We start from the raw sequence: 265452 nt of genomic DNA, 5'->3' as shown, positions 1-265452 counted from the left end.
TGAGCTTCCCTGTGAGTGCTGGGAATAGAAGCCTGGTGCCCTTCGAGAGCAGCAGCTGTTCCTAACCACTGAGCCATTCCTCCAGGCCTTGTATTGTATTCATTTGTTTGTTTCTTTGTTTTGTTTTTGAAGACAGGGTTTCTCTGTGTAGCCGGGCTGTCGTGGAACTCACTCTGTAGACCAGCATAACTCAGAAATGCATCTGCCTCTGCCACCCAAGTGCTAGAATTAATCATATGCTCCACCACTGCCTGGCCAACCTTGAATGATACTCTTAACAAATGACCCCTTCCTTTCCAATCTCCCTAGGAACCAAAGATTTAAAGTTGGAGTTAGACCCATATAACTCCAGAAAAGCTATATGTTAGCTGGCAGAGCATACCTTTAATCCCAGCATTCAAGAGGTGGGTGAATCTCTGATTTTAAGGCCAGCCTGATCTACAGAGTGAGTTTCAGGCCATCCAACACTACACAGTGAAATCCTGTCTCCAAAAACAGATAGATAGATAGATAGATAGATAGATAGATAGATAGATAGATAGATAGCTTTGTGTCACCCCTAAAGCAATGGAAACCATTCCATGATGGGTGAGGTTCAGGCAGAGACTGCAGCTCTAAGTGCTGTAGAAGAAGAAAGACAGGAAATAACTTAATCAGCCAAGTGCAAATCTTCCAAGCACCAGGACCTGAGTTTTACCCCAAACCTATGTGAGAAAGCATGGTAGCAAATTAACCCCTGCATTGAAGGGCTGAGGCCGCAGATTTCTGGAGCGCACTGGCCAGCCAGTCTAGCCTAGTTGGCCAGCTCAGGTCTGTGAGAGAAACTTTGTCTCAAAGGAAAGTCAGTGTCTGGGGAATCTCACCTGAGGCAGTCCTCTGGTCTCTACACGCACACACACACACATGCACGCACGCGCGCACACACACACACACACACACACACACACACACACACCAGAGCAAACAAAGAAAACACAGAAACAACCACTAGACTGGAGACTAGTGGGTAGATTCATAGTGCAGGCTTACTATGAATGCATAGTATATTCTTCCTAAGGAGTGACTTGCAAGACAAAAAAGGTAAACACACACACACACACACACACACAGACACATGCACAGGTATGTATACACATACATACAAATCTATCTCACACATTTGACCGTTGTTTAATTACCTCTTCAGAGTAACAATATGCAAAGCCTTGTAAATTTCATTAGTCACAGGGGTTTATTCAAACTGTCTCCTTTGCATAAGAAACCCAGATACAGCTGGTCTCTGGAAAAGAAAGCCCTCCAAGCCTTGAAAAGAGAGCTTGGCCTGTCCAAACTCTCTCTGAAATACAGTGGAGGTGAACGGCCTGTGATGCATGGGGCCAGGCTGAAATGTCCCCAACCAGCATCTGCAATTCAATCCCACACTTTCCTTTATGGGACAATTCACTGAATTCCAAGTTGTTCTTTTTTCTAATTCACCATATAATTCACCTCCCAAGTTCAATTAAGAAGCAATCTGTTAGCAACTTCGGGAGCAAGCTGCTTTTCTTTAGGAAAGTCCAATTTTCTTCCGATCCCAACAAAAAGTGCCTTAATTACATGCATCATAATAGACACTGGTGTACACACAACGCCCTTCTGCCATAATTAATGAAATATCAATGATACAAACCCAAGATATCCAGGCAGGGAGAGACAGGCTCCTTCAAACCAGGGGACGGTGCCTTGTTTCACAAATCAATATTGCCTATTTAAATAATAGTGACTATGAATATTCATTGATATGGAAATGTATTAACAAAACTTTAATTATTCCTTTTATCCTTCATTCTTACAGCATAACATTACTTGACCCCTAGTTTTCTTAAACACAATAGCTACTGTTCTTAACTGCAGATTATTTTAGGGTGCCCTTATAGATAATTATAGCAGAAAATGCCTTTGATTTACTTTAAGAAAAAAAAAAGGAAGAAACAAAAAAAAAAAAAAAAAAAAAAAAAAAAAAAAAACAGCCCAAGATCCTAGAAACCAGTTTACCAGCATTCTATTCATTTCAGAAAATCCCAGCTGAGCACCTGCCCTGGGCAGCGGTGCAGGCTCCTGCCCACATGGCCTGCCTTCATGGTGTCTGAATTCTAATGGATTAGCATAAACAATGAGCTCATTTCAGGGAGGGATTAAGCACTTTGAAAAAAACTGTAACCAAATTTTCTAAAATGAGAGGTGGCATGTGAGCTGAGACTTGAGTTTTGAGAAGGCGACACCTATGTGCAGATAGTAACAAAGAAACCCAACTGTAAGGCAGCCCTGAGACACACAGAGGAACTCGGAGCTGAAGTTGGGGCTCAGTGCAAACCTGTCAGACATAGCAGGAACAGCTTTTCAGGGACACCTCGCCACCTTGTCTAATGGTTCACTTAACACACAGCCCCCTCTCCAGTGAAGCGTCCCTATTCCCATTTTACATAAGAGAAAACCGAGGTTTGCAGCATGAGGACCAGACAGTCCGTTATTGGATTTGTGGCTTCCATCCCAAGGTTGCCTCAGAAGACACACTCTACTCCATGCTTTCACCCCTCACCTGGATAGGTCTGCCTAACCCACAGCCCAGACAAGGCCCAGTGGGTGTACACTCCCACCAAGAAAACCAGCAAAATGCAACTACTCCCCTGAGTTTTTAAAATTATTCATCGGGGGAAAATGGCAAAGCCCCTTTAGAAGGTCGATCCAAGAACAAACAAGGCGATCACTATGGTAATCAATGTGTGATCTTGAGCTATCCCATGCCAAGTAGCTTTCAAATTCCAAATGCTACAGAAGGGGAAGGGAAAATGAGTTAAAAGATCATTGCCAGATTTTGTTAATGAAACGATTTAATCCTGGCGAGGGAATAATGACAGGAATTCTGCTACAGTTGGGGTGGAAGAGAGCCGTAAACTGGTAAGTTTTTGTAATTTTATAAGATATGAGTCTTCTAAAACAGGCATTGTTGGTCTGTCAGCCAGGTGTCCGTCCACACAAGGACTGTGTCAACAGGAGGGCAAGGGTCACTCATCTCAACCTTAAGAATAGACTGTGGCTCCTGTGTCCACAATCGGAGAATGCTAAGACAAATTGTGACACGGTGGAGTGATCTGTAATCTTTTAAACTATTTTAGATATTTGCTGGAAGGAAAAACACCATATTGCAAGACAAAAAAAAAATACATAAAATAAAATAAACAGGAAACAACAGGTTAAGAAATAATGCCCAGTATAATTCAGATAGAACAAAGCATGGTCCCAGCCCCAGTCCCAGACTCGTAAATAGTCCAAAACACATGGGACACCCATGACTGGAAATGACCTCAGTGACCATTGTGGAAGTCTCTGCTTTGTGATTGTGAAGGGAGCTCTGTGTTCCTATATGATTCTTATAACTTTCGAATGCTATCCCCCATGTTGCTTTTATAATAGAGAAACAATTTTTTAAGAGCTCCATTGCAACGGATATTTTGCTGGAGAACGTGTTTTCTTCACTTCTGCACACATGCATAAGTACAAGTGTGTACTCACACACACAAACAGAAGTTGCCAGGGAAACCTGGTGGGAAAGAAACAGTTGTGTTTATGCAGATGGGAAAGTTGTAGGCCATGCCCAATCCCCCTGCTTTTCTCTCTGACCACTGGGAGAAACAAGGAGTTCACACCTTGGCAGGATGAATGTCATTGGTAGGATCCAGAGAGAAACTGTCAGCACCCTCTCAGGCTTGTCTAAGTTCATAGGCAAAATATTTGTGTTCCGGCACAGGTTGATGAAACCTAGAATTTGTTCCTGTCCCCAAGCAGAGGATCGTGGGAGACTACTTTGGAGACAGGATATCACTCTGTAACCCAGGCTTGAACTCCCTACGTAGCCCAGGCTGGTCTCAAACTTGTGTCCCCATCCTCCTTCCATAGCTTCCTGAGTGCTGGAGGTACTGGCCAGGGTCACCAGCATATGAGGGTTTTTTTGTTTTGTTTTGTTTTTGTTTTATGGTGGGAGACTATTCAATGATATGAATGCGCGCCCTCTTTGTCCAAGGGCCACCAAGCCAGATAACCGTTTTGCTTGGTACTGAGCCTCTGCTCATCCCGGATGTTGTACCTCCACGTTCCTGTTCCCTGGTTGGTGGATGAGTTAGCACAGGCTCTTGCTTAGGCATACCCTGGAAATACCTAGAACTCACTTGGCTTCACACTCCCGGCTTTCTCCCACTACTGGGTTCCTTGTGCCCTTGTCTGCTCACTCCACAGCAGTCATACTCTCCATGGCCCTGCCTTTTTGACTGTGCGGACTATTGCTTTTACTCTACCAAAACTACCCTCCCTTTCAGGGCTGTTACATAAATTAAGAGAGAGAATTCACACCGTGCACAGAATGACACCTGGCACCCAGCCAGCACTCACTGAGCCAGCTCATGTAACTTGGGATAGGGATGCTGAGGACAAACCTAGGCTTTGTGAGCATTAGGCAAGTGCTCTAGGGCCGAGCTACAGCCCCAGCATATGACCATCATCGTTATCAACTCTCAAGCTCTTCTTGAAGTCTGAAGGAGTAGAACTGGATGAAACAGCCAGCCACAGACGTAGGACATTTTATACTTGAAGCATCAAGCCAAGACAAAAGTTCAAGTTCTCCATAAAACAGTTAATGGATTCAAAGTCAGACTGAGAAACTCCCTCTGGCACTGGCGTCCCTCCCTGCAACTGGCATGGTATCTCTTTAAACCCCTCTCCAAGTGGTGCTTATCTGTAACAGTGTAACAGAGGTATTGGATAACAAAACAAAAGATGAAAGACCTTAACAAAAGACTCCAGAGGCCAGGCTCTGTGTAGTTATCCTGTTACCCCTGGAAGAATGGTGCCAAGTGGCCAAGATTCTCTTTGTTGGCTTCAAACTGAAGGCTGGGCTAGCACTCACAGAGGTAACTGCAAACGTCTGTGTTAGGATAGAGTGTGGTGAACCTTGCTTGGGGCGGGGGGTGGGTGGTGGTGGACCTTGGCAGATTCCATGGCGGTCGAAGTTGACCAAGGCGGAGGGACAAACTTGCCAGCCAGACAGAGCTTAAGTGAGAAGTTTTATTAGAAAGGTAGAAAGGGGAGGGAAGGAAAGAGAAAAGAGGTAAAGAGACACAGAGACAGAGACAGAGACAGAACAGAAGAGAGAGGAAAAGTCCTGTCTGCCCCAGGGGACAGGAGGAAAGAGAGTGGAAAGAGAAGAGAGCAGGAAAGACAGGAGTGGCCAAAGAGAGCTCAGATCTTTTTTAAAGGGGTCCTTTGCACCTGGGCTGACCAGGGTACTGCCTGAGTGCATTCTGCCAGGTGACAGGGGCAGGCCAGCGCAGTGCCTGAGTCCTTACACTGTGACCCTGTACTGTGTTCTCATTTGCTTCTCAGCATAGTTGTAAGGGGCAGGGAACTACTGCTGGCTTTCGCCTAATTGAAAACCGAGGCTCCAAGCACCTCAGCATTACCAGCTGGCACACATAGGTAAGAGGAAAGCCCAGGGGTGCTCCTGGTCCTATCTGTTTCCCCTGGTGGCCTTTGTATTCTAGGACTAGAGATGCCAACCTTGATCATAGCAACATAGCAATTCCCCAATAGAAGAGAGAGGAAAAGTCCCTGCTCCCAAGTAGAGAGCAATAGTCACAGCAAGAGCTCTTTGTGGGTATCTCAGGATGGGTTCTGGAGGCTCAGGGGAGCCTTTGATGGGGGGGGCTTCTTTATATAGACTTCCAGAAGTCACTTCTGAGAGTGGTTTATGAAGCAGAATGACTGGGGTGGCAGCAGTAGTCCCAAAGACTACTATGAAAACAGGAAGAGAGCAGCAGGGACCATAGTGCACTAGGAATGCACAAGGACAAAGCAGGCTACCATGGAAGATGCGTGAGCATCCACAGGCTTCTTGAGAAGGGCTGGCTGAGCCTGAAGGGAGGGCAGGTTAAAATGGAGAGAAGAAAGAACGGATTCACACCATCCAGGTATTGCTATAGGAGTAGTCTTAGACCTCCCTGAGTCTGATCCCACCCATGGATCCAGCTTATCTCCCCACCCTCATGCCCACCTTCCAGCTATCCACCCTGAAGTGTGTGCTTCCGGGCTGTCCGGTCTCACTGTCCAGTTCCATCTCCCTAAGTGTGTCTGAGCTTGGCTTCTCCTGTGATGTCCTCACATTGGCTCCCTCAGCCTCTTCCGGGAAGCTACGCTCCTCTTTAATGCTTCTTTCACACCTCTCTCAGGACTCCACACTCACTAGTTCACCGCCCCCATCCAACAAGTTCCCATAGTACCTCATGCATGTACATGTGTGGATATGCACTCCTATGGTGTCTTCCTCTGTCCGTCTCTCACGGAACCAGCAAGCTCTCAGAATCTACAGGTCTCCACATGCCAGGCTTTTATGTGGTTACTGGGGAGTCAAACTCAGGTCCTCATGTTTGCAAATCAAGTGTTCCTATCCATTGACCATCTCCTCTTCCCTGGCCAATGGTACAATTCTCTGTGAGTCATATGGTGGGTGTGCCATTCCTGCAAAACTGTCTACCCCTTGGGGAGCAAGAGAGCATCTTGGATAGCTCTGCCCATATGGTGGTTACAGCAAAGCTCAACAAGTATGTCTAGGGCCTAGGAAGATGGCTCAGTGGTTCAGAGCATCCGTGGCTCTTTCAGAAGATCAGGGTTCAATTCTCAGGAACTGTGTCAAACAGTTCCCAACCACCTGTAATTCTAGTACCAGGGTATCCAGTTACCCGGCACATACATGGTATATATACAGGCATACAGGCACACACATACACACACATATGTCCAGCCCAAGTAGGCTGAATCAGATTGAGCATCATTTACATGTATCTCAACATTGTATCTGGGATAACAGAATTATCATATTTCTCCCCCTTTAGCAAACTGGAAAGTTAGGCTCGATGAGGCATACATAACTCATGGTCTGCAGCCACCAGCTTGCTGCTCCCTGGTGGCCCAGCAGGAGCAGAGGAGGAGGGAGGGACACTGGGGTAGTGTGTAATGTGTAATTAGGTGCTGTCGGTCCTACAGAAAGAAGATTCAGTCACTCCTCATTACTTGCAATGTGTTCTTCCAATCGAGCACTGAGTTAGTGAGCCCTGAGCTTAGCTCCTAGGGAAGCAAGACACCATCCTGTGCACAGCATGGAACTACCAGCTACATGTAACACCGCACAAAGTATTTTGTATGCTAGACTGTTCCAATTCCCAACCACTGATCAGTGTAGTTCTGTGTGTGTTTCTGCTCAAAGACCTCATTTAACATCTATTACATAGTCATCAACATTGACTACCCATCTAGTAGTGTAACTCAGGCCTCGTGGGTTTCTCTACCTTCTTGGGATTAGGAGATACCGGCAGCCCTTCAGCACCATGATCAGACACCACACTAAATGGCAAAATCACCGGCAAGAAGCACAGAAACTCCCAAAACAATACAGGGAAAACAGCAGCCCGCCCTGTGACTGACCAAGGGAGGCCCCAGGGGACAGGAGCCAAGCAGAAAATAAAAGACCTCAAAAGCCCTAAAGAAAGGAAGAGACAATCCTGAGCCCTGTCTTGGGAACTGGAGGAGCTGAGCTGTGTGGTGAGAAAGGGAACAGGCCAGATCTTCTTGGCAGAAGCTGCCCAAGTGTGAGCCGTCATTGCTCGGACCGCCCTGCACCTGTATGATGACCTTGTAAAGGGCAACAGTAATAATGGTGATATACTACTCACATGCCCAGGCCAGCCAGAGTGGTGAGCAAAGAGGCCACAAGTTAATGTATCCAATGAGTAAAGGTTCCCTGAAGGTAGCCCCTGAAATGCCAGCCCCTGGGCAGTGCCCAGTCCTGTCCTATAATGTCTACACTGTATACTTTGGGGAGAAGACACATCCATAACGCATACTTGAAAATAGAAAATGTTCCTATGTCAACAGCTTGTGAACAAATATACCTCTAGGCCAGCTTGTACAGTGCATAGGATTGAATCCTGAACTGAACCCTAAGCTCAAACTTGGAGAGCATGGAGGACACATGGGGACTAGGACTTTCTCACTGCCCAACCAGAGCGTCAGAAGTTGTAGAATTCTATCCTATGCTCTTTGCAGAGATGCCCAATAAAGCTTTACAGATTTCTCAAAGGACAAGTCCCATATGCTGCTAGGTCACAGCAAGAGTAGCAAGAGTTCAGGAAATCAAAGACTTAGAGAAAGAAAATGGACCCAAGCCATCTCTCAGATAGGAGCATCACAGGTTCAAGACCATCCTGGACTACAGGTATGCAACGGAGAGAGGCAGAGACATGAGGAGGCAGAGGTTACTATAAGTAAGGTTCTGGACACTGGCGTGTCGTGAAAGTTGTAGAGAGATTGACGCATACTCATAGTACCATCCCTTGCATTCATTGTGACAAGAAGCACATAGTCTGATGCCAACCTGTATGCAGGGCCACAACCCTTTCAGGCAAAATACTAAACGCTCCCCCCCCCCCTGCCTTTTCTGTGTCCTTGGTGTCAGGAGGTGGCACGCTATATTTATTACGAGCAGGTATCCAAAACTGAATATTCAACAGAAAGAAGAAAAGAGACCCCAGAATAAGGACCTCCTCTCAGGCTGCCAGGTATGAGCTGAAGTTCTAGGAGCTGCTTTAAGTAAAAAGAGAAAGCAGCCTTAACCAGCCTCAAGGGACTTGCATTAGAGCCCAAGATTGTGCCTCTTCCTTAATGGCCCAATGTGCAGGCTCAAATGACTAAAGCCAGGGACCAGGCAGGTGACACATGAGGGTGTCAAAGAGGATTCACAAATGGTGGGGGACTGTGGCAACTCGCAGAGAGCCTGCCCCGGCTATGCTCAGCCCGCCCTTGTGCAACCCACTGATTGTTGCCATGTGGACTCCCGGACCAGCATGGCTGGGTCTTCCAGCTCTTCAAGACAAGCCAGAGTTCTGGGTTTTTATGAGAAATCTGATTTTTAAATGTTGGCAGTAAACTTTAAACATGTAAGCACTACGAAACAAACAACACACATCTGCACACCAGATTTGGCTGGGGGGTTGACAGCTTAGGACCTCTGGGCTGGAGGGTGGAGCCGAAAGTCATGCCTGTAGGCAATGTTGATGGCAGGCAGAAATGAGGCCCTGAGGCCTGGGGATGAAAGGGTGTTTGAGAGCATGAAGGCAGAAAACAAGGTGTGTAGAAGCGAATTCCAGCTCTTTCCTCAGTCAGATTTGTAGGCAAGCAAGGGTCAATAAAGGGGACCAGAGAAGCAAGATGACCAGAGCACAGTGTGATTGTCTGGCAGTGGCATTGTCACTTTCTCTCCGGATCTCCTTGGAAACCACAGAAATAATGACATACCAGCCATGGAAACTATTAGAACCACAGCTTAGTCCAGGTCATCCAGTTCATCGTCCTCGAGCAAGCAGGCCAAAAGCCTCATCCTAAACACGGGCAAACCCACCTGCCACCCAAACCAGTGTCGCAGCTCCCACAGTCACAGAGACCTAATTCCCATCCTTCTGTGGAGAGCAGAGCCGTCTGAGCTTTCTTTGGCTCTTCTGTCTGGCCCATTGATCTCGTGTTCTAAGGAAGAACAAAGCAACCCCACAGACTTCAGGGAGCATTCTGGACAGTCTTTATAAGGTGCCACATCAGATGCAATTTCAACAGATTGTTCTGAAGTTCCACGAAACATCAGATGACAGCAAACCAGTCTACACCGTGAGCAGTAGGGGACAAATGGCCAGTCCTCACAGTATCCAAGGAGCTTACCCTCTTACCCTCAAAATAAACCCAAAAGACGCATTCCTGGGTCTCAGGAGGAGTCTAACCATTCACTTCATAGAGAAACCCAGAGTCCCCAGGCGTCCCTGAAGCTTCCCTGTTACAGGGAACTCCAAGGCCGTGACATGGATTTTATGGAAAGCCAACTTCACTCGGCATCATGCATAGCAAGAACATGCTAGACCAGCAGGTGCATTGCCCAAAGCAACGTTTTCCAGCTAGGCCACCGATGCTGGACATTTTTATCAGAGGGCTACATATGTAAGTGCCCTTTAGTGGGGTTACTTCATCTTAATCTGCTTCAGAAATCACTACTATTAAATTAAGGAACCGTCAGTACAGCAAAAGCACATACCAGAGAACGGCGCTGGAAACACCAACTCTCTGATGCTCATGTGAAACAGTCCCAGCTCTCCTGAAGTGATGGCACTAAGGTGGCTGATGGAAACTCCATTTTCCCATGACAAATGACACTGTACGTGGCATCCCATTCAGCTGGATGATAAGGCCTGGCCCTAAAAGCCAGGTTAACCCCAAAGGAAGTTGAGCCACTGCAGGGATCCCCATTTCCTTCTCCAGCCCAGGCTGCCGCGATCATTTTCCTTTTGCTCACACAGACATGGACACCAAAGCCTCTTCAACTTCAGTCTGTCCCTACGTCTCGTCTAACTTCCAGTACCGTCGTCAGCCTGTGCTGAGGTTTCTATAATTACCTTCCTTGGCAGTCTCCTATACTCCCAGCACGTTCACAGAACCCCTACACACAAAGGTGCCACCGTCGGGGGCACTTAAGTTGAAGGATCATGTGGTGTGTGGTGGCCGTAATGGAGCAAGTGCAAGGAGAACTTTGGGGTCCCTGAAAAAAATCATCCTTATTCCTTTTTCCCATCTCACAACTCCCTTCTCTCGCCCCCTTCCTTCTTCTTTCTCCCACCTATCTGGCAATCATTTATCGACTGTCTATCATCGTCTGTGTGTGTGTTTGTATGCTATGTGCATATTGAGTATGCAAATGATTATGTGTATGTGAGTGAAGACACTTACATGTCACAGCACACGTGTAAAGGTCAGAGGACAACCTTGGCTGTATGTCATCTCCCTCCACCTTATTTGAGGCAAGTCTCTTTGTTGTTCAGATACTGCATATTCTAGGCTAGCTTCCAGTGAGCTTCAGACCCAACCCCCTACCCCCAAACCCCCGCCCCATCTCACAGTAGAAGCCCTGGCATTATAGATGCACACTACCACTCCTGGCTCCATGCGGGTTCTGGGAATCTGAACTCAGGTCCTAATGCTCGCACAGCAAGAACTTTATTCATTGATCCCTCTCTCCATCCCTCATATGTCTATCATCTAGTATTAATCAGCCATCCTTATCTTCTCGGAACAAACTCCTTCATTAGAGCTGCCTTGAGTGGATCCTGTATCTCATACCTGGGGACATGTTGACTAGAATAGGCATTACCTACTTGCTTGTCACAGCTCCTCAAGCTAATCTTCTGATTTTGATGCAAACCCCCAGATTCATGGCCCTGTAGAGCAGCAACTCTCTGGGTAGTCTGAGAATACCTACCTGGCTGGGCACCCACAGTGGCTCCAGTTTGGTCAAATGCACTGGTGATAGACATCCCCTCAAAGGTGAGATTGCTTTCCCCAACACAAAGTTCTCAGTGCGCTCTGGCTGCTGTCCAAGGTGCGAGTCAGCATTGACTGGGCCCCAGGGGACAAGGTGACAGAATCCGTATGTTGCATTCTTTCTTCCTTCCCAGAGAGCAGGCATGTACTTTATCAAATGCCTCTGGATTATCTCAAGCCATCTCACCAAATAAAACACTTCATGGGTAGAGGCCTTGCCAAGCCTTGCGTCCTGGCCCTACACCTGAAAATTTCAGGCTCTGCATCCTGACCTTAATAGTGGCTTTAAGAGTGGCTTACCCTGGTCTCTTTTTTGGTTTGTGGTCCCTAATTTTGGTTTGTGGACTTTTGCTTTAGTTTTGACTCTTGTCCCCTCTCCCAGGCCAGCACTTCCTTATGCCTTCCCCAACCCCCACTGGGACCAGGGCCTGCTCTGACCTGCTCTTTATAGCTACACGCATGGAGCTAGAGCATCTGCTAAGGGCCTCCCTGGTGCTCTCTGTCTATGTCTCTATGCTCCCAGGCCGGCCTGGAAGGCAGCCTTTGGGGAGGTGGGTGTTTGCTACAGTGAGGGACGCTTCTGATCCCAGCTCCTATGCCTCCAGTACTCTGAGATCGTGACAACAATTGATTGTCATTGCAGCTCATTCTCCTTAATGGTGGAAAATGCATGGATATAGCTGTATCTTGGTACGGAGCACAGAAGGCTCCAAGTTAGCATTCCTTACAGGAAAGAAGGGAGGACAGAGGGAGGGATGTTAATTGTGAAGTTGACATGAGAGACAGCAGTGCTGTGTGACAGAGCCAGGGCAGGGTGTGGGGGACAGCACATGAAGATCAAGTTCCATGCTGTGGATGTTCAAAAGAAGCCTCCTGGGAGAGCAGGCTGACCATGGGAGGTCAGCTGGATAGCTTCCATCTAGGGGAGGCTGGAGCAGTGGGCAAGAACCCGGATGCTCTCTGTCTCAGAGATTTGTCCTGAGAACCATGTATTCCATCTGAGAATCTGTAGGAAGGGGCCAGTAAGATAAACTAATAATATCACTTTTCAGTCACTCCCTGCAAGTGATGTGGGTCTGCTCAGCCCTGGGCCACCACTCTGAAGCTGAGACCATTCCCTGAGCTTGTACTCACTCCTGGGGCTTTTAGATATCACATAGTCAAGCACGCAGGTCTAATCCTAATGGCCTCTGGGGAAGTGTGTTGTGGGGAGGTGGGGTAAGGGATGATCTAGGAAGGTCGCTATGCAGTTCTGAGCCCCTGGTGCATAAAATACACAGTCCACAAGTGGGCATCATTTGTACACCCAGCCTGATACTGGTACTAGGGAAAGAAGGCCAAGACTGAACTAAATCACTACTGTTGAGAGTCTGACAAAAGAGAACGTAAGCTGAACGCAAGCAAGGGGTATGTGCAGGATGGGAATGGCTCTCCCATGTGCCCACAGAACTCATCTTTCCTTTGATCATCTCTTTTGAGAACGGTGATGGAGGGAACAAACATTTAGCATCTCAAGGGGACAGGTTAGAGATAATACTCAAAGCTGTTTCTAGAAGCAGTGAAGTATAGACCTTAAAGTTTGACTCACAATAACAAGGGACATACTTACCTTGTTGGCTAACACAGAGATTTCTTAGATGTTAGTTAAGATCCAGGTGAAGAATCTGCCAGGCATGCTGCTGCAGGCCTGGCTCTAGCATCCCTACCGGGTCACGGCAAGGCGATGCAGGGAATTCCTAGGGATCCCAGGATAAGAACCACAAAGACAAGGAGACAAGGAAGCCAGCAAAATGTCACCAAGGGAGCTACCACAGCAGTGTCACACTATGGGATGATATTCCAGCTATCTACATTTATTTGATTCTCCCATAAGGAGAGAATTAGAGTATAGAAGATGACACATAAAGTGCCCCATCTTACAGATAAGAAACGAGTCATTCTGAATCCACAGCTAGTCAATACAGAGCAGGGATGCAAACTGAGCCTGCCCAGCTACAAAGCACAGCCATCCACAGCACAAACCCATGAGGTCAGAGGCCCAAGGGAACATCTCCAAGGGCGTGGAAGCACCCAGAAAAGGGATGACGTGGGCCAGAATCTAACAACTTAAAGATACATAGTGTTTAAACTTCTTGAAATTCCAAGTAAGTAAGTAAGTGTGTGTGTGTGTGTGTGTGTGTGTGTGTGTGTGTGTATTTCTGTGTGTGCCATTTCCCTCAAAAAAAAAAAAAAAAAAAAAAAAAAACTATTCACTGATGCTCATCAGACTCACGTCAAGTGTAACATACTTCAAGAGTAAAAGTCACCAAGCCTGTTGTCCATGCCCCGCCTCACCCAGCAGGAGGGATCCAGTGGGAGAGGTGTGGGTGAAGAAAGTTCCCTAAGCCCACTGACCTTCTTCAGCCTCCCAAGCCAGACGTTCCAGCAACACAGATCCCCAACAACCAGCTGTCTCCAAGGTGTCACTTGGCGATATCTAACATGGGAGTAGACAGATCTGAATCCTTGCCCCAGCAAGAAGCCAACCCAACCTTCATATGCTTAGGATATTGATCCTCCCACAGAACACCACAGGGATCACCCAGTCACCCATATTTCACCTGGACACCTGTTGCCTGTCAGCACTCTCACACCCCACAAAGAGAATTGGTAAAATGGGAAGTCACATCTAAAGAGGTTGGAGAATGTCTCACTGTGGGTGTGGATACTCAGAACTCACGGTCCATCTATGGGCCTGTTTAAAATCATGCCATCCACTAATTCTCTCAGGAACCTTGAGGCTAAAATGTGTTGGGGGACACATACTTCCTGAGTCTGTTTTCAGTCCTTCTGTCCTTGGCAAACAGCCCAGAAACCCTGAATTAGAGTATTTGATTTGGGTATCTACATGCCCCACAGGCACACAGCAGTCTCTGATGTCTAAAGTGAGCTCTCTCTGATGTCTAAGTCTTTGGTCTATGTCTCTCCTGCAGTCTGAGACACCAGAACTCAAATTCTCTTGAAATAAATGAGACTGTGCCATTACAGTCTCAGCGTGGAGACTAGATGACGGTACCCTCTGCCATCTAAGTTGTGGTCAGGATCAGAAGTGACAGTCTAGAAGGCAAAGGGACTATGGGTGAAGAAGAGTATGATTCAAAGAAGACACCCAGAGGGAGGACACAAGCTGTTCTGTCTTAGACTCGCTTCTGCTCATTTATTTACTTGGAACCCAGAAGCCAAACTGTTGGGGCTCTGCATATGCTCTGTACAGATGGCCAGAGTTAAGGAAGTAAGAGTTACAGCAAGGTTGGCCTCTTCAATGGGGACGGACACAGCCCAGTGGCTCAGAATGGACGCGGCAGGAAACATGGGTTTCCATCAGCGCCAACAAGTAATTAAAGCCGCTTCCCCTTTCAGAGCTCTCATTATAAAGATCAGGAGTTCAGATCCGTTATCCCAACAGAGATAATAACTGCAAGATAAATGTTCCTTGCTCTCAAGGTACTTTTGCAAAGATGGGAATATTCGAAGCAAGCTTCCCCGGTCCTTCAGGGAAGCAGGAAACAAAGATCACAGCACATTGACCACACCGGCTTCTGCCCAGCTTGTGCTGTTAGGAGGGAAAGTGCCTCCGACTCAGAAACAGGGCTGTCAGGTCCTGCCAGGCATGTGGAAGAGATACAAGAGGGTTAGAAAGCGTGTGTGCCTATGTGTGCGTATTGGGGGGGGGGTGTCGCCCCGCTAAGTACTTCCTTCACTACACAGCTAATCCGATTAGCAGCTTTAGGAAACTCCGAAATGTTCATTCAAGAGCTCCATTCACAGAGCAGCTAGGCCCATGCCTGCTCAGGGCTCCATTCTTCTCACAGCAAATCAAAAGCATACAGAGGGGCTCTCCATGAAGGGTATGCGCTTGCCTCGCGGCCCCACACACATCCAGATGCCACTGCCACAATCCTCCTGTCAGCTAGCTCCTGGGACTGGGGATCGAGCCCATCCCCAAATGGAGAAGCTGGAGCTCTTTCCACTACACACCCAAATCAGCCAGGTGGCCTCCTGCAGCTGGCAGCTGTACTGAATAAAGAGGCGTCACAAAGGCCCCCAGCTGCAGAGCTGAGGATGAGTCACCAGCTTTCTCTGGTCTTTATTTCTGTGTCTGTAGAATGGGGACTTAGAGCAGAGTGAGCTGCTGGAACGCAAGACTGGACGGAAGGAAGCTCAGGGTGTGGGCAGACACGATGTCATGGGAGTTGGACAGAGGACAGAAAGGGGAAGGCAGCCTGTCTCTGATTGAATTGGGAGCCGAACTAAGGGAGCATTTGGATAAGCAATGGGAACATCTGAAAGGGTCTAAGGACCAGAGCTGGGTTTGGCTTGTGACAGCATCCCTCTGGAGTCTGCCTCCATCTTTGCATGCCCTTCTCTGTGTCTCCCCCCCCCCCTGCCCCTCCGCTTCCTCTCCTCCTCTTGTGAAGACCAGGACACTGGGTTTAGGGTCCACTCTAAACCAAGGAGGATCTTATCACTAACTACATCTGCAAAGTCCCTATCTATGGGCCACTTTCTGGGGTTCCAGTAGACATGGATGGGGAGCACTATTCCATAGAGTATAATATAGCACAGTGGCCAGGAAGGTACCCTGAAACAGAATAAGGACAGAGAGAGCTGAGGCAGGAAGCACATTAGAACGCAAGTCAAGCCTGTGGCCTAAGTGAACGGTGACAGAAGTCCTACTGGGAATTCCAAAGCCCCCAGAGAACACCAAAATAGGCTCCTAAACAAGCGCATGGCTCCCATTATTCTAGATTCCTTCCCAAACTGTTCTCCACTCCTGCCAGATGGCAAAAAGGCAACGGGGTGGTCAGGAAAGGGTGCAGCAAGGCTGGAGCTGGGACACCTAAGCTCTGGTTGGGATGCTGCCTCTGAGTGAATTCAGAGCATCTCCAGGGTACCCAGGCTGGCCCACCTTAGAAGCAGTTGACATCCCTGTGTTCTATAGCCTGCAGAATTGCTCCAACTTCACAAGATAAGACAGGGAGAGTGGCCTGCGGGCCGCTCTGCAGTGACACTGACAGCCCTTTCCCTGTCACCCTGTGCAGGTACTTCAGCCCTCTCATGCTGGAGCTCCCCTCTCAGCCTCCAAGAAAGGAAACTGCACTTATCAAAGCTTAGAGGCTAGGTGAGCTATAATGAAGAATGCATTCTTCCCCACATTTGAACATTTCAACAGTGGGTAATGTGTGGTTCCTATTTATTTTTTAACCCAGAAAATGCTTAAAGAGCTGTGCATAAGTGTCTTCCCAGAAACATCATCTCTCACTTGAAAATGGCATCAAAAGTGAAACAACCCTCACATATATAAAGGCTTACTTAGGTGAGGTGTGAGAAGGCTGCCTGTGGGCCACAGCTAGTGCCCCTGCCGTCATGACAGCTCCCTGGCAGGAATGAGGGCATCCATGATGGGATTTTACCAAACATTTAGACCACACCAGCACATTCCAGTAAGATCTTCGTGTTTAAAAACTGAGAAAGTGTGTGCGTGCGTGCGTGTGTGCGTGTGTGGTTGCACACATGGCCATGGCACATCAAGACAGAAAGTAATCCAGCAAATAGACAGCGTCAGTGATCCCTGGGGCTGGGGTAACAGCCTTTTCCTTTTCCACTTAAGAGCCTTTGCACTTTAAAAAAAAATCAAGCAGTATCAGTTTAATCAGCCAAATCAATAAAAAGGAATCCCAACCTGAAAATAAAATAACTATTCTAGATAGATGCAAAGTGCCGTTGACCCTCAGAGAAAAGCAGTAAAAACCACCTTGCCATGAAAGCGCCCTGAGAAAATCTCCTCACTAAGCCGAGAAAGAAGGGAGTGTCAGCTGTGTGCTGAGAGGCGTGGGGTCCGGGCCCCACACCCTTCTCCATGTGACAGTTCCCCTGTCTTCACTGGTCCCAGTCCTTTCCCGTGTCGGTCTTCTCTTCACAAATATTAAAAATTGATACTTATTGGACATTTATAAAGTGCCAGGAACATCACATATGTTCTTTCCTGTGTGCTCAGAACCTCACTCAGAGGCAAGAATGATTTCAGTCTCCATTTGGCAGGTAAAGAAACTGAGGCCTGCCTAGGATTTAGCCCAGGTAGTGTAAGCCCAAAGCCTGTTACCGTAATCAGTGCTCATAGCATCCTTCTGGGACCAATGCCCTATTGGCACACCTAACTTCCTGAAAAAGGCCAGGGTCTGCAAATTCCACTACCAGTCTTCTTGTCCCCATCCACACTGGCCAGCATCTTCTAGGTGCAAGGCACTGGCCTGCCTCTGGGGAGTCAGACTGAATGTGATCTGCCCTCTATTTATTATCTCACAGGATAAAGACAGAGGAGATAGACATGTGAGTCCCACATCTCTGGGTAAGTGTTTCAAGAAAAGCAAACCACTGGGCTTCCCTTCACCACAGCATCCCCAGGTGAAGGTGTCTGGCCACTGCTAGGCTCTCTGGAGCCTTTCCCTCACATTTGCTCTACTGGAATCCTCAAGCTATGCTATCTATGCACAGTGCCTGGGAGCAGCAGAATGACAGCTGATACTGTGACTCTGAGAATTCCTAAAGAAACATGGGCCTGTTCTGTGGGCCAAGATCCCAAACTGATGGCAGACTCTGCATGGGTGCCACTCTGCTTCCTAAGCATGCTCAACCTGGAGTGTGAATTGGCACGGTCACACTTGAATATGATTTGCCAGTATCAACTGGAAGCCTGGACCCTGCCATTCCACCCAGGGCAGCTGCCCAGGGGCAAGGGGTGCTTAAGGTGATAGGCTCTTGTGTTACCAGCTTTATTACAAGAGCAGAATAGTTCACAACACTGAAAAGGTGTAAAACTGTTCCACCACCCATGTGGGTTGAATTTTGCGATCATGAAGGCTAGTACACAATGACAGAATAGCACTCACCACGGGGTCTGGACGGCACAGGCAAAACAGGGCAAGGTTAGGTTAGTAACGACGCTGGAATGAACACTGACTCTGGGGGACAGATGAAGTCTTTAGTGCCTGGGATGTATCACATGAGTGTCATAGTATAAAGTCCAGCACAGAGTGTGTGCAGGATATTTAGTGTTCACTAGTTTTGAGGACTACTGAAAACGAAGTTTAAGAGCCATTTAGGCACAGATTCATTAGGTCACCTTCTCCAGCCCCCTGGAAGGGCTGAGAAAGAGTGTGAACAGATGTTGTGGAAAATCATGAAGAGGAGGTTTGTTATGCTGGAGCATGGCTAAGGCTGTGAGTATGCTGTTATGAAGAATGACCCTAGTCAGCTTTTCAGACCATGTAGAAGAGGCCACACAAATTCCAATGTGCCTCACAGACTCAAGACACCACAAAGGAAGTATGATGTGTCTAATGGCTCCTTCCCGTCCCCAGCCACTAGCAGTGGTTCCAGGACCTAGTGACAACATGGGCTCTTTATCTGTCGATCCCTGTGGAGAGCTTTGCAGCAACTCCACTAGCTGCTCACCCTCCTCATGTAACCTTGGAGCCCTGAACACATCTCACCCTCCTCTCTCTGGCTTTTCGGAATATTCCTGACATCACCAACTACATCATCAGGGATATACCTGTGGCCTCCACACAATTGTACATGATCCATATGCACATGTGCACAAGTGTGAATAAATACATGCTACACACACAGAGAGACAGAGAGAGAGAGAGAGAGAGAGAGAGAGAGAGAGAGAGAGAGAGAGAGAGAATCAGCTAAGTTTAAGGTCCCAGATCCATGCCTCCATCAGAGGAGGTGGTGTGGTCCCTCCAAGTCTTCCACACAGGTCCCTGGACCTGCAGATCAAAGATACAAAGATTCCTAATGGAACCCTCAAGCAGCCCACTGGGGTACAAGCTGATCAGAAGGGCAATACTTGCCAGTGCCGTGTCCCATTTCCTCCGTGGATGGTTTGGTCCAGTCTTCAGCCTTGTCGATGTGAAATAACTTCAGATCCTCCTCCTCCAGGGCAATGTCTCCCCAGAAGACAGCTAGCAAGAGAAAGCACACACAGTGGGTCCACTAAATCTGCAAGTCAGAAAAAGGGATTTGCTAACCTCCCAAAAGGCACCAGATGCAGGGAGCAAACCCTAGAAAAGACAGCCCTGCCAATCAAAGTTCTCCTGGAGCCTCATTTGTGATAATCGTATTAAAGCTGGTATCTGGGCCAACCACCATGGGAACCCAGAGCCTTGGCCGATAATCATCCCTCCATCTCACCGTAGCTCCAGGCAGCTATGGGCTAAACTTCACATAGAGACAGCCATTTCTTTCCTCTTCTTTCCCCAGCATAAAGAAGAAAAAGCACAATGTCACTGTTTACATATCACTCACAGTGTCTTCTTTGTCCACAACTCCCCCATTCTGCATGCTCCCTTGGTAGGGACAAACAATCTTCTAGACCAGCGGGGGTCACACCCTTTTGAGGCTCCAATGACCCTTTCACATGAGTCTCTTCAGACCATCAGAAAACTCAGATGTTTACATTATGATTCATAACAGTAGCAAAATTACAGTTATGAAGTAGCAACGAAAATAATTTTATGGTTGGGGGTCACCACAGACAGTATGGTGAATTGTATTAAGAGACCACAGCATTAGGAAGACTAAGAACCACTTCTCTAGACAGTCAAATCCAGCATCTAGGGTCTTGAGCACAGGTGGTGTAGAACAGGCTTAGCAGCATGCACATGCAATTCTTCTTTGGGGACGGATCCCCATAGGACCTAGAGTGGCCCCACCGGGAGGTAGTGGAGCTGTGAGACTGGGATCGTAGGCCCAGAGCCCTCCCTCTCTCTCTACACTCCGGTGATGAGGTGCACTTCTGCTCCACCAGGTGCGCCCCTCGGGCTTGTCTGGCAAATCTCTTGACCCGTTTCGGCTTCAGCTTCCTCGTCTAGAGATAAAATTGTAACTGGACTCCAGCCTGGTGTGAGAAGTAGTTGAGATGAGGTTTGCTAACAGCTAGCACAGGAGCGGCCATGGGGAGCACTCAGTGAACCACAGGCTCACTCTGATTTTCACTGAGCGCCTCCTGGTACCTGTTTCTCCCCCGGCTTCATCCTCTCTTTATCCTGAAGGCCTCTGCCAGCCACAACACCCACATCTCCTCTGGTGAGTTCTTGCCCACCCTGACATATCCTTTCCTGTCTCTATGTTGCTGTAGGGTTACACTGTGTCATCTGCCACCCAACAGATGCAGTACCTATGTGTGTACCTGCACATCTCAGGTCTCAGGAAGATGGGGCAGGGGACCAGGGCAGTGCATCTAGAATTACGGTTTTTCTGTTCCACAATTAACAATTGATTCAATCTATGTGTCACCTTTTTTTCCTTTCTTACCTTGATATTCTCATATCGATTCTGTACCTTACAAACCAAAAAACAAAACATCCGCAAAGAAAATCACTTACTCAGGGTCACATAGCCAGCAAATGGCAGAGCCTGACTCCAGCCCTAGCCCTCTCCAGCCCCAGCCCTCTACCTCACAGCCCTCTCAGCATCTAGCTCAGCTCCCCACATCTATTCAGCATCTATTCAGCTCCCCCCCACACACTTCCCAATATTCTAAATGCCCTAAAGACAGGCTCTGGGTTTATGCACACACATTTCATCTGTCAAAACTACTTCCCACACTAAGAAAAGCAAAGCCGGAGGCCACAAAGTATGGGACAGGATCAGGCGGTACTGCACGTGAGACAACAGGCAAACCACCCAAACTCCCTCAGACTCAGCTCTTTTATCTCTCGGATGGAGGTAATCAATGATGCTACTTTCTTCCAGGTGACTGTGATCATCAGGTAAGGTGGTATGAGCACCAGGACCCACTCAGTAAATATGGCAAAAATATCTGTCTGTAGACCTCAAGAACCTCAGCAATGTTCTACATGAGTAGTTAGTGAGGTATATTTAGACTGAGTGATGTTTTCTAAAGGTGGGACACCTCTCTCCCTTGGAACACCACCCTTCACCAATGCCCAGCACAGAATAGCCTTTTCCCACACAAGTCACAAAAGGGTGTGGGCTGGTTTGAGGCATCACACAATGGGCAGCTTCCATCCCACCTCAGGGCCCAGAGAACTCTTGCCACAGTCATTCGTGGCCCCCGTGGGCTTTCTGTGATTGAGTCTGGATCCCAAATTCTGCTCTCCTGCCCTATAGATTCCATCCCAAGATCCCCAAAGCTGATCCCATGGATGCCACCAAAGACAGTTTAAGAAGCTGCCTGTCCACACCTCAGAAAGGCTCGTCCCCCAGAACCATCTGATGAAGATTCAGGAACCCCAATATCCTTAGTTGTTTTACTCTTTGCTCTTTGGGGGCCCAACACCAGACTCCCAAATAAATACATGGAACTTGTTCTTATTTATGAATGCCTGGCCTTAGCCTGGCTTATTTCTAGCCAGTGTTTCTTAACTAATTATCCTGCCTACCTTTTGCCTTTGGGCTTTTACCTTTCTCTATTCTATGTTCCTTTCTGCTTATTCCACAGCTGTTTATGTAGCTGGGTAGCGGCCCCTGGCATCCTCCTCTCCTTCTCCTCTTCCCACTGCTTCTTCTTTCCTCTCTTCCTCTCCTATTTATTCTCTCTGCATGCCAGCCCCCTCCTATCCTTCCTCCTGCCTAGCTATTGGCCATTCCACTCTTTATTGGACCAACCAGGTGTTTTAGACAAAGTAACACAGCTTTACGGGGCCAAACAAATGCAAAATAAAAGAATGCAACATATCTTTGCATCATTAAACAAATGTTCCACAACATACAACAATGGAAGACTTCTTTAGATAATCTTCCACATCACCCCAAACTCCTACCATTTGTGTCCTTCAAACCATGGAGAGGGCCCCTCTCTCCACCTCACTGTAGTTAATATTGTGTCCCCATGGGGAAGTATAGAACACTAAAGAGGGTCAGCTTCAAAGGCAGAAGTGCTGTAATTGATTACTAATGACTACCATGGACACAAGTGGGGAACATTTCTGCCATTAATCCAGCTCTGCTGTCATTGATAGGAAGGAAGATGGTCTCATACTGTTTCAGAAAAAGAACACATGCTTATCAAAAACAACTGCTTTCTTGGAAAACCCTAGAGATAAATTGAAATAAACTGGTTCAAAGTCAATGTATCAACAATAACACACCAGACTGCTGTGTAACAGAAACTGCTAGCACCTTTTAAGGAGGTTTCATATCTGAGCTTTAGTGTGGTACCCACTAACTGTCTGTGATTCCTGGATACTTGGAATGTGGTTAATATGAAGGAGAAACTAAATTTTATTTTGCTTTGATTAACAAGTTTAAATTGCTGCCTATGGCTAAAAAGCATGACATAAATATAAAGTTGAGTGTAATAAAAAACTTTGACATACAACATATGAATAATTATTTAAAAGAACAAAAAGAATCAGACACCTTGGAGTAAGTTTAGTAGGAAGTGTGCCACTGTGTTAAGAAATACAGACTTGGCCGAGTGCTTTGTCCCAGCACTTGGGAGGCAAAGGCAGGAGGATCTCTGTGAGTTCAAGGCCAGCCTGGTCTACAGAGCACGTTTTAGGACAGGCTCCAAAGCTACACAGAGAAACCCTGTGTTGGAAAAAAGAAAAGAAAGAAATACAGACTCCTGCTAAAACTATAAAAGCAGCGGGTAAGATAACACAATGGTTCAGGCATTTGCCACCAATCCTGGTGACCTGACTTCAATCCCCAGGACCTATACTATAGAAGAAAAGAGTCAGCTCCCAACACACACACACACACACACACACACACACACACACACAAATGTACAGAATGGAAAAACTAAAGAACTATAAAGTTGGTAACACATAAAGAGAAATGCACTATATTCACGAATGAGAAAGGCTGTAGTTTTAAAGATTAACTCTAGGGTGAAGTGTAGATTCGTATACTTCAAAAACTACAATAACTTTTTATTTATTATATTATTTATTATCTATAAGTACACCCCTGTAATTATGTGAGAACAGTCAAGAGAGAATGGGATAAAGCTACCACAACCACGTCATAAAGAATGGTCTAGAATTGGGTTCTAGATTATGTAAGAAAACTATGAAAAATTAGATCTCACAAATTTGTGAAAAGTAGGAGACTCTGACAGGTTATGTTGAAAACTCAAGTGGACTTTGAACTGAATTCAACACAACAAAATTAAATCCAAACAAAGAAAACATTAAATCAATGTTTTTTTTTTTCAACAAAATGTAGAAATCTAAATCTATAGGTCAGTCTTCTGTATCGATCAATGGTTCTATACTTGGATTCAACCAACCATGGATCAGAAAACTACTTGAAAAAAAATGTGTCTATACCAAACAGGTACAGGTTGTTTTCCTTCTCATTACCCCTAAGTATTACAGTATAGCAATTATTTATAAAGAATTTATATCATGTCAGGAATTATATAGGAGGAAGTGCATAGTGCTACATGTTAAGTGTGATACCATTTGGCATAAGGGACTTGAGCATCTATAGATTTCAATATCTGTTGTGAATCAGTCCCCAAAGATACCAAGGGACAGCTGTACATCTAAGAAACACAGCTACTAAAATATTACTAAAAGACAGAGTGACCCATGGAAGCCTTCTATGAGAAAATTCTCCAGCCATGCACATCACATCTTCCCCTTCCTGAGCCAGACTGCTGTCCATGGGCCAGGAGCATGTCTTAGAACTTGACATGAATATGTAGCCTTAGAAGCCATCCTGGCCTTTCTGGGAAAAAAAATTACATGCTTAAAATATCCCTTGAGTAAATTATATACACATTGAACTCTGAAAAGCACTGGTAATAGTGACAAGAGACTGTCCTCAACACCCGTGACTCTGGAGCCACAGTCCCCCTGCCGTAGAGATCAAACTGGGTAACTCTTTGTGAGATTAGAACTCGAGAATTCAAAGTCATAGAAAGAATCTCAAATGCATTCCCATAAAAATAAACCTCTGCCCTCGTTTACAGTTGATTGGTCTGATTAGAATTTCAACCTGCAATTCAGAGAGTTGTCAGCAGGTGGTGATGTTTCATTATGACGTTTTCACTCGTATAGTAAATGGCATTTCAGGAAGAAATGGCAAGTGAACTACAACAGGGGTAATGCTTTTAGAAAAAAAAAAAATAGAAACCTTAATGGAAGCTCACACCTATAATTCTAGTACTCAAGAGGCTGGGAAAGAAGGACGTCTAAGAGTTCAAGGCAAGGTTGGAGTTACATAGTGAGTTCTAGGTTGGCCTAGACTATGAAAACCGTCTCCAAAATTTAAAAGAAAATAAAGGATGGAGGGAGGAATAGAGGGAAGAGGGAGGGAGGCAAGAAGGAAGGAATCTTCATAAAGTGGTCAAAAGAAATTGGTGTATGCATGTGTATGTGGTATAAGTACATGTTTTTAAGATGTGTACATGTATGCAGGAGATGTGCACTTTTATGTGGGAGCTGTTCATGCACTGGTATGTGCATAGACATAGGGCTCAGAGGTCAATCTTCTTCTCTCTCTTCCTCAAGTACAGTTTTAAAGTTAGTGCATGTAAAGTGTTGAAATAGAAAAAGGAGACTGATTGTAAAAGTGTACTTTCTTTTAAAATATTAGATTCATTTTACTTATCATTTGATGGGAGATGCCATTATGTATATATGTTTCTCATACTGGTTAATAATAAAGCACTGTTGGCCAATAGGAAAGGAAGATAGGAGGGACTAGGAGACAAGGAGGAAATAGGAAGTAGGGAGGAGGGGTCAAGATGGAGAGTTTGGAGAAAGCAGTATGTGGCGGAAAAACCATACTCGTTACAATCATTATTGTGTGATGGGGAGGCATGCATGCATGTGGGGGTCAGAGGACAGCTTCATGGAATCAGTTCTCTCCTCCCACTTTATGTGGGCTCTGGGAATTGAACTCAAGTTGTCAGGATTCGCAGCAAACACTTCTTACTGAGCCTTTTCTCCAGTCCTAAAAACACACTTTGTAATAACGCTGAAGTTATTGGCAAGCTGGTGTTTAGCAAGGGGTTGGAGAGGACACAGCCTTGCTTAGCCATGTTGTCTGATGCCGTGGTGTAAAGCGGATTTTAGTCGCTGATGGTGGAGTTAGGGGAGGCTCTCACAGGCTGGCGAGGCAGCTGCAACTCACTACTGCTATGGTGATGTGTGCATAGCTGTCACAGCTCCTGGTTTCTATTCTTTCCTGGAGCAATCATGTGTGCCGGTCCTTGTAGCTACAAAGGAGGAAGGCCCACAATCTGAGTGTTGCTGGGACTGCGGCCATCCTCCATCCCAGAGTGTACCCAGCATAGCACTTCATCCTGTCTGTTCTCCATCCACAGCGGTACCCTCTCTGTCCCCAGGCAGGCAGAGGAAGACCTCCACCCGCTCTATGCCATCAGCAGCCCCACTTGCTAAGGTGTGGTTCCTTAGCTCCCAGGCAGTGTATCAAAGGTCGACACTTAAGCCTGAGAATAGAAAGTGAGCAGAAACTGGGCCAGCGACACAGTTAAAAGCATACTGGCCAAAGGAATGTCATGAGCAAAGAGGCGACAAGCGGCAGAGTTCTGTCAGTTCAAGAACAGAAGTTGCCCCAGTGAAGGGAAGCTAGCAGTATTTTCAGACATGGCTGCATAGATTCCTGCAGATGACAGGACATGAGGTCACAGGAACTGAGAGGCTCAACAAGGGCAGAGAGGGAGACCAGGCATAGTGAACAGAGACCCAGGGCTGGGAGAGAAGCCAGTGTGCAGGGGTCCTGAGGGGTCCCTCGCTTTGGAGTAGCTTGTCATAGTTTGCTACCCCTCCCATGCACATCTTCTCCCCCAGCTCCCAACGCAGAGACTGGCCCTGACCTACAGAGCTGTGTCCTAAATGGAAGCACGGCTGAATCTTCCAGAAGTCCAGGGTTGGGGGTTGTGTGCGATCTAGGGAGGATATTAGTGAGAAATCAGACCTGTGGCTCCACCTCCTGAGCTCAGTTCTCTGTTCCCACACAGGCCCGGCTTCTGGAACTGGGGATCCCGGATGGGCTCAGCAGAGAGTGCCCTGATTCAGATGAGCACCTTGGCATGGCCAAGACTGGGCAGCTGGGTGCAGGAAGGTGACCCTGGAGATCCCTCGCATGCTTCCCCACTGGAGTTTTCTCTGACTCTTGGAGACACTGGGATTCTGCTAGTGTTTAATGAAACCAGGTGCCTGATTCTGGGCGCTAGGCCCACAGAGCTGGGAGTCCGTGAACCAGGCAGAGGGAGAGTCCCTCCAGAGCTGCTGTCAGCACCAGTCACCCTTGACAAGCTACGCCTCACTAGCTCCCAGATAGCATAGACCAGCCAGCCCCTAGCCTTCCCAGAGCCTCTTGGCCATATGCCTCCCCAGCAGCTCTCTCCAAAGCCCAGGAACCCTGGCCTCTACAAGGAGGAACCTTGTAGCAGTGACCTCTGTTACACTCCATCCTCCCAAGCAGCCATTCCCGGATTCTCTCATCTACACTTGGAGCGTCAGAACGTTTCAGTCTCCTCCTGCCTAACCACAAATCTCACTCCATGGGGCTGTATCTCGGGACGTCTACACTGGTGAAGAGGACCCAGTGTACACTTCCACAACTCCCATGGGAAGCTGTTCATGGTCCTGTACATGTAACGTTTGCCTTCTTTGGAGTTCCTTCACCAGTACATGAGACTGCTGAGCAGCTCCAAGCTGACGGGGGTGGGGGGGGGGGAGTCCTGGTTCACAACCCATTTGCACTGAACACAAGAGGAGGGTGCTGGTGTACAGAACTTCAGGTCTCAACCAAAGCCATGAAACCAACACCTCCAGGGACAGAGCCCAGCACACACTTAAACACAGGCTCTGTCACAACGCATTCTGATTCACACTAAAGTTCGGAAACCAACAGAGTCAACGGTCTCTAAGGGACCCCTGAACCCAAACATTGGTTTCCTGCCAATGTCTTTTAGATGTGCACTAAGACCTGTCTGGGGATCATCCTTTGCCCATCCCTGTGCAAGCCACTCAAGCAAGCAGGAGCCTGGCTGGTACTCTTTTGGGTAGGCACCTGGGGGCTAAGCCTAGGTTACTGCAGGAATTAAACACAGAGGGTCCAAACTATTACTATTCCTCTCAGGAAACTCAGAGGTGGGGCAGAGGGGCCAGAGGCAGGAGAATTACAGGGAAATCCTACCCAGAGATGCTTTTAGTTCTGTGAGTTTTCAGCAGAGGGATTTAACAGGTTTGAAGCAGTTTTGTGTGAATCTTTGTCAGGGCAGTGTATGTACAAACAAACAGGGAGGGGTTTTTTTAGTAAAAAGTTAATCGGCTTAAAGTGTGCAACTAAATCGGCAAAGCTTACATTAAAGCGACCCACAGAGAAAGGACCCCATGGAAGGAAAATCTCTAGGGAATACAATATGGCCTCTATGTTCTTTTGTAGTTCCCAGCTATAAATATTCATGGGACAGTGTTAATGGGGTCCACAGCTCTATGCAACCACAATAGTTTTTTTGTTTATTCTCAGGACCATGAACTTTGAAACCATGGCCCTAAATTCCAGCACTCTGCATTCAGGCTCACTCAGGAGCAAGTGGGTGGGGAGAGGTTTGGCTTGCCGGGCCAGAGAGGAAGCAGGCGAGTGTGAATCGCGCCTCTTGGATCTCTGGGTGCAGATTAAAGGGCAGGATCTGTTTAGTATGGGAAGCCTCCTGTCTGCAAAGTCCACAGCTGCTCCGGGGGAAATGGCCTTCTTGAGGGATGGATGGCTAAGCTATGGGAGCATATGGCAGAGAGGAGCGGGAAACAGTAAATATTTTAATTGGGCAAAATAGATTTGTTGTGAGTTTTATATCGAAGTCTAAAAAAAATTTAAAAAAGGAAGGAAGGAAGGAAGGAAGGAAGACAAACTAAGTTTGGATCCAGGAATTTCTAAGATGGCAAAATGTAAAAGCCGTTTAAGCAATGTACTCATTCCCCACAGGAGGGAAGCCAGGGCAAGGAAGGCAAACCAGGCACCAACTCCACACCATGGTCTTCTTCACATGAGGGATGACAAATAGGAAACACACCTGGACCTCTTCTGACTTGCTTTCACCCAGGACGAATGTCCCTCATTGACCTCAAGCCTCCTATCCATTGAACCCGAACATGGCCTCTTAATCCATGTTAGCACGGAACCACACTGACTGGAGATAGTGTACTAGTAGAGACTTGCTTGTCACCTCCGCCCTCCATTGTTCCAGAGCCCATCACCTATTTGTTCCAGTTAAGGATGATCCAGTCACCACTCCCTAAACCCTGACTGTAGAATCCGAGCATCCAGGGCATGCCGTGCTCAGTCAGGACCTGGGAGAGCGCCCTTCACAGAGGAGTCCTACTGAACTGCTCTTGGAACTGTTGGCATCTCATGACAGATGAGCTGGTGCCTACGCTGGTGGCCACCTTGCACAAGGTAGATGTGATCCTCCGCCTTGACCCGTCATCTGCAGATAAGCCCACAGTCACACTGATGCGCCAGTGGCCATGTCACAGCTTGACTCGCTGAAATTGAAAACACCCCTCAGCAAACTGGAGCTAATATGCAGCAGATTGGTGTGGGCAGGGCCATCCTAGCTGCAAGGGTTGCCTAGGCTTCATAGCTCTCAGGAGCCTTCCTGGCTCAACTGGGGGCCTCTTAGATGCGCTGGGAAAAACTAAATCAAATAGCAGCGTCTGCTCCAGGCATTAGGACACTGCGCATGTCCCTATTTCTCCCAGTCACAAATTGTCAGGAAAGTATTAAACACATTGTGGCCATGGTAAACGAATATCTGAGCCGGGCCTGAGCTTTCTGCTCAGCCCTTTGCCCATCAGGTAACTGCATCTCCCAGTTCCCTTGTCCACTCCTCCCTGGGGTTGCTCTAAACAAGGAAGAAACCCTGGCAGACGGTGCAGGGGAAGAGGGAAGGGAGCCTGGGCAATTCTTCCCTGCTGAGGTGCTCCAGGCTTGGCCACAGCATCTCTCATTTTTGCCTCCCTTCCTCCGGGTCTGACTCCCCGATTCGTCATCATGGGGTATGCTAGCTTGTCTCTGGGGACCTTACCCCTCTCGCTGGTTCCCTGAACTCCATGTCTCTAACTAGTTCTTCATTAATATAAAATATGTGTGGTGATCCTGTTTTCCTCCTGACAGCCTCACTTACATAGCTGTTGTGAGAGAAAAAAAAAAAAACTTTTGGTTATTTCCACAGCCAAGAAGGAGGATGGGAAGCTAAGCAGTTCTCCTGACCCAGATCCAGCAGGATAGGACTTTCTGCCACCTCACACCCACCACCTCCCACATAGAATCCCACGCTGATTCCACTCTGTAACATCAACGAGATGCAGTTTACATCCCAAAAGCCAAGAGCATCACGGCTTTTAATTGTACTTCATGTGTGCTTGACTACAGGACCAGGCACATTTCCTAAGTTCTAATGTCTCCACTGTGGAATGATCTTTCATAGAGCCATAAATTCTACGAGCAATTGCACATGACTCATTCTGAAGCTGAAGGCCGCTGGAGACCTAAGCAGTGAGCAGAGAGGAAAGATATACTAGGTGGAGAGAAGCGGAGGCCTGGGGCCTAGCCCTAGCCAAGCCACAGCTCTCTCCGAGACTCTCACTGAGATACCCGCCCTCCACACCACAGGGCTCTCGCTGGGAAAACGAAACGTTTAGAATAGACACAGCTCTGCCCAGCTCCGACATTCCACCAGGTTTGGTGGTGTAGCTGGTTAACTTTCAGCAATGCCTGTGGCCTGTTACCTTGACTGAACCTTCTTCTTAAAGGGTCAGCATGTTTGGCTGACTGTGGCATGGGCTACTGTTTCTTAACAGTTCTTCTACGAGAAAAGAACCTCAGACTTGAGTTCAAGTACTCTTGAGATAAAGCTTTCAGATCCCCAGGTAGATACCTGTGGCCATGTGACTAAATTCCAGCCAACCAGATGACACATACACAGCAAATGGGAAGCCTCTTATTGTGTTCTCTATGCAATTTTCTTCTCCCTGCCTCTCATAGCCAGACTCAGTGGTGGGATGGGCTGTGACTGCCATCTTGGTCTATGAAGACAAGGGCCTCCTCTCCCAGGGAGAGCAAGTGGGAAGATGGAAGGGGTTGGCTCCTGGAGCATATCCAGGATGGGGCTTCCAGGAATCTGCAGACTCCAGACTCTGGTGTGATTAAGAAACACATTTCCAGCTTTTTCCAGCTGTGGACATGTATTGCCTGTCAAGTCCACTCCCTGCTCTCATGTTCTGTTGTTCTGGAGCTGGGAGCTGTAAAAACTCCTCCTTTCCCATCTGTCACGGTGTTGGGTTCTGTAGGTCGAGAGCCCTGGATAACAGTACATAAGGGAGGAAGGACATTTGTTCCCAGGCTCAGGTGGCCTCATCTCTCCGCCAGCCACATTCAGGAGAACCACTGACACCAACCATCTTCCCAGTCTCCACTGGCAGCAATGGAAAGTTGCAGAAAGAGATAAGTGTCTTAAAACTTAAAACTGTTCTGAACAGTATAATAAAACCTTTCATTGCTATACCCTGTCCTGAGAGGCACATGGCTCTTTTCCAACACACAGATGGTGTACACACCACCTGCCTGCTAGTAGCTTAGTGACCAACTCAGTTATCAGAACCGCAGCCACAGTATATCACAGCAGCTGTGTTCCAGTGATCTCCATCTTTCTTAACCATAGTTGCCTTTCCTGTTAAGGGACAAGCTCAAGCACGGTGATGAGGAGGAAGCTCCAGGGCATGAGACAGAGTAGCTGTGGCAGTGGAGCCTATAAGGGAAAAGTCAGCATAGACCAGGTACTGTACTTTCAGTGGCTTTAGCCGTCACTGTGTCTTGGCACATAACCCCGGAGGTTGCGGGAGCTGGAGTGTCTCCATGAACTTCAACCTTCAAGGGCCATAGCCCCACTTCTCCTAAGAAGTTTGAAATTCAGCTGAGGGGTGGGGTGGGAGCCCTCTCCTTTCCTAGTGGCCGTTTTATGTGCCCAGCACCTCTGCTTTCTTCTGGATTTTTCTACCTCTTCTTGTCCCCTTTTGCAGGTTAGTAACTGTGTGTCCTACATTTACTAACTGCTCTTCAAATGCCTGGTGTGGTTTCAGTCTCTCACCTGTACTATGATAAACATAATGGATTAACTTGAGTCAGTAACTAGTCACTTAATCTTGACTGCTATAGCCATGGGCTGTGGAGGTAGAAACAGTGGTGGAGTATGAAATACCTTTTCTGCTTTCTGAATAAGTAAGTAAATAAATAAATAAATCCCTCAAAAAAATTGCCTGTGGCAATTATGACAGAGAATAGTTGACATTTTTACTCTTTAAGAGAGCTCACTTAAAGGCACTTCCAAGTGTTCACAATCATTTGGAAAAGAAATGCAAATTAAACTATAACTGCAAGTTGAAAAAAAATAACAAAATGCTTTTCTCAAGCCGGCACTGATCTTCAAAAGCTAGAATACACGCTATCAGTCCTCAAGGGAACCAAGGGAGAGTGGAAACTGTGATGGAGTAGTTTATTCAGTTTGCTCTGGCTCTGCGAGGGGTCATACCCAGAGCCTCTGGTATGCTAGGTGTGCACTCTCCCACTGAGCCGTGTTAGCATCCAAACCCCAGGAGCATCTAGATTTCGAGCAATTCTACTTATAGCAATTTAGTACCAAGAAATAAAGATGTGGTCAAATTCTAGTTATCTGGGTGGTGGAATCCATGGCATAATTCTAGCTATTTGTTCAAGACCAGTTTGGGCTACATAGGGAGTTAGAGGCCAGCCTAGGCAAATAACAAGTAACAAAGCGAGCTGTGAGTAGTGTTTCTGTAACATGTTCAAGGCCCTGCCTGGGCTCATTCCCCAGCCTGCAGGAAATAAATACTCAGGCTCACGGGTGACTCCAGCATCATCACTTATAAAAGAAAAGGAAAACAATTGCTGGAGGGAGGGGGGAATCTGTATGTCTTATCCAGGGAGTTGTTAAGCTAATGATGATGGATCTATGCAACCATGAAGAAAACAACTTAAATTGATGCCACATAGGTCTGTTTGTTACATAAGCATCTTCACTGCCATAGAGAGGTGCATGGCTCTGAGAAAATGGAGTAGAAGGTTCAGAGCAGCTGCACAGAATATTCAGGAAAAGGGGACTCCTGTCACAAGCACACTCAGAAGGTCTGGAAGCACATACACCATGTTACACCTGTAGGGAGCGGGATGGCCGGGCATTTTCAGTCCTTCCCACACCTAATTTCTAAATGTCTTACAATGGTGTATAAATGACCTCATTCATGTTTCTGCTGTGACCTTTTCGTTCAGGACCCTTTCACACACAGTGTGGTCTTGTTCCATACCCTCTTCTTTCCCACTCCCAGGGTAATAATGGCCCTCATCTCTCAGGGCTAGATGTCCTGGTCAGGTGTTCCCAGTTTCTGTAGATCTTAAGCATTGAATATCCTCATTGGAATAATCTTCCACTCAAAAGCAATCAATAGCTCCCCATTTCCCTAAGATATATTTCAAGTGCCTCAGCTTGACATTCACTCTTTTTCCCAAGTTTATTTCAATCGTGTTACTATTGTTCTTCAAAATAAGCCGGAGTGACGTCCCAGCTCTGTCATGCCCCATGCATCCCAAGGCCTCCCCTTGACTCCAGCTATTCTATCCAATGTTCTGCCTACATCCCAGCAGCTCTAAATTCCACCTACCCTGGCCTAAGCTCGGGGTTTACCACACCCTTCTCCAGGAATCCTTCCTGAATTGTCCCACGGTGAGTCCAGCCTTCGGGATCCCTGTGGTATCCCATTCCCTCAGGTCTTCATTTGACAAATACCCGCTGACAGTTACCAGGTACTGACTCTGCGCTGGTGACGGGAAACGGAGGGAATCTGTTCTCTCCCCCTAGCAGGTTACTGATCCGTGTGTAGACAGTGGCTGCGCAAGTCATCACACACCAGTCACCCTGACCAGTTCTATTTAGAAGAAGTGTCATGAAGAAAAATAAAGGCAATGAGCAATCTAAGAAAAAGGAGACAATTTGACATGGATGGGACTGGGCAGGTGACAAGGAGAAATTGCAGGCTGAGCCTGAAAGAAGGAACCAGAGCTGACTACCTGGAGGGCCCTGAGAGGCTACTAGGAAGCCTCCCACTGAGGGAGGGGAGAGGGGAGCAGGAAAGGATGGGCAGTAACCTAGGTCTCAGAATTACCAACCATTGTCATCCCAAGTGCCTGGGAAGTTGTGAACAGTGCCAAACTGGGTCTGATTCTGGAAGTGTGCTCAGACACGAGTTTTAAAAGACCACTCTGCCAGCCAAGTGTGGTAGCAAATGTCTTTAATCCCAGCACTCGGGAGGCAGAGGCAGGCAGATCTCTGTGAGTTTGAGGCCAGCCTGGTCTACAGAGCAAGTTCCAGGACAGCCAGGGCTACACAGAGAAACCCTGTCTTGAAACTCCAAAAAGAAAAACCAAAAGACCACTCTGCCTGCAGCGTGCACAGATTTGGGGAGAGTAGGAACCCACAAAGGAGCTGGTGGGGACTTAGAACAAGTGGGCAGCAGTTAGGCTGCAATGAGACAGACAGACTCAAAGCTGGACACAAAGCTGGCAGGACTTAGGTTGGGTTACACACACACACACACACACACACACACACACACACACACACACGAGGAAAGTCAAGTGGCCGGGCTTGCAACCAGATTTCCAGGTAAAGTTCTTAGGTAGACTCTGCACCTATGACCACTTCCTTAGCCAATGGGGAAAGGCAAAGAACTTAGAGTTGACTTGACAGAGTGGACAACTGGCCACGACCTGAAGGAGAGCTAAAGAGCTGGTAGCTTTGACACTTCCTGTGGAAACAGACTTCAAGGGACTCACATCATCTCCTACTAGTAACCCAGGTGGGAGGAAAATGGGGCATGGTGGGTAAATTGCAGCATGAGGAGGGTGGCTAAATGGCCCAGCTGGTGAAGCAGGCAGACCCAGGCTCAACACCAACACTCGAGTGTTCTTGCAGGCGAGCCGGAGAATATTGATTGTCAATTACAGGAGTGGTTAGAGGATGGCGTGATCACAGATAGGTTGCTAACCAATCAGCAGAAAAGCTCCTGTTGCTAGGTTTGCATCCAGGCAGAACTAGATCGTGAGCAGGCTGAGTGGGTACCAGGAAAAACCTCTCATGCTGCCACCCTCTCCTCGATTCAGGAAATTAACACCTGTCACTTGCTGTGGATCCCAAGAGAACTCTGTGGCCTTAAGAGGGAGAGAAAAATATACTCAAGAAGCTCAGACTGTCTCTCATAGGGAAAGTCTTAAAGGGGAAACAACAAAAGAAACTTACAACAGCGGAGAAAGAGCTACCAAGGACAGCACACTAAACTCGACCCAGCAGCTGCTGCATTAATCTCCAAACAAACCATCATGATGGACTTGAATGCCATTCTTGCTTTCCCAAAGGAGTAAACTGAGGCTCTGAGAGGTTATGGAATTTTGTCAAATCACACAGGTAGTAAGATCACTACGGGCTGCCTGATGCCAAGAATGATCCTTCAACCGGATGTTTCTTTATGTTGACTCCTCCAAATAAGGGCTTCCCTGGGAAGCTGGCTCATCACCATCTTTTGCTTCTTCAGAGGGAACATGGCTGGATCCTCTCTCACACATGACCTTAATTTACACCCCTGTTCTGCCCCTGGGCCTTCTGGAAGAAGGATGGGGGAAAAGAGAGGAAATGCATTTCAAGATCTTACATTTATTCCAGATTGTTCCCAGATTGGAACCAAGAGTATCTCAGGGATAGAACTCCTTTGTCCTTATCAAGATCCAAGCCACTATTTAAAAAAAAAAGCCAGAGAAGAGGGGCTAGCCTATGGCCTCCTGACAACCTTGACACTGGACACAATAAAGGTCTTGTGTCTGTGGGTAGAGGGAGGTTCTAGCAGGAATTTGATATCCTTGCCCCTACACTAACAAGTTAAATGTCCCAGCCCAGGTTCTCACCTGGATAGTACCTAAGCCATGACCTACAGTGCTGACAAGAGCCTGCAAACCCAAGTCATGCCCTATGGGCTGTCACAGAATCTCCCAGTCTATGTGGAAGGCCAGTACAGTACATGATGCTTTATACAACACAAGTGTGGCCTGAGCTCAAAAGCAGAACTTCAGTGGAGAGTTAACACCATCACTCTTCCACTTGGAAACCATGGGGAAGGTGAGAAGCAGTGATTGAGGAGTCAGAAAGCCCAGCCTCTTCTTAGACAGGGTCTACAATGGAAAATGTACACCACCATCAGATGTGCTGCGGATGGCAACCTCACTGGTACCTAGGCTCTTTGGAAGTTGGAGGTCATAGGAACACAGCTTTGGAGAATCAGGAGGAGCCAGGTCCTGCTTTATCCCCAGACTCGGGGGCTGCAATGAGCTAATGAGAGTCACCACTGACTGTAGTTTTAAGGTAAGGATCCCGAAACATGACAAGAAGATATAGAACTCCTAAGATTGTTCAGCCATTGGGTTTTCTGCCACTCAGAAAGCTTGCTGGGTTTCAGGGAATGAAATTAACACAAACTATAGTGCTTACTAATATCTTCTGAGGTATAAGTATTCTCCTGAGAGCTATGTCTACATGAAATCATGTAATCTACCTAGAAACACCATGTAGTCTATATTAATATAGCGTTTTATTTGTCCAGCAAGCTAAGACAGGTCTCCTCAGGGTCTTAGCTCTAAGTTCAGACATTTTCCTTACAGGTATGCTTGTTCATCCCAGCTGTCTCCCAGGAATGGAAACCAAGTGATCACGTGAACAAAATAAATAGGCACACTTGGAGATGTGACTGGTAGATAAGGAGCCACGTGAGTCTACAGTTGTTCACATTTACTGAGTGTTTCTGCTTGCTAGACATGCTCTCAGGTGCCTTTCACATAGCCATGGCCCACTTACAGGGGCTTCTGTTAGGCATAGTACATATTGGAGGGAATGGTGTCTCTGGGAGTCTCACAGTTAGTAAGAGACAGAGCATGGAAAGTCTGAAATAGAAGATACTGGGCTAAAGTGTGAGTGTGGAACCCTGCATGAGGGGGTGGGTCCTGGAGGCAGCGGTCAGCCCAGTGACCTTAGCTGACCACAGAAGCACGATGGAATGATACAAACACTTGGCTTCCATCCAGAGGCATCTTCCTTTCTAAGGCAACCATGCCCATGCTGGGTGGCAGTCTACGGCCCTAAGGTCCAACAAGCTCTTAGACCTTTAACATCAGAGACCACCCATGCCAGGGTGCTGAAAATCTGGGGTTATTCACATTATTACTCCTGACCCCTGTGCTTAACTGAGGAAAACAAGGGTGCCTCAGGAAGGGGCATGCAAAGCGCTTCAGGGAGGACAGGAAAAGGTGAGTCCCACTCACGTAAGACCCGGGAGGCCACCTCTGATGCTTCAGTGCACATTTCTGTCTACTAAATGTAGGCTGAGTCCACAGAGACCCTGCTGGAAGTCAAAGGAGCATCAATGGCGAGCAGAAGGTCCAAGCCTGGAGCTCGGTTTCCCCACTTGCAAAGTAGCAGCCACCACTTTGCATGTCTCCTCTGGGTGATGCTGAGGGGCAAGGGTGGCGTTTCTTGCTGTGGCTGTGCTCCTGGAGCAGCTCTATCTTTGAGGGGCCTGCCAGGCACCCCATCTTCATCACCCCTTTCTCAGACACTGCTTGCTTGTCCAACAGAAGTCGTGGCTGTTGTTGGGAGCCCTAGGTTGCAGTTAGCATTTGATGCTGCCTGTATAGTATCTGCACTGAGCTGAGCACTGAGCCAATCAGCTGACCCTTTCACAGGAGCCAAGGTAGTGAACGAGTCTCCTCCCTAAACACACTTCCTCCTCTTAGTCTTTGTCTACTTTTATTTTTATTGAAATATAATGAATATGGCATGAAATTCACCATGCACTTACTTTTTATAATAGTTTTCATACTTTTTAATTTAAATTGATTATTTTTATTTCTCTTGTATGGGCATTTTGCCTGCATATTTGCTTGTGTACCTCTTGCATGCCTGGTGCCCCCAGAGGTCAAAAGAGGCATCCAATTCCCCTGAACTGAAGTTATAGATGGTTATGAGACACATTCGGGTCCTAGAGATCAAATACAGGTCTGGAAGTGCAGCCATCTCTCCAACCCCAAACCCCTTTACTTTTGAGATACCATTTAACAACAATGAATCCCCAACTCTGATTATGAAGTCACTTATTGCAAACATTTCCATTACTCTACCTCATTTCCACAAATGCATCCAGGAAGTGCTTATGAGCACCTGCTTTGTCCTCTGACAAAATACATGTCAATCACTGGGTACCTCCTGGTGCCAGAAAAATGGGCTAAGAAACTAATTTAAAAATAAAAAACCAAAACCCCGTATCATTTAGTCCTGTGGCAACCATGAAAACTGAATGAGTAGTTCTTTGCAAGTGAGGGAACAGCATAAGAGAGGGTAAGTAACTTCCTTACACTCACATAACCTCACAGAAAAGGTAGACAGGTAGACCAGATGCTGCTCCTGCAGGGAGACTAGAAAGGCATTTAATGTACAAGGCCTTGGAGACATTTAATTCCATTAAATCAGCCATCTGCCCATCAGCAAGTACCTTACGACAGGAGAGGATGAAAATAAAGTTGTAAGAATGCCAGCTGCTCTCACCAGGGTAAATGCCCTAGGAACCTCAAGAGGCACAGACAGGAAGACAGATTTCCAGGTGAGACCACAGCTTTAGCTCTGCTTAGAAAAACAGGACACTTGCCCCTTCCGTGAAGTACTTGTACCCACTGTCACCCTGCCTCATCTCCTGACACTTTTTGGTAAGGGCAGTTCCTTCAGCCATGAACCCGATCCACCTAAGGACAGTATCCTTCCTACCTCCCTCATTCAGCAGATGCTGACAAACACTGGAGTGAACTGGATGCTGCTCCGGGTACCAGGCCCAGAGACTGAACCCAGATCTCATGGAGTTGAATATTCTGGTCTCAGATCAGGACCTGGAAGGATTGCTGACAGCAGATGCCCAAAAGGTCTCTTGGCGAACCTTCAAATAGACCTCATTGGTAAGGTATCTTAAAGCAAATGGCACGGTAAAGTGAGACACCAAACTCCAGACAGAGGTGAGATTTGAAAGTATGGGCTGGGGATACCCCAAACTGAGTGACAAATCATTTGTCACACTATAATGCCCACTCTGGCTCCTCAGCCTTAAGCCATCAGAGGCCAACAGCTCTGCATATCATATATGAATCCAGGATTCACAGCTGTCAGATGCCTTTGGCATTTGCCAAGCCACTAGCTAAAGAGTAAGCAGCCTGGCAGCCAGTTCCCTTGGATTTAGTAAGCCCAAGGGCTGTCCAAGAACCTCTGCATCACCCAAGCTTCATGCGGACAGTTTTGGTGACCTGAGTCCCACACTCTGCAGTCAATGCTGGGAAGCTGCATGTATCCTATCCACTGTGTCTCTCCCCAGTTTTCTACTTCAGAGCCATCCCTAAATGTAGTGTACGCAGCTAATGCATCAAGAGTGTGGCGGGTCATTTTTCCAAAACTGCCTCCAACAGTCTCTCCCACTCCACATGCTTTTTCATTTTTATTTTGTTTGTTTTTGAGACAGTTTCTGTCTCTGGCTGTCCTAGAACTTGATTTGCAGACCAGGCTGGCCTCGAACTCTCAGAGGTCTGCCTGCCTCTGCCACATAAATTCTGGGATTAAAGGCTCGAGCCACCACTGGTAGAAGAGAGTCATGCTCCAGCCGCTGGAACGGGGTGGAAGCTTGTCCTCATGGTGGATGTGAGGTGGCCAGCAAAGACACACAGGTCTCTGCCTTTCTAAAGAAGCTGTCTCCTGAGCATATCACAAGGTGAAAGATTTGCTGCCATCTTGCAGATGGCGAGAGTAACACTGAGACAGCGTACGAAAGTGACAACATGGCTAACAGCCACATGGAGCGCAGGGGCAGTGATGAAATGAGGCCCCTGGCTTGACTCAGCTGAGGAAGTGTGGGTGAGGGCAGGCAGAGAAGACGAGTCCTGCCAGCATGGAGGTGCAGAGATGTCCGGGACTTCTTGTATAGTGCCTGCCTATGGGGTAGCATCTAAGGAAAAGGCAGTAATTGAGTCGTGCACCACCAGACACTGTGCCCCAGAAGCCATGGCTGCTCCTCAGCTGACAGCCAGGAGGGGTCCCACTCCCCCATCACCTGGCTTAGTAACCACCTTCTTTGCAGCATCAACTGTTAGTAAATTTAGAACTGACAGTTTAAAACAGCATCAAAGGCTTCGGTGATAAAGATGTTCTTTCAACACAGTTCTAGAAAATCTGTTTATAAAGTACCCGATGATTGGCATATCTATCATTCTATGTACTTTAATCTGTCAGAAACTGTTCCTATCCACAAAGGAGGACACCAGGACACGGGGAGAGCAAGCACCTGCCCCAGGTCATGTAGCTTATACGTGGCAGAGTAGGCGGAAGTTGTTAAGGGTAAAGTGGTGGAAGCAGCAGGCAGAATGAGATGCAATGGTAAATATACCATTGAGCGTGGCTGCAGCACTCAGTAGTTTACACAGCTTTGATGGCTGGGCTGGAACGGAACACAGAAACAGACCGGGGGGGGGGGGAGGCAGAGGACTCAAGCCCAAGCACTTACACGGGCCAGCCTGCGGTTGCCATTCGGGTTCAGGGTAAGGCAGGTTATGTAGATCAAGGGAGGAGTTTCTTGGCTAGCAAGATGGCATTGTGGGTAAAGGCACCTACTGCCAAGCCCAAGCTCCTGAGTTCAAGCCCACACAGTAGGAGAGAGCCAATATCTGAAAGTTGTTCTCTGATTGCCATATGTGTGCACTGGCGTTCCAGCGCACCGGCCCAAATACAAAATAAATGAGGACAATTGTAATTTTAAAGTGTTTGAAAATTGAGCAGCTCCCCAGACCTGTCAGTTTACCGTCCTAACAAATTCAATATGTCCATCCTACAGGGAAGCTGAGAGCCAGAGGAGAAGAACTTGCCCACTGATAGGTGGGGAATAGACCCAAGACTCTCCCCTCTGCGTAACAGATGCTCAGTGGAATGCAGACCAGCACCAGGGAAGGGACAGGTAGGGAAGGTCTGTATGTGAAGCCCCAGGCAGGGCCAGGAGGGAGCCTTCTGGACAGAGGAGCTTCTGGGTTAGGGTTTCACTGGGCTACAGGCTGCTTCTGAAGGGAAAGCTTTAAATGTGCTACCAGGGTGTGCAGTTCCCCCTAGTGGGGGACTGTCATCCCGCCGAGACTTCAGCCCAGTGCCACCCGCGTTTTGGCCTTCCATAAGGGTGCTCCCTAGATGAGAGAATTCCCAGGAGGATGGGCCTCTCTCCTTAGCATCCAGAAAGAAGCTGAGTGGGGATCCGGGTAGGGGTGAGGCCCGGAAGGGTACATTAAAGCCGCGGGACCACACTGAGGCTTCTCTACCTTCCAGCTCTGCCTGCCCACCCCATCCTATCGATGAATAGTCAGAGCATTCGTGTCTTTGTTACCCAGCAATCTCTCTAAAACCACCGGACAGCCAATGGCAAACTTGCCTCGGGGTTGTCCCTGGAGGCTGAGAGCTCTGGGCTAGATCTGTCTTTCTCTCTGGATCTACACCATCTAAGCTCGCACCCAGCACACAGGAGGCACCCAGCCTATCTCTTAAACTAATCTCCCCCTGGCTCCAGCTGCTCCACTACCTCAAAGGCCGCTTTCCCCAGGCAGGGGCCAGGATCTGCCAGGTGTCACTGTTGGGCCTGTTCACCTCCACCGTGTTTTCAAGACTAACTGCTCTCTTTTTAGGACCAGGACGCCATTCCAACAGTGCTCAGGAGATCATGCTGGCCATGAACAAGGTCCCACCAAGAGCTGGATGTCACAGTCAGGCTATGGTGGTGTGCCTTCACTTATCTGGAAATCATCCTCCTCAGGGGTCTTCCCTGTGCTTAGACCAGGTCCCCCACACCCAATTTGACCTTCAACCTGCGTAGGATCCTCTGGTCTCGTGAACATCTGAGCTCTCCCAGGAACCTCATTTTCTCCAGACAAGAGGCACGTGAAGCAACTCCAGCCTACACACTAGAACTACCACAATAACAATAAAATAAGGACAATACCCCCACTCCTTCTACTGGCAAAGAGTTCCCACAAGCCCTCCTATTTCTCTTCCAATTAAGAGATGAGGAAGCTGAGGCTGGTAGAGGTCTCTGTGACCTGAGGGAATGGGACCTGGCCTGGTGGGCCACTCTGCCCAGAGGAAGCACTCTGGTCCGGAGTACCCTCAAGACTGCCCTCTTGCCTCGCATCCCTCATCTTTGCCCACAGGCAAGTGAAAGAGGTGGGGGCAATGGCCAAAGGCTCCTGGCCACCATCCAGAAGCAGCCTGAAGGTGATCTAAGTTTAACACCTCCCTGGGGCTGGGAACCGCCCCGCCCAGGTCCTGACTTTGGATGTGCTTGTGTCCTCCCAGGATGGACACTTAAGGAACCTTTATTAGTGTGCTTCATCGTTCCCTTCTGCACCTCACCACACACCCCTGAGGACCCTAAGGGTCGGTAGCTGGAGCTGTAGAGCTGAGGCAGGTTTGCACTCACAAGGCCAGTGTGTCTGGTGTTGTTCTGGCCGCAGCTTCCTGGTGGAATTAAGAGCACCTGCTGACTTCCATCTCAGTGCTGACGGGACTGCGGGAAAGGCTGGAGCATTCGGGTCGTGGGCGGGCGTTCTCCCTAGACAACTCTTCCTTCTGCCTCCTGTGAAGCTTTTCTCTGTTTTCTAATCTCTTCCCAAGAGTAACTACAGGCCTTGGGAAACTTCGCGGGAAACTTCCAACTGCTGTGAACTCCAATGAAACCAGTTACTCCATCGGAGCCGGGAGTTCAGTGGCCAGCCAGGCTCGACTCCTGCGGTGTCCTGGGGTAGAGGGTGCGGAGTGGCTGACAGGCAACCAGAGCCCCCTGTGCCCCACACAGGCTTTAGCTTTGGGACCATTCACGCAGCAGCCACCCGATGTGCACTGCTTTAACCCGGACCAGGATAGGATGTTCAGGACTCGGAGAAGTGTTAAACCGGTTTCCCTCGCGGACATTGTCCTCCCCGCCACCCTCCCCCAAACGCCCCCCCCCCCCAAATCACGGACATCACCCGGGAGCAGAATGATCTGCCCTGCCCACCGCTCATTTGCATTTCAAAGGCAAACTTCTGCCGGACTTGCCGGAGACAGGGAACAGCGGTGGTACCTACCGGCTTTGCAGGGGTCGTGGTAATGCAGCTGTTGCTCCGTGCCCTCCTCACCTTCCAAAGTCCAGTAGTCCAAGGCAACATCCGAGTTGTCCCCAAGCACCCCAGTACCGCAGGGGAGCGACAGCAGCAGTAACAGCAGCAATAGCACCGGGGTGCCAAGTACAGCGGCCTGAGGCATAGTGGCAAGGGGTCTGCGGGGACTCAGGGACTTAACGTGCACGAAAAGCTCAGATCCCCCGAAACACCATGCACGAGGTCAGATGTGGTAGTTGCTTCTCGGCTGCCAGGTACCGGTAGGGTTTGGAACAAGCCCAGTAAGGCGTTCCCCACCCGGAAAGCCTCTGCTCAGCACGACCTGCCCAGTGGCCGAGTCTGCAGCCAGTCGCTGCGACTGTGTTGGCGGCTGTGGTAGTAGGAATAGTGGCCGCTCCGCCCCTCTCTACCGGGGCTGGACCGCACGCCCTCTCCAAGGGCCCCGGACAGCCAATCACTTAGGCGTCCTAGGCGAGGCTCCTCCTCTTCCCTGCACCTCGGTAACTTCGGAGGAATCCAAGCAAAGCAAAGATGCTTAGGGATGGACAAGAGCTGGGGCTCCTGGGGCGCACCCACCTGGCCAAATGCACCTTCGTACTGACACAGTACAGCACTGCTTCTCAAGACTGAGTCTGAGGTTCGTGATTTACCATATTCTGTTAACTCATTTCACAACTCCAGGACACGTGATGGCAGGACACAGGGAGACCAGACCAGCACCTTGCTGACAACTGCGTGTTTTAGGACATTCGCTTCTCTGCAGGATGCAGGAGGATTCTCTCTACTCTCTCAACAACTCTGGTCCCGCCAACAAACCCAAAGTTGTGGCTGGTGATACAAAAGGAAGATGTGTACAGGGGCAGACTTGCCTCTGGTTGACCTCATCCTTCAGGAAAACAGTCCCAGTCCTGGATGCTTTTGGTAGTCAAAGAGTCACAAACGAATAGAATAGCCCTGTGTTATTTACAGTTACAGACATACCAAGCAAGCCTTGCCACTAGTCTGATAAAATAAAAACGAGAGATTCTTTCAATCTGGTTATTTTTCTGCCGGTAAAAAATATGTGCCCAAACTATTTAGGGGGATAATCAGACGCTATTCGAAACTCACTTCTTGATATACCTTCAATGTAAAAATTGTAAGAACTGATCTACACTAACATACATTATTACTGCAAGAATTTTCAAAGCTCCTTTTATACAAGTAAATTGCCCTAATCAAGCAGTGTAGCAAGCACATCAATGTGCTGTGCAGATTTGTAAGTGCACCACTTTCAGATATTTTAAAATTTAACTGCAAGAAGAAAAAAGATGGAGCCAGGTGGTGGTGGCACACACCTTTAATACCAGCACTTGGGAGGTGGAGTCAGGTGGATTTCTGTGGGTTTGAGACCAGCCTGTGCTGTAAGAGCTAGTTCCAGGACTGGCTTCAAAGATACTCAGGAAAACCCTGCCTCAAAAACCAAAACAAACAAACAGAAGGAGAGGGAGAAAGATGGATTGTGCTTCTCTTTGGGATTTGGCACCATAAGGTGATAAGCGACAAAGCAGTTAACGGGTCCAAAGCTGAGCTTTACACCAGACTCCAAATTCCCCTATTGCAATCATCTACCTCATCCATTAAGTAGAATAACAATTCCTTCAAAACAGGAAATGTAGCAGTTAGCCACCAGAAGGATGGTGCTTGGAGCATTTTATTTTGTCCTGGTTCTCACAAAGAAATGGAGGGTTGACCCTGCCTGAAGTTGTCATCAAATGTGCTCACACAAGAGCCAGGCTGAGCAAGGTCTGTTAGGAACTGGCTGGCACCAAATGGCAAGGAAGGCCAAGTGGCCACTAAAACTGACCATAGGTGTAGGAGGTTGGATGGCATCTCCGCCTGACTGCTGGGAGGAGTCAAACCCAACGCCACGGTTTGCTATATGCACCCCAGTGAAGGTCACCATCCGTCAGCAGACAAGTCCACAAAGTCAACATCTAAAGGGCTAACAAAGTTGTGTGACACTTCCAGGCTTCCAGATGGCCCTACAAAAACAGCCAGTTGGCTTCCTCATTAAGAGAGAATTCTGGAAAACACACATTAGAGGCTGGTCTTCAGCATGCACAGAACTTGGAGCTTTTATTGCCTCTAATCGCCACCTGGTAGGTTAGCTGCCAGTCTTTTCATCAATACCCTTTAGCCAAATATTTTGAAGACTTGTGATTCTAGATAAGTAAGCTGCACAGCTTTGTGTCAGGTTTGGAGGTTTCTTTGGCTACCAATAGGCTAAGCGGCAAATGTTTGGATTTTAAGATCAGATGGGAAAGACTGAAGAGGAATGTTTGGTACCTATACAGCGCTTGATTACACACATTAGTTTCATTGCAACCTGATTTGGGTTTAATTTTTTTTTTTTTTTTTTTTTTTTTTTTTTAAAGACAGGATTTCTCTACATAGCTCTGGCTATTCAGAAACTCACTATATAGATTGGGCTGGCCTCAAATGCAGAGATCCTCCTGCCTCTGCCTCCCAAGTGCTGGGATTAAAGACATGCGCCAGCACACCCAATTTCCTCTTTTGAGTCAGGCTATTGCTATTTAGCCCAAGGTGGCCTCAAACTTGTGGTAATCTTCCTGTCTCAGCTTCTAGGTGATGGGATTAAAGGCTTGTAACATTATGTTCTGCTCAAATAAATTTAAAAGCATATTTAAAAATCTAAATCTAGGGTTGGAGAGATGACTCATCTCTCTTCCAGAGGACTTTGGTTTAATGCCCAGCTTCCATGTGCTGTCTCACTAGCTCTTTTGGCCTCCTTGGGCACCAGGCACACACAAGTGGTGCACAGGCATGCATGCAGGCTCGGCACTTGCACACACACAAAATAACAATCTAAATCTCATGGGAAAGTGGTCAATTTAGAACAGGCATCATGACCCAACATTGCTCAACTTACTTCCATTTTCTGTGCTATTGTGTCACCTCTTGAGCACCTTTGGTCCAGCAGGAAACCTCTAAGTCGTCTTTTCCCTATGTCCTGTCCCGCCTGTCACATCTGCACTCCTCTGTCCAAATGTATCAGATTATTGTGCAGCTGCTCAGACCCCTTCAGATCCACTTCCCTTCCCCCCAAGCCAATTCCCTATTCCCATCCTTCCCTTCAGCACAGGCATCGAACCTCAGAACGCAGGTACTCCCAATTCATCCCTTCCTTTACACCACTGAGGTGATATACTGAGTTCTTTGAAGGTAAGTATCTTTTACAATTGCCATGCTCTTTAAGACTATCTTGTTCAAGGTGGCATCCTAGGCTCTCTATCACTTTTCTTTAGCCTTCATATACGTAGCCTGAACTCTTACCACCTCCCAAGTTCTACTCTTGTTGCCTTCAACATCTACAATCACCCTAATAGGGCCTGTCTCTTAACAGAACATGTGGGTGTGGGCACAGACCTGCAACCTCATGCCAGTACCCATTACAATCACATCTAAGGTGCTGAAGCTTTCCGGATCTTTCCTACTGAAGCTAACTTGACCTGACTAAATAACCCCAACCAGAGTCACTTATATCCCTGCAGGCTCTCCTCTCCCTGAACTTCATGGTTAGACCTGGAATAATAACGACTTAGACTGTGCCACTGTAAATTAACAAAAAAATCAGCCAGTTAAGCAAGTCTTTCCTTTTTTTTTTTTTTTTTTAATAAACTTGAAAACCGTATTAACAGCAAACTTTGACAGTGAAAATCATTTAAAACAAGTATTTCAAGTAATTTATAGACCTCACTTGACTGAATACAAACCTGTTTGTTAAAGAAGCTGGGTATGTAACAGCAGGCTTCCTTCTGTGATATAGAATCTATACCTAGTTTTCCAACCAGACAAGGTGTCAAGGCAAAAAATGATCAGAAGTCAGCCCAATCTGCACTGCACTAACCAAACTATATGGCCAACAGGAATTCCCATGTCCAGGTGTTGAGCAAGAAAAACTTATTAGAGAGAAATTAACCACATTTTACCACAGCACAGCCTCTGTCCCCTCCGTTTGTATGTATTGCTGCTCTGCAGGCTGGAGAAGTGACATCTGCACTTTATAATGACAATGAAGATGACCAAGCACCAATTCTGCTACTTCCAGACTCAGAGAGCACCTTTAGCTGCCTTCGTGTTGTGTCTTACCTAACCTACTACCTTCACAGGCAGTTGAGAGACCTGTGTAAAATTTCCTAGAAAAAGCAACCAATTCTAGACAAAGCCAGTGCACTGTCACTCACAGGACTGACATGCATAGGGGAGAATGCTGGCAGTGGCTCAAAGTTTACCTATGAAGAACAGCAAAAGGATAAAGCAGCTTTTTTAAAAAATCTTATTCACTATACCATTCCTCACACTTCCCGTCCAATGTGTGTGTTTGTTTTTCTTCAAAATACAGATGGGGCATGTGTGGAAATTAACCCTGAAATGTTAAATCCTTCCTTTCAGGAGTTAGCAACCTCGGGCCGGCTGGCTGTTTACAGTTGTATCACAGCGCAGCCATGTTCTATAGCTGTCTGCATTGCTCCGTAATGCCTGAGTTGTCACAGACTGTATGGGTCTTCAACATAAACGCATGCACTATGTCTGACTCTAGACAACTGCCGAGCCCTAAGTTATCTGACTGTGGGATGAATTCAGGCAGGCAGACTGACAGTGACAAGTTATCTTATGCCTCAAACTTTGGTTCACCTGTTTCAAAAAGGAAAGAAAGCAAGCATCCAAGGGAAATATATTTAAATTTTTATTACTTTTTTTTTTTTAAATCCAACTTCAGGTAAATTAACAGACTAGATTAGAGCCTCAATTATATCTGATACATTATATACTGGATTTCTATTACTAAAAAGCCCAGTTGGAATATGGCCTACACAAACCCAGGGTGTATACAAAATGGAAGTGATATGGGCAATCACTGTGTATTCCTACCTGTTGACTGCTTCGTGGGGATTTCAAGGTTCAAGATGAACAGATGAGAAGCCCAATGATGCTTTTATAGGAAACTCTGCTGTCCCAGACAATCCTTTCTCTCCTTCCATTTAGCTGTTACTTACAGCACTTATTCCCTCCAAATGGTCCAAACCAACGAGGTGAGGATAAGTACAAACTATGCCTTGCCCAGTCCTAGTCAAGAGAACTTCCTTATCAGCTTCTTTTACAAACAACTGTGAAGTAACCTTTTACCTTTGCACACTGCACACACATTTAATGTCGGTGGGGACATTAAACCAGGACACCCTCAGGCATTCTCCTAGCAAAGGTCTAGCACTTACCCTCATCTGGACTGCAAGTCATACACAATGTCTGCAGATGTGTCACCTGTCTGTTCTACCTTTCTGCAAAACTAGTCTAGTCCTAAATACACTTTTAAGCAATCTGCCTCCATTTCTACTCCTCTGATTTCGTTAACGCCGTGACTGCTAAAATATAGCTTAACTACAGAATTTTACATGATAGAAAACATGAACATCTGTGCTTCTGTAAATCACTACTCCTATTGCATGTTCTGAGAGGTCAACAGAATGAAGCCCTAAGAAGTGCTGATATCTGGACTTGAAACCCAAATGGAACATAAGGCTTTGCCCCTAGAACTCATGTATAGAAGCCCTTCGGTATGTAGCTAGTCCTGAACAAATTACACTAATACACTTTTTCCTTTTTACATTTGTAAAAATTCAGGAAGTTTAAAAATAACATCTGCAAGACATTTGGCATTAAGTGATTAGTAAACATTTAGGAAACAAATGCTATATCAAAATGAGCACAATTTGTGGATAAACCCTTAAATCAAGTGGCTTTGGAAGAACTGGAATTTGCAGCAACCACCTTTAGAAAAAGGGCCACCCACCACCAATGGGAAACACCAGAGCATACCAGCCATGAGGTTCGGATAGCACATGACAATGATCCTAAGGGCAGTCTGGGAGCCTATGCAATGCACTAGCACACTTAAGTCCCTCCAGCAAGGTCCCACTTTTTCCTAGCCTTGTTCTTGGAGACCAGTAAAAAAGTCAATTTCTAATGCAGTTAATTTTCAGGAGACATGCTTAAAGATACAACGTATGTTCTTAGTTTCTGATAGTATTCAAAGCATCAGCTGATAAACTAAGCAGATATTAGTAAATTAAATATACAGCATTAATGGAGTACAAAAGCCCTGCATTCCAAGTAACTTACATATTGTTTGAATGATTCTACTGAGAACTATAGAGAACTAGGCTACCTGTAACCTATATCTTTTTCAAGATACACATTTATGTTGCGCCTCTGAGTTATAAGTCAACAATACAAGTATTTTTTATAAAAGATCTTTCAAAGTAATTTATATTCACTTTGATGTTCTTAATATATTTGAAAATTATTTTTCATTGTAGATTTCAAAGCACTCCAAGGCTCAACTTAGCAGAAAAAATAGGTACACCTGAAACAGCCACGTTCTCTGAAAACCCTACACCTTATCTGGAAGATTATGACAAACAAATATTTCATTAAGACAAAAATTTGCTATCTAGTTTACATATACTCCATTAGATAGAAAAAGTGGTGTTTGTTTCATTTTTAGAGATGGAGTGTCATACAGCACAGGAAGTGCTGAACTCACTATGAAGCTGGAGGGTAACTTTGCACCTCTGATGTCCTCATGTCTCTACCTGTTGAATGCTGCGATTGCAAATATGTCCTATCACCCAGTTTATGCAGTGGGGGTGGGGGATCGAACCAGAGCTTTGTGTAAGCGAGGCAAGCACTAACTGAGCCACACCTCCAACTGTAGACTAAGTGTTCTTATATTAAAAACACTTCACATGATATAAACAGTGCCTATTAGTTTAAGATCACAAAGGCAGGTGAGAAACAGAAAATGTTAAGAATCAGTAGGTGACACTGAGCCCGAGTTTCTGGCTTGAAGATGACTGGGCCACAGCTCTATTCACGTTGCTTACCACTCTCACTTAAGGTTAGAATCCAAACACCCTAAAGATGTCACATGACTCAGTTTAAGACACGGAGTCCATGGATTTATTAAAATATCTCATGTAACTATGAATGCATGAGTTTCACATTAAACTTTAATGCAGATGATTTGAGTCTTTCTAAAAACACCAAAATACAGTATAGTTTTGGGTATCTGCAAGGCAAAGTACTGAATTAGAAACTCAATGGTTCTAGGAAGAACTTCTCAATATGGGCAGATCCAGAAAATGTGTGTGCAAATTAAAATAATTTGAGATTTCCGTCACCTTCATTGTTCACACACTGAATGAGCTAACACTGTGAGCTTAGCCACTTCTATTCCCTTCTATTTTACAGAAAACAGCAATCCAATAAATGTTTAGATTTGTATGTCACAATTTCATATAAGGAGTTTTATCACCTACTTTGTAATTATCCATACCCAGGCTTCTGGATTTACTTCTTTTGGTTTTTTGTTTGTCTGTTTGTTGGAATGGTCTTACAGAATAGCACATAACTCATTCCATAGCCCAGTTCTCAAATTTATTGCAACCTTCTGTCTTAGCTTCCTTGGTGCTGGGACTATAGGCATAAACCATCACACCTGGCTCCGTCTTTGGGGATTTTAAAGTGTGGGTCTTCTGTATTTGGAAAGTATGCTTTATAGTGTATTTTTAAAAAAGAAAAAAAAAATCATGGCATTCTATATTGCCTTCTGAGCAGGTCCCTTCAAATTATACACATCTCTTGTCACAAAACAATTTGGTCAGGAAATTTTATTTGAACATTCTAAAGCAATAATGCTTTAGATGTTACTTAAATGTCCCAGACAGGATTAACAAAATTAAATGTTTCTAAATTACAAATTTAGCTCCAGTAGGAGTTTCATAAAAGAAGAAAACAAACCCCTCCCAAAAGAAGTATGACACACACATCTTGAAGAAACCCCAATGTTTCATGCAATGGTAGGCAAGATGTAAAAAGCCACCAAACCCACACATTTCTACACCAATCATCATCCCAAAAAAGTCCTCCAGTCAATCTGTACATCCAAATGCATCCAGGAACCTACAGCTACACGACATTATTAATGTTATATACACTTATTGCCCCCCCTTATTTTTAATAATTTCTTGTGTAAAGCCTTCATTGAAACTCAAAAAAGATGTAAGAGTAATGGGGGGAAGGGAGGGAAAGATAATCACTTTAGACATTCAGTTAAAATGTAATTTATCTAAATCTCCAAATGTTTAATAAAAACCAGGATCTTCTCCATTTAACACTTTGCTTTCTAACTGTACAGTAAAATGCATTATAGAGTCACCTCTATTTTCATACTGTATTTTCTTTGGATGGAATCGAGATATAACTGGTTAATTTTAAGATAAATAAATGAGGTTGATCCAACTAAGATTAAGATGACAGCAGATATATTCCATGCAGAATTTAATAGTTTTTAATTTTGTTAAAAAAAAAAAAAAAAAAAAAAAAAAAAGATGCAGTTGAATGGAGGGACGACCAAAAACAGGTCAAAAAGAACCCAGGTTCAATATATAAAAATGTCCCACAATAGATCAACAATGGCAGTAAAAATAAGAGAAAAAAGTAATCTTTCTGGAACATCATTTTTCAATAACACAGAAACACCAAGTGCCAGGAAGATTTCTACTCATGGAATTTTAGCATCCAAGTTTCCCTCTAGTTCTTTTATTGAAACAAATGCTTTAAATAAACTATTTGTCCTCTTCACTGAAGAGAGCTGGTCTATTTCATCTTTAATGAGCTAGTTTGGGGAAGATTAGCCATGTACTGTAGTAAAGCCTACTGCATAAAATGCAAGCATTTGCTGTGAACAGTTGGAGAAAGCAGTCAGTAAGAACCTAGGATCAATGGAAATAGATGTTACTGTAAGCCATCCATGAAAGAGACCCACAAGTACCCAGTGTTAAGCCCAAATCTCTTCTTGCGCTTAGTCTTCTTTTCCGTGAAAGTTCCACCCTCATGAAAGAGAAACTGATCCGAAGTTCCAGGTTGTCTCAGATGTCTAGTCAATTTTCACATTAGTATAGATTTTTCGAACAAAGGCACTTGTTCCCATGTAACCGATTGCTCCTACAAAAATAAAATAAAGAATTGTGAAACAAATACAGCAGGATTAGGGCCTGCCATTTACAAATATTAAATGTTCTCTGTTCTAGAGAATTCTATTCCTTTTTCAGGGTAGTATCTTTATGTTAATATTCCTTTCTGAATGTCTTAAATGCTATCAGATGCTTTCTAAGGCACCTGCTATTAGCCACATCTAACCAATTATTTACAATCAAATCACAATTAGTACTTGTATGTTAATTAGGAAATTAAAATATGGCTCACAAAAGAGAGTAATTTGATAATGACAAATCCAGCCCATTAAAGCAATACTTTATTTGGGGGTGGGGAGGGGGAGACAGTCTTGCTATATCCCAGACTTTCCTTGAATTCTGGAACCTTCTGCCTCAGCCTCCTGGGTGCTGGTATTAGAAGTGTGAATGACCATATGTGGCAATATCCAATGTTTCCAAAACCGTACATAGCCATAAGAGCTAATAAAGGAGGCCTGGGGATGGGGCGGGGTGGAGAGAAGCATGACCCAGTGGTGCTGCAACTCTCACTTTTTAAACAGTACTGGGGATTAAACCCAAACTTTTTTTTTTTTTTTTTTACATGTTAGACAAGCACTCTGAGCTACACCCCAACCATAAACCCATTTGTATTCATCAAACTGGTCTATCTCAATGTAACAGAGCAGATAAGGAAAAGAGGACTCTCTTTATAAACAAATCTCTGCTAATAAGCAGAAGTTAAAATATATTAACAACCAATGAATTACTTAAAGTAAGTAATAACTATCAATAGCTTTTAACTTCACACCCATATCACATGCCTCCCAATAAAAACCTATAACCACCTGTCGAAGTATTTTTGGATAAGCATTGAGTGCAATAGGTTATTGTAGCTTCAACTGCTATTTTAAAGAGTTATGGAAGAGTGGACAGGTATATGGCCAAACACCTCAGGGACACAATTAGCCAAGTCCACTTGAAAAACCAAATAGGTATGCTGCATTCACTGTCAGTAACCTGTGCTGCCTTCTAGAAACTAGTGTCTTCCGCAATACTTCCAAGAAACGTCCAAGCAGAAATCACCCAGGCAACACCTCACACCTGCTGACATTATAATCCCTTCCAATGATCACATGCTTTAAAATGCCAATTCTCAACTGTGTGCAGTGCCACACACACACTTGTAACCCCAGCTACTTGGGAGGCTGGGACAGGAGGATCACTTAAGACCAGACCCGAGTGAGAAACTGACTATAGTAATTCTGTGCTCTGCAGTATCTTTACAACAGCTACAAAGATAGATGTTAATCAGGTAATAGGTCAGATTTTCAGGGAGAGTCAAAATGACTGAAGGCAAACTTCTGGATTCATTTTGGTGTTCCTGATAAAGCAACAGAACACAACTCCTTAATTTCTATTTAATTATTATTGGGTGAGGTATGAATGCAGCTCAACCAGCTTTCTGGGTTACAGGGATCAAAGTCAGGTTTGCCAGACTTGAACAAAAAATACTTTTACCCACTGTACCACCCTGCCAGCCCAGAATTTCTTAATTCCTAGTTACAGTGTTTTCCTGAGTCTGAGATAATCAAAATTTTTCATGATGTTCCAAGAATTTAAAAACTTACCACACATTATCCCCAAGGCTGTGCTAAATACCGCCATATATCCAAAGTAAAATGATGTTTGAAATAAGCCATACATCCTGCAATACAATAAAATAATATTCAACACATACTTTCAATCTGAGGCTTTACACTTATTATATAAAGGGCAAATGCAGTTTCCTAGGTAACACAGGAGAGAAAAACTTACTTTGTTTTGAAAAAATAGTAGTAAAAGGAATACATGTAAACATAGATTGCAGTTGATGCAGCAGAGAGAAAACTTGTCCATTGCCTGGGGGGGAAAAATGGAAAATGATTATGCCTTTGAAATGAAGGCAAAGAATTTTACAAAAGAACATCCTTTAAAGTTCTACACACTTAAAAACAAATCCCTGTACCTGCTGCTTAAATATTAATGAAGAGCCTACAAACTCCAAATTCCAAACTCCAAACTCCAGAGTCCTGCCATATTCGGAGTGACTTTAAATAAACCAATTCCCCCTTTCAGACTCAAGTTTGAAAGATCATGCTTCCTCACAAATGCAGCATTAGCACTTTGCAGAAATATTTCAAATAGGACAAAAGATTTGGAATGACACCATTTTCCTATAAATTTTTCATTACCTTTATAACTAGAGGAAAAAAATCTCTATATATCTTTCTTATCCATTCATTTTATGTTTTGAGTCAGAGTATCATTTTGTAGCCAAGTGCCCCACTGTTAGGGTTACAAGTATGCACCACCATTCCCAGCTCCTCTGTTATCTTAAACAGCACAGTTTCTGTGTGAATCTTTTTCTCAGCTTAAACAGCCTTCAAAGGCGAACTTAAGATATTAGGCTCCTGCCTGGGTGTGGTGGCACATAACTGTGATCCTAAGACTTGGGAGGCAGAGGTAAGTGGACATCTATAAGTTTGAGGTCAGCCTGGTCAGTATATCAAGTTCCAGGACATCCAGAGCTACAAAATAAAAGAGATCCAGTCTCAAACGAGAAAAAAAAAAAAAAAAAAAAAAAAGTATTAGGATCCTGAGAGGTTCCACCTGAAAGCACTTACCACCTATAATCCTCTGCATTTAGCAGGAAGTATGTGCACACGATGGTCACACAGACGGTCACAATGCACAGGATGACCAGCACCAGCATCATGAAGCCATAGACATAGTAGATCTTATACGCCCAGAAAGATGTGAAGATGAAGTACCTGAGAACAAACAGTGAGGACAGCTTTGAAGCTCACCCTGCTCTTGCCAGTCTTCTCTTAGCTCACACTTTTATTCCACTTAAAACCCGTTGTCATCCTTTCTAGTAATTTCCAACAGTTTCTCTTAACTCTCACTGAATTCACAAAATATTTTTGTGATTTGTTTTTTAAAGAACAAACTCATCTGGAGGAACTTAGTCATCTGAGTAAGATGACTAAATGAGAAGCATAAACAAGTTAAAATATGGAAAATGAGAACAGCCTCAACCTATAAAGTCAAGTCCTTCATCCTTCCATTTTTCAAGATGAAACACCACTCAAACAATATACTGCACATTTTAGAAAACATCCTATTAAACAGAAAAGTTAAATGATGAACTTAAGAATATACAGAATTAGAGAAGAAACAAAACAGGAAGCCAAATCCAAAGGAGACTGACACTATCTTCAGAGGACAGCGAGAGAAAGAGTAGTCATATTTTTCATTTAAAAAAAAAAAATAAATAAACCTTTAAATCCATTCATTACTCAAATCATCCTTAACTCAGAACAAGGTCTTATCATTCTTTTTTTAAAAATTCCTGTTTTGTAATTCATTTGTTCAATCGCATGCCCACACATTTCAACAACTACTATTTACAGATCCCTTGCCATATATTAAGGTATGATGTAGGAAAGTTTGAAGGGAAGTTGGGAAGAGGAAAATGATGTAATTATGTAACAATCTTAAAAAATAAAAAGGCATTTACATTTTTTTTCTTTGTTAAGGAAGCGAGCAGTAAAGATCAGCACTGTGAGGGAAACCTCTCTACTCTCCAGAGATTGCTGGCTGGCAGGGAAGCCCAGCAGTAAGATAACCCTGACCCTCTGATGTGCATTACACCCAGCAAATGAAAGGAATGATTCTTCTAGCACAACTGTGTGAGGGACTGGGTAAGGAGTGCAAACAGGACAAGGCTCATGGGTGGGGTGGGGAGCAGGAGGCAGACTTATGGCAGAAAACACCAGAAGCAGAGGAACGGTGCTAAGTGAAGGAACCAGTAAGCTAAACTCTGGGGATTGCAGAGATTGCCGGCATTTAAAACCACCAGCTGCTCCTGCAGAAGACCTGAGCTTGACTTCTAGCACCTCCTACAGGTGGCTCACAACCTCCTAACTCCAATTCCATGGGATCTGACGCCCTCTTCTGGCCTCCATAGGCACCAGGCATATAAATGGTACACACATAATGAATGTAGGCAAGAACTCATATACATGAACCTAAAAACAAAACAACAACAACAAAAACCTCAAAATGTTCAGCATGGCTAGAATGTCAACAAAAGGGCAAGAGCTAAGAGAATGGATAGGACTGTCATCCTCTGAACACACCAACTGGCCACATCATGAAGGTAGGAGCATCGAGATTCAAAGTCCTTAGCAATGAGACAAAATAAATAACAATAAAATAAACCTAGACTGGTAAGTTAAAAATGCCTCTCCAGGAGGACAGGATGTGAGAAAACCAAGGCAAACATGACTTGAAAGAGCAGAGGAGCCTGTCTAATGGAAGAGAGGATCAAGGGAAGAGGGAAAGGCATGACCTCTATCTAGTACTAGGAGTTCACATCAGAGTGGGAATTACCACTGCAAGTACAGAGTTCCAGAACTGGCTTTATTAAACAAGTCAGAGTGAGCCAGTCTGATCTCCTAGGTACCTGCCATTGGCAGTTGATGAAAGACAACTACCCATTTATGTATGTATGAGCTGTGCTGATTATACTTTTTGTCAACTTGACACAGCCAGACTAATATGGGGAGAGGTACAAATTGAGAAAATGCCTCCATCAGGTTGGCTTGTAGGCAAGTCAGTGGGACATTTTCTTGTATAATGGTTGATTTGAGAAGGCCAGACCATTGCAGGCAGTGCCACCTCTGGGCAGGCGGTGTTGGGTTGTACAGGAGAGCAGGCTGAGAAAGCTGGGTTTCCTCTATGGTCTCTATACCAGCTCTTGCCTCTAGGTTCCTGCTTTGACTTTCCTTCATTATGTACTGTGACTTAGAATCTCTAACCCTTTAAGTTTGATAAAATTAAAAAGTTAGCAATCTCAGTATTTCATTATAGCAGTGCAAAACTCATTCCAGGGAGACCAGCTTGTCTGATGATTCCACACCTCTTAAAAAGCTCTAATTCTTAAATTCTTGTTATAACTAAATTCTTCAAAACATGAAAACATTGCCCAAACTTACATTTCAATAAAGATTGAGCCAAAAGGTAAAATTCCTCCCAGGCAAACAATAACTGCAGGCTCCATAAACCTGGAAAATATTAGAATTAACAATGTACTTCTAGCAGGATTTTAACAACAAATATAAATTCTGATAATACAAAGGTGATGTTTAATACTTTAAAAATCATCCCAATAGATAAAGACAAACCAATAAAAAGAAAAACCATACCCAAAGAGGCATAAAAAAGTGGGTGAGACTTAAAATTAGTCATCAGTTGTAATCAATATTCTTTCCAGCATTAAAGCATTTGAGGAACACAAATTGTTGCTGCTGCAGAAACACATTACCTAGGTCACCAGTTTTCAGTAATTACTGAGAACCCAGTAGGCATTTACTTACAGGAATTCAAAGGGAAGAAGGAGGAAAGAAAAACAAGTTGAGACCTCTATCTGAAATAAGTCTTCATAAACTGACCTTGCCATTTCTTTACCTACTTTCTTCTTGGCTCTAATTATTTTTTTTCCAACAAATTAAACAACCAAGGTATTGTTAAATTTTGCTTTACAATGGGGCACAGAGAGACTAAAGGAATAAAACTGAAACCGCATCCCCTTTCCCAGCCCACATTCACTGAGTGAAAATCATCAATTGTCTATCTGGAATGCTGTCTTTAATTCATGTCCTCCTTCCAGCAGGCATGGGCAGTTCTCAAAGCCTTTCCCCTTTGTATCCCAGGAACACATGGCTTTTCCCCATCCTCCCACTCTCCTGAACATCCTTCCACCACAGAACTTACTACACTGTGTCTGTTTGCTGACCTGCACCAGGTACCACTAATTAGACTGCTGTTTGGCAGACATGTTCAGCCAGGTGTTCCTAGCCTTAAACAGTGTCTGCACAAGTGAAGACAACAAACTCTTATCTCTGCAGTGAGCAAACTTAAGAGGGAGAGAACACAAACTTGAAAGTCATTTACCATAATCTTCCCTCTTTGTTTTATAAAAATAAAAAGCCATGGTCCTGAGGCTGATACATCTACCCCAGGTAACCATGTAACCATTCGATAAAAGCCAGATCTAGTACTCAGATTTTGGTTCCATGTGATTATAAAACAAGAAAATGAAGTCACACACCACCCTGCCTACACCTAATGGACACCCATCTGGTAAGCAAGGCCCACACCTCTCTTCACTAACCGGACTTCCCAACGATCGCCTGTGCTTTCTGACTATGCCCTTCCTTTTACCTTTCTCTCTCCAGTAATAAGCTGAACATGAGTGATTAATGGGCCCTAGTAATTTAATACTGATTTAGGGGAAAAGCAGTTTAAAAATGGACTCAAAACTCTTCAGTCTAAAGGTTCTTATAGGCACCAATCTAACTTACCTGAAAGGAAAAAGAAATTATACACGTAGTTGGGAAGATTTTTCTGTAATTCAGAGCAGTGTTAAAACTACTGCTCTGTCAACTCTGATGCCGTAAAAAAGCCTTAAGTACTCTATGAAGACTAGGTACGGCTGTCCAATAAAATTTTATTTATAAAAACAGTCAGCAACAGCTAGGCCATGGTTTTTAATCCCAGCACTTGGTCTACAGAGTTAGTTCCAGCATGACCAGGAAAGAACCATGTCTCAAGAACAACCAACCAACCAACCAAACAAACAAACAAAAACATAACAACAAAAACAGGCAGCAGCCACAATGAAGCGTTACTTCCCCCCACACCTCTATACACGAGCATATTTATCAAAGTTTTGCCATGTGAACAGCACCAATATTCAGAAAGCAAAATAAAAGCAGAGCTTACTATATTCTTTACAATGTAGACTAATGGGAAAATTAAAACGAACACATTCTTAAACTTAAAACAGTTGTTTGCATAAGCACAAGCTGCTTCTAAAGTTACATGTACACAACAGCCTTAAAAACTTATGCACTACAACAATGAAATAAGCTTTAGCATTCTCTTTACCATTTTTTCTCCGGGATAGGACGAGGCACGGCATTGACACGACAAGGGAAGTTGGGCTGACCTGACAGATTTCGGCCAAGTATTGTACCAACAAGATTTAGAGGAAGAATAACAAAAAAACAGATGCAACAAACGGCCACCTGTAAATTAAATAAAAATGTGTGTGGTTACTCAGAGCACAAAAACACTAATAAAAAGCAAGTAAGAGACACACCTGAAAATTCGAACACACTGTGATCACAGAGAGAACGTTCAGTTCTAAGGCCTGAAATGATATAAGGAATGTACTACCAGAAGCAGGAAAAAATGCTCACACTGAATCACACAAAAACTGAACTCTCCCCTCGCACCTTACCCCCCCACAAGTCTTCCACACTGCCCCCAATAAAGTACCTTGTAGATCTCTTTCCCGGTCAGCTGGCATGCTCTTAACAAGTCTACCCCTCATCTTTCATTATTATAACCAAGTTAATTGATTTTACTTTATTGGACATTCCAACCAATGGATTCTATAACCCAGGTATTGCCAACTCACAGATCTTAAAAAAAAAAAAAAAAAAACTTGTTTAATGTGTCCACAGAGTTTCAACATGCTAGTTCTAGTTCATAACTCTCCATCCTATTTCTTGGGTTACTTCATTTCTATTAAAAAAATGAAAAAATGTGCTGCAGAAAGCTAGCGTTATTTAAAAAAAAGGGGGGGAGGGGCGTTACAAATACATACATAAAATGAAATCTAGTAAATGGAACTTTACCAAAGAAATACAAGACTAACTTAAGATTAGACAACCATGTTAGTCACCACCATCTCAAAAGGTGCAGGATTAAAAGTTGCTGCAAAACCTAACATGCGTTTCCAACAGAAACTCCTAACAAAGCAGGAACAGCAGGGCTCTAGAAGGGCATGGAAGACACAAAGCTGAATGCCCTCCCCAACCTGGCAAGTCTCTGCTTGCCATGTCTACTATTTCACTTTTTAATGTAGTTTATGCACAGGACTTTTTATGAGGCAGTTAGTTAGGGAAAGAATGCCCAAGCTCACTGTGTCCATGTGTGTCTCTCCATGTGTGTCTCTCCACGGCTGTGCAGCCAGCCACCAGCCAGGCCTCGGCAAGTGCTGCAGGCAGGGGAGCCCTTCTAACAGAGGGCTGTGTGCAATAAAGTTCTCAAGCTTATCTCAGGGGCCTCGGGGATTCAAAGATGAAACTACAGGGTTTCTAAAGACAACATACAAGGAGAGCTTTGCTGATGTTCAATTTGGCAAAAGACTCCCTAAATAGGATAGTTATAAGAACAAACTAGGAGGGGCTGGAGAGATGGCTCAGTGGTTAAGAGCACTGGCTGTGACCACGGTTCAATTCCTGGTACCCACATGGCAGCTCACAACTGTCTGTAACTCCAGTTCCAGGGGATTCAACACCCTTATACAGGCAAAGCTCTAATACACATTAAATAAAAATTAATAAATCATGAATACATATTTAAAAAAAAAGAACAAACTAGGAAAGGAAAAAAAATCTATCAATATACTAGTCTTCAAAATTAGTAAAATTGCCCTTAAATAGAAACAAAATTATTGCTGCAAAAATACTTTAAAGCAAATAACTTCTACCTACAATGTATAAAAAACTCCTCTCATCCAATAAATTACACCCATTTAAAAAGATAAGGGCAGGTGGTTCAGTGGGTATTAGGTTCCTGCTGCCAAACATGACAACCTGCATTTGACCCCTGAAGCCCAGATGGTGAAAGAGAACAGACCCCTTCCTATGAGTTGTCCTGAGCTTCACCTGCACCCTGGGAATGAACGTAGCCCTCCCCACACCATATGCACTCCTGTATACACACGTATGTATACACACACACACACACACACACACACACACACAGCCAGTCTTAGTGGTTCACATCTTTAATCCCAGCACTTGGAAAGAGGAGGCAGGTAAATTTTTGTGAGTTCAAGGCCTTCATAGTGAGTTCCAGGATAGCCAGGGCTGTGTAAAGAGACTGTCTTGGGGGGAGGGGGGAATCATGAGGATAAAATACAAGCACAAAAGATTTTTAACATTCATTTAAAAAGATGCATATGCAAATAAGCAATCCTTCCCCCCCATAAAACCTTCAATGTGACCGTCAGGTCAATTGGAGAAATGACATGTAGGCCTGTTACACCCTGACTGGACCAGATAAATTTAAGACTGACAGCATCAAGTGTTGGAACTGGCAAGGGTCCGCCGGGGCTCTTCATTTTACATTTTACCTGAAACTCATTTTGACAGAAAAAAGTACAAACAACAAACTCAATGAACAATCCTCATCTTCACCACTAACAACACAACCCAAACACAAGAAATATGGACTGGGCCAATTACTACATAAAAATCTTGGGGGTTTAACTCTATGATACAGATAAGTGCGTGCCCTACCCCTGATTTCTATTTAGTTTCTTTGAAAACCAAATAGAGTAACAGCTATGCAAACACCATGAACTACAGAATATGTTGCTCCTATCAGACCACTAAGGGCAGTATGTGCAGTAACATCCCAATGCTCTGCTCTGCAGCTGCTCAGAGCCTCATCACAATGACTCTGGCCACATTTCTTTACCTTGGCCAATAAGATACCATGTTTACTTATGCTATGGTGTTCTAGTTTTCTAAAACCTACTCAGGTTGGGAAATGACAGCGTTCTAGCCATTTTGCTTTTATGAATTCACACTAGCTCCTAATGCTAATTGCTTCCATTCTTTAAAAAAATTAATAACTAATTCTAAAATCTTGTGCCTCATCAGAGTGGAATCTACTTTCTTCCTTTTCCCCTAGAAAAGGAGATCTGGGTCCAGTTTCACAAACTTCTCCCCTGCCAATATGGTATCTCTGCTCTGTAAGAAAACACACACATAAGCAAAGACACTTTGGACTGAAGTAGCTGGGAACTCCACATAATCAATTACATGAGCTGGCTTAAGCCTCACTTCTTTTTATAAAAGAATGCTTCCTTGTACTTTTCTTGTGTAAAGTTATTTGATGAAAAAGAAGAACAGAACCACTTGCTTGTTCCAATTCTGATCCATGTCTGAAGCTTTCTTTGAAAGTATTTTCATAAAATGCATTTGTTTACCCTATCATTTATTCAAGTCAGCTCAGGTAATGGGTTCTTTTGTTGTTGTTTTGTTTTTCCCAAAACAGGATTTCTCTGTGTAACACCCACTTTGTAGACCAGGCTGGCCTGAACTCACTGAGATTCACCTGCCTCTGCCTCCCAGTGCTGGGATTAAAGGCATGCACCCCCCCCCCCCAAGCTGGAACGGTTACTTTTAATTATCTATTTGAGACAATCTAGAATCACCTGAGAATAAAGTCTCAATGAGAGATTACCTAGATTATGTTGGCCTGTGGGCATGTCTGTAGTGGAATGTCTTGATTGCACCGATTAAGGTAAGAAGACCTACCCACTATAGATGAAACAATTCCTTAGATAGAGAATTCTTGCATCTTGTAAATATTCTCTTGAAGGCCACTAGATTTTATAGTATTACCATGAACTTCTGCTAAGGTTTGTGAAACTTCTAGAGCTACTTATTGTTCAACAAGTTTAACTTAATAATAAGTTTTGTAGTTCTTTGTATAATTAGGTTCACAGGAACCAAAGAGTCTAAAGACAAACTATCTTTCAATCCTACCTCAAGCTAGTCCTGGTAACAGCAATATCTAGACTGAAATCCAGATCCCTGGTAAACAAAATCCTTAATTACCTGTTACTTTTACATAAGAAAGCTTGAAGTCACTAAGGTTAGCTGCTATCAGCTGTGAGAACTTAAGATGGACAATTAGCATGATGGCCCTCCAGAGAAAGAATTCGTGTTCATGAGCTATCTGAGGGAGCTGAAGCCTTGGGAAGAACACACAGGAGAACCTCTAGACTGATTTTCAAACTAAGCTATGCAGTCAGTAGAGTACCTTGCCTCTCAGACACACAGTGCCTATGGTCTAGATCATTAGTTCTCAACCTTCCTAATGTTATGACCCTTTAATACAGTTCCTCATGTTAGGGTGATCCCCAACATAAGATTATTGAATTGTTATTCCAATTTTACTACTGTTATGAATTGTAATGTAAACATTGATGTGCAGGATGTTTGATATGTGACCCCTGTGAAAGGCTCACTCAATCCCCAGGTTGAGGACCACTAACCCTAGTCTTCAGGAGTACTTTCCTCAGGGTCTGTGTACACAATCTGTGGTCCAGAGGGGGCCACTGCTGCACAACAGGCCAGCAGCAGAGCTTGCCATATAATGTCTAAGAGTCTCCAACACGGCACTGAGTTTAAAGGCATGAAGGGGTCATGCAGAGTCCTTGAAATTTGGCACTGTGTATCAGGGTCAAGGTGTCCCTGAAGAAAGCCAAACAGAGATCACTGATAAAGGTACAGTCTCATTGCTGTGGAAACCCCAGAATTGAAGAGGTCATGGAGACAAGTTGAGGTTTAGCTCCATGTGGCAGGGTTAAAGTCCCTAAAGAGGCCAGCAGAAGCCACTAGTAAAGGTACAGTCTCAGCTTCAACATACCAGAGACATCCACCAAAGGAATAAGGAATTTGCAGTGTGGAATGGACCTGCTTGAGCCCACAAGACAAGAAAAGGTAAGTGCATGCGTGCATTCGTGAGTAGAGCTTTCTGAGCTTCCAGCTTGAGCTGCTCAAACCCTTTGAAGCCCAGAAGTGTGAGTCCCAGATTCTAGACACTGAGCCACAGTACTTGATTTATTCTGTTAAATAGGGTGTTTTGCTTTAATCTGGTTGTTCGTATGCCATGGTTTTCCCTTTTTGGAACATATATAACATGGTTTTGACTTTATGGGAGCATACAGTTAAGAGATGGGATTTCAAAAGAGACACTGAACTTTTAATGTGATGAAATGTTTTTAATATCTTTCAGTATTTTATTTATTTTATGTATACGGGTGACCCATCTTCATGCACACCAGAAGAAGGCACCAGATCTCATTATAGATGGTTGTGAGCCACCATGTGGTTGCTGAGAATTGAACTCAGGATCCCTGGAAGAGCAGTCAGTGCTCTTAACCACTGAGCCATCTCTCCAGCCCAATTTTGAAAGAGGGTGTACTGTATTTTATAATACTAATAAGATCTTGGGGAACAAGAAAGGAAAGGTTATGATTTAAAGTAATACGTTTGTGTGTCAAAGATCCCAAGGGATAGAGTCTCATCATTAGCATTGGTTGTTCACCTGACACACTTGGGAAGAAAGAATCTCAGTTGAACTGTAGCCATCAGATCAGCCTGTAGGCATACTCTGGGGCATTTTCTTCACTGTGGATTAGTGGAGGGTGTCCAGCCCACTGCAGACAGTTGGTCTTGGGATGCATAAGACAGCTGAACATGAGGCCAGAAGCAAGGCGGGAAGCAGCACTCCTGCACAGTTACTGCTTCAAAGTCCTACCTTGATCCTGACCTGGCTTTCCTCAATGACGAGTTATAATCTTTAAGTCAAATAAATCCCCAAGTTGGTTTTGGTCAGTGTTTTTATCCCAGAAACAAAAAAGCAAATCAGAACTCAGATCACCTTAATAAAACACTCATGTTTCTTGGTATTTTTTCTCTAAAATATATTCATCCAACAGTTCTCTCCCATCTATGATAAAAACTATAAAATCAACTTTTCACTTCACTGAATCAAAAGAATGTAGGGGACCTTAGGTTTAGGATTAAAATTAACCAATAGTTTTTGGAGCCTAACAAAAACTTTCCAAGACTCAATATGAACTAGCTGAAACTTCCTAACATCAGTAGGAGAGGGCTCTCAAAAGGCAGCAGGACTTGTATTAGAATGGCTACAAGCATACTGTTTCAAATTAAAATTCAAGCAACTCACCATTGTTCCAAAAGGAATGGCTCTAGAGGCATGATAATAAATGGCTATAAAGTTGATGAAGAAGGCAGTGCCACACACCATAGCTGGAATAAGGAATGCCCCAATAAACATCTGCTTTATCCATCTCCTTCCTGAAAGAAAAGGGAAGATATTAAAAAAAAAAATTCAAGCTACACAAATATGCACTAATGTTTGAAATGTATTATGTATTTCTAAGTTATTTACTTAAAAATTCAATACAAAGGTTATTAAACCTGATATACTAATAACTGTTTCAAATCAATTATCTAATAAAGACCAGTCTAGCTCTTCAAGTTGGTGTAGCAGAAAATTTATAAAGTACTTGTACTGAAAAAGAGCAATGACCTGTGGTATAGTAAATACTCTGATGTCTTTATTTTGATTCTGCCAAGAATTTCCCTGATTTTGTACACCATTTGTTATAGCCTGGATATAAAGCTAAATGTTTTTCTAGTTCTAATTCTGTCAGAGATTTTTCATTTTTGGTGGTGGAATTACCATCCTATACAGCAGGACTTATTTCCCATACCTATCCCAGATATATCTATAATGATATGTCTTCAGATCATCCAAAGAATTGCCTAAAACAAAGGCATTGTTCACATTATATCTAGTAAAATCTACAAAATAAGCAATGGTAAACATGGCCATCCAGGAGGACTTTAAATGATCCTCTGCTCTGATTTCCTACTACCTATAAAAGTTTCCAGGTTTCTGTACTATTCCTGAATTTGTGACAATCCTGCTGACTCAGCCTTCAAAGTACTGGGATTAGAACAAGGGGAGCTCATGGGCCCCAGTCTGAGAGCTGGGAAGCCAGCATAAGACCAACCCAGCCCCCCTGAATGTGGGTGTCAGTTAGGAGGACTAGGCAGTCTATGGAGCCTCTGGTAGTGGTTAAGTGTTTATCCCTAGTATACGAATGGACTTTGGGAGTCCATTCCACATAGAGGGATACTCTCTCAGCCTAGACACATGGGAGAGTGCCTAGGCCCTGCTCCAAAAGATATGACAGACTTTAAAGATCTCCATGGAAGGCTACCCCCTCCCTGGGGAGCAGAAAGGGAAGGATGGGAGGATGAGGGAACTGGGATTGACATGTAAAACTTGTCAACTTGAAAAGCTTGTTTCAAATTTAAATTTAAAATATTAAGCATATATATTTAAATTTAAATATATATATATATACATACTTAATTTATATATATTTATACACACACACATATATCACTATAGTTAAGCAGACTTGAGGTCTTTCAAACACCTTTCAGTTTTAGGTGAAAATATGCAAATGCATCAGTGTAAGAGCCTGTGTGACCCTAGATTGTAGGATCAAGAGGAGTAAGATGTCCGGACCCTTTTTCTGGTAAGCCAAGACCAAGTGGAAACACTTAGATTGATAGAAATGGGTTAATATTTAAGACAGAGCTAGCCAATAATAAACACTAGTAACTGGCCAACAGCTTTGTATCTAATACATCATCTCTGTGTGTTATTTGGGGGTTGATGCGGCTGTGGGTCAGGCTGGTGGGAAAACTACTCGGAACACTAGATTATTGGAAGTAGAGAGAAGAGACTCTCAGAACACCATCACGGAAACAAGCACCAGCACACACCCCTCACGGTTTGGGGAATGTAACAGAGGAGCAAAGAGGGCATTTAAGATGAAACTCTTTCACCTGAAAGAGTGGACACAAAGTAACAGAAATGTTTGTGAGTCCTTTGACCATAATTTAAGAGACACTATGGTATCTGTTTCCTAATATCCTACCATTGTCCATGAGCTTTATCTATAAGCCACTAAGTATCCATAAAACATACTTTTATAGTCACCCATAAAAAGTTACTTTATGGATGAATATAAAGGCAGGCTCACCAGGAGCACATCTAGTGAGCTAAGTACCTCAAAGAAACATAACATCAATAATTTAGATGTTCTCTTGTACATGTTCTTTGGTGCTAACTTCACAATGGAGACAATCTATTAATTATTCATTAATTTCAGGAAATAAAACACAAAGGTTCCATAAAAACAAGATAGAAAACATAATAGGTTTGATAGAGGTTATATGTACAATATAACAAGGGCCTTTACTATTTGTACAACCTATACTGCCCATTTTAAATTTCAAATACTTCACAGTAGAAAAATACCATCAATAATTAAAGATTCAAGAGTGCTAATTCCTCAGTTACCTCCTTGTCTAGCATACAAACTTCCTCCAAAATACCCGTTCACTGGAGATGTAGCAGCATAGACAAATATGGCTGTACTGAGCATTGATCCCCTCCTGCAAAGGCATAAAAATATGTATGATAAATTAAAACAGAATAAACCAAAAACATGGAGCCTGTCCCCTTAAGCATTACTTTAGCATCAAAGCTCTATTTATCAGAAAGGAAAAAGCACCCTATTGTGGATTGCTAAAAGCCATAAAAGAATTCCCAGTCAAAGGTGAGCTTAAATTGTACCAAACTGTGTCTAGTGTACAGCTGAATTTATAATACAGTCTAAATAAACACTGCTCGTTCCTTTGGCACCAATGACAAGCTGGCACTAAAATTCTATTTACAACTCTATACAGCAGTTCCATCACATGGAACAGAATATTCTTTGTTGAAAAAAAGATAACAGAATATTCCTTTTTATAACTGGTTCAACACTAGATTTTTGCCTGCTACCAAAAATAAAATTCAAGTAGATAATTTATTTAAATGATACTCTATTTTAAATGATACAACATGCCAAGACTTACTTTATCTAGTTTCTTTTTTTTTTTTTTTTCTGTAAAAGATGAAAACAAAACAAAACCTACTGGTCCAAAAGGAAATCTTAAATCTGACAATCTCTAACTTCTTTCCAATAATGGTATCTAGGGAATTAAATCAACCTTCATGTTGAGTACAAGTATAAAAAACTATTTTTAAAATGCCTAGCTAAAAGAGATATTAAATAGATAACAGTAAAATTTGCTGAAAAGTAAAAATAATTACTATATATTAATGTCCTACACTTTGGCCCATTGGTTTTACACTATGTAGAATCTGTTCAAACACTTGTGCTTATTTCCTTAAAGTGGCTGCAAAAACAAATGGATTAAATGTACAGTCCATCTCAACAGTGAAGACACTGCAGTGTTTATCCAGTCAACTAAATCCAAGTGTAACAATTTAACATTCTCAAAAAGACCGCAGGTCTCAAAATTAATCAGTTTAAAAAAACAAATCTATTCTTCCAAGAACTCAAACATTGTAAGTGCTGATTTTACTCCTTCCACAAAAAAGGACAAATATGACCCATTTTCTTTATAAAGGGGTTTGTTAACTACAAAGAAAATAGAGCTAGTTTTAGTGTAAGATGAGCCTAATTCCAGGCAGAAGTTCTTAGTATTAACAGAAAAGCTCAAAAAGCTGACCCAAAATCCAAAATTACTTCCAGGTTAAGTCTACACTCTCCGCTCAGGGCAGTTTTACCATTCAGAGCTTTCTTTTGTTTCTTTGTTTAAAAATATTCTACAGGGCATTTATCCCTCACCCTGCAATAAAGCCCCTTTCATTTACAATGAAGAGTCCAGAGTGGCAGCCATTCTCAGGGCTGGAAGGGAGGCTCAGAGAGCACAGGAGGTGGGGTTAGCAGGCTCTCTCATGAGCTGATACCACACATGAACGGGGGCCACAGTGACACCGCTCTTCTACCTACAACACTTCAAAAGCTTTCCCTCTGAGTGTCAGAGTGATCACAGAGGCACAGGAATTCTCACCTACTACCTTAGCTGCTCTTTTTTAGAGTAATTATGTCACATCAGTGATTTATTTCACCTTCACATGCATTTCACTCCTCACCATTTCACACTGCTATATCACCATTTTCATTTCCATAACATTGTAAATTAAAAACTCCAAAATTCCATCAAACCCAGTTTATCATCCTTTAGTAGCAGTGTGTAATTTAGTGAAATGACTTTACCTTACTGAGCTTTGCTTTCTTGCCTGCAGGATAGAAATTTTACATAGGGCTGATGTGCACATTGAAGGTTCAGATGCATACAAAGTAAAAGCATGGAACCCTGATGTCATCACTTCTCCATCATAACCATTCTGACAGCTTTACCACTTTTAAATATGAACTATTCATCAAAATCTGCAGTTGAAATTTGGTTCAACTATTTTAAAATGTAAATGAATGGCAATACAATGAGATTAGATTACAGAAATATCAGACATTTTTGAGAAACAGCTTGTTTGGTTAATACGCATTCCCTTCAGTTAAATAAACATTAACTAGGTACTTCTATATGAGTAGTCTAGAATTTATCAAGACCTAGTCCTCCTCTCAAGGAGCTATGCAGCAGAGGAATAGCAATTTAGTATATGGTTAAATTAAAATCACTTATTATTATTGTTGTGTGTGATCTGTGCCTGAGTGTGGGCACGCACATTACAGCACACAGATGGAAGTCAGATGGCAACGTTCTGAAATTAGCCTTCTCCTCTCACAGTGACACCAAACTCGGGTCATCAGGGTTGAGGGGAAAGTGCTACGTTACGACTAAAGAGCCATTTTTTCAGCGGCACAAACTGATTACTTGTCCATGAATTGCTACACACATATAAGAAAGAATTTACAATGAACTGAAATATAACTGGAGATACTCTGACTGAGGACTTCACAGGCTGCTTTCTGATGCCTGAATTATAACGAATACCGAGACACCACAATGCCTTTGTTTGTACAAGATGTGGCTCTCTGAGAACAAGATAACAGGACCACACTCTCCAGAGGCCTGAGCTGGTTCAGCAGGTAAAGGTAAATGGTTTGGCAGCTACCTGGGAACATATCGTGAAAGCCGAGAACCAACTCCTGACAGTCTCCTCTGACCTCCATATTCATGCTGAGACATGCACATGCCCAAACATATACACATTTGAGCACAAACAGTGATTTACAAGAATCACTGGCAAATGGTTTTGCTAATACCCAAAACTGTGCAAAGATAGCATATTAACCAAGGTCTCTTAAAAAAATAAAGCAATACTGTAAAGTGCTTTGTTTTACTCTTGTAGAGGTCTCAGTCTGAGTATAAATGTTAAGTATTAATTTAGTAACTGAAATTATGATAATCCAGATGAATCTGAAAAATGTCTGTTTCCTTTTTCAAACAGCTCTGAACTAAAAGTAGTTCTGCTGGACTAAAAGTAGTTCTGCCTCTCTAATGACATAACCAGTGCAACTTGGAATGATCAGCAATGATGGAAAGTTTAAGCATATACAGGAAAACATTTAAAGTTTAAAGTTAAGATTTGTCAACAATAATAGCATGGACAGTAAATTACTAAAATTCTAAATTACTGAAATAAGTGAATATTTAATAATGGTTGACTTAATAGATTATAATGACTAAAAAACTATTTACAACAACAAAAAGTGGTAAAGTATAAGCACTTACTCTGTGTATAAATCCTCTATCATGGCAACAATAATAACAATGAGAGACACAGCAAATATCTGGCATCCAGAACCAATGAGAGAAGAAAATATCAGAGGGTGACTTGATGGTCTAAACACATCTCCATGCACCTGCTTCCATCCATATTCATCTCCTAGGTCTCTATCCTGTATATAAGACATAGAAATATGTACAGAGAGAAATTAACCCATTCAGAATCACACTGAAAGTAAGGTAAGAAATAATAGTTGTAAACTCCCTCCTTCCACACTTACAGCTTTTTAAGAGTTCAAATTACTGAGGAGAGACATTTCAAGTTACCCCCTGTCCTAACACTGTATTGAGATTCAGGAAGGCAAATGCAGGGGGAGAAAAGGCTGGGGAGCAAAAGGAAGAGTGAAGGACTCAAGCCCCACGCTGCCACTCACGTGGTGACTAAGGTTCACCACCCTCAATGGCCAAGCAGACAAGAAAAGACAAGTATATTTATACCAGTACTTACCCTAAAAATACAGAAATGCCCTTTACAGCCCAAGGGAAAATATCAGATAGGGATATTTAGCTATCTACAGCTTAAAAAAAAATTCGATATTTACATTCGGTCTGAATAACAGCCAATGATTCTTAAGCAATTTCTGAAACAAAGTTTCTTAAGGAAACTATTTAAGAGGGAATTTTTTTTACCATTATCACAATGTCTTAGCATGTTAAGATTTGACATTTTAAACTGTCTCTCAGGCCTATTTAATGAAGTATACCTAGATATTAGTATTCTATGGGACACTGTTGGTTCTGTAATTTAATAAAGCATTAAGGATCTCTTTGAACCATTAAACTAAATGTATATTAATCCTTCTACCCATCCCTTAAATTTAATTCAACACTTAACAATATTAAATATTAATTAATCAAATATTAATATTTAAATATTAAATAATCAAAACTATCCTATATCTCCCTGAAAGTGATTCTAAAACCAGGCGCTCTGTAAACTACAGTTTGTTTCCTAAGTATGATGTGTGACATCATACTGAGATCACATCTCACTCAGGGGAACATTTACGTTCTATTGAAGAAAAAATAATAGAGCATGATTCTAGATCTCACAGGGAACATTATCATTATTGCTTTTAAACTTTGCAATGCTGGGGATTAACTCCAACACCAGGCAAGCACTTTCCCACTGAGCCACATCACCAGAAAAGTAAGGCTTGTCTCAAAGTCCTGGGTCCAGGCAATCCCCTTGCCACAGTCTCCTGAATATCTGGAACTACAGGTATCTGCTACTGCACCTGGCTTTATGTCTTCTTTGAAACCTAAGAATCCTGAATTCTGAAAACTCACCTGTCCTTACTAACTTTAGATGAGAAACTGCAATCTATATTCCAACATTAAAAATACAATTGGCTGGAGACGGCTCAGCAGGCAAATTCTGACCACCTGAGTTCAACCCTAGGACCCATGTAAAGGTGGAAGAAGGGAAACAACTTCATCAAGTTGTCCTCTGACCTCAACATACATGTTCTGGCATGCATGCCCACAGACATCATACACACAAACAACACTAATAAATATTTTTAATCTTTAAAAAATATATTTAAAAGTCTTTGAAAAGACCCAAGTTCAATTCCCAGTGCCCACATCAGGTGGCTTGCAACTCTCAGGGGAATCCAACACATCTAACCTATCTAAGCACCTGTAACATACATGCACGAACATGTGCACACACACCTAAAATAAATTTATGACAAAGAGTTTTTATTAAATATAGTGTTTACTCACCATATCATCCATCTCTTCTTCTTTACTGTATCGGGCATAATCTTTTCTCAAAGTTCTCATTAAAATCATGGAAACTAAACCCACTAAGAAGATCACCATCATGAAGGAATTGAAAATTGAAAACCAGTGAATCTAAAATAACAGAGAATAAAGTGTTACCAGTGTGACGTATCAGTTATAAAACTCATGTTTTATGATGTCAACTGTAGGTTAACAGGAGAAAAACAGCATTTTCCTATCTTTTATATAAAAATTCCAAACTCCAGACTCATTGGGGTAAGTGTTCAGAATGATAAGGACTAGCCTTCCTTAAAACCAACCTTTAGAAAAGCATGCTATCATCTACAGATTTTTCAGTTGTATTTACTAAACCACTTAAATATTATTTAGCCATAAGGCATACACAAATCAGCTTTCCATGGAAAGCACAGGGGCAATGAAATAAAAAAGGCTTAGGTTTTAGCTTAAGTTCTGCCAACTTCCATGCTCTCTCATGTGAAAATGGAGGCAGCACCCTGTGCTGTGTGCACTACAGAGATAGATGACGCAAGGGCATGGCACTGTGTCTGGCAGGAACCGTAGATAATAAATGTGCTTGTCTCCTAAGTGACTGAAAGCTGAAAGCCTCTTTAAAATGCTGCAGTTCCCACCACCACCGCCGCCACCATGGATATAGGCTTCCTCACTTGCTTTCAGTTAGTCATGTCATATCATCTGCATACTGTCCTTTCCTTTCCCAAGTAGTCAACCCCAGTGGCTACCAGAACAAGAAGGTATTCCTCAACTCCTCATTGTTCTCAAGGCTCTTGACTTTGACATTGTCTGTACATTTGTCACAAAAATATATCCAGATTGTGGCCTATAGTTACCAAGCACTACTTTATTGCCAAAGTACATCTAACTTGAACTAAGTCTGTGGTTTTGTACACTTACTCAGTTACCAAAGGTCTTGGGTATTTCTGAAGTTTCTCTCTTCTTCAAGTTCCCAACGTCATGTTTTCCCCTGTCTTCTACCATCCAGCACAACACAACCTGCTTAGATGTGTTCTCCAAGACTTGTACTACTCATTCCCACTGAGGGGTTTTCCTCTCTCATTCTGTACCCCACCCCCAAAACACACCATCAGCACCCAACACCAATTGCCTTTCTCCAGAATCAGCAATCTCCCTATAGGACGAGAACAGCTTTAACTTGGTCTAATGTGCTGAGGATATACACCAGACTTGGTGACCCTCCCTGAGCTTTGGGGACAGGACAAATTCTACAGCTCTTCCTGAAGTGCAGATCACCAACTAACTGTCTGACTCACACAAAAACCAGCCAACCAACCTACCTACCTACTTACTTTCCTTCCATCCATCCATCCTCCACTAACTTACCTAACTGAGTACCTGCTAGAATTATAAACAAAACAATGACTGCATATTTTGAAAACTTTGCAAAAAAAAAAAAAAAAGGAATAAAAGAACTGAAAATTTGTAAGAAAAAGCAGTCTGTGATATCAACCCAATGGATTCATTTGCTTCCATTTCGACTTAGTATTGCCTACTTCCAGAATCATCACAAGGGTTAACCAGAAGGCAGCAGAAGGCAGAGAGAATTGAGTACACATCACAAACTCTATGCTATGAATATTCACATCTTTTACAATGTCTATTACATTTTTGTCCTATAAAAAGTAACCAACACTTTTCAAACAAGACTACATTTCTTCCGCATTTCTTCACAATGCGATCTGACCCCCAAAGACCTGCAATGAAGTTCTGAATATTTTTAACATTTATTAATTTTGTATGTATATATATTTGTGAACGGATCAGAGGATAATTTGTGGGAGTTCTCACATTCCGTGTGGGCTCCAAAGATTAAGCTGAAGTCATTAGGCTTGGGGGCAACAACTTTTACCAATGAGCCAGCTCACTGACCCCTGCGATGAACTTCTAAATTGATTCAGAAGCTGGGTGATCTGCTCCATCTCCCTATCCCTCTGCCAATTCTAACCTTTGCTGGCACTCAACCATCCCAAGTCACTAACTATTGCTTCTTTTTCATATTCCCACTGTTCACCCTTGGCCAACTTAACCAAAAGCTCCAGTCTTGGTATTCAACCATGATTCCTAGGCTCAAGAACTTTGTACCAGCTTTTTCCGGTGATGATGTTGGTTAACACCTTCAGCCTTCATCTGCTCAAATCTCCAGCTTTCACTCGACTTCATGGTTCAGACTTTCACTAACTACCACAATTCCCTCTTAAATGCTTTCAAGGAATTTCAGGTTGGGACTACACTTAGTAGATTTATCATCTTTCCTTAGATATGCCACTCATTTCCTATTCTTTAGCTTCTATTAATGGAACTAATATCTGGCCTTTAAAATTTAGAATTATTTTTGGTCCTTCCTCCTCCTTAATTATTAATAAGTAATAGTTATTGAACTTAAGATTTATTTTAGTTTTAATTGTATATGTGTAGCAGTGCATGAGTATATGCATACATGTGTGGGTGCATGTGGAAGCCAGGGAAGGAGTCCCCTGGCACTGGAGTAAGAGACAGTTGTGAACGGTCAGACATGAATACTGGGAACTGAACTTAGGTGCTCTGCGCAAGTACTGTGTTCTTAACTTCTGAGCCATCTCTCTAGTCCTAATTATTAAACTTGCTTTCCTTTGAAATTTATCCCTTCCTCTGCATTCCCATGGTATCATCTCACAATTCAACAAGTCTAATTTCCCCTTAGCCTCTTGCTGCTGTCTGATCTCTCTCCTTCTTTCCAATGTATACTGTACAAGGTTATCAAACAAATCTTTCCACAATGTGATGTTCATTATCACTCTCTGTTCCAAAAACTTACACAGCTCAATTTCCTCATAGCCAGCAAACCAATTTCCCAGGATTCTATCCTTCCTGTAAAATCGCCTTCTACATCTTCAACAACCTTTTTTTCCATTGCACCTTACAGTTCTATTGGTTCTACCACTGTTCGGTGACCAAGGATAGCATATTCACTTTCGTCTTCTTATTTTTCATATAATTTCTTCTCACATGTGACTTACACTCCTTTGTAAATTCTCCCCAGTCTTCAAATTTCAAATTAAATAGTGCCCTCTCCACTACAGAGCCTTTCACTTGCATACTGCAGTTATTCATAGAAAGTCTGCTCTGAGCTACATGGCTCCCAAGAAAACAACACAAGGGCATACTGGCTTATATAATGAGGGCAGATTTTTTTACTTGGGCTAAAATGCTAAGGAAGTGCAAGAATGGGAAGGGCAGTGTTGGCTCTGCTACCTACGCTGGGGCTTCAGGAAGGAGACATATGCTATGATTTTCCTCCTCCCAACAATTTACTGAGCACCCACTGAATTTATAAATGAAACAATTAATGCATCATACTTTAAGACGTTTGTCCCAAAAAGACTATGCAAATTTATCATAAAGGTGTCACCAAGGATTTTAAAAAGCAGTGTAAAATGAAATGGCAGATGTCTCCAAAAATGGGATTTTTGTTTCCACTTAGGAAATAAATAACACAAAAAAAGGTCAATAGAAAGGAGGGGAAATGTATGACTCAAATCGTCAGTCAACTGATCGAGGTTTTAAAGAGAAAAATTTTATATACACTTAGTAATAAGAAAAGTATGCCTTAAATGCTAAAACTTTCCACATGAATGGAGCTAAAAAGTATTACATAAAATAAAGCAGGGAAAGACAAGTACATTATCTCACTTGTATGTGGTGGTATACACAAGTGCTCTCTTTGAACCTGACAGCAAACAATGGGTCTGCAGCAAGAGGCTGCAGAAAATAGGAGGGGGAAAGGGTTGGGTTAAAGTTATCAAAAAGTACAAAGTTATAGGTGGGAAGAATGCACTGTTCTGGTGTGTTATCACACGTAGGGTGCTTTTCTTCTGCAGGTATTGTAGGTATTTATGTGAAAGTATATGAAAGGTTTCTTTTATATGTATCTTCTTTTGTAGGCAGATAATGACAATGTACAATACACATTTCAAAAGTGCATTTGAATGTTCTTTTTAAAAACTTGTATTACATTTGTTTGTAGATGTCAGACAACGTTGGGAGTCAGTCCTCTCCTCCTACCATGTGGGTCCCAAGAATTGAATGCAGGCCACTAGCCCTGGCAGCAAGCACTTCACCAGCTAAGCCATCAATCAGCCCCTTATATTTCCATCATGAAAAAAATGACAAGTATTCGAATTTGAGGGGATATTTAATTTGTCTTAAACAATGCATTGTGTGTGTATGTATATTGAAGCTTCCTCATAAATACATATAGTCTGCATGTTTAAAATATAAATTAAAAATGTAAAGTATTAAAATTTCTAATTAGGTTCTCTGCTATTTTCTAATCTAAAAAATACAATCTAAGGTATAAACTTGAAATCAATACCTACATTAGTGCAGTATCAATTATCTAAAACTTCTAATATCCCTTTGGAATTACTTTAAAAAATATATCATGTGGCATACTCTTAAAATTCTTATACCAGGAAAATAGTTATTAAAAATAATAAAACATCACTAATAAGCCTTTTGGCTATGATTAAGTATAAAAATAATAAAGCAAACAGGTATCAGAGATTACTGAACCTACCAACTGCTGCACTCCAGTGCCCCCTAGTGTTGCTAATCCTAAGTGTTTACTGCTGAATTTTTAGACTGGAGATAACAAGGAACATCACCAACAATGCTGCCTTAAACTGAGCTTGAGTCTCCAGCCAAACCCCGACCTAGGTGCTTTAGGCAGCCTACATGTGCTGGTGAAGAATGAGGACTATGGGAAGCATTTATCCCCTTTCTTGATCTTCCACGTAGAAGGATTTATACTAGCAAAACCTGCACTGTTCTCTCACCCGTACTTTCCAAGAGATGAGTCCCTTCTCTGGTTATTTCTCCACACTCTAAGTTTTATCAGGGTAGGGGCAGATGTAGGGAAGCCTGCCAATAACATTCATCTAATTATGAGTGTCAGTATTAAGAAGTCTGTTTGACCCTGGGTATCAATCACATTATCCAGTATTACCATCATTCACAATTAAAGTGTTATAATTGACTCCCACATATTGTGCCTTCCCCTGTATGTCTCTTAACTGGTTTACAGTATCACGAGAGCTAGTTTTATTATTCTTTATCATCCTGATGACTTTAAATATACATCTCAAATCACCAGTAGTTCTATCTTGAAATCCATAGTCCTTAGCACAATGACCCACATAGGCAGATGCTCAATGTGAAACTGATCTGTACACATATGTTGTATCTTAAAGTACAAACACCTACCCTGTGTTGAAAAAAGGATGGATCAAGATATTTGTCGAATCGATCTTCAAATTTTACATCTGATTTTTTCCATTTTACCTGAAAAAAATAACCCCACTTAAAAATTAAGACCAATAAATAATAATCTAATGGCAAAACTCATATAAAATTCACAAATACCGACTCACAATTAAAATTAAATAGTGAGAAGATACTGATGTACCAGATGTTTGTTTTTATTTTATGACTTTATGTATATGGGTATGTGTCTGTGCACTACACATGTGTAGTGTGAGCAGAGGCCTGAAGGGGGTTCTGGATCCCCTGGAACTACAGTTAAGATGTTGTGAGCTGCCCTGAAGCTGCCAGGAATTGAACCTAGGTCCTACAGAGGAGCAATCAGCGCTCTGAACCACTGAGCCATTTCTCCAACCCCAATACAAAAAGTTTAAACAAGTACAGTATTATATTAAAACTTTGCTTAGAGGGATCATTTCAGCTTTCAAGAACTAATTACTGTAGACTGACATACTGCCTATGTGTTAGGAATTAATACCAACCAACTCACGCTACAAGCATTTAAACCAATTCAAATAAGGATACATATATTTTTGTATTTAAATTGTGGTTTTATGACAAATATTACGTTTCTTAGTAGTTATATAATAATTACTTATGCTGGGTACATATAGACAAAAAGAATTTTCAAAATTGGCTATAAGCAAGGAGATTCTTTTCAATGACCAGGAAAATAACTGGCAAAGAGAAAATCTCCTCTCTTTTTTCCATCATTTTTAAGCTAACAGGACAGAATTAGCTTCAGAGTTGCTAAAGGACTCTGAGAAGCTCTTACTATGCAGGAGTAAGTCTTCCCATCAAATAATGCAAATCATAGCAATCTACACCTACCCAGCAACTTTCATACCATTTCTATTTGCCACAGCAAATGAAAAGAGAAATAACATGAGCACCTACAACCTAAAATCATCAGGAAGATACATGGCTGAGTTGTCACCTTCTGGTGCCAATGGTAACTGTGTTAGAACAATACTCATTAAGCATCCCATACTATAGATCTAAAGCACATACTTTTCCTTTGGGAGACTTAATGTAAATGCACTGAGAAATTTTGTTGCATCTAATTTTCAGCTACATATTTATTTTCTAAAGTTTACAAACACAACCATTTCTTCCTATATACAATTATCTTAAAACTTACTGAATATGACATCTGTATTTTAGTATTTGGAACCAATTTGACCTTTCCTTCACTGGTTAGGTTAACATCAACAATTCGATTTCCATTAAAGCCTATTTCAAGTTTTTTGTAGGTCCAAAGATAGTAATCTTCCCCATTTTCATCTGCTTCACCAACAATACCTACAAAAGAAAAAACAGTTCATACAAGGAATTCAAAGCACCCAGAAGCCATCTTCATAGTTACCACAAGACAAAAATGCAACCTGGACTTCTTAGCAAACACATACCATGGTCACACTAGTACAAAATAAGGACAAGCTGAGCATAAATGGTCACAGATGTGATACTTAGAGCTCTCTCTCTGTCACCACTAGCACCTCTGCTGCTGCAATTGTCACGTTACTTGTGCATACTACCTAGAAGCTCAGGTTTTCAGAAACACTCTTCATGTCATCATATGTCAAAATAACCCAGCTACTTAGTGATCACACCCACCCACCCACGTATACACTCACACAGAGAGGGCAGGAGGGGGAGAGGAAGGAAGAAAGGGAGAAAAGGGGGAATTCATTTGTCTACCTATTCTAAAAACTAGCCTTGGGGATGAAGACACAGCTTCTCTAAGACTTTTCAAAGGCTGAAACTTTTGTTCAAGAAACATCATACTGGATTTTTTTTTTTTCTTAACAAAGAAGGAAGAGGAATGCCCAGGTTCAGATATTACAGATTATGCAAAAATATTTAAACACAGCAGACCCTGAAATTGTAATTCTAAGAACAGATTTTTAAGGGGCTAGAGAAACTGCTCAGTTGGTAAAGTCCTTGCTATAAGCATGAGGACCTGAGTTCAATCTCTACATAAAGAAGCTAGAGATGGTGGTAAGTGCTTATAATTCCAGGGCTGTGCAAGTGAAGACAGAAGTCTTAGGGCTTAATGGCTGGCTGACTGTGCCTATTCAGTGACTACCAGCCTGAGTGAAAGACCTATCTCAAAAAGTAAGCAAGCAAATAAACAAACAAAAAAACAAACAAATAAGTGTGGCCAGCATCTGAAGCCCAACACCCAAAGATGACCTCTGGCCTCCACATGTCCACAATGGACACACACACAATTTATAACAAAGAACAGTGTCGCTCTTGCTAAAGAGGCCCACAGGAATGATTAGGAAAACAAAAACCAAAGATGCAAATTTGAAAAAGAATACAATGAACCAGAGAGATGGTTCGGTAGGGTAAGGCACTTGCCACCAAGCCTGATAACCTGAGCTCAAACCCCAGGACCCACATGGTGAAAAAGAACAGACTCCACTGTGCTCTGCCCTCCACACCCATGCTGTGGCCCAAGTGCACATTCCACTCCCCCAACACTAAATAAATGAATATGGTTGGGATGGGGGGAGGAGGGGGTGAAACAAGGTCTCTTTATGTAGTCCTGGCTGTCCTAGAATTCATTATGTAGATCAGGCTGGCCTCGAACACATAAAGATATACCTGCCTCTGCCTCTGCCTCTGGGATGCATGAACCACAGTGCCTGGTATATGAGATATATATAAATAAATAAATAACAGGAGAACTAAGAAAAGAATCTGTTCTCACTGCAAATGAAGAAGAGCCTTGTTTAATGAGCTCTTGAACTATAGGCTCAGAAATCTTCAACAAGCCCTTACCCTATCTATCTTCCTCCACCCTCAGAGCTGATCACAGAAATGCCTGTGTACTGTAACACTAATACAGTCATTTATAAAAAATGCTTATTTTATATACCTAATTAACACAGAGTAGAATAACAGCCCCTATGCCTAAGTTTGTATTAACCATATTATGCCTCTTCCCCAATAATATGGACAAGCAAGAGCTAAACAAGAGTAATTCTTCAGCCCAGTGTGCACGCCTTTAATCCCAGCACTCAGGAGGCATAGGCAGGTAGATCTATATGAGTTTGAGGCCACCCTGATCTACAAAGTTGAGTTTTAGGACAGCCAGTGTTACACAAAGAAACCCTGTATCAAAAAAAATAATAATAAATAAAACAAACAAACAAACAAAAAACACTTCAATATTGAATGTTTTAGAAAAGGACAAAAACTGATAAAATAAAGCATTCAAGAAATTATCATGCCCCTAAAATACTACTATAGCGTCACATAAAGAGGCAAATTCCAAAAATCCTATTCAATCCCTCCACTCTATTTAAGAGAAAATAAGCTGTGAAGAAACTACAGAAGAGTGAAATTTCAGATGTTCCAAGAGCCTCTGAATTCCTTGAGTCTGAAAAGTCTCACCATATAAACCCGTTATTTGAAAGTTTCCTATAAGGTTTGGCAGTACCAAAAATGCTTCCAGTAGGAGGAAGCCATAAAAATCATCATTAAAGACTATTCTGGAGCAAAGAGTAGAAAAACATTTCCATCACGATCTAGAATATGGTCACCTTAACTAACTGGTTATATGAAATTTTACTTTGTAACAGAGAGTACTTACCCCATATTGGTAAGTCATCTATGTACATCTGGTACCAATAGTGATTCTTGATAGCATACACAAATGCATCTCTCTTCTCTTTATCTAAGTCAATTTCACAGTAAGTACCTGGCATCACATCATCTGCAAAGTAAAAGCTACAAATTAACTGATTTGGCTTGAAAATAGTTACAGGAAATACAGCACAAGAAAAAAGTCAGCATCTGCATAGGCTAATTTCTATTTCCAATTGTTCAGTAGTCTGGTGATAAGCACATGGGAGTACAGTGAGCTATCCTATCCAGTTTCTGTATACCTTCCATTACCTTATAATGAAAGATTTTTATCGTCTTTATTTTCAAAGATTACCTTACATGAAGAAATATATAAGGAAATAATGCAACAATAACAAAGTCCCTTTAAAATAAACTGATATAAAAACAAAGAACAAAAGAGCATAAGGATATGAGTCTAAGCAGAGATAAGAGTAGCTTTAGGGTCACTCAAATATACATTGATTCCAATAGCACAGAAATCCAAGTCATCAATGGCCACAGAAGCCATTTCAAAACATTTCAAAAATGTTTATTTAAAAATAAAATTCTAGGTGACAATCAAAAGGATTAAACTTCTGATATATTATTTAAGCAATTACAACAATATAAATCTTAACAAGAATAAAAAATAAATACATTTTCTTAATGTTATTCTGGTAATTTAGAATCTGAAATTCAATTTTCCCACAGAAACATGAATTTCTTAAGTATTACTGTTTTTTAAAGGTTATAGATGAATGATGAATTTAATGGCTACCTGTAACAATATTTCCTTATGAACTAGTCATCTGAATTACAACTTGATATTAGAGAGCATGTCTGAGAAAACAGCTTCCTCTTGTGAGAGATTAGCCTGGAGTGGATCCATCCCAAATAACACAGCCCAGCCATCTCCCAAGGAAGGGGGATAGGGAAGACCCACCTACTCTTACCCTCCAAGTACAAAAATATAACACTGCCTATGACTTGCACACACATTTTCTTCCTACTTCATCCCTTTTGAACAACAAGGAATCTAGGATTTTCACAATGGTAGTATCTAGTATTGAACAGTTAAGAGGAAATGAAATTGCTCTAAAGAGTTTCCACAGCAAAAGCTAGAACTGTCTGTCAGCAGGAGGTATCCAAAAGAGACTTCTACAGAGTACACTAATCTACAGAGGGCAAGGGCAACAGCAGATGGATCAGACGGGACAGATGGGATGAAAGAAGTCCAGGCTTGGCGTGCAACAAATCACTCTAGTGGCTGCAGAAGACTCACAGCTGTCCCGCAAAGCCACTGTATGCTGTTACACTATTTAAATGGACATCATCAATGTGATAGTTTTAAGTAAAAAGTCCTGTGATACACATCATGTGTTTACCTATATAAAGGATTCCCCACAATCTAACGCCAATTCAAGTTTCCTCACTCATAACCATCCTCTTCCCTTCCACTCTACCATGACTGAACTGCCCACAATCCCTGTGAATATGTACTCTCTGGCCTATGGAGCATGGGGCTCACACTAACTCTAGCAGGAAGACCATTCTAAAATCTTTATCATCCACAGGTTCTCCTCCATAGAGTATTCCCTGATTCCCCCACACACACACACTCCACTTCTGCTGAGGTTCCTAGTTTTATCACCAATTTATCACGGCACTGCAAAAAGGACAGTGGGTGGTCATTTTAATGAAATTCCTCTTTCAGATATGAAGGCAAATATAAGCCTCACAAATAATTCAACAGCCTGACTGCCCAACCAAAACAGCACTCCTCTCAGGGGGGAATTGCTGTGAAGACAATGTGTACAAAGATGCCAAGTGACTGTCCACATTATATATAACTGAAAAACTAGCCTAAAAAAAAAAAAAAATCTTGTCATAAGTCACTGGTTGAAAATAACAGAGCATACCTTCCTCACATAAAACCAAACCTACAAATTCTGAAGAAGATGCAACTGAGATTTTGGCAATGTAGAAATCTTAAGGAGGGGACAAAAACAAAGCCATAACTTAGCAAATGTTGCTACTTACTTTTCAAACAGATTACCACACTAAGTAGATCCCAGAACCTAAGTGCCATTGTGTGCCTAATAAAAGTCCAGAAAATAACACTGCAAATACTGAGTTCCCCCGAAATGTACCATGCTACCATACTTACACTTTCTCTTTTGATGGCATTACTAAAATGAAAAAGCAGATTCTTACCTCAAATTCAATAGCACTTAGCAAAATTATAGTGAAATCACAACGAGACATGGGTAAATTCTGGAGTTCTGGTTTGAGTCCCACTACTTACTAGCTACCTGAACAAAAACAAATGGTTTAACCTCTATGACCCTCATGTAGCCCTCAACTGTGAAACTGAAAATAACTGTGCTGACTTCTTTTAAGGCTTAGTGTGAATGCATTTAGTTTTCTTAAGTATTTCTGACCTCACACTCTTGAGAGAATCATGAAAGTGTTACTTCCCCTGCCACAAACCCACCCCCATCCCACCCTGCAAATGTACATTCACACAAAATTAAGCACACAATTTCAGAGTGCCCACAGAGAGGGAGCCCTGAATGCAGAGGTCTGATTAAACTAGATTCACAGCCCAGCAGTCTGGAGTGAAATTATATACTCAAAAACCACCAAATAATTAAAAAGAAAAAGCATGGACTGGAAATACTGGTATATGCACAGTTAATTTAAAAACTATATAAAAAGTACATAATAACTGAGAAACCTGACCAGCAACATAAACCACAATTTGTAGGCTACTTGGTAATAGGTATCACAAACTGCCAACTGGCTTAGTGGTACAACCCTGTAATCCTAGCAACTTGAAAGCTAATACAGGATTGCAAGCTCAAATTCAGCCAGGGCTACTGAACAAGCTCAAATCTAGGCCATGTAATTTAGCATGGATGTGTCTTAAAATAAGAAGGGTTTTTTTTTTTTGTTTGTTTTGTTTTGTTTGTTTTTTGTTTTTTTAAGGGCTGGAAATGTAGCATGGCGCAAGAGCACTTGCTTACACATTCATGAGGTCCTCCCCTCAGTTCAGTCCCTAATTTAAAAAAAGAAAAAAAAAAAAAAAAATGAGTCCAGGCAGTGGTGACACACGCCTTTAATCCTAGCACTCAGCAGGCAGAGGCAAGCAGATCTTTGAGTTTGAAGCCAGCCTGGTCTACTGAGTTCCAGGACAGGCCCCAAACATACACAGAGAAACCCAGTCCCTGTCTTGAAAAAAACCAAGTGGGGGGGGGGGGAGGGAAGAAGAAAGAAAACTGCCTTAAAATGTTTTTTGGCTTTCAACTCTGTGTGTGTGTGTGTGTGTGTGTGTGTGTGTGTGTGTGTGTGTGTGTGTGTCTGTTTGTCTGTCTATCTGTCTGACTGTCTTTCTGTCTGTTTTTCAATTTCATATTTCTAACTTCTAAAAACTTAGGCTTGCAAAAGATCTATAGATGCATTACAATACTTTATGCAAAAACTGACAAAAGGCTTTGTTATTTCGAAAAAGAAAAAGAGGAAGGGAGCAGATCACCTTGTAACTAGAGTGGGGAAAATTGCATATCCTAATTTCAGAGTAATACCTAGCCACATTTTAAGAATAACAATATAAACACAAACTCATGCCAGGCATTGCTGGTATACGCCTTTAATCCCAGCACTCGGGAGGCAGAGGCAGGTGGATCTCTGTGAGTTCAAAGCCAGACTTGTCTACAGAGCAAGTTCCAGTATAGGCTCCAAAGCAATACAGAAAAACACTGTCTTGAAAAACCAAAAAAAAAAAAAAAAAAAAACAACTTGGGAAAAAAAAAAGGACAAACTCACAAACGTCATAAGAAAAAAGGAATATAAAAATAATTATGTATAACTTAACTGAGTTAGAAATACTCAAAATAGTGGCATATAATAAGCACTATATGAGGGTTGAGCTTTTTAAAAGAAAAAAAAAACAACATAAGTAACATGAATTCAATTTTCACTTTCCTGTAATATGATCTTAACATGGACCCCAGGTTGACTGGGAATTACCAATCCTTCCATCTCAGCCTCATACGTGTTAGAATTACAGGATTGCACAAATATGATTCATTTAATTTATTTTTTAAACAATTTAGATGAATAGAAATTTCTATTTTTATATTCTTCTGAAGATCCTAATCTTACGTAGTGAAACTATATTACAATTAGCACAAGGTACTAAAGACTAAAGAATTGACAAGTTTCAGACGCTAATTGTTTGGTCTGGTTAAAACACTGACGGATTGAAACCAACAGGAAGAAAAATCTAGCAGCAAGCTCCTGTACCTCCAATTATCAAGGAAAGTTTAAGCATAGGAGGATTTCTTCTCCCTCCTAAAAGTCCTCAACTGTAAGTATAAAAGAATGTGAGTTCTTCAGGAAAAACAAAATAGTAGTAGGAGTTACTCTTCTATTGCTGTGTGTGACCAAACACCATGTCCAAGGCAACAAGAGGGAAGAATGTATTTGGGCTACAGCTCCAGAGAGATAGAGCCCATCACAGTAGGGAAGCACGGCAGCAAGCAAGCAAGCAAGGCAGCTGGAGCAGAAGCTGAGGGCTCACACACTGAAACACAAGCACCCAAAGACAGCGAACTGGAGAGCCAAGATGGAGAATCACCTAACTCTAATTACATAAGGATTTAAACAGCACTGACATTCCTCCATATCTGCAGCACCCAAGATAAAAATACAAAATGCCATCTACATATTAGGTTAGGATATTAAAAGAAGAAATAATTAAAAAGAAAAATAATATAGTATGTGGAAAGGAAGAATCACTAGGCATCATTATTTTTCAACTATTAATGTCCTTTATTATATATACCATAGGATTCTCAAATAATAGGGAAAGGTGCCAGGCAGTGACTCCCCTGGTTAAAAATATTATCTCAGATGGACATGATGACTCATGGCTGTAATCTCAGCACTCAGGAGACTGAGACAGAGGATCATAAGTTCAAAGCCAACCTTGGCAAGGGCCAGCAAGGGATATTACAATAAACGCTAGGCTTAAGCTAGCCTGCCCCACATGGTAATAACTTTTTACACACACACACATACACACACACACACACACACACACACACACACACACACGAGAGGCAGAGAGAGCAAGCGAGCAAACAAAACAAAGATAAGAATTATGATCTCAATCATCTAATAATGGGTACTATCTCTTAGAACATTGTCTAGCATCTGGAGAATGTATATTTACTTTTATGATGCTAGACAATTTATTAAGAGTTTACTCAATCTTAACAGCTAGGGTGTGAAAGAATATACTAGCCTAATGGAACCAGAGGAGAGTAAGGTAATTTGGGAATAGATAAAATTCTACAATCAGTAAACTAACATTTCAGAATTGCTAATATATAAACAAGTAGAATCCAGATCCATACTATGTATATTAAGAGGCACAGCAATCACAATTCCTCAAACATAAACTATAGACCCGCAATGATTCTATCGGGTATATTAGTTCCCTTGCTTCCCAGACAAGAACTACAAACTACAAAAGATCAAAGAGGCTGAATTATCTCCCTACAACCACACAAGTAGGTACAGGCAGAGAGAGCTGAGCTATACCACGTCTGATTCTAAGACTAAGACAAGTTCTTGCCACTCCATTACAGCAATGTCCTAAAAGATAGTACCCATAATTAGACAGTAATAAAATGAGGCCTGGCTCAAAGATGCCTAATATAGATCTGTCCTTGTGTATTTAACGCATTTTCTCTTAAATGGTCTCAATTAGCATTTCTGTCTAGCACTAGCATATTAAAAAAAAAAAGAAAGAAAAAAATCTGCATAAAATCTGAAGTCATCCTATACAACCCAGACCTAAAATGGTCTGTCTTCAGACAGGGTTATGGTTAGTTCCTTAACATAATCTCTCTAGTGACCTTCAATGCTACAAAATGGTACCAATCCAATCAGCTTCACAGAATCTGCTAGGTTAAAAGAAAAAAACAAAACTTTCTGTACGTGTGTGTGCGCGCGCATGTGTTTGTTTCTGTTTATTGCATGTGTGGTATACATGTGCCATTTTCAAAATTTTACTACATATGAATATGCCTTCCAAAGAATCATTAAAAGTCAAATACTTGATATGAAAGACTTAAAAACAAATAGTAGCAGGATATAATGGTACATGTGTGTAATCCCAGCACTCAGGAGGTGGAGACAAGAGAGTAAGAAGCTCAAGGCCAGCCTTAGCTACATAAAAAAATTTGTGGCCAGCCTGAGTTTCATAAGTCCCTATCTTAAAACACCTCAAAATAAATAGATAGATAGGCAGGTAGGTATGTAGGTGTGTATTTAAGTAGGCAGGTAGGTAGGCAGGCAGGTGGGTAGGCAGGTAGATAGACAGACAGACCGATAGATGGATCAATGGTTCACATTGAGACAGTGTTCTGGTTTCTACTGTATTATTAGTATTAGTATGAGAGCATGCTATCTTTAAAAGTTTATAAAAATAAGTAACAATCAGGAACACTTTCAAAGCATGATCATCAATATCCATAAACCAAAGAAACAAAAGCCTATAGTGGAGGAAACAGAAATCAATTCCCACTGGCTACTTCAATTGGGCTACCCAAGTTAGCTGCATCGTTCACCTAAAGGCGCAGAACTAGCTAGACCCCAAGAACTGCTACCTTTCTATTACAACTGGTAGTTCTTTCATCCCTCAAGTACCCAGCTTAATCTGAAAAGAAAACAAACCTCACTTTCAAGCCCATAGTAGCAGCCCCTGACTATTTCCATCTCAGGCTCGAAATTAAGAGAAAAACATAAGGTTAAGACTGCTGAGGAAATGTTCCTTCAGGTAAGTAAGGCATAAGGGTTTCAAATCTGATGAAATAACTGCTCCAAAGCAGGACTTGAGGATTTATTCTTTCGCTAGCTCCTCTCTAGTAAAGGAGACATGTCTATCAAATATGGAAAAGGAGAAACTAGGTGGATAAATACAGCACTGGGGTTCTCAAAGATTGCATGTTCTAGTTTAGTTTCTTCCTATTTGTGATTAAGTATTTGTGATTCAATTACATTATTAAATTAAAACATGCACCTCAGGGTATGTTTTCAACACTCATAAAATTATAGTCCACACCACTGTGGTTTAAATTTACAACTCAATTTTATAATTAGGTCCCAAGGGGCATTAGGGAGGAGGTATAAAATGTATAACCATTTTCAAAACAGTAACAAAAAATGTCTGATATATAACATAATTTAATAAACCAAAGTATCATTACCTTCATATCTCATTTTGTAGCCTAGTCCCAGTGCACTAAAAATATCAGAAGGCAGGTACTATTCATATTACATACCATGAACACAAGGAAGTGAAGCAAACAACAATGTTACTACAGTCAACTGTATGTGACAGAAATGAGGCTAATACGATGCCCATGTTCTATTAAAAATCAAGGCCCCTAATCAAAGAACTCCAACTTCCCAGAGACTCTTTAGCCACGGTACTACCAATGCCTGTGCAGGGAGTCAATGCCTGTGCAGGGAAGTACTCCTCCACAGAGGAACACACGAAGAATAAACACAGTCTCACAGCAGCTCCAATAGACTTCCCCTCAAGTTTAACAGTGTCTGACTTAACTCTTAAATGTTCTAGGTACTAAGAGGATGAATTAATATAACAATACCAAGTAAATTCTAAGTATATTGTATAAGTTAAATCTGTGGTTTTACACACACTTCTCAATAACTACATATCCCTTTGGAGACTCAAATCTCCAAAAATTATTATGAATTTTGTGAAGGCCTTCCCTGGCCATACATGTATTAATTAACTAAAAAGTTTACTGGAAAAAATACTTTTTTTCAGAAAAAACTATGCTAGAGAAACATTCTATTAACAATTTACTTCACTGAAGATCCATAATGTATAACCCCATACAATAAAATTACCTGGCCCAATGTCAGCAAGGACTATTAATGTTGACTTACCTTTAAATTTAATATCCAGGCCACTAAATTCTAATTCAACTCCTTGAAGTGCTTCTCCCAAAGTTTCATGGTAATGACTGATACTTTTTTTTGAGCCTACACAGAATGGAAGTGAAAAGTATTTATATGTTTCTTGGCGATTGTGGTAGGGCCCAACAGTATTCATCCATAAAACAACTTCTTCTTTATCTTGATACTGTAACAAGAAAAACAAGACAAGTACTTTTAAAACATCTAATTCAATTAAGTGCATTGTCTACATTCAGGATGCTAAAAAAAGGTGAAACAAAAACTGAGTACCAATGCCTACAACTTCAAAATCAAGTTTCATGACTCCTAAAACTTTATCCTGACTGTGATCTCAGGATCTATTTTCTCCAAACTTGGTTTTATAAAAGACAATGTAAGATCATAAGAATGGGTTTATAACTATTAAATAATGGTAAGCATTATACCAACATATTTGTCAGAGAACCCTGCACAAGGAAGGAGGAAACAAAATCAACACTTCATCTAGAACCTCATGCTAATCATTACTTTCCCTCCCCCCACAAACCAATGTCAGCACAAATAAATACAACTTTTCTCTCTTAGTCTTTCTCACATATACTGCTCAAAGTACTAGACAAGAGACAAATAACTAAAAAAAAAAAAAAAAGAAAGAAAAGCAACACTGTGAACCCAACATTCAAACCCAACCCCACCTGTCAAAACAGACTCACTTTGCACATATATTTCTTTGAATAATTATATCTCTAACCATCAGTGAATATTAGTTATATCCTCATATATGCTGGGGACAGTCAACTTCATGTTTTATAATCTGCCAAACATTTCTTAAGATCTCTATAAATTTAAAATTTATAACAACATTAACTAGACACTATCAGATTTTTTAAAAATATTTCAAATTATGTGTAGTGTGTTTGTGTTCCTGTGTGTGTGAGCGCATGTGCACACACACACACACCCTTGGAGGCCAGAGGCATCAGATCTACCTGGAACTGGAGGTACAAAGAGTTGTGAGCTGCCCTCTAGGTGCTAGGAACCAAGCTCTGATCATCTACAAGACCAGTAAGTGCTCAGGTACTTTCAAGTTAACTAATGGTGTAAAAGTTGATCCAATGGAATAATACTTATGAAGTGCCTACCATGTTCTTTTTTCAAGTGATTGTGTTCACCATTCAAAAATGAAGAATAATGTTCTTCTTCCCTTCAAGTTCCCAATCCACACAGAACCATATAAGTAAATGATTAACAATAGAGAAAGGGTTATGATTACAGAAAGCTATTGTAGCAACAATAAAGGGACAATTAATTCTGCTTTAGCTGAGAAAGATCAGGTGAACAGGAAACTATAAGCTGCTTCAAGCAAGTTCAGAAAACTACTACAGCTAATCTCTACTCGTTAAGTACAGAAGCAAGGGTCTGAGTACTGTGGTCTCCATAGATCCTTTTATCTGGGGGCAATACTGACAAATGTGTATGTAGGTCATTGGTCTCCCATAATGCAGAACCGCAGAGCACTAATCTAAGCACTCCTTTGTACTTGCACATCCCCAGAATTCTCCAAATTGAGATCTTTCTGACCAGAGTTCCAAGAATTAAAACCTATCCACCAAGGCAAAATGTCATCATGTACAAAAGTACTTAATACACTGGTAAATAATACCACTGTAAAGTTCCCTGGCAACTTAGTCAAAGCCTGAAGGAAGCACTGACTGAAACAGCATTCCTTCAGAGACAAAAGCAAGAAGTGCCCACTAATAAGAACCTGGCCATGAACCTGCTGAATCTGTAGAAGTGTTACATATCATTCTAGAAAAACACCTTTGAGATAAACCTCAATCAATATAAGTATCTTTAGAAATAAAAAATCTGACTATAAAATTATTTCTTTAAAGTTAAGGCATTCACTTATTTGAGATACTCTGAAACAATCTAAGGGTTACAAAGTAGGTTAAACCCACATTCTGAAACAAAGTTAGTTGTTTTGAACATCTGTGAAGACTTGACAGGCTGGTGGAGTTGTGCTGCATGAGCCAAGAACTACAACAAATGTGTGCACATTCTCTGGTCCAAGATACTGTCTAGGAAGAGGACTAAGGAAGCAGTCAGAAACACAAAGTTGCAGGTGAATCCCCACTGCACAATCTAAGCCTCTGGGCAGGGCTCCAGCAGCAAGCAGAAACAGATTGGACCTGCAGGTGAGCACTTCTACAGAGCTCCTTTTATGCAGGCAAATACAATGAAGTTAAAATGTTTATCACTGCATCCCAGACTTGATTCCACCCTGAAAATAAGAGTTCCCAAGCCCAGGTCAAGAATTCATTTCCCTGAGCACAGTAGCACACACCAATCAAATGCTTAGTTGTAGCAGGAGGATGATAAATTTGAAGCTAATCCAGGATACACATTGAGACCTTATCTCAAGAAAAATTGGAATTTTATCTTAAGGAAAAAAAAATGTTTAAAGATATCATGAAGCTCACAGAAAGAAACAAAAGGGAGATTTTGAAGACCCTTGTAAGGAGAAGGGCAAGCTTTTTCTCCCCTCAAGCTGCAGACAGACAAATTCTCCCCAAATCTGTAATGCTCTTCCTTCACTAATCTACTTCTTAGAAACCTGTGGAAAAGCTGGTCTAATTCCCTCCCAAAACATCCCATGAAGTCCTAGCAAACACTTAAAACACTCTGCTCAGAAAAACTGCACTGGACAATGGCACCAAGAAAAAAGATGCTAAAATTCACCTGAAAAATGTTGTATGGGGGGGGGGGGGATGACTGTCGAGGAAGCATGGGGGGGGGTCCATAGCATGGCAGTAATTCCTTCCACGTGAAGCTCTGGGGGAGCAGCCAGAACCCAGCCTCTTGCACTCTTTACCTGGTCACTCCCTGCCTTCAGAAGAGCCTCCGGGACACTTCCCACTGTTCATTCCAGTGGGAGCTTTAACACTGCCCTCCTTTCCTCTCGCACTTCCCCTTCTCTTCTGCCTCTTCCTGCAATCCACCATGCCCACCGTTTCTCCGGCAGTCAAATTCTACTTGCCCTTCAGAAGCGCTGAATGCCCCATTCTCAATTGCTCAGGTTAGGCCTTAACTGGCCACCCCTTGCATGGCATGACCTTATCAGCTTCTGCAACAGCATCACACAAGCTATCATTTTATAACTACATACTAGGACCTAGGATGCCTAACATCTTAACAGAAACATGGAATCTTCTCAAAACTCTGTAAGATAGGCCATATTATTTCACCTGTTTTACAGACTCAAAACAAAAACAAGAGATGTTAAATAATTTGCCCAAGCCAGGGATGGTAGAATACACCAGTAAATCACAGCCTTTGGAAGGCTTCAAGCAAATTCTAGGTCAGCCTTGACTACCTAGCAAGACCTTGTCTCATAAATAAATGTGTTCAAGCTTATATAATTATTAGTACCAAGCTTACAACTTAGAACTATACTTTTGTTGACTTCTAAATAGCTTTATTAACCAAAAAGAATAAATTTTAAAAAGCACAGCTGTATGGAGAAACAGAAATATACTGCACTCAATGTACCAAACTTTTCCATTTGAGACTTTAATCTGCCCCAAATCACAATTCCTAAAGTCAAGGCCTTCTTCTCAAGTAGTCATAGGATCAGGTCCCGCTTATTCTGTTACGTTTGAGGTGAGGACTCCAAAACTTTCTTCCCCAGCAGAGGTCATTAATTTCCCACCTCAGGAGGAACACTGAAAAGGTTTTTGCTGAACTCTTTGTAAAATCCGAATAAAAGAGGAGGGGGAGGAAGGAAGGAAGGAAGGAAGGAAGGAAGGAAGGAAGGAGCCCACTAAGGATCAAGAGCTCAGAATAAGGCCCCAAATGCTACCTTTCATTTTACAAGAAAAAAACACATTGACTTTAAAATGCTTTAACCAGAGAAAGCAAAATCCATTTCTGTATTTCAGAAATCAGTTTCAAAAGCCTTTCAATTATTTGAAACCACACATAAGAATTCGATTACGAATAAATTGGAAGTGTAGTTTTGAATCATAGATTGAGATAAACATTCTTTCTTAAAACAACTCTGTCCCTAAACTTTCAGTCTACCATTAAGTACAGCTCCAAACAGGACCAAATATAGCATTCCCTACAGACCAAGTCTGCATCAGCACATTCACAAACTCACAGGACATGCCTTATTCTCAAGATAAATCTTCAAATGTTTCTAATGTTCCTATACTTCTAACAGGGACAAAGACAAAGCTGATTTGCCAAGCAAAGAAACCCCACTTCTGGGGCTAGAGAGCTGATTCAGTGGTTAAGAGCACTGGCTGCTCTTTCTTGGGATGGTTTCAGACTCAGTTCTCAGCAGGCATAAGGCAGAGCACAACCAGCTCTAGTTCCTGTTCTAGGGATCTGATGCCCTCTTCTGGTCTCCATGGGCACTGAATGCACGTGGTACCTGTACAAGCCCAAACACCCATACAGAGAAAATAATGCTTTTTTAAAAATCTTTTTCCAAATCATTCAATGGTACAATATAACATGTTTCTGGCACAGGCAAAGCCATCCTAGGCACAGGTGAGGTGCTACCCACATCAGAAGTCCTGAAACTACAATTACAAAGGATTACAAAGAAAAGGGGTCCCAGGAGGGAACCTAAAGATGTGTGCCTAAGGTTATAACCTTACATGGGCAATGGTCTGGTTTTGTTCAGTGCTTTAAGCAAGCTCCGTGCTTCCAAAACTAAGTATGTTAGTCCCAGTGGTTGCTTGATTACTAAGTCACTCAATAGACACTAGCTATGTACTAGGACTAAGCACAGTGCTGTAGCATATATGTAGCAGGTGTGAAGAAAGGGGAGGAACACAAATGACAAAACACAACTTTGTGATCATGTTGAGAAAGAGGACCCATAGAAACCCAAGTGCCTTTCACCCACTGAGCCATCTTCCTTACCCCCTTCACTTAATGGCACGGGAGGGGGGGGGCACGACACTCACTATGTAGTCCTGGCTGACCTGGAACTTACAAGCAATTCACCTGCCTGCCTCCCAGTGCTAGGATTAAAGGTGTGTTCTATGTCTGGCTTTAAAAAGGCCTTTTGACGATCCTTCAATCATGTAATAGGAGACCGTCTTTAATAAGTGGAAGTATTCTTTAGTTTTAATTTCAAACAGTATGTCCTATAATCTACAGTCCAACTTTTAAAAACTAAAAGTAGCACGTCCTCCAGAAATCAACAGCACATTTCCTTCTTATTACTTTTCTAAGAAAGGAGAACTTTGGATAAATAAGGACATAAAGAACACTGGAAACGGGGGAGGGAGGAGTGTGGCTCAGTGGGCAGAGGTACTTGCTACTAAGCCTGATAACCTAAATGTCAATTTCAAGTCTACATAAAAGGAAAGAGCCATCTCCCACAAGTTGCCCCCTGGCCTCCACATGCCCACTGTGGCGCATGCACACTCACCTACCCAAACCACAGAAAAAAATAAATAAATAAACAAGTAAATGCAAAAACATAAAAACAAACAAACAAAAAAAACCCTAAAGTAAACTATATGGATCAAATGGCAAGCTAAAGCCCAGTTAAGTGGTAGATACAGAAAAAGGGGAACTTTGGGGGATAGCAAATAGTCATTCCTTCTTAATACCAGCTACTAATTTGGGGAACACATTACAAACTAAAACTTTCTAACCAGGAATAATGAATGATGCATGCTAGGAGCTGCAGCTATTCAGAAAGCCAAGGCAGGAGAATCACATGAGTCCATCCAAGAATTCAGGACCAGCTTGGCCAATCCTGAGACCCCGTTCCCATAAAAGCAACAGCAAAGCACTGGAGAGATGGCTCAGCAGTTAAAGTGCTAGTTATTCTTCCAGAGGACCCAGGTTTGGTTGCCAGCACCTGTAGGGTGGCTCGCCATCACCTGTCATCTACAGTTCCAGGGGATCCAACACCCTCCTATGGCCTCCATGGGCAAACGCACACATGTGAACACACTCTGATACAGACATATGTGCACACATAACAAATTTTTACAAATAAAAATATCTAAAAAGCATTAATATAGGACCCTTTGTTCAAAAGTAATTTCAAGATGGAAGTACAGTCCTGAATGACTGTTCATGCCACCTGCCCTTCATGCCCACGAGCTACCCTTATCCCTTCTTAATGCTAGTACAAACATCTCAGTGACACACAATGTGGACCTAGACTCATCCAAACATTTCTTCTTGAACTTAAAAAGTTCTATCAAGCCAGGTGGTGGTGGCACTCAACCTTGACAATTTGTCTCTTCCTTGAATATCAATTCTCTCTTCACTAGCTAGTTTTGTCTTCTTGGAAATTAAAAAAAAAAAAAAATCACTTGGTTATAGAGCCCCTGTTATCTGGCCAAGGTGAAGATCAAGAAGTAAATATAGACATGCAATGAATTACTATTCACTCTCAACTTTTGTCCAGCAACCACGTCTTCCTATCTTCACACTAGGTCTCCTAACCTAAAAGGACTAGCATTTGTGAAGCCAAGCCTTCTAGCTCCAGTAAGGCGCGTTTGGTTCTCAGCATTCACACAGGACTGCTTATAACCACCTGTAACTGTAGTTCCCAGGGGATCTGACAAGCTCTTCTAGCCTCTAAGACACTGGGCACATACATGATACACATACATTCATGCTGGCAAAACTATCACATAAAATAAAAATAAAGTTGTTTTTCATGGAAACTGCCACTTACATATTGTTTGTGAAATATGCTAGTCTTTGCATACTTAAAATTTATTAAATTATAAACTAAGACTTCCCTCTTCATAAATGAGTAAAATACAAGACTTAAAAAGTAGAATATAAATTTGTATGTCTATATGGTGGAATTGTAACTAATAAAAGCTCAGGATTTTACATAGGAGCTGAAGTACTAAAACGTTATCAAATACTATTTAAACTACTGAGTAAAAGGATACTTGTTGGGTATCAAATTACTACAATCTGTACTTGGTCTCTGTATATTATACAAAAAAAATACTTTTCATAAACTTTAGGACAAGTTAGCTGATAGAAAATAGTTTTCACTTAACTGCTTAAGATCTTAACAAAACCATTTTAAAGTGAAAAGTCACTTTAATGTCGGATTTACCAGTTCAGTGTTTCTGTGAATAAAAAAAAGAACTTATATAACCATGCAATTAGAGTCTGGCTAAAATAAGGTGACAGTTAATCCAGGCCTTAGAACAAAGTTTTGTTAATTACAAACAAAATCTAAAGTCTGGCCCCTTAAATGAGAAAGTCCTCGATTCGTCACCGATTAGCTACAACCGGGCATTCTCCAATCTTTCAAATTTAGCAAATACACAACTTCTCAGGCAAAAAAATCCTACCAATAAAACCAAAAACAATCATTCGACAAGCAACCTTCTAGATTTATTCTGACTTTCCCTGCCTCCTCGCGTCTGCCATCCTGGGGGATGAGGGGAGTAGCCCATAGCGTTTTAGCTCTAGGTGAAAGTCCCTCCAAGAGTCATTAAGTCCAAGCTTTGATGTGAAAATACAATTAAATAAGCCGCCAATCAACTTCAGACCAAATGCAAAAGTGAGTGGGGGTGTGGCCTGAGGGCTGGGTGACTCCAGGGTCCCTGGGGTCAGGGCTGCCCCGGTTAGAGGCTGCCCACCCGGACCCCACGTCGTCTGGGGACTCGCGGAGCGCGGACAAAGTTACAGGAAGGGCCTGGGGACCTAGTGCGTGCAGCGTGAAGACGTGTCCATGTGTAAACCGTCCACACCTCCGCTCCACTAACGCTGTCCCCCACCCCACGGTTTAAATCCGGCTCGGACAGGAGAGAGAAGGGTGGGAAAAGGCCGGAGCGGGCCGTGAGCTGATGGGCATTTCCTGGTTGGCAAGCGCTTGGCGATCACCGTGCATCCGTCTTCCGCCGTGTTGCGTCCCTGTACAGCGTCCAGTTTCCCGGGTCCCGAGCCCGCTCCTGGGCGACCCCCGAGCCCCGGCCCCGAGAGGCGGAGCCGAGGAGCAAGGCCCAGGCCGCCCGGACTGCTCGAAAATGCCTCCTCCCAGCTCCCGTGGATCCGGCCCCGCCATGCCCGACCGGAAGGAGCGCTCGGGCGGCCTCGGGGCTGCACCGGGCCTCCAGGCCGCGCCGGGCCTGGCGGGTCGGCAAGCGAGGGAGCGGACCGGGGGCGGCCGCGCGGCTCGCTTCGCCTCACCGTGTGTTCGTGCTCGTCAGACCGAGCCCGGGGCAGCAGCAGCAACAACAACGCGGCGGCCGCCGCCACGCCAGGCGCGCCCGGCAGCGGCCTCATCCTCCGCGCTCCCACAGGCCGGGCGCCGGCCCACCGACTCCTCCGCCGCCGCCGCCGATTCACATCCACCGGGCGCGGACAGACGCACGGGGCCCGGGCCCAGCCGCTGCCTCCGCCGCCGTCACCGCCCGCTCCGCGCCGCCCCCGCCCCCCGGCCTCCGAGCCTCTTCCTCTGACTCAGCCACGTCATCCGGCCACCCCGGCACACGCCGGAAGTCCTCCCGACGCCGGGCCGCAACCGCCGCCGGCGCGCGCAGGCCGTGGGCCCGAAGGGTTCCGGAGCCGGTGTGCTGCCGACCGCTCAGCCTCGGCCTGAGCCCTCGCGCCGGCGCAATCTAGGCTCCGGAGCCCAGCTGGAGGTGGCTGCGAAGCGGGCCGGGGCCGCTCACCTCACCGAGGGCCCGAGCGAACATCCACTTCCATCCAGCCCAGAAAATGAGCTCCCCAAGCTTCTTTATGGAAGATGATCATTGAACTTGTACAGGGTGTGTTGGGTGTTTTTAACATCCCCGAGTGCTGATTGGAACTTCTATGCAATCCAGAGATGTGGGCTAAACCGACGTTCTTGTTCATTTGTTTGCCTACGTATTGTCTTTCCCCTCATCTTCAGTCGTAAATGTGCCCTGGGATGGGATCGCCTCAGCACCAATCGTCTGCTCTTGTTTTCTGTACCTAAACCGGTAGTGAGGAGCTAGGTTTGGTATCTCACTCTTGTCACCTGAGCGCTCCGGAGGCTGGATTGATGGTTGCATAGTCAGTGCTTGCTTGGGTTACAGAAAATGAAATAAAGCAGGTCATGGAGATGCAGGCCTGCAATCCCAGCCAGCACTTGTGGGACCGAGGCAAGGTTGCTGAAAGACTGGAGCCAACCATGTCTACAGACCCAGTGCTAGGCCAGTCAGGTACCTCTATGGAACCCTGAGTGCATTCTGCCAGGTGACAGGCAGGCCAGCACAATGCCTGAATCCTTACACTGGCTATATAGCAAGGCCCATCTCATACCAACACATTAAGGACTCAGAAATACCTGTCAAATGAACAGAACAGTCTTCTAAATGTAGGGCTTGGGAGGAGACTATCTCATCCATCAGTATTGGGTAGAGCCTGGCATTTGGTCATGTAATAACAGCCAATATTCCATACTACCGTACTGTGCAGAAGTCTGAATGAGATCTCACTAACAATCGTCCTTCCCTGTTCACTACCAAAGAGTGCCAGAGTGATTGCCAAAAAGAAATCAGATTACATCACTTATCGGAAACATACCCTGAATAGTGAATAAGTAAATCATGGAATCACCAAGGATTTTATCTGCCAGGCACTATTTGATACTCACACAGACCCTATGAAACAGGTACCTTTAGCGTGTTAACATTACAGAAAAGTAACAGAAGCACAGGTTGGGCGACTTGTGCAAAGACTAGACCCAGTTTGCTTCTTTAGGTTTGTTTGTTTTTTTTTTTTTTTTTTTAACTGCTAATGTACTACCAATTACCCAGCTCTTTAAAAGGTGAATCACATGTGCACTCATTGGTAAATGTTACCCAAGAAGTACTTATAAATTGCTTCCATTTTAAATTGTATCATAATAGTTTACCTGTAGAAAGCAATCTGCAATCTTTTTCTTTTTTTTTTTTTTTTTTTTTTTTTTTGTGTTTTGTATTTCAAGACAGGGTTTCTCTGTGTATCCTCAACTCACCTGCCTCTGCCTCTCAAGTGCTGGGATTAAAGGTGTGTGCCACCATGGTCCTGGCTAGGAAACAATCTTAAATAATTAAAACTCAAACCATTACCAGAGTGAATCACATTGAAACTTGTATACATCTGTTTGAGACTTTGTACGGGTGGTGTGGTGTGGTGTGTGTGTGTGTGAGTGTGTGTGTGTGGTGTGGTGTGTGTGTGTGTGAGTGTGTGTGTGTGTGTGAGTGTGTGTGTGTGTGTGTGTGTGTGTGTGTGTGTGTAGACCAGATATTGACATAGGTGTCTTCCTCAATCATTGTCCACACTTTATTTTTTGAGGCATCATTGCTCAAGTATTTTGCTAGACTGTCTGACTAGCAAGTTCCAGGAATCCTGTCTTCACTTGCCAGATCCAACTTTCTAATCCTCATGCAAGAAATATACCAACTGAGTCATGTCTCCATCCCTGTTTGAATGTTTTAACCAGGCACTACATATATAATGAGGGTGGAGAGTGGTGCCCTTGCTCGAGGATGCAATCCAACTTCCTTGGGCTGTGACTGTCTTAGTGACTGTCTGTTGCCGTGAAGACAGACGCCATGACCAAAGCAACCCTTATCAAAGAGCACATTTAACTGGGGGGGGGGGGGGCTTACACTTTCAGTGGGTCAGTACGTTATCATCATGGCAGAGAGCATGGCACTGAAGCCGCAACTGGATCAGCTACATCCTAATCTCCAAGCAGAGAGAGTGAGCCTGGGTCTGGCATGGACATTTTAAGGCTTAAAGCCCACCCCCAGAGACACGCTCCCTCCAACAAGGCCACACCTCTCAATCCTTGTAATCCTTTCAAACAATTCCACTCCCCAGGGACCCACCATTCAAATATATGTGCCTATGGAGCTATTCTTCTTCAAACCATCACAAAGACTATGCACCTACACAATGAGACCCGACTTTACTGTGCAAGTTAGTTTTCTTTCTTTTTGTTTTCAACTTGACACAAACTAGAAACCCTCGAAAGGAGGAACCCTCAAGTAAGGAATTGCCTCCATCAGATTGGCCTGTGGGTATGTCTGTGGAGCATTTTTTTCTGATTCCTGATAGATGTGGTAGGACCCGCCCCATAGTGAAAGTGATACCCCAGGCCAGATGGTTCTGGGATACACACACACACACACACACACACACACACACACACACACGCTGAACACGCAGTGAGGAGCAAGCCAGCACTTGCTTTAAAGGTTCCTGAGCTCTTGCCCTGACTCCCATCAATGATGGACGGAGACTTGGAAATGTAAGCCAAATAAAGCCTTTCCTCCCCAAGTTGGCCATGGTGTTCAACACAGCAGCAGGAAGCAAACTAAAACTAATATCTATGTTCTGCCTTCACTTAAATATACATCATGTTCTTACACTTCTGTGACCTATGCAGTGCTGGGGGTGGACCCAGAGCCATCTATGAGCTAGGCAAGCACCTTGTCACATAGCCACTTGACCAGTCCTAAGCCTTTGCTCTTTATCTAGAATGCCCTTCTTCACCTCCTCTCTTTGATTCTGTCCTTCCAAGGCCAGCTGTATCGCCCATCTTCAGTGATATTGGGCATCATGCTCTCGGGCAATTGAGCATCCCTTCTTTGGGATTCCCGTAGCATGTGGTATGTCACATCATACTTACTACCTAATATCAATTCCTCTTCCGTATTGCAGTGTGACCTTCTTTGATGGCAGGAACTACCATTTGATGATCATTTGTCTGAGCTGCCAAGATAGTGCCTGTCACATAGATATTCAACAACTATTTGCAGAATATGAAAACATTAACAAGTGAAAAGGCAAATCACACAGCAGTATTTAAAGAATGCTTTCCAGCTAGTATCGGAGACATCACAAGGCAGTGTGTGATTAATTGCTTATGAATCTGACATCAGTAATTGCTACTGAAATCAGGGGAAGCATCTTATTCATCTTTGTATATCTTCCAAAGCATCTAGCACAGTAACTGGCTCCTAGTGGAGGCTCGGCAAATGCTCCATGAATGAATAATCACCGCCTTTGAATGAAGCAATGATGGGCAATTGTAGAGCAAGCATCATGAGTGCTACATTGAGATGGATGAGTAGTTTCTTAAACATCCATCAGCACCAGCCTTTTAGCCTCCACAGATTGGAGGCATGAGCTTTTGCTGGGTTTTGTTGGGATCACTAGGCTGACAAGAAGGGTTCATTTGGAATGGTAAATTTAAAATTAGGAAATTTTACATTAAAGAATAGGCAGGGCATATTAAAAAAAAAAAATGCAGTGGTGGTACACGCCTTTAATCCCAGGACTCAGGAAGCAGAGCCAGGCTGATCTCTTCGAGTCTGAGGTCAGCCTGTTCTACAAAGTGAGTTCCAGGACAGCAGGCTGTTACACACAAAAAAAATCTTGTCTTGAAAAGCCAGAAGAAGAAAAAGAAAAAAAAAAGCACAATGTGATTGACTTGTAAGTGCTTCCCAGGTGATAACAGAAGCAAGCAGTACAAGAAGACACCTCATCTCAGTGGAGAATTTGGGGAAATGTTCTGGTGAGAAGAACTTATAAGGTCATCAGTTCAATAACTCTAGAGTTCAAGTGCTCTACTGAGCACTTACTATGTGCCGAGAACTCTGATATATCTTCAGCCAATAAAACTGTGGCAATGACAGGTGTAGATTCAGAGATAAGGGAACTGATTAGAGAAAAACAAGTGTGGCTGCAAAGTTCCTTGAAACCTTATAACCTCAAGCCTGAACCACAAGAGCTCAGGGGCACCATCCAAATTAGTTTGGGGGCTAGGGTGTGGTAGAGCACTAATCTAGCATGCAGAAAGCTCTGGGTTTCATCCCCAGCACCCCCAATAAAATCAAACATTAAAGATCTTTTGATGAACCATGGAATGAGAATTATGCATGTCTTATTTTATCTTTCTTCTAGATGAAGCTCATTCCCTGACCCGTGGAGGGCAGAGAAGCAAGCAATGAATGTCCTCCCCTCGATGACAGTGCAGCCTCTTTCTGTAACAATTTTACCAGGCCCAAGTTTGTTTAAAGAGCCAAGGATACACACAAAACAAGAAAACCCATCAAAGTCTTAGGATGACAATGGATCCTCTAGTTTCCATCCTCAGTTACACTTCTCTTGGAAAGAAATTATCTTTTCAAGGTAGTTTGGTAGCACAGGCTGGCCTACCAGCATCCAGAGATGAGCCTCCACTATGAACTCAGGATGAGTTCCATGCTAGTCAGGATTACATAGTGAAACCCTGTCTCAAAAGACCAATTCATCCAATCAAACATGCATACATACATACATACATACATGCATGCATACATACATACATACATGCATGCATGCATGCATACATACATACATGCATGCATACATACATACATACATACAATCTTTGGCGGTATTGGAATTGAACCCAGACTTGAGCATGCCATGCAACTACTCTATCACTGATCTACACACAAGTCTTTGGTGTCTGGGACGTTTGCCTGTTACTTATATGTTTTGTATTGCTAATATAGGATCTTACAACATAGCCTAGACTGACCTGGAATTAACTGTGTTTCCTGCCTCAGCCCCATGGAAATCCTGGGATTTGTCAGCACATTGCCTCCTGGCTCCTTGAACCTCTGTTTCTTCTTTCTTCTTCATATTTGTCTTGGCAGTCACTTCAGGAAGGTGAGGGAAGAGCACTTGCCACTTTTCAACACTACTTTTTCTGTTCTAGCTGAACTGTTCTAGAACTTATTTATTGCTGAGTTCTTCCTTTAGGAAGCTATGAGTCAAAACATGGGCAGGCAAGATGGCTTAGAGGGCAAAGGTGCCCTCTACCCTGATGACTTGAGTTTGATTCCTGGAAACCACAAGGTGGAAGGAGGGAATCGACTCCTTCAGATTGTCCTCTGACCTCCACGTTGTGCAATGGTACGGATACTCCCCGTCCCCCCAAATAAAAGCCACGCAAACGAAAAACAACACCAGAACTTCAGTTTGGAGCCTGAAAAGCTATTAAGGCCATTCATTTCCTCCAGTGGTCCATAGTCAATTGTCTCTGACTCGGTTTCATTTGGGTTTCATTTTGATTCTGTCTTCAAGACAGAGCCGATGCAATTCATGCTAGCCTTGAGCTCACTATGTAGTCCAGGCTGGCCTCAAACTCATGATCCTTCTGCCTCTGCTTCTAGGATACTGGGACTGTAGAGACTCACCATCACACTCTACCTTCTTCACTCAGTAGTTGTTGTTTAATTAACTAATCTATTAAAACGATAAAAGGTAAAAAAAAAAAAAAAGCAGCTGTCAGATAATAAAAAGCTCTTAGGCTGGAGGTTGTTCAATTGTAGAGCACTTGCTCAGGATGAGGGAAGGGGAGCCTGGCTTTGATCTGGTCTCCTTGCCTTCTCCTTGTCCCCACCACCCACACCACCCCCACACAAAGATCCTGGCTACTTAGGTGGTGATGACGCCATTAGGCTGCCTCCATGCTTCTTCACAAGGGGCTCCCTACCTTGGCCTTTCAGACTGGAGGTGACCTGGAGCTTTACTGAATGCAGGGTTCTGTGCTGTAGAGGTGATGCACACACAGCTGTGTAGTCATGATGTAAGCTCCTCCAGTGGGCAGCTGCCTAAAATAAAAGCCGAGCTTCCTGCCTGACAAATGAAGACTCATGTCCTTATACTACGCTGACTCTTATGGTACAGAGAGATAAAGCTGTCTTCTATTCTGTGGATTAAATGAGTTTGGCAGGCCAGCCTGGGCACCTTGCTTTCTCTATGAGAAAATGAATTCCAAGTTGTGCTTGAGAATTGTAAATCCACAGTACACCCTCCTACTCATCCCCTCACCACCCTGGAAGCCTGGTGTCTGGCCAGCAGGAATGAATGAAGACAATTTCATATTAATAAGATGCTTGGAAGCCAAAAGACAATTTACATACACACCCAAATATCTTACAGGCAGAGTCCTCCAATTTCAGAATTAGTAACTCATCTCTCTCAGAAACAAATCTGTTACTATTACTTCCTCCACCAAGCAGGGGGAACTTGCATACTATTCCCTGAAGGAGGAGCTCAGAGTACCCACTTGCTTCCCTGATGTACGTAGGAGAGGAATCTAAAAACCCCAGTTATTAGAGTGTTACCAGTCTGGCTAGGTTAGCCTTTACAAAGAATCAGGAAGGTAAGTATCTGCTTGATTTGTAAAATCAGTCATTCAAATGGTCTATATGCATATTATAGCTACAGCAAAGCACAAAGGGTCACTGGCATCTGGTAAATATGTCAATTAAATTATTTGCTGGGAACACCAACCTCTTACTCACATTTAGTCTCTCAGTCTTTGTACTTTGTTAGTTATGTAATTGGTTTTTTGTGCCTAGAGGTTAACACAAGATGAAGGAGAGGGCTGGCTGACTGCGTTAATGGAGTTTGCTTTTGTCTACAGCAATGTAACTAACTGCAGTGAACATGACTCTGGAAAATCTTGTGGAAGGAAAAGTGATGGTAGAGCTATTGTCAATGCACCAGAAAGAAGATCTGGAAGCCATCTCTTCACACGCCTGCTCAGACTTTCATCATGCTCCTCATTGTATTTTAAAAAAAAACAAACAAACAAAAACAAAAAAACATATTTTTAAATTGCTGTTGTTTATTTGTTTGTTTTTCTTTCTTTGTTTTGAGACAGGGTCCCCCTGTGTAACAATCCCAGCTATCCTGGAACTCGCTCTGTAGGTCAGGCTGGCCTTGAACTCACAGAGATTCAGCTGCCTCTCCCTCCTGAGTGCTGAGATTAAAGGCGTGCACCACCACTGCCCGGCTCCATGTTTTTATTATACATAATGTATTCCTAAACATGTGAGTAAATGTGTTGTGTCTGTAAAGGGTGAATAAATATGTGCTTTGATGTGTGGTTCTTTCTAAGCAATCAGAATTCATTCTCACCATCAGGAACATTCTATGCTAACACTGTCCAAGTGTTCCATCCACATTCCTCCCCCTTCCCCTTTCACACACAACTAACCAGCTTGATGGTTCATTGACTATCTCCTCAAGACTTCAGAGTGACCGCTCCCAGCTCTGATCAGACTATGTCCCTCCCAAGTGCGTCACATTCATCAGAGCCAGGTTCCTCAAAGAGCACTTTCAACTTAAGACAAGAATAAAATGTAATTATACATCCAAACTTCGCACAAACAGTGTTATACATTCAAGATGCTAACACCATTGGCTGGCCTTGCCATGTTATTATCAGCCTTGTTCACCAGAATATGTACACAAACTTAAGTTTGGTATCCAAAAAGGGGTTTACCATAAAGAGATATAGATCTTTCATCAAAATCCTCAGGTTGGAGATGATAAAGGACAAGAGGACAATCACACCAATTTTGTCATTTTTTTTTTTTTTTTGTTCTTTTATGAGATATTCTCTTATTTCTCCCAAACAAATGACAGAAGGGTTGAAAGACCACTGAAGGCACATTTGCAGAATGGTCACCACGTTCCAGGTTCTCTATGAGATACTCTGTGAAAACATTCTCATACAGTAGACGTGATCACTGCTGTGCTTTATACACAACAACGCAAGAGTCTCCCAGAAGTTAAGCTCAGGAAGTGTTAGACTGAGGAATGAGATTGAAGGAGAACCTTTAATTATGAGAAAATGACCCAGCAAGAATACAACTCGAACAGGTCAATAGTATTAATAATATCTATGTGGGATTAGACAATGATATCATGAGAAACAAACGTATTACCTGTACTTTAAAAGAAACACTTCTGATAATTCCGCTGTATGCATATGTGAGATTAAGGATCTGTGATTTGAAGGTAGATTTATATAACAGGAACTCAAAATTCAGAGCATGGTTACAGTTCTCTGCTCTCTGTACAGATTTATCAGGCCTAATGGTAACTGTATATAGTAACAGTAGTAAGTCTGAGAGAAAATATTTCAGCTGTTTTTGTCCACCACTTCAGGCTCCTCAAAAGAAAAAAAGTCGAGGTTCTTCTCTTTCTTTATGGACAGAAATATAAAGGCTACAGATTTATAAATGGCATACCTGGCACCTTAAACTTCTAGGTCTGACGGTTTTCAATGGTTTCCTGGCAACATGGCTCATTTGACAGCATACTGAGGTATAAATGCCCAAACTGGTAGTCCCATGCCTGAGTGATATGTAAGAGGGAAATCCTGGAAGGCTGGTTATATTTCCACATTTAGGGAACTCTTAAAAGAAAGGAGGATTGGGTCGCTAGAGAGAGAAAATGTGGGGCTGGGGGCTGGGGAAATGGATGAGTAGATAAAGTGCTTGTTGTTCAAGCATCAGGACCTGAGTTCAGATTCCCAGCATCCACACAGATGTTAAGGGGGCACAGCAACCTGCCTATAATTCCAGCACCAGGAGAGTGGAGACAGGATCCCTGGAGCAAGTAGACTTGTTATATCAATTATCTGAGTTCAGTTGAGAGACTCTACCTCGTGAAGAGATGGGGAGTGGTTGATGAAGACTTCCAACATGCTCCACAGACATACAAACACACATGCACATGTAAGGGGCAAGGGAGTGTGATGACATAAAACCACCCGAGTTCTCTTAGTTCCATACTTCTGTGGGACCCCAGATGCCTACAGTGGGAAAGGAATCCAGTTCAACCACTTTCTGAAATTATTTGCAGATTTTTTTGTATGTGACCAGCCCCAGCACATACATAGAAGTATGGAAGAAATACTTCAAAGTTGGGCCACTTCATCTACTGGAAGTGCTGGAATCACTTCTAGAAACTAGACTGGACTAGCAGTTATGTGTGGACTATTACATGTTTACTACATCACACTCATTTGTTAAGTACATTTCCATCAATCCTGTTGGGCTCCTGCTACAGTATGAGAGGTACTTATTTTGATAGAGTCTTCATCCTTTTGGCAAACAAGAATGTGAACCAATATACTTGGCCATGTTGAACAAAGTCCTTAGACTCCGATTTCATCATGCCTTAATGTCTTCAAGGAACACCCAAACCAGCAGGGCTGCAACATCAGCAGTGATGTCGGGTCTCAAGGTCCATACTAGTGCAAAATAGTCAACACGAAGACTCCATCAACAGGCTGGAAACTGCGAGTCTTAAAAGTCCTGAAGTAGGCTGCATTTAGGAGACGGAATCAGCGACCTCTGGGGGGAACTGGTGGAGGAGGATGGAAGGGCTCTCGGGTTAGAGGCCTGCAAAGAAACAGAAAGGAACTCTAAAAAATTAACCAAAATCAAAGTGGTCATGGGTATCCATCACCTGTGGCTACTTTGAAGTTCCATGCAAAAGATACCTCCCTTAGTTAAGGAATCAGGACACACTCCACATGTCTGAGTGACATAGATGGCATGGTTTCTAACCCCTGAAGGTAAGAATCACCAATAGAGCTAAGTGACAAACACCAGTTCCCAGACTCTAGCCCTGTTCATCACAATTTCTTGAGCTATCTATAAAACCTTCTCAACAGTATCCCTGTCACAAAGCCCTTGTGTTAATTAAACCTTTTATTTCTGTTGCTCTGTCACCCTTGGGTCTTGCTGACCCTGAGGGGCTGCATTCCTCTCAGATAAATAATGCCCCAACCTCCTCCTTGGGACCACTATCAACTTACTCTTGTCATCCCAGGGTCAGGCTCTCAGACAAACAGAGATAGGCCCTCTGCTTCAGCGCCTACTGCAATTATCCACACTAGCAGTCCCTGTCTATTCGACCCTGCCTTACTTGCTGTTTCTCATGGGAACCATAATGAAAAGCTCATGCCCAGGTCTGACCTTCGTCCGTCCCTTCTGCCTCCTGACCAACATGCATATGTCCCAGTGGGAACCCCAGTGGCATGGCACCCCTCTGCCCTAGAGAACCATGAAGCCAGCAAACTATCTTCTCAATAGCAGCTGTCTGTCGCCTCTTCTGTTGACCTTGTTGAGCCTAAATAACAATAGAGTCTAGATATTAAAATGCCAGCAACGCCGATAGGCAGCCTGGGTAGAGACCTACTATCATGGTGAAGCTGGCCAAACGAGGGGCAGAGAATTCCAATGGCTGCTTCTCACTTCCTCATTGGAGCACTAAGTGTTGTCCCAACTGTGTGTGTGCCCACCTAAAAGTCCCTTTTCATGGTCCTCTGCTTGGATTTCTGTAAAGTCCTAAGTGACTCTCCAGGTAGACCAGGGTGGGTCTATTTACAGATCAATTCAAGGATTACAGATGGTATTTCCATGTGTGTGCTGTAAAACCAATATTTAATCTCCTGGAAGCAAATCAATACATCCAGAAAGAGAGCTTTGTTGGGCGCTGTAATAGTCCTGGAGCTGCACAGTCCGTGGCTGAATGAATCTGTGAGTAAATATTTGCTAAATTCCTCCTGAACACTGCTTTTGAACAGGTCAAGGAAATGACAAGAGTTGGAAATGGCAGGGCTGTCTCGGAAACAAGAGAGGGAGTCAAGCATAGCAAAGAATAAGCACAGATGTCCACAGGAGACCCTGCCATGGTCCCCAGGAGTGGAGGGGTTTGTGTGTTTGTCACTGAATTGCTGGGATCTCCCAGTGAAAACAACAGAATGGTGTCCTTTCGTCTCCTGCCCTACAAACTATGGGTTGGGTCATACCACTTAAGCACGTTTATGTCGTTCCTTCCTTTCTACAAACACATAATTCACACTCCTGTGTGTGGCAAACAGCGGGGGGAAATGAGCATAGGTTTGGCTATCAAGACACGAGACAGACAATGGGCAAATTTGGGAGGCTGTAGTGTTTGATAGGTGCAGTTCAGACCTTAAGAGACATCTAAGCATGGATGTTTACATATACAACTCTGACTCTGTCTCTGTCTCTCTCTCTGTGTGTGTGTATGTGTATGTGTAAAATTCAACTTAGATGACCCTGTTCTCTCATCTGCCTAATCAATATATGTGGGTGCTTAGACATGTTATGGAAACTAGTCAGAACTATGTCTGGCCTAGAGTAGGCACTCAGAGAGCTAAGCTAGAAATCTCACTATGAGAATGAATCGTCTAGTCTTAGACCTTTCCCCATGAACCTAACAGTATGTCTTCCTCTATAAGATGTCCCTATCATCCTCTATCAGAGTCCCATGCCTTCCGATCCCTTTCTCATCTTGCTGTCACCTTGACACACCGACAAGCACATCAGTTTAGTTTCATTATAATGGGCAGCTCCAGCAAAAGATCAGAAGGCCTGCATCGAAGAGCTGGGTTTATGACAACAGGTATAATAGAACAGAGAAGTAGAAAGATGTTATGCCCAAGCAGGAGTGGTTTGTGCAGATACTGCCTTCTTGGACACTGAGAAACTGAAGCTGGAGACAACTACAAGCGAAACCAGCAAAGGGATTAGCCAAAGCTCAGATCCTGTGTAGCTGAGCTTGCATCAGCTGGCCAGCCATTCAAGACGGTCAGAGAGGGGCTTCCTCACTGCTCTGCACAAAGACTGCCTCATTTTTACCCTGAAACCTGCACACACATTCATAATGCAAGCACATACTTGCAGACCCTTCTCAAACCCAAAATGCACAACACGTTCTTGCGTTCTCTTAATTACAGGTCTCCACAAACACTGTTTAGCAAAGTGGTTTAGTCCTATGTTCACCCTATGGTTATCACAGCACACTTCCCAGCTCCCCAAACAGGTGATGACCGTCTCTTCTCACACAGGTAGACGTCCTAATTTCTATCTTTCATCTGGAAGTTGTTTTCCTGACTGCTCTCCTTTTCTCTCCCATTGACAATAATGTCGACGACAACAACGTTTTCAAGCTTGCCACCTCCTCTCTTGGTACAATTAGACAAGTGGCTCCAGAGTTCTCCACCTTCAGGAATAAAAGTCTTGGATCTTTTCCTCTCTGACACCTCAATTTTCTTGGCCAGGTGTAACATAATGACTAGAAAGCCGAATCTGTCAATCGGAGAATCTCTCCACCCATTCCCTAGCCTCAGCCTCCACACCTGCAAGATGTGATAATTCTAAAATGGGCTTTGGAGAGATTAAGTAAGTAAGGCTCTTAATGTGTTTGACATAAATACTGCAACAGAGTAAGCAGTTGTTAAATAATAGCATGTATTATCATATTCACTCCTGCAAAGCAACCCCCCCACACACACGTACACAACAGATACATAGTAACTTTCAAACAAGATATTACAAACTCAGGGCACATCTTCCTTCTGGGAGTAGGAAGATCCTAATGCACATCTCTCAGGCTGTGTCAGGGAAACATGCCTATGATTGCAGGCCAGCTTAGGGCTGTCAAATATTCATGCAGCAGGTGTCAGTATAGGAATGTCACTGGGAGCAGCTGGAAAGGCAGTAAATAGCAGAGGCCAAAATAGAGAGAGATGGAGAGGAACAGAACACCAGACAGAAGGCCTTTATGTTGCACTTCCTCGGCAAATCCCACAAATGAGCTTTATTTACACTTCAATATGCAAAAACATTCTCTTTTCTCATGCTTTGTATTTTAACCATCGAAGTCTGGGCTTCATATCTAAGCCCTCCCTTCTGCATGGCAGCCCTACTAGCCTGCTTGAACCATATTTACTGTTACTCCACAGACCATAAAGAATGTTCCTCCCCAGGCCCCTGTACCAACTGACCCCATTTGTAGTAGAGCCAGCAAGCAAGGCACACTAGTCTGGGCTCATCTTCAAATCCCCAGATGTCTGCTCTTCTCCTGAACAAATAGATCTTCATGCTCTTCATCTCTCAACATAGGCCAAAACCCTTACAACTCCATGAGGATGTTCAATTAGTAACTCCATTTTATAGACAAGAATATTGAAGTGCACAAAAGTTAAAGAACTCAACCAAGCTCACGAGAGATAGCAAGACACTTAACCCCATGAGAATGGCCCAGAGCCTCACTCACCCCCCAGATCAGGTTGGGTTTGGCTTGTTTTGCCTTCATTTTCACTTCTAATTTTATTTCCTGTTCCTGAGAAGCCCAGAACCCACTATTCAGCCAAAGAAATTCAATACTATGAGCTAAATTCTAGACAGACAGATACAAATTATTAAAGGACCTGGGGAGATGGCTCATCTGTTAAAGTACTTGCAATGCAAGCATTAGGGCCTGAGTTTGGATCCCAAACACCCGTATAAAAACCTAGGTATGGCCACTGCGTCTGTGGTCCTAGAAAGGGAGGCAAACAGAAGCATCCAGAGTGCTTGCTAGCCAGCCAGTATAGCCAATCACTGAGCTCCAGGTTAAGTGAAAAAGGCATTTACACACAAATATGTACATACATACATACACCCATGTGAATAAAAAATTAAAATGTGTTTAAGAAGCTGGAGAGATGGCTAATCAGCTAAGGGTACTTGCTTTCCTTCTAGAGGACCTACATTTGCTTCTCAGCAGCCACACTGAGCAGCTCACAAGCACCTGTGACTGCAGTTCTGGGGCAACAATACCATCTTCTGGCTTCCACGGGCACCTGTACATATGTGGTACTGGGTACACACATACAGAGACACACACATATACAAAAATGTAAACACACAAATCTACAAAACTTATTTTAAAAGCGGGTAGTTGTACTGATGTCCTTCACTTATGCACTTAAATGTTATTTAAAGTATGAGCAACTAAGCTGGGCCTGGTGGTTCATGCCCATAACCTTAACTTTCAGAAGGCTCAGGCAGGAGTAAGGGTTGGAGGCTAGCCTGGGTTCCACAGGGAGAACCCTATCTGTAAAAAGCCAAGAGCAGGGGGCTGGACAGGTGGTTCTGCAGATAGGAGCAGTTGCTGCTCTTCCAGGGGATCTGTGTTTGGTTCTCAGGGCCCACATCAAATGGTTCACAACTCTCCGTAACTCCAGTTCCGGGCAATCCAGCGTCTCTGGTCTCTGCATAGTACTAGCGCACATACCCACATGCAGACACGCATACCCACGCATGATTTAAAACATATAAATAAATCCTGCTGCAAACCAAGGGCAAAAGAAGCCAACAAAAGTTATAATGTGTTGATATTTGTGATGGGATGGAATGAAGTAGCACTTTTTACTGGAGAGACCACCCTGAACTGTGTCAACTACAGGAGTCCCTATTAGCTCTGTCTTCATTCTTTGGTTGTTTGGGGTGTTCCTAAAGCCTCTTCTCCTTTGCAGCTGAGAGAGAGAAAAGAAAAGTTCACATCTACTTCAATGTTACCTCTGTGAGGCAGCTCGAGGGGGGACCCTGGGGGGCCTCTCAAGGGTCACTACTGATGCTCCGGTCACAGCGGGTGCTCCGTCTACTTGGGTAGGACCTGGGCTACGACTTCGAGTAATTTCAGGAACTTCATTATCCTATAGCGTGCAAGATGAGAAACGAAGGTGACTATTACACAAAGCACATGAACATACATAGGCGGACACCATGGGCTAGCCCTCACCATGCTTAGGCTGTTCCCAAACCAGGAGTCAACCTAGTGCCAATGACAGTTTTCCCAGTTCTTCTGGTGTAGTCTAGGGACATAGCTTTACCCAAGTTATCATTAAATGCCTAAACCCAAAATCCATGCTTCTCTAAGTTTGGGTTTCTGTCTGCTAACACCGCCTGCAATTTATAGGAGTCCTGTCCCTAAGACCCATTCTCCTGAGGCTTCAGTGTTAGCGGTGACTCGTGTGACCCCTCAGGCTCAAGCCAGCCATTGGTCACCAGGTCAGGATAGACACTGACACAAAGGGGCCAACTTGAAATGCAGCCCCTCCCTGGAGCAGCTGGATCTCTGGTCCCAGAAGACTCCTGGCTGTCTGGGGACCATGCCATCATTCATGTGGAAACGCAGGAAAGGCCAGTCCACAGAGAGAGGGATGAAATGGGACACCAAATACCCTGGACCCTGGGACATCCAGGACAATCCCATGACTCCATATAGCAGGACACAGGCTCCTAATCTAGGCCCAGCATGATGCTCCCCCTGGAATCCCCAATGCTCAGACAGCGCCTTCCTGCAGACAGCGCACTGCTAACTTCAGTAGTCTGGGTAAGTTTGTCTATCTCTACCTATGCTACTCCCCCCCCCCCCCACACTTACTTCCTTTATACAGGGGCAACATTCATGCAGCCAAAAGGCCAACCATTACAACGTAAAATGGCTTTGGCACATTCGTGTTTTCATGCAGCCACCACCTCTGTCTAGTCTCAAAATCTTTTCCTGACCTGCAGAGAAACCCCAACCCATAAGCAGTTCTCCCATCCCTCCACCCTCCAGCCAGGCCAGCCCCCAACCCTCACTCTGTCTCCCTGGAATTGCCCATTCTATGCTATTTCATATAAACAGCATCCCGTAGCGTGACATTTTGTGTGCGGCTCCCTCACCCATGGATCCCTTTCTCTTGTGATAAAATGGCCCCTGAGACCAGAAGGATAGAGTGGAAATCCCTGCTCACCTCATTGTCGCCCTCCATCCCGCTGCTCACGCTGAGGAGGCTCCGCGTACTCGATCGGTTACTCATGCTGCCTAAAGGGCAGAAACAACATCAGCCGGATTCTCCCCAGAGAAAACGAAGTACGGAACTCCAGCCCTAAGTGATTTATAGCGATAGAAACAGTACATAAACCGCAAAGACAAGAGTCTTGGAAGGGTAGCCACCTTAAGCCGTTTCATTAGAGTTCAGGTTTTCAGTCAGCATCACACAAAATGGTTTGCTTCCCAATGACCACTCTGGGCTTAACAGCTACCATTTACCCAGGACTTAGGGCTTGTGGAGTGCTTTCGAAAGCTTGATTGCCGTTTAATCCCTTTGAAAATCCTATTTGATATTAGAGATTTGGCCGGGCAGGCCCGGGGGCAGAGGTACTCGGGGCTCGGCTGCTCTAGTTCTGCAGTCTGGCTTTGTTACCATGGCCTTGCTGCTTAATTAGGAACTGCCGGCCAGGGGTGTATGTAGGACACAGATGCACCTTCAAATAAGAGATTGCACTCCAACTCCAGACAAAAGGCACAGCTGTAGGTGTGGCTCAGCCGGGAAGCTTTGCTAGCATGCACAAGGCCCTGGGAACAATCCCCAGAACCACAAAAACAGAAATACACAGTACAAATTCAAAAGTGCTTGTAGTAGGAATTCTGTGTGAAAACCTTTTCAAGTTAAAAATGCATTACCTGTATCATTAAAATAGCACTAGTCCATAGAATTTTCTGGAAATGTGTGTTAGTCGGTGTGGTAGCTATTGTGAAATCTGGTAGAACTAAGACGTTTTCAAATTTCCAAGTTTTGGGGTTTTTTGTTTGTTTATTTGGTTTTTTTTTTTTTTTTTTTTTTTTTTTTGTTTTGTTTTTTGTTTTTTGAGACAGGTTTTCTCTGTGACTTTGGAGGCTGGCCTTGAACTCAGAGATACACCTGCCTCTGCCTCCCAAGCGCTGGGATTAAAGGTGAGTGCTACCGCCGCCCAGCTTGTGTTTTGATATAGTCTCATTACCTCGTCCTGGCTGGCCTGGAGATTGCTATGTATGTAGACCAGGATGGAACTGAACTTGTGGCCATCCTCTTGGTTTTGTTTCCTAAATGCTGAGCTTATAAATGTGTGTTATTAGAGGCAGATTTAAAAAATATATATATTTTTATTTTTTGAGTGTGTTTGTCTGCTTGCATGCCTGTGTACCATGTGCATGCCTGGTGTCCACAGAGGCTACAAGAGGGTGTCAGATCCCCTGAAGATGAAGTTATAGATGGTTGTGATCTGTCATGTGGTTGTTAGGAACTGAACCTGGGTCATCTACAGGAGCAGCAAGTGATATTAACTGAAGAGCCATCTTTCCAGCCCCAGATTTAAAAGCAATGTTATTATATTTGTTCATTTTATTTTATGTGAGTGTTTTGTCTGAAGTATATGTATAGACCACATGTGTATCTGGTGCTTTCAAGGTCAGGAGAGGGTGTTGGGTCCCCTGGAACTGGGTTACAGATGGCTATGAACCAGCATGTAGGTTCCAGGAATTGAACCCTGGTCCTCTGAAAGAGCAACGAGTGTTCAACAACACTGAGCCATCCTTCTAGCCCTCAATGCAGATTTTTAAATCTGTCAAAATATTTCTCTAACCCAGGGGATTTGGTTTTTCGTTCGTTACGAACACATGACCTCTTTCTATTCAACTTACACTCGTAACCCAGCTTACCCACCAAAATGTCCTTTCTTCTCCTCCTCCAGCCAGCTGCTGCCCCCAAGGCTCAAACCTCCTCAGAACCCATGTTTGGAATAAATGCTATAAAACTCTCCAGATTCCCCCACCAAAAACAATCCATGGGCTCCTGTGTCCCCATGTCCTACGCCTGGGCTTCCTTATGTCACCTATTTATTGTCTCTTCCTGTCTCAGTGGTGAACCCCGTAGTGTTCTGAAGTTATTCATCAGCAAGAAGTAAAAGTAGTCATAAGCACTGGCTCCATGGCCAGAAATTCACACCCACCAACTCTCACTACCCCTTTCCTTGGCATTCCTAAACCTATAGCCACAATGTTTGGCTCTAAACCTTAGCCCCCTGGCATCATCTCCCCTCTGGGCCCATGACAGACCCCATAGTTGACTGGACTACACAGTTGGTAGCACTCTCTGGCCTTGGCCCCATACTCTGCTCTCAGATAGTGCTACATCTCTGTCATCAGGGAAGAAGGCTCAGACTAGCATCTAACTCGTGTTATTTTTGCACTTTCCTCTATTAACAGCCCCTAAAGACAGGATCTGGTTATTTCCATCTTTCTGTCTCCACTGAATAAATAAGTGAGAGGGAAACAAAATGCCCATATAACCCTTGGGCCAGATAATCTACAGGAAGGTCAACAGTGTTCCACAATCAAGGTTTTGTTCTCTTAAACATATCACTAATTACTGGGGCTTAATTACTTAGTTCTATCGAGGTTTAACCTGGAACTGTCTTTCTGTGGATCTCAAGAGATGACAGCTGTGTCATAATAAAAAAATCATGTTGCTGGCAGGGTATGACTCTAGGACAAAGGGCAGCTAGTGGCTCCGAGTCTGGCTTCCCTCACTCTCCCTTCCTGTCCACAAACTAGCTCTATTGGAAAGTGGTGCTTCCCTGTGTAATAACATGGTCAGATCTGGCTATGACTCCCAGTCCCTCTGTTTAGTTGCCAGAAAACTCAAGGCTTGTTTTCCAGGCCCTAACTGTTATCTATAAATTACAGGCTTTACTGACTTGGATGAACTAGATCACACAAGGAAGAGCTTATCGTGGGGCTGGCAAAGAGCAACTATCTGATAGAAGCTGGTTTCTCGCCATCTTTCATTTTTAGGCAGTATACTAATCTTTAGTGACACGCCCCCATAGTGAACTTTACCCCCATCAGAGCCCATGTCTTTGTGTGTCCTCCTTTGTGATTTCAGACTTAGCTGCCCAACCTGCTTTAGCCACTAGAACATTAACACCGATGACAAAAGCCAAAGCTTGGCAAGCTCTTACACAATGGGCTTGTCCTCCCTTCCCAGATTCGGTTGCCATGTAAGAAGTTCACGCGGTTGAGTTACAGGCCTTGTGGAGTAAAGTTTTGGAGAATACACAGCCATCCTGGATGCCCCAGTTGAATGCAGTCATCTGAGTGACTATTGCTCACTGAACATGGAGAAGACACAAGCCATCCCTTCTAAGTTGTGCCCAGGTTGTGGGATCTGGTGTGTATTTCCAGCAAGTAGGTTTTGTCATGGGTTGTTACATAGCAGAAACCTGAGCAAGAACCAGCCCTGGTTTGCACAAAGAGGAGTGTAAGGCCTTGGCCTGGCCGTAAATGGCATTTCCTAACCCTGAGAGCTAGCTGTTACGGGGCAACCACTTACTTAGTCCACCCTGTCCTCAGTATAGTTTACCCCAAATTAAAACCCACAGGGAACAACTTTCCAATCAAAACACTTCACCCCAAAACAAGCAATGAACAAACAGAAAACCAAACACCTCACATTTGTCTTTAAGATTTTTCCACCAGAGAAGAATCTGGCACTTTCCTCCTCTCTCATGTACTGGAAAGGAGTACTACTTGCCTCTAGATTCATCTGCAGTCTGTGATCCCTGGGAAACTCTCTCCTGCTTCTGCTATCAGAGTTATCAGAATTCTCAAGTTGCCTTAAGTGCAGCCAGGCATCTTTGGGTATACACTACTGCCTCCATTATATGTGGGGAGATTTTCTTCCTGTCCAGTCCACATTCCCACATAGTCGCATGATGGGCTTTCGATGTTTCTTCACAGGTCAAGATGTGAGGGATATTCAGCAAAGAGGGGAAAGCGGCTTCTATCTACCACCATCTGGCTGTATAACCTTTAGCAAAAGAATTTTCCTCTCTGGGAGAAAATCTATATGGTATTGAGTCCTGACCTGTGTCCTTAGGTGAGCAAAATTGTGTGTGTGTGTGTGTGTGTGTGTGTGTGTGTGTGCATGTGAATGTATAAGTGTTTGTGAGTATATGTGCCTGTGTGTGATTTGGTGATTTGTATGTGGAGGGGTACAGACAGATAGGTTTTTCTGGAAAACAGATCTAGAAGGCATAGTACACTCTCAAAAGTGGTTTGGATAGTCTGTTAACCTATGTTCATTTGTGGACGTTCCGCCTGACTCCTGAAGTCAGGAGACCTGACTCCTGAAGTATACTTCTGTCTCTTCCCTCACTTTTTCAGTTGTTTTGAGGATGGGGAAGTATAAAGCAGACAGGAAACGCAGTGTACGGAGCTAGTGAAGCCAGCGCGTCAGCAAACGCAGCCTACGATACACAAACTCCCAGCCTTGCGGTCCGCACACCAGGCCTCGTCTGCCACAATCAGACTCCCATTCATGCTCCTTCACCAAAACAAAGACATGACCCAATTAGACCCTGAACCGCCCGCACAGAAACCAGACTTGTCAAATTTAAGTCTATTGCTGTCTACAGCTCTCATGAGATGTCCTTGGCTTCCCTTAACACAGCTGGCAAAGAAGCTGAACGACGGTGAGGAGTCCTGGCTTGGCTCCAGACTGGGTTCAAATCCCAGCCCAGCTCAGCTCTATTAGCTACAACCTGACACAAAGCACTAAGCCTGAACACTTCCTCCTCAGCAGAAAGAGGTCATGAGTCTACACTGTAGAGGTTTGGTGGTCATGAAATGATCGGCAACGACAATTCACTTTTGGTAAATGCCCAATCAACGTTAAGAATTCTTATGAAGCAAGAGAGAAAGATGGAAAATTAAGGGACATGAGAAGCGGTGCTGGGCCGCATCCCCCACCTCTGCTGACAATCACCAGGTTCAGCTATTTATAAAAAGAAACTACTCTAAGAATTTTCACAGCATTGGGCAAATGCCACAGGCCAACTAGTCTACACACTTCACACCTCTCAAAACCAAATCAGGTCTCAGTTGAGATCTTAGGAGTTGGACTCCTAAGAGTGTTTGCCTAGCTGGGTAGTGGTGGCACACACCCTTAATCCCAGCACTTGGGAAGCAGAGGCAGGCGGATCCCTGTAGGTTCGAGGCCAGCCTGGTTTACAATGTGAGCTCCAGGTCAGCTAAAAGCTACACAGAGAAACCCTAGCTGGAAAAACAGCACAAAACAAAAAAGAGCATTTGCCTACGCTTGCAAGTGTGGGCTGGGATGCAGTGACAAGGACGCCTCTGGCTTGCCGCTTACTCGCTGTACTCGATGTGCTGTCCGTCTTCCAGTCTCCACGTCTCAGCTCTGTCCTGGGGGGAAACACGCTCTTCCTGGGGCCGCTCTCATACACTCCAAACTCCACTTTTCCGGGAAGGTGATGTGAATGCCGGATCGGGACTGTGATCTCCAGATCTGGAATCAGAAGGAAGAAGGAGATTCGGGTGAACTGCCATTGCTACATGCCTCTCCTGCTCACGGTCCACCTGTCTCCTGGGCCTGGGCCTGGAGGAGAGAGGGAGATCGTCTTCAGCACTGAAAAGCCACAGAATCCAGCATGGCCCAGCAGAGGGGACGGACGGCAGAGCAGGAGAAATGGGCAGGAGAGCCCTTCCACCTCATAGAGAGGATACACTCATGTACCCTAGCCACCTCCACTTGCCCCCCGAGTCTCTGAATTAGTCCCCTGTCTAAGGAGGGGATCATGGACACCACTGATGGTAATAAAGCATCCTGTGCACCAGCTCATTTCAAGAGGGCCCATATTTTTAGTTGACCGAGTCCTCATAAAATCCAAGAAACCAGAGCCATTACTACCATTCCCAAAAGAAATGAAGGCACAGAAGAGTGAAGTTGCATCCCCAGAGCACAGCTGAAAGGACCAAACTGAGATGTGAACCCTGACTCTGGAGTCCAGGCTCTTCACCACTCCTAGGGTCAAGGGCCTCTTGTCCCCTGAATTTGTTATGGCTGACAGGTGAGGGGGTATGGGACAGGCAACCTACCCTGACAACAGTGGTCCGGGAAGTGTGTGACCAGAGACCTCCATGCAGAGAAATACTGTGACTTCTCAGGCTGACTCATGGTAAAGGCACAGTCTGTACTCAGCTCAGGATCGACCTGACCTCTTCAAGCCTGGGCTGTGCCAGTGGTTTGTTTGCCTTTAGCCCTCCTGAGATTTCTACCCAATGGTCCTAGGAGCATAAATAACTCACGCTAGGGGGCAGAATGAAATGCCTGGTGCATCACCAGCTTCCTCTCCCCAGAGGGGTGTGAGGCAGGTCATAAGTGAAGCCATGGGAACAAGGGTGAATGAAAGCGGGCGATGCTTTGGGTCTGTGTGCTCTCTTCCAGGTACTCTGTTCCTCTCTTCGCCACTCTGTTCTTCCATGGAACGAGTGTAGTAGGAAATTTAGCAGTGACTCCTCGCGCCAAAGCCAGAGACTAGCCAAGAAAGTTAATGAGTGAACTAGAACAGTGTGAAAGTGCAGTGTGAGGGTGGGGTGGGCTGGACCCAGTGGCAACACCCCGAAAGAGTACCTGAACTGTGGGTTACCGGTCGTCACAGGCCCCAGCCTTTCTCATTCTAGAGAAACTGCTTCGAGGAGTAGATCGGGGACCTAGAGATAGCCAGCGCCTTCTTGCAATTGGGGGGTGCTTTCTGGTTCCAGGCTCTTTGGTTACGCCACAGACTCCCTTCCCGGGCTTGCTGCCCTGGGTGCAGAGCATGGCTAAGGCAGGCTTCATGGGGTGAACAGTGAGTCCCAGAGCCCACGTGGACATATCATTCTTCCCTTTCCTTTTCAGCTTTTATTTACATTTTAAAGGGGTCATTTTAAGACTTCTTAAGGTTTTCAGCCTGACTAAATTAACTTTAAGGTGGTATTTTCCACCCTCAACCAGTTCTATAAAGAAGGGAAGACCAGAGGTCAAAGGTTGGCAATCTCAGGGCCAGGCTAAATGTTTCTAGAATGCCTCTACTCTTTGCCTGAAGGTACGACATCAGGAACCATTTTCACGATTAGATTGACAGCTTTCCTGAAGTGGATTCATCTGTACTTCCCTTTGTTCTTTGGGACTTTCCCATTCAGTAGGTGATTGTAATCCTATGAGGAAATTGAGTGACAGACACACTAGGTAAAAGAATGGTCCCATACACAGAAGTGAGTCAGCAATGGCACAAGTTTCCTGGGCCTCAGCTGGCTCTGCCTCCCACGACACCCCCAGAACACAAATATTGACTGTCATCCTGTGGGGCCACAGCACCCAACAAGCTACACGTTGGCAGCTGATTTCCTGTGCCACCAACTCCATGTACTACAAAGGGCAAAGCTACTTCCTGGGGTTGAAGACCAGGAATGGAGCATCCATTTTCAAGGATCCTTGGTCCTTGGTATTCTAACCCAACTAAAGAAAAAAAAAATGAGAGTTATTTTCTAAATCAACTGGAGTCTCCAAATTTGAGTCAGCCTGGGTTTAGAGTGAGTTATGTTCTTTGAAAAAGTCTCTCAGACGGAAGTTGCCACCCATAAACCCCGAGGTTCTTATTGGTCAGTGAGATGTGTGCCAACGGTTTTCAATGGTTTTGGTGCAACAGAATTATTTTCTCCAGTGGTGACAGAAGCTCAGCACTGAGGACAGGTTTTCAAAAGGAGCTGTGATGTCAAAGTAGAGTGACTGATATCTGCCCTGTGGATCCTAATCTACTCCCAACCCCACGCACTTCTTAGCCTGGCCCCATAAGTACACACACAGAGGCCCGGAGGCCCCCAAGGGGCGCAGTGTGTAAAGCCACAGACTAGGACAATGCAAGCCAATGCGTAAATTAATAACAGAAGTTTACTAAGTTCAGTAAGTCATATCTACCCAACCATAAATGATGCCTTCCCTTTGGCAGGTGCCCTGATACCTCCCACCTCACCCGAAGGACAGGGTCCAAATTCCTACTACCCAGAACCTGGTGCCCCTGGCCAGAACAAGGCACCAGATCTCCTAGAGCTTGTAAGCTATCATGCAGGTTCTGGAAACCACCTGGGTCCTGTGCAAAAACAACACGTGTTCTTAACCCCTAAGCCATCTCTCCAGCCCTGCTATTTATATTTTGCCACAATAAAAATTAAAAGCAAAAGGGCTGGAGAGATGGCTCAGTGGTTAAGAGCACTGGCTGCTTTTCCAGAGGTCCCAGGTTCAATTCCCAGCACCCACATGGCAGCTCACAATTGTCTATAACTCTAATTCTAAGGGACCTGATATCCTAACACCAATGCACATAAAAATAAAATTAAATAAAAATTAAAGGCTAGGATACTTCTCCCAGATGGACTGTCCACCATCCTGACTCATCCCCCTGTGTCTGCTTGAGTTGGACCTGGAATGTCCCCTAGGGGCCCACACGCTAAGGGACTGATCCCACAATGGGGCCACTTGGAGATGGTGGGAGCTTCAAAAGCCAAGGAGAGGCCTTTAGATTATTGGAGGTCGCCCTTGAAGGGGACAATGAGACCCCAGCTCTTTCCCCTTTCTGCTTCCTTTCCCAGCTAGGGGACAATTTTGTTTTGCTATGCTCTCCTGCTATGGTGTACAACCTCATCCCAGGTCACAATGAAACAGGGTAACCAATCATAGACTCAAAACTACAAAATTGTAAGCCAAAATAAACCTGTTTTCCTTTTCTTTAAAAAAAAAGTACATTTCGCTGGGCAGTGGTGCCACATGCCTTTGTGAGGCACAGGCAGGCAGATCTCTGAATTTGAGGCTAGCCTGGTCTACAGAGAGAGTTCCTGGACAGCCAGGGCTACACAGAGAAAGCCTGTCTCAAAAGTCAAAATAAAATGTTGTTTATAGTAGGCAGAGGGTAGACACGTGTGCCATGGCATGACAGTGAAGATCAGATGACAACCTGAAAGGATTAGTTCTCTCCTCCCATCATGTGGGTCCTGAGGGCCAAACTTGGGTCACCAGACTTAGCAATGAGGGCCTTTTAGCCACTGAGTCATCTCAATGGCCCAGGCCTTCTTTATTTATAACTTGATTATCTCAGTTCTTTGTTACAGTAATGGAAAGTTAAGGTGTCCAAAGATACGTGGCTTAATCTTTTCATAGTAATTGCCCTAATTATAGTCACTGGCATAGAAAGAGTGAAAATTACTACCCCTCCCCAAAGCAAAATTCCATGCCAGATGATCCGGAAGGGGGTGGGGAGTTGGCCATGCTTCTTCACACATGGGTCATTCTGATTTAGACTATAGTGGCTAGAAACCATTATTTAGAGGCTGAATAGCCTTGGGTGACCTTTGTGGGGTCCTGCAATGTAGCCCAGGCTGATCTAGAACTTGTGATCTCCCTGATTTAACCTTCCAAGCACTGGGATTACAGATGTGTGTCACAGTGCTCAGACTGAACTTAGTAAAATATTTCAAAACTTAGGACCTTTGGGCTGGACAAGTCCCAGCCCAGAGCACTGACTCTGGGAGGCTCTGTTCCAGAGGGCACTAGCCCAAATGTAGGGCCTCTATGGAATCAGGAAAAATTGCCAGTTTTTAGAGCTCTTCCATGTGCCAGGCCTGTGCTAGGCACAGGTTGCACCCATACTTGCCCATTACAACACCCCTGTTGATTTCCCATTTTACAGGCAAGGACTATGGCTCAGGAGGTAAAAAAGTATTTTGCCTGTAGTTCCCAAGCAATTAGCACTATGAAGAACTCCAACCCCAAACTTGCTTGCCCCACAGCCATGTCTGTGTCCCTCTGCTCCTCAGTGTGGGTGGGTGCTGACCACTGACCCTGAGAGCATGTGAATTTACTGCTGCCCCCTCCCAGCCACTGGACACTGGGGTCACCGACAAATCACAGGCCAGTGTGGCCAGTGCTTCAACGCTTGACAATCTCACGCCCTTGGTGCTTCTTTATGTCACTGCATGGGTATGCTCTACTCTAAAAGCACTTTGTCACCCAGAGCCCCATGACTCTCCACCATGTCAGCTCTCTCCTCTTCTCTACGAGGAAGGCAGACATGATGAGCCGGGCGTGGGGGAGCATATTTAAAAATCTAGACACTCCAAAAGAAGTGCTAGAATGAGCTCCCTGGCCCCTCTTCCTTACAAAGTCAAAATCATGAATATTCTCTAAGCCAACTACTTTTGGGAAAACACACACACACACACACACGGTGCTAGGCATCATGGGAAACCCACACCTGCATAAATACAAAGCCGACGAAGTCATAAACCGGCAGATCACACACAGTGGGTCCTCAGATCACACACAGTGGGTCCTGGGTTTCTTCTTGAGCTGGTGCTGACACCTGGTGGCTGTGTGGAATGACTGATGACAGCAGACACTTGACTGACACCTGTCGTGCCAACGCATATGTCCTGAACTCCATCAGGACTGTGGTGCTGCAGACCAAGGAGTCAGCAGGGCTCAAAACACGCATGTCCCTGCCATCGCAGAGCTCATGGTAAGAGGTTGGAGGCATGCTAGCCCATGGCCAGAAAAGAAGACTAAGGAAATCCCAGTCTATGCTACAGGAGCACAGGGAAAACGAGAAAGCAGGAGCAAGGCGTAGGGCCTCTTCCAAAAACAACGACATCATCATCAACCACAACAAAGTCAGAGAAGCCTGTCTGGTGGGTGAAAGGAGGCAGCAGGTGAGATGTGGAGGGAAGCAGCAAATGCAAAGGCCCTAAGGGAGACTATGCTTGCTTGTTAGAGCAACAGGAATGGGGTTGTTAGTGCTCAGGCCCAGGTCTGGAGCCCGTGGAGAATGGGTACAAGGGTCACATAGTGTGGGCCTTGGTGACCACAACAGAAAGTCTGTCTTTCCTCTGAGTGGGACAGGAGCCCCTAGAGTACTTAGAGCAAAGGGGGGCATACTCTAATATTTTTATTTTTGGTATTATTACTGTTGTTTTTAATTATGTGTCTGTGTGTGACGGTAATGTGTACATGAGTGCAGTTCTCCACAGAAGCCAGAAGAGGGCAACAGATCCCTTGGAGTTGGAATTACAGGTGGGTGAACCACCCAATATGGACACTAGAGACCAAACTTAGGGCTTCTAAAAAAGTAAGACAAACTTTTAACCACTGGGTCATTCTTCTAGCCCCTAGTGGTTTGTGGTTTTAAAAATATTAATAATTAATTAATTTTGTGATAGGGTCTAATTGTGTAGACAAGCTGGCCTCAAACTCACATAGATCCCTCTGTCTCTATTTCATAAGTACTGGGGATTAAAGTAATTTGCCATTACATCCGGCCATATAATCCTCAATTTATAAAAGGACACTGGCTCTAGGTTGGAGGATGAACTGCAGAGGGGTGAGGGTGGACAAGGGTGGAGATCACTGCAGAAACTACTGGTCTAGTTCCACCTAGAGATGGTGGTGGTTTGGCTACTGGAGAAATAGCATAGGAGAAACAGACAAACTTAGGCTGCACCTTGGAGCTAGGATCCCAGGAACAAAGAAACGAAGTAACAACAATCGGGACAGTAAAGAGACATGCCAGGGACAACAGGCTCTCCAGATGTCCTGACTAAAGGACACAACGCAGAAGCCTACAGTGGCCCGGTGCTTTCTCAGAGTAGGGCCCCCAGTTATAAGAACGCAGGTGTGGAGGAAGAGGCCAGAGCGAGAAACCTGTGGGGAAAATGCCCAGGCTCATGAGAAGCCAACTGATGACAGTTAAACACACAAGCAGGGCTGGGCTTTGCTTAGTTCTGTGTGTAAGGGGTTCCTTAAGGAGCCTTTTCTTGCCTGCTCCTCTTTGCCAAAAGATTGGGGAGGTCCTTGCTCAGGATGCTTGCTGTCACACGGCTGGTGTCATGAGGGGTTTGGAGGGGACAGAAGAGCCCATCCGTGGTGTATGCAACAGCTACTCATGCCCTACCATTGCATAGTATGTCCTGAGACACTGTTGGTAAAGGTTGATCACTCTCGGTCAGTAGGGCTTTCTCTGCTCTGTTGGCTCCTACACTCTCCTAATTGCCAAGGTTGGAGGCAAAAGAGAAATTATAACCGTCTTTCTTGGCTGAGAGGGGCTTCTAACCACTCACTCCCTCATTGGCCTTTCCTGGTACTACAGATTTACAGAAGGAACGAGACAAAACCATCATCTCACGGTTCTCCCTATCCAGTGAAGGACCGGATCTGCAAACAGGTGCTGGACAAGCAGTCTGTCCACTCAGGCCACAGCAGAAGGGACAGTCACAGATGGCAGCAACGGCCACTCCCTGGAGACGCAGCACACCGCGAAGCCACCTACCTGCATGCTTTCCCGACTTTTGCTTCTCTCTCTGCCTTCGGGTGATGCTGTCTCTCAGTCTTTTAAGATTTTCCTGGAAAATAGTGTATTTGTTAAGTGTTCAGCACAGGGATACCTTTTGGACATTAGGATTCCAGTCTTAGTTTATTCCCTATGCAGGGGTTAGCCCACTACAGTCCCATCTTTCAAGACTGCTGCCAGACAAACTTAAGTCTTTGATAAATTGTGCCATTGTGCTTTCGGAGGCCCAGTCCCATTCTCAGCCTTAGAGCCCACCGCCCTCCTCTACCTGTACCTCATAGCCAACCCCACCCCTGACATGCTCACACCCCTGCCTCTGGCTGTGATCTCTCCTCAGTCCTCTGAACTCAAGGGGCCCTAATTTCTATAAATCTGTCTCAGATGGACCCAGGCCTTAGTCCTGTCCACCAGGCATCAACCTCCTGGCACTTTGACTACACTGCCTTGCACATAGCATATGCATATGGTTGTACATATGTGCCCTGGCTCTTCAGGGACACTGGACTTTCCCAAGACCAGATCTTGTAACTTTTTATAATTCAATCATTTGTACCACTGTAGTCATTCAATAGATGTTGGTTGGGTACACGAAGGTCGAGACTTGTTTCGACCTTAGGTCAGCCCACAGCAACAGTGCCTGGGCCTCCCAGGGAAGCTCCGGAAGAACCGGAGCACATGGTACCCTGGGAAAATGGCTAAGCAGTCTGGTTGGAAGAGCAAGCAGGTGGATGTGAGGGAGCCACAGGAAGCCAGACTGGAAGGGCTGGTGGGTCTGCAACTGTGGGCTAGAGACTCTGAGCCTCGTCCAGAAAGCATTGGGGGAACAAAAGAAGTCATACGATGGCATGGTCATGAAGTTCTCAAGATCTCGAGGTGGAGGCAAGGAGACCCAGCTCCTGGCCAGGTAGCTGTGCTGATGCACGCAGCAGAGGCAACTGTGCGACAGGGCTAGGGGAATGGAAAGACACACGAGGAGAAACATCACAGAGAAGGAGTGGGTGAGACCTCCAGCTACTGTATGTGAGTGGGAGTGCACCATGTCTGTCTAGGGCCTTGAGAGATAAGCAGAAAGTAAGCTCTTTGTTGGACAAGTGTACCTCAGGGAATATGCCCAGCTAATGGCTGCAACTACAACTGGAGGCAGACTCAAGTGTTGTCGATGTAAAGAAAGAAGAGCCTGGGCAGTGACCACTCACGAGGGACAGGGATGAAGGAGACACGGGAACAGACAGAAGCAAAGAGATATGAACACATTAGAGTCCTGGACAGGAGAGGCTGTCCGGGCATAGACTTATGTGTACTTCCATTGGCTGGGGTTTTCTTCCATTGTGAATATGAACCCCGGCATGCATCCAGGAATTCTGAACAAACCTGTGTGCAGGGAAGCCTACTTGGGTATAGATAAAGGGAGAAAGCTGCCATTTCCTGTGACCCAGGCAGTGAAAGGCTTTTCCTGCTCACAGGCTCTCCCTGTCCCCTTCACATTTCAGAGGTGCAGAAATGCAAACACAGCAGGCCCTGCCCCCAGCTGTAAGGGACAGAATAGGGATGTAACTTGGGCTGCTAGTCCAAAGAGAGACTGTAATTCCTTTGACACATGGTCACAGAACTTAGAGAGGAGGGGGGAAAATCAGTTGGGCTAGGATAGCCTTTGCTAAGGATAGAAGCTGCTCTAGGACTCCTAAATGAAAGGGGCCTGGACTCCTGCGTTCAACACTACAGGGTGCTGCCACCCTCAGAGCCTTCAGTGAGGGAAGCATCTGGTAAAGAGGGTTCTCACATTAAAACCCTGAAGCAGGCGGAGTTAAGGAGCTGTGGTAGAGGTATAGGGGACCTCTGTAGACTCTAGAGCCAGCCGATGAGCCCGCATCTGACCGACCCTTCCCCATTGTGAGTCCTTGCTTTCTGTAAAACAGAGCCCATACTGTCTCCCTTACGCGTGCACTGTGACAAGCCCCAGAAACGGATTCAGCCAACCTGGAGCACAGTGTCTGACGTGTGACTATCTGTGCTCAGCCACGGGTGTCTTCTGACTCACCCTTGCTTCTCACCACCCTACCCACCCCCTGAGAGGCACAGCTCCCCTCCCAGGGTCAGAAGCCTCCACAGCTCAGTAGCCGTCATGTCAGACGCAGGGAGACCTGTATTACATCACTGGGGAGACCTTACCAGCCGCTAGAGAAGTGGCCTTGAATGTCCCTTAATCCTACTGGCCTGATTTCCTCAATATTAATATAAATATATGAAAATAATAAAATTATACATGTGAGATTGTTCATTTTCTCATAGAAATCGTCAGATCAGCTGGGCACGGTGGTGCATTCTTGTAATCCCAGCAATTGAGAGGCAGAGACAGGTGGATCCTGATCTACATAGTGAGTTCCAGGTCAGCCAAGACTATATAGTAGATCCCTGTCTCAACACAACAACAATCTTCAAACCATGCAGATAAAGCAAGACTCTGCTGTGAACTCCAGTCCTCTCATACGAGCGCCCCCCCACCCCCAGAGGGCAGCGCCTGCTGCGGTGTGTTCGGCATTTTACAGATCAGTGCCTTTGTATTTACAAGTGCCTAGAGAAATACAGTGTGTGTGTGTGTGTGTGTGTGTGTGTGTGTGTGTGTGTAAGAGAGAGAAAGACAGAGACAGAGCTGATGTTAACTCAGGAGGTTTAGACGGCAGCTTATAGTGTTTGCTTCATCATATTTCTTGGGATCTTTTCAAGTTTTCTTCACGTCCTAAAGAGTGGTGATCAACTATGAGAGGAAAAGAAAGGGTCCCCGAGGAACAGATCTTTCAAGCAGAGGTGGAAGGCCAAGCAGAGACGGCAGCAGCAGAGGCAGAACCAGGCAAATAAGGAAATGTGTTCCTGCCCTCCAGCCTCCTAAAGCTCGTAGCCAGGAGGAGTTCCAGACAAGGAGACTCAAAAGTATAACCCCTGACAAAGACGCTCAGACAATGTTCACAGGTCCAGCCATCCAGTTAGAGGGGCATGCGTGGCAGCTGCAGTGTGTGTGTGTGTGTGGTGTGTGTGTGGTGTGTGTGTGGTGTGTGCGTGTGTGTGTGGTGTGTGTGTGGTGTGTGGTGTGTGTGTGTGTGTGTGTGGTGTGTGTGTGGTGTGTAGTGTGTGTGTGTGTGTGTGGTGTGTGTGTGTGTGTGTGGTGTGTGTGTGTGTGGTGTGTGTGTATGTGTGTGTGTGTGGTGTGTGTGTGTGTGGTGTGTGTGTATGTGTGTGTGTGTGTGGTGTGTGTGGTGTGTGTGTGGTGTGTGTGTGTGTGGTGTGTGTGGTGTGTGTGGTGTGTGTGTGTGGTGTGTGTGTGTGTGTGTGGTGTGTGTGGTGTGTGTGTGTGGTGTGTGTGTGGTGTGTGTGGTGTGGTGTGTGTATGTGTGTGTGTGAAAAGCCTCACAGTGGCAGAGCTGGCTACCTGCTGGAAGCGAAAGGACTCGGATCGTTTCTTCTGGTTGAGTTGCCACTCTTTGAAGTGTAGTACAGCCTCGTCCACATTGACGATGCCTAGCTTCACCTGCTCCTGCAGGGTAATGAGCTGCCGCTGGCCTGGTGTTTTCATCCCAGCAAATGGGTCGTAGATGCTCGATGGGGGCCTGTCCCTCCATGGCCTCACCGGTGGCTCTGGAAAGAAGGGCAATGACAAGTCAGCTGGGTGACGTGAGAGGTGACAGTAATGGTGGTGGACACGGGTTCCAGGGAACAGTCTGCCACAGCCAGAAGGAACAAGGACACATGGAACCAAGATGGGTGTGTGGGGTGGGGACATGGGATGAGGAAGGGGAAATTACTGATGATTTCAGAGCCTGCTGGAGTAAAGCAGACAAAGCCAGAACGAGGGAGGGGGGAGCGAAGTCTGCTGAGCACACTGAACTTTGACTGTGAAGGCGTGCAACCCAGCATTCCTTCGCCTAGAAACTGCTGATATTTTGGGGTGGACAGCTCTTCCTTTGTGGGGGCTTGTTGTGTGCACTAGGAAGTAATGAGCAGCATCTCTAGCCACCACCCACTGGGTGACTTTCCTTGGATTTGGCAACCCAGAATGTTCCCAGATATTGCTAACTGTCCTCTGTGGAGGAGGGTGAATGCTCTCTATTTGATAGTCACTGCTTTAGACGTAAGTCCACTCCAGAGACGAGAAAAACGCATGGGAAGAGTCCAGACAGGGGGCTTCTCCCAGCCCTGTTTCTGAGCAATGGTTGTGGACTGATGGGCACAAAATACCAATGGAATTGCCTCCCAGGCCCAGTGGCACTGGTATAAATTAGGAGCTCGGTTCCAGCAGGCTGTCTTGGGTTGTTCTGTGCCAACCTCTACTTCATTGTGATTGGAGGACGGCTGTCCACTTCAGAGGCTGGAAGCCAGCCAGCCCCGCCCCAGGCTGCAACTCCAGTCCTGTGGGGCATGAACTACTTGCAGAGATGATGGGGGGCATGGGGACATGTAAGGACAAGTTGACATCTTACGTCTCAGTTCATGTAGCATGTTCCAAATCTCCCATGTGACTGTTGTCTTTCAGGAATGCCTCTGAATGCTTACACATGGCTGGGGCCATGTTTCTAAACAGTATTAAGTTGTGTAATACGGAACGCCTAGGCCTAACAAAAGGAAATCGCTCAAGGATTATGGGGAGTGCTTGGTTCCTTTCAAAGTTCCTTCAACAGTCTTTGGGAAATTTGGATGTCCTGGTTGTTATCCAACAACAAGAAAGTGACTTTAATCACAGTTGACCCAAAGCTTAGTGGAGCTGGTAAAGAGGCGGCAAGCAGATAGTTCAAGAGGGCTGCGGCCCGGGCGAAGGCTTGGGGCTGGGCTCACTGCCACACTGCTGTCACCAGCCTCAATTCCCTGCTCCATATGGACGACTTCTATCAGTGCCCTCTGTGGGGTCAGTTTGCACAATACAGGGCACCCCTGTCTCTCCCCCTTCCCTTTGCCTCCAGTGAGAGGTTCTCGGACATCATCCCTAAGCCACCACTTAGATCTCTCCCCACGAAGGTCACAGTGCTGCTGCCGTCCTTGTTACAAGAATTCTCCTGGAAGTTCAGTTCACACGTGGGAAGCCGTGGACAAGCGCTGGTTTACCTTTTCTGATGTTCTCTGAAGAAACATAGAAATTCCCGAGCGGCTCCTGACTTTTTTCTGCAAAAACTGTGAAGGAAAGAATATTCTGAGTGAAGGCCAGACATCTCTTTCTCAGAGGCTCTGCCATACATTTATAGAATTTTATATATTTACAAAAAGTAACCTTGTGCAAAAAAGTAATAACATTTAGTCATGACCAATGTGCACAAATTTCTAGAAGAAAATAGTGAGTGAGAGAGACAGAGCACAGAGAGTGTCGAAAGACAGGGCAGACGCAGAAGTTCTCCAACTTAGGGTCAAAGACAGCAAGAGGGCATCAGCAGCATATCTAAGATTGCTAAAGAAAAGGGTTAGCTGTGCTGTAGTGGCCCATGCCTTTAATTCCAGCACTTGGGAAGCAGAGGCAGGTGGATCTCTGAGTTCAAGGCCATCATAGTGAGTTCTAGGACAGCCAGGGGTACACAGAGAAGCCCTATCTCAAAAAAAAAAAAACAACCCCCCCTAAAAAAAAACAAAAAAGAAAAAGAAAGAACAAAGGAAAAAGGAAAAGGGTTGTAGAGGCTGGAGAAATGGCTAAAGTGCTTGCTGTACAAAGACGAGGTCCCCAGCATCCACACCCACACTGGCTATGGTGGCCCACATCTGTTACCCAGCACTGCGGAGGTGGAGACAATCAGGTTCCTGGAGCTTGCTGCCCAATAGCTGAACTGGTGAGCTCCATGCTCAGAGAGAGATACTCTCTCAAATAAAAATATGGTGGAACAATTGAGGAGTGCTACCCAGCATCAAACTCCAGCCTCCCAAAGGCAACCATACAGACACATGCACCAGCACATACTACACACAAGGGAGGGAGGAAGGGAGGGGAGGGAGGGAAGAAAGGAAAGGAGAGAGGGAGGGACAGGCAGCAAACGCTGTGGGAGGAAGGGTGTGTGCCAGGCTCCCCAGACAGACTCACCTGTGAAGGCTTACAGCTAGAGAACAAAAGGAGGATCCTGCCGCCTGGTAGGCCCATCCACTATGAAGCAGGGCTCTACCTGGTAGAACAAGTAAAGTGTGCCCCTCCAGAGGGACCAAGATGAAGCCGCCCACGAGCAACAGGCATAGGACAACAGAGAACGGAGAGCGAAGCACCCTGAGGTGGTAGGACCCCAAGGCCATCTCATAGCTCCCTGGGATCTGGAGGAGACTCTCTCAGCTACAATCCTTACACTGCACTTCCGTGTCATCATATGATCTTGGACAAGAAACTTGACTTTCTCCATGCTTCCGTTCCTTATATGTAGACTGAAGACCATAAATGGTACCTCTGTTGGGGTGTCGTGGGAATTAAGGACTAATGCATGGAAAGTGCTTAAAACCCAGCACGGGACACGTAAGCACGTAACATTAGCTTTTATTGTCATTATTCATCTCTAAGCAATGGCATGCTAGCTAATGCAAGTGATGTCTGTTCAGTGTCTCCCAGTTTAAAAGTGCTTCCTCGGGGAAGGACTGGGAGGAGAAGAGGAGGGGAAACTGTGCTCGGGATGTAGAGAAGACTGAATAAAAAAAAGTGTACTCCCTCATGTAATGTTTCACCCGGTCCTCAAAACAAAGTTGTAGCAGAATACTGCCATTTGTCATGTATTCATGTAGACACATATTATCATGATAACCATCTAGGTAAGGAAACTAAAACCAAAATGCATAAGTGAGTTATCCCATGACCTATGTTGTGCAACAAGAAGCGAGAGAGGAATCTATTCTAAGCCACTCTCCCTATTGTCACCGTGTGACTTACTGTCCCCGTCTCCACCGCCTCTCTGCAATACGTTGCCACTTTTCTGCCATTTAGGAATTACCACTTGTACATTTGGGGGCTCAGAAGCTGACCCTGAGATAAGGACTTGACGGCTGGCATTCTATCTGGGAAGTGTGGTCGTTACACTTCCCTGCCCACCTGGCTGGATTTAGAGTCACCATGGAAACACACCTCTAGTGTCTCCATGAGGGCATTTCCAGAAAGGTTTGACAGAGGCAGGAAGATCCACCATGAATGTGGGCAGGCCCATCCCTTGGGCTGGTGGCCCAGACTGAATAAAAAGGAAAAACAGAGCCAAGCTGGTGCATCAACCTCTGTTTCCTGACTGCACACTCCATATGACCAGCTACTTCCTATGCCCGCTGCTGCAGCTAGTGCCATTCTCGCTGCTAAGCCTCCCTCACCACAATGGATTGCATCCTTGAACTGTGAGCCACAGCAAATCTCTCCTTTTCTAATTGCATTTATCAGACATTTGTCACAGCAATGAAGAGGCAACGATGACGGGGTGACAGAAGTGGGGTAGGGAGTGGTTGGAACAGTATGTGGGGGATTACCAAGCAAGTTACCACAGCTGGGTGAGTGCACAGTATGCAATTCGGCGTTCTCCCTCAAGAGGGACAAGCACATTGCGATATTCACTCATCTGCTAACTCCCGTCTGCTGTGGGCCACAGAATTATGCACTGAGAGTTCAGACATGCTTCAGAGGTCAATCCATTAGGGACTGCTTGAAGGACAGACCTCAGTTAGCAAGGTGACGGTGTATATTAGAGATGCATATCTCAACCTTATCTGCAGGACGATAAAGAATGCTGCCTTCTGAATGTGTCAAGCTGTCCTCAGTGCAGACTTCTTGTGTGAAAGCTCTTTCCCTCACATCACAGCTTGGGGATTCTCCCCACAATGCTCCAGTCTATTAATTGTTTGCTGGGCACATAGTCTGTGCATGGTCTGAAAGATGACTTTTCATTTAGTTATGTATTTTGATATATAGAATATATGCTGGGACATGTTTCATAACTGGATCTATTTGTCCCACAAGGATGTGGACTCTTAGCAGCCCGCCTTGTTCTCTTGCTCGGACTACTGCACACAATTAGCTCACTTTCACCTCGGACAAAGTTCAAACTAGACTAAGGGCTTTTTGTAAAGAGAAAACTTTACAGCTTGCACAGGGTCAGAGTCACAAATGTCTACCAAGGTTACTAAGGAAAGCATGCTAATTCTTCACTTGTCAGTCTACTAACCACAGATCTGTGTCTTAAAGTTACCATTGGGCACTGTGCCCTCCCTGTCTGGTCATGGTTTTGCTCCTATGGCCTTGGACCCTTGTGCTGTCATGGTAAGTGGCTCAGCTCCTTATTGATTGCTCTAGGAATGTGCTTTTGACCAATGAGAGAAATGTCTTCATCACTGCAAGAATCCTGAAGGAGAAGAGTTTTTAGAAGAACTTCTTCTAAGAAGTATGGAGAAGTTGGAAGTAGGACAAGATTATTAGAGTAGAAACAGAACAGTAAAGAGCACAGGAAACAAAGAGCACGACCCTCAGATTGTGTGTAAAGTTACTATAGAAATCTTTCACCCTTCCTTCGCTCCTAAGGAACATTTCACCTTGGGGACCCCGGGTAGGGGCTTAAGGTCTCTTAGCCCTTACACCCGTCACTCATGCCAGGGTTTTCAGTCTGCCCAAAGAGGGCAATGGAGCACCACATGCCGGAGAAAGCCCTCAGGAAAAGATGCAGCAGTGTACTAATGTGGGGGCTAACCAGTTGGTCATACCCAGTGGGCATGCAAAAGGAGATACTGCCCAAGGAGATAGCAAATCTCAGTGACACAAACTTCCCACAGCTTAGGGTTGTTAGACTCAGTACCTGGGACATAGTTGCATCAAAAATGTATTTGCAATTCGGAGTTAACAGGGCATCCTCTGTTTTATCTGGCAGCCCCAACCCAGTCACCTGAAGCTCTGGCTGGGTGCTCCCTGTCCTCTTTAATATCTCCCTGGCCCAACCTTCTGCAGTGCACGCTACTGAAAATGGATGACAGGCCAGGAGCAAGCGCAGAGCTTGTGATTATGCTCATACTGAACTTACAATCATGTTGATACAATCAAGTCCCGAAGGGAAGCAACAGTGACTTCAGCATCTAGCTGGTGTTCCAGGAACAATAACGAAGAAGTCACACTAAGTTCTCCCCAACTTTTATTAACACGAGTAAGCAGACGGCCTGGGATAGTAGCTAAAACATCTGCTGTGGTGTCAGGGTCCCTGGGGCCGAGCCCTGGCACTGTTGTGTGGTGGCTGACCTTTCGAGCCTCCATTTCCCACCCATTAAATGGGCATCCTGGCCCTCACCTGAAGGGTTACTGTAAAGATTAAATGCAAAGGATGTTCCTGGTAGATTTCAACAAGTGCCAGCCATTAAGTGATTAACAGGGACGATAGAACAAGTTATGAGATGAAAATGTACTAGCTTCTCGTTTACCTCAGACCTTATGATTGTGCATGAATTGCCCCTGCTCTAACTCCAGAGTTTGTCCTGACCTATGACCTTTGACCCTGGCGGGAGACCATCCAGAAGAAGACACTCAGTTCAGAAGGCCAGGGAATCAGGAAATTCCTGCCGAGCGCTACCCTTGGTTACACTTGCCTTTAGAAATGTATGGCTCGTTGTCGGGCAGTGGGTGAGGGCCAGGAGCGCTGGCCTCTGGCCTGGGCACAGGGACAGGGGGTCTGTTGGCCAGGTCCACAGAAAAGGTCTCATCTTCATCCACAGTATGATAAATATCTTCCCTCTGGCAATGGTATGTCTCTCTCTCCAAACCGACTGATTTCACGCTGTTACCTGAAACCCAGAGAGTGGTGATTCAGTACAGTGGTCCAGGAAAAAGCATGCCTGAAGTGAGTGTTCTTGTTATCAAAGTAACAACCTGTGGCAAAAGCCTTCCCTTGAGACACCGCCTAGACCGTTTGCTCAGAACCCATGAGAGCCATCACAAGAACACCAAGGTCTCCTTCATCTGCCACCACCCAGCCCAGGACAGGAGCCATGGACTCGGTTGCCTCAGTTTCCCAGCCAGTATAACTAAGGGAGATAAAGCACCCAAGCACTCCCAGAACCCCTTTCTAGTAGCTGGGCAGCAGTGAGACATCGCTCTGAGTCCTCACCACCAGCTGCTCCCTGGTGCTCCCCACAACGACTATAGAACATGAGTCCTCCTTGCTGAGCACGGTTCTCAGTACATGTCCCCAGTGATTATTGCATCTGGTTTTCAAAAGAAGTGTGGAGTTGCTACTACCTGTAACCACCATTTGCATATGACATAACTTGTCCAAAGACCCTGGGAGCTAGGCTGGTACCCAGGAGCTCTGACTTTGGAGGGGCCCTTCTCTCCACCATCTACTGTTTCTCTTACAACTGCACACTGTTCCCCACTAAAGAGGACAGAAGCTTGCCTCCCTTCCTGCCCACTAGCACCCCACACCCCCAAGCTCTCTATAAAGATCTGCTTCTTTGATCAATGCCGTTCAATCAAAAGATCCTCCTCAAATGCCTGCCTGAGGTATAAAAATAGAGTCTGGGTCTCCTTCCTGTGGGGTTACAACCCAGTGGTTTACTGGGACTTCTGTGTTTTCATTACATCTCTTCTGAGCTGCAGAGAGGCTGCCTTTGCTTCTTGGTGTCCTGTGTCCAGGGGACTGGCCAGGCAAGTCCCAACTCATTAGAAAACATGAGTTCCTGGGCTCTGTCCTCCAGTAAGTTTCCATGTCCCTGCTTATCTTAACACTTTGCACAGGGTAGGAAGGGCTGCAACAAAGCGATGCATCCTAGGGGAGCTGCCAACTACCCCGCAGGGCAACAGCGGCTCTCAGACCACTTGTCTTTCACTGTCCCTAAAGACGCCGGCTTTGCCTCAGTTTCTCATCCCGCTTTGGGAAGGCTGCTTCTCAGCCCAGAATCTTCTTCATGCCACCATGTGCCAGGCCAGGCCAGCCCCTCTAAGTCTCAGCCACACTGTGACCTTCCCAGAGAGGCCCTGCTGACCGCCCAGTCTAAATTGAACTGTTATTTATGCTTGCTGTGTTTCATTCCTTTTCTCCACAGTCCTGCTGTGATGGGAACTTATTGTATTAGTGGGTTGGGCTCCCTACCTTTCTCCCTCCCTTGTCTGTCAGCTGAAGAGGGCAGACCCTGACCCTCCACATTGTCCTAGAGGCAAACACAGGGCCTTTCATACTGTATATGCTCAGTCACACCCTTAGAACAGAGGGATAAATAAACACTGACTAAAATGTGGGCCAAGCAGAAATCCATGTGTCAGATTCGAGCCTCCCTATGGTCAGCCTGCCTTCCCTTCCAGTAGTCTCCTGACCTGGGCTGGGCAGACTACGGGAACCCCAGGGAAAGCTCAGAGCTGCCACATTATCAGAGCAAGAGGCGGTCTCGTCTTCTACAGAAGGAGAAAGCTTCATGGCTTCAGATGCCAAGAGAGGGGCAGACTTGTGGAGAAGAGGTATAAATAGGGTTTCTTCCTTAGCAACATCTGTCAACAGGCAGAGCATTTGTAAGGAACGATTTTGGAACGCTGTGCATTATTACAGGTCTTGTGACAATCTCCTTCATCCCGTCAACATCTCCAGATAATCATAACCAATCCCTTAGCTCCTGCTGCCCAAACAGAAATAACTTTTAGGAGACATGTCCAGTCTCACCCAAGCTGCCAGGTTCCCTAGAGGAAAAATTTAATAGAGAAGCAAAAGAGAGCCAGATGACAGGACACATGTCACCCAGAGCCAAATGTCACCTCAGAGGAATTCAATCTGTGCTGTTGGGTTCCTGACATGACGAATTCTGACCCATTCCTCGGCCCCTCACATCATGATCTGATTGTGCCATTTAAAGGCATTAATTAATGATTTAAACAGACAGTTGATACGTGCCAGACGTTGATCTGTGCACTGGGGGCAGAAAGTTAATCCTGCCTAGAACCCTGTATAACATTACTGACTGGCTGAAGGCCACATGCGTGGAGTGAAGGACAGGTCTTCACAGCAGGCCTGGGCCACTTGTCTTCTTACACTTGCATAGACACCTCCCTTCTCTCCCTCACGGCCATCAGATCTGTAGTGCCCTGCCCCCAAATTCTTCAGAGCTGCAGAATGCCAAGAAATGCTTCCAGAATCACACGGGGTGGAAATGAGAGGCTAAGAGTGATTCCAGTTTCATCTGTGGTGTAGATGAAGCCTCTGTGCAGAATTTGTATGAAAACAGTAATCTGGTCCCACTTGTAACTTCTGGTAGAAACTATGTGAGCTTAGATCATTGAGCCACAGGACACTGTCAACATCGTAAGACACTCCCTGAGACCCAGAGATTCTGACCTGCTGCTTCACCGTATATGTGCTCTCAAACATGTGCAAAGGTAACACATACAACAGAAGGGCATGCTCTGCATGGAGGCTCACAAAAGCACAAAGCTGAAGACTGGTTAACATAAGAGAATGTCTAGGTGCCTGTGGAAAAGTTAATGTCTATGCTGATACGACCTGTCAATCAACATACAAGAAGACACATGCATATGATGTTAATATATCCAGAAAAACTCTAGAGATTTTTCTCATTGCTTTAACTTTTGGGGTCAGATGTGGTGACTCCCACCTGTCCTCTGGGCAGGTGAGAGACAAAGGCAGGAGAATTGCCATGAACTTAATGCTAGCCTGGGTTACATAGTGTATATCAGACAAACAGGTCTACATAGTCTTGTCTCATTCATGTGTGTGTATTTGTGTGTGTGTGCGTGCGCATGTGTGCGTATATGTATGTGTGTGCATGCTTTTTCATCTTTATATATTACTTTTACAATGGTAAGCAACTATAGCACAGAAACAGGTGGGCATAGCAGCGAATGAATGCGGTTCCACTGTTAAAGATGAAAAAAGAAAAGATAAAAAAAAGAAAGATCAGAAAGTGCTGTCTTATAAGACAAGGCTCTCACAGTGACCCGATGACCCAGCAGCAGCAGAGTCACCTGCTGTTCAAAAGGAAGAGGACTACCGAGTCCCACTTAGGACTGCTGAATCCCACACTGCTGAGTCTGTGCCTTCGAAGTACTCCACGTGGGTGTGAGGCACACTGAGATTTGAGGACCACTGCTCCACCAGCATGTGCTGCACACCTGTGTGTGTCAGGAACTGAAAGGCAACTTCCTCATTCCGCTACCCCAGAGTCTTACCATAATCTGGCCAGTATAGATGTTCTTGATGCCCTTAAATGATACACGGCTCCCCTGCATCCCCAGGGTGCCCAGCACATTTTTACTTGCATAAACTAAACTTCCCTTACAAAAGGAGAACTCACTCCAGGTGTGTGTCTACCTCCTCTGCAGGGATGGATAGAGTCTTGCTCATCCCTCCACAACAGGGATTTGCATGCTTAAGGCTTGATGAAGGGCTGCTGGGAAATGATCATTTCAACCTAGCATCACACAAGACCGAGATGACAGGAGGCTGTCATCCGGCTCCTAACCTTTCATATGAACTACAATCAGTGGTTGAAGGAGGCACCCTGAGCCAAGCTCACAAGTCAAGGAAGGCTTGAATTAGTGTTCCTTCACTCGGTTTACTGTTTCTAGGACCTTGGAAATGCTCCCTCTCTGTACCTCTCCTATCTCTGGCTGAATAAAAACAGCAGTACCTAACTTATACAGCTCCAAGAAGCATGCAATGGGTGTCAAGCATGAAGCCCTAGGCCTGCTGCCCTGCTGAAGACAGTTGGGCAAGCCCGAGGCCAGCTAACGAAGCTGGTCAGGAAAGCCTTCTTGGTGCCAGTGCTAGATAAAGAACTCACCAAGTAGCTGATCCTCAAAACTCCCTCCTCCGGGAAAGAGAGTGGTAGAACGGGAGTCGGCAAACACATTTTAAGGATCCAGATAAAAAGTGTGTCAGCCTCTGCAGGCCAACAGTCCACTGCAACGGCTCATGCCTGTACTAGGAGCGTGCAAGCAGCTGTAGATAATAGCAAATGAATGGGCATGGTGAATTCTGATCAAACTTCATTGGCAGGAACGGGCAGGTGCTTACAGTGTCCAAACCACCTGACCCCTGAGCCTCATGCCCTCAGCACTCTGCTTCTACAGCTACTTGGCTGACAGACCCGCCATAATCATAAATGACTGGGCAGAGAGAAGCTATCACTCACACAGTGTAGCCCCGGACACCTCTGAAAGCACCTATAATAACAACAGCATCGAAGATTAGAGACCTTTGTCAACTGCTGCTTCTGCGTCTGGTCTTAGATGAAGCTTATTTTGACTGCAATTTGCTCGATTCTCACTACAACCCGCCTGCTGGGCGCATCAGGCAAAAGGGTCTCATCGCTGTTCTGACCACATCCGTTTTACAGCTGAGGAGAATACCTTGCCTGAGGCCTTCCAGGTGACTGAAGAGGGAAAGGAACACAGACAGGGATCACACTTAACCACTGCCACACTACCTCTGCTTGGCAAAAAGGGTACACACCCATCCTTCACTAGAAAGCCAAGGCTCCTGTGGGATTGCATCTCATTTTTTTTCTTTGGGTTCCCCCCAATATCCAGAACAGGGCTTTCTGCCCACCGTAGGTGATTGATTATTCATTTCCTATCAAATGAAAGCATGCATGTCGTTTAGATGAAGTCTTTTTAGAAGCAGCTGGTTTAGTGTAATGAATGGCTCCAGTCTCAGGAACCTCGGGCCTGTCTCTAATGGGCTGATGGGAGAGATGGGGATGGATGTGGAAGGAAGCCAGAGAGCCTTTGGTCATCACATGTCCCTTGACACTGCCACTTCACATGGAATCGGGCAACACCTTCTACTTGCTTCCTTTCAGTTTCTGCTTTCCTGCTCACAGAGGCAACTCACCTTCTAGGAACTTGCGGATCATTGAATCCTTAGTGGGCCGAGAGAAACTTTCTCCGGAGCTGGGGTTACCTGCACTGGCCTGAAGCATTTCAACGTCTGGAAGGAAAATGAGACGGAGTTAACGCGCTTTTCTTCCACATGGGCAAAGAGACTCGCAGATGGATTTGGAAAGCTACCCAAGGTTTGCCCTTCCTCCCTTCCCTTCTTCCTCCTTCCCTCCCTACTTCCCTTCCCCCCATCCACCTGTCCATCTGTCCATCCTTCCTTCCTCCCACCAATCTAGTTAAGTGTTGAGCATTAAGGAAAGCGATAACAACACCCAAGCCTTTCCTTGCATCACAGGCCTCCAAAGGCACAGACATGCTCATCTGCGTTTGAAAGACTAGGTTTAATTTCAAAAAATACACACTGCAGTATTGCTTATTACAGAAAAACAAAACAAAACAAAAACAAAAACCAGAGAACAAGACAAATTATGGTGTGTTCAAATAACAAGATTTTAACAGCAGTTAAAAAAAAAAAAATGTCCTAGAGTCACTTCTACCAAAAAAGTTCTAGCTCAAAAACATAGCAGGTGATGACGTTAGATGCAGGAGATTACAGTGTAATGACAGCTACACAGACCCTGAAGACCTATAGCGCAGTGCTGCAGACTGCATATAAACTAATGAACATACAGTTAACACGTCAGTGCCGGGCACGCAGTTGGGTTCCTGACAGTGGCTACCCTCTAAGGAAGGGGTGAAGATGAACGGGCTCCGGAGAGCAAACAGAGGACTGTACCCAGGATCACAACACTTCATTTTTTAAACCTTCATACGTATTATTGAAGATTTTGATATACAAATAAATAAATAAATAAAACAAAACAACAAAAAAACCCATCAGAACTGTAAGCCCAGCAGAGCTCTGTGAGTTCAGGTCAGCCTGATCTATGTAATGACTTCCAGGACAGCCAGAGCTGGGTAGAGAGACCCTGTCTCAAACAAACGAAGAATCTGAATCTTCAAAATGACAATTTAGATAATTAATATGCTACCTTTAGGAGGCAATGTAAAATTTTATTTTTATATTTACACAAATATATATGAATTTTGTACACACACACACCCTGCTGCAAGGCGATATAAGTAATTAAAACTCAGCGGTTTCCTGATGATATGGAGATAAGCAGTGGAGAAATTATCCCACTGATCCCCTTGTTAGACTTTAAGGACATCTTTCACCTATTCAAAATAAATAAATGAGCCGGGTGGTAATGGTGCACACCTTTAATCTCAGCACCCTGGGGGCAGAAGCAGGAAGATCTCTATGAATTTGAAGCCAGCGTGATCTACAAAGTAAGTTCTAGGACAAGGTCTAAAGCTCCATAGAGAAACCCTGTCTCAAAAATAAATAAATAAATAAGTGCCACGACACTGTTTTTTTAATGTATTGTTTTTATAACCCCAGTCCAATCATGAAAACAGTAGCACATCCAAATTGAGAGTTTACAAGTAACAGGTCCTCTTCAAGAGTACAGGGACTAAGAAAGTCTGAGGACCGTCCCAAACTGGAGGAACAATCTGTCCCTCCAAAGAGCTGCTGGGGCCATGAAACAGAAGAGGGTCAATGGCGGAAAACCCAGTGCTCCTCACTAAGCTGAGTGAGTGCTCAGGACTGAGTGAGTGAGTGCTCACCGATAATCTGGGTGCTCACTGCTGAGCTGAGTGAGTGCTCACCGATAAGCTAGAATACCAACTCCAAAATAACATTCTTTCTGAGGAGAGGAATGACTGAGCAAAGGAGTGACTTCAGCAGAAAAGCAGTAAGAGGCCACATTCTGTCCCTGTGCCATCAAGATAAGCTCCTTCAGAGGACTTGCAGAGCAGGCTTATGTGGATAGAATCATGGGGGTGGGGCTAAACTGGCTACCCACGAAAATCCAATTTGCTTTACTTTCTAGTCATATTTTCACTAATCCCTAAGAGTCTGACTTCAGAAGCAGGAAACCCAGGCTTTGCCAACTGCCAGCCTTCATGGGCTTCCCTGACAGAGACGAGCACACAGAAGGTTGAGTATGAGATCACAATGCACATCCTGTCTTATTTCTTCTGCTCCAGAACTCCAGCAGGACAGGGCAGAAGCTACTCTGGGGAAAAGCACATCTCTCATCAAATCTCCACAAGTACAGCTTCCAGGGTCCCCACAAAAGACATGCCAGAGTTACTTCTCCTTGAGAGACTAAGAACTGGTAGTCAGTATGTATGGCTCCTCCCATATCCAGATATGTGACCAATCAGAGGTCATTCTCATCCTAAGTAATGTTGCCTAGAAACACAGTTGACATTTGGCTCTTATCAGGTTACCAGGGTAACAAAGCTAGGAAGTCAAACAAAGGTCAAATTCTTATGCAGAAAAGGAAATGAGAAGTGTTTTTATTAACTTTGGCCACCATTATCCTGGGCCCACTCATTTCAATCCATTCAGCCTCTCTTTTCTTGTCTGTAAAATGATGATGGTAACGGTACAGCTCTTGAGGGTTTATCGTGAGTGTCACCCAAGAAACCTGCCAAGAGCCTGGCATTGTGCCTAGCTTGTATAAATGCTTTCTGATTACTATTTTCGTTATTAAATCCTATACCCAGGCTAGAGTACTAAGCAAAGAACAATTCAAAATAGAAGGCTCGATTTACTTGTTAAGAAATTCTGTGTTTGAGATGTAGCTCTCTAGCAGACAGCTCGCCTAGCATGTATAAAACTGTGGGTTTGGTCCTCAGCACCACAAAAATAATTTTCATGCATTAAGGATTGAACTTAGGAAAAAATTTAATTGACACATTACTTTATATATCTTTATGGGATATACAGTGATAATTTGGTTTTTTGCAATTTATCTTGGTTATGAGCCTTAGCCTTTAACAGCAGAGCCATTTCTCCAGCCTATTTTTGTTAGGTTTTTTTAAAAAAAGATTTATTTATATTATTATTACTATTACTACTATGCTACTACTACTACTACTATGTGTGGGCATGCGTGTGTGTGCCACGTGGGTGGGCGCCACGGAGGCCAGAAGAGGGCATCGGATCTCCTGGAGTTGGAGTTATAGTTGGTTGTGAGCTGCTTGACATGAGTGCTAAGTATAGAACTCAGGGCCTCTGGAAGAACAGCAAGCACTCTTAACAGCTGAGCCATCTTGCCTCTTATATGGTTGTTGTTGTTTTAGGGTTTCATGTAGCCTGGCCTTACCACAAAGCAGACTACAGCTTTGAACTTCTGGTCCTTCTGCCGCCATCTCCCAAGTGCTGGAGTTACACCACTCTCCTCACACAATAATTTGATATATGTACATAGTAACATTACAGTGCAAACCAAGTTAATTAGCAATTCCGTTTTTTAGTTACCATTTCTTTGTCTTGAGAATCTTTTAACTTCTTTTAGTTCTTTATAAAAGATAAGATAGTTTTTTATATAAAATGTAAACATCTTACTGACCAGAACAGCAGAATTTGTGCCCCCGTAACTGTATTTTAGTGCCCATTTGTTGCTTGTTTATTTCATTTCTTATGTCCTTCATTCCCAACCATGTGGACACAAGGACAAGACTCTATCTTATGGGTAAATGTGACTCTCTACTGTTTACAAGTACCATGCTTTCTTTATCCACTCAGGCAGCAATGGGCATCTCAGCCAGTTCTAGACCTTGATAACTGTCAACAGAGCTGCAATAAAAATGTGACATCTCCTCAACACTCTGACTTGTTTTCCACTGGAGATGTCTACCCAGAAGTGTGACTGCTGGACCACGTTTAGTTGTTTGTTTGTTTTCTTCCACACTCCTTTCCACAATGTGTGTCCTAACAGTCTGAATCCGAGATTCCCCTCCTCTGAATCCTTGCTAACATTTTTTGGTGATATCTTTTTTTTTTTTAAGTCACGGCCACTCTAATGGGTGAAATGGTACTTCACTGTGGTTTTGGTTTGCATTCCCTGGTGAGTCATAGTAAGCATTTTCATATATTTGCTGGAAATTTGCATATTTTTAAAAAGAGAAGTCTATATAGATAATTTCTGATCAGTTTGAGGTCATTTTTCCTGCTGAGTGATTTGAATTCCTCATGTGTTTTGGGCACTAATTTTTTGTTTTGATACAGGGTCTCTTCACATACCCCTGGCTGCCCTGGAACTCCCTATGTAGACCAGGCTGGCCCTGAACTCACAGAGATCCACCTGCCTCTGCCTCCCAAATGCTGGGATTAGATTTTATTTTTATTTATGTGTGTCTTGGGGAGTGCACATGTGTGCAGGTACCAGGGATGCCCCTGCACTCCCCCAGAGCTGGAAACCACAGAAGGTTGTGAGCCACCTGTGAGTGTTAGGAACCAAACTCAGGTCCCCTGAAGGAGCACAAGGACCCTTACCCACTGAGCATCACTGAGCATCTCTCCTGCCCCTGGACACTAACTTTCATCAGACAAATATCCACTCTGTTCTGCAGGTTTCCTCTTCAGTCTTGATTTCCCTCACGGCACATAAACTCCTCAGTTTGATATCATTCCATCTGCCTATTCTTTCCTCTTTGTTTTTCTTTTGAGATTCTGGGAATTGAACCTAGGGCCTCCATTTCAGTCAAGAACTCTACTACTGAGTTATTTCCTACCCCTATTTTTGTCTTTTTTTAAGAGTAAGTTTATTTTAATTCATGTCTTCTACCTTATAAATGAGTTTGGGAATGTGTTTATCACAATATTTGCATTTTCATCCATGATCTCAAACATATAATATCTGAATTTTCATTCATGATATCAAACATACAATGTTTGAATTTTCATCCATGATCTAAAACATCTCAAAACATTATGTTTTAAATTTCCTTGTTTTAAGTTTCCATGTTTACATTTCCTTATAGCATGAGTAAGATCTAAATTATCAAATGCCAGTGCTTACTACAGGGTCATGTGTGGAATCTGATCCTTACCATACATAGGATCATGTATGGAAATCTGACTTGGCTTGCCAGGCATTTTCTTTACTAAGGCTCAGAACACCCAAATGTCTTTCTTCCCTGTCCTTCCAGAGACTAGGGACCATTTCACATGCGCGCTCCAGAACCCCTTTCATATTATTAGTGGACTGGGTAATGCCCACTAGGTGGCGCTCTAAAGCCCACACTGGCCCCACCCTGTACTTCTATGATCATAGAGATGTCCTTAGGAAAAAAAGGCTGAAGCCAGGGGGACAAGATGAAGGAAGCATACAGACTCAGGAGAAGGCAGTAAGGCACTGTCAAGGGCAAGAACCAGACAAATAGTCCACATTGTGAGGACAAAGCTGGTTCGGAGAAGGGCAGCAGCTGAAAGCCACCAAGCAGCAGAGCTCAGCAGACTGGCTGCTAGGCACCAAGACAGGCTGGCATTGTGGAATGGCTTCTGGTATCTTAGGACATATTTAAATCCTGCCTCTGACTCTTACTAGGCTCTATATCCTTGGGCAGGTAGCTTGAAATCTGTAAGCTTCAGTGTCCCACATGCAAAGTGGGAACAAATCCCAGGGCTTACCTCATAGGATGTCTGTGTGAGATGATTAAGATGATGTTTATGAATGCATAGAAACAGTGCAAGACACCAGACTCCTAGTTATCATTATTACTCTGAGGCTCTTGAGACAAACTACCACTAACAGCTTACCCTTCAGTTCTGTGGTTCAGAAGTCGAAGTGGGTCCTGCTGGCCAAAATCAAGGTTTTATGGGGGCCACGTTCCCTTCTGGAAGCTCTAAAGTAGGATTTGTTTGCTTTCCCTCCCCAGGATCCAGGGTTACCTACATGCCTTGGCACTAGGCCCCTCCCTTTATCTTCAAAGCTAGCAATGCCAGGCAAAAAGCTTGGCAGAATGAAGCCCTTTTCACCATGCCATTCATCTCTTCTGTCCTCTGGTCCCTTCTTTTACTCTTAAGGATACCTGTAGTTATAATAAAGTCACACAAAGAAGCCAGGTTACTATCCTTATCGGAAGGGTAGCTGGCTAGCAAGTTTAATTCTGCCTATAACTGTTGGGGAATGTTATTTTAAGATGTGTTAATTTGTTTATGCTGTGGAACATTTGTTTTAATGGTGCAAAGATGTGTTGCATTTGTTTATGTTTATGTTTAACTCTGTGAAGCTGTGATTCTTCGCCTATCTAAAACACCTGATGCTCTAATAAAGAGCTCAATGGCCAATAGCAAGGCAGGAGAAAGGTGGGGCTGGCAGGCAGAGAGAATAAATAGGAGGAATCTAGGAAGGGAAGAAATAGCAAGAGAGATGAAGGAGTGAGAAAAAGAAGGGGCCAGCTACCCAGCGAGACAACCAGCAACAGAGTAAGAAAGAAAGAAAAAAGTTATTCAGAAACAGAGAAAGGTAAAAGGCCAGAGGCAGAGGAAAAGCTGGCTAGAAACAAGCCAAGTGAAGACCAGGAATTTATAAGCAATAATAAGCCTCGGTGTGCTTTATTTGGGAGCTGGGTAGTGGGTCCCCCAAAAGAGTGACAACCAACAACATATAACCCCATTTGCCCCCTGCACCAACCCTCAGCACGTGAATGAGGATCTGCTACACACTGAGAACATCACTCTGCTTCCAGGGTCGCTGTGATTCCCTTCCCATGTTCTGCTGGTGAGGGGACTAGGATTGTGGTGCACTGGAGGAAGTCTGTTGTGCTTACACAGACTGGGCAACCTTGTCTCATGCGGACATTGGGCTTTGTGGCACCTCTGGATGTGTGTACCCCTTAAAAGGAGTTTCTGTCCTTTTACATCCTGAACAAGGTGGTTCTCCTAAGGCTTAAATGAACATGTAAATCTTTGAATTTTACAGTGAACAACAGATGTGTACATAGGCCCCCATACCCTATTCTGTATTCTTGGTAGACATCATTAATCTTAGCATTCTCTTTGAGCATTCTCTCAAATCTTTCTCATCACAACACTCAAGCACTGGACTGTGACCTGTTGGGAGACCCTGCTGGTCAGAGGTTGCAGTCTACCATGGCCTGGCAGCTCTCTCTAAGCTTGGCAACATGGAGGACTCCCTCCCCCTGACAGGGGCTTCCTGCTTCCTATCCTGACCTGTCTCTAGGCCTGGATGCCTGACTTATATCCAATGTGACCCTTGACACAGTTCCCTGCAGAAGCTTCCCCCTGCTCCCATATGGAAATCAGACATCATGTCAGGAGCTTTGCTATAGGACCCAGCTAACCCATATGGAGACGTATGAGGGGAGCATACTGTTTAATTAAGCAAATTAAGTGATGCTCCAGGCACTGTGCCCGGCCGGCCTTTATATCTCTGCTCACTGTGGGATAAAGCTGAGCTGTAGCCCTGAAACAGTCTCCCAGAAGGCTATTTCCATTGTACCACAGGCAGGACAAGGTCTCACTTGCTCTTGTGAGCTGGTGGCCAACAGATCAGGGGGAAGGAAGGGACCTGCAGCTTGTGCAGCTTCTGGACCTCGTAGAGTTTGTGAGAACACCCCATATCATGTAGCAACGTTTATGCCCGGCTGTCCTGATGTGAGGACCAGCAGTCTCCTTTCTCTCCTTTGCTTTACTTTCAGTATGCGCCTTAGCAAGGGTCTGGATAAGGTTTGCAGACAACTGAAGCCTCTCAGCCAGGGCAACTCTCTAGCATTGGCTGAAGGTCTTCTTACCCTCTTTCCAGACTCCAACAGCCTGACCAGGCATGGGCAATAACCTTCCTCTCTCTCTCCCTCATGAAAAACCTGGTAATATAGCAACCAGTTAAACATTTCTAGGATGGTCTCTACTCTCTTAAATCTTCAGACAGGCTTGTGTTAGGACCCATGTTGCCTACCTGGCTTGTGAAAAAGAAATGCAGGAAGACTATCTTTTGTCCCTCTCCTTCTTCATTGTGATAGCCAACATCAGACAATGTCTAGAAAAAAAAATCTCAAAATCCCAGGATGCCTCTTTACAAGAAAAAGGACAAGAGACAAGAGGAAGGCTCACATGAGGAAGCCCCATTAGAAAGGAAAGGATAACAGGAAAGGAAGGAAGACTCTGAGGAAGAGGACCCTGAGGGTCACCCTGTGGCTGACTCAGCCACCCTGGAAGAGGCAATCGACGTAGTTAGGCAGAAATTACTCCCCAAGCCACAACACCCCTCCTCCCTTTACTCCCTTCCCCCTTCCGAGCCTTCATTGGCCCCAGATGACAAAGACCCAATGCGCACATCCCCTGAAGTGGGAGGGTGGTTTCTGATCATTCAGTGGGCTATGGATGTTTGTCATCGTTTAGGGGGTTGGTTACAAATTGTTCTGGTCATGGTCAGGGAGAAAGCTAAACAAGGGAGATTAGATTCAAGAATCTCTGAAGGGAAGAGGGGAATATAATGCAGAAATGATGAGGTGAAAGGGTGGATTGCTGAGTCTACTTTTGAACAACCAGTAGTCTCAAATATTTTACATTGGTATAGATTTTTGTATATTGATAGAAATTTAAGGTTATTTTTGTAATACTGTATACATGTTCCTATTCTTGCTTAAGGTATTTTACCTATACAGCTCACTTAAAAAAATATAAAGTTCTAGTCTTTGAAAGCTATTTAGGATAATAAATAAATACAAGTTAATAGTTATCTATAACAATCAAACTTAAAGGTATGTTTTCATACCTATTAAGTATGTTTTCAAGGACATATAGAGATATATTTTAGATAGATAGGTGATCTTCAAACACTTCAAAGATATACAGAATATGGTATTTGAAATGTTTTAATAACATAAGGATTTTCATGATATAGAGACATGTCTGCTCCTAGAAACACCAATCTGCTTCAAAAAAGGATGATGGGCACTGAAGAAATTCCACATGGAGCTTGCTTTCTTTGTGGCAAGAAACTGCTCTTGCCTCAACTGCTGAGAGCATATTGTACAAACTGGACAAGCAAGGCACAAAGGAATAAGTCTGTCGAACTTTGCCAAGGCAAGGTGGGGAAGTCCTTCAAAATTCCTTCTTCACAGAAAAGTCTGTCGGCTAATCTAGGCCTGTATGGCAAAGGTGGATACCTTAACATTGCCGGGGAGACTTGGGTGACTGTCCAGGCAGACAGACACCTCTATCATTTCCATAGTCTGAGAAGATATTTGCTCTGCACTTCCTGTTTACTCAGGTAAAGACAGTTATAGTCACAGTTTTCCTTAATAACAATAAAAAGTAAATAGGTACAAAACTTTGGACTCCCCAAGGTAAGATAGATAATAGAGTATTTTCTCTGAATTTGCCAAATACTAATGGATTGGATATTGTGAATATATTTCTTACTTGATAATTGTTCTTTTTTTTTTTTTTTAATTTTTCAAGACAGAGTTCCTCTGTGTAGCTTTGTAGACCACACTGGCCTCAAACTCACAGAGATCTGCCTGCCTCTGCCTTCTGAGTGCTGGAATTAAAGGCATGTACCACCACTCCCCAGTTTGATAATTGTTCTTATTGTATATAGTTTTTGCTGTGTTAGAGTTGAAACCTTTTTTATTTAGACAAAAAGGGGAATATATTATGGAATACTCTTTTTGTATACTGTGAAGATCTATCTTTGCTAAGGAGCATTCTGCTTGGTTTAATAAAGAGCTGAATGTCTCATAGCTAGGCAGGAGGTTAGGTGAGACTTCCAGACAGAGAGAGAAGAAAAGGAGATGAATCTAGGTACGGGAGAGACACCAGGAAACAGGAGGTATAAGATGGGAGAGAGGTAAAAAGCCACAAGGCAACCCATGCATTAATAAAAATGGGTTAATTTAAGTTATAAGAGCTAGTGGACAAGCCTAAGCTATAAGCCAAGCTTTCATAAGTAATAAGTCCCTGTGTCATGATTTGGGGGCTGTTGGAACAGAGAGAAAGACTAGCTACAGATTACAACTTAAATTCCCCAACAGCCTCATAAAGCACCTTGAATACATCTTCAAAATGTGCCCTTCTTGTGCCTCCCTAATCCATACTCCCACTATAAAACAATTAGGCACCAATCCCAGAGTCCTTAAAGCCTATAGAAGATCAGTATCGCCTATATTCAGTCTTTCGGTAAACAAAAATATCCATCACTATTGACACCTGGACACTATTGACACATTTCACCTGGACTATACAGCGTAAGCTGGTAAAAACTCAAAGAAACTAATTAACTACATGCTCTCCACCTTCACTATTATGGGGACTCCTCTCCAGATTAAAACTGCTAATGGACCAGCCTTTATGTGCCACCAATTTAAAAAATTCTGTGAGACTTGGAAAATAGCCCACCGTACTAGCATTCCCCACAATCCTCAGGGCCAACCCATCATTGAAAAGACACACCAAACTCTCAAAAAACTATTAATCAAAAAAACACAAGGCTCCCTGACACCAAATATCCAACTAAATCTGGCACTATTCACACTCAGTGTGCTAAATATTTATGCTAACCTGGACCAACACCTCCCCCCAACCCATTGTCTGTCACAGGCCATCGCATATTCCACCCATCCTGGTACTATGGAAGAATCCACTTGACCAGTGTTGAAAGGGGCCCGAACCCTTGTTAACAGTTGGAGGTGGATTTGTTTGTGTCTTCCCACAGGATCAACTCTGCCCTGTTTAAATACTGGTCCACAATGTCGGACACAACCACTCTAGTCAGAAAGAGGGAACACCTGTCACTCATGGAGAAAAAGAAAAACAATGATGCAGACACCCAGTGACATGAAGTCAGATCACCTGGGATGGGATCCATGCCCAACAAAGCTGCCCTACCCTTTGTCTCCTTTTCTGCGACCCTCATTGCTGTCTTTACCCTGATGAATACCATGCTTCAGCTACCTCCACCCTCCCTAATACTATGTTCTAGAGGGGTTATGTCAGGGAAACATATGGGGGGAATCAGATAGCAGGAACAGGGGATTGCCCACTAGAAGGATGCCAAAGCCCATAGTGTTCCTGGTATACCCAAATGCCAGCACCAGTACTCCAGATGACTTTGTCTGTCTGCTTCCCTTTCCGACAGGCAGACACATCATGTCTTAAGGATGTAGATACTTAATGGAGGATGCCACTGCTACGCTTGCCGGCAGAAGGGACATTTTGATCAGCATGAGGGAAAATCCATTTTTCCAATAAATAATGATGGTGAGGGCATTACCGCCCACATTCATGTAGTACACATTTCGGACCCTGGGCAAAACCGCTGGCGTAAAGGGTGATAAGCAAATACTATCAATGTGGCCTCTCCTCCTCTAGATATCCTGTTGCTTACCTTCACATCTCTCAAGCTTGTACTTGCTTTAACACATGAGGACATTATTCCACAGGAAAAACAAACGGGCGGAACAAATAACATCAACAGTGTCCTGGTGTCAATACGTTCAATATGTTGCTGTTTCCTCCCACTCATCACACCTCCAAATGCCTCTCACTGCCTCTTTGTGCCTCTAGTGCCCACCCCTTGCTCTCTGTAGTGTCTACAAATACCCCTGTAATACCCCAACCACGAGAGGTGACGCCCATGACATTCCCTTCAGCGATTCAGTGACAAACTCACTGAGACCAAATGTCTACCCTACCCCTTTGCCTCTTTCCTAAGTTCACACCAAAGTTCAGACCACTGATGTGCTGTCAATCAATCAAACTGTTACTGGCTTAACCTGTATACCACCTCCCTTCTTCCTTTGGTGTAAGGGAAAGATAAACCCCCTGCATAGACGCTTCCCTGCCAGGATTTTGCACCTGTTGTGACTATCCCACAGGTCTATCTGGAAGAGGAGGAGGATAAGGCACTGCTGTTACAAACCAGACAAAGACAAGAGATATTCCTCCCTTTGCTGGGGCTTACAATTGCCATCTCCCGGATGCATCATCTGGCTGGAGAATTTAGAGACAAGCTTGATTAGGCCACAGCATCCACGACTGACAGTCTTGAATCCCTCCAGCAGGAGACAAACTCTTGCCGGGGTCAAAACAGAAGAGCACTAGACCTAATTAATAACTGCTGCACATGGTACTGCTTGGTACTGGGGACAGGATGTTGCTTTTATGTTAACAAATCAAATGTTGTCGAAACTAATGCTAATACCCCCCCCCAAAAAAAAAAAAAACTTCACAAAGACCTGCTTTCAAGATTTCAGCCTGTTGAGCAACTTAACTGTTTCAATAACCCCTTGTTTTCCTGGCCCCTACCCTTTGTATCCTCCGATTACGCTGCATTTTATTTTGATGCTTGCCCCCTGCCTTATTCAGTTCTTATGGCGACCATTGCTAAAATTGCTTTCCCCCTGCTGCCCATATGGTATTCAGACATCATGTTAGGAGCTTTGCTATAGGACCCTGCTGCCATCCATATTCAGAGGAGAGCACGGCGTGTGATGCAAATTAGGTGTGCCCAGCCACAGACCACAGCCTTTATATCTCCCCTCACTCTGGGACAAAGCTGAACTGTAGCGCCGAAGCAGTCGCCTGGAATGCTCATACCACAGGCTACACAAGGCGTCTGCCCCCTTTGCCCTCATGCCCCGGAGGCCAATGGATGGTGGGGAAGGAAGACCTGCAGTGACCAGCCGACACTAGTATGTATACATTATTTTAAAAACATGACTTGCAATAAGGCCAGGCAGGCAACAGGTGCTATGTTTGTCATAGTTAAAGGTACCTAATTGGCAATCACATGGTAAGACAGCAGGTGTACATCTGAAAACACTTTGCACCCAGAAGCCAGATGCACACACTGAAATGGCCAAAACACAGCAAATTCTCTCCACAAAGGGACTCTGTTTGCAGACAAAGGGGATTTTGTAAAGCAGCAGAACAGCATAGCCCTGTATTGCTGGATGTTCACGGCTTGTAATTCAGACTCCAAGCACTTAACCTTCACCACTTGCCAGTTAAAAATAAACTGAAATGTGTTGAAACCTGCTGGTCTAAAGGAAAAGTGCAAAGTTCTTTCATTCCAGCAGAAGGAAAATAGCAAAAGAAAGCAGCACTGAGTGGCAGTCTCCTTCTGGAAGAGCGGCTGCAGGCTGTGGAGTCAATCCTCAAGGATATATTTTTAGAATGTAAGAAGCTTGTCCTCAGGATGACAAAACATCCCAGCCGTCGCTTAATTAAGGAATGAATCAACAACAGTCACAACCAGAGAAACCCATGTGATACTCCTCTCCGGACAGAATTTTAGTCAGGACCACTTAGCTCCAGGGGACACTTATTCCATCAGATTACACGCTAATGCAACTTAAAGCCAAGAAAACACCAGCTACTAAAAGTCTATTCTAGAAAGGTTCTCCAACCCTTGTTGGGGACCAACAAGACCCCACTTCTACCCTCCAGTAAGTACCTGTTGGAGTCTCGGAGTTTGAAGCACATGATAAGACCCAAAGATAATCTGAAATCTAGCTGGTCCCATCTGGACCCAGCTAGGATAGGGCGGTTTGACCGATGATATGAACATTTCACATATGGACGGAGAATCGATGGGAAGGAGAGAAAGAAAGATAGAGGAACGGACACAGAGCAGAGAATGGCAATCTGAAACCAGACGGAGGCAGGGGTGATGTCTAGTACTGGGGATGAGGAGAATGGGACAAATGCCAAGGCAAAACAGAGGAGCCAGTCCAGTCTGTGGCTTTATGCATGATGGAGGAGCCAGTCCAGTCTGTGGCTTTATGCATGCTGAGCAATGTAGGCAGAGCTTTTTGTCTAGACTGCCGATCAGCTCTGTCACGTCAGCCACTCCCCAAATAACCACACAGAGACTTGGTATTAATTATAAATGCTCAGCTGATAGTGCAGACTTGTTTTCAGCTAGCCCTTATAACTTAACCTATTTCTATTAATCTATGTGCTGTCCCAAGGCTCAGCTAGATATTTTCCATCCTGCCAGCTCTGCATCTCATGGCATCTCTTCCGACTTCACCCTTCTCCTCCTCCTTCTTCTCAGCATCCTCTGTGTCTAGCTGCCCCTCTTATACTTCCTGACTCGCTAACGGCTCTTTAGCTTTACATTAAACCAATGGGAAGGGACCTTGGCAAAGACACATCTTCACAGTGTACAAAAAAATTATTCCACAACAGAGCAAAGAGCAGATTCACGGAATGTGCTTGTAGCGGGGTCTGTGGAATGTAGACTCGGGAAGGCAGGGATCATGACAATTTACTCTCTGGCTGTTTATCACCTGGCACCATGTCACTTACACACAGGGCAGATTTGATAAGGATTTGTGGAATGAGTAAGTGAAAAGCATGAAGAAACAAGAAATAAGCTCACGATGTGGTGGAGTTTGGGCTTTGTGAAGGAGTTTAGGCATTGCTCGAGGAGAGAAAAGAGGCAGGCGATTTAGGCAGAAGAACCAGCATAATGTATGCTGACATGAAATAAAAGGCAGCTTGAAGCAGCCAGGGAGTTATGATCCCCTGCAGGTCTCACACTCAGCAGCAACCTAATCGATATCTGACTATACCTGTCAAAAAAAAAAAAAACCAACCAACCAACCAACCAACCAAACAAACAAACAAACAAAAAAAAAAAAACCAAGGCTGCAAAGTCCAGGATTACATGTTATTTTCTAGTCCCTCTACTGGCTCACAGCACTGGGCTGGGTCCTGGGGATGACAAAAGCTGTGAGTCATTCTTCCCATCAAAGCCAGGGGCTCATAATCAGACAGACACAATTAATGAGGGCTCAAGGTGATCTGTGTGCAGCGCCCCGAAGAAAACACAGTCTGTAAGCTGTGTGGGCCCAAAGGGGAGCGAGGCTGGCTGCCAGTCGTAGAGAATGTTATCTTAGTAACTGGAAGACATTTGGCCTGGTGCCTTCACGAAGCACTGGGATATCAAGCAGTGCTGAGTCCCGATCTGACTGCCAGAGAATCCACATCTGATTCTGTACCCAGAAACAATGCCCCTGCAGTAGTGCCAGGGGGGGATCTTCTCAACCAGGTCAGTAAGGGGAAGGCAGAGCCTCTGCAGCTGCAGGGAGGGAGGGCTCCTGAGAGAAAACTGTCTGTGAGGCATGTCTCAGAAGCCCACCAATAACTTGGCAATTTTGCTTAGTGTGAGACCTGCAGGCCTGGCGTCAAGGTCTTTACAGAGCCTAGCTGTGCCCTGGGTGCAGACGGATCCTGGCTCTCAGAAGACATGGTAAAATCAGAGAGCTCAGGTGAAAGAAATCACAACTGGAGATGATTTGCCTCAAGGCCCCAGTTACTAGGGAGCTGCTGAGGAAATCCAGCAAGATAGTTGGGGCCAAACCAGAGATTTTCATTTCCATATGCAAACCTCAGCTAGGGTAAGTTCCAGAAATGTCGGGGTCAAAGGAAAAGTTATTCTAGGGCAACAAGGAGTTCTCTAGGATTTCATAACCTCCTGTGAGTCTGCAGTTGCTACCAGAATAATGTACCTTACTCCATTCTCTTGTGGGTAAAGATGAGGCTCTAAGATACGTAAGTTAATCTATAACCCAGTGGGTTAGCCCAGAAACAGACTGCACAGGAGCCTCCTTGGGTGGCTCAAAGACCTTGGGTGAAGCTAAAAACAGAAAAGAATGACTCCCACCAACAGACCTCGAGGACCTTAGTTCACCCTCAAAGGCAGAGGCACAAGAAGCAAGCAAGAGGATTTGGGGGAGGTGAACACAGATACCACGAAGGTGCCTTGATTTTTATCCAGTGATAGTTCTTACTTTGTGTGGAAGTTGATGGTTTAAAACTCCAGATAAAAAGAACTGAGGGTCTGAAAGCAGGGACACATAGTTACCACCTGGTGGCAGCATATCTAAACTAAAGACTGAGTGTGTGAGTGTGTGTGTATGTGTGTGTGTGTGTGTGTGTGTGTGTGTGTGTGTGTGTAAGGAGGGAATAGAACAGAGCCATAATCTCCAGGTCAGACCCCCACCCCCAGCACTTCCTCCTAGCTTCCCTTGATTAAATCCTGGGAGCTCCCTGTGACCTTCTTATCCCGTGGCTATTTGAGGTTCCCTTTGGTTAAGGAGTCCTCGTTATACCCTTTCCCAGACCTAAGCAATAAAGGGGCATATATGTCCCAACAACACTCATGAGCTCTCCAGGGTAACTGGCCTAAAGCCTTATACTCTGTAGTTTCTCCCTGTGGACCAGTGCAATGCCTAAGTGGTGAGTGAATTCCCCTGGTACACTGATTTTCAGCATCTAAGAATTCGCATTAGGAATGACAGTGAAGGTGAGCATTGATAAACCTGGCATCTCGAGACATGCAAGCAGCTCCTGAGGAGTGTCCACCCAAGGACAGTAAGTGCAACCCCAGAAGGCAGGCCAGGGAGTCCCTTCACCTCAGTGTGATGGCAGACAGACTCAGATTCCTGAACCAGTTTTCCCTTGATGGACTTAACTCTTGGAGTTACTAACTCTTGGAGCCTTTAGTTTGCTCCCTGTACAGCAGAAATAATCCAACGCACCAAGGCAAAGGGCGATTGGGTAAAACAACAGAGATAAAAGCAGCTGGTCCACAATTGGGGACGGCGAATCCATGGCCATCACCCTGCTAGGGCTGCCACAGCATCCGAGACAGACCCATTTGCTCTCTATCCTGTTTCTTCAGAGACCAAACTGCCCTCTCACCCAGGCAGTCTCATCTCAGGCCTGATTGCTGCATCTTCTCAACCAGTAGGGAAGAGGTCATTCTCGTGTTGAAGGGGACAACCACAGAGACAGATAAACCTACAGTCTGAAACCTCAGGGATTATATGATCTGGCAAATTAAAACTCTGATCAATTGATTCCCCCACCCAAATGGAACTCATACCCTGCAGCCTGCCTCCCTCTTGGAAGCACTACTCCTTGGGTCTATGACGTCCAAACCTTCTAACCCCAGGAGACTACAAGCCACCATCCAGCCACAGACAGGCTAGCCCCACAGCACCCTCAGAAGCTCTGATGAGTGTATTTCAGGTGGCAGCACGGATGCCTGAGTATTCTCTACAGGAACCCTGAAACATGATGAGGGATTTTCGTATTTTCAAGCATCTGTGGGTGGGGGGATAGCATGTTTGAAGACCATCACCACACACTGTCAATAAGCAGGGATTTTCTCTTGTTCAACAGCCCCACAGCCAGGGAGCAGGGCAGAAAACAGGTGCATCTTACAAATTCCTAAAGGTTCCTGCTGGTGCTTTTGTGAATGAGTTCCTGTTCAAAAGTGGAAAAATACAGGTTTTGGTCCACTGTAACTCCAATACCCAGGGGGGGAAAGTCAAGTCCCTGAAACAGAAATGCCCCTAGGAACACCTGCTAGGTATGAAAGTGGGTAGCAGACCTATGAGGGGAGGGGAGTCAGCAGCTGGGGTTTCTTTCTTTGTTTCTGGGAGGGGGCCGTTGCTTTGTATTTGAGACAAGGTCTCTTTGTAACCCAGGCTGGTCTTGATCCTCCTGCCTCCACCTGAATGCCAGAATTATAGGCATGAGTAGCCTTAGGTTGTTTTGTTAGCTAGCTTCTGGATCTGCAGATAGGGGAAACAGCCTTAGGGGTGGAGAGGTTTCCTAAAGGTGACCAGAACTAAAATGTCTCATGTTAGAGACAGGATTCTGGCATGGGTTAAAAAGTATGACATCTGTACTTTCTAGAATGTTAGCCAGAGCACTTGGGGCAAGTTAACTTCTCTATGCCTATGTTTCCTCACAGCAGCTAGTGACAGCATCCTAGGGCCATCACAAGGAGTCCATGAGACAAAGGGTGTGGATGGTGGGGATCATGTCCCCACCTCACAGCCCCACGTGGCCTGGGCTCATTTGTGAAGAACCTCCAGGTGGGCATCTCCTTCTCCCCACAGGTGCTAGAAGGCTTCATACCACCTCTGGCTCCCAAACAGCCTGTGCCTCCTACTCTAAGGACTCCTCACAATGACTTTTACAAACGCTCAGTTCATGTGTGGGAAAATCGGCCTCCCTTCTCTGAGGGTCCTGAAAGAATATTGGTACTCAGCTTGGCCATCCCAGAAATCCCTCCATCCACAAAGCCCATGTATGGAGGGATATTTATCTTGTCTTCCTTGAATCTGTTGTCTTCCTTGAATCTGTTAAGTAGACCCGGAGGGAAGGAGAGGTAAGTCCTGGGCAGTTTCTCAGGGTGCTTAGCGCTTCCCAGTACATGACATTAAGACATCAATAAGGCTTAGGGTGGAGGTACAGCTGTGCCCACCGGCCTCCCCACAGAAACCCAGTCTCATTTAGATCAGCTTCTCTGAAGGGTGGCTCACTGCCTCCTAAAGGGTACTCTAAAAACCGATGTTGGCGGCTCTGAGTGTAGTTGCCTGCACGGAGCTATTTCGTGTCTTTACATGCAGGCATGCCTAAGCTTGTCTCCTCCACTCATTTCTCTATTACAACTCAATTAGGGCAGCGTAGCAAAGCCAACGAGTTCCGTGTGTGAGTAGGTTATGTTATACATGAATTGGTTATACATGAATTGCATGTCAGATAGAAAGGGGACATTATGAGATGCTTGTTATAAAAAGGGCCCATCCAGACTTGTAGGGCTCAGAGCTTCTCGATCGGAAGACAATGCTATCAAGACTAGTGACTTCCAGCAAGCGGTAGAGGAAGTTGGGAGAAGGGCTCTGCTTGTTATGACACATGACTGCAGCCCCGATGCCATTGCAACACAGGATCTTCACTGGGGTGGTTGCAGAGGTAATCAGGGGCTTTCCCCCTTTGCACTAGGGTGAAGAAGGCCATTTCTGAGCAACAGGTTGGAGGCAGAAGTAGGCTGAGCTACTCACAGAGGTCTTCTGTGGCTGCTGGGGCAAAGGCAGCCATGGACTCGTAGAGCTCCTCGTCACAGCCGGGGTTGAGGGAGCACTTCATGAGGAGGTCTGTGGACAGGTGGGCCATGGACTCATACACATCTTCAGCCTCTTCACCGTGCATCAGCTCCTCCTTAATGTGACTCTTTAGCATGTCCACAGTCTCCTGCAAGGGAAGACAGGATCGCTGCACACAAGGCACCTGGCTAGCCGGCAAACTCCGGCCCCAAGTAGCCTTGCAGTAGGAAAAGGGTTACAATTGCTTATGAAGCTCTGTGGAGCCAGGCATCAGGCCCTCTTCTCTTTTTTGTGTTACCCTGCTTGATCTAGTCTTTGTTTCTTCCTCCAACACTAATCAGTTAAGAGCTTACATCCTGGCTCAGGTGCCAGAAGACATACATAAAAACTGCTCCCTCATGAGTACCTAGTAAGAATCCGGCTCAACACGGGGCACACACCTGTACCCGCTCTCCTTTGAAAGGCACACCGCTCCTCCTCGTTCACAGATGAAAAAGCAAAGCCCAGAAGACCTGGTCTTCCCTGCAAGGCTTCCAGTCTCCGTTTTGATCCTTTTACTACTTCCCAGTGGGTGCTCGGAAGGAAACAAAGGACACAGGAACCATGCAGATGCACAGTGGTTAGGAAGAGCCATGCTGTGATGTCCTCACCCATGTGCAGCCAGCGGTCCCCAAGGGATGCTTCCATCCCCTTCCTTCAGGAAGGTTTATCCAAGTGTCTGACAATATCTAGGGTTTCCTCCCTGTGTTTCCACACTCTAGATGTCCCCACAGACAGCTGCCCTTACACGAAGGGCGTTGACATCAGTCACAAAGGCTCCCCTGTCCCTCTGCCTCCACGGGCTTTGAGGCTGACTTCCCTGCAAACTCTGAACAACTTTTCCTGGCCAGACACGGTGGTGTGTCACAATCCTTACCTCAGCCTCAAACCACAGAAACTCTCATCAGCACCAACTGGCAGAGGTCACCTTTGGTTGACAGTGTGTTCATTTCCTGGTGAGACCCAAATGAACTAAGTAACACATTCTTAGTGGTGGGAACTCCAGGTGCAGTACTTGGCAGATAGGTGGGTAGCTAGCTAGATGGAGGGATGGACGGACGGACGGACAGACAGACAGACAGCTAGACAGACAGATAGATAAAATCTGATATTCCACGAGTATCATACAAGGACAACCTTTGGTGGCAAGGCTAAAGATGCATTGGTGGAAGGCGACTTAGCTTGGGGTCAAGATGATATGATAAATGTGAGTCAGGTTAAAGTTCAAGGCACTCTGAAAACAACACTGTAACCTCCCCTGTTATGCACAGCAAGATAACAAGCTCCGATTATAGCACTGAACTAGGTTCAAATCCCACCTCTACCTTTACCAGTATGAGGCTCTAGGCACATCACCTTGGCTTTCTTCATTCTCATTTATAAAATGAAGGTCTACATCACTTCAACTCCAATGGGGAGTGGTGAAAGCTAAATGAGGTGACATTTGCTGACCAAATGAGTCCAGAAACTTAGTTACGACTATGAACAGAGTAACCTTACCCAAAACAGCCAACACAAAAACAGCATGCTGTGTTTAGCACACTTGTGATTTTGAAGTAAAGCAAAGTAAATAAACTTAGAGACAATTATGTGTGCTTTTATGTATGCCCATTTGTGTCAGAGAGGACCCAAAGAAGGACCCAAAGCTGGGTAAGACAGCTAGGCACATGCCACCAAGGAACCTTGGAGGTAGGTGGGGAGAGGGCTCAGCATCCGCCTTGAACAGACACGTTATGTGCAAGTTCCTGTCAATATTTTGGAAGTGGATTCAGTGTTTTGCATATGTTAGTTCCTTTTAGACTAAAAACAGCTCTGTGAACAGACCTCTTAGGATCTTCCCTTCTGCATATGAATAAATGGGAGGAGGCTGGAAAGATGACTCCGTGGTTAAGAGCACTTGCTGCTCTATTCCCAGGACCTACACGGCAGGTCACAACCAGTTCCAGGGTATCTGATGCAACCTTCTGGGGGAACAAGGTATGCATGCAGTATGCATATATGCATATAGTATAAACACTCATACACAAAAAATAAGAATAAAATTGAGAGATGGAGAGAGAGAGAGAATTTGTAACTTGCCCAAAGTCACAAGTCTACCAAGTAGGTACAGGAATTTGGACTCAGGCCCACAAAAACTGCCCACTGCCAGAAAGACACATGAGAATATGTTAGGGACAAAATCCACCAGTGTCTCTGATGAAAAGACAGGCCTGGAACCATTCAGCACAGGCCCTATCATGGGGCCTTTCTCCCTGTGACCTTACCACATACTCGTCGATGAACTGGCGCAGGTCCTTGAAGCCATGTTTCTCGGCAATGGTGTTGGGATAGTGGCCATGCTTGTTGGCCACACTATATGCCTGGAGAGCCCCGGGACAGGTGAGCAACAAGGCAGTGAGGTTCTTCAGTCCATACTTTGCAGAAAAATGCAACAAGGTGGGCAGCTCTTCATCCCTCTGATCTAAAAGCAGGCATCACAGAGGATTTAACTGAAAGGTGAGAAGGAATATGTAGGACACCTTTGCTCCCAGAGGTGAAGCTGTCGACCCTTGGTCTGGCAAGCAGAAGGCACTCAATCATTGCTTACTGGCTGACTGACCGACCATCTGATAGCTTCCTCTGGGGAACCTCTAATGATCCTGCACTTGCATGGTGGAGGAAATGATACTGTAGTTAGTAGGTCTAGTGCTTAGTGACACATTGTCTGCTTTAAAGGGAGTGCAAAATCCCTCGAAGACTTTTTTTTCTTTCCCTGGGGCTAGGGATTAAACTCAGGGCTTGAGGTGCCAAGTGAGTGCTCTCCCCATGAGCTACATTTCCAACCCCAAACCCTGCTGATTTCTAAGGCTTAAACATCAGCCACAGAACAGGATAGGAATCCCATTTTATCTGTTCTGCAACACCCAACCCTGGTCTAAACAACTGTCTTGTGCTGCTGAGAGAAAGAAGATCCTGGCTGGAGAGACAGCCCACAAGTTAAGAGCACCGGATGCTCTTCCAGAGGACCCGAGCTCGATTCCTGGCACCCATGTGGTGGCTCATAACTATCTCTAACTCCAGTCCCAGGGGATCCAGCACCCTATTCTGACCTCTGAGAGCACTAAAAACATTTGGTGCCCAGACATACATGCAGGCAAAAACAAACATACACATAAAATAAAAATAAAGGAAGAAATATTCAAATAGAAGTCTATTTTTAAATCTCACATTGGGGATTTGGGTTTCTTTTTTTCTTTTTCCTTTTCATAACAATCGATTTCTAGGCTCTGTCACTTTTCATGTATGTATGAGGTGTAGCACTTGCACGGGCCCAGGATGACATCAAGAATCTTTCACTGTCACTCTTCCATCTTATTATTTCAGACAGGTTCTCTAACTCAAACCCAACACAGCTAGCCTGCTAGCTCCAGATCATCTGTCTTTGTCTTCTGAGATGGGGATTACAAGTGAAATCAGTGTGCCCAATTGGCTTTTAAGAGAGTCTGAAGATCTAAACTCCAGCCAGTCCTCTTGCTTGTGTGGACAGTGATTTAATCACTGAGCCACCTCTCCAGCCCTGGCCTGTCCTTTAATAAAGGATAAATGCAGCTTCCTGTTCACCAGGATATGATCTTTGGGATGCAAGGTCTGCGTTGTCAGGCTATGAGATACTCTCCCCTGGGCCTCAGGATAAGAGAAAAGTAAGAGAATGTTCCATAGTAGAATGAGGCAAGGCAGTCGGAAAGAGAATGCCCCCTGGAGAAGGCCTGGCAGGTAAGTCTCTTCTACATCACCACACTGCAGGCAGCTGGAGCTCAGTCAGAAGGCAACCAGAGACTTGAGTACCATTGTGCAGTGCCACTGTAGTAGGAAGGAACAGGCACCCTGTGCACATTCCAGCTGACATCCCCAGGCATGCGGCGTGACTGTCCTGGCTCCTACGGCTACCACAGTGTGTGTGCATAAGGCCTGCTCCTTGCTCAAGTTACAGCTATTTGCTTAAAGGCCACAAGGTGCAGCACCCGAGGACCCCTCACAGGGCAGACAGCCTAGCGAAAATGACTGGCCGCAGCAGGCAAGCGCTAGGACAGATGGCCCAATATGCCAGGGGAGCCCGCAGCAGGTGGTGGTATAGACTCCTGGAGAAAGCCTCCCTCCCAGAGAAAATGCCCCCTGAGGTGATGAAGAGGAAGCGCCAGGAGAATGGCCACTGAGGCAGGGACAGAGAAAAGGTGAGCTGAATGGCAAGACACAGATGCCGAAAGTTTACTCTATTTGGGGACAGAGACCCACTAAGGGAGGATGCAGAGAGAGGCAATTGCAGAAGCAAGCAACCACTGGGAACCACACATGTTTTTAGAAGGGAGCCGAGCACAGCTGTATGCCATGTAAGGACCCTTCAGACACAGAAGTCTTCTCAGATTAGCGTGAAGCTGACAAGTTCCCATCCCTTAACCACGCTGTAGCTCTTACAGCGCAATGCATCCCTCACTTGCTGGTGACAGTGCTGGTGTGAATGAACCCACTGGGCTGGCTGACAGTCATATAAAAGTAGGACACAGACAATTATGTGCAGTACAGCATATTTGATGATGGTACGTGATTATGTCACTGGCTTCTGTGCTCACCGTATTTTCTATAATTATTTTGTATATTGCTACTTATTAAAAAGGTGCTTACAAGAGCACACTGTGTCATGCCAACAGCACCCTCATGCATATTGCTGGATTTAATCCCTGTCTTTTTGTTCACCTTGGTGCTGGTAGGCAATAAGCTAGATGCCTTCTCACATCGCACAGCCCAGGTGTGCAGCAGGCCATACCATCCAGGACTGACATGACTATTGACTTACTTGTCATCATGTCTTCTTCTTCCAGTTGGCTGACCCCAAAAAGGTGTAGTCCACTAGCAGGGATGTTGTTCTTCAGGGACTCTGTGAGCAGTTTGTCAAGAGTCTCTGTGTTGTAGGGCACAATTTTAAAGGCCTACATAAAATAGTGAAGACAGTCAGGTTTCAAATCCAGCTAGCTGTGCTGATATATTGTTTATGATCTAATAAAGCTTGCCTGGAGATCAGAATGCAAAGCCAGCCACAGCCATAGAGGCCAGGCAGTGGTGGTACACACCTTTAATCCCAGCAGCCACACTAGTTAGCCATTGAAGCTGGGTGGTGGTGGTGCATGCCTTTAATCCCAACACTAGAGAGGTATATAAGACAGACATCAGGGTTTCATGTGGCATTCAGTCTGCAGTCACGCTGAGGATAGGATCACCCCAGCCTTCGTAGAGGTGAGAACTCTCTAGTGGCCGGCTGCTTTGCTTTTCTGATCTTCAGCTTGAACCCCAATATCTATCTCTGGGTTTTTCTTATTCGTGCTAAAGTCAAGGTTATAGATAGAATTCCTATGTCCAGAAAGCTCAGGTCTCCTCCCAGCAGCCTTACCTGACACATGAACTCCACGGGATTTGCAGCACTGGACAATAAGTTCCCAATTTCCTCCATGTCAGTATAATAGCTGATGGTGGTTTCACAAACCACCAAGTCCCCCGAATATATCTTCAGACAAACATTCCCAGATGAGAGGTCTAAACAACAAAAGACACTGGTAAAGGGCCAGGAAGAAAAAGGGCCCTGTGAAAAGTGCTATGCTTGAGTGGTAAAGCAGCTCACCAGGGCTGGAAGAAAGTGTGTCTGGGAGCGGTGAGCAGGGGGGGGGGGGACGAGCAGGCCAGCATTTGTGGTCTTACAAAAGAAGCATCCTTATCATGTTGTCTATGGCATTTTTAAAGGATTTTCATCTGATTTACATATTATGAGCAGTGTGTGTGTGTGTGTGTGTGTGTGTGAGAGAGAGAGAGAGAGAGAGAAAGAGACAGACAGACAGACAGACAGACAGAGCACATGCATGGGTGCAGATGCCTATGTAGGCCAGAAGCATAAGATCCTCCTGGAGACTGAGCTATCAGCAGTTGTGAAGGGTCCAAGTGATTCTCTACAAGAGTAGGATGTTTTAACCACCTAGCCAGATCTCTAGCCTGTTTTACTGATTCCTCGGGCCTTGATGAACAACAGCAACAAAAATGTTAGGGTCTAAAGTGCTTTATATGAAGGCCATTTGTCACCAAGGGCTAGAATCCTGGGGGCTAGAGGATAACTCACTATCCCTGCCACCATGGGCCAGTGGAATCAGCTGACTCGCTCTGTGGCTGTCTGTACTACGTGCTCTTCCTGGGGTAGGAGTTTATACTACCGGAAGAGGTTCTGAGGGGGAAGACAAATTTAAAAATACACCAACCACAAAGATTCGATTTACCAAAGAGGAACTATGACAAGTTGTGAATATGGAAAATTATTAAACCTCACTGGCAATCCGGGATATGCAATTAAAACGACACACATGCTGCTTTTTAAAACATCAGCTCAGCAATTCTGAGTGCCAATGCCAGCACAGGGCCACTTACCTGGAGCCTTCACCGAAACCGTGTACTCATTCTCCAGAGTGCCTTCCACCCGGATGGAGGGCGAGTCCTCAGGAGAAAACTCTGCTGCTGTCGACACTCTCTCATCCAACTTGCATCTCACAATGACATACACAGTGGTTTCTGCCTGAAGAGGGAGATAGTTTTTGGTGTCTCTCCCTCCGGTATCCCTTATAGAGTTGGGTCTAGGATGCCCCAGCTCCTTGAGACCCAGCTCACCCTTTAGTGAGGAAAGTCCTGGCCAGGCGGTCTTGGACCTGGTAGACCAGTGCTGGACAGAGAACCATAGCTACCAACCCAATGAAGCAACTTAAGGAAAACAGACTAAACATTTACCATCTTTTATAGCAATTAGAAACTGTGTCTATTCATGACACTCATTAATTTATTTTAAACCTAGAGTTTATAGATGCTTATTTCATTTTATAACATTTTTAAATGGTATTGCTTTTTAAATGTATACCTATTTAGATGGACTTACCATACAATGGGGAAAACAATGCCTCCACTAGACTACCAAGTAAAAGCCCCAGTACCAGAAATAGATTATATCTTTTAGAGTCATTGGCTAAAGTGATCCCACAGGCCACCCCCTAAAAACCATTATAGGCAATTGCCAATGCTTTTGGTTACCCTCCACCACCTGACACTAAGACCCTATTGCTGAAGACACCATACACTTAGGTCATCAAACATGGAAAGATCAATCTGATGAACAACTAGAAGTTCCACCCCTATTGACAAGCATTCACCCCACTGACTAGCCTTCACCCCTACTCTCAAACATTCCTTCAAAGTGATGGAGGAGAAAAGTAATCATCCATCAATACCACCCAGCTACCAACCCCGCCATCTGTAACAGTGACCTGCCTGCAAGACATACTGGTGAGGTAGTGGCATAAATGTTATAGGAATTACCAATCACCTCTTTAAAAATGGGTTTTAAGGCCCACTCCATGAGATAGAATCCATAGCTGACACTGTTAGTGAGGCCAAGAACCAAAAACTACATAGGTTATTGGTACTGGGGTAAAACGTACTACTATTATTCTGCTAAATGAACGTAGCAATGAAACATCTCCTAATGACATATTGCTACACCTATAGATCAGTACATTGCTCAACCTTCATGGTAGATGGTAATTAACACAGAGACCAACAACTGAGCAGCAAGAAGAGAGTGAGCAAGGCTTCAAAGTGCTTGCCCGAAATGAGATGTCTTTATCATACCCCTGCCCTCAAGGCTCAGGGATGTATGCAGAATGGAGGGCAGAAGGACTGTAAGAGCCAGAGGTGGACAACTCCAAGGAAACAGTGTTTTCCAGACACAGCAAGGTCCATGCACATATGAACTCACGGAGACTGTGACAGCATGCATAAGACCTGCACATCCCAACATGGAGAAACACAAGAGAGCACAAAGTCCTCCCATAACCAAAAGGTCATTTACAACCGATCACTGCTAGGAAAGGGAAAATCAGCTTTCTCCAACAAAGTGACTAGGCATATCGATCACACTCCAGGCTGGGCCCCATACTCAGTAGTTGGGCAGTACAAAATTAATTACATGGTTTTTTGTTGTTTTTTTTTTTTTTTTTTTTTTTTTTGTGCTCATTTGTTTGGTTTGGTTCAATGGAATTTTTTTCTTTTCCTTTTTGTTTTTGAGAGAGGAAAATAAGAAGTTTGACAGACTATCTGGAAGGAGTTGGGGGAGGAGAAAGAAAATGAACAGAATATATTGTATGAAAAGTAGATCAGACTGTCCTTGAACTTAGAGGTACATCCACCTCTGCCTCCCAAGTACTGGAATTAAAGGTGTCTGTCACCACACCTGGAAGACTTTTATTTATTTTTTAAGTCTTTCCTCAAAATATGAGAGACTCTGCTCTAGACAAGTGTTGCTATTTGTAAGGGTTCAGGCATTATGCTGGCCCCTGTCACCTGACAGAATACACTCAGACAATAATAGTACCCTGGTCAGCCCAGGGTTCCATAGCTGCTACATCACTGTGTAGTCTCCACACAGGTGCAAAGGACCCTTTAAAAGAAAAAACTCCACCCACTTAGGCCTTTCCCAATGTTCTTCAGGAGAAGACAGGACTTTTCCTACCTCCCTCTTCTCTTTCTTTCATTCTCTCTCTCTCTCTCTCTCTCTCTCTCTCTCTCTCTCTCTCTCTCTCTCTCATCTCTCCCCTTTCTCCCTTCCCTTTCTCCACTCCCTTCTATTTCTAATAAAAGTTCTCACTTAAGTTCTGTCTGCCTTTCGTGCCTGTCCCTCACCTGCCATAGAATCCACCAAAGTCCTCCACGCACAAAATTATAACACTAATGTATGCAGATGCAGCCAAATGACCAACAACATTGCCACCCCAGGAGCAAGTTAGACAGGCAAACTGTGGGGTACTTCCTGCCACTGAATCAGGGTCTGCACTTAAAAACTTTTTTTTTTTTTTGGAAGCAGGGTCTCATGTAGCTCAGGCTAGCCTCATACTTGCTCTGTAGCTGATGACCTTGAACACCTGATTTCCCGTATCCACCTCCCAATTACTAGGGATGACTGATGGGCATGTGCCACAGTGCCCACTTTTTATGTGGTGTTGGGAATCAAAGCCATGGTTTCATTTGTGTTAGGCAAGCACTCTAGCAGCCAAGCCACATCCCTGAGTCCCCAGAGTCTACATTTTAGCAAGATGCCTAGATGACTGTAAGACCTCACACTGAGCCAGAACAAAGCATCCCTCATCTAAAACTCCAAAGTCCAAAATGCTCTGACCTGATACCGTAAGTAGAAAGTTCCACACTTGATTAACATGGCCAAAGCCCAAATGCAAGGACAGTAACACATTGTATAAAACTATTGTCAGGCTGTTTAAAGAGTATATTAAACAAAAATCAATTTTGTTCTGAAACATATCCTGTTATGAATATGCAAATAATCCAATATCTCTCTTAGCCCCCAAAATTCAAAATCTGAGACACTTCAGGTGCTTTGCATTTTGGGTAAGGGATACTCTACTTGTCCATTGTTTTACTGAACTTTGCAATGGTCATTTTAGACAAAACCAGTAGGGCTGGGCCCTCCCCAAAATCAGAAAGGCAAGGAGAGATTTCTGGCCAGTGCTAGTCCTCAATCATTCATTCCAGGACTATTATATAGTTGTCATGGCAACCCTTTACAAAGGACTGCAGAAGTGTGTGCCCGGCTTGGGCTTTATAACAGGAGAGGGTATGTGGCCCAGACTGCTGTAACCAAATGCATGTTTTGTGGCTGTCATCATTTCTGGCCCTGTACCTTGTCTCAGTAAGATGAGCAGCCCAAAAGAATATGTGTCAGTCCTGTTGGCAGTCAGGACCCATCCCCAGCCCAGTCACCCAGGCCTGGCGGAGACAATGAGGCTAATCCTCGGTGAGAAGGCAATGGAAAGGAAGCAGGAAGGAGAGTGAGTGGGATGGAGCACACATCCTTCCCACTGTTCCTGGCGTCTGCCCACACAATCGTGGGAAGACAGATCGCCCTGGGAGAGTGAGCCTGAGATGTCCACATAGGCCTGGCCGCGAAGGGGAAGACTGTAGCCCTCTGAATTCAAAGAACAGAGAGTGGCCAGATGTGGTCCCAGCACGGGTAAATGAGAAGAGAGGATCACAAGTTTAAGGCCAGCCTAGGCTATGTAGAGAGACAGCCTCAAAACCTCAGAAAAATAAAATAAATACATAAATGATGAAGATCAGAGGATAGTGGACACCAGGCAAGAAGATGCATGCCATGTGTGTCTCGTGGGGGCGGGGGGGGGGGGAAGCACAGAGCCCCACCAGTTTTCTCAAGCCTAATAATATCACAGTTTCTCACTCACAAGAAGCTGAGCAACATCAATTTTTATGCCTAATTTTTAAAAACACTCTGAAGTCCAAACCAATCATGTTTATGGGTCAAATTCAGCCTGGAAAACAGTTGGCAACTCCTGTGCAGGGAGCCCTTGTGTGGCATCTGTGGCCTCAGCTGCAGAGGTCAGACCCCACACTTGCCATTGCCAAAGTTCTCGTAGCCTATAGTCCCCAGAAGCCACACTGGTAAGCCTAGCAAACAGTGTGTATCCAGGAAGAAAGCATTTAGTTGCTCTAACCTATCCACAATGCCTCAGGGAAAGAAAGAATGCTAAAAACTATCAACTATTATGATAGACTCACATACAGCTAGCTCACTTGTGAATATATGACCATCCTAAAATGCTAGCCACATATAGTTTAGGTATTTAGCCAATCTTTTTAGCAAGCAATACTGGCCAGCAAGTGTCAACCACCAAGCCTTAAAGCCCTCAGGGAGGCCAGGATAATGACCAGTTAATGAAGATGCAGGTTCCCAGAACATACCACTTCCTCTTCCCAGGGCTGGGCCAGTGGGAAGAGATCAGGTCTCTGACTCTGGAGTATGTAACAATGTTCATGTCTCCTGGTGTCCTGTGTTACACATTCATGAAACAGAATCCTTGCACTGGGGATGCATACACTCCCAGGTTTAATTCATTGACTCAAAGGAGCTACTCATGTCCCAGGCCCTGGTGATGTGGTTCCCAAGGGAGGGCATCACGATACCCTCACACCCTTTACTGCAACCAAGGCATCGACTTGAAAAGTCAGGGCTCTGATGGGGATCTACCAGACCCCCAGGATGCCTACCCCACAGCGAATGCGGTCCGGCTGCACCACCATCAGGTTCCCAGACGGTATCTCCAGAGGCAGGCTTGTCTGCTTTGACAGAGGAGGGGCTCTCTCGTCCTCAGGCTCCGTGTCAGTTACTGAGTCACAGCCAGAATCTATGGAATACAGAACATGGCTGAATGGGAGCAGGAAAAGGAGAACTGGTAGACATGCTTCACCTGCAAAAGGCCCACACATCTCCATGCAGAAAGCGGCTGTGAGTGTCGAGAGTGACTCACTAAGTCACGAAAGAGGAGCCAACCACTCTGTAGGCCATAGGGCAGAATGACAGTAAGAGGACAATATCAGGGGGGAGGGAGGCCAAAAAGTGGGAGGCAGGCAAGTCTAGGTTCAACCAACGGGTTTCTGGAAGCCTCACTTTGGGACTTCCTGCAGGGTTGTAGATTTTGGTAAGGAAAATGGAGTCAGAAAGGAATTGCCTACTTTATAAGAGAGTAAGAAACTCTGCAGAAAGTGACAGGAATTCAGGTCACTTCTACCCAACACCTCTTCTCTGCCAGAGGCAACGAGAATCAATCATTTTCAACAAGTCTAAAGTCAGAACCACTGAGTTCAGATTCGTGCCACAGCCAAACATGGGCTAACAAGGTCAAGGATGGAGACTGAGGTGGTGTTTTACTGCCAACTTGCCAACTACCTAGAACCACCTGAGAAGTGACCTTTGACTGGAATTATCCAGATCAGCTTCGTCTATGGACTTGTCTGGGAGGGGGCGCTGTCTTGATTGCTAATTGATGTAGGAAGACCCAGACCATTGCAGCAGCACCATCCTCTAAGCAGAGTCCTAATTCCTACAGGAAAGGAGAAAGCTAAATGAGAGGAAGCAGGAAACGGAGTCTAATTTATTTCTCTCTGTTCTTGGCTGTGAATGGGATAGGATGGGATGGGATGGGATGGGGTGGGGTGGGGTGGGTGTGGTGTGTGGTGGGGTGGGGTGGGTGGGATGGGGTGGGGTGGGTGGGATGGGGTGGGATGAGATGGCATGGGATGGGATTGGGTGGTGTGGTGGGGTGGGATGGGATGGGATTGGGTGGGGTGGGTGTGGTGTGGTGTGGTGGGATGGGATTGGGTGGGTAGGGTGGGATGGGGTGGGATGGGATGGGATTGGGTGGGGTGGGTGGGGTGGGGTGGGGTGTGGTGGGGTGGGGTGGGGTGTGGTGGGGTGGGGTGGGTGGGGTGTGGTGTGGTGTGGTGGGGTGGGATGGGATGGGATGGGATTGGGTGGGGTGGATGGGGTGGGGTGGGGTGGGATGGGATGGGATGGGATTGGGTGGGGTGGGGTGTGGTGTGGTGGGGTGGGATGGGATGGGATTGGGTGGGGTGGGTGGGGTGGGGTGGGGTGGGATGGGATGGGATGGGATTGGGTGGGGTGGGGTGTGGTGTGGTGGGGTGGGATGGGATGGGATGGGATTGGGTGGGGTGGGTGTGGTGTGGTGGGGTGGGGTGGGGTGGGATGGGATTGGGTGGGTAGGGTGGGGTGTGGTGGGGTGGGGTGGGATGGGATGGGGTGGGGTAGGGTGGAATAGGGTGGGATGGGGTGGGATGGGATGGGGTGGGTGGGATGGGATGGGGTGGGTGGGATGGGATTGGGTGGGGTGGGTGTGGTGTGGTGGGGTGGGATGGGATTGGGTGGGGTGAGTGGGGTGGGGTGGGGTGGGGTGGGGTGGGATGGGGTGGGGTGGGTGGGATGGGGTGGGTGGGATGGGATTGGGTGGGGTGAGTGGGGTGTGATGGGGTGGGGTAGGGTGGGATGGGAAGGGGTGGGATGAGATGGTATGGGATGGGATTGGGTGGGGTGGGTGGGGTGTGGTGGGGTGGGGTGGGGTGGGGTGGGGTGGGATGGGAAGGGAAGGGGTGGGATGAGATGGTATGGGATGGGGTGTGACATGACTAACTGCTTGAGTTCCTACCTTGTTTTCCCCTTCTACGGCAGTCTGTAACCTGGAATGTTAAACCAAACAATCTCTTCCCTGACCTGCTTTAATCACAGCATCAGAAATGAAAGTAGGACACGGACTCGGGGCAGGCAGAGGTGTGCAGATGTGAAGAGTGTGGCAAAGATGGTGAGAACATATTAAGACCTCTTCAGCAGGGCTCCTAATCAGCCCTCCTTGTGAAGTTATACCCAAGACTGTGTATATGCCTATACCCAGATGACAAATCCACATGTGAAAAGATGAGTCACATCCATGTTATTAGGGAAATGCAAATCAAAGCAACAATGACATACAGTGGCACATCTATTAGAAAGGTCAAAATCTAAAAAAATAGATGACACCAAATGTCTTCAAGGACATACAACATCAGGCTCCCTTTACTAGTAGGAATGCAAACATAGTACAGCCACTTTGACAAATTTCTTACTAGACTAAATATACTTTACCACGCAATCCTACAAAAACATACTCCACGGTATTTCCCCCAAAGCTGTTGCAAATTTATGTACACACGAAAACCTGCACACAGATGTTTATAACAGCTTTCTCCATAGCTGCCAGAAGTTGGAAGCAACTAAGACATCCTCTAGAAGCTGAGTGGAGGATAAACAGACAGTAGCGTAAGCATGCAATACAGCCCTGGACAGAAATGTGCTCTTTGAAGAAACAAAAGTGGTTAGCTCCTGTCAAGTTGACACGAGCTAGGCTCATCTGGGAGGAGGGAACCTCAACTGAGAAAATGGGCCCTGTTAGCAAGTCTGTGGAAGCATTTCCTTGACTAATGAGTGAAGTGAGAAGACCCAACCCACTATGGAGAAATGTGGTCCTGGGTGGTTTAAGAAACGAAAAGGCCATGGACAGCAAGCCACCAAGCTTATCTTCCTTATCTCTGCTTAGGTGCTTGCCTTCCAGGTTTCTGCTTCTTCGCAATGAACTATAAGCTGGGAATTCGTCCTCTCCAGGTTGCTTTGATCGTGGTGTTTATCACAGTAATAGAAAGTTAAGGAGGATGGTGCAGACTCTGTGGTTTTAACTATATGACATTTAGAAAAGAACAGAACTATTGGAGGAAAAAAAATCCATGGTTGCCAGAGCTTGGGAGGAGAGAGGAATAAAGAGTCTACTGCATAGGTTTGTTTCTTTTAGGGTAGTAAATGTATTATTTTTCATGAAGTGGACATACACCATCATACATTTGTCCAAATCCACTGATTAGACAATACCAAGAGTGCACGTGATGTACAGTAGGCTCATGACATCAATGGCCCATGTAAATTCATCCATTGAAACCTGTGTACCACCATCACATTGGGTGGTGATAGTGTGGGACATAAGGTATAGGAAATCTTCATACTTTCCACTTGATTATTGCTGGAGACCTAGAACTACTCTTAAAAGCAGACTTTTAAATTTTAAAACAGAAAAAAAAGTAAATCACCACAAAAAAAGTAAATGGTAAGAAGTGACTCAGCAGGTAGTCCTGGCAGTCCTGGGATGGGGTACTGTGAAACCCTTCCTAATTCACAAAACTCCCAGACAGACTTAAGATGAACTATAGATGAACTACAGATTGAAACACAAAATAAAATAAATTTTTAAAATTAAAAGATGGAAATATGAGTGGATGTATTATCAATGATTTGGAAAAAGATTTGTTTAACAATTGAAAAAATTGCTATCTCCGTGAGCAATAGACTTGACAAGATGAATTTAACATTCTAGTAAACAAACAAAAATGATGGAAAGAAAACTAATAAAACATGGTAGAAGGAAATCATTCGGCAATGAAAAGGAATGAGTCATTGGTATGTGTCATGGCAGGGATAAATCTTAAAGACACTGTGCAAAGTGAAAGAAGTCAGACGCAGAAGGCCACACACATCACATGATTCCAAATACCTATGTGCAGTATGGACAAACCCATAGAAGCAAACGAGGGCTCTGCTTCACCCTGAAGAGTCTGGGTGACCGTGGGGAAGTAACTAAAGGATATAGAATCCTTTTCTGAGGTGATGAAAACATCCTAAGAATCAACTGGGACAATTGCCCAAACCTGTGAATGAACCAAAGACTATTGAACTGAACTCTTTAAGCAGGGGATCATTTGGCATGTGAATTATTTCTTATAACACTGTTATCCAAAAACCCAACAGGAAAACCATAAGCTGTTTAAGTAACAAGAGGATGAGTTCCTATATGGAGAAGGCATAGAAATCTCTTTTAAAACATCCCACGCTCAATAAATGACAAAACAGAAACACAAAACACCTCCCCACTTTAAAAGTCAGTGTCACCCATTCTGACAAGCCAATGGGAAACGACAAAGAATGAACTGTGTTGCTGTCTCACTTCTCCAAACTAAACAGGTGACAAGTTTCCTCACTCGGTGACAGGCCCAGATCTAGCAGAAGAGAAAACCATTAAAGTATACAAATACTTGGCCACATAATTCTACTTCCAGAACCCTCTCTTTGGGAGAAAGTACATGTCCAAAGCATAAAGGTATTAAAACAAGATGCTTTGTATCAGGGACACATTGGGTCCATTTCTGTGCGTTCCAGGCCAGGCTGGTCTATGTATTGAGCTCTGGGTCTACCAGGGTTACACAGGAAGACCCTGCTCTCAAAACAAACAAACAAACAAACAAACAAACAAACAAAATCCACATTATTTTCAAAGAGTTTGAAGAGACATGCTAAGGATATTTCACACTATAGGATTTCAATTTTCTTAAACTCATTAGAAGAAAATCTATGTGACTTTCTCCTTCCTGCCTACTTCCTTCCTTCTCTCCCTCTCTCCTTCCCTCCCTCTTTCCCTTCTTTATCCTCCCCCCTCTTTCCCTTCCTTCCTCCCTTCATTCCTTGCCTGCATTTTTTATATTTTTCATAGTGAGAAAACCCCACTTTGATTATGAGTTTTGGTGATGATTCTCCTGACTCATCACCCTGCCATTGAGGCCATTGGGACCTAATGAGACTGACCCCAAGGGCCAACCCTCCGCTCAGCTGGCCTACATAAACATTTCCTTCCAACAGGTCCATGGACCCTGCTTTAGAGAACTACCAGCAACTAGCAGAATTCTACCATGAGTTCATTCATTCTACTATTGCTGATGATGACTGACAAGCCATAGAGGTCCCTGTCCCAGGACAGGGAATCTGTGACTCAGCAGATTTAAAGCTTGCATCCAAGAAAAGCCACTCCACTGCCAACACCACCTGAATCCACCCCATCGAGTGTGTTTGATCCCAAGCCTCCCTGCTTATTTTATCTTATTTATGTGCATTGGTGTTCTGCCTGCATGTTCATCTGTGTGAGGGTATCAGATTCCCTGGAACTAGAATTACAAAGAGCTGTGAGCTGCCATGTGGGTGCGGGGAATTGAACCCAGATCCTCTGGAAGAGCAGCCAGTGCTCTTAACCGCTGAGCCATCTCCCTGCCTTCAAGCTTCCCTTCTTGAGCAAGGAGATTCCTCTTCCGTTCCTACCTGCGCCATTTCTGCCTGAGCCAAACGCTGAGTTCCCGGTGAAAGCATCGGAAACCCAGCACCCACGACCAAGGTAGAGCAGTATTAAGATACAGATAGACTCTTTGCTGTTGAAAATGTTACAGAATTGGCTCAGCTTTCAGCAAGTGTACAGCACATTTGGAAACTATAGAAGACTCTGCACAGCCCGTTTCCCCAAATCTCATCTGTAGGGGATGCATGTGACAACCACTTACATTCAGGAAACAATTGGTCTGATCTCTCTTATGCAACAAGAACAGAAAACAGCACATTTCACCCTTTGCCTTACGCCAGGTAGTTCATAGGCAAACTGACTTGGTCCTTAAGCACTTCCATACTCTTTATTGGGGAGTTTTTTGTTTTGTTGCATTTCCCTAGGATCTTTGTCTGTAGTCTAAGATAGCTTCAAATTCACAATCCTCTTGCCTCAGCCTCCTGGGTGATGGAATTACAGACATGTAGCTCAGGCATGGCTTACCTTTTACTCTCTTGACCAGGTCCTCGGTCCCATCTCTTTCTCTTTTTCATGTTGTGTTAAATTTTGGAGACTGCCTCAAACCCTCTTTGGTGCCAGTCATCGTGGGAATCACTATTTCTCTGACCAAAGTTCTCAGCTATACTCCTTGTGTGAAATTTGTGCTTGAGCTCTTCATCTAGATGAAAATGCCTTTGAAACAGGACAGTCACACATTGAAGAGCATGTTTGCCAGGCTAAAACTAGGTCTGGCCACGAGATTTTTGTAGTGTTTGGATATGCAACTGCTCTGTGGCTAGAAACAGCTATGCTGGGTTAAGGCAGACACACAGCTCTCTGTATATTTCTTTCAGGAGAGAAATGACATGGGAGGCCCAGGTCTTCTGATGCCCCAAGTTCCCCAACAGCCTCATCAAGAAGTTGGCCTCTGGGTCACATTCACATGGGTCCTGCCCAACAAACCACACCATCTTTGACTAAACGAATCTAATCAATTCAACTCCTATGGTTTTTAACTTGTCTATTTGTTTTGACTTAGGAATTGAGACAGAATGAGAAGAACAGCGAGTCTCTGCAGGTCCAAACAATGTCAACACAGGCAAATCCTTCCACACAGAAAATTCACAGCACTCCTTTCTTTCCTCGAAAAGGGAATCTATTCACTACAGACTTTGGGGAGGGCTGTGATTTTTCAACATAATTAGCGTGCCATGCAGTCAGACCCACAACTAAACCACACTGAGTAGCTCACCCTAGGCTAGAGGACCGCTGACACATTCACTAGTACTAATAATCCGGTAATAACGAAAATTACCTTTCACTGGGTGTCAAGGTGACTACTCACTAGTCTCCACGTCATTCTCCCCACAATCCTGTGAGATGGGGATCATCTTCTCATCCTAAAGATAAGCACTCTGTGTCTAGAAGGGATTCGAAACAGCACAACTAAGGCGAAGCAGCAATCGGGGGCCAGTGGCTCTGTACTTCCTTCCCTGTGGGCAGCAGAAGGCAGCGTCACGTGTTCTTCTTGGGCAGGGCTGTGACTGAGCCGCTCATGAGACATGACTTGTCTTGTCCTGGGGGCCTCATGCTATTGTGGGCACTGCTGCTTGCAGTGCTGTGACCTCCTGCCAGGGCACAGGGCTCATTCCACAGGCAAGTGGCAAAGAGGCAGTTAACAGCAGCTGGACCAACTAATGTCCTTCATGTGCACATGGCCTCTGGCCCACATCTGTACTCTCTCTTTCTGTTAAGTTTTCCTACCACAGCACCAATGGCTTCTTTAGCTGAGCTCCTATGGCTTCTCAGTCTGTTTCCCATAGCAGAGGGCAAACGAAAACAGGCCTGCTAACCTGGGGCGGGGGCGGGGGCGGGGGTCTTTCTCAGACTACACAAGCTCCATTCTCATGTGATGGGATGATACCCCTTGGGGAAGTATAAACAAATACTGTTCTCAAAACCAAAGTCCTTCTGTAGCACTGACCACGCCCATTGGGGGGTGGAGCGATGCTACAGAAGGACTACCTCACTACATACAAATGTCACTGTTGTGCATTTATGCTATGCCAAGGGCATTATAATATAATATAATATAAACCATATATTATAAAATACATAGATTATTTCATCTTACTATATGGAAGATTGGTGCGATTCTGCCCATTTTATAGATAAACATAAATAAGTTGTCCAAGTCACATAGTGAATGCTATATGGAAATGTAATACTCTGTCTTCCAGAGTTCATCACACTGCAAGCCTTGCACTCTGGTAGAACAGCCAATGCTGTGGTCACTGACCTACATCTTTTAAAAGCAGGGCTGGAAAGGTGGCTCAACAACACACTGATGACCTGAGTTTGACACCTGGGACCCATGTGATGAAGGAGAAAACTGAGCCCCACTAGCTCAGTTTTCGCTAGCTCTCTCTGCAACATGTAGGGGACCAGTCCATAAGCTCACAGCCTTCCCTAAGCATCCATATGAAGAATTTAATACTGGTGTTTGGCTTTATTGTCTTTTTTTTTTTTATAGTTAACATCTCTCTACATTAAAAACACTAGTTCTTTCATTTACAGTAGCAAGGTTTACTTTGAAATAAACTTACTTAGATTGTAAACATGAATTGTCTTAAGGAAATATTAAGTACAATGAACACAATCTTGTGACTATAATTAATGTCACTGAATTTTATGGTCCAAATTGGTTTAAATGGCAAGTACTATGATACCAAATAATATACCCAAGCCCACTGAATTACATACTTTAAAGAAGTTCACTGAATGTTCTGTGCATTACATCTCAATAAAATTGTTTTTTTTTAAACAATAGAAGTATAGCACAAAAATAAGTCCAAAATCCCATCATTGAGTCACAGATTGTTGGGGGGGGGGTCAAGGGAAGGTGTATTATGCTATAATTCTTTCATTTTGTTAATATTAATTTATTTAGAGTTTTGCTATGCTTTGTAACCCAGGCTGACCTCAAATCCAAACACCTCCTGCTTCAGCTTCTCAAATGCTGGGATTATTTGTAGACATGCAGCACCATACCCAGCTTTTTTTTTGTTTTGTTTTGTTTTGTTTTTCGAGACAGGGTTTCTCTGTGGCTTTGGAGCCTGTCCTGGAACTCACTCTGTAGACCAGGCTGATCTCAAACTCACAGAGATCTGTCTGCCTCTGCCTCTGCCTCCCGAGGGCTGGGATTAAAGGCATGTGCCACGCTGCCCGCCACACCAGCCATTTTTGAAAAGTTGAAATGGGGAAAAAGAGAGTTACCAGTGAAGGAAACCAAATAATGACCTTCAGCAGAAGCAGAGCTTTTTGTTAACCTAGTCAAAACAGGAATGAAACAGAAATGGGTCAGAGGCCAGGATGAACAAGTGTGTCTGTGAACTGGAAAGGGGTCGGAGGGCAGGCTGAACACGTGTGTCTATGTGCCAGAAAGGGCAGGAAAGGCTCTAAGACTCTCCTATGTGGCGGACAAAATTCATGGGGGAGCCAAAAATTCCTTCCAAGCAACCTAAGGGTGCAGGCGGAGGGGTTGTTCGTGAACAAAAGAGCACCTTTCCTCTGCATTTATTTATATATGCAAGGTCCACGATGGCATCTCATGGAAACAGGCTTGAATCTGGAACATAGAATTGCCCTACCTCCAGAGGAGCTCACAGAGGTTTTTTTTTTTCCACTCAGGGTAAAACATGTCAGCTGTTTGTTACTCATGCTCATCTGTCCTACCTATGTGACAATGACTACATCATGAAACAGCTACTTCTCAAAGTGCTGAATAAAATCTGAGTATATAACAGGTGTCCACTGAACATGTATGGCATGTTCTGGCACTGACCTGGGTCCCATGGGAAAATGACAGGGTGAGGCCTCCATGTCTGAGCCCGTAAGGAGCTAAGTTGAGGTTCCATGTGAGACATGTGAACACTATATGATACTGTATTAGCAAGCAATGGCCTGCACAGTGAGACTGCAAATACAACTAACTTAGGTGAGTCCATGTCCCAAACTGTTCAGAGGCATGTGGACACAAGACAAATATGACCAAAGTTTGGAGAAACTTAAATAAAATAGAAAAAGTATCATTAGCAGAGACAAGTGTGGTTTGGGTAAATGGAAGAGCGCCAGGAGGCTGAGCTGATCCTTCTGAGAAAAGATACAGTATTCCCTAAATAAGTTAATAAGGTATTTCATAACTCTCATTTCACCAAAGGGTTCTCACTGCTTGTCACTGACTGTTCAAAGCCTATGCCGTCCACGCAGACATGTAAGGGCAAGAAACTGTCTCCTTGCTAGCATTAGACCTCCATAGATGAGGGAGGATGGGAAGGACTCTGCTGGCAGACGTGAGATGTAGCAGGAGGCAAGCAAGTGATGTGTGGCTGCCACAGGAAGCAGTATGGGGCAACTTCCACGTTGGAGGCTCTGTGGGAAAGGAAACCCTGAGTTCCCAGAAAGCCATGCACAAGGGCTTAGTCTCTGTATTGAAGACTGATTCTCAAGAGATAGTCAAGATGCAATTTTATTTTTCTAAAAGAAGTTAAAGTCTTCTTTTTTGCTTTAATGTTTAAAAATTTGTTTGGTTTTATTGATTTGGTTTTCTGAGACAGGGTCTCACTCGGTAGCTTTGGCTGGCCTGGAACTCAAAGAGATCCTCTTGCCTCTGTCTTCATTTAGTTTCTAAATAATTCCAGACACTCTTGAAGTCTGGTCAGAACTGAGAAGGGGAGTGGCTGACCACCCCATCACACCCTGCAAACTTTGCCTTCAAATGACGGCACAAACCAACCGGTGGCCAACAGTGTTGCCAAGCCAGCATCCTGTCCTATCTGCTTCCAGGAACAAGTAAGATGCTATAATTAACCGATGTCTGAAAAGCTACACCACAAGCATGGTCTTTTGCATGCTTAGAAAATGATTCTTAATTGGGCTATAAACATTTCTCCTGTTTACACTACCTTCATCTTGTTTATATTTTCTAGTAGCTTAGAAATGTAGCCACTTGGCCATTGTGTCCTTGGGAAAGTACAAACCAAGGCCGTGAGCCTGGCTCTGACCCCAATTTCTAAATATGTAGACTCAAATGAAGTTGTTCACTACAGCTAGCTGAAGCGTTGGGAGAATGGCTGGCAGTGGGGGGACTTCAATGCAGAGTTTCAGTCTACTCCCCACAGCTTCCTGGCAAGCACTGAGATAGATGCCTCTCCATTTTCGTCATCACCCACAAAGCTTTCTTACCCTCGCTCACCCACCTTGGTTAAAGAGTGTTGAATTTCCCATCCAGCTAACTCCTTTCACTTACTGAGCTCCCCAAAAGAGTAACTGCACAGCTGGCTAAGTGACCAGCTACTCCTAGTTGTCAGTGTCACCAGTACACTGTTGGTGGCAGGGGCCAGGGGCCTGCCAGGTCCTTAGCACTAAATGTGGATCTGGGATTAAAGTTGGAAAAGGGAGAAAGTGTGGTTTGTTTATTGGTATTAAGAGTAAGTTAACTTCAGTGATATCATTGTATTCTTCATCTTCATCATCGACTGCCCACCCCCTTCCACCACCACCCCCCCCCCCGCCTCATCCCACGATGCCAAAAAAGTACAGGGTAGAATCCTAAGTACCAATTTTAAATGTTCGCGGTGACCACTCTGCCTCCCTGGAAACAAGGAGGAAGAGGAGGGAAAAAAAGGAGAGGAAGGGAGGGAGGGAAGGGATCCAGTTTTCCTCCAGTCTTTAGGTCTACAGTGTTACTGACTCTTGGAACCTGGCTAACTCACCTGTCACACCCACCCTGCTTTGCCATCTGCACCGGTTGCAAACTCCTGAGACGGTCTGGCTTCACAACACATCTGGATTTGCAGTACTAGAGAAAAAAGTTCTGGGTAGAAGCCTCTGTATACCGACCCAAGTCTTGTTCAGCTCACACAGGCAAGTAACTGTTTTGTTTTGGTTTTTCCTACACTTATCAGGTAGTCCATTTGGTCCTCTTCAAGATACTTAAGGCTCAGAATCAAGCCATCAGACGGGGCTGGGGACCTCAGGCCTCTGTGGTCTTTACACAGATGTGTCTCCACATAATCAGTATGAATAAACCATGTGAAGTGTTAGCTAGCTTTGGATTTTTTGGTTCTGTTTTTTTTTTTTTTTTTCAAGTGAAGAATGACAGCTTTCTCTGCTCGGCTCCACCCTGCCCTACCTGCTCATCAGCTTGAACAAAAATAGCACCACAGCCAAGGCTACCATGGCAACCAGAGCCTGTGCTCACTTTGTCCGAGGATAGATCTGCCTACCATTCTCCAGGCCCTCAGCCCCTTGGAGTTGGGGTCAGGGTCCGCCAACCTCCCAAGTTCAGCCCTCAGAAAGCATTCCTGAGTAATAGGGTCAAGTTGCTCCCTCCTCATTCAAGAGCTAAGGGTTATCCAGAATTCTCTCCCTCCCCAGTGCTTATGAACTTTTATAATTGTTCTTTTCAGTGTCCTCAGGCACCTGGGACAGAAGGGAGATGGGAGGGGGGGGCATGAGCGCTGCCTGGCCCTGGGGCACGAGCCGCTGTGGTAACATTAGGATGGCACTCACAAGTCAGGGCTCCCAGCTTCAGGCCCCATTGACAGAAAGGCAGGAGGCAAGGTGCAGTGACTCAGAGAACACTACCCCCAACGGATGGAAGAAGCTGATGCTTCCCCTTCCTAAACAAACAGCTTCATTAACTCCCTTTTCTGTCCCAGACTTGGTATCTTTCAGGTTGCTCTCATCAACCTCAGACAACCCAAAGGAGCCAAGGAAAGCTGCCACTACTACCCTTAGGTCCTGGCCATGGTCTGTAGGAGGAAGCTTCCCAGTGCTCAGTCCTGGGAAGAAGCCCCCACCCCCAACACACACACACACATATACAGAGGCAAGGGCTGGAGGCCCCCCTGTTTCATTGTTCAGGAAACCCCAGTGTTGCTAACAAAGTGCGAGGCACCATAGGCGCCCCTAGCCCCCAACCCCCACCCTAGAGGCTTCCTCTTTCTTCATCTGTTTCCGACACTTATAAATGTGCTTCCTCTCACTATGTAAATTTGGTTCAAAAGGCATAAGGAAGGCCTGTAATGAGGCCATTAATAACTGGTCTTTTAACCAGCTCTTCTTGACTTCCTGGTACAAGAATCAATTCTAATCTAAACAGTGATGCCGGATTTACTAGTATGAGGACAGACAAATGGGCTTTGTTTGGAGCAGGCTGTGTGGTGGGGTTTTTTTGGTGTTTGTTTGTTTGTTTGTTTTTGTTTTTTGTTTTGTTTTGTTTGTTTTTTGAGACAGGGTTTCTCTGTGTTGTTTTGGAACCTGTCCTGGAACTAGCTCTGTAGACCAGGCTAGCCTCCAACTCACAAAGATCCGCCTGCCTCTTCCTCCCAACTGCTGAGACTAAAGGTGTGCACCACCAACGCCCGGCTGTGTGGTTTATTTTCACCCCAGCCAAGTGAAGTCCCAAAGCAAGCCTTGATAATAAAATCAAGTTTACATACTTGAGATTAAAATCCTGTTCCTTTTGTACCTCCATAGCCCAATGCAGAAATTTCCGGAAAGACGAAGTCAGCATTTACTTTCCAGCTCTGCTGACCCCTAGCATCCAGCAGAGAACTGGTTGGCCAGTTTCACTTTCCGTTTCTAAAGAGGGCATTTTGGTCTGTTTTTCCTTGTCAGAAATGCTGTATTGGCTTTGCCACACAGTCAAGGTGAGGTGAAGTGTGATGTTCCTTGGTAAGGAAATACAAATTGAGATGAGACTTCAAATTCTATTCTGAGGGCTGGTGAGACTTTCGGCTGGTAAAGGTGCTTGCCTCTAACCTGACACCTGAGTTCAATCCCTTCTGGAAGTTGGACTGACAGATGCACATGGTGGTACATTCCCCTTCCTTCCTCCCTCCCCACACTTCACACACACACCCAACAACCACTAAAAATTTCAAAATTTGAAGTTAAAAGCAGTAACCTCTTTAACGGAGATCTCTTAGTTGTCCCTAAATAAAACCAGGGCTATTAAGATCAAGGTTCTAACGATTTGACTATTTCCCCAAGCACAGAGTTACTGAGGGCCTCTGGAAAAAACATCCACCTGAGCCACACAAGCCTAGACCCATGTCCTACCTGTCATTTTCCTAAGCTTTAGCTTTTCCTCTTTGAAAGGTTGTTTATGCCGGCCTGGCCCACCTCAAGGCTTCTGGGGATGAACTGACAAGCATCCAGGCTCCCTGTGAAACCTCAAGAGTGTGCGGCAAAGCCAAAGCAATTAGTGTTGTTGTCTGGTGTCCACATTGCTCTTCCTTGAGAGTAGATCCCCTAGCGTTCATTCATCTTTGTATCCCCAGAGCTGAGAACATAGTGAGAAATCAATAAATGCTTCTTGCATGAATGGATGGATCGATGAGTGAGATAAGACGAACCATCTAAATTGCTAGCAGGGAAAACACCACCTCTACCTCAGGGAGGGTGACTGCAGGGCCATGGGCCCTGAGGCTTTCAAGACAGAATGGGGAGGGAAACAGGAAGCTATTCAATCCCCTGATTTATGTCAGCAGGTGGAACCAAGATGCCTTGAAAACTTGGCATGGTACTGTAGGGTGGTTCAGGATTTCTGAGAAGCAGAGGCTGCCTAGAACAGAAAAGGGGGAGGGGGCAGGAGAGTCTTGAGCCTGAGTCCAAATGAAGGAGATGGGGAAGAAAGATTGATGTGGGTGCCAGACCACTGACTGAGGAAACCCGTCAGACAACTCATACCAGCACTGGCCATGGGAAATGCCTGTGTCTACTGGCAAAGGGCATGCTGTAGCAAGTACCCCTGCCACCGGCAGTTACTGGATAAAAGAAGCTAGCCTACCCGTCCTACAATCCATAACCCCAGAGAAGCCAGAACCCTCTTCCAGAAACATATGGAAGCTGATGCAGAGATCTACAACTAACCAATGGGTAAAGTGAGGGAGGAGCCATAATATGAACAAAGGAGTCAAGACCATGATGGGGAAACCCACAGAATCAGCTGACCTGAGCTAGTGAGAGATCACTGACTCAGGCCTGACAAATGGGGAACCTGCATAAGACGGAACTAGACTCCCTTAATATAGATGACAATGCTGTGACTGGGACAATACATGCGGCCACTCACTGGCAGTGTGCCCAAGACCTAACACTAATGCACAAACTGACTTAGTGGAGCCCATTCTATATGGAGAGATGCCTCGTTCAGCCTAGACACAGGGGTGTAGGGGTGGAGAGATACCTTGGTCCTGCCTCAACTAGATGGTGGGACAGACTTTGTAGACTTCCTAGGGGAGGCCTTACCCTCTCCCTGGAGCAGATGGGAGAAGGGGGGAGTAGAGAGAGTGTGGGAGGACAGGAGGGAGGGGGACTGGGTTTGGAATGTAAATAATTAATTAATTAAAAACTAAGCTAGCCTTTGGGCAAATGCCAAGGGTGTGGAGTGAGGTTCTGGATCCTGGGACAATTCCACTTTGGACAGCTGGGGGCCTGCAAGGCACATTCTCAAAGCCATCACTTACATGGCAGCATGGGGTTTAGTTAGCAGCTGATCACCTTGAGTAAGTTATTTAATTTCTCAGAGACTTAATTCTAAAATGGAGATTGTAATTACTAATTCTCAGGATTGTTATTGTTGAGCGCTGTTCATCTATCTGATTATTATTATCATAATCATTTTTAATAAAGAGCTTCTACTAACAATTAAGACCCGAGGACCGCTTTCCTGTTATACCCCAGTGCAAGAGTCTTGTGAGGAATGGATCATAGTCCAAAAAAATCTTTGGCTTGGCAGTATTACAGTTCAAATAACCAAACCAGTTTGTCTAATAAATGAAAGGCCAAGGGGACTTTCCCAATTTGGCTATTTCCTGGAGGGGCCGCCAGGATGATTTAGACTACCAGAATCTTCCTAGAGCCACAGTGTCCTCTCCCCTTCCTCTTATCCCAGTAGTCTGGAGAGCCTCACTCTGTCTTTACCAGCAGGGAGACTGCTCTTTGTCTTTCCAAGGAAGTGCTTAGCACGATGATTCCTGGGCAGCAAGGCTCAGCTCTGCTGCTCCTACCAAGTGTTCGGTTTGGGAACTCCTGCTCAGCTGGGCGCCTGTGACCCTGACTGTTTTAGGTTACTGGCTTGAGTTTTGTGTTTGTTGTTTCTTTTGGCGAGTGGGTTAAAGCAAGGTCTTGCTATGTAACCCTGGGTCCTTGGAAATAGCTCCATACACCGGACTGGTCTCAAACTTACAACAGTCCTGCTTTTCCTTCCCAAATGCTGGAACTAAAGGACAGAACAAGTAAATCTGGATTGATTTGGAGGGGAGGGGCATTGTTTTAAATGTGGTCAACTTTCATCACCTGGCTACTGCTGACCATTGATCCCTATGTCTTACCAGAATCACACAGTGTCCCCTCAGTGGACCGGAAGTGATTACATGTTTCAGGGCCCCACCTGAGCATCTCAGGCCTTCCCAGCCTTGCCATTGCTCCCCCCAGAACAACCATCAGGAGGGGAAATGTCTGAGCGATTTTATAAAAAGGCCCGTGGGCGTATTCTAGGTTTGTGGCACCAATGACCACCACCTAACAAAGAAAAGACCTTAACGTGAACAGCGTGTACGAATCTCTTGCACCGCTGCCTCAGAACCCTTTTCACTGATCCAGCCTCTAGTTTCCAAAGGCTCAGCGAAACACCTGGGCTCTTGCCTTTGAAAGAATGACTTTCAGTTTTCTGGACAGATAAGTCCCAAACTAAAGTGAAAAGAACATTGATGTTGTTTAATAATTAACAGAAAAGTTGGTCAGACTCTCTGTTCCAAAATAACTATTTCCATTTTAGGGAGTTTTTCAACACTCAGTCTGCCTTGTTCCTGCCTGAGGTTAGGTAGCTCACTGAACAGCACAAAGACTTGGTTTCCTGAAGCCTCCCAACAGCCAAGCTGGTCCTCCCCACTGGAGGAAAGTGAAGCCACTCCCTGAAGTTGAATGGAAAACTTAGGGCTGCCCACCTGGCTTATGGTCTCCAATAGAGGCACTGAGCCTGTCTCTACACACAAGTGTTTCTTCTGCATCGGTCCTTCAACTGGGGCTAGGGCAATCAGACAGCAAACAGGCTCAGTGTTCAGGAGATAGTGACAGTCACCAGGGAGAAACACTGGTTAAGCCACCTCTGCCCCCTTTACACACATTTATGAGATTAGCAATTAGCCTAGTCATATCACAACTGTCTCCTGTTTGTATTATTCTCTCTCTCTCTCTCTCTCTCTCTCTCTCTCTCTCTCTCTCTCTCTCTCTCTCTCTCTACCCCCCAAAGGAAAAAGCAATTGTGTTTGGTTTCCTTAAATCCAAATTCTTTAGGAAATAATATCCAGGCTGGGTGATGGTGGCACATGCCTTCAATCCCAGCACTAGGGAGGCAAAGTCAGGTAGATCTCTGTGTGCTTGAGGTCATCCTGGTCTACAGAGTGAGTTCCAAAACAGCCAAAGGTATACAACAGAGAGAACCTGTCTTAAAAAAAAAAAAAAAAAAGGTTGTGTGTATGGAGAGGATAAAGGGGAGCCAGAGAGATGCCTCAGCTGTTGAGAGCACTGACTGTTATTCTGGAGGACCCAGGTTCAATTCCCAGCACCCACATGGCAGCTCACAACTGTTTGTAACTTCAGGATCCAACACCCTCACACAGACATATATACAGACAAAACACCAATTAAATTGGGGGGGGGAGAAAGAGAGAGACCAGGTGGACAATGGAATTTGCTTTCTCTGCCCAGCCCTATGCTTTGCGAGTCCATTGGCCTTGCCAACCAATTCTCACTAGGCATGAACATGAGCTCGTTGTCCTTCTTCTACAAACACTTCTTCCCAACAGCCCAGTAAGGTCATGTGTGGTCCACATGAGAGGAGACATGTTCTGATTGTTGGTCACAATGTTGAGGACAGCGTTTCAACATCACTTTATAAATAAAACGGAAGCTGCTTGGCACTGGATGAAGATGAGGAAGCATCTCTCCTAATGGTTGTCCCCTCAGAGAGAGGGAGGGTATCTGCAGAGGTCCTACCACGTGGTGATCTGCAATGAAGATGTACAGTACCCACAACACAGCCATCATCATAAGAGAATCTCCCATTTTAAAATTAAAGGGCATTTCTGCATGAGCTACGAGAGGGTCGATGAGCCATGGGGGACTTGAGCAGAAACTTGTTTCTATGGGGACCTTGACCACTTCACCCTCCATCTGCCTGTCCCCTCAGCCTCTGTACTCTTCTATGATATCAGTCCTTCGCGCACCATCTCCTGCCAACCCAGCAGCCACAATGCAGTTTACCTCCTATGTGGCTAGAGCTCAGCATCTCCCAGAAGGGAGGGCACAAGACACAAAGCCCTGCATGGGGAAGAGGAGAGTGGGCCCACACAAAGCTGGCCGGACTCCCCCACCTCCACACTCTGCCAATAAAAGCTTTATCTCACTTATTTCCCTACAGGTAATGCAAATGCTTGGGAAATGTTCCATTTAGCTCTCCTTCACACCTTATTTAGAATTATTTTTAAGTCTTAGATCATCAAAGAACCTTTCAAATCACTTAGAATCAAATTACATTCAATAAAGGATTTTTTTAAAAAAAAGAAATCAGAGTCAGCCTCTATTTGAATGTTATAACAAGAAGTCTATTCAGCTGACCCATTTCAAATGACCTGTGATCACATCCCGGTCTACACTTCATCCCTTTGGAATCTGTGAAGATGGTTCTGGCACCAGTAAGAGAAACCCCAATGCAAATGTCTTCAACGTTGCAGACAAATATTCCTCGGAATAGTCCAGCAGCCAGGAGGGCTGTAGAGACTCAGCGCCATCACCAAGGTCTTTTAGTTCATCATCTTCAATGTAAGGCTCATCCTCAGGCTGACAGAGAGGCAGCTGTGGCAGCTGTAGACTCAAGAAGGTCCAGAGCAAACAATCCCCATGGTCATGAATCAAGTCTTTCCCTCGATCTGTTTCAGCTCATGTGTCACACACAGGGCAGTCACAGAAGAGTCACATGAAGCCATCAACGCCACACTCAGAGTCTGGATAACCCAGAGTGGAAGCCTGTCAGTGATACCTCCAATAGGCTAGAACCTTCCCCTCAGACAGGGAGTACTGCCACAGCCCTTTCCATAAAGTGCTCCTTACTCCCTGCTTGTCCCTCTCTGGACATGCTCTAGTCAGTCAGTTTCCTCCATAAATGATGGCACCTAGAATGAGACACCATTCTTGGTAGAATAGAGTAAGAGTATAATATTACAGGATTTGGAAAACACGTTTTTATTACATCATGCTCTTACTTCTTTGTGAATAAGTAGCTACCCTCACAGTCCATTTTCATGGGTGAATGCCATGAGGGCTTGCAATCAGGCTCCACTAGTTTAACTGGTTTAGGAGCCCAGAAGCTGGGCTTAGGATCAATTGAGCTAGACCAGGATCATTTAAATAATGCTCTGTCCCTTGGTGCAGTAACTACCCAGTCACCTACACATCTGAGCCATCTTTAAATTCATACTAGGTTTTTTTTTTTCAGGCTGCCATAACAAACACCACAGGCTTGAGTGGTGTAGACGACAGTCATAGAGACTCTTGTGACTCTGAAGCTGCAAGTCCCAAACCAAGGTGCCCATGGAGTCAGATCCCACTGGGTCTCTGCTCTTTGTTTGCAGGTGACAGCTGCCTTCCGTGCCCTCTGATGGTCTTTCTCCATGTGTGCTTATGTCTGCCCTAACTCCCTCTTCTTGGAGGACACCAGTCACAAGGAATTAGGACTCATCCTTTTATCCCCAATGTACCCTACTTGCTCGTCACACTCTGGAGTTCTAGGGGTGTGCCTCCAAGCCCGTGCATAGAGGGGGAGTGGGTCACAGGTCAGACTGTGACAATGTAATGTCAGACCTCCAGGTTTGTCTTAGAGTGAAGAAAACCTGGATACAAGGTCTAAGGCCAGAGCCACCATTGTCCCTCAAGACTCTCCTTCACAGTAACTGTCCCAGCAGTTCCTTTCCCAGGCTATTATGAGATCAGGATGTACTGACACTGAGGAGAGTGTGATGAGAAACAACATCCTAGAAACCAAGTGAACTTGAAGAGGGCTATGTTAGGGTGCTCCCTTTTTCCCACAGTCCAAGTGTATGATTCTAGACTCTTGGTGGCAGAGCCTGGGGGCTCCTGCACAAATAAGTCATAATGGAGAACATTAAGTGAAAATATAAATATAACTTAAAGGGAGGCAAACCCATTGCTTCCAAGTTTTACTTAGGACACAATAGCAGCAACTGTTCGTGAGACACCAAAAGTCACCCCAAGTCTCAAAATCATGGATGGACCATAGGCGTCTTCACTGCCTTGTTCTGTGATTAGCCTGAGGGTAGTGGGGACTTGTTAGCATTTTGCCCAGGAACTTGAAGACCTAGGTTTCTAGTGGTGTGGTTAATGGAAGCAATTGGTATAGCACACTTTCTCATTGTGTTGAAAATGCACACATGCTATGCACATTTCTATATGTAAATGCACTGTAGAGCAACTACATGTAAACATGTAAGAACTAAGGAGACCACACTAAAGAGATTTAAATAAACGCCTGTTCAGAATTCGAGGGGAGATTTTTGCTCCTTGACTTTAAGCTTAGACTGTACTGAGTAGTGAGAGATGTTCTCTGGTGGATTTAGAGCTCTGATGACTGGGCTGTAGTAGCTACAGAGCCTCCCAGTGGAATTTTCTTATTCCTGGTAAGAGCAAGGGTTCTGAGGCCAAAGGCTCTGCTAGGACCACACCATCCATTTCCTCCATCTGATGCTCCAGGCTCCTGTCTCATGCTTCAAATCCCTCCTGAAAGTCAAGGAAACTGGCACATGACAGTTCATCTTTGCAAAAACCACCTTCTTCCCAAACCTCTCTAATTAATTTCCCCAACGAACTAATTGTCCAGGAAGGACAGTAGCACATCTTTTGTGTTGGTCTATTTTGTTGCTGCTGCACATAATGAGTCAGTCTATGCTGAATTACACAGGTGGAGGGTTCTCAATGGCCCTCTTGTTCTTTTTAAAAACTTTTCTCTATTAATAGATTTTTTTTAGCCATTTCACTGACATCAAGCCTCGCTTCCAGTCTCTGATCAAAACCTAAGCACTGGCTTTACATACATAAACTGAAATTTCAGTCATCACCATAGCAACCATCACATAGAATTAGATAAACTACTTTCCCCCTCTAATATAACCTACTTCAAAGAAAAACCAAAAAAAAAAAAAATCAAAAAACTGCATCCTTTCAATATCAAATCCAAGCTATTCAAAAGATAACAATTAAAAATCTATTTGGAAAAAAAAAACCACACTTAAATAGATGGCAATGAGGCTTGAAAAACATATTTGGTTTCTAAGCCTTCTGCACCAGTCATTTATTTATTCCACGGACTGGAGAAGGTACACTGTGACAGTTTGAAAGATCTGGTCTAGCTGTAAAAATTTCAGAGACCAAACAAAGCCAAACTCACAAGTCTGACAGCTGTCCTCCCAAAGGTTCCCCAAGACAGGACTCCAAAGTAGGGCAGAAAATTCTGTTGATTTTACAGAGCTATGTTTATCGTGTGAAACAAAAACAAACAAAGGGTTCAGTTTGACTAGTCAGTGTGTAACTGGGAAATGCCTTGAAAATTCTAGAATTCACCTACTCACAGAAGAGGGGCTATTCAATTGCTGATATGGCACAGGACTTGATGGGAATAAGAGACCCAAATCTCTCGTCAGTGAGGAGGAGAAAGACATAGATACTAGGTACATATTCCTCAAGTAGAAGAAGATCAGCAAAGATACCATGATCAATTAAAAGTATACTACTACCAACACTGGCGCCACTGGCAAATAAACACCCACCCCATCTCATCACCTAACTCCCTACTGTTGTCCTGAAAATTCAGACAATGAAATTTGGCCATTTTTTCCTAAGCCAAGTAACTTTACCTTACTTACAAACTAGCACAAGTGTGCCCTACCAACTCAGCCATTCGTTCGTTTCCGGTATTTACAGAGCCATTAGACCTGCATCTAATGGAAAGAAGAGATTTCAGTCAAGACTTCATTTGTCTTCTAACTCATCAAATGGCAAGTGTTTTTGCATCAGAACGTCACAGAAAGTTTAACATGTTCTCTCTGAATAAACATCCAAGGTTCTCTCTCTACATAGGAGGCAATGCCGGTCACAATGCCATGCCGTGTTTTAATTGCCTCAGCCTAGACACCAGAATAAACCTAGTAATCAATGCTTCCATTCATCAGATGTAGTAGGCCTCTGCAGAAGAGATTTGAGATTTCTGCAAACGTCCTAACTTGGTCTCACTGAGACTTTGTCACTTTGGAGAAAATGGTGGAATTCCACCCTCAAATGCCTGACGGTAAGAGACCGTGAAACCCATGGAAGAGCTGACTAGTTAGATAATGAGAGCAAGAAGGAGCTTCTTTCCAGACATCTGCCTAAATATTTGATATGCCCAGAAGTGAGACATCTTAATTATTACATAAGGTGTATAGGCAACAGATGCTCTTTCCTCTTCGGTGTCTATAGTAATGGATCCCTTGCTTCCAGACTGAGGCCAGAGCCAAGGCTAAGTCCCAGCTCAGGGAGAAAAGATACCTTGATTCATTAATGAAATCTGACCTGACACAAGCAGGCAATGCCATACAGTGTGTCCACCATACAAGATAGTCTAGACCATGGTTGGGGCCAGGGGGACCTGTGTGCCCATGAGCTACTGAAAAGGATGCATACAAGTGATCAGAGAGAAAACGCCAGTGCACTCACTCAAAGGGCCATGAACCTGTGCCACGATCTTAAGGGCTCTGAGAACAGCGGGCAGAAGTCAACAAAACTGTTGCCCTCTGAACAACCATGACAGGCAAGAACCATCCCAAAACAGTCCATATTGGGAGAAATGCACCAAGATGCACAAAAAGGGGAGAAACTGGTTATGGTCATGTGACTGGACATACCACATAGCCAACTAAGAAACCAATCCAAGGATGAGGCGAAAACCCTTTTATAAGAGCTACCGCGTCTAAGCAATGTACACATGGCAACCTACACTGGAGATCCACCTCGACTCTTTGCTTTTCTTTTAGCATGATCTGTAGGAGGATCACAACCCTCTGTCATAGCCTCCTGGCAGTGATGCGGATGTGTGGCTTTTGTGGTCAAAAGAAGCAAAGAATGTCACACTGAGCATCTTAAAGCTAAAGACTTGCTGCTTTTGAAAAACATAAATAAATATATCCACAAAAGCCACAAAAGCTTGCAAGTTACTTACATCTTGATTTTTCTCAGTGTTTCTTAGATGACCAGTGTCAGATGCCAAACAAAGCCCCATGGTCATCCTGGTGGTCATCAAATCAGAAGAGCACAAACAGATCACAGGTTGTGAACTGAGCAAAGAGAAAACGTTCCTCAGCAGCCCCTGCCAATTCTGAGGTCTTTCAGTCAGGCCCACCCAGGTAGAAAGGGCAGTGACCATCACATTGGTTCCTAGGGTCTGATGCCAAGTTGCCCTGGTGCTACCCCTGGTGCCACCCCTATAGCTGGGCTGGCAGCAAATAATGGTCTCCTGCATTAAAATGACAGTATCTCCTTTTGTCCCCATCATGAACAGAACTGTCACATCTAGTACACACAGCACAGATATGTGCCCAGTGCTGAGCTAGCTGCTAGCGCACAAACGTGCCCAAAGGCTAGCTTGGCACTAAGGAGCCTTTTTAAAAAAAAGTATTTACTTACTTACTTTTATATATGTATGTATATATGTGTGTGTGTGTGTGTACAGAAGCCTGCAAAAGTCAGAGGACACTGAATCCCCTAGAACCAGGTGGTTACAGGTGGTTGTGAGCAGCCATATGGGTCCTGGAAACCAAATCCAGGTCCTCTGCAAGAGCAGTTAGCACTCTTAAATGCTGAGCCATCTCTCCAACCCAGCTCTGAGGATTCTTGATGGCAGCCTGGGCAGTGGCTACAGAATCTACCATCCCTCTGCAGCACTGAGCTGCACACATCTTCACCACCGGGTTCTCTGAGAGGGTGTTTAATAAATATACATTGAAGGGAGGCCAGCGGGATCACAGAAACGCCTGAAGCTGATCCTGATTCCTTATTTAGATTGTGGGGAGAGTTCCCAAGGTATTGCCTTTCTCATCAAGTCAGGGCGCCGCTGTTGGTGTAAATGTGTGACAAACAAGCTGAGGAGAATCATCCTGTTCTAAAGCAGCATTGGCTGAAAATAACGGTGTCTCTGTGCTCTAACCAAACTGGACTTCCTGACATCACCAAGTGCTCACACTGGACTAGGCACAACAGAGAATCCCATGGAACAACATGCCGGCCCTGTCTGCCTCTCCAGATCGTACAGTCTAGCTGGAGAACCAAACCAGGATTCAGTATGAGTGGGTGTTCCCTGAGACTACCCACTAATGAGTTCTACGGGAGGCCAGAAAAGGAAAACCCACAGGAAGGGGGATCTGGAGAGGGGCTAGGGAGGTGGCTTACCAGTGGAGTGTTTGCCTAGCACGTGCAAGACTGGCTTTGAACCCCAAAACCACAAATATTAGCAATCGTGGTAATTTTTTTTTAAAAAAAATCAGAATGTTTTAGGATATAGAGCAAAGAGGAGAATAAAAAAAAAAAATTCCCCAGCCTTTTTTTTTCAGATTTATTTTTTTATGAGCACACACACTCACCTGTGTGTGTGTGTGTGTGTGTGTGTGTGTGTGTGTGTGCATGTGTAAAGGTCATAGGATCCTCTGGATGGAGTTACAGGTATTTGTGAGCCATGACACACATGTTCTAGGTATTAAATCAGGCCTTGTTTTCAAAAGAGCAAGAAGAATCAGAGCCATCTCTCCAGCCTCTTAGCAACATGGTACCATTGTTCAGTGTCTGTAAAAGAATCCACAGTTTTCATACTATTCATCTGACCACCTTTAGTACAGCTTGGCTGCCTGGCCAAGGCCAGTTGGATGGTCTCACACCCATCCCTTAAATATCAGAGCCAGTTTTTCACAGAGTTCGGGAGACCTGGTTTGGGTAAGCTTTCTGCCTCCTCCATTCAACATCTAGAATACAAACCAAAAGTCAACCCAATCCATAAACACGGATCCCATATGGATGACTCTGGCCTGTAAAGTGTAAGGTGGGTATGTCAAGTCCGTGTAGTGGCAAGCCAGTGTCCTGAATGTGTCTCCTTCCTTTTGAAAGCTGATCTTGTCATCTCTTTCAGAGAACTCTAAAGTCCTTTTGCTGAGGAAGAGTTGGAGCACTCTTTGATTCTGTGTCCCGGACAGAGGCTGGTCTATGGTAGATATTTGGTAAACAGCAATTAAGAGACAAATCCAACCATCCAGGCTCATCTCCCAAGAGCCAGTCCCCACCTGGCAAACAAGAAAGAAGTCTGCTCCGCCATGTTCAGGTTATGGTGTCATTGCTGCAAGGTCAGAGCCTCTGAAATTGAATGTCAGTCTGACCCGGAAATTGGCTCCTCAGCAGAGCATCCCTCTCCATCACAGCTGTGACCATCGTGCTTGCTCTTGCTCTGTCCTCAAGGATTTTTTTTTTTTATCTAGTACTCACATCCCTTGCTTTGCAATCCATGGCCAGGCTAATCGCTGTCATGTCTTTGAGAAAGGCAAACCCACTCACTGTCCTTGCCCTCTTAGCCATCCTTTCTTAATTTTTAAAAATTTGCATTACATTTGTTTATTTAGAGAGAGAGAAAGACTGTGTGTGTGTGTGTGTGTGTGTACAAACCACAAGAGTAAATGCTCTCCTGCCATGTGGGTCTCCAGGATGGGACTCAGGTTGTCAGGCTTGGCGGCCAGTGCCTTTACCAGCTGAACCATCTCCCCAACCCCATCTTTCCTTGTAAACTGTACCTTGAATGTACCCACCATCCCCTGCTTCATCTATCCCTGCTTTATGCTAAAACATGGGCCTAGAGAGAGGCGTCTTGGTAGGCAACGGTTGGGAGGCTAGTGAGAGGTGATTCATCTGTAGGGTCGTTTGGGACAGACATTAAGTGAAGGCAGGAGTGGCTTGGGAATAGGGGATTTGCTGGAAGAAGTCTTGCAAGATCCTTTTTCTTCGCTTATATGCCAGGAAGACATTGAAAGCTGAGGGACAGACAATCCCTCACCTGTCCCCCAAATGCTTCATATCATTTCCACTCTGCATTGTATAGATAACCCTGCATCTCAGGGGCTTTTGTTCCCCCCCATTGGCCTCTCTCCCACCCACACTGGAGATGTGGTACATCAACACTGATCAGAGAGGGAGTACCTGATAAGAATCAAAGGACTAGAAGATATCAGAGAAACTCAGTATCTGATGCTATCTCAATAAAGCATTCATGCACCCATGGAAAATACTGTACCATGTCACCAGAAAATCTAATAATGATTTCATTTATTTTTAAATGAATTTTTAATAGACAAAAATTTCTTCTTGAGGTCATACACAGTAAGTTGTCTAAAATATTTATGCATTGTGGAAAGGCCAGATCAAGTCCTAACTCCCCACTCCTGGGAATGACCACCCTAGATCGATTACAGTAGGAGTCTATATAATATTGGAAAGGCTGTCTCTTTTTAGCATCTGGCAGCTGTTCTGAAGGGTGACTGGAGACTTCATTGTCATGCAATACACCATCTTGCTGAGGAACACTGAGCTTGTGGTCACCTCAAACCTCCAGACCTCTTTCAAGTAGACCATGGAAGCCAGCCTTTCCCTTTGTTGCACCACAGTGGTACAATGGATTTGTCCAGGAGTTTTCAGCAGAGTGTCAAAGGAAGTCTAGGATCTCAACTGTTGGACTGGGGACACTGTTTCAACTTGTTGAGACAATTTCTACTCAGAACTTCATCACCAGCGGTAGAATTTCTCAACTGGATTCTCAAGTGGAACGCATTGCCCATGTGATAGGATGCTTATTCCCCAGTTCTTTGCTCAGTGGAATGAAAGTTGGAGCTCTGAGCCATACAAGTGGCTTCCAATTCCACCTTGCCATTTCCTAAGTTATCTCTACTGCAGTGCCCTGTAGTCAGCATGGTATTAGGAAGTCACCTTTTTACAACATAGAATAATTTGCTAGCAAAATCAACTCATTTTCAAAATTGGTCCCTGCTTAAATATCTCTCATTGGCTAATCTTTTTTTAAAATTTGTCGTTCATTTTTTTATTTTGGGAGTGGTGTGTGGCATACATGCTGAGGTGTAAACATAGAGGTCAGAGGACAATCTACAGGAGTCAGTTCTCTCCTTCTACCATTAGGGTTCAAGGGAAGAAACACAAGATGTCAGGCTTGATGGCAAGCATCTTCATGCACTGAGTAACCCAGCAGCCCGGCTTGGTCAATTCTGATGCATATGTTCACACATGTAACAATTTTAATGCTTGGTCTCTATCAGACTTGAGTTTTTTCCACAGTAAAATATACATGAGATGTAACTTGATTTTATGGAGAAAGTCCAAATGTTGCAAAAGATACAGAGTTGTATAAAGTTGATGGAAGTGATGTTTGGAAACAGTTAGATCTAACCAGGAGTGGTGGTGCCAACCCTAAGCAGACAGAGGCAAGAGAACCAGGAGTTCAAAGTTATTCTTTCCTACATAATAAGTTCGAGGCCAGTACAGACTACATGGAGACCTCGTTTGAAACACATACACACAGACACACACACACACACACACACACACACACACACACACACACACACACACATGGAAGTGACAATAAACCCTGATAGAGCCACAATAAAGCACTGTCATTGGAGACTGTACCTTCTGAACAATGTAAAATTAATAAGAACACATTCTAATTGTGAAAAGTTGATGACAGGATCCAAACACAGTGTCACATGCCTTTGACCCCAGCTTTTAGCAAGGCTGAGGTAGGGGGGTTGGGAGTGCAGGACCAGCTTGGGCAATAAAGCAAGGCTGTCCCCAAACAAGCAGATGACAAGAAGACACATAATGACAGAGATAAGGCCTTTAAAAACTGTAGAAGTTGAATATACTGTACATTATATTTCAACAGTTATCTTAAAAAAGCATATTTGATATAAGGAAAACCATGTTGTTCTAACATAAAATTGTATCAGAAAGATGCATCTAATTCCCCCTGTATGAGACACAGCAAACAGTTTATTAAGTCTTGGTGTGGCTTTACACCATTAAGACCAGGTTAGTCAGCTGGGCAGTGATAGTGCACACTTTAATCCCAGCACTAAGGAAGCAGAGGCAGGCAGATCTCTGTGAGTTTGAGACCAGCCTGGTCTACAGAGCAAGTGAGTTCCAGGACAGGTTCCAAAGCTACACATAGAAAACCTGTCTCAAAAAAAAACAAACAAAAAAAAGACAGAAGGGAAGGAAGGAAGGAAGGGCGGAAAGAAGGAAGGAAAAAAAGAAGGAAGGAAGGAAAGAAGGAAGGAAAAAAAGAAGGAAGGAAGGAAAGAAGGAAGGAAGGAGCCTCTTTCCAGAGCAGTATTTGTAGGACCAAGTGGTTTTAGATGAAGGCAAGCTAAGCAAGAGCCCAGGAAAAAAAGTCCAAAAACCAAGCCTATGCAGGCTCATGAACAGAAATTTTCATATCAGAGAAGAGACTATCCTTCTGCCCTGAACTGGTTCACTTAACTGAAAAACCGTTTGCCATTTCAATGGGAGGCAAAGGAATACTGAAATGGCAACCGTTTTTCTGGGCTCTTGCTTAGCTTGCCTTCAGCAAAAACTACCACTTACTTGATACATTTTTTCAAGAAACACACATGTAGACAAACTAGAATGTGATTTTTCAAGTTGTGGGATTATGTCAGTATGCACATGTCAGTATCCCTACAGTCTAGAAACAAGCAAGATAGTAGTTTAACATGGACTGCTTAAGGGATGCTACTCTAAATGTTATCCATCCTAGTCACTGTTCTGAGGAAATGATTGCCCTGAGAGCTGTGATTAGCTCTGGGTTACCACTAATGACCCTGTGCAGAGCATCTGATGTAAGTATAAGCCAGACCCGTTCTCTTTTTCCAGGGTGGATGCTCAGGACACACATCTTCCCCTTAAAAGATGGCATAAGGAACTAACTACACACGAAGGATTTCCAGGAATGTCAGAACCCCTTCCTGAGTTAAAGGGAGGTTCCTGGCTTCTCTTGGAGGTTGGCTAGTGTGTCAGTGGCTGTCTTATGCCCTTTTCCTGGTATGACACATGAACTCCATTAGGGAAGGATTCAAATCTTACTCGAGCAAGTTCCTTTTGGATCCTATGTGATGCCTCACCCATGCCACTCACTCCATAAAGTTCAATGTCCTCTGTTGGACAGAAATGTCACTTGTCTCCTCTCTGCTCCTCATTCATAGAGTAAGGGAATCTAAGCCATCTGCATCCTATTTTGCTCATTTTTAAACTAAACAATTGCAACAGGTGACCCCAAAGTTTTCTTCTCTGCTGTTCACACTCCGTTTCCACCTTGCGTGCTCCACTTCCTGGCTTTCCCACCAGAAACTGCAAAGTTTGATGGCTTCCAGAGTGTGGGCAAAGCCCAGGTACCAAACAACCTTGGCCATAGGGAGGACCAGAGCAAAGCAACATTTAGGATTTGTATAACCCACGAGGACTCAAGAATTCCAGATGATTTCAAAATAAAAATAAACCTTTAGGCTGCCAGATTACTGTACAATAGTTTCAGTATTGTACATTTCCTAAAACATCTCACAAAAGCATAATCACATCCAGAGGTCTCTGGAAACAAACAAAGACTTTGACAAATGTCTCAGAACATGAAAGGGGGCAGTAGGGTCAGAACAAGGAACAAGTTGGCTAGTTTGGGAATATCAGATGCCGTACCCTTGAACAGAAATGTTTTCCCACATTTTACACATTCAAAAAACCATATCAACAGCCAGGCAGTGGTGTCCCATGCCTTTAGTCCTAGCACTTGGGAGGCAAAGGCAGGCAGAGCTCTGAGTTTCAGGCCATAGAGCTAGTTCCAGGACTGCCAGGGCTACACAGAGAAACTCTATCTCAAAAAGAATTTTTAAAAACAGACCAGCAGCTTGTGTAAACATCATTAGTTTTGATGCATGTCCTATTTGACTATAGGTACAGTTTCTACCATTATACATGTAAGTGGAAAGTTATTTTAGTCTAATTTAAAGTAGAGCATTTTCATTTCATCATAGGCCTCCTCCTCTATTTCCTGTGTTATCAGATGTTCGAGAAAGAGCCCACAGGCTGCTTGTGAAACTAGCACCTTGTTGGGCAGAATGTGCAGGCTCTCTCACGTCATTTTATATAAGAGCCCAATACAACTATAACTGTGAAAAGATGATGGTAAAGTCACATACATTCAGATGGCATAAATTCCAAATAGTCTTGGGGGGTAGTTAAGCCAATTCTAGAAGTTTCTTCCAAATTACAGATATTTTTACTTTCATGATCCTTTTTTTTTTTTGAAAAAAGAGACACAATTTAATCTCTGCTACTAATGGATCTGCATACATTCCAATGGGCTTCAGACTGTTTTCCTCAACTATTTTATGGGATAAATAGTCTTCCATGCTTAAGTATAGACACAGGATAAAATGATGTAATCTACAGACCTATTTTGATTTGGATAAACTGTTATAAACATCTGGACTATATGACACAAGACAAACCACCCCACAGCAATGATCCACAATGCAAAAGACACCAGTTGCGTGGGCCCCTCAGTAGGATGCACACGGGAGAAATCTTCCTCTTGACCTGGGATATTCAAAATGAGACCAAGTGTACCACAAACAGCCCCGAACCGGTTTTTACCAACCCATCCAGTCATCGGCCCTTCCACCACTTGTCAGGCACTTACATGTATAAAACATCATCTGTAGAGACTAGTAATTTTTATTAAGCATGAAAAAGAAAACACCAGAAAGTCTCCAGCTGTCTTTCTTCCTCAGCACAAAAGGAGCCATTTTCCTCAGTTACTAACTTTATTCGTTTTTCTGTGTCTTGTGTATAAGCTGCCTTTGTTCAAGTCTACATTTTGGGAACTGGCTAAGATAGTTGTCTGCCCGAAAGTCCTTACGACAAGCTCAACTGTGGCTTCGGTGATTTCTCTAAATAGGCATGTCAAGAGTCATTGGCGGCATTAAACGATCCTATTTGGGGGCCTCTCGGACATACTCTTGGCCATGTGACCGACTAGTGGAAACAAAATTGAAAAGTTGTGAAAACCTGTAATAGAGGGAAATTAACCGATCTTCTGTCATGCCTCGTTTGCTCTCATTTCCCCTACCCTCATCATCTTCCTAAGAACTCACATATGTATATCTTCCTGTATACCATAGCAAAAAAAAAAAAAAAAAAGTAAAATGTTAGATGCAGATAGATGCACATGCCCTACCATTCCACAGGATAAAGATGTTGTGACGCCATCATCTAAGACTGAACTGGAGCCGTGTCCATACACTGAAAGCAACCATTAACAAGTCAGTTCAGGCTTTCCATAAGCCCTGTTGTGAATGATGCTTCTTAGCTGCAATAAATGCACTGTAAATATACTCGAATGCATTTAAAAAAAAGGTCTCACTTTGAGACTCAGCAATGAAAGGGAAAGGATTAAAAATGCTATGGAACCAAAACCACGGGATTTTTACGGCTCTAAGTGTCTGAGGTGTCAACTCATATCTCTATACCAACCCCACCCTAGAATTTCAAAGAGAATGGGAACAGATCCAGAATAACCAAGCGACTTGGCTGCTGCAGCTAGTGTCCACCAATGCAATACACACTCATGTTCTCTTAGCAGTCCCCATAGAGACTGGAGTAACTTAAGAGGTCATCAGTACAGATGCAGGAGAATCAAGTCCTGTGGACTCTCTTAGAAACTGTAGTTCCCGCTTCACAGGCGTGGGGCCACATCAGGTGAGTGACAGTGCAGACTTAGCAATGGTGCAAACCAATGCCATGTCACTTCCCCTTACCAGAAGACCTGTCTTGGGGAAAAGGCCAAAGGGGTTTTCACAAGGAACTCAATCTTCAGTTCAGCCTACTTTGAGTAGAGAACAAAAACCCAACACCTTCCTCTACATACACAAACTCCCCAAGATAATCGTTTTTGTTTTGTTTGCCTTTCCTCTAAAGTTCCTAACTGAAAGGAATTCATAAACATAGAAAAATAAAACAGTAGGGAAACATCTACAACAAAAGTTCAAAATGCCTTCCATCTACCCCTAAGTACCCTCCTGTGACAGTTTCTTGTGCATCTTTTTAGAAAGAAAGCTAAGAGCATATTCTCATAGATGTGCATATCAGCATGGACAGGCACTCCTTTTAAATATCTAACTGACATTGCGAGAGGCACACTCTTCTCTCTTGCTTCTTCCCTTTACTCAGTTTTGTCTGACTTTCCATATCAGCATAAAGAGAGCTGTCTGGATCTTTGTGCAGCCCGTGACAGGTTCGCCTCCCGGACAGACAACAATCTACTTGGCCAGGACCTGACCCGACGATGATTTCCTGAAGGGCAATCAAGTAGCCCAGTGTGATTCGGTCTCCACAAAAGCTTGCGGGAGCTCAGTCTCACCACTTCAGGTGGTGAACTGGTCATTTTCAAATACCGAAGCTTGATGATTCCGCATAGATAATTTGTGTTAACAGAAGTGAATTTCTAGATCTCGGGAACACAGCTAAGCAGGTGGCAAAATACAGAAAGTTTGGGCTCAGAGAGGGGTAAGAGCACATACAGCTCTTCCAAATGGCCCAAGTCCATTTGCTCACACTTGCTTCTGGCTTCAGGGGATCCAACGCCCTCTTCTGGCCTCCTCACACAGTGCACTCACATGCCCATAAATAATACACATAATTTAAAATCAGTTTTTAAAATACAGAAAGTTTCAAAAATCGTGTGGGGGGGGAAGTGAGTGAGAAAAAACACACAAAAAAAGAAGAGACTGGTGAGAGATGGCGAAGATGAAGAGGGGGCCCTCACAACATGCAGTTCCTGGCAGGTGCTCCCCAAGAACTCAGTGACTGATGCACTGATAAACAACTGAAGGAGACATGTTTTGAAGCACATGCCGTGGGACTCATCTCTCCAGCTCCCTAAGTTGATTTTATACTTAATGTCTATTAAAATAAAAATAGATCGAGCTACATAAATCCTAAGGTTAATTTTGCCTACCTTTTTATGGCATTTTTTTTTCCTAACAGCAACTACTAGAAAATTTCACATCACCCGTGCAGCATATACTGTGTGTATCTTAGACAGTGCTCACATGTAGACACACAACATCAGTCCTCACATGACCCCAGCATGGGGCCCTGAGAACAGCCCAACAGGTAACATCAGGGGAAAGACTGGCCCTGCCATCTGAAGAAAGAAGTGGCTAGATACCGGACTACAGAGCAGGCGGCCCTGGTCTCGGCCTTCTGCAGATGAAAAAAGCTGTGACCCTGAGCAAAGGGTGCCACTTCTGGGTCCTTGCCTGCCATCTTGAAGATGTTGGTAATATTAGCGTTGCTTCATAGGGAAGCAATGGAGATCAAATAAAATGATGTCTAGAAAAGGACTCCTCGGGAGTAAGAGACTATGGATCCTTCTGAGTTTTAATTATAATGGTCCCAGGGGAAGCAAGACGCAAAGAAAGGAAGGAAGGAAGGAAGGGAGGGAGGGAGGGAGGGAGGGAGGGAGGGAGGGAGGGAGGGAGGAAGGGAAAAAATCCTTCAACAACATGGTAAGAAATGAATGGATAAAATGCCTGCATCTAAGTGGAGTGTGGGGGCTCAGACCTCTAATCCAAGCCTGCAAAAAGCAGGCAGATCTCTGTGCGCTGGGAGCCAGCCTGGTCTAGATATTGAGTTACAGACCAACCGGAACTACATGATGCGACCCTATTTCCAAATCAAGCAAACAAACAAAATCCCTGTCTACTGACACCATTCCCACCTACGCTGGTGAATTTACATTGGTGAATTTACGCAGATCCCCCAGAGGACTTAGCACTTTGTACCACCTTCCCACAGTAGCCCACCAATCACTCTCAACCAAAGGGCAGGCAGATACGTTCTCTGAAAGAACACAGACAGTCCAAATGAATGGAGAGAAGGGTGACATGAACTGACTGGGCAGTTGAGGGGGGTGTCAAGCTCACCATCCCCTCCCCCTGGAGCTCACAACTTTGTGGGGGAATCTAGAGTTCCGAGGGACTTGGAGATTACAGTGGAGAGAGTCCACGGGCATGGGTCTTTCATTGGGCATTAGGCTTTATTAACTGTTCCAGGTACATTTGGCAGTGAGCCATGAAGTTAGGACAGTGCCCCAGACCTCACAGAATGGTCATGGAGCCTGTCAGGGAAAATATAATGACAATTGGACAGACTGTAGCTTTTCAGTGACGCCAGGAAGGTTTCACCATCCCAGCCTGGCGCCTCCTACTCCAAAGCATAGATCATTTCAAAAGGGAAAGTATGAAGAAAGTACCCAGCAGCGGGGGGTATACAAGGATATGACGAGGAGCTGGCTGCAAAGTCAACTAAACCGTGACACACAAAGATCAAGATCCGAAGTCCACAGCCACATGGGACAGTGGGACGAAACTCGTCCAGTCCAACAGATTTCAAGCCATCTCCTTCCCCTCCGTCTCTACAGTGAACCCCAGAAGTCATCCATAACTTACCATCCACGAGCCACCACACAGCAAGCACACAGACTTCCCCTTCTCTGACAGGGTCTGACTTCTCTGAGGACCTGTGCCAATAAGTGAAAGCCAAACTCTGAGCCCCTGGGACTACTGTCCCGTGACTTTCCGGAACAGACTGGGTTTGCTGCCTCTTCTGACAAGAAGAAGCAAATGGTGGAACACCGGGCCCCAGACAGAGCCCAGACCTGGCTAGTGACGCTTTCTGAAATTCATATTCCCAGGGCTAACCCCAGACACTGTGGTGCAGCGGGTCAGGGTGGAGTTCTGCATACAAAGCACCAGGCCAACATCAGGGCCCTGCCTGGCCTGGGAACCTGTGGTCTGGAGAGTCAAGGAGGCCTCAGCTTCCTCTGCCTTTTTCTCCTGTAGTGCCTTGCTTCGTTTCTAGTCTGAACAGGAAAGAGGAAGGTGGGGAAGGAAGACAGGGAAAATGCAAGGCAAAGGGGGGAATATTGTGAAGCAAAAAGGCCTTTGGTGCCAAAGTGAGCGTCTTGTTCCTCACACAGGCATTGAACCTCCTGAGCCTCTGTTTCCCCGTTTGTACAATGGCAGTAAGACCATCTGCCTATCTACACTTGTGCAGAAAATGCCCAATTCATTTTACTGAGTAACTGTCAAAACAAAAGCAAAAACTCACCCAGGCTAGAGATAGCCCAGTGGGTAACAATCATGCTGCACAAGCATGAAGACCCAAGTTAGGATCCCAGCACATGTTCTATTACTTTAAAAAAAAAAAAAAATGTTTTTAAAGCCATTAACGGCTGTGTGTGCCTTCAATCCAGTGCTATGGGAAGGAGACGGAGACAGGAGTCAGAACCAGTAGCTTGCTGGCTATCAGCTTAGCAAATGAATAAGGCAAAAAGCAATTAATCAGGACGCCTAACATCCTCTCTCCTGGCCTCTGTGAGCATATGCACAGGCACAAGCACTTGCACACATACACACATATACACACATGTACACACAAGCTTTCAGCTTATTACTAGATGTTCTATATATTGAACTAAACCAGGGCACAAGTGGAAACCTTTAAAAAAATAAAGTACAACAACCAAACCCACAGCAAAGCCATGGACAAAGTCTATAGCGATGCAGGGACATTTGGTGTTGGCTCTGCGCTTGGTCTGTGGGAACACTACAGTTGATATGAAAAGGAAGAAATCAACAGAGATTCATAAAACCAGTCATGAAGCATGTGAAGACCCTCTTTGTTTACTTGCAATAAAGGGAAAAATATCACTTTTAAAACCCTTTTTTAAGCATTGTGATAAGCATAATTACTTTATTTGGGAACAATATTCCTTTTAATTTGAGAAAATGCATAAAGGAATATTACTCAGTTACAGAACAGTAGAAAATCCTGTCATTTGCAATGTGAATGAACCCAGAGGACATTGTGGTAAGGCTCATGAGCCAGATACAGAAAGATGAATTCAGCACAGCCCCCTATACACATGCAATCTAAAGAAGTCAGACTCATAGATGTAGAGGAGCATGTGGTGGCCAAGGGATGGAGGCTGGGGGAATGGCACTCCATCCAGAGGTTCAGCTGCAGTCTGGAAATGAGTAAGTGCCAGGATTTTATTGTACAATATAGAAGTCAGAGTTAATAATACCATAGAATTTACTGGACTTTCGAAGAGTCCTCAGTACACACACACACACACACACACACACACACACACACAGTGGGGAGAGATAATGCTAACTAATTTGACATGCTAATTAGTTTTTACACTATACATGTATTACAAATCCTTGCACTTAAGAGTACATTTATTTTTGTCAATTATACTTCAATAAAACTGGAAAACTAAAAATCAATGGAATGCTAATATCTACAAAGAAAATCACATATAGATATTACCCTCTCACGGTTTCCCATGGGAACCAAAGGGGAAATACTTTGTAATTTCGGATACCATGAGACCTCCTGAAACATAGATGGTCTGGTGAGGCAGGGGAAGCAGGTAGAGAATAATGCAAATGAAGAAGGTAGACAAGGGCTGGGTTCTCATTTGGTACAGTACTCACTGTGTAAGTCTAAGTACCTGAATTCAAACACCAGCATCCACCTAAAAGCTAGGCATAATAGAGCTTGCCTGTAATCTTAGTGCTGGAAAAATGGTGGGGTGCAGTCAGTTTAGCTAAGCTGTAAGCTCCAGGCTCAGTGAGAGGACCAGGTGGAGAGCCATAAAGGAAGACAACAGAGGTCAACCTCTGGCCTCTGCACACCTGAACACACACAGAGAATAAATAAACAATTTCAAAAGCAGGGAAGATCACCACTGTGGTGCTAAACAAGAGCTTTCCATGCCTCTCTCCACACTCAGCAAGTGGGCAAGCATGCATATGCACATATGTGCAAACAAACACACAGGAGAGTCTTTGAAACAAGCTCCCTATCACCCACCACCGAGTTCTTCCCCCACATAGTCTCACAGAATCTATTTTTGTATTCCAGTGAGATTTGCAGCAAAGAATAGAGCTTCAGTCAAAAGAGGAAATAATTGCTGTGCTGTACCCTGGGTTTTCTCACTTCCTTATTTGAAAATAATCACCCAACAAGTCCAGAAAATAATCCAGAACAATAGGATCCCGTACTGCATGCACTGTTGCTGGGAACTGGACTGGACCTATTGAAAAGTTTTGGTGACTTGCCATCTTCTTAGCAAGTGTATAATAATATATTACAGCATACATATGGGGCTGGAAGAAACCTTCCACATTGTTGGTCCAACCCATCAGTTCACAGATGAAGAAGTTGGAAGATAAACTCCAACACACTGCAGACTCTAATTAAAACATCTGTTGAACTTTAAGGAGACGGCCAAGCTTAGAGATATAATAAATCCACCAAAATATTTTTCATGACATAGAAATATTGATCAATGATTAAGTGAAGAAAGAGTGGGAATTATTGTAGCAGTAGGACCCCCATCTCAAAGTCAGGACCATTTCTATCTAGAGAACTGAAAGATCAAAACCAGTCAGAGTGAACACACTGACTTGGTAAGTAGAAGAGAACTCTAGGGTTCCACACTGAAAACTAACAAATTAACCATCAAACCCTGGTCTCATTTTATACCTAGACCACTGGGTATCCAAGAGCCGCCCTGGTTTCCAGAGAAGTAGAGCTTTGAGAAAATGGTTCATGCACAGTAGAACTGTGACCAGTGGCCTGAAGGTGGTGGACCCTGAGACACACTGGCAACAGTATAGGAGCTTGTTAGATCTGCACATTCAGGCCTGAAGAAATGGCTCAGTGGTTAAGAGCACTGACTGCTCTTCCAGAGGGCCTGGATTCAATTCCCAGCACCCACATGGCAGCTTGTAACTGTTTGAAACTCTAGTTCTAAGTGACCTGACACCCATGGCAAAGCACCAATGCACATATAGGGCTTAGAGACACTGGAGTAGCAATCAGAGAGCCTGTGTGGGTCTGACTTAGAAATATGTTATGGTTGTGTATCTGGGTGTCCCTGTGGGACTCCTGACAGTGTGAGTGAGGGGTGTCTCTCACTCTTTTGCCTGTGCTTGGGACCTTTTTCCTCCTACTGGGTTACCTCATACAGACTTGATATGAGGGTCTGTGCCTAGTTTTATTGTAATTTGTTAGGCCAGGTTGATAGCTGTAGGCCTGTTCTTTTCTGAAGGGATAAAAGGAGGAGTGGGTCTGGGTCAGGGAGGGCCTGGAAGAAGAGGAAACTGCAGTTGGTGTGTAATGTATGAGAGAAGAAGAAGAAGAAATGCAAATCCTGGAGTTCTACCCAGCCTTCAGTCAACATATGCTACTAATAAGGTCCTCAGGTTCTTCGTTGTACATGAAAATCTGAGAAGCACTTATTCAATTCAACTGCATGTGAGCACCAGCAATCTGAGTCTCCACACCCCTCCATTTCTTTAAGTCTATATGTCCCTTCACCACTGATTCTGAACTGCAGATTTCCCACTAAGCCGCTTACTTTAATTGCTTATTAAAATAATCTCTTTCCAATGGCAGGTTGTTTGTTCTTGGAACAGAAACACTACTGTGAAATAATTCACCTTCTGAAACACTGGAAGGTGAAGGCTCACAGCATACTGCCCCAGAGGGGTAAAAAGTAAAATAGCAGGGGAGATTGATGTACGCTGATGTCTAACCACTGCACAAACCCAGATAATCCTAAAAGTAATACTTTTTAAGATTTAACTTTACTACTTAGTTATATGTGCACACGTGTCTGTGTGCATGTGGGGGGGGGTATAGAAGCACCGGGAGCCCACAGCTCCCAGAGGAGCTGAGATTCCTGGTAGTTGTGAGTCACCTGACCTGAGTACTGGGAACCAAACTCAGGCCCTTTTGCAAGAGCAGTGCAGTACAAGTTCTTAACGTCCAGCACCCACATCTTGGGACTTAATGTGCATTAAGCAAGCACTTTGTCATCGAGCTTCTTCTCAAGCCTTCAATATTTTTAAACATATAGCCATAATACTGTTTTCAGACAACAATTATGAACACATACTGTGAAGTGACAATATTCCCAGGGAGCTCTGAATGATTGACTGGCAGATCATGGTGACCTGCAATGGGGTTGCATTGGACCACTGCAATGGCATAACTCTTGGGGAGGAACAACTAGTGTGTCTGGGTTCTTTGTAAATTTGCATGGGTCACAGCTCCCAAAAAAAGCAATGGAATGTGATCATGCACATTCTAATGGTGTGTTTTTTCTGTCATTTCAAAGTCAAGATGAGCAAACTCCAGAAAACTGCATTTCAGGTGAGTCATCTCCCCCATTAACACCAGTTATTTGTGTTATAAAGTGAGCACAGCTCTACCATGCTGTGACCTGCTCATACTCACTAGTTATATCAGCCGGGAAGAAGGAAACCTCAGCTGAAGAGCTGCCACCATCAGCCTGGCCTGTGGGCATGTCTTTGGGCATGTCTTGATGAATTGTTGTCTAGGAAGGGCCTACCTATGGGCTGGTGGTCCTGGGTTGTATAAGAATGCAAACTGAGCAAGCTATAGGGAGCATGCCAGTAAGCATCACTCCTCCATCGGTCTCTGATTTGAACTCCTGCCTTAAGTCCCTGCTTTAGCTCCCTTGGTGATAGACCAAAACCTGTAAGCTGAAACCAGTCCTTTCTTCCCCCAGATGGCCTTTGGTCAGCATGTTTTATCACAGCAATAGAAAGCAAGCAAAGGCACAGGATCGCTGTTCTTGCTTCAGTCCTGGAGACTGAACCTCCAACCTTGCATATACTAAGGGCAGAGGAAGCATTCCAGATCTCAGCTACATCCTCCACCTCTCCTTACCTTCCTCCTACTCCACCCTAAACAGAGTCTCACTAAGTTACCCATGCCGGGTCTTGAACTCACTGTGTAATCCAGGCCAACCTTGAAATTTGGGTCTTCCAAAAAGCCTGGATTTCAAGCCTACATGCACCACCAGACCCAGCTTAGAGATGGTAAAGTCTGGATTTGGATCCTGAGATGGGGGAGGGGATGGATGAGCTACATTAATGCACAGGTGACTGAGGCTTGGTGAAATCGGGCTGGTAATTGTCCAGGTTTTTTGGCTGGTGCCAAGTATGTAAGATCTCAAATGGAAAGAAAACACAAGACAGATGCATAGCCTGCCCACAGCACACACAAAGGCCAAAATGAAAAGTCAAAAGGGGAAGAAAAGCAGCGACCTGCGGCCATCCCAGTGCTCATCTTCTGCTTTTGTTAATCAGAGTGTGCATCACACTTCCTGGGCCCGCTGAGGTCATTAGCCCTGCAGGAAGAGTCTGGAATGTTATCAGTTTGAAAGGAGAAGCAATGCAAAAGATACAAGGTGGGCTGACCAGAAAACGAGAGTGTTATTGCTCCATAAACAGGTTATCTTTCATTGATACTTCAAGCTGTCCGAGGTCATTACAAAGACAAATTGCAAGTGAGCTGCAAGCAGGGGGCTGCAGCAGGAGGGATGGCAGGTGAGCCCTTCACACCCTAACCATCAAAGTCTCTCCTTCCTATCCCCTCCTTCTAGTAGGAAGCCTGGATCCCGTGTCTTCCGAAACATAGAAAGTTCTAGAAAGAAGACTCAACCTATCCCATCTTAGAAATCTGGCTGCTCTAAACCAAGAAATACCTAAGTCGCTGGGGGATTGAATCTGGGGACTTGTAGATGCTAGGAAGTGCTCTATCCCTGAGCTAGAACCTCGAGGAACACAGGGTCTCCGGAGAGTTTTCGTCATTTTCTAGCACGAATGACCAATGTCCAAATAAAAATACTTCGCCTGGATCTAGAACGTGGCTCTATAATTCCTCTTGAGCTCGCCCCTCTTTACCATGAACCCTTACCTTCAGAAATGGCTTTCCTCACGGCTGCCAGATAGGTCTCTGGCTCATCGTCACAGGTGAGCTCCTGCCAGTGTTCCCATTCGGGAAAGAAGGCCTGAAAGTTCTCATCTCTGGACTGCACTCCGCACAGCAGCCGCACCACACGCTGTGGTGGGTGGAAGGCACGCTGCAGGACTGGCAGCAGTCCCGGACGGCAGAAGCATTCCACCAGCCCTGCAGATAGTAGCACCAGCATGCACCGTGCATTCCGGAAGACCCGCAGGTCCTCAGCAGAGAAGGAGGCATCCGGGTCCAGCCGGTATGTCTGCATCTTCTGGCTGCGGACCTGACGGCATGACACGAAAAGCTCCTGAAGGTACTGGCACCATTCCTCTGCATCTGGACTGTAGAAGATGAGGATGTCGCATCCTCGGCCCCACCCTGCAAGGAGACACAGAAGCTCGTTAATGCCTGCTCCTTCTGAGAGAGAATCAGAAACCTGGGAGATAAACCATCCAACGGGGCCTGGCATGCTACAACTTCCCAGGTCTACCTGTAGCAATTGTCTAGCCCTTTTCCCTACTTACAGCCCACCAATATGCCAGATACACCACACTCTTCACCCAAACCCAAGCCACTATCTAGATCCTGAAAGCTATTGCTTCAGCCACACATTGCATGGCTCTGTCCCCCATAGATGGTCTGTGCTAGTTAATAACAACAGGCACTTATATAAAGCCCTGTACTGTTCGAGTCTTCTTCCACACACACACACGGACTGGTAAATTTACTTCATCCTCACAGCATCTTTGGAGCATAGGTACCAGTACTAGCCCACTTTAAAGACAAAATAAAGGTCAATGCGGCACATTGGATTACTTAGCCAGGGATCAAGGTGGTAGCCAGCAGCTGAACTGTTTGATTTGACATGGAAGCGTGATTCTGTTTCAAATACAGGAGTGAGATTTGCCAACTAGACACACAACCCTAGGAAAATTATTAAGATCCTCTGGGCCTTGGTTTACTCCTCTGAAAGTAGAAACAGCATGGCAGTTTTTATGTGTATTTTGGGTCAAGTTCTTAGTACAGAGCCTGAATGAAAAAAGAACCCTCAGCAGTTGGAAACTGGTGTCATTATCCCACATTGCCAGCACATCATTGTAAGTGGGAATGCAGTGAATGGATGCTCTGACCTACACCACAGTATCTGTACACTCCCCACAGCCGCACTGAGACATGAGCTTTTCTTCTCCCTCTAAGGAAGCACAGATGCCAGAAACTACCAGGCAAAGAGGGCAGGGGTGGAGTCACCTGGTCCTTGAAACACTTTGTTTGAGAAGATGAAGGGTCTTATCAAATTCACTATCAATAAACCAATGGTATAGCCAGGACCAGTTCGATACTTTGCCCCAACCCCTGCCTCCTCCTCTTATAGAAGAGTCATGTCACATCTTCCAATGATCAACGTTCAAAGAAGGTAGGCTCTTAACATTATTGTGACCCCTGTCCCATGCCTTCATCTTCACCAGCTTTGACATCCTATTCTGAGACGATGTGGGCTAGATGAGCACACGCATCCTATAATGAAGCAGGGGTCCATCTTCCCCCTGGGAGAAGGACAGTGGACTGTTTCTGAAACAGTAATCTAAGTTTGAACCCTGGTTCAAAAAACCAACTAACCAAACAAACAAACAAAAAACACTGAAGAAAAACATAAATTTCTTATGCATATACATCTCAGATGATTTCTGTAGACAACTCCACCCTCAAGGAAACACAACACTTCTCTTGCTAAATATGGGCTGTGCCTAGTGATTTCTTTCCAAAGATCCCAATATGGAAAGACAGAGAGTCATTTTACAATGGACAAACTCAGCAAATACTTTCTCCACCCAATGACAAAGATTGTTATGGATAACCAGGAGTTGTGTTATAGTCTGTGCTCTTGAAACTAAGAATGGACGTCACATCTGTGATCAACCCCAACATCTATCATCCCAGTTAATGGTGAAAAACAAATCCAACTGTGGGACAGTCCACAAAATCACTGACTAGTGCTTCTCCAGACTTTCAAAGTGAGAGATGAAGTTGGGAGGAGAAAGTAAGGGGTCCAGGACATGTTCTGGGGGTGAACATAATCAAAACACAGTGTCTGCGCACATTAAATTCTCAAACAATCAATAAAAATACTGCATTTTTAAAAGACAGAAGGATTTTGAGAGTAGGCTCAGCAATTAAGGACACTTGTTGCTCTTGCAGAGAACTGGGATTCACTGCCCAGCATCTATCTACATGATGGCTCACACCTGTAATTCCAGGAAATTCGGGAAAATCCATGCCCTCTTCTGACCTCCTCAAACATCAAGTGTGTATGTGGTACACATACATACACATAGGCAAAACACGGATACTCATAAAATCAATCAAGGGTAAGGAAAATACAATAAAATCCCAGGTGAGAGGTGCCTACGGAGATAGCATTAGTAAATAGAATGTGGTACCTTGAATAGAAACCGGGACATTGTGTACAGACTCAGGAGACTTGAATAAAGCATAGACTGAAAAATACTGACTACCCAGAACATGGGAAGTTGGAGCAGAGGAAGCAAAAGTTATAATAGAGTCCAACCTGGGACATCTAGTGAGTTCCAAGCTAGCCTGAGCTATATGATTACATCCTATCTTAAAAGGCACCCTCCAAAATAATAATTATCAATACTGGTTCAGTTATTTCAGTAAATTTATAACATTAATGTAAATTGCAATTAGAAGGAAAGATTGGAGTATGTGGGAACAAGGTTTTTGCCTTTTACCTAGAAATCTAAATCTGTTCCAAAATAAGCTTATTAAGGACACACTTGAATATGGAAAACAGCCATTTAAAGTGGCTTGTTCCTGGGGCTCAAGGTTTGAACTCAATCCCCATTGAGCAAGAGTATTTGATAAGGATCCAGCCAGTGCTGGTTCATACCTTTAATCCCAGCACTCAAAAGGCAGAGGTAGGTAGATCCCTGTGAGTTTGAGGCAGACATAGTGACAGAGCTATAACAGTTCTAGGGCAGCCAGGACTATACAGAGAAGCCCTGTCTTGAAAATACAAAACAAAACAAAAAAACCCTAGACCATCTGGGGGCTAGAGAGATTGTTCAGTGGTTAAGAGCACCAGCAGCTCTCCCAGCCGACCTGTGTTCAATTCCCAGCTCTCACATGGCAGCTCACGAGGCGTCTGAAACTCCAGTTCCAGGGGATCCAACACCCTCACACAGACATACATGCAGGCAAGTACCAATGCACATAAAATTAAAATGAATAATAAATTAAGATATTTGAGAAGTAGTTAGTGCCTCAGTCAAGTTGATATCACAACCTCTGTGACTGTGTGTGTGTGTGTGTGTGTGTGTGTGTGTGTGTGTGTGATGTGACTTCAATCAATACCACTAGTTGTGATATTGATTGCAATTCAATTTACCATTCTCCTGAATACTTCAAGGCTGAAACCAAAACCTGGGGAAGTTATAAAAAAAAAAAAAAAGTCCAAAGTGGAAGTTCAAGTTCCTCCCTGAAGGAGCCACACAAGGCTGGCTATCTGCTCTGTCATCATTCTCTGTGTGTGGGGAATGCCCCTTTCTTCCGTAGTAATTCCCTTCCTGTAGCCCCAAGTCATTGCTCCGGGTTCTAAATCACTTCTTCTATTCAGTAAGAGAAACAATGCAAGAGCCCATAAACACACACCCCACCCCACCCCCACAGACGGAGAAAAGGGCTTTGTTCTTGTGGAACCTCAAAGAACAGGTTTAGCTACAGGAGAGGGGAATAAACTGAGGACAGGAAGGGGCTGGCTGACCACAGTGGGGAGTCACAGCCCAAAAAGAGAGGTGACACTGAGTCATTCAGCAGCCCTTTGAGAGGAAGTGCCTGAAGGCGACCCTGGGACCCTGTCCATTCCACCTGGAGCCCATCATTCATTCATTCATTGTCATACGTGTCTGTTCTGTGTACCCTGTGTGCATTCGTGAAACCAAACCATGGCATATATGTGGAGGTCCAGGAACAACTTGCAGGAATCAGTTCTCCCTCTCCCACGTGAGTCCCAGGGGACCAACTCAAGTAGTCAGACTTGGTGACAAGCACCCTTACTAGCTGAGCCATGTCGCTGGCCCTGTGATCCTATAAGTCCAGGAATGACAGGCAGATCTAGAGAAGGACCTGGAAAGGGGACAGGACAAGATCTGAGAGCTTTCCTCATGCTCTCGGGGGGCGGGGGGGGGGGCAAGGCCTGGAAGTGGGGGCTCTAGTTTTCACCAGCTGCAGACTCGGTGCCTTGGGGGGAAGTCCCAGTCCCTTTTCTCACTCTCTCTGGTAAATAAGGGAAACATTTCCAGCACAAGCTGGTTGCATTTCACCATTTCACCTCGCTACTCAAGGTTCCTTCAAGGCCAAAAAAAAAAAACAAGATTCTCCACGATTTCAAGCAAATGAAAACGCATCTTCCAGGAAACAAGATTGACGTTCACCCTCCAGTGGCAGGGAATTGAAGAAGACCAAAGGATTAGGCTACAGCTAAGTGGCCTTTGAACACATTATGCAGTATGAAGGAAGCCAGTCACTAAAACCACAGACTGCACGATCCCATTCATGTGTAAGTCCAGGGCAGGGCAATCTAGGCCGACGCAGATCAGTGCACTAGAAAGAAAGCAATAAGAAGGAAGATCTCTAGTGGAGGCTGTGACATTCCGCTCAAAGTCATGTATTTGTGAGGAAATTACACTGTTTCAGGCGTGTCCAAGCAGCCCATGGGCTCAGTGTGTCCTGGGATGGCTATGAATATGACTCCATTCATTTGGCTATGATGTCATGTCATAAAGTCAAGAGGTTAGACACAGCATTTTCTTTAAACATAACATTATTTAAAAAAATAAGGGCACTATATAGGACGGTGGCCTGGATGACCCTTTAGTCTGTGGCATGTTAGTGAGGAACTTGGCTTTCCCACACTTGTGACCTGCCCTCAGGAGTACTTGTAGCTATGGACCACAGGGAGCCCAGAGGGTCCCAATCTCGCTCACATCACCTGGCATGGTGTCTCACCACAGAGGACACTGACAGCAAGACGTTTGGATAGCTTTATTCAGCACCCCACATAGTGCGGGTTTGGTTGCTGGGCTAGAGTACTCATTGGAAGCTGAGCCCACCCGTCTAGCTTAGCCCCTTGGAGTTAGCCTTCTAGACACGAACTAGGGAAAGCATGTTGCTTGGCCTCCTTTCCTCAAAGGCTTCTCACTTTGTGGGTCACCTGCTCCAGACAAGAAAGGAGGCAGAAGCTTAGCCAGTTTATATTCTCCTCTGGCCAACCCCTCCATCCACCCAGCCATGATAGCTGTTCCCTGTATCTTGAACACAAGGTACAGACCTCTTCTCTCTTAGAGCTCTCTCCTGCCCAGGGCCCTCTACCTGCCCTCCTTTGGGTCTTGACTAGTTTCCCTTGTTCTGAGACTTCTTCACCTAACCATTCCATTTAAAATTCTAACTCAACCCCCCCCCCCAATCCTGCCCGTTTTCCCATCGCACGTATCATGCCAAGTACTTTCCTTATTAAACCACTTGTTGCCTTCCCTGTCCGCACAGTTACATGGCTTTTATCTCTTTGTTTCCTGAGCACCTACTACAGTACCTGGAAACAGCAAGCATGTGATCAATGTCTGCCTAGTGAATGAACTCACCTTACCTATATCGCTGATTCTTCTAACCCATAGAGCCTGGCTAGGTAGCCTCAGGCACAGATGAACCACCTCCCACCCGCCTGTACCATTAGAGCCCTTTGTACCCTGGTTCCTAAGTACCATGGCCTCAGGCTAGACCTTGGCAGATCTGGAGAAGGTTGGTTCTTCAATCTATCATCTGCTCCCTTCCTTTCCAAGAGCTGACTTCCCTCAGCCCACAACAGTTCTTTCTTCCTGTTTTCATGCATTGTCTCTCTTAAAAGCATCAGAGGGGGGCTGGGTAAACACAAGTAAACCAAACCGAAAACATGGCAACTCTCTCTTATCAGCTAGCAAATTCCCCATTTGCTTACGGTGTTCTTTCACACCAAGACCCTGTGGTGAACAGAAACAAAGCCCATCTTGTCATCACCATGTCTAATGTCCGCTGAGGTGTATAGGCAGGGCTCAATTGTCTTTCATCATTATCATTATGTGGCTTGTCCTAGACCTCAGTGAGCTGAGGACTTGCCAAGTTGCATGTGCCTGTGATCCAGAAAGGAACCCAAAACCAGCCAGAAGAAACACTGTCACTTTCTGATGGGTAGATTTGCCCCCCAATTTCCAATTCTCCTTGGACCTGAAAGTTCTACAGAGAACACACTAAGAGTAACACTAAAGAAACAGCGGTCTCGGGTTTTAGCAAAATTCCAGAGAGAAGATACAAATGCGATGGAAGAAAAAGGCTTCTGAAGCTGACCCAAGACCACTTCTGATCTCCGGGGACCACCTAGGACCGCCTGAGCGCCCCCTATTGGTCGGATAAGACCCTAAGAGAAGCAAAAAGAAGCCAACATTCCACCTCCTTTCAACTGTCTCAATACTCAAAAGTTAAGCAGAGAAGGAGATTTCAGGGCTACTTGGGCCAGAATTAGAGAGAGAAAAGGAGGCTTCGAAACTAGGATGGGGCGAGGCTCAGGAAGGAGCTGGAGAGAATCGTGCACAGGCCGGCTAGGAGAAATGAGAGAAAGTTGGCAGGGGAAGTTTGCGACAGAGTCCTGAGAAAAGACCAGAAAAAATACAAGATCCCGACACTAACGACCAAAGTAGTTAGAGAAAAGCACTTCAGGCTGTGCGGGTAGCGCCAGAGAGGCTCGGGGACCAGCGGCGGGGACGCGAGCCAGGAGCCCGGGAGCACCGTGCCTGCTACCCACCTGAGGCTGCCATGTCGTCGCGGGAGCAGCTCGCATCCCCGGCCAGCCTGGAGCACGGTACCCGGTGCCCGCAGCCGCAATGGGTGATGTCGCTGGCACGGGACGGGAGTGGAACCCAGCTGCGCTCAGGACAGCGGCGACTCTGGCGCTTCCTCCCGCGGGGCAGCGGGGACTCACACGGGGGCGTGTCCATAGTGTCCGCCCCGCCTGCGGGGCTCCGCTGGGCACCTGCATGCTCGGCGGTTGGGGAAGGGAAGTGAGAAGCCCACAGGACCAGCCACCAGCTCCCGACGCTGACCTCTGCTCGTGCCACGTGTGTCCCGTGCTTCAGGAAGGCAGGCAGCAACCTCCGCGGCCGCCAAAGAGCAGCCTGAGATGCGGGAACCGGGGCAGAGAAAGCAGAGGGGACAGGACTGGCTGATCTGGGGGACTTGAGGTGGGGATGCATAGCGCAGCTGTCTCAACCACCTTGTCTCTTGGGGCTTGTTCTTGAGACGCTGCCCCCCCTCCCCGCAGCCCAGTAAAAGGAGGGCCTGCGGAAGGGGAAGGAGGAGCACCTGGTCCTTGGGGTCTTGGCGTTGCCCTTGGGTGCCCTCCTGTGACCCTTCTGCATTTTCTTGGATCTGGTCCTCTGAGGGCACATGGGTGTTAACTATATAATCTTTGATAGATGGACGTTATCACCGCCAAGGGCCTTCCACACACTATTGCTCCGCTCCCGTTATCAGAGCTCTTTCTCTGGTTTCCTTCTATCTCCCTCCACTTTAAATAATAATAATAATACATTTTTATTTATTTGTTTTGTGTGCTTGTGTGGGAATATGCATGCACATGTTGCAGATCACATGGAGAGAGCAGAAGATAACTTGCAGGAGTCTGTTCTCTCCTTCCATCGTGGAAACAAACTGGCTCAACAACCGGCAGCAGACACCCTGACCCTGTGCCATCTCATCAGCCCCTCCCTCTTCCATGTTCAAGGACCCCAAGTGAATGCACTGAGCTGCACTGATCATCCAGTAAAAGCTCTCTAAGGGTTCCTTGATGGTAGCCTCAATATCATCTACAACTTCAGTCCCTTGCCCTATAATGTAGCAAATTCACAGACGTAGAGATTTGGGTCTGGGCGTCTTTGGACACAGTTACTCTACCTAACACAGGCACACACAAGGATTCCTAAAGCCCAAAAGCATGCTGCCTGCCATTCTCCCTGTTTAGGATATCCTTGCCCTCCATTCCTATTCTGACACACAGCGGCAGCCTTTCCACACTATTAGAGTTCTTTGAGATTATACAAACATTTCTTTATTGTCAGAATGGCTTTAACTGATGCTTCCTGTATTCACCTCAGAGTTAAACCAGTCTTTTGCCATGGAACCTATCCTCTGGAGCCAACTCTGACCAGAAAATATACTCAGAAACTATTCGTGGAATGTGTGCATGAATGCCTATGACCAGGAAACCCTTACATCTGGGATCCAGGGACAGAGGAGCCTTTTCGGACACTGAAAATTTGGGACTCCCAAGCCGAAAGGAAGGAAATATAAATTGCCAAAATTAAGCCAGGTGTTATAAAAGCTATCAGAGAGCAGTGATAATGGGAGGATTCTTATGTTTAGAGATATTAACTTGAAGTACCTGTGTAATTGCATGGGGGGAGGGGTCTGTCATGGCAGAAGTGGGGGATGGGTGCTTAGAGCCTTGCCCTTGCCAAGGATGTCATCCTCGGAGTTGAAGCAGCACCCGTGGGTGAGGAGAGAGTAAAGCACCAGAACCAGAGCAAGGGCAGAGTCATGGAGAAGACCCATCCTTAAAGGGGAGGCTGAATAAGAGCTGGAAACCAGTGTATAGGAGACCCAGAAGCAGAGCCTTGCTGACGGTGTTTACGGTCACTGAGAGACTCTGGGAGAATGTCACAAGGCATAAGAATGAGCCACTGCTGGCATAGTTTTCAATATGCAAGAGACCAGGCTGGAGCAGGGCAATGTGAACAATGAAGAGAGGTGATAGGACCAAAGCTTGGAGCAGGGACAGAGGCCTGGACCCTGAATTCTTATCTAAGACCTCCCCCTACCACTGTGGACCCTTAGGCAAGCTATGGCCCCGAAAGTCCTCAATTTCCTGGTGTCAGCAGTGAGGGAATCCTATGTCAGAAAATACTGGGCTCAAATACTAGCCTTCCAGACCCTGTCTTGGACTGAAGCCTCCTTATGCCTCATGGACCACTAGACATGAATGACCTACACTCCCTGTTATGGTCATCTATAATTAGCCTGCATTTGAAGCCAAGTCCCCAGTGTCCTCACGTCAAGAACATGCTCCGTTTTCTGGTGGCAAGTTCTAGAAAGTCTGGGCCCTCCCTTTCCTGCCTCCTAACTGGAATGATCCAGACAACTTCTGACCTAAATATTCTCCAGCTGTTAGAGATCATCTGTCAGTTGTAGGCGAAGTCTTGGTCCTGGAGTCTACTGCCTCTATTCTCACATTGTAGAGCAGCACCAACTCCTGGAACCCAGAGGCTGATACTCCCCAGGTGAAAGAGCATTACTAACTTCTAATGCAACCCATCAAGTTTCTCTACTCAATGGCAGGGACCAAGTTAGAGAAAATAGCCTCTCCAGTTGTGCATATCTGACAAGCAGAATGATAACTGGGAGAGGAGTGTTATCTGCCATCTGGAAGGCCCGCCAAGTGGATGGAGTGGGGAGAGAAACTCAGACCTAACTGTTGCTTTACAACCGGTTTTGATACTAGCAAACAGAAGGAGCCAAAAGGTGGAACAGGGAACAGGGAGATAAAGAACGTCCTAGTCCTTACTTTAAGATAATATGTTGGTATTGCAGGCCTGAGGACTGTTTTCTGGGACATTAGGCAGAGGTGAAGGAGCATGCTCTAGTGGACAATATCAATCCTTCCCAGTTCTCTTAATTTTCCCATTGGTAGTGGCACTGATAGTAGACTTCTGCAGAGCAAGAGGTTAGTAACTTCTGCCCAAGGGCACACAGCAGCAATTGCAAAGTTGTTTGAGCCCAACCACTCTGGCTCCAGAACCAATGCCCTTGATCAAGGAAAAATGCATGTCAGTCTCTGCTATGGCCTGAAGATCTCCACTTCCATGATAAGTGGAAATGGTAGAAGTTCTATCACCTGTGGGCTCCTTCTGCTATGCCTGAATTGGCCAATTCTCTCTCTCTCAAAAAAAAAAAAAAAAAAAAAAAAAAAAAAAAGAGTTAGGGGCCAGGTGGCTCACACCTTTAATCCCAGCACTCCAGAGTCAGAGGCAGGTGGATCTCTGTGAGTTCAAAACCAGCCTGGTCCTACAGAGCGAGTTCCAGGACAGGCTCCAATGCTACACAGAGAAACCCTGTCTTGAACCCCCCAAAAAAGACTTGGGGATGGGAGCTCACCTCACCTAATCTGCCTTCCTGTGAATCCATGCTCTGAGCTTGTCACCCCATTGGAGTCAAGCATCCTATTTTTTTATCCCCACCTACAGTGCCTAGCAGGGGACCCCAGCATATAGCTGTTTTTTAATCACCAAGTACAAGCCATTCAGTTTGTAGCTGAAGCTGTAGTTAATGTGTGGGTGAAGTGACTTGCCCCGGCCTCCAGTCACACCACCTTCATATGGAGAGCTTGGTCTGCATCTCATCCCAGAGTCCCAGGACACTGGAGCCTGTATCAGGGTAGGGAGTGGGATTCAAAGGGACTGGCAGGTTGGATCATGATGGAGGCGCCAGGCTTTGGCTGGTAAAGTTGCTGGGTTGATAGAGGCAGTTTCAAACTGACCCAACAGGGCATCCTATTAAAACCCAATGCAGGCAACTGGGGAATATTGGGACACTTCCAGAGTAAGCAGCTTGCAAAAGTCTGGAAGTTTTACCTTCTTGCAAGAATGTAATCATCTTTTCTATCCACCACTATGGTCTCTCTTCCTGAATGTCATCTGCAACAGCAATGCTAATTGCAGTCCCAGAACCCAAGTTCAGAGACACAAAATTCTAGGCATCTGCTCTTTGGCTCCGTGGAGGTAATTTTCTGAACTACTGCCATTTGAATCCATTCACTGCCCAAGAGCTGCTTGCCTTGCCCTGTGTTGTCATTCAGAAGCCAGCCACAATCTCCAACTAAAAGTGGCATTAGGAATCCACTCTCATTGACTTCTTACTTCATTCTGTCCCTGTGATTAAAAAACAACACTGACCAAAAGCAACTTGGGGAGGAAAGGGTTTACTTACCTTACGCTTCCAGATCATAATCACAAAGGGAAGTCAGGGCAGGAACCAAGGAGGAAAGCCATTTAGTGGCTCTTTCTCTGACTGATGTTCAGCTAGCTTTCTTAATCTTTGCAGACCCACTTGCTGGGCAGTGGTCCTGCCCACTGTGCATTGGCAGCATCATCAATTAACAATCAAGAAAATCCCCATCTCCATTCTTACAAGCCAATCCGATCAAGACAGTTCTTCCTTTGAGGTCCCCTTTTCACAGGTAATTCTAGTTTGCATCAAATTGTGGCAAAAAAAAAAAAAAAAGCAAAAACTAACCTGCACACCTTGTTTCTTAGTGACACAATCCCAGTTTTATTGGAGAGTAGCAATATACATTGCTACTAAAAGATTCTATTCTCTAGCATCTCCTGCAAATTAGCAGAGGCCAACAAGATAAATGAACATCATTCAGTGGGATATAGGAAAGTTCTTTATAAGAAATCTAACTTTAATAATTTTTTTTCTTTTCCACCATTCTTTTATCTCCTGCCTGGGTGTTTGAAAGTCGAAAAGCGTTCTTGAATTATGAGGGGACCATGTGGATACACTAAGGATGGTACAACTAGAAAATGGGCAAGGACTGTTTCCTTGCATGATGGTAATCGTCAACTTGGTACAAGTTAGAATCACTTGAGAACAAAACCTCATGAGGGATCATCTAGGTCAAGTAGTCTATAGACAGGTCTATGGGTGATCTTCTTGACTCTGTAAATTGTTGCAGGAGGTCCTGCCCACCCTAGGCATCACCTTTCTCCAAGTAAGGGATCCCAGACAACTGTATACATACAGAGAGAGTGCTGAACACAAGCATACATGCATTCATTTATCTATGTCTTTCACTATGGATGATATGTGACTAGCTAATTCCAGTTCCTGCTGTCTTGGTTTCCCCACAATGGTGGATTATTATCTAGAATTGTGAACTAAAATAAACCCATTCTTTCCCTACAGTTTTTTTTGTTTGTTTGTTTTTGGGTTTTGTTTGTTTGTTTTGTTTGGTCTGAGTATTTTATCACAGCAACAGAAATAAAACGAGGATACCTACCAGCCAGGGAGCTTTCCAACAAGCTCTAGGCTTCTAACCTCTGACTTTTTTCCATTAATAGAGGTCAGTGTATCTCTGTTATTTGAGTTGTGACTGTCTTGTGTGTTCAACTGTATGTCGTCATCATGTATACTGACATGTGAACAGGAGCAACACTTTGTGAGCGCCAACTATAGCATATACATGTGCCATCTCATGCAAGCTTGCATGATGCTCATAGCTTTATCTTCACAGAGAAACACACTGTGAGTTGATGATGTGAGACAACTTCCCAGGGACATTTAGCAGGTTGCAAAACTGCCAATCCCACCCCAGATCATTCTGATCCAAGGGACAGTGACATATTGGACTCCCTCCAGAGAGGGCATTTAAGAGCACTTCCTGAAGCCATCAGCGTGTTCTCAGATGGGGCCCTGCAAAGCCTCAGGCCTCTCAGTCATGTGCAGATGGTCACTGAACTCACGCATGAAGCGTTTCTTCCACATATTCAACTTCTGCCTTTAGGAGCACTGGAGCAGAAATTCTAGTCAGATGTGACAAGAACTAAGGAAGTCTCAGCCTCAGAGTGCTTGAGTCAGACAAAGCCCTAAGAGCCCATTATTGGCCATATGTGATAACCAAAGCTAAGGCAGGCGAATAGCCATTATCACATCATACTTTACATTCGAAGCAGAACGAAGGCCAACACTCTCCCCTGACTCCTGTCTGGTGCTTGCTGCTGTATCTAACCACCAACTATTTGTGGTGATGTATTGTTTATGATTTAATAAAGCCACTGGAGACCAAAATGCAAAGCTAGCTACAGCCATAGAGCCAGGCAATGGTGATACACACCTTTAATTCCACCAGCCACACTAGTTAGCTATAGAAGCCAGGCTGTGGTGGCACACACCTTTAGTCCCAATACTCAGGAGACAAAGGCAGATGGATCTCTTTGAGTTCAAGGCCACTCAGTGTTATGTTAGAGTGAACCAGTCTAAAAGAGAAACAAAGTTCACACAAAGGAGATCAGCACTTGGGATCCCACACCTTTAATCCAGCTCTAGAGAGATACATAAAATGGGAACAGGGCATTTAGTATTTAGCCTCAGAGATTTAGTCTCCAGCCACGCTGAGGACAGGACAGCCCTTTCAGCCTGAGGTAAAGGGAAGAGCTAGTGGCTGGCTGCTTTGCTTCTCTGATCTTCAGCTTGAACCCTGATATCTGTCTATGGGTTTTTATTATTTATGTTACAACTATTCCATACTCGAACATTCTTATTTTATTTATTTTTATTGGGTAGGTGTAGATAGTATTTCTCTTTGTAGTCCTAGCTGTCCTGGAACTCAATCTATTGACCAGACTGGCCTCAAACTCACAGAGATCCACGTGCCTTTGCCTCCCAAGTTCTGGGTTTAAAGGTGTGCACCACCACCCGTGGCCAGTACATTTTTATTTTACATTTTGTTTCTCTGAATACATCTACACTAGCAGCCCTAGGACACCTTACTCTGAATCTCTCCTAAGTCTCACTTGTATATGACAAATTGTCTTTTCTATAGGTAGCTGACAGACTTCTAGTCTGTTAAGGATTTTTACATCTGGACTCATGGGGGTCCAGATGTTTTGGAGAGTTGGCTTTCTGTGACAAGCTACTTAATAAAAGTACCTTTTTGTTGTTGTTGTTTTTGTTTTTGGAGACAGGGTTTCTCTGTAGCTTTGGAGCCTGTCCTGGAACCCTCTCAGTAGACCAAGCTGACCTCAAACTCACAGAGATTTGCCTGTCTCTGCCTCCCAAGTGCTCAAAGGTATATGACACCACCACCCAGCTTGATAAAAGTAACTTAAGAATGGAAGGGTTTACTTTACTCACGATTTGCGGGTATGTGGTCCACAGTGGCAGGGAAGTCATGGCAACAGGAGCCTAAGGTAACTATCCACAGTGTGTCTGTGGTCAGGAACCAGAGAAGTGAAGCTCAATTCACTTTCTCCTCTTTATTCAGTTCAGGATGCCAGCTGTGGGGTGACACCACCCACAAAGTCATGTCCTCTCATCCCAAAGAACCTAGAGTAGATAATACCTCCCAGGCACGCCCAGAGATGTGTCTCCTATAGGATTCCAGATCCCATCAAGTTTACAGTCAGGAGTCCCCACTGGGAGATTATATTTTTTTTCTGATAGTCTTTTGTCAGTTTTTAAATATCATTGATAATTTGGATTCACAAAATGAGACAGGAGGCATCCATTTGCCTTCTTTTTAAAGGCCAATGTTAAATGTCTTTCTCAAACGTCTCATTGAGCCAGGTGGTGGTGGCACACACCTTTCATTTCAGCACTTGGGAGGCAGAGGCAGAGGCAGGAGGGTCTCTGTGAATTCTAGGTGAGCCTGATCTATAGAGTGAGTTCCAGGACAGCTGATGTTACACAGAGAAACCCTGTCTCAAAAAACAAAACAAAACAAAAACTCTGATTAAACTGTGAACCTATCAAAGCATACATTTCTCTATTAACTTTTGCCAGCAACTTTAACTTTGTCAATAGATAGATGCATGTTTAGAATTTACATTTCACCTTGGACCAGTATTGACTGGTTGTAGTTTTCTATATATGTGTCCATCTCTTCTAAGGCTTTTCAGGTTTACTGACATGGGGGACTCACAATACTCCCTTGTAACATGAAATATAAAAGACCCAGAGAGAGACATTGGGGTTCAAGCTGAAGATCAAGGAAGCAAAGCAGCCAAGCTACCAGAGAGCTCTTTACCTCTAACAGGGCTGGGCCTTCCTAGTCTCAACATGGCTGGAGAATGAATGTCTGATACTGAGACCTTGCTCCTGACTCATGAGTCCTGGGATTAAAAGTGTAAACTATAATTCTCTTTTAGACTGATTCACTCGTGTAGATCTGTGTGGCCTTGAAATCAGAGAGGTCCGTCTATCTCTTAAGCCTGAGTCCTAGGATTAAAGGTATGTCCCACCATCTCCCGGCTTCTGGCTGCTGGGATTAAAGGTGTGTGTCTGGCTTCTATAGCTTGTGGCTGACTTTGTTTTCTGAATCCTCAGGTAAGCTTAAATAAATCATAAATAATATATCCCCACATCCCCTTATCTTCATATCTACAGGGTTGGAATCAGATATTAGTAATTCTCTAATTCCCTCTCTCCTTTCCTCCCTTCCTCTCTCCCTCCCCAGACCTGCTTATCTTCATTTATCTTTCTATATCAGCTTCAAGTTTTGCCAGTTTTTCTTTAGTGTTCATCTCTTGACTTCTCCCTTCTTTAGCCTTTATTTTTCTAATATCGTTTGAACACGTCTATGAGTCATGGGTTATTTAAAGTAAGTTACTCTCCAAATATTCAAGATTTTTAAAATCTTGAATGATTTCTGACTTCATTCCTTTATGGTTGGAAAGCAGGCCATGCCTCCAACTGTTCCAAGTGTAGCAGTACCTACGGTTAAGCTTATTATTTCATGTGTGAATAAATATTTGGAAAGAATACACAGGCTGTTAGACACAGTGACAGTTATGCAAGATCACTTCCTAGTAACACTGGGTAGCTACCCCACCCCCACCCACCCCCAAAAGACTGGCAGAGCTTGAAGAGATCAAAATCTTATTAGAACAGACTACTGTGTTGTCTGGATACAACCCCAAACTCATTCTTCAAGGTGGGAGTCAGCAGTAGAACTGTCTGCCTAGCTCCATCAGTGTTTATTTTGCTTTGGATTGTTTGTTTGTTTGTTTGTTTTTGGAGACAGGGTTTCTTTGTGTTACAACTCTGGCTGTCCTGGAACTCGCTTGTAGACCATGCTGACCTCGAACTCACCTAGATCAGCCTACCTCTGCCCCACCCCCAAGTTTGGGGGCTAAAGTCTTTAATGGCCTCTCTTCCAACCAACTGGGGGCAGGTGGACTGTGTTTATGCAGAATCTCCTGCAGTCATCTTATGTTGGACCCATACTGAGATGACCTCCCTTCTCTGTAGCCACTGAAGCCTGTAGAGGTAGATTGTGTCAGATCCATCGAAACATCAGCTGTCCCTCAAGCCTGGGACTGGTCAGGCAGTTAACTAGAACTAAAGATATAGGTGGGTGTTAATGGCACATGCCTTTAATCGAAGCACTCAGGAGGCAGAAGCAGGTGGATCTCTATGAGTTCAAGGCCCTCTGGTCTACATAGTAAGTCCAAGACTAGCCAAGGCTGCATGGTGAGACCCTCCCTGTCTCAAAACATCAACAGCAAACTATTTAAGGAAAACATTGTACACTACTTTAAAATAAAAGTTTTAAAGGAATCAGAACCGAGGGACCCTGCATGGGTGGACAATTCTTCTCCCAGAAGATATGTTATTAAATGAAATCTTCAGTGCCCAGCACAGATCATCTCCCTACAAATTGGTTAAGTAGGACTCACATGCCCCCAAAACAGCAAAGGCTATTGTCATTGCTCTTGGTTGCCTACTACATTGTTACCAACTACATGGTAATGGCTTGTTGGTAAAGACACCACATATATATATATGTAGAACTAACCAAGAAAGCTCCCCCTGCTGGCTAGCTTTAACAGTGTTGAAAGGTGTTAAACGGGCCACTGGAGGAGAAAAGTTGTTACTACTTGGTGGTTAACCATGAATGTTATGGTACTGACCTACCAGGGAAGATAAGCCACTGTTGCATCAGTGGTACAGAGGTTATGGAGTTAACCAACCACTTTTGCATTAGATTAGAGGTCTGCCTCACTGGAGGGAATTCATGTGTGGTACTGTAAACCTGGTCAAAATTCCAAAAGAGAACCTTTTATTGTTGTCTGTAGCGGTCTTGCAGTGAACTTGTAATGGTGGCCAGTGGGTGTGGCCTCAGGCAGACAGAGCAGAAAGAGGGAAGCTTGAGGCGAGGCTTTCCTTTGCTCTTTCTTTCTGGTGGGTCAGTTGAATCCGGTAGGAAGAGCAGAGAAATGCTCCTTCGGTTTTTTGTACTTTTCTGTGTAATTGTTCCCACTAAACACACATTTATCACTTATCTTGGGTCTAGTGAAATAATTACATCCCAGCCCTCATTTGGCACCCAACATGAGCTTCGGTGGGTTCCTGTGACTGTCCCACGTGGCTGGTTGTACAGACCAAGGCTTTTACATTTTGCTCTGGCCACTGAGTTTACAGTTTATGTGGCCTATCCCAGGAAAAGCCTGTACTTCACCATGTTCTTTGAATGCTGTGGTTTTGCAGGTACGCACCTGTGGAAAGTAGCCAGAAGCTTTAAGTTGCAACATTTTTCTTTTCACTGGATTTGCTCACTGGGCCTCAAGGTTCCATAGGAGCCAACAATCACCCAGATCTCCATGTTTCATGAATCTACTTAAGGTAAAATGACTACCCCACAGCAGACAATATTACCTACCATACAGGAGGTAAAAAAAACAAAAAACAAAAAACAAAAAAAAAAAAACCCTTTTAGTTTCTTATATGGATGGGGTTTTGGTATGACCTACCTGAAACATATTTATTATTCCTGGTGGCAACTAGCTTGACAATCCATATAATATCTTTAAAGAAATGGTTTCACAATAAAGCGAAGAATAAGGAACTTATAGAAATCATACAGACTTACAGACTGGTAATGAAACCTTTAGTAAAAAGGATTCATTTCATTGAAAACACTTTACAGACTAATAATGAGAGCTTAGGAAAAAAGGATTCAGAACATTGAAAATCGACAAACAGAATGCAAAAAGTGGAACATAAGATTGAAATACTAACAGAAAAAAATTGTTCCATGTCTGAGACTAATGACAAGCTAGCAGATAGAACATTGTCTTTGGAAGGCAGTCTGCATGCCATTCAGATAGACTCTAAGGGTAAGAATATTAAATCTCTAGAATCATATATAAATGAAGAGAACAAAAAAAACTGATTGATTTAATAAAATCCTTAGACATTTATACTGTTCAGGAAATTCAAACACTCATAGAAACAGTGGTGAATAGATTACAGCTCATAGAAAACTTGAAACTGATACACCAGAAGTAGAGGTACAAACAATAGAGAATGAAAGGAATTCATTACCAGTACCTTTCAGAGTCAGATGACTTATCGAAGGTCATATTGTCATCTCCTATGGTTTGCCCTGTTACTGTTACTGAAAAACCAGCAACTAAAAAACATCCAAAAGGATTTATTGAATGTCATTGGCAGCCAATACGTATGAAGATTTTAAAAGGTATAAAGGAAGCAGTAGTTTCTTATGGCATGCATTCACCATATGTGAGCCTTGGGCAACAAGATATAGGGCAACCCCCTAATTAGGGCCAATTAGTCTCAGCTATCCTTGAAGTTGGTCCTCAAATTGAATGGAGGGCTTTATGGAGGGAAGAAGTCAAAGCACTTGAACATCAAGGCCAAAAGAAATGTTATAAGGCTTCCAAGATAAAATTTTAGGAGAGGGTCTTTATGCTAATGCAGAGACTCAAGTTGCATATGATGAATACATCTTGTCCCTATGCTGTACAGCAGCTTTGAATATTGAGATAAGATTCAAAACCCAGGAAAAAGAATACTAAGGTGTTACAAGACCCAAGGATGTTATACTAAATTTTTGCAAAGATTAACTAGAGCAGTACAAATGAGGATAGCAGATCCAGAAGCTACACCAATACTCATAGAATCTCTAGCTTATGAGAATGCTAATTCACAATGCAAAAAGGTGCTTTGGCCCTTAAAGATCAGATCAGCCACTATTGAGTCTAATGATTATGACACTGAGGCTTGGGTAGGAGAAGCAATCTCCAAAGGTTTGAAAAGACATCAAAATACCAAATGTTTTAATTATGATAGAATAGGAAATCTGAGAAGAAATTGCAGACAGGGCATTCCTAGAAATAATGCTTCTTCTAGGAATAACTCAAACAGAAGACCCCAACCTTCTGGATTATGTAGAAGATTGGACAAAGGCCGACACTAGACCAATCAATGTAGATCGACTAGGGACAAGCGAGGAAACCCTTTACCACTGGGAAACTTCTTGGGAAACTTCTAGAAGGTCCCCATATTGAAAGTGGTCTAGTCATTCTCAGTCACTGTAGAGGATAATCCTCCCAAAAACAATTAGAAAATCCAGTGTCTGTTGTAAAAAAAATCATAACTCTCTAGATGGTAGATTAACTTTGGAGGATGAATCAAACATACATAGAGGAAACAAAAGAACGCATATTTTGGCAGACTTCTATATGATCAAAAACCAAAATTAAGAGTACAAATAAATAACAGAATAACTGAGGGGCTGCTGGACATCATAACTCAAGAATCTTGGCATCCAAGTTGGACTCTGCAGGAGGTAAATGTTCAGTTCTTAGGGATTGGAGCCCTACAGGTAAACAAAGCACGAGATGGGTTGAATGTATAGGGCTAGAAGGACAAAGAGGAGGACTGAGGCCATATGTGACTGACACAGCAATAATCTCTGGGGTCCTGCTCTATTGCAGCAATGAATGCCCAGATTAACATTCCTCCAGTATCAGATATGAACCATAAACAAACTCGTGTTTATGAAAAACAGTATTGTAAAGCACTATATAAAACAGACACCAACTATCCAGGCTGTACAAACACAGAATACAGCCTGGAATGCCCTGGCCTTCTCTGATACCTAAAGAATGATCTCTTATAGTTATTGATTTAAAATATTGTTTTTTCACTATACCTTTACAAGAAAGGGATAAGGAAAAATTTGCCTTCACAGTGCCTATTTACAATAATTCTCAGCCAGTCAAGAGATATTAATGGAAGGTCTTGCCACAGGGAATGTTAATAGCCCCACCTTGTGCCAGTATTTTGTGCAAAAAACATTGGAAATAATTTGTAAATAGTTTCCACGATCTATAATTTGCCACTATATGAATGATATATATTGTTGGCTGATTCTAAGGCAGAGACATTAGAAAAAATGTTGGAAGTAAAGGAAATTTTGTCTCACTGGGGATTATAAATTGCCCCCCAAAAAATACAAAGAGAAGATTCTATCAGTCAGTTAGGATATAAAAATAGATCTACAGAAAATTAGATCACAAAAAGTACAGATCAGGAGAGATCGATATCAGACTCTTCGTGACCTTCAAAATTTGTTGGGCGAGATCTCCCAGCTTCAGACTATTATTGGAGTAGAAGGATATGAACTAAAAAAATTTGAAAAAAAAAAGGCCCTAAAAGGGGATAAGGACTTAAATAGTCCAAGAATATTATCAGCCGAAGCTGAAAAAGAATGAAAATGGGTATAAAAAGGAACACTGGAGGCACATGTGGACTGTGTGTATCCAAAGCTAGACTGTATTCTGATTACATTACCATCTAGGGAATACACTTCAGGGATTTTGATGTGGAAGGAAGATATTATATTAGAATAGATATTTCTAGCACATAAACAAAATGAAAAATTAAAAATGTATATAGAAAAGATTTCTGATTTGATTTTAAAAGGAAAATTAAGACATTGTCAACTGACAGGAATGGACCCAGCAGAAATTATAATACCTTTGACTAATGAGGAAATTTCATCCTTGTGGAAGATAATGAATATTGGCAAAGAGCTTACAGTAACTTTTTGGGAATGATTAGCAACAATTATCCCAAAAGCAAGAAAATAAAATTCATAAAGAAAACCATTTGGATCCTTCCACGCATAGTAAGGAAAACACCAATCTCTGTCTACAATCTCTACATTCTACACTGATACGAACAAATCAGGTAAGGCAGGGTATAAATCAGGAAATATAAGCAAAATGGTTCAAAGCCCTTATACCTCTGTACAAAAGGCAGAATTGTATGCCATTCTCATGGTACTTATGGATTTTACAGAATTTCTCAATATAGTTACCAAGTCGTCTTACACATTGAAACTGCTGGATTTATTCCTGATGATACAGAATTAACTTCATTGTTTATACAATTGCAAGATATAATCAGGAATAGAACTTGTCCTGTATATATAACACATATCAGATCCCATACGGGTCTGCCAGGTCCTCTAGCACAAGGCAATGATGAAATTGATAGTTTATTAATAGGAAGTGTGCTGGAGGCCTTGCAATTTCATAAAAAAAGAAAAAAACAACAAGTGAATAGCAAAGGATTAAAAAAAAAAAAAGAAATGTCCTGCTTGTTCCTTCTATAACCAAACTCCTTTACCAGCGTAATAACCCTAAAGGTATACATAGAAATGAATGTGTTTCATTTTGCAGGATTTGGAAAATTAAAGCATGTGCACCATACATTAGGCACATTTTCAGGATTTCAATGGGCAACTGTTCTGAAATGGCTGATTCTGTTATTAAGACACCTACTAGATGTAACAGCTATGATGCATATACCTGCACAAGTAAAAACTGACAATGATCCAGCATATATCTCCAGTAAATTAAAACAGTTTTTTTAAATATTATAACATAAAGCATTGTTACTGTCCTACAGGACAAACGGTTGTTGAGAGATCTAATAGCACTTTAAAGGAAATGCTCTGTAAACAGGCAAGGGGAACCAAGACCCAAAAAAATCAGATTACATAATGCTTTACTAACCTTAAACTTTCTTAATACTAATGAGAAAGGACAAATAGCCGCAGAAAGACACTGGACAATGGAAAAAACTTCTGAGCTAAATCAGCCAGTGTATTTCAAGGATGTATTGACCTCAACATGGAAAACAGGATATGTGTTACCTTGGAGTAGGGGTTTCACCTCTGTTTCTACAGGAGAAGAAAAGCTTTCAATACCATCAAAGTTGATCAAGATCCAATTTGAACAGGAGAAACCTCTTGATGAGGAGAAATGATAGGTCATCCACCAAGGTATATCCCATGAGTTGTATGGAGACCTCACAAAGGTAGGGGGAGTGTTCTGTTCTTGTCATTACAGGAAAACAGAAAACACCTGTCTTCAAGAAGCCAAAAAACATTGGACATGTAGATGCCTAAAGAAGAGAAGATAGCTATCTAGAAAGAACCATGAAACAAGGAAGAATTTGATTTATGGTACTAATACCTATTCTTAGAAGGCTCTTTATACATAAAATTCTTTATCTCATTACTTCCTAGTACTCTGGTAACCCCAATTCCATGTAAAACCAATGCTGGCTTTGGAGTTGGATTTAGCTTTCCTTCTCTAAATTCAAACATGTTGTTAAAATAAAATTCAGTTTCTGTCTCTCATATATATAAGCCAATTGGTGTAAGACAAAAAACAAAATCTAGGAACTATTATTTATCAAAACTCTGTTTTCTCTCTACGATCCTGATTTCGCTCATGCTTATTTTCATCCTTATAGTTACCTTTCCCAGTATGCATACCTATAGTTAAACTTTCTGTGTTGATATTAATGTTTAAGTCTTCCACAGTAAACAACTACATTTCCTAACAGCAATCACTGAAGTCTCTAGAAAGAAGATGGGGCCCCACGTCTTCTATTCCACTTGATTCAACTTGATTGCCTCTGAACTAGTAAACACCTCTCTAAGACTATATTGCTATAGACAATTCCAGACTAGCTAGCTGTAATGGTACACCTTCTTATAACACTCTGGCCAGAGCTTCAGACAAGAACTTCGGTGAAGTCTCTCCTGCCACTCAGAGACTAGCTACAAATGTTACAGCTAGTCCTCTCAAAACTTTCCGTTGCTCTATGGATCCCATAGAGTCATTGTCCCCCCATTTCAGCAGGACTTAATTCTAAGCAATACAATTCCCCCTTTCCCTACAGTTGGCATTAAACTTGTTTCTCTTGTTGCTGAAAAGGGGATAATTATCACCTGCTTAGGGTTGATTTTAAGTTGTATAGGGTTGGATATGGAAAGTGATGGTTAGACTAGGGTATCTCTTTTAGATAAGTTTAAGAGTATGGTTGGGATTGGATATAGGTAGATTAACATATCTTCTTGTGAACTAATTTTAGTAACTATTAGCTATAGATAACTTAAATTGTTAGATTCTGAATGCTGACTAAGTAGGGTCTTTTTTCTATGTACGATGTTTTGCACACAATTATAAAACTATCTTTATGTATATATTTTATATATTGATACAACTTAGGATATTTTGTCATATTGCACTTTACAGTTCTACCTCTAGTCAAGACATTTCAGTTCTAATCTCTGTTATTGATATACATGTATATATGTATGTATAATGTATGTATATAGCTACATTTTTTTGAAGTCATTGTCCTTGCTAAATTATTTTGGGAAGCTTCAGCAGTTGTACAACTATGTTTCTGAGAATTACAGATTATAGTTACCCATGCTTCTTATACCTGTGAGGTTAGTCAGACATAGATATTTGATCTTCAAACACTTCAAAGACCTGCAGAATATGGCATTTAAATGTTTTAATGTTAGTACTCCATTGACTTGAGACACATTGCTCTTGACAGTACCAAGCTACTCCTGAGAGTAAGTTGGGCACTGATGACACTCTATCTGGAGTTCATTCTCTCCTCGGCTACTGGCCTCTTGGGCAAAGAACTGCCCCCACCTCGACCGATGACCTTGGACATGCAGGAGATAAACTTAAAGACTGCAGAAGCCTGCCAAGTCAGGGTAAAACAGTTTTTCAATTTCCCTGCTTCTGAGATGGTCCCTCTGATAATTTAGGCCTTGGCCAAAGTTGGTTACCCGGAAGTTGTTGTGAGACTTTGGGTGACTTTCCAGGTAGCTGCGCTGTTTCTGTCTTCACTCACACCTTTGGAAGTTGCACACTTGCATTTCCTGGCTACCCTAGTATTGTTATTTTCCTTCTCAGGTCTTCGATGAGGTTGAAGACTAAACAGTCATAGCAGTATTTTCTCTTATCTTATATAGACAAGATTTTAGACTTTCCAGATTAGGACTGCTATCAGAGTAATCTATGTCATGCCTTTACCCTGATACTACATGCATATTGGTCATGTAGTATATATCTATTGCTAAATGTTGCTAATAGTATGTTTTAACCTATGCATACTTACCTTTCCTTTTCCTGGAATATATTTGGCATTTGTTATCATTCCATCAGACTTAAACCCGTCTTCTTTAGACTAAAAGGGCAATTGCAGCAGTCTTGCAGTGAACTTGTAATGGTGGCCATACTCTCTTGGGTATGGCCTCAGGCAGACAGAAGCAGAAGGAGGGAAGTTTGAGGTGTGGCTTTCTTTCTAGTGGGTCAGTGAATCCAGTAGGAAAGACAGAGAAACATTCCTTTTGTATATGCTCCCCAATAAACACCCATTTATCATTTATCTTGGGTCTAGTGAAATAATTACATCCTCCCCTTCAGTTGTCTTGCTAAATGAACATGCCATCAAACTGCCTCCTAAATATTTATGTTTAAGCAGGGCAGTGGTAGTACATGCCTTTAATCCCAGCACTAAGGAGGCAGAGGCAGGCAGATCTCTGTGAGTTCGAGGCAAGCCTGACCTACAAAGCTACCCTGTCTCAAAAAACAAAAATAAGTGAATAAATAAATATTTATGTTTATACCCATAGATTAGTGCCGCTCTCAATCTGATTAGAGAGGCTTCTCTTTACAGCGGTCATCAGTAAGACAGAGACTCCTAACTGGTCAGAGTGCTGAAAAGAAATGGCCATTGAGACTCAGGAGCGCTGCTGAAAAGGAGGCAGGAAGAATGTAAGAGCTGGAGGAATGCTGTGAACTCTGCCTTCTGGACATGATAGCTATACCATTGTACTCATGAACTAACTGTCACCATGGTTACCTACCCACGAGCAAGCCAAGAAGCTTAGCAAACATTCCAACAGGCAGCACTAATTAGATCATCAGTTCTACACACACACACACACACACACACACACACACACACGACATAAGTGGGGGAAGGGAGCATGTTTGTGGTGCCCAGAAGATTGAGAAGAAGCTGGAGATAGATATGATCAAGACTAATCATTTACATATAACATCCTCAAAGAATATATGAAAATACTTCATTAAAAATGTCAGATGCACTACTGTTCTGACATTGCTTTCTTTGAATGCCAGTGATGTTAAGAATATTGCCTAAGAGTCACATATTTTCTCCTGCAAGTTTCTGTTGATGTTCTCAGCTACATTTTAACCAAATTGATCGTGTCTTTTGAGTTATTGATTTGCAGGTGTTGAAATACACTAGCTGCTTTCATTGTGAGTTTCGTCGTTTGCCTTTTGACTTTTTTTTTTTTTTTTTGTAGTTTCTTTCAGTACCTGAAACCGGTGTGGACACGTTTCATCGACAATATGTGATTATTTTCAAACGGTGGCTCTTGGGGCTTCTGAGCTTCATCTCCTATTTCAGGGGCTTCTTTACAACTTTATAAATAATTCCTCAATTTGTATCTAATGCTTTTATTTCCACGTTTAGCCTTCTAATCCATCTGGAGTTTATTTTTACGTGGGAAGTGGGGTAGAGTGTCACGGTGCTTTCTTCCGGATGGAGAGCTGGTACAACTAGCATCTTTTCCCTCCAAATGAAACACCGTTTCTAATTATATTAAGTTCCCATTTGAATTTTTTGTGGACTCTTTATTAACCCCTACTTGGTTTGTTTCTTTGTGGACTACACATACGGTTTTATCATAATAGATTGGTAGTGCATTTGTTACCTATGGTTGAAATTGCATTTAACTAATAATAACATGGATACATACAGCAGAAATTTAAATGGGCAATAAATTCCTTTCTTTCACTTCAAAGGAGCCTGATGTAATAATCCCAAGATTGGCATCGAGGCATCTCCATCATCAGGAACCCGGGCTCAGCCAGCCTCCCCAGTAGCTTCCCCTCTGTGGTGTTCCTCGTGCTCTGTGATGGCTGCTGAGGCTCTGTCATACATCCCTTCCTGCACAAAGGAATCAGATGGTATAGAGAGCACTATTTTAAATAAATAGTTTCTAAAGACACTTCTGGATTTCTGGAAATTTTGAGCAGATAGTTCAGAGAGATTCCATATACTCCCTGCTCCTCCTCCAAGCTCTACACACATCTCCTTGTTAGCCTCTTGCATTGTGTATATATATATCTGTTGCAGTCAATAGATCAACACTGACATATTTACTGTTAAATGAAGTCCATAGTTTCCATTAAGGTTCACACTGCATCAGGCAGAAAGGGTTTTTTGAACACACAGACTCGCAGACACACAGGGTGAGGGCAGTCCTTTAATTGGTGCTGCTCAGGCTTTTATTATGTCTGCTGGTCATTTGTAGGTCCAGATTCATTCCCACATGGGCTATCCTGTGCTTGTTAACTATGTAATAATCCTGAACATCTCTCCCGGAAAACTGCAGTCATGGCTGCCACCCAGGAGCCCATGTGTGACCTGGGAGGGAGCTGTACCCTCATGTAACCTTCCCAGGAGTGTTTTCTTCCCTTCTGATTGTCATAATACAGACTGGTGCTGTGGGGATCTACCTGTCCTTGCTGTCCTCGTACTGGGATTACAAGTGTATGTCACCATGCCTGGGTCTTGTTGGTTTCGGGGATGGTTGGTCAGTTGGTTGGTTTGCATCAACTCTAAGGACTGAACTCAGGTCCTGGCTTTGTAAGGAAAGAATTTTATGGACTGAGCTAACTCCTCAGCCCCACAGTAAATCTCATGCCACACAAAGCTCTCTTCATCTGTCGCTTCTACTTTTCAGTGGCCACTAAGTGCACCCATGACTTACCTGGTGATGAACTCCTCCCTGTAGATTGTCTGTCCTTCCCACTCCCTCCTTCTGTGATTTCCTTTGATCGAGGGACTTTCCTGCCCAAGTCTTGCTAAGTCTCTCCTAGAATTCCCCCAAACAACCAGCCAGCATTTGGCATGGTTGATTATTTAAAAGAAAGCATGGGCCCTTGTAATAGTCCTCCACAAACTGCGAAGTGCCCAAGAAGCTGAGCAGGAAAGGGCCCTTGTTTCTGCTGCTAGAACTCATCTGCCTGGTGCTAACGTGTCCCTCCCCCTTGGCCTCTGGCCTCCTCTGTGTTTAACCTCAGCTTTGCCCAGCTCTGTCTCCTTCCTGGCTCTTGCAGGAGTTTACTCTCTGCTTCTCCATCCCTGCTCTCTCTGCCTCATTCTGCATCTTTTCCTCTCCCTCTGTTGAGTTTTCCTCACAGTCTACAGTTTCTTTTCCAGTCAGTTGCCATTCTTCTTGCTTGATTTTTTAATATAAAATCAGTATGTTCTTATTGCAAGAGCCAGTAAGGCAAGCCTTGTCTACCAAGGGTCTAGGGAGTTGAACTCTCCAGGTGATGACTCTGTTGGCTGGAACTGGGACAGGCACAAAAAGAGGACTTGAAAACCTCACTCTTTTCCCCTTATTTTTCCCCAATTCCCCAGAAAGATGCTTCCTGGACAGGCACAAAGGACACTTATGAAGCCAATGCTGATGCTGCCCTTTTGGAGATCCACGGAGCAATTCTATCTCCTTCTCAAGCTAGACTGTTTGAGTCAATTCAAATTTCAGTAATTTGGATCAAAATGGGAATGAACACTCATTCCAGAAAAATTAAAATACAGTGAAGTTAAGTACAACATAAAAAAGCTGCAATCTGACAAGTCATTGATAGCTCTGTATCGATACAGGGCCTGACCCCTGCAGAGACACACACTCTTGTCTTCAAGTCCAGAAGATACAAACCTCTGGACATATGCTTATTTTGTTTTTAAGATTTTCATATATTTTTTATTTTTAAGATTTATTTTTATTATTTCTAATTATGTATGGATGTGTCTGTATGTGGATATGCACACGTGAGTGCAGGTACCCAAGGAGGTCAGAGGCATTGGATCCCCAGGAGCTGGGGTTATAGATGATCTTGAACAGCACAAGTCCCAGAAGTCAATGGTGGACATGAAGGGAAGCATCCCTATCAAACCTCTACGCCCCCAAGACTCAGGGAACATGTTGGAAGAGAAAAGAATGTAAGGGCTGGAGAATAGGGAGGAGTCGCTGTGAAATGCTCTCTTTGGGATGTGACATAGCATTTGTACCTATGAAATTACGGAAGCTGTGACAACCTGCACAAGACCTATAAAAGACCAAGACTGTCACAATCATATCATGGGTGAGGGAGAAACAAAGGAGGCCCCACCCATTACGGAGGAGTTATTGCAGTTAGTGGTTGCTGGGGTGATGGGAGATGTCATTCTGTAAATATGTTTGTCATACTGGTTAATGAATAAAGCACTATTGGCCAATAGGAAAGCAAGATAGGCGGAACTAGGGAGGAGTCAAGATGGAAGATGGAGAGAGCAGAACCGCTGGTCCCCTCTCTGTAAGATAAGATCACGTGGAAATATTTAGATTCATAGAAATGGGTTAATAATTAAAACAGATCTAGCCGATAAGAAACTAGTACCTGGCCAACAGCATTATATCAAATGCAGAGTCTCTGTGTGTTATTTGGGGCTGGCGCGGTGGCGGGACAAGACCAGTGGCGGGAGGAAAAACCTTACTCCTTACACTGGGGGGGAGGGGAAATAGCCTCCTGCCTGGCTCATGCAAGCAAGCAGCCCTTATGTAAGGCAGTAGCCACCAAGAAAGACATGAAAGCAGGAGGGTGATTTGTTAGGAAAAGCAGTTTGGCAAAAGGGGAAAGGGAGCTAAGAGGAGAATGTGATAAAAGCACACCATTTACATATGTGCATGCATGTATAAAATTGTAAGAGGTAGGCTGATGAGAGATAGTGCTTACCGGGCACAACTCTTGCCTCATAAGCCTGATGACCCAAGTTCTAGCTCTGGAACCTGCAGGAAGGCAGGAGAGAACAACCTCTACAGAGTTGTCTTCTGGCCTGTGTGAGCGTGCCCATGCACATATGCATCACACAGGCATGTAATAATAATGAAGAATGTTTTTGCAAGAAATTGTGAAATAAAAACAGAGGGCCTGTCTTGAGAGGTGTTGATAGTAACAAAGGTACTGGACTGAATTCGCTGTATGGTGTGACTGTCATAGGGTGTCCACCAGAGAAGACTACTGCTCAGACTGATAGAAAGTCTTCATTAGCCAGCTGGTGATTACACTGGATGTTTGGGATCCCAGTGTAGCCCCAAGCCTTTCTCAGGGCAAGCTTTTAAGCATAAAAAAACAAACAAAAACAACAACAAAAAAAAAAAAAAAAGAAAGAAAGAAAGAAAAACATGTCCTGGGTTGACGTACTTCAGTTAGCAAGAACAATTAGCCAGAAACAGAACTACAGAAGCCAAAAAAACAAGGTTAGTACATTTAAAGACTTTCCCAGAACTATGGGCTTTGATGGATTAGGTCTTTGTTTTAGTTTTGGGAGGTGGTGTCATCTACATGCTGAGTTTAACAGCCTGAATGGCATTTCCATCATGGAGTCAGCTATGCTAAGTCTTGGGGCCTACTAAGATCTGAAATCCTGTTACATGACTAAGCACTTTATATTTTTCTTTAAATTATACTTGATTTTGTGTGTGTGTGTGTGTGTGTGTGTGTGTGTGTGTGTGTGTGTGTGTAGGTCTCAATGCCAGCATGTAGGTTAAATTTACTTGAAGTATACACCTCAATATTTTTCACAAGCTTGTATGTATATATGCATTCTTCGTGTGCTTTCTTAAAGACTTGTTTTTATTATTTTTATTTACATGTGTATATGTGGATCTGTGTGAGTATATGCCACATGAGTGTAGGTGCCCACAGAAGCCAGACAAGCCACCCCACATGAGTGCTGGGAACCAAATTCAGGTCCTTTGGCATAACAGCAAGTGCTTTCAACTGCTGGCCCGTCTCTCCAGATCCTTCATATACCCTTCATATACCCTTCATATACCCTCTATCTGCACCATAGGTAGCTATGCACTTGCCTTTTGCCATTAAGATGAAACTGATTTTCTACTTTCATGTAAAGGGAACCACATAGTATGTGCTGTGTATCTTTCTTCCATTTAAAATATTTGTGATGTTCACTCATGGTGTGTGTGTATCATTAGCTTGTGCCTTTTATTGTGCACTAAATTCTTTTATGAGTATAACCACATTTTTTTTTTGGATGGTAGTAGTGTACACTCATGTGGCAGAGGCAGGCAGATCTCTGTGAGTTCAAGGCCAGCCTGGTCTACAAAGTGAACGGAAGAACAGCCAGGACTAATACTCAGAGAAACCCTGTTTCAAAAGCGAGAGAGAGAAAAAAAAAAAGAGTATACCACAACTTTTAATCTGATAGACATTTCGTTCATTTGCACTTAAATAAAGCTAGTAGGATCATTCATGTATGAATCACTGCATAAATGTGAGTGTTCACTTATCTAGGGGTGGGATGCAGGTTTTGTGAGATTTAGTTAGCAAATAAGAGACTTTAAAGCTGTTTTCCCGGACTGTGGCAGCCATCTTCCAGTAACTCGTCAAAATCACTAACATGAAGGGAAAGAGAAAGAGCACTTGCTACATATTCTCTAGGACTTTTAGGAAGCACAGAGTTGTTCTTTTGGCCACGTACATGCGAATCTACAAGAAGGGTGATTTGGTAGACATCAAGGGAATGGGCGCTGTTCAAAAAGAGATGCCCCACAAGTGTTACCGTGGCAAAACAGGAAGAGTCTACAATGTCACCCAGCATGCTGTGGGCATCATTGTAAACAAGCAAGTTAAGGGCAAGATTCTCGCCAAGAGAATTAACATGTGGATTGAGCACATCAAGCACTCTAAGAGCAGGGACAGCTTCCTGAAGCGGGTGAACGAGAATGACCAGAAGAAAATGGAAGCCAAGGAGAAGTGCACCTAGGTTCGGCTCAAGCGCCAGCCTGCGCCACCCAGAGAAGCACACTTTGTGAGGACAAACGGGAAAAAGCCTGAGCCGCTGGAGCCCATCCCATATGAATTCATGGCCTGATGTACAAAAAGAAATAAAAGACCTGGACTGTAAAGGGTTTTTCTTAAAAAAAAAAAAAAAAAAAAAAAAAAATCTGTTTTCCCCAATGGATGTACCATCTACTTCTCCAAAATGGTGAATAAGGTCTAATTCCTACTTTCAAGAAGGTTACTCCCTCGGGATGCCCCCATCCTAGATGCTAAATTTTAGGGAGGGACACAGGGGAAGAAGCAGCCCCCCTGGAGTGTCTCTGGACCGGTAGGGGCTTCTATCTCCTTTAGACCGGGGAACAATCTCTAGATCCTCAGTCTGGGACCCTGAGGAGCATCTCCAGTAAGTGCTGGATGAGAAAAAAACACTCAAAGATCCTGGGAAGAGGAAGTGAAGGGAGCAGGCTCTGAAGGAATCCTCAGCTGCTTTCTGTTTGCAGTGTTTGCCAGAGAAAGATGCTTAAGGTTTAACACCCCCCCCCCTCCTTCTGCCTTTCATTGTGCATCCCCCGCTGAGGAGGAAGTTCTGTCAAAAGAGGAAGGAACCCTGGCAGTAAAAACGCACATGAAACCAGGTTTAAAGTAACAGAACAGCCTAGCCAGCAGGTTGACTCTGCATGGTAGGCAGACACCGTGGGCAGTGGGCTGTGCTGTGCCAAGTCGCCCCAATCTATTCTCTGATGGACCCAGCATGGGCTGCCTGACCCCTTCATGGTACTTGTCCCAGCAACAGGACTCTTCCAATGAAGACAGCCTTCAGCTCTTACCCGTCAGGACACACAGGAATGAGCATCTCTCAGTGAGTATCAGAAATAATGAAATACATGCATATGGTCAATGGGTAGGAAAACATCGCTCCCGCTCCCGTTCAAAGAGCAACAGGCATGGTGAGTGAGTGCACTGTCTTGTTAGACCAAAGGGGAAGTGGCTGGGAAGAAAGGAGCAAAGGGCAAGACTGTACTGAAGGGTCTCATTGAGAAATGCAATCAAAACAAAGGGTGTGTAATTAACCTGGACATCCAAGGTCAGAGGAATGGGTGATATGAGAGCGCAGCCAGACAGTAGGACAGTGCTGGGGGAAATAATTCATTCGCTTGAGTGGCATTCGGAAAACAATGGGCTGAACAGTTAGTGGTCCAACTACATCCCATTCCTCTGTCCGGAGAGAGTAAGAACAGTTCCTACCTCACAAGGATATGTGACAAGACTTAATTATATGTTTAAAAAACAAGGGCTGGAGGGATGGCTCAGAGGTTAATAGCACCGGCTGCATGGTGGCACATGCCTTTAATTAATCCCAGCACCGGTGATGGTGGCTCATGCCTTTAATCCCAGCACTTGGGAGGCAGAAGCAGGTGGATCTCTGTTACGATAAGTTTTCCTGCCAACCTGGTCCCACAGCCGCATCAACCCCCAAATAACACACAGAGGCACTGTACTAGATATAAAGCTGTTGGCCTGTTACTAGCATTTCTTACTGGCTAGCTCTGTCTTAAATATTAACCCATTTCTATTTAATCTAAGTGTTTCCATGTAGTCTTATTTTAGCGAAGAGAGGGTAGGGACCTCTTCCCTCAAGCACCTACACCTTTACTCTTCTACTACATCTCCCAGAATCCTCCTTGTCTCCTAGTCCCTCATATCTTGATTTCCTATTGGCCAACAGGGCTTTATTCACTAACCAATAAGAGAAACATTTACAGAATGACATCTCCTATAAGATCTCTGTGAGTCCGAGGCCAGCCTGGTCTACAGAGTTGTTACACAGAGAAACCTTGTCTTGAAAAACAAAAAAAAAGATAAAGAGTAAGGGCTGCTCTTCCAGAGGACCCAGGTTCAATTCCAAGCACCCACATGGGAGCTCACAACTGTCTGTAACTCCTGTTTCTCACTTGTACAAATATACATGCAGGTAAAACACCAATGTAATAAAATAAAAATAAATTATTTTAAAAAACAAAGACAAAAAAACCCAGAATATCAAAGAAAAATGTGTAAAGTACTTGAAGTCAGGGTTGTTGTTTTGCTATTTTTTTTCAGTCATTTCAATTAACTGCTATTATATTAAAACTATGTGACAAGCTGGAGAGATAGCTCAGTGTTTAAAAGCACTGGCTGCTCTTCCTGAGGACCTTCTATTCCTAGCACCTACCTAGCAGCTCACAACCCTCTGTAATTCCAGTCCCAAAAGATCTCATGCCCTCTTCTGGCCTCTGTGGACACCAGGCACAAATGTGGGGCACAGATATGCAGATAAAATACACAACACATGTAAAATAGATTAATTAGTTAAAAAAAAGTGATACAGCCCTACTGTAGTTTTGAATGGAGGCAGAGGCAGGCAGACTCTGTGAGTTAGAGGCCAGCCTGGTCTGCACAGTTAGTTCCAATACAGCCAGAGCAACACAGTGAAACTCAGTCTCGAAAAACTAAATATATTAATACACACAACTGTGATAAATATTAAGAAAAGTTATTGACATAAAGCATTCCACTAATAAAGAACTGAACCTCAAGCTTATTTCAACTAGTGTTATGGAAGTATTAATAGATATAAAGATTTATATCCAGGAAGCCAAAAAATGAATAAAAACTGATATAGACATAGAATATCTTGAATAGGAGCAAAATAAGCATTTCCATTGTGAGTGGCTGACAATGTGTGATTTAGTGTTGTTCCTACTGGAGGACTATCCTATAGTCCCCATTGGGTCCTGATAAGCAAAGCACATGCATCCTAGGAGACACAGGTATTTAAATAAATGTATTAGAAGAAGGCAAAAGCACTTTTATCAGTCATAATGCTTGGAAATATGATTGTGACATTCACTGATGGTAGTCTACAATGCTAGAAACCTGCAACCAGAGAGTTCTATATGTCAAGGATTCATCATATTCCATCTGACTCCCTAATGTCCTACTCTGTTTCACATATAAACACAAGACATTTTGTGGTGACACTTTGTTTATGATCTAACAAATAAAGCTTGCCTGAAGGTCAGAGTGAAAAGCTAGCCACAGCCATAGAGGCCAGTCAGTAGTGGTACAACACCTTTAATGCCAGCAGCCATACTAGTTAGCCATAGAGACCAGGCAGTGGTGGCACCACCTTTAATTCCAGCACTTGGGAGACAGAGGCAAAGGGATCTCTGTGAGTTCAAGGCCACTCTGGACTACATGAGAGTGAATCTGTCTAAAAGAGAGAGAAACAGAGATCAGGCCTTTAATCCCAGCCCTATGTGGGCAGAGACAGGAATTTAAGGCTAGGGGAGACAGGAACTCAGGCGGTCTGAGGTTCCATGGACCACCCCTTCAGTCTGAGCATTGGTAGTGGTGAGCACTCTCTAGCAGTCTTGCTGATTTGCTTCTCTGATCTTCAGCTTTAAACCCACTATCTGTCTGTGGTTTTTTATTAATCATGCTACAATATTTTCTTAAGGAAACATGTCAAACTATGTGGTGGTTGACACCTGCCCCAGATCTGGAGAGACGCCTCAGTGGTTAAGAGCATTGGGTCTCCCAGAGTTCAATCTCCAGCAATCACATGGCAGATCACAACTGTCTCTAACTCCATTTCCAGGGTACCCAATGCCCTCTTCTGGCCTCTGTGGGTGCCAGGCATGCAAGTGGTACTCAGACACTCATAAAAGCAAAACCCACACACATAAAATAAGAATAGCATGGCCTTTAATCCCAGACAGAGCCAGTGGATCTCTGCGTTCAAGGCCAGCCTGGTCTACAGAGTGAGTTTCAGGGCAGCCAGGGCTACACAGACAAACCCTATCTCAAAAAAAAACAAAATAAAAAATAACTTTAAAGAGAGAGGAGTCAGTGGGTGAGGGCACTAAGTGTTCTTCCAGAGGACCTGGGTTCATTTCTCATGGTGACTAACTATACCCAGTCTTTCTCTGTCCTGCCAGCCAGTTCCCAAGTAAATAACATGAAGACATTATTAATTATGAAAGCTCTACCAATGGCCTAGGCTTGTTTCTAACTATCTCTTATAACTTAAATTAACTCATATTTTTATCAATCTGTGTCCTACCATGTGGCTTGTATCTCTATCCCATTTTGTGTGTCCAGCACATCTGTAATCCTGCCTAGCTATTGGCCATTCAGCCTTGTATTAAACCAATCAGAGTGACAGATATTCACAGTGTACAAAGAGATTATTCCACAACTAACAACCATCTGTTCATTCTGTTCTAGGGAATCTGACACCTTCTTCTGGCCTCCCTGGGCACTAGTCACACACGTGGTACACAAAATACTCATACACATAAACTAAAATAAATATCAAAAGTGTTAGATAATGTTGTTACAAGTATGATGAAATTGAGATCAGTTTTCCTAGTGAAACAAATGAATTAAATGAAGAAAAACCTGTAGGCTGTCAGAGACATGAGTATACTCTTAGGAATCTCAAGTGTCCATCAAGCATTACTAGGATTGGTGAGAGAGATCACTATGGGACCAGCTACAGGAGAAAGGTGGGGCTGATGGCTCACACCTTCAATCCCAGCACTTGGGAGGCAGAGGCAGGTGGATCTCTGGGAGTTTTAAGCCAGCCCGGTCTATAGAGTGAGTTCCAGGACAGCCAAAGCTACACAGTGAGACCCTATCTCAAGGAAGGAAAAGTAACAGGTAGATAAATGTCAATTTTGCTTTTGCAAGCCTCACCTGTGGCTAGCTCTGTGCTGGCTGAAATGGGTAGAAGGTGTGACAAGGACTAAACTCTGTCTGCAATCTCTTCATTTGCATGGATAGACTTTGCTTGGTGTGGTGGTTATTATCTTCAGAGGTCCAAGCAGGGGCCACTGAAGGGGAGCATGAAGGTGTCAACTGTCCGTCTTTGTCTCCTGTCTGCTCCATGGGCCTCTGTGCTCAGCAGAAGAGGGGGATCATACCCCAATCTTACATACTCTCCAGGGGGGCTGTACTCCTGGGCTATGATCTTTCCTCTGTTTGGTTCATGCTCAGCCTCCTCTTGCAACTTTATTGATTAATAAAGAAGGAAAAAGGAGAAGAGGGAAGCGTAGGAGAGGGAGCTATTTAAAAAAGAAATTATTAGTAAAACAGAGGGCCACAGATGTGTGTACTTAAAGAAAGGAAGAATATGCACTCAAGTATTAAAGTACTGGGTCAGCTGGGAGAGCATGTGGGGAGACAAACTTTTACTTTACAGAATTTCCTGTTTTAAAATGCAATCTAATTCTAGGTATATACTCAAAGAAAAACCATATCCATATAAACAGTTGTACATAAATGTTCATGCCCACTTTACTTACAAGGCAAAAAAAAAAAAAAAAGGGCAGGAATAACTTAAACATTTAAGTGATAAATGCATGAATAAACTGAGGTACACCTATATGGTGCAAAATGAACTGGCAATAAGAAGTTACTACTGTCACAATATATATGATCCTGCAAAACATCATGCTAAGTGAAGGACACTAGCCACGCGAACCACAAAGTGTATGACTCTTTTTTGTATGAGACCTTCAAAATAGATATAAAGTAGGTCAGATGTTCCCAGGACTGAGGGAGTAAGGGCCTGCAGTCTGGGGTAGGTGGTTAGTAAGGACAGTGTTTCTTAGGGTGGAGGGGAGTGTTGATTGCAATTGTGGTGATGATTGCACAGATCTATGAACAAGAAGAAAGCCAGCAAACTGCACACTTTAGCGGGGTCAATTGCATATCTTGTTACTAAAAGTTTTGCAAAGCACATTTTGCCTTTGTACTAATAAAATCAGTGAATTCATATGTTAATGAATATATCATGATATGGGTTTTCAGTCCGTTAATGCCCCCTCAAATTATTATGAGTTAGACTCTACCCCTATCCAGTCCCCTGACAACTGCTCTTACAAACAGGTAAGTTCTCTAACAGGAGAGGGAGGTTAATGCAGTTTCTGGCAAAAAGAAAAAGGTGGAAATAAAAGCATATATCAATGAGCAAAATGGAGAACCCAGAACTCAGTGTATGGCATTGTAAGCTTTTCACAGTTCTGCAGTGAGGACACTTTGATGGGATGGCATTGGAATAATTAGTAATTTGGGCCAGAAACAAAATTAGGCCCATATCTTAAGAACATACCACAAAAGGAAGCTCCAGATGGATCGAAGTGTTAAATATCAAAATACCATTAAATTAAATCAAGAAGAAATAAGAACGGCATGTTTATCAGAGCCGCAATGGATATGTCTCAACTCCAAAAACTATTGAACAGTATTACTAAAGTCGGATGTCCCTATACTTGAAAATCTTATTTCTGTAACTTAAAAACAAAAATTAAGATAAAAGATTATAGACTAAGTATTTATTACATATATAATTAACAGAAAAGATTCAACTATTTGCATATTTGTAGTGATATATTACTTATGATTTATTAAAGCTTACCTGAGAGCCGGGTGGTGGTGGTGCACACCTTTAGTGCCAGACTTAGGAGGCAGAGGCAGCCGGAGGATCTCAGTGAGTTCGAGACCAGCCTGGTCTACAAGAGCTAGTTCTAGGACAGGCTCCAAAGCTACACAGAGAAACCCAGTCTTGGAAAAAAAAAAAAAAAAAGCTTACCTGAGGATTCAGAAAGCAAAGTCAGTCACAAACCATAGAAGCCAGGCACATACCTTTAATTCCAGCAGCCAGAAGCTAGGACATGGTGGTTCACACATTTAGTCCTAGAACTAAGGATTAAGAGATAGACCAATCTCTGTGAATCAAAGGCCACCCAGATCTACACAAGAAGAGAATCAGTCTAAAAGAGAATTATAGCTCAAACCTTTAATCCCAACATTAGGGAAGTATTTAAGAAAGAAGCAAGATCTCAGAGAGGCATTCATTCTCCAATCACACTGAGAAGTTACAGTCTGAGGTTTGGTGAGAACTCATGAAGACAGGATCAGCCCATTCAGCCTGAGGTAGAGGTAAGGAGCTAGTGGCCAGCTGATTCGCTTTTCTGAACTTCAGGTTGAAGTTTGAACCCCAATATCAGTCTCTGGATCCTTTATTTAATTGTGTTACATCTATTAAAAAAACAAAATAGAGTGGAGAGTCCATTGAGTAAATCAACAGAGAAAATGAGCAGAGAATTTGTGTCAGGAGAATAGATTCTAAGCAGAAACATATACAAAGGTTCATGATTGCTGCAATCAAAGAAATGCAAATCAAACATGTTTTATAACTACTCTGCCATGTTGACCTGCAGGGTTGCCTGTGTCTTGAACTTGTTTCAGCAAACTGCTGTTCTGAATTCTCTCCTTTTTCCAGAACTGAATTAGTGATCAAATATAGCAAGCCTGTGGTCTATGCCAATTATCCTATCCTCGTCTCTGCAAAAAAAAAAAAAAAAAAAAAAAAAAAAAAAAGTTATCAACTGTAAAATAAACATCTTGTGTCCAATTTTCCTTCCTCCCTATTCCCAGTCCCCTCCTCCTCCCCTTCTTCCTCTCTCCTCCTCCTTTTCCACAAATTGTATGCCTGAATTTTCTAACCCATGACACCTTTCAACAAACCTGTTAAAGGGCTGAAGTGAGGGCCACAGGCACCCACGCCTGGACAGCAGTCCCTGACACTTGTCCCCCCCCCTTCTCAACCTCACCCCACAGCCCTGCGCCCTCCTCTCTACACCCCTACAGCTTTCCTTCACCGCCCCAGCCTGGCTCTCTGACAGTAAATTAGGCACTTCGAGCCTCCTGCCTTTCCTACCACAAGCCTGCTTCCCTTCACAAAGAAAGCTATTCGTTGTTTGGTTTGTCACATGATGCTTTAGGCTTTTGTTATTTAAAGGTAAAAACTAAGAGTATTTGACAATAATGCACGTGTACAATTTTATATCATTAATGGAAGTGGGAAATTATCAAATGCCATAAAAATGTACATGCCTTTTGATTGCGTGCGTGCGTGCGTGTGTGTGTGTGTGTGTGTGTGCGCGCGTGCGCGCGTGTGTAAATGACACTCAAATAGTTACACCCTTCTCTCTCTGTGTCTCCGTCCCCATCTTTTATTTAGAAAGCTTGCCAGAGGCAGATCATTGACTTCAGGTTTCTGACTCAGTGGTCTAGAGCAGGGCCCAAAAACTCTCAGCTTGAACAAAACTTCCAAGCTATTCTGAGTAGTATTTTTGGATACTACTGGGGATACTAGAGGCCCATTTTCCCAAGTTCTGCTGTACTTGGACTTTAATTCTGAGTCATGTGATCTCGCTGTATCCGTCCATCAAACTCCCCTCCCTTTGACTTGAGTTAGTTTCTCTTTTCAACCTAAAAGCCTGCCTCAGGTGCAGGAGAAAGGGTCTTAGCCGGGTGTGCTTTGTGCTGTAACCCCAGTACTGTGATGCAGGCAGGGTTGAAAGCTAGAGGCCAGCCTAAGTTACATAGCAAATACCAGGCCACGTCTCAAACAAGCAAAACCATTTTTTATAAAACAAAAAAGTACAGCTGGGTGTGGCGGCACAACTCTTCGATCCCAACACTTGGGAGACAGGAGCAGGGAGATTGCTCTGGATTCCAGGACAGTCAGGGCTAAAATTTAACATCTTCAACTTTATAATCCACTTCTGGGAACCCAGGGGCATAAGTCAGACAGGACCTTTCAGCATCTTTCTCTATGTTCCGTTTTACCATTTATTTAATGAAAACAATAACAAAACGTTCTGCCTAGGGATTCAGATTTTGCTCTTGAAACCAACCAAAGTATCTATGGTCTAAACAAGATGAAAATTTACTTTTCTCACAGAGAATAGTTCCAAAGTGGGCAGCCCCATACTGGCAAGCTGGCTTTACTTCCAGATGGCATCTCAGAACGCAAGCAGGCACACAGGTCTCTGTCTCTCTGTCTGTCTGTCTGTCTCTCTTCTCTCTCTCTCCAGGAGGATTCACACCATGTCTAGATCCCAGTCAACAGTGTGTGTGGGTGTGTGTGTGTGGTGGGGGCACTGGGGGTGGAGAAGGCATTCCTTTCTGTAAAAGCAGAATCTGAAAGGCACACTGGTCCACCTCTAAACATTTCCCTTTGGCCATAATTTTAAAACCATGCACACATAACTGAATTTCTTGGAAATTCTTGGAAATACAGTCAAGTTGGTTAGTCATGTGTCTGGCTCTCCTTTAAGGGCCTATTACCAAGAAAAAGAAAGACTAGCTCTTGAGAGATGTTGAGCTACCCTGACCATTCAGACTGCATGCAATGCACAGTGTTCCTTCGGGTCAGTGAGCACAGAGCCACTTTGCTTTAATAGCTGTCTAATATTTCATTGTGCAGTTCTAACACAATATCGCTCACTAGCTGACCTGTAGGTTAAAGTCCACTTTCGGCCTTTCTTTAACAAACAAGCTTGTCCATAGACTCTTGCTTCCTAGCATTTTTATTTTTGCAGGAAAGGTCGACTCTAGCATGTGTCAAAGCGTGTGTACAACTTTTACTTTTCTCAAAATTACTCCTTCCAAAGCCTCTGTACTGGAGCAAATTAGTTATACATTCATCAGCAAGAAACAAGAGTCCCCTCCTTTCTTCATAATGCCGTAATTATTTTTGGCCCAGGTAAACGTTACAGCTGAACTCGTGTGTGTGTGTGTGTGTGTGTGTGTGTGTGTGTGTGTGTGCGCGCGCGCGCGTGCGTGCGTGCGTGCGTGCGTGCGTGTGTGTGTGTGTGTGTTGGAAATTCTGCCATATCTTCATTGGTGACTAGCTATGCTAGTTCATATCTGCAAGCCACTGGGAGCCCAGCAGGAAACAGAACTCACCCCTGGGTAATTCCCAAGAAAGAACTGCAATGAAAAGATTACTTACAGTACCGCAGAGACAAAAACAGCGGGGGACTCTTACTGCCTGAGGAACAGTGGGCAAGATGGGGAACTCAGGCCACCCTATGAGCGCAGGAGAAAGAACTGAAAGCGTGGAGAACGTCAACCCTGAGGACGGTAGCGGCAGAAGCCCTCAGACTCCACCAGAGTCTCCCAGCACAGGTACGCCCAGCTGCTCTCATCTCAGCCCTTGAGTCCTGCTGGTCACTCCCGTGGTCCAACCCAGAAGAGAAGCCAGCTCAAAAGAATGCCAGGAGAGGATGTAGGTGTCACAGTTGTAGGCAGCTTCCCAGGCACAGATGCAGCAAAGACAGCCAAGAAGAGATTAAAGAGAACCACATTCCTCCCCGTTTTTCTTTTAGGGAATACCTAAAACGTGTGTGGGTCTCTCTCTCTCTCTCTCTCTCTCTCTCTCTCTCTCTCTCTGTGTGTGTGTGTGTGTGTGTGTGTGTGTGTGTGCTATAAAATAAAGTTTGCATTAGTTCTTGTCCCCAGGAAGAGACCATCTCTGGTGGTTTGAATGGGAGTGGTCCCACAGGCTCTGGTATTTGAATACTTGGCTCTCTGTTAGTGGAACTGTTTCAGATAGATTAGGTGTGGCCTTGTTGGAGGAAGGGTTCCACCAATATGAGCCTATGAGGGCCATTCTCACTCATTTGAATTGCCACACCCGGGGTGGCTTTCGTGGCTGTTGACTCTCCAGCACCCTAAGGCCCTGAGATAAATTCACTTGAGCTGAGAAAGTCTCAATACACTTAAAGACTCACAACTCCCCCCTGCCCCCTTTTTCAGTAAGACATAGCCAAGAGATTGAGACAGCCTGAGAGAGTATTTAAAGCTACATTGTTCAAGAGATGTTATCTATATATAACCTTAAAAGATTAAGACAAACATTGGTATATTAAGAAAAACATTGGTATACTTATTTTTATCTAAAGAATTTTTTTCTTTCATAAATGAGATTTCAAGGTAGGTAATGAGTTTATCAGTTTTACAGATAAGAAGGAATGCTGAGAAACCAAATCAATAAAGGTCACTGCAACCCTGATTCCAGGCAGGGAGGGCCTTGCGGCAGACATTGCCCAAGAGCCTCTCATACCCCTTCCTTCAGCAATCAGATTTTCATATGTTCACTTGCAACGCTAATGTGTTTAACAGGTGTGTAGGAGCTTGAGGTTGACCTCCAGAGAAAACATATAAAAGGCTTCCTACATGCAACCATCAAAGGAATAAACCTAGAGACAAGGAACTCGGTATGGACCAGAATGTGTGAAGTCTCCTCTCCTAAAAAATAAGGGGGGGGGTGTTCTTAAGACAGAATAACTATCCCATTTTGCATTGGGTAGATTTAATAAAAACAAACGACAACAAAACTGTCTGTCTCTGTAACAGAGTGTGGAAACAATGGGAGCAGCCTGGAGCCAAATCACACATGGCACACGCGCGCACACACATACAGAGAGAGAGAGAGAGAGAGAGAGAGAGAGAGAGAGAGAGAGAGAGCCCATGAGAGGAATGGCTTAATTGTATCGGCTAAACCGACATTTCTTCCGGCATTGTCTCATGGTCTTCTGAAGTTGTAGGGCAGCCCCAGCCATACAGAGAATGAAAAACTGGCCTTCTTCCTTCTGCTCAGGCACAAGGGAGGGGGTAACAGGAGAGGTTGTGAAGAGCTGATGATGTCCTGTGTGAATGTGTAGTGTTGACATGAGCAGCACTATGTCAAGGACTCCAATGCTTCAAACCCATGGGATGGCATCGCCTCCCCTGGGGCAGGCCAGGGGAGTGGCAACACCTTCCCCTGGTCCCTGTACTAAGCTGAGAACCATTGGCCTTTGGCTAAAACCAGACTGTGTAGGAAGTGTCAACTGTAGCTTCCTCCTCTGCATCAAGAGCCTGCGCCGTGCGGGCCAATCAATTTAAACCATTTTATAGTTTTTTTAGACCAATCATTTTAAATTATCCAAGCCCACGATTTATAGACCAATCAGTTTTCTATAGCCCTGGAGGTCTGCATTTGCGAGGGCTCCTAAGTGGGGTGACAAATGGCAGTTAGGTTTTAGGATTAGGAATGACATCTCCCATCAGTTAGGTTAGGTCACTGGGGCGGGGTTTCACAAGCAGTTTACCAAGTCAGATAAGCGGCAGATACACGCCTATTTACTGGCTGAGGACAGTGTCTCAAATTTAAGGTATTTAGTATTTTTAAACTTCTAGCTTCCTGGGGTCATTGGAGAATTAGGCTATATTTTTCCATCCTTACAGGAGGCAAAAAAGGACATCAGTTCCCCTGGAACTGGAGTTACAGACAGTTGTGAGCTGCCACATAGGTGCTGGGAATCGAACCAGGCTTCTCTAGAAGAGCAGCTAGTGCATTTCACTGCTGAGCCCTTGATCTGATATGTGTTGACTTAAGTTTTGTGTGTGGTGTCAAATACAAACTGAAGTAAATTTGCTAAAATGTAAAACCCAAGTTGGCTCAGAACCATTTCTTAAAGAAAAAAAAAAAAATAGCTTCATTTCAGAGAATTGTCTTTGTAGGTTTGCCAAAGCTCAGCTTGGGGCTGGAGAGACGGACACGGAAGTGGGAAGGTGAAAGAATGGCGGAAAGCTGTTGGGGATGACGCATAGTCAGACCGGAGAAAGCGTGTCCAAAATTTCTGGCCACAGAGGTGGTGTGTCTGCAACACACCACAACTCAACCCATGCCTGAGACAGCCACGTCCTCATTTTTTCCCTTCAAGTCCAATTTTTATATGGTCAAAGAGGGCATGAAGAGATGATTCATCAGTTAAAATCCCTGCACCTGGGTTTAATTCCCAGCACTAACATGGCAACTCACAACCTGGTAACTCTGGTGCCTCTTCTGGCTTCTGTGGGTACCAAACACTCAAACACACGTGCAAGCAAAATTTATAAAAAAGAAAAAAAAAAAGCAGAAACTCACTGGGCCTGGAGGGGCAGGTCTATAGTCCTGGCTACTTGGGAGGCTGAGGCAAAAATATCAGAAGTTTGAAGCCTGCTTGGGTTCCAGAGTTAGGTCAAAACAAATCTGGGAAACTTTTATGAGACCATTCCAAAAATAAAAAAGAAAGATGAAGCTGCAATTCAATGGTAGAAGGTTAGCATGTGTGAGGTCCTAAGTTCAACCCCCACTGCCGCGATAGAAAAATAAGTAAATAAAATCCCTTATTAGTTCCCGGGTACTGCATAAAGAGACCATAACCACGATTGGCCTCAGGGCATAGTTTGCTGACCTTAAATTCAGACCATCTATATTCAATATGACAGCTGACATAGTTAAAGGTAAAAATACTATATGTCTACTTTTTTCCTTTTTATTTTCAAATTAGATAAATATTTGTTATTATCTGGTTTATTTTCTTTCCTTGTTTATTTGATATACCTTTTTAATTTTAGTGCTTTGGGAATTTTATAGCATACATCTTTTGCCTATCACACTTTATCTTAACATGATGCACTATTTCACAGATAGTATGGAAACCTTGTAAAACACATGTCCATTCACTTTTCAGCCTTTATTATGGCAACACGTTTTATTTTATAAAGCTAAAGTCTCCTCATTTAGGGACAAAGACCATATGTATCTACTCGTAGGATCATTATTTCTGATGCTCTCTAGTCTGTCATTTTAAAAGTGTCTTTGTAGAAGCCTGGAGAGATGGCCCATTGGTTAAGAGCAATAGCTGCTCTTCCAGAGAACTATGGTTAGATTCCCAGCACCACATGGTAGCTCACAACCACCCTTAACTCCAGGTCTAAGGGATCTGTGGATACCCCTTCTAGCCTCTGCAGGCATCAGGCATGCAACTGGTACACAGTCATACATGTAGGCAAAACACCCATACACATAAATTTTTAAATCCTTAAATGTTTCTTTGTATAGACCCTCATTTCCTTTCTACCCAAAGGGCTTTCATTATCGTATCTTGTACTACAGGTGTACAGGTTACAAATCCATTCAACTTTTATATGTCTAAAAAAGATTTTGGAGGGCCAGTGGCATGGCTCAGCAGGTAAAAACACTTGCTTTGTTAAGCCTGACAACCTGAGTTTGATTCCCCAGAACCCACATGATGGAAGAAGAGAATTCCTGCAAGTTGTCATCTAAACCACACAGACACAGACACAGACAGACAGACAGACAGACACATTGGGGGGAGATAAATGTTTACTATTTTTTTTAAAGGATTTTGGCTTAATCAGTTGTCTCTTGGTTCATCAAAAAGCAAAAACAAAAATAAAACAAAACCTGTCTCAAAAACTGGGGTAGAGAATGATAAACTGTTGTGCCCAAATTCTGAACCCCAAAATTACCAAGAGACCCATTCCGATGCAAAAGCAAAGACTCCTATTAGTAAGGAGTTAGCTGCATTAAAAGCCCAACAGAGTGGCTGGTGTGAGAAGGACCCCAAGAAACCTGGAGGCTGTGAATGTATTGGGCAGCATTAGGAGTGTCTAGGGATATGCAATAGTGTCGGGATTGGTGCGCTTCCAGGATTGGGTAACCTGTCCTGTGTTGATTGGTCAACTGGTTGTTATGGCCTATAGGCCCTCCCAGGGCGGTTGCTATGCTCTGCACATCGCTGTTACTACACTTTTACTGTAAAGTGCTGTACAGCTAACTTCTGATTGGTTCCTTGCCACATGGAGTATATCTGACCTAGGGCAGCTCCTGCAAGGCAGGAACCTAAGCACCTGTGCTGAGTGAGGTGCCTTTGTCTTGTTGGGTCTTTTCTGCGGCCTGTCATGGCTGCTAAAGCAGGGGACAGGTGAAGGACTGGTCCCTTCAAAAGGAAGTCACTTAATGATGACCTCTGACCTCCACATTCAGTACACATACACACACAGAGTCACACACAGACACACAAAGCATATACCATACAGAAAGAGAGAGAACGGGAAGGAAAGGAGAAAAATCAAAAAGAGAAAAAGAAACTAGTCAGTTGTAGAAGTTGTTAAGGTCATAGCCTTGACCCTGACCACCCTCACAGGCCAAGCTTGACAGGACAATTAAACAAACAGGTGACAGTGAAAAGCAGTGTTCCACACTGGCAAGGACAAGAGCTTCATGACCCACCCCTCTCCAGCTCCATCTCCCAGTCCTTACATGAAGGTCAGGGCTAAATAGAGGGAGAAGGGTATGAGCAGCTAAACAGTCCCTGTCATCATCATCTGGGGCCCTTCCTCCCTGGCAAGGTGGTTTGACAAGTTGTCAGAGCTGTGTAGCATCTCTTTCTGGAAGGCAAGGGCCCCTCTGGCTGGCAGGGCCACACCCCTTCTTTTCCCATAATGTCAGGTTTCTAGGGAAATTCCATCATCTCAGAAGTCTGAGATAAATCCAAACAGAAAGAAGTGTGAAAGCTATAGGGAAGGGCATACGGATGCATTAGAACACCTTCTTTCTTGGCAAGGCACAATGGGAGACACCTTCAATCCCAGTACTTGGAGAGAAGGGGCAGATGGGTCAGAGTGAGTTCAAGGCTGCTTAATGAAATGCAGGAAAGAGAGAGAGAGAGAACAGAATGAGAGGAAGAAGTACCTTTATTCCTGCCAGGATGGTTATAGAACCACCTTCTGGAGTTTTCATACCTGTTCCTGTCATCAAGGGAGTTAGGAGATGAGTCTTTATAGAAACTCTCTAAAGCTAAAATGGAAAAATTATAGAAATGTTCATTTTTAGTGAGTTTTTATTGCAACATTAATACATAATGGTGAAAGTAACATAATAGAGGAATAGAGGAATAGACACACGGATTTCTGATCTGTCCCATCCATCGAGTCTTCTACTGTTCATGAGCCCCCTTCTAAGTCCCAGACACTCAATTCACAGCCTTAAATTTCAATAAAATTTTCAGGTGTCAAACTCGGAGAATTGTAGCATTAGAAGGATGTGAAAAATGGTCTAGTTCAACCTCCAGTTAAATTTAGACGCTTCTTCCACAGCGCACACGACAGATGGCCACCTAGCCTCAGCTTGATATTTCTAGCAACGGAAAAACTCAAAATCCATGTGACAGATACTTCAATTTTGGACATTTCTAGTGATTTGAAACTTACACCATGTGCTAAAATTGGCCACTCTGAGATGCCTGTTGGCTGCCTCTAGATCTACTCAGATGGCAAGTGCATCTATTCCTTATTAGACCTATGTACCTACCTTTCTAGTCCCCTCCAGCCTTGCTAGAGGGAAAATGTGAGCATTGATCCTTCTTCCTCCCCTGGGCTGAACGAGTTCTCTGTTCTGAAAATGAACCACTCAGTAGTGTAACTTTTTTGTTTTGTCATTTGGGAGACAGGTTATTGTTAGGTAGCTCAGGCTGGCCTCTAGAAATTATAGGAATGTCACTATGACTGGCTTGATCTCTCTCTTGATTGGCGTCATTTCAAAAGTACATGTCTCTCGGCACCAAGCTATCTGTCAAATCAATGAAATAGTATTTCTGGTGGGTTATTAAAATGGTAAAAGCATGTGTCTATAAAATCAAAATGTGTAGTGTTAACTCCTTCATTCTAGGTTTTCCATCTTTGGAAAACTATTGGTAGCCCGTGATAGCCCTTCCATGGTTGAGAGTTTTGTTGCTTTGTTTGCTTGTCTTTGAAATGGGCTTTTCCTGTTTCCCAGGCTGGTCTTCTCCTCCTAGACCCAAGTAACCCTCTTTTACCTCAGCCTCCCTAATAAACTGGGGTTACATCCCAGTATACCCATCACTGTACATCGCATTTATGGAATTTTTTCTTGTTGCGACATAGGGGCACATATAGGGCTTTTCATTTGACAATATATTGAAAACACCTTTTCTATGTAGTCTGTAGAGAGGCACAGCATTCTTTTAAATAATCTGTAACATTTAATAGTATAATTTTGTAAAGTTTATTCAAGTATTCACCCCATTCTAATTCAAAGGATGAATGAAATGATGCAACGTGTACCTTTCCCTGTAAGTTGTTATATTCTGCTGCTCTTATGTCAATAAGCACATTAATAGAAGTGGAATTACTGAATAGAAAAATTGTGCTCACATCTTTAGTAGCTATGGCTAGACTGGTTGTGACAGCTAACACTGGTTCTGAATAGAGTAATGGATGGATCTTTATCTGAAAAAAAAAAAAAAAAAGGAAATCAAAACCCTCCCATTCGCAACTCACATGTACATCAATAACCAACACCACGGAGATTAAAAACACATGTACAAATGCAAACAGAACCATTAAATTAGCAAAAAAAAATCGAACACATATACTTATTTATCATCCAGGTGACGACGTCCATTTTTAAGAAACATTTTAGCCAGGTGGTGGTGGCACATGCTTTTAATCCCAGCAACTCAGGAAGCAGAGGCTAGTGGATCTCTGAGTTCAAGGCCAACTTGGTCTACAGAGTGAGTTCTAGGACATCAGGGACTACACAAAGAAACTGTCTCAAAAAAGAAAGGAAGAAAGAAAAGAAAAAAACAGAGAGAGAGAGAGAGAGAGAGAGAGAGAGAGAGAGGAGAGATAAATTCTTTCAATTTGGAAGCCATGAATAACTAGATGGATTTCACCACATTATCATTTAATACATCACAAAGTCTCCAGGAACTATTTGCAAGCTATGACAAAACATATGCGTTGCTATTGTATGAACTGAGGACATAACCACTTCATGGTATGGTTAAGGGGAGGTAGATAAGAGAGAGAACAGCCGGGGCATTTGGAAGAATCCAGAGTAGAGAAAGCAATGGACTGAGCATGGCCAGCAGACTGGCTGTGAGAGGGGCAGAGCAGAGAGTGAGTGAGCACACAACAGCAGGTTATGAGGAGAATAACAGCTATTGGGAGTTCAGGGGAGGGGAAATGAGGGCCAGGAGGCTAGCATGGACTTTGAAATGTGTAACAGGTACTTTTGATACTGGGGGACCCTGGAAGCCAGCCTAGTTTTGATAAGCTGATAGGCACCACAGGTAGCCATATGTCCCTTCTGCCAGGGGTGAGGGAAATGACTCCTTTTGGTAGAAGGGAACCAGTTTCACAAGTTCCTGAGGAAAGTTGGCTTTTATCTAAGCAACAGAAATCCTCCCATGGTCCAGTTTGAGCTCCTTGGGCTGTGCTGTGGAGTTTTGGAATCAGAGTTTCCTTTGTACCTGACAGCTAATATATAAATAATTCTTTCAAATTAATACAAAAGAAATATGCAAACAGGTGTAAGAGATGGAGACCTGTAGGGACCTGCTGATGGAACAGAGACTCCTCTCTCCTTTTCCCCAAACAGCCTGTGTTGTGGGTTTCATCATTGAGAAGAAAAATTTGTCAGGGAAAAAGCAATATCTTTTTATGGTTTCCTAAGCAAGCTGTTCCTTTTAGAAGTGGGTGGAAGCTCTAGGCTGGGTACATCTTCCTCCTGAGCACTCTCAAACCACACAATTACAGTGGCACGCTACCCAGTGCTTAAGAAAGTTTTCCTGTTCACTTGAAGAGAAACAGGAAACATGAGGGGGAAGTTCTAGGAGAGGCTTTTAGCCCACATTTTAAAACAAAAACAGCCCAGAAATGAAACCCCAGGTTCAGCTGGTTGTTCTTACCACACAGAATAGGAAACTGTAAGCTAAGACAGGCAAGAACTCAGAAGCCAGGGAGCTTGTAAAACTGCTGGGCGGTTGCTTCCGGGTGTCTGAAGCTCATTTCAGAGGAAAGAGCAGTTACCAATGATCACCACGGGGAGGTGCTGTGCACTGCCAGGCTAATGCTGGTCGACTTGCTTTCCCAAGTGCTGCTAAATCTGAACTCGTCTCCCAAACCCATAATCTGAGCTAAATCTAAAAGCAATTTCTTTCCTCTTTTTTTTTTTTTTTTTTTAAGTAAAAGAATTTTGGTTTGTAGATTGGATGAGTCTGCCATTTTAAATATTTTCTGGAATTCATTCATTACTGATTTGTTACTTTAAATTCTGTCCAGCCTCCTAGGATGTCTAGAAGGCAGACCATGTACCGCACAGCTAAGAGGCAAGCATGTAGGATGTAGTATGCATGTACATCCCTCAGGAGACCCAAGAGGGAAAAAATGTGCTCCAAAGCAAGCCACAGCAAAAAATCTCAACCTTACAGGGTCTCAGGAATAACCTGACCACAAAGCAAGCCACTGTCGTTTCCAGAAATGACCCTCAAGAGGCATGTCTTTGAGACAATAAGAAATTGCAGCTAAGCTACTGAGCAAAAGTATCTGGTCCTGTCATTCTGAGTGCCCCAGCTCTGAGAAACTTCTGCTGCTTCAAAAGGAACGTCCTAAACTGAGCCTTCGGCTGCAATGTCTCCCACCCAACTCCATGGCTGAGTGGCGTCAATGATGTTTTCATCTGTGTTGAGTCATGAAAACAAGTCTTTCCATCCATCCGACAGCAGGTAAGGTGGTGGATTAGAAGTTGCCCTCTGCGTCACTTGGTAAAGTCAGAATAAGAAAAAAAATAGAATGTATTACAAAGAAAAGGAGGTGGTAAAACGTTTCTGTACCCTGATAAGCATCTCTGCTGATGCAGCAATCCAAATCAGAGCAAATTAAACCCAATTAGAAAGTGTCCACGTTTAATGGATGCAACAGTCCTGGATGGCCTTCCAGTCAGAGAGAGAGAGAGAGAGAGAGAGAGAGAGAGAGAGAGAGAGAGAGAGAGAGAAGATGGGAAAGGGACACCAGAAAAACCACAAGTCTGTTCTCTGGGGGACAGTTTAAATAACCTGTGGGGATGGTCTTGGGCATCTCTGACAGGGAGGCCATCATTTAGAGGCTTTCTGAGATGCAGCAGGATTTGGAGAGAAATGGGGAGGGAGTGACACTTCCACCAGAACATTCCACACTCTTTGGGCATGATGAAGCTTTCACCAGAACAGGTGGTATTTTGGAAATCTGAAAAGGTAATAGGAAAGAAACTTCAACAATAAATCTTTTTTTTTTTTTTTTTTTGGTTGTGAGCCTAGCCTTTAAGGGCTGAGTCATCTCTCCAGCTCCAACAATGAATTTTTAAAACATCTATTTTAGCAGGGTGGTGGTGACTCACACCTTTAAGCCCAGCACTCAGGAGGCAGAGGCAGGTGGATCTCTGAGTAACATGGGTCAGTTGAAGAAAGAAGGCATTCCAAGATTAATTTTTTTAATATACATTTTAAAAATTTAAATTAGAAACAATCTTGTTTTACATGTCAATCCCAGTACCTTCTCCCTCCCCTCTTCCCCTGCCCCCCACTCACCCTCCCATCTCATCCCCTTTCTGCTCCCCAGGGAGGGTGAGGCCTTCCATGGGGGATCTTCAAAGTCTGTCACATCGTTTGGAGCAGGGCCTTGGCCCTCCCTCATGTGCCTAGGCCGACAGAATATCCCTCAATGTGGAATGGACTCCCAAGGTCCATTTGTACACTAGGGATAAAAACTGATCCACTACCAGAGGCCTCATAGACTGCCCAGTCCTCCTGACACCCACATTCAAGAGGTCTGGGTTGGTCCTATGCTGGTTTCCCAGCTATCACTCTGGGGGCCATGAGCCCCCCCCCCCCCCCCTTTTTTTTTTTTTTTTTTTTTTTTTTTTTGGTTTTTGTCTTTTTCAAGACAGGATTACTCTGTGTAACAGCCCTAGCTGTCCTGGAACTAGCTCTGTAGACCAGCTTGGCTCGAACTCACAGAGATCCACCTGCCTCTGCCTCCTGAGTGCTGGGATTAAAGGCATGTGACACCACCACCCAACTCCAAGATTAAATTTTAGGGCCTATGTAGCAGGAAGGTCCAGCCTCTTCTGATATAACTAGATCCCAAACAGCCATACAAAAGCATATTTATTGATTGTTTAACAAAGTATTTCCTCATACCAAGGTCGTTAATCTAATTTACATAATTTATAAAGGAGAACATCATATGCCCCCATGACTCTAGTCCTTTATCATGTGTCATTTGCAATACACAGTAATACAAAAGCCTCGGGTGTGCCTGAGGCATCTTTTGACCAAAGTCATGGGATGGCTGTAAAGCCCCTTCAGCAAAACAATTCTACAGATTACAGAAAACAATCACTGTTTTCCACAGGGATTTTTCAAGGTCAAAGTACTTCTTAAAAAACAAAAACAAACAAACAAACAAAGTTGTTCATTCTAATACCTACCCAGGCACAGTGACTCTGCTAAACTCCTACAATGTTTGAGGCCAGCCTGATCTACAAGAGTTCTAGGACCACACAGAGAAACCCTGTATCGAAAAACCAAAAAAGAATGATATATTATTTTTAAGTGTGTGTGTGTGTGTGTGTGTGTGTTCAGAAAAGCAAAGCAGGGAGATTTTAGAAAGCTGTATGGTTACTTGTAAACAACTGCACTCGAAGGATTCTGGGAAGAAAAGTGTATTATCTCATTAAAGAGATAATTATGCCTCCTATTTCTTTACATGGCCTAAGGGGAATCCACCTTCTAAACCAGAAATGTTTTGTGTAGCTAAGTTAGGTCCCCACTCAGTTCAGAGAAATAACTTTCCTTAGCAGGCCTCCATAAAGTCCTCTGGGAGGGAGAGGTTTTGGGTGAATTAGGAGGCATAAGTATCTAACATCTTACTCAGAAAACTGGATCCTTCCCTTTTCTGTCTTCTTTCTGAACATGCTACTCCTAAACCTCTCCCTCCCAGGGGTTGGGCTTCTGCTTTCCTTCCCCCAGCCATTGTGGCTCTACCAGTCTCCTGACCTCTTGGCCCAGGCACCCTCCCTGTCTCTCCTCTCGTGGTTCAGTCTGCTGGTCATGTCCAGTGTGGACTTTCCCTCTGCCTGTTTTCCCCCTTGTTAAAATCCCCTCTATACTTTAGGAGTAATCATCTCCTCCTTTTATTTCATTGTCTTATTCAATTAGAGCCCTCTCCTTCTCCAAGTCTAGGTGAAAGTGCTGTATTCCCTTTCCTGATCTGCTATAGTTGATCCATTCTGAGGCCTGGTCTTCCTGATAAGATTTTAATATGCCTATGCATTCAAATAGTCGCATTTGCTTTAACAAATGATTAGGGTGTCACATTTATGCTTCCAGGAGCCAGTTATCAATCTTGCCTGTAGGTGGTGCTAGACAGGCCTTGGTGCTTTCCGCGCTTGCCAAGCGCAGTCATGATGCTTGTAAAATGAAGAGTCTTGGTGTAAGGTTGACAAAGAGGACAGACAGACAAAGGGACAAGCCTCAATGAAAGCATAGGCATGTGTGTGTGGAGGACACGGTGTGGGGTCAGGAGATCTCTAGTACAAGAAGAGTCCATTGCCTGTTCACAGGCTGGGGTCTCTAGGGGGAAAGGAGTGGGGGGTGAAAACTTAGCCTTTATTAGCCCCTGCTCAGTCACTGAGAAGGAAAGCTAAGGAAATATGGTGTGGGATGGGTTAATGAATGTCAGACGACCAAGCAACATCTTTTCTGGTCAGCCTTACTGGGAAGGGCAAGAACTATCAAAACAAGTCACTTTAGTTTAGGAACTGTCACTGTTTAGCCACAATGGAGGAGCATTACAAAACGGTGTGGCAATGGTTAATACCTGGACAAGGCACAGTTGGAAACATCCCTGTTTCATGCAGTCTTGAGTAATTTAGAGCATGCCCCAGCTCAACAGAGTTCTCTGAGATAGGGTCTCACCTGTAGATCCACCTGCCTCTGCCTCCCCAGTGCCAGGGGTAAGGACATGAGCCACCACACTCTGATTTCCAACAGTAAATTTAAGAGTGATTTCTTCCACCCTTTGTTCTTGTTTTTCCAGATTTCTAGCCCTTTAGAAGCAAACATCTGAGAATAGTCTTTTGTTAAACTGTACCGACTCCCATCTGGACCCAGGTGGTGCCAGAAGCAGGATGGAGGCTGCCAGCCTGCCTTCCAGCTCCTTCCCTTCACATTGGCCGAGGTCACAGAAAGCAGACATTATGATTGACCTTTCCTTGACATCACCTTGGATTCTGAGAACACTGGGCGGGAAGACGACCTGGGATAAAGGGAACCACACCCAGGAGCAGAAGTACTTGTTTCCTGATAACTCGTTGCCTAAAGCAAAAAGAACTTTTTTTGGACCTTGATGGACCATAGCTGGGACAAGAACAAAGGAGACAGCAACCAGACAAAGATAGTTTAAGTGTTCCTCTAAAGCTTGTGACAGCTTGTTCCTCTTTACAATGTGGCCACACTGAAGACATTTCCCTCTGCTTTTTACCATTATCTCTAACTAGTATAGAGCCTGAGTCTAGCTTGTTGGGACTTTTGATTTTAAAACTCATCGTGGGATAGCAAGATAGCTCAGTTGGCAAATGTGCCTGTAGTACAAGTCTGATGACCTGAGTTCCATTTCCAGATTCCACAGTGAAAGGAGAATACAGACTTTGAAAAGTTGTCCCTGCTAGGCACAGCGGTGCATGCCTTGAATCACGACACTTGAGAGGCAGACACTGGTGTATCTCTGCGAGTTCAAGGCCACCCTGGCCAATATAGTGAGTTCCTGGCTAGCCAGTACTACATAAAGAAACCCTGTTTCAAGAGACAAATGAAAGCCAATTGTCCTCTGATCTCCAATCATGGTGCAATGGTATACACATCCACTCCCCCAAACACACAAATACATAAAAAAAAAAAAAAAATTGAGGGCTAGCCATGATAGCATACACTGTTAACCCCAGCACTGAAGCAGCAGGAGCATGCAGATCTCAGAGCCTGGGTTACATAGCAAATTCCATGTCAGCCAGGGCTACATAGTGAAACAGTACACC

At 44.3% G+C, this 265452-nt stretch overlaps 2 protein-coding genes and 1 pseudogene across 2 annotated transcripts; 1 reads left to right on the top strand and 2 right to left on the bottom strand.

The window, feature by feature from the left end:
- Nucleotides 1-51206: 51206 nt before the first annotated feature.
- On the bottom strand, nt 51207-97398 carry Tm9sf3 (transmembrane 9 superfamily member 3). Its single transcript, XM_051199937.1, has 15 exons — nt 97136-97398; nt 88928-89123; nt 80928-81050; nt 78465-78625; nt 77267-77344; nt 71969-72100; nt 70187-70353; nt 66936-67030; nt 64719-64849; nt 58824-58963; nt 56870-56938; nt 54494-54640; nt 53646-53729; nt 53459-53535; nt 51207-51840 (listed from the first exon to the last, which is right to left on the bottom strand). Exons 1-15 carry the CDS (start codon nt 97229-97231, stop codon nt 51773-51775), a joined length of 1764 nt encoding a protein of 587 aa, XP_051055894.1. The 5' UTR covers nt 97232-97398; the 3' UTR covers nt 51207-51772.
- An 8171-nt stretch (nt 97399-105569) lies between these two features.
- Pik3ap1 (phosphoinositide-3-kinase adaptor protein 1) lies at nt 105570-218116 on the bottom strand. Its single transcript, XM_051199741.1, has 17 exons — nt 217796-218116; nt 210904-211323; nt 170357-170493; nt 165665-165809; nt 164646-164788; nt 164055-164187; nt 161488-161684; nt 159143-159332; nt 140400-140495; nt 135151-135345; nt 130696-130761; nt 129029-129234; nt 125584-125656; nt 118581-118736; nt 113361-113431; nt 112138-112274; nt 105570-107160 (listed from the first exon to the last, which is right to left on the bottom strand). Exons 1-17 carry the CDS (start codon nt 217986-217988, stop codon nt 107103-107105), a joined length of 2616 nt encoding a protein of 871 aa, XP_051055698.1. The 5' UTR covers nt 217989-218116; the 3' UTR covers nt 105570-107102.
- A 23327-nt stretch (nt 218117-241443) lies between these two features.
- LOC127233536 (60S ribosomal protein L21-like) lies at nt 241444-241935 on the top strand (annotated as a pseudogene).
- The last annotated feature ends 23517 nt before the right edge of the window (nt 241936-265452 follow it).

This window comes from Phodopus roborovskii, unplaced genomic scaffold, assembly GCF_943737965.1.
Source record: "Phodopus roborovskii unplaced genomic scaffold, PHOROB, whole genome shotgun sequence".
NCBI classification, from domain to species: Eukaryota; Metazoa; Chordata; class Mammalia; order Rodentia; family Cricetidae; genus Phodopus; species Phodopus roborovskii.
Note: the sequence above shows the minus strand (reverse complement) of the source record. Positions and strands in the feature narration are given on the sequence as shown.

Bases quoted from the DNA above. Each gene is read 5' to 3' on its own strand.
- Tm9sf3 (XM_051199937.1), bottom strand. From the start codon at position 97,231: ATGAGGCCGCTGCCGGGCGCGCCTGGCGTGGCGGCGGCCGCCGCGTTG. The intron at 78,626-80,927 runs GTAAGTACTCTC...TTTCTTTTGTAG, and splicing joins AGATGACTTACCAATATGGG to GTATTGTTGGTGAAGCAGAT. The intron at 77,345-78,464 runs GTAAGTTTTAAG...TATTTTTTTCAG, and splicing joins AAATACAGATGTCATATTCA to GTAAAATGGAAAAAATCAGA.
- Pik3ap1 (XM_051199741.1), bottom strand. From the start codon at position 217,988: ATGGACACGCCCCCGTGTGAGTCCCCGCTGCCCCGCGGGAGGAAGCGC. The intron at 165,810-170,356 runs GTAGGCATCCTG...CTCCCTCTTCAG, and splicing joins CGGACCGCATTCGCTGTGGG to GCAGAAACCACTGTGTATGT. The intron at 135,346-140,399 runs GTGAGTTGCCTC...TCTGGGTTTCAG, and splicing joins GATCCGCAAGTTCCTAGAAG to GTAACAGCGTGAAATCAGTC.